The 266770-nt window shown below is 53.6% G+C and overlaps 22 protein-coding genes and 1 long non-coding RNA gene across 69 annotated transcripts in view; 12 read left to right on the top strand and 11 right to left on the bottom strand.

The window, feature by feature from the left end:
• ZBTB7B (zinc finger and BTB domain containing 7B) overlaps positions 1–6116 on the top strand; it is a 14199-nt gene extending 8083 nt beyond the window's left edge. For 3 of the 4 annotated variants that reach the window (XM_037498247.2, XM_037498246.2, XM_054691671.1), the window contains 2 exons: positions 3824–4989; positions 5333–6116. In XM_037498247.2, the coding sequence (XP_037354144.1) occupies positions 3830–4989; positions 5333–5798 (1626 nt within the window). In that variant the 5' untranslated portion in view covers positions 3824–3829 and the 3' untranslated portion in view covers positions 5799–6116. Of the gene's footprint in view, positions 1–1573; positions 1842–3823; positions 4990–5332 lie in introns of those variants that run through there. The other variant, XM_037498248.2, reaches the window with a different exon arrangement.
• Positions 6117–7599: 1483 nt separating this feature from the next.
• Positions 7600–17764, bottom strand: DCST2 (DC-STAMP domain containing 2). 2 transcript variants are annotated; one of them, XM_037498239.2, is made up of 15 exons: positions 17452–17764; positions 16820–16990; positions 16477–16578; positions 15986–16183; positions 15619–15684; positions 14964–15177; positions 14642–14799; positions 14226–14390; positions 13215–13382; positions 12999–13099; positions 11597–11727; positions 11140–11267; positions 10714–10807; positions 10465–10605; positions 7600–7833 (listed from the first exon to the last, which is right to left on the bottom strand). In XM_037498239.2, the coding sequence occupies exons 1-15, from the start codon at positions 17717–17719 to the stop codon at positions 7728–7730; spliced, it is 2211 nt and encodes a 736-aa protein (XP_037354136.1). In that variant the 5' UTR covers positions 17720–17764; the 3' UTR covers positions 7600–7727. The 2 variants fall into 2 exon arrangements, with proteins under 2 accessions (XP_037354136.1, XP_037354137.1); XM_037498240.2 differs by lacking the exon at positions 16820–16990.
• A 58-nt stretch (positions 17765–17822) lies between these two features.
• DCST1 (DC-STAMP domain containing 1) lies at positions 17823–31887 on the top strand. 3 transcript variants are annotated; one of them, XM_037498245.1, is made up of 16 exons: positions 17823–18077; positions 18433–18558; positions 18626–18700; positions 22633–22761; positions 23354–23493; positions 24148–24349; positions 24440–24583; positions 25068–25189; positions 25526–25683; positions 27654–27753; positions 27867–27962; positions 28092–28218; positions 28566–28682; positions 29120–29262; positions 29407–29520; positions 31580–31887. In XM_037498245.1, the coding sequence occupies exons 1-16, from the start codon at positions 17894–17896 to the stop codon at positions 31826–31828; spliced, it is 2226 nt and encodes a 741-aa protein (XP_037354142.1). In that variant the 5' UTR covers positions 17823–17893; the 3' UTR covers positions 31829–31887. The 3 variants fall into 3 exon arrangements, with proteins under 3 accessions (XP_037354142.1, XP_037354138.1, XP_054547644.1); XM_037498241.1 differs by lacking the exon at positions 18433–18558 and having other exon boundaries at positions 17834–18077; XM_054691669.1 differs by lacking the exons at positions 29407–29520; positions 31580–31887 and adding an exon at positions 29350–29400 and having other exon boundaries at positions 17834–18077.
• Positions 31888–32331: 444 nt separating this feature from the next.
• ADAM15 (ADAM metallopeptidase domain 15) lies at positions 32332–42650 on the top strand. Of its 8 annotated transcripts, none has more exons than XM_037498504.2 (23): positions 32332–32425; positions 33559–33665; positions 34247–34323; positions 34722–34800; positions 34979–35055; positions 35138–35327; positions 36547–36612; positions 36695–36763; positions 36838–37007; positions 37146–37230; positions 37678–37826; positions 37911–38085; positions 38343–38435; positions 38565–38869; positions 38957–39152; positions 39419–39496; positions 39925–39997; positions 40186–40324; positions 40657–40726; positions 41322–41396; positions 41806–41877; positions 42110–42234; positions 42326–42650. In XM_037498504.2, the coding sequence occupies exons 1-23, from the start codon at positions 32347–32349 to the stop codon at positions 42366–42368; spliced, it is 2592 nt and encodes an 863-aa protein (XP_037354401.1). In that variant the 5' UTR covers positions 32332–32346; the 3' UTR covers positions 42369–42650. The 8 variants fall into 8 exon arrangements, with proteins under 8 accessions (XP_037354401.1, XP_037354400.1, XP_037354402.1 ...); XM_037498503.2 differs by having other exon boundaries at positions 41319–41396; XM_037498505.2 differs by lacking the exon at positions 41806–41877 and having other exon boundaries at positions 41319–41396.
• LOC129145202 (uncharacterized) lies at positions 39644–43725 on the bottom strand. Its single transcript, XR_008550400.1, has 3 exons — positions 43680–43725; positions 41533–41651; positions 39644–39860 (listed from the first exon to the last, which is right to left on the bottom strand). It is a non-coding gene; the product is annotated as an uncharacterized LOC129145202 (long non-coding RNA).
• On the top strand, positions 43683–48576 carry EFNA4 (ephrin A4). The gene is made up of 4 exons (XM_037498512.2): positions 43683–43859; positions 45957–46252; positions 46650–46718; positions 47110–48576. Exons 1-4 carry the CDS (start codon positions 43747–43749, stop codon positions 47244–47246), a joined length of 615 nt encoding a protein of 204 aa, XP_037354409.1. The 5' UTR covers positions 43683–43746; the 3' UTR covers positions 47247–48576.
• A 7523-nt stretch (positions 48577–56099) lies between these two features.
• EFNA3 (ephrin A3) lies at positions 56100–64642 on the top strand. 2 transcript variants are annotated; one of them, XM_037500284.2, is made up of 5 exons: positions 56100–56340; positions 62283–62596; positions 62978–63043; positions 63229–63306; positions 63521–64642. In XM_037500284.2, exons 1-5 carry the CDS (start codon positions 56213–56215, stop codon positions 63649–63651), a joined length of 717 nt encoding a protein of 238 aa, XP_037356181.1. In that variant the 5' UTR covers positions 56100–56212; the 3' UTR covers positions 63652–64642. The 2 variants fall into 2 exon arrangements, with proteins under 2 accessions (XP_037356181.1, XP_037356183.1); XM_037500286.2 differs by lacking the exon at positions 63229–63306 and having other exon boundaries at positions 56165–56340.
• A 37722-nt stretch (positions 64643–102364) lies between these two features.
• On the top strand, positions 102365–108433 carry EFNA1 (ephrin A1). 2 transcript variants are annotated; one of them, XM_037500218.1, is made up of 5 exons: positions 102365–102599; positions 105792–106087; positions 107092–107157; positions 107301–107351; positions 107525–108433. In XM_037500218.1, exons 1-5 carry the CDS (start codon positions 102508–102510, stop codon positions 107635–107637), a joined length of 618 nt encoding a protein of 205 aa, XP_037356115.1. In that variant the 5' UTR covers positions 102365–102507; the 3' UTR covers positions 107638–108433. The 2 variants fall into 2 exon arrangements, with proteins under 2 accessions (XP_037356115.1, XP_037356116.1); XM_037500219.2 differs by lacking the exon at positions 102365–102599 and adding an exon at positions 103621–104367.
• Positions 108434–109652: 1219 nt separating this feature from the next.
• On the top strand, positions 109653–112337 carry SLC50A1 (solute carrier family 50 member 1). Of its 2 annotated transcripts, XM_037500193.2 has the most exons (6): positions 109653–109765; positions 110054–110131; positions 110274–110397; positions 110990–111148; positions 111394–111513; positions 111594–112334. In XM_037500193.2, the coding sequence occupies exons 1-6, from the start codon at positions 109686–109688 to the stop codon at positions 111693–111695; spliced, it is 663 nt and encodes a 220-aa protein (XP_037356090.1). In that variant the 5' UTR covers positions 109653–109685; the 3' UTR covers positions 111696–112334. The 2 variants fall into 2 exon arrangements, with proteins under 2 accessions (XP_037356090.1, XP_037356091.1); XM_037500194.2 differs by lacking the exon at positions 110990–111148 and having other exon boundaries at positions 111594–112337.
• Positions 112338–112365: 28 nt separating this feature from the next.
• On the bottom strand, positions 112366–112933 carry DPM3 (dolichyl-phosphate mannosyltransferase subunit 3, regulatory). The gene is made up of 2 exons (XM_037500195.1): positions 112883–112933; positions 112366–112719 (listed from the first exon to the last, which is right to left on the bottom strand). The coding sequence occupies exon 2, from the start codon at positions 112712–112714 to the stop codon at positions 112436–112438; it is 279 nt and encodes a 92-aa protein (XP_037356092.1). The 5' UTR covers positions 112715–112719; positions 112883–112933; the 3' UTR covers positions 112366–112435.
• A 15814-nt stretch (positions 112934–128747) lies between these two features.
• On the bottom strand, positions 128748–131465 carry KRTCAP2 (keratinocyte associated protein 2). Of its 2 annotated transcripts, none has more exons than XM_037498476.1 (5): positions 131367–131465; positions 130908–131062; positions 130730–130793; positions 129144–129210; positions 128748–128901 (listed from the first exon to the last, which is right to left on the bottom strand). In XM_037498476.1, the coding sequence occupies exons 1-5, from the start codon at positions 131371–131373 to the stop codon at positions 128781–128783; spliced, it is 414 nt and encodes a 137-aa protein (XP_037354373.1). In that variant the 5' UTR covers positions 131374–131465; the 3' UTR covers positions 128748–128780. The 2 variants fall into 2 exon arrangements, with proteins under 2 accessions (XP_037354373.1, XP_037354374.1); XM_037498477.2 differs by lacking the exon at positions 131367–131465 and adding an exon at positions 131203–131348.
• Positions 131466–131984: 519 nt separating this feature from the next.
• On the top strand, positions 131985–140918 carry TRIM46 (tripartite motif containing 46). Of its 5 annotated transcripts, none has more exons than XM_037499751.2 (10): positions 131985–132159; positions 133629–133890; positions 134111–134454; positions 135118–135261; positions 135382–135477; positions 136149–136402; positions 136673–136794; positions 137782–138084; positions 138888–139185; positions 139776–140918. In XM_037499751.2, the coding sequence occupies exons 1-10, from the start codon at positions 132097–132099 to the stop codon at positions 140167–140169; spliced, it is 2280 nt and encodes a 759-aa protein (XP_037355648.1). In that variant the 5' UTR covers positions 131985–132096; the 3' UTR covers positions 140170–140918. The 5 variants fall into 5 exon arrangements, with proteins under 5 accessions (XP_037355648.1, XP_054547286.1, XP_037355650.1 ...); XM_037499753.2 differs by lacking the exon at positions 131985–132159 and adding an exon at positions 132609–132805; XM_037499752.1 differs by lacking the exon at positions 131985–132159 and adding an exon at positions 132899–133105 and having other exon boundaries at positions 139776–140913.
• An 862-nt stretch (positions 140919–141780) lies between these two features.
• MUC1 (mucin 1, cell surface associated) lies at positions 141781–146035 on the bottom strand. 8 transcript variants are annotated; one of them, XM_037500491.2, is made up of 10 exons: positions 146003–146035; positions 145717–145789; positions 145216–145266; positions 143933–145095; positions 143784–143836; positions 143524–143657; positions 143255–143376; positions 143014–143163; positions 142428–142487; positions 141781–142162 (listed from the first exon to the last, which is right to left on the bottom strand). In XM_037500491.2, the coding sequence occupies exons 2-10, from the start codon at positions 145775–145777 to the stop codon at positions 142097–142099; spliced, it is 1860 nt and encodes a 619-aa protein (XP_037356388.1). In that variant the 5' UTR covers positions 145778–145789; positions 146003–146035; the 3' UTR covers positions 141781–142096. The 8 variants fall into 8 exon arrangements, with proteins under 8 accessions (XP_037356388.1, XP_054547811.1, XP_054547814.1 ...); XM_054691836.1 differs by having other exon boundaries at positions 143933–145266; XM_054691839.1 differs by having other exon boundaries at positions 143933–145263.
• Positions 146036–148238: 2203 nt separating this feature from the next.
• Positions 148239–159949, bottom strand: THBS3 (thrombospondin 3). 3 transcript variants are annotated; one of them, XM_037501263.2, is made up of 23 exons: positions 159075–159949; positions 157870–158076; positions 157120–157376; positions 156910–157012; positions 155831–155857; positions 155541–155623; positions 155404–155455; positions 155136–155284; positions 154627–154767; positions 154311–154388; positions 153785–153937; positions 153455–153565; positions 153258–153365; positions 152526–152685; positions 152088–152206; positions 151624–151676; positions 151155–151348; positions 150832–151010; positions 150675–150723; positions 150304–150500; positions 149878–150050; positions 148854–148993; positions 148240–148765 (listed from the first exon to the last, which is right to left on the bottom strand). In XM_037501263.2, exons 1-23 carry the CDS (start codon positions 159151–159153, stop codon positions 148707–148709), a joined length of 2871 nt encoding a protein of 956 aa, XP_037357160.1. In that variant the 5' UTR covers positions 159154–159949; the 3' UTR covers positions 148240–148706. The 3 variants fall into 3 exon arrangements, with proteins under 3 accessions (XP_037357162.1, XP_037357160.1, XP_037357161.1); XM_037501264.2 differs by lacking the exon at positions 159075–159949 and adding an exon at positions 158815–159051 and having other exon boundaries at positions 148241–148765; XM_037501265.2 differs by lacking the exon at positions 148854–148993 and having other exon boundaries at positions 148239–148765.
• A 518-nt stretch (positions 159950–160467) lies between these two features.
• Positions 160468–164982, top strand: MTX1 (metaxin 1). The gene is made up of 8 exons (XM_037501271.2): positions 160468–160592; positions 161528–161597; positions 161728–161807; positions 163306–163398; positions 163569–163751; positions 163871–163947; positions 164378–164502; positions 164601–164982. Exons 1-8 carry the CDS (start codon positions 160512–160514, stop codon positions 164813–164815), a joined length of 924 nt encoding a protein of 307 aa, XP_037357168.1. The 5' UTR covers positions 160468–160511; the 3' UTR covers positions 164816–164982.
• On the bottom strand, positions 161808–186580 carry GBA1 (glucosylceramidase beta 1). Of its 5 annotated transcripts, none has more exons than XM_054691841.1 (13): positions 186499–186580; positions 170409–170596; positions 169830–170121; positions 169366–169453; positions 168933–169124; positions 168664–168810; positions 168210–168343; positions 167823–167995; positions 167328–167565; positions 166772–166996; positions 166184–166347; positions 165667–165783; positions 161808–165580 (listed from the first exon to the last, which is right to left on the bottom strand). In XM_054691841.1, the coding sequence occupies exons 3-13, from the start codon at positions 169854–169856 to the stop codon at positions 165469–165471; spliced, it is 1617 nt and encodes a 538-aa protein (XP_054547816.1). In that variant the 5' UTR covers positions 169857–170121; positions 170409–170596; positions 186499–186580; the 3' UTR covers positions 161808–165468. The 5 variants fall into 5 exon arrangements, with proteins under 5 accessions (XP_054547816.1, XP_037357163.1, XP_037357165.1 ...); XM_037501266.2 differs by having other exon boundaries at positions 169830–169921; XM_037501268.2 differs by having other exon boundaries at positions 169830–169900.
• Positions 186581–189341: 2761 nt separating this feature from the next.
• On the bottom strand, positions 189342–195477 carry ENTREP3 (endosomal transmembrane epsin interactor 3). Of its 7 annotated transcripts, none has more exons than XM_037500140.2 (12): positions 194650–195477; positions 194397–194453; positions 194085–194195; positions 193861–193980; positions 193596–193703; positions 192888–193060; positions 192652–192751; positions 192260–192329; positions 191463–192008; positions 190503–190571; positions 190171–190424; positions 189342–190083 (listed from the first exon to the last, which is right to left on the bottom strand). In XM_037500140.2, exons 1-12 carry the CDS (start codon positions 194872–194874, stop codon positions 189910–189912), a joined length of 2007 nt encoding a protein of 668 aa, XP_037356037.1. In that variant the 5' UTR covers positions 194875–195477; the 3' UTR covers positions 189342–189909. The 7 variants fall into 7 exon arrangements, with proteins under 7 accessions (XP_037356037.1, XP_054547378.1, XP_054547381.1 ...); XM_054691403.1 differs by having other exon boundaries at positions 192652–192778; positions 192888–193063; positions 194650–195439; XM_054691406.1 differs by having other exon boundaries at positions 190171–190391; positions 192652–192778; positions 192888–193063; positions 194650–195439.
• A 531-nt stretch (positions 195478–196008) lies between these two features.
• On the bottom strand, positions 196009–200542 carry SCAMP3 (secretory carrier membrane protein 3). The gene is made up of 9 exons (XM_037498846.2): positions 200272–200542; positions 199866–199943; positions 199058–199186; positions 198860–198980; positions 198330–198458; positions 197717–197876; positions 197510–197611; positions 196709–196826; positions 196009–196460 (listed from the first exon to the last, which is right to left on the bottom strand). Exons 1-9 carry the CDS (start codon positions 200335–200337, stop codon positions 196314–196316), a joined length of 1050 nt encoding a protein of 349 aa, XP_037354743.1. The 5' UTR covers positions 200338–200542; the 3' UTR covers positions 196009–196313.
• Positions 200543–201010: 468 nt separating this feature from the next.
• Positions 201011–211181, bottom strand: CLK2 (CDC like kinase 2). Of its 6 annotated transcripts, none has more exons than XM_037498839.2 (13): positions 210882–211181; positions 209146–209315; positions 207928–208156; positions 207151–207238; positions 206733–206799; positions 206440–206556; positions 205185–205351; positions 204326–204420; positions 203338–203467; positions 203152–203234; positions 202918–202997; positions 202639–202729; positions 201011–201538 (listed from the first exon to the last, which is right to left on the bottom strand). In XM_037498839.2, the coding sequence occupies exons 2-13, from the start codon at positions 209313–209315 to the stop codon at positions 201353–201355; spliced, it is 1503 nt and encodes a 500-aa protein (XP_037354736.1). In that variant the 5' UTR covers positions 210882–211181; the 3' UTR covers positions 201011–201352. The 6 variants fall into 6 exon arrangements, with proteins under 6 accessions (XP_037354736.1, XP_037354738.1, XP_037354740.1 ...); XM_037498841.2 differs by having other exon boundaries at positions 207151–207235; XM_037498843.2 differs by having other exon boundaries at positions 207151–207235; positions 207928–208153.
• Positions 211182–215946: 4765 nt separating this feature from the next.
• HCN3 (hyperpolarization activated cyclic nucleotide gated potassium channel 3) lies at positions 215947–227375 on the top strand. The gene is made up of 8 exons (XM_037500307.2): positions 215947–216278; positions 219631–220060; positions 220979–221140; positions 221560–221778; positions 222136–222282; positions 223788–224028; positions 224916–225080; positions 225837–227375. The coding sequence occupies exons 1-8, from the start codon at positions 215995–215997 to the stop codon at positions 226535–226537; spliced, it is 2349 nt and encodes a 782-aa protein (XP_037356204.1). The 5' UTR covers positions 215947–215994; the 3' UTR covers positions 226538–227375.
• Positions 227376–227927: 552 nt separating this feature from the next.
• Positions 227928–240713, bottom strand: PKLR (pyruvate kinase L/R). Its single transcript, XM_037498497.2, has 12 exons — positions 240634–240713; positions 240217–240344; positions 239036–239218; positions 232609–232700; positions 232376–232507; positions 232054–232240; positions 231420–231690; positions 231173–231323; positions 230720–230872; positions 230459–230625; positions 229581–229762; positions 227928–228636 (listed from the first exon to the last, which is right to left on the bottom strand). The coding sequence occupies exons 2-12, from the start codon at positions 240311–240313 to the stop codon at positions 228530–228532; spliced, it is 1722 nt and encodes a 573-aa protein (XP_037354394.1). The 5' UTR covers positions 240314–240344; positions 240634–240713; the 3' UTR covers positions 227928–228529.
• A 7311-nt stretch (positions 240714–248024) lies between these two features.
• FDPS (farnesyl diphosphate synthase) lies at positions 248025–256564 on the top strand. 2 transcript variants are annotated; one of them, XM_037498803.2, is made up of 10 exons: positions 248025–248098; positions 249263–249425; positions 250519–250659; positions 253639–253719; positions 253881–254003; positions 254337–254425; positions 254519–254591; positions 255252–255329; positions 255410–255544; positions 256310–256564. In XM_037498803.2, exons 2-10 carry the CDS (start codon positions 249285–249287, stop codon positions 256508–256510), a joined length of 1062 nt encoding a protein of 353 aa, XP_037354700.1. In that variant the 5' UTR covers positions 248025–248098; positions 249263–249284; the 3' UTR covers positions 256511–256564. The 2 variants fall into 2 exon arrangements, with proteins under 2 accessions (XP_037354700.1, XP_037354699.1); XM_037498802.2 differs by lacking the exon at positions 248025–248098 and adding an exon at positions 248876–249185.
• A 289-nt stretch (positions 256565–256853) lies between these two features.
• RUSC1 (RUN and SH3 domain containing 1) lies at positions 256854–266072 on the top strand. Its single transcript, XM_037498804.2, is given in 11 exon segments — positions 256854–256909; positions 257625–258803; positions 258806–259075; positions 260623–260721; positions 260873–260949; positions 261069–261243; positions 261323–261428; positions 261626–261672; positions 262347–262908; positions 263726–263854; positions 265321–266072. Coding segments are annotated over 10 exon segments (2727 nt in total). The 5' UTR covers positions 256854–256909; positions 257625–257710; the 3' UTR covers positions 265490–266072.
• Positions 266073–266770: the final 698 nt, after the last annotated feature.

Genomic DNA, 266770 nt, shown 5'->3' with positions numbered 1-266770 from the left:
CTATTTCCCCACCCCCTTGGTCCAGCTACAGGACAAAGCCCTGGCTTCGTGCAAACTTAGCTCCAAAAAAACAGGAAGAGAACCTGAGGCTGGAGTTGGGGTGGGGGGTAGAAAGGAGAAAGAAGTTAGGGGGAGGGGTAGCTGGCCCAGGTGTGGGGCAGCGGGAAGAGCCTCAAGTCTCCATCACCCTTGGCAGGAAGATGTCACAGCCTGGTCCTCATTCTCCCTCACCCCAAGCTGCTGAACCTGGAAAAGCCCAGTCGGGCCTCTCTCGGGCTCCGTGAAAGAGCCTGGAGGTGGGGGCCTTAGCACACGGGGAGGGGGGGTTCTGTGTGCCTGTGTCTCAGGCCCATATCTATTTTCTCTGCCGCTAATCCTGGTTCCGCCTGCTGCCCCCCACACTAAGCCTCACTCCCCTAATCCCCAGGGTGTGGGAAAGGGGGGCCAGCTTTACTCAGCTGCCTATCCAGGGCCTCATCTCTCTGCTCTTCAGCTGGCTCCAGCCAGCAGTGCTGGCCCTGGTGCCCCCATCCCTGCACTGGACGCTGCCTGAGGTCAGCACCTGGAAAGCGTTCCAGCTCCGTTTTTTTTTTCCCCAAGCCTGGGCCAGTGCCCTTTACCTTTTGGTTTCTTGGTGGTGGACACACCCTAGCAGGTGCCCTTGGGCACTGAGGGGTAGGTGATAGGGGTTCCTGCCTGCCCCCTCCCATGTTTCTTACCCCTAGGTCTTCCCCCACCAAAGATGGTGCAGGCTTGACTCAGGGCCCAGTTTCAAGAGAGCTGCCCACCGGCTTGGCCGGTCTAGCAGGCCTGACAGTGAGGGGAGCCTGGGGGGGTGGCGGGAAAGGGGGGAGAAGTGGGGCGGGGCCCCCAGTTCTTCCCCCTACCAGGCAAACAGACCAAACAGACCTCGCCTGGTTCCCTGGCACAGCTGCCCCCCCAACCACCACACACGCCCATGCCCACAAGGTCTTAGCAAGAGGGGGCATGCCAGGTTGGGTGGGGATGAGCCGCCCTCATGGGGCGTTGGGGGGCTGGGCCCTCCAGGATGCAGTGGTGGGAAGGGTGCCCAAGGTGGGGTGGGCATCCTGGCACTAGTGCCCCACCCTGGCAGAAAGAGGCTTCCACCTCAACTGCTCCTCCTAGATGATGGGGCTAGGAGTGCCCCCTTGGCCTGTTTGGCACCAGCATAGTTCCAGGTGGCACCTAAGTTGGCATGGGTGCCAGTGCCCTGGATAAGGGCTGGGGGAGTTTCCCAGAAGCTAGAGAACCCATTGAACACACTCCCCATCCCACGTGTTCTCTGCCTCTCCCTCCTTTCTTACTGCCGCGTGGCTGTGGGCATTGGAGGTAGGCCTAAGGGGTTAAACACCCACCACTGAGCGGACTAGCCCTGTGTGAGTTGCGTGGTGAACCAGCCTGAGCCTGTGACCTGACAGCAGGGTCAGCCAATCAGCGCCCCCGCCACACCAAGTTGCCACGGAGACTGGCCCTGGGTGGGAGAAAGGAGGCGGGCTTAGCAGCGGGAATGGGTGGGGTGGGGAGGGACAGAGGGAGAGGGATGGGGTGAGCCACGTGCCTGCGGGTGCCAGCTCCGGGCCAATGGACAGTGAGGACAGCCCCACCCATCCCCCTCAGGAGGGGCAGGATCGGCTTGGGCCCAGGAAGGTGCCCACTGCTGCTTAAGTGGCCACTGCTGCTGCTGCCCACCGGTTTTTGTTTGTTCCTAAGTCCTGGGGCCATTTGTACTGTTTGTAAAGTACAGGCTGGAGAACCAAAGGGAACTGGGAGAGCTCCCAGACTGCTTGGCCCCCAGGAAAAGAAGTGGTTTGGGACTTACGGTGGGAACGGTCAGACTATCTGAGGGTGCCTATGGGGTATGAGGTCTATAAGCAAAGTCGGGGTGGGGGGGAGGTGGAGGAAGGTGGAGGCTGTTCACTCTCAGCTTCTGTTCAGGAGTCCTGGCCTTGCTATGAAGGTGACAGGCAGGGAGGCAGCGACAGTGCACTTTGTATGCCCCAAAGAGGAAATCTGTGGCCCTTTATTCACCCAACCCCTTCCCCAAGAACCCCTTTTCCCATCAAGGCCAGGCTGGGCAGCTGTTGGGAGTGGTAGAGAAAACAGAATGTCCATAGGACTTGGCCCTAAGGATCATCTGGGTCAGCCTTTCATATCACAGATGAGGAAACAGGCCTCCTCAGGAAAGGAAGTGACTTGTCCAAGGTCATATAGCTCCAGTGGGGTGACCTGAGGACGGGAGACACACCTGTTCCCAGCAGTTTTCTCAGCAGAGGTGGCTGAATAGTGAATGTGCTCCCAGGACAGACTGATTTGAGCCCCTACTGTGTGTCAGGCCTGTGCCACACTGGGGCTCATTTACTACAACCCTGGGAGTTAGGTGGGATTATTCCATATTATAGATGAGGAAAGGTGCAGAGATTAAATCATTTCCTTAAGGTCACAGTGCTATTCACCCTGAGAGGATTCCAGCTCAAGTCTGGCTCACTCCATGGCCTAGCTCTTTTTGGCCCCAACTCTGCCTGCAGTTGCTGCAGACCCACCAAATGTCAGGGCTGAAGGGTGGCTGAGCCCTTGGGGCTCCATTCCCGCCCCCTCCTCAAATAGCCGAGGAAATTGAAGCACTGAGAGAAGTGACTTGTCCAAGGTCATTCAGCCAGATAGCAGCCCAGCCAGGACCCAAAGCCGACCTCCCCACTTCCAGACCAGACACTCAGCACCCCTCCCCCATCTCCTCCAGCCTTGGGATTGCTGGCCCGCAGCTCTGTCCCTTCTGTGACTGACTATGCCTTGGGGGAAAAGCACAGAAGGTGGAAGGTGGCCCTAGGAGAGAGGGGGGCTGCCCTCACTGGGCAGCAATGGAGAGGGAGAGATGGTGGTAGTGGGGAGGGGGGGACAGTGGGACTGGAACTTGGTCTATTGGCAGTGGGGGAGGGGGCGGGGGCGATGCTTATCTTTTCGGGGCAGGAAGCACCGGCGCCAGCGACACCCCAGCAAAGGGTGGCTGCTCCTTGGCCCCCATGGGGGAGGGGAGGATGTGGGGGGAGGGATGCTGGGAGCTGTGTTTCCCTTTCTACAAGGGGGATCTAGAAGGGGAGATGAACTTTCAGTGTGGGGGGGAGGGGCGGGAGGAGGACAGTGGTGGAAGCGCCCTCTTGTTTTGTTTGCGTTGTATTATGCACCGAATGCTTTAGGGAGATAACTTGAGTTAAAGCACCTGACTATACCTGGCCTGGAGCATCCTCCTAGGTCCAGTGGGAACCTCGACTCTCCCATTGGCCTTTCTTGGGCTGTGAGGCTGTGGCAGACTGTTACCCCACTTTGCAGATGACTGAAGCCAGCTACCAGAGCCACCCCAAGTCCTTAAGCCAATTCTTCAGGAAGCCTGAACCTGGAAACAGGCATCATCTCAGTCTAGTGCTTCTTCCAGAGGCATGCGGAGTGGGGCCATGGCACAGAGGGGTCCCCAGGAAAGGTCCAGAAAGTCAGGGCTCCTGCTCTCATAAAAGCGGAATAGCACACAGTGGTCAGGAACCAGGTCCTGTACTCACTGCCTAGGTTTGAACCCCATTCTGTACTTAAGTTGGAAAGCACCTTACTTGTCTGCACCTCAGGTTCCTTGTCTAAAATAGTTGAAAATCATTACTTAACAGGGTTCTGGAAGATTTGCTGGATGCAAAGTACTTTGAAGAACATCTAGCATAGAGTCACCTGTCAATAAGGGTTGGTCAACATAGGTCTGCTCCCCTAGCACCCCGTAAGGCTGAGTGAGCTCCTTTGACCCACCCTGTCCTTGACTCTGCAGGAGAAGATGGGGAGCCCTGAGGATGACCTGATTGGGATTCCATTCCCAGACCACAGCAGCGAGCTCTTGAGCTGTCTCAATGAGCAGCGCCAGCTGGGCCACCTGTGCGACCTCACCATCCGGACGCAGGGCCTGGAGTACCGCACCCACCGGGCTGTGCTGGCCGCCTGCAGTCACTACTTCAAGAAACTCTTCACAGAGGGTGGCGGTGGGGCTGTCATGGGCACAGGGGGCAGCAGCGCCGCCACTGGGGGAGCAGGCGCTGGCGTGTGTGAGCTGGACTTTGTGGGGCCTGAGGCGCTGGGAGCCCTTCTCGAGTTTGCCTACACAGCCACGCTGACCACCAGCAGCGCCAACATGCCAGCGGTGCTGCAGGCTGCCCGGTTGCTGGAGATCCCATGCGTCATCGCCGCCTGCATGGAGATCCTGCAGGGCAGTGGGCTAGAAGCCCCCAGCCCCGACGAGGATGACTGTGAGCGAGCCCGCCAGTACCTGGAGGCCTTCGCCACAGCCACGGCCTCAGGAGTTCCTAACGGAGAAGAGAGCCCTCCACAGGCACCCCTCCCACCACCACCACCACCGCCACCGCCTCGACCCGTCGCCCGTCGAAGCCGCAAGCCCCGAAAAGCTTTCTTGCAGACGAAGGGAGCCCGGGCAAACCACCTAGTACCCGAGGTGCCCACAGTGCCCATCCATCCCTCAGCCTATGAGGAGGAGGAGATGGTGGCAGGCAGAGTAGGCAGCAGTGGGGGCAGTGGGCTAGGGGACAGCTACAGCCCTCCCCCTGGAACTGCCTCACCCTCTGAGGGGCCCCTGAGCTACGAGCCCTATGAGGGTGAGGAAGAGGAGGAAGAGCTGGTCTATCCTGGTGCCTATGGGCTGGTGCAAGGTGGCGGACCCCCGCTGTCGCCAGAGGAGCTGGGCTCAGATGAGGATGCCATCGATCCTGACTTGATGGCCTACCTAAGTTCCCTGCACCAGGACACCTTGGCCCCAGGCCTGGATGGCCAGGACAAGCTGGTGCGCAAACGCCGTTCCCAGATGCCCCAGGAGTGCCCAGTCTGCCACAAGATCATCCACGGGGCTGGCAAACTGCCACGTCATATGAGGACCCACACGGGCGAGAAGCCTTTTGCCTGTGAGGTCTGTGGCGTCCGTTTTACCCGGTGAGCACCAGTGGGGCAGGGGCTCAGCAGGCCATGCCAGGGGGGTCAGAAAAAGGAGTTATGGAACTTGAGGTAAAGGAGTAAGGTGATCCTGGAGGGAGAGGTACTGACAGCAGTGGTAGTCAGTGAGGAGAAAGTTGGGGTGAGGAAGAGGGGGGCAGAGGAGTGGGTGGCAGCTGAGCCCAGTTAAGCTGGGAACAAGTCAGCAAGGGTCTTGGGACAGAAATGGGGAGACATGGTGAGGGTCAGGAGTAGGACAAGATCTGGGAACCAGGCCAGGATTAGCTACCTGGCACCCCATCCTGAACATCTCCCTTGCTCCTCTCATCCCTGCCTGTGCTAGGAATGACAAGCTGAAGATCCACATGCGGAAGCATACAGGAGAGCGCCCCTACTCGTGCCCACACTGCCCAGCCCGCTTCCTGCACAGCTACGACCTCAAGAACCACATGCACCTGCACACAGGGGACCGGCCCTATGAGTGCCACCTGTGCCACAAGGCTTTCGCCAAGGAGGACCACCTGCAGCGCCACCTCAAGGGCCAGAACTGCCTGGAGGTGCGCACCCGGCGGCGCCGCAAGGACGATGCTCCACCCCACTACCCACCACCCTCAGCCACAACCCCATCCCCTGCTGGCCTCGACCTCTCCAATGGCCACTTGGACACCTTCCGTCTCTCTCTGGCTCGGTTCTGGGAGCAGTCAGCCCCAACTGGGCCTCCAGTCTCCACCCCGGGGCCCCCTGATGATGAGGAGGAGGAGGGGGCACCCACTACGCCTCAGGCTGAAGGTGCCATGGAGTCCTCTTAAAGAGGGATGGGCTGGAGCAGCAAGGCCAGAGACACCCATGCCAAGCAGTGGGAGCACACAGGACTGAGTTGGGTCAGGGTCACTGAGGCTTTATGCCTCAGTAATCAAACCCTGCTCCCCCCCCCCCCAAGCCCTCATTCCAGTTCCAAGCTGAGAAAGTTTGGGGGCAGATGCTCCCCAGATTGGGGTGATCTCCCAAGGAGTGATACATAAGATATTATGTATATATTTACAGCTCTATTTGTAAAGGTGGGGTCCCTGTCTTCAGCTGCTCCTGGGGAGTAGACGCAATAATGTATTTCTGATTTGTGGGGTCCCTTTTCGGCTATGCGGGTTTCAAGGGGCTGTGGGGGGTTGGGACCAAAGCCTTGCCCCGCCCCCATGCCCCATGGGGTTTTGGTTGTGGGGGGGTGGTGAAGAACTGCCCCTCCCTTCCGAGACCCCTCCTTCCTGGTTTCTGTTCCCTTTTCCTGGCAGTAAATTATGCAAAGGGGGGGCGGCCTAGGAAGGGTAGGTGAGAGCAAGCAAGGTAGAAGCTTGAAAGATTGGGGGACTGGGCCTGTAAGGAAGGAGCCATCCTAGTCCCCCTCCGCCCTGCTCCCAGCGCTGAGTCATGGGGTCCTGGAGAAGGGGGCGGGGTGGCCTGATTGGCTCGCCCGCCCCTGGGGGCAGCGGGAGGGCCCCGCCCAGCTAGGGGAGCCGCTCGGCTCTCTTCTCCCTCCCATCCCGAGTCCCCGGGCAGGGAATGTCTTGTTCCCGCCGCTCCCTCCCCGGGGCCAGAGGGCAGGGCGGGCCGGCGTCCTACCCTCGTCTCCTCCCCACCTCCTCCCCGCCCAGGTGCGAGCCGGAGCCGCGCCACCGCTGCTGCCCCTGACTCACGCCGCCCCCAGGCTGGCGCAGGCCTGGGTGTGGGACAGGGTGAGGGGTTGGAGGAGCCTTGCGGAGAGCGGGCGAGTCGGCGCCACCTGGCGGCCATGCCCCGTGCGGGCGCGCGCCCCCGGCGGCCACTTCCAGCGCGCGCGCCTCCCTCGTTCAGCCGCCCCAGCTGGGGAGCAGCGTCCCCTTGCCAAGGCAGTGGGCAAATAACTTCTTGCTTGGCCGCAGGGATGCTTGGACAGGAATCCCTTCCCCAGACCCTTGCCAGCCCGGCTTCCTGTTGGGGCGGGGAGTACAATCCCCTCACTCTTCCTTAGGGTTGACCCCACCCCCTTCTGTACATAGCCTCTTCTGTCGGTCTTGTCGAAATCTAGTTTCAGATTTTTAACTACCCAATTCTGCTAGGGGTGGGGGTATATGCCCCCTCCCCTCCTCGCTGGGTGCTGGACCCCCTTGCGGCCTGGGCTCTGCCTTGCACTATTTCCCTCCTGGCCTGGCGGCCCCTACCCCTCCTTAACAGGGGCAGGTTCAGGGGCCCGGTGCTCTCCCTCCCATGCGCCCCCATGCCCATTTGCACAGCTGCCCAGGTACCCCCAATCGTGGGGGGGGGTCACAGGGAGGGGTAGCGGGACCAGTCCCTGTATCTATTTAAAAAAGTGATGATGTAATATATTGGGGTAGGGGGATGTCGATTGCCCTGGGCCTCATCTTAGCATTTCAGGTGATGGGGGAGCCCAGGGCTGGGGAGACCTGGAGCCTAGCTCCAGGGAGTGAGGACAGTGTGGCCTCCCCCATCCCCCCTGCGGCTTCTCCACTCAGTGCCTTAGAGGGGGAAGCAATCCCCCCTCTCCTGTACCCCTCCCCCTGCTCCCCACCTTGGTGTAAGCGACAGGAAGAAATAATAATAATTTAAGATTCACATTTGTGTCTACCTTTGGTTCTTTTATTGTGGAGTTGGTGGGAGAGATCAAGAGGAGCCGGAGATGGGACACAGGGCCTGGGGATTCTGAAGCTGGGGAGGGGCTGCTTTGGGAACAGAGGATTACTGAGGTGTCAGGGGTGCTGAGGAGGCATGGGAATGCTGACAGACTGGGTCTTAGGTGGGTGCAGCTTCCTGTGCCTCCTCTGCCTCTGCAGGGGCCTCTTCTCATCCTGGTCACTAGTGGGGAGAGGAAGGGGGAGTGGTCTGACCACAGCATGGTTTTCACAGGTGCAACCCTGCCCCCGCCCCAGCTGTGCAGATGTGGCTCCTCTTATTCACCAGCTGTGGCTACTCTCACAGAGCCCAGGGATGGGGGAGGCTGAAGATACCTAATGATTTTTAGCCTGACACTGAGACACAAGTGGGCAATGACTTGCCCAAGGTCACAGGCATAGTAAGGGTAGAATGTAGTGACCTTGGTGATAAAACTTGCTCTAGGCTTAAGCCACCAATCTGGCAACCCAGCTTTTAACTCCCCTGAGCCCTCCAAAACCTCTAAAAATAAAGTTTTGCTTCCCTTACAGCCTCCCCATTCCTTACTCCTCCCCTTATCCCATTCACTGGGCAGTGTGCGCTGCAGCCTTCCCAAGCTGAGGCAGCTAGAGTCTGGCCCATGGGCTTCGCAGAGTCCCTGGCTACCCCAGTAGCTGCACCATGCTGGCTGCAGCTGCCTCCAGGCCCGCCAGACACCCAGCCACATTCACTCTTGCTAAGGCTGGTGCCAGCCTTTGACGGTTGTGCAGCCCAGCGTTCTCACTGGAGAATCCATTCCACTCCCTGGCCCTTCAATCGTGAACTCCTTTATCTCTACTCACAAAACTCTCCTCAACCATGGCCACTCACTGGATTTACGAATTCTTCCCTGACCAGGCCCCATTCCCTGTGTCCCTCCTGGCCCCTGCCTCTGCTCAGACACCTCATTGAGCATAGACCCTGGACCACCCCTGCCACTCCAAGAGAAGGGTTTCGGTCCCTTCTCTTCCCCAAGGTCTGTCATCTCGGACACTTACTGAAGACACCCTAATTCTCTGCCCACCTTATCCTACCTCTGACCTGCCCAGAGAAAGCCCTTGACCCTCAAATCCTCTTCACTCGTTTGACAGAGGAACTACATATTCAAGCCCCCTAACTACAGGGCTATTTTCAACATCATCTGGGCCTTCATTGCCACCTGGAAATCCCTTCACCTCCCCAGTCAGCTTCTCTGCACAATCCCCAAGGCAGGTATTTCAACCTCCACCACCCACTCCCTGAAACCTTTATTCCACTCCCAGCCCCCTCCTTTGCTCTCAGCAGGCACCTTGGCCTCCTACTCCCCTGAGAAAAGCCAGGCCACCAGCCTGGAGCAAGCTCAACTCTGCTCAGAGGAGCATGCCCTCTCCCCTCCTGTCTTGAGCAAGTCTGCTCATCTCCAAGGTCACACTGTCCAGTGCCCCTGGGCCCCCTCTCATCTGCATCCCTCTCTCCCCAGTGCTCTCTTTCACCTGCTACATGCCCAACTCTCCCTCACTTTGGATAAAGACTTAGTGCTGGGTCCCCTCAAGCAGCTCCCTTGGGGTGTGAAGCTAACTCCCTCCTCTTCACCATTAAGATTCCTTTTTTAAACAACAGCAGTTATATTTAAAAAAGGAATTGTTGAATTTCTTGCGACAGTGATATGGAGCCGCCTACCACATTTCTGTTTCTGAGTCTTCTCTACCAGCCAACCTCAAGCAATGCCTGGAAAGTCGACCCACCAGCCGCTCCACTGACCCCTGGGGCTCCATGCTCAGTGGCCACTCTCCACTCTTCACCCTTCCTGATCACCTCATGCCATAGATATGCTTGGATCTCTCACATTCTCCAATCTCACCCCTCCTGGTTTGTGACTAGGACCCTCAGGGTTCTGTTTCTGTCCCATTCTTTCCTGTCATGCCCTTCACCAGAATGATCTAGCTCATTCCCCTTCTTGTCTCACAAGATACCACTACTACACCTCCCACTAGAGCCCTGCCCCTTTCTAGGTGTCCCCTGCATGTCCCCTGTACATCTCCAGCTGGACCCCCTAAGACCTCAGAGTTCTCCAAATCCTCTTTCCCCAGAACCTTTTCCTGCTTTCACACTGACACTGCCCAATGTAAGCTCAGAAATTCCAGTCCTTTGCACACACACCCCACCCTGTGGCCATCACAGCTCTTTCTGAACTAAGAGGGCCTCCTCTCTTGTCTCCTGCTCCTGCCTGGCTCTACTCTGCCTTCTTAGTTTATTGTTAAAAGTACAAATATGTACAAGTCACTTTCCAACCTGAGGTCTTCAGATGGCAAGCGAAGCCCTCCCCACCTTTGCCTTCCAGCCTTATCTCCCACATTCTCTGAAGTCTCTGCCCAGACACCCACCCTTCCCTCAGGCTCCCCTCTCCTGAATGTCTCACATTCTCCTGCCTCCCCCTGGAATGCTTTTCTCCTCTCCTCAGTCTAACAAATTATCAGGTTGCCCCCAACCCACTTCTTTTTTTCACCTCCTCTTTGAAGCCTTCTTTAATACAACCCACCCCAAATTGGTTGTTCTGTCCTCTGTGCTGCCCACAGTTTGCTTCTCTGCTTGAGTTGGGTGTTCTCCCTTCACTCGGTGTCACTTTTCTATTTGCTATTGCTCTTCCCCACAGTTCAATGGGCTCCTCCAGTCAAGGGTGCTGAGCAGGCACCCACCTTTCATTTCCTCCTTTCATCTCTGTTCCCAGTGCCTGGGGGGGGGGGGTCAAGGCCCTCAAGAAGCCCCTTGTAAGTATAACAGGGCATGCTCAAGCCCCAGCTCCTACTCCCAACTCACCTGAGCTCCGAACTGGACTCTGATGAGAGGCTCCTGCCCAGTGCCTCTTGGAGTCGTCTTCGCAGTACCTGTGCCTGCTGAGGGTCTTTCCTTCGAGCTGCAGCCAGCCATAGCCGGGGGCCCTCTTCGTCACTGGAGTCCCTGGGGAAGCCTCTCATTTCAGTGGCCCACAGAGGTCCCAGGGACTAGGGGGGTGGCTGGTCCCAGTGCCCCCCCAAATCCAGCGACCACATCGTGCTGGAGACTCACAGCTCCAGGTCCAGCTGCCCCTGGTGGGTAAGAGGGGATGCACACACAGAGCAGGTGTTGTCTAGGAGGCGGAAGCAGGTGGCACAGAAGAGACCTGGGGGAGGCCAGGAGGGAAGCAGTGACGTTGAGCTAACCTACCGGGTTCCTGGCTTCCAGCCCTCACCTACACCACTGGGGGTGGGGGAGATAACCTTGTCCAGCAGTGTACTAGGGACTTGAGGCAATGCCACCTGCATATCAATTCTTTTCACATGGGGAAAAAAAATGAGCTTCCGGAGGGTTCCATGTAAATGAGGATGTGCATAGGAATGAAGGCAAGGGTGCAAAGGTGAGGTACAGGACGTGTCCACAAAGACAGGACTACATGGATTGTCACAGGCAAATGTGCTGAGTTCCAGCAGAGAAGCACCCTCCCAGGAGTCTTACCTTTGCAGCCTGGGGTACTGCAGGACACAAACTTCTCTATGTCACGCTCGTCCTGTGGCTGCCCGCAGCCCAGGCAGTAGGTCTGGTGCAGCCAAGACTGCTTAATAAAGGGAACCAGGCCGGGGCACCTGAGGAGATGGGTCCCAGACTCAGCAGACCAGCCCCGCAGCCCACCCTTTTCCCCGCTCCAGCACCAACCTCCAAATGTCAGCTAGTCCTTCCTGAAGTCTGACCTCCATCCCTCTCATTGAAGCAGCCGCCTGTCCTCCTCCTCCCTTCACTCCCCACCCCTAACAATCTTCATTCCTAATTCTACCTTCTCAGTGCATAAAAGGCCTGGGATGGGCACCCTACTCAAGCAAGCCTGTTGACACTCAAGGAGAACAGTGATCCACTGACCTCTGGCTCTTTTACTCTCCCTCTCACCCCCACCTGTAAGGAAGGACAGTGGGCTCACCACTTGGTCAGCACCTGGAGGACACTCGTGTGGCCCAGGTCAGCTGCCCGCCGCAGCACTGTTCGGTGCAGGGCAGCCGACTGGTTGGTTCTGTGACTCAGTAGTTCGTTGTAGAGGTAGGAGATCCTCTCCTGGTGGCGGGTAGATCAGGGATGGAGTCCCCCCTTGTTCCTGTTTCGCCTGTCTGCACCCACCCTTAATCCCTCCCTTTCTCTCTGAGCAACTTTTTTTTTTTTAATTTTTTTTAATAGAGGCATGTTTTATTTTATTTATTTATTTGTTTGTTTGTTTATACATGCACTGGGTACAGTCAGAAGCGCGGGAGGGTGAGAGAATTCACCAGAGCCAGAGCGGGGAGCAGAACAGGCAGAAGGACCGAAGTACACTGCTGAGGGGAGCAGCGGGCGGCAGGAGAGGTCTGCGCGCCATGTGGGACCCTCCTCTGGTGGCCGGGGAGCAGCCGGGGATCGAACCGGCGCCGCAGAGTCCGCAGGCAGCTTCGCAACCCAGCGCTCAACCGCTGCGCCACCGGGGAGGCCCATCTCTCTGAGCAACTCTTATGAAGCCTCCAGACTTGACTCAAATGCCCCTTCCCCTGAGGAGCCTCCCGACCTCCCTAGGCAGAGGTGCCCATCCTTCCCCCATGCCCATGCATTTATTCTTTCCATAATAGAAACACTGGTTAATGGCCTTGTAATGACTTGTTAAAGGCCTTTCTCATCCAAGACTATAAGGTCCAGCCTGTCTGCTTCACCTTGGCATCCTTGGCAGGCCACATGGGGACTGGCATATAGTGACTGCTCAATAAAGGGTTCATAAACAAGAAAACAGGGCCTCCCTGGTGGCGCAGCGGTTGAGCACTGGGTTGCAAAGCTGCCCGCAGCCTCTGCAGCACCGGTTCGATCCCCGCCGCTGGGCGAGGGTCCCACATGGCGCGCAGACCTCTCCTGCCGCCCGCTGCTCCCCTCAGCAGTGTACTTCGGTCCTTCTGCCTGTTCTACTCTCCGCTCTGGCTCTGGTGAATTCTCTCACCCTCCCATGCCTCTGACTATACCCAGTGCTTGTATAAATAAATAAATTAATTTAAAAAAAAAGAAAAGAAAACAAATAGCCAGTTTCTAGCTACACCTCAACATGCTGCCAGGCCCATGTGGCCCCCATCCCCGCCATGGTTTTAACGAAACTTTGGAGGCAGGCTCTGTCCCAGGAAGCCCTGCCCACAAGAGGCACCATTTCTCTCAGCCCCATCTAGGGTCCAGAGCCTATTATTCAAGCAGCTGGATTTTGGGTTCAACCAAAGGGAAGAGAGCTGACACTGCTGAAGGACTCTTAAGTACCCGGGACTTCCTAGAGCTTATAGCACTGTGAAGAGGGAGTTGCAGACTGGCTCTGGGGCCCTCACCTGCTCCCGAGAAGGGTAGTAACAGGCACAGATGACCCGTCGTAGCCGACTCACATAGTTGCCAAACAAAGAGACGAAGAAGCACAGGCCGTACATGATGCCTGGAGCACAGTGGGCACAGTAAGCCACTGCATCCCTCTCCCCCTCCCAGCAGTCTGCCCCTGGCATCCCAAATGGCCTGTGCCCCCTCAGTGCCCTCAGGGCTGCGGTTGATACCAATGGCGAGGTAACTGGAGCTGTCAGGCTCAGAGGGATGCAGGGCACAGCGCTGCGACAAGATGCTGATGTTGCCTTGCTGCAGGACATCAAACGCCGACACCAGATCCTGGTAAATCCTCCCGGTATAGCCGACGCCTTCCACAGTTATGGAAACTAATACAGGGCCTGGCACAAGACACACTGTGAGGGATACTCATGGCAGTGCCCACTTGACCATGCCAAAAAGCCCCCACCTTCTGGAGGGCGGACAGTGGAGCAATGCCAGTCATGGGGGGGGGGGCAGGGTTAGACCCTCAACTAGGGCTGTGGCTGCCCCAGTCCCTTCAAGGTACCCTGAGACATAACCTCAGCCATGGCACCAGGTATAGCTGCCTGGCATTGGTGCCTGGCCTGCCTATCCAAGCCACCAGATCTGAGATGACCTTAGTGTCAGGGAGTCCACTTCCTGCCTCCATAATTGCCTGACAGCCTTTAATAACAGCGTTTGCTAAGCAATGTAGCAGGCACTGGACTCAGTGCTTTCCTGATTGTTCAGGGCGTTTTGTTGATTTTTCTTTGGGCCCATGGTGCACAAGATTAGATGAATGATATTCTATGGTTCGTGCAATGCTCTCTCTCAACAACCTACCAGGCGTTCAACACCCCTGGTCTCACTCCTTAGGGCAACTTGGAGAGGTATCTACCATTATTATCCCATTGTCTACCACTATTATCCCATTCAGACGAGGAAGCTAAAGCCTTTCAAGGCTAAGCAACTTGCTCAAGGTTACCACCTGGTAATGGGCAGAGCCGGAATTTGAACTCAGCCAACCTAACTCTAGAACTTATGTTTTTACCTACTCTGTTGTGGTAGAGCCTTGAACACAGGCGTGACTAGACAGAGGCTGGAGATGGAATAGGAGCAAAGTCAGGGACTTGTGACTGACAGTGCTTTGGGACACTCAGGCCAGCCCCCAGGATTTAGGGTGGGAGAGACACTGGTGGGGGAGGGAGGTGTTGCAGGCTCACTGCGGGCCACGACCTCCCCTTGCAGCTGATGCCGGGCCAGATCCAGCACCCAGAAGACAGAGTAGTCCAGGAAGACCAGGAGCAGCACAAGGAGGAGGTGCCGGATCAGGTTAAAGGTCGCCAGGAAGTAAAAAACTTGCTCCCGCTGGGACAAGAAGATGGAGCCTGGTTGGGGGAGGGATAGTCAGGAAGATGCTTCCCAATTGTCCTACCCACCAGTAGCCAATTCCTGGAGAGCTCTCCTTCCCGGAGGAGGGGGTTCCTGCAGCTGTTCCAGCTGGTCTCATTTGCAGAAGCTGGGAGGATCCTTGGGGAAGGGTGGGAAGCAGCTCCATGGCTGGAGGTAGAGGCCTAGCAGCCGTATGGGCTCTCCTCCCTCTGGCCCTGCCTATGCCAGCAGTCTTCTGGGCCCTCACCTGGCTGGATGTAGTGTGTGGCCTCCTGGGCACTGAGTGGCATCACGGTGGGTAGTCCCGCCTTGGTGCGCACCGCCTCCATACGCAAGAAGCGGCTGGTGATGTAGACGTTGTCGAAATGATCCCAGCTCAGGTAGCAATACCGATAATGTAGGGCTCTAGTAGAGCACAATGAGGCCCCTGGGGACCTGGACCAGACCCACAAGACAACACCCTCCCTACCTTCCACCATTCAAGACTGCAGCTTCCCAGGGTTCATGGGATGGACTGCCCCAGAGCCTGAGCCCCCACCCCTGCCCAGCCCCACGCCCCAGGCCCTCACTGGAGGTAGAGAATGGTGAGTAGTAGCGGTGTGGTATAGCCCATCAGAGCCAGGGCCTCCCGGAAGTGGTGCAGCTTCGTGCTGACGGCCTCGTGGAGGTCCAGCGCTACCTGGGACAGGCTCCGAGAGGCATTGAAATCCACGGAGAAGTGGTGGTTGGCTGTCACGTTGAACTCGAACTCTCTACGCACCCGATTAATCAACCACATCACAGCTGGGGCAGCGGGTCCAGGGAGATGGGAGCAAAAACAGGAGGGACAGAGCTGCACTCAGGGGAGGAGCCTGGCACAGCCTATAGACCAGCCAGGAACCCCTAGTGCTGCGATCTGTGGGAGCCCGAAGAGGGGATGACACCGCCACAGCCTGCAAACTTCATGCCGCCATCATGCCTCTGCAAGATGATCTCAGCGGGGCAGGAGGCCCTGGCTGTATCCCATGCCTTCAAAGCCTCTGCCTCTCTGGGCTTCAGTTTCCTAATGTGTACAGCACGGACACTGACTGTACCAGTGTACCAAGGGGTAACCTTGGGGGTCCTTTGCTGCTCTTGACTCCCGTCCTTGGACAGGGAGCACTCCACAGGCTGGGATTACTCCATGCACTGGGAGTGCTCCATGGAGGGGGGCACTACATATCAGGCTTAGGAGGGGTCACTTACGGGTGCGGACGGTCTTCTTCAAGAAGGACTGAATGTGCTTGGGGATGACACAGAACACCTGGGCCACTGAGAACCAGAGACCAAGTGTCAGGAGGGGTTGAGATGCCGTTTGCCTCCAGGGATGTCCTTGCAGGCCTCTTTTGACTTTTCACCTTTCCTATAGGCCTCCACATGGGTTCCTAAAAACTTCCCTATACTACTCTGCCCCTCATGTTGATCCCATCCTTAGCTCCCTGCCCTATACTGTGCCCAGTAGCCTTATTGTCCCATATTTATTGCCCCCATGGGTCCTCTGGGCCTCCCTCCCTCACTGCCCACTACATGGGTCTGGGCACCAGTGCTGCCAGTAAGCCCCTGGCTCTCTCACCACCAGCAAGTCCACAGAGCACCACCTTGAAGGGTACGAGAATAAAGCACATGGAGCTGCTATGCGCCATGATCTTCATGCAGTTGTCCTTGCCTTCGTCAAAGACCCGTGTACACTTAGAGTGGGGGCTGCCCAGCTCGGAGTTGCACACGTCGCCGATGTGCAGGAGCCAGTACCAGACGTTCCGCAGAGCCCTGGCTGGGGAGACTGCAGGGTTGGCACCCGGGGCCGCCTGGCATCTGGGCCAGAATCCAGGCCAGGGGCCTGCAACATCTCTTTGGGGGGTTGGGAGAAACCAAGACAGAACCCAGAGCTGGAGAGGCTTGTGGTCGGGGCCTCGCCGGATTATATCAATGGGAATTAGCACCAAGTTGCCGCCCAAAAAGTCCTGGACAAGGGTAAGGGTAAAGAGACTGGGGAATTTTGAGCCATCACCGCCCCCCCCCCAAAAAAAAAGAAAAGAAACAAACCAGGCACAATAATGTGCTGACCTACATGCTTCACGCCATCCATGATTGACCGAAAGAACTTGCGTACCCGGTCAGCCACCTCTTTGGCCCTCTGGACAATGGCTTTAATCTTGTTCAGCGCACCTGAGAGGTGGAAGGCAGCGGCACTGTGGGGTCTCCTCCTCTGGGGGCCATTGCCTCTGGGTAGGGAGTGGAAGGAGGGCTGCCATGGTGGGGGCAAGCCTGTAGTGAAACCGGCCAGAAAGCAAGGCGAAGAGGGCGTCTAACTGGGTGATTTGAGCTTAGGGCCCAGCACTAGCAGAGAGAGAGAGAGAAAGCCAGAGGACTGTGAAAAATGAAGGGCGAGGAGTCACGATAGCCTTACTGATGAGGGGCTGCTTGGCCCGCTCCAGCATTTCAGCCGTCTGGTTCAAGGCCAGCTCGGTCCCACAGGCCACGGCCTCACTGGCCCGGGTGAAGTTGCGCAGGGTGTTGGCACAAGGGCCTTGCAGCACCAACCCAAAAGCAGCCACCAAGAGCAATGTCCGGCCCTGTGCTGCAGGAGACAACTCCTTCAAAACCAGGGCCCTCACACCCGGCAGCCTAAGCAAGTCCTTGACCGAAGCCTTTAGGCTATTTCCTTCAACATGCTCCCTCTGGGGCCTCCCTGGTGGTGCAGGGGTTAAAGACAGCACTATCAAGCTGTCACCAGCCACTGCAAGCCTGAGTTCAATCTGATCCCCAGCTGGCCAGGGAGCAACCCACAAGGCGCTGCAGACCTCAGCAGTGTATTTCATAGATCTGTCTGTTCTGCTCCCCACTTTCTCTGGTGAATCCTTTCACCCCCGTACCTCTGGCCTATACCCCAGTTCTTGTATGCATAAATAAATGAATAAATCTTTAAAATAAATAAATAAATAAAAATAAAGTCCAAGTAGTTAGAAATTAAAAAAAAAAAACAACATGCCCCCACCCACCGCCCCGGGCCCTGCCCCTCCCACTGGGTGCCAGGCTTACTGGAGAAGGCCTGGGGCAACAACAGGAAGACAGTGACTCGGACTTGGTTGGAGAATGCCATGCCCAGGCTAAGGAAGGTGCCCAAAGTGAGGGTGCCCACCAGGCAGCCCCAGGGGCTGTGTCTTTCCACCAGCAGTTCCAGGAGTCCATAGACTGTGGCCAGGGACAAGCCTAGGATAAAGGCCGCTGTGCTTCGAACCACAGCTCGAGCACGGCTCGGCTCCTCCGTCACCACAGGGTGCACAGCAGCCTTCATGGCCTTGAGCATGGCTGCTGGGACCAAATGTTTACTGTCTCTAAGTGATCTGTGACTCTTAAAGGGTCCTAGAATTCCTCACCATATTCTAAGATTCTGGGAGGCTTTTATTGGACATATCTTAGAACTCCTTGCTCAGTTCCAAAGACTGGGGGGAGGAAGAGGGAGTCGCTTATCTCCTTCCTCATGCCTCAGAGCAGAGGGATTAAGACACAGACCTCAGACAGGCTATGGGTGAAGAGACAGAAGCAGAACCTCACATCCAAGGATGTCCTTGAGGGGACTGCTGGGATGAGACGGCTCTCCAGACCTGTGAACATGAGACTTCACCAGAATGGAGCAAAAGGACAAAGCAAGCTACCCCACACCAGTGAGTCAGTCCCCAGAGACCTGGCCCCTTCACAACATCTCCCAGGCCCCATGCCTCTCATCTAGTCTGCCCTCAGGAATCTACCCCTTCCCCAACTTTTGGGATGCCCCAGCCTCCATCCCTTTACCCAGTGCCTAGGCCAACGTAGCTAGCCCTTTCTCCTCTCCATCATGCCTGCCTCCCACGTCCTCATCCTCTTTCCAGATTCGCCAAGTTCCCGCCACCCTCATCCAGGTTCCCTGGAACTTTATCCCCTGCCCACCCCCCAATCCTAATAAACCACTTCCCAGGCAGAAGAGTGGGGTGTTGGCCCTGCTAGTTAAACACTTCTGTCCCCCCCCCCGCCCCCCCGAAGCGATACACAGGTTCCTGAGCTGGGGGCTGCCCAGCTCCTGTAAAAGATTCCTGTGGCGACAGCCAGGAGAGTTTCCGGTAGCTGCTATCTTGCTGGGGGCAGGCACTGGAGGTCTCCTGGCTATAGGTGAGTGTGGAGCAGAGGCCCAGGGTGGGACCCTCTTTGGACCCTTGACTTAACTCTGTGCCCTAAGGTCTCTTTCAGCTCTTGGTGAATCCAATGAACATCTATGAGGAACAGAAGATAATGCTGTTGTACGGCTTGGCAGGTTAGTGCTGGGTAAGTCCCATGGAGCATGGCCCAGTCCAGAATGCCCAGGGAGTGTGAGCTAGTTTCTCCTGTCCCAAAGCCTTGTATTGGGCTCTGAGGGGAGATGGAGATGGAAAGGAGACAGACCCCAGCCCTTGGAAGAAGCCACAGTCCTTGCCCTCAAGAAGTCTCCCCAATTTGAGGGACTCCCTATTACTTGCATAATATAGTTCAAATCCAAGCCCTTCATAATCCTCTCTCTCCTGACCTGACTAGCTTCTGTTTGTTGCTCCTCTTGATACATTAAATTCGTTCATTCATTCAGTATGGACTGAGCACCTGCTGAGGATTCAGCAGTGACCAAGACTGACAAGCTCCCCACTCTTTTGGAGTTTACATTCTAGTGGAGTTAGACAATAAATGAGCAAGAAATAAATAGCATTTCAGATGGTGACAGGTGGTATGAAAAAATTAAACCAGAGGGTTGCAATGGAAAGGGGCTTGGGAGCTGCCTTAGCTTGAGTAGTCAGAGGATGCTTCTCAGAGAAGGTGGCCTTTGAATGAAGACCTTATATCAGAGGTGTTGGGCTGAAAGAACAGAAAACTCACCCAAAACTAGTTTAACCCTAGAGGAAGTTTATTATCCCATGGAATAAGTGTCAAGGCAGAGTGGATTTTGGATAATTCAGCTCAGTACACCCATCAAGGACCCAGGTTCTTTTCAGTCTTTTATCCCTCTGCCATTTTTGGCCTTTCAACCACTGCTCTTCAGGTTATGAAATGGCTGCAGCAGTTCCTAGCATCACCCCTTCATACAACAATGTCAAAGACCGAACATTCCTTCCTCATGTCTCTTAAGAACAAGGAAAACTTCCCTCTTGCCCAGCCAACTCCCCCTCACACATCGTGGGTCAGCCCAGGAGCACATGCTCATTCCCAAACCCATCCCAGGTGCTGACGGAACTGGCAACAGCAGCAGTTTATTGACTGAATAAACCTCTGCAGGAAACCAACAGGAAACTACTTGCTCTCTGACCACCGTATTCAAGTCTGTTCTCCCAGGTTAAGACCTTTTGAGCAGACTCTTAACTTTCTGGTTATTACTATTTAGAAGTCCTAATCCTGCTTTAGTAGTTATGACTACTGTTAGGACTTAAAAGGGCCAATGCAGTCTACATCAAAACTCCAACTTCAAGATCATTCTCAAGCATCTTCCCTCCTTACCTCTTCAGGCCCCTAGCAGGCCTGCTCCCTGACATTGGAGATGGGGGAGTGGCCTGCTCCTTCCTTTTTTTTTTCCACTTCCTTCCCCTTCTGGTTCTTCTGATGTTAGAAAGGGGATTAGAATAATTAGAGGAAAAGGTTCAAAAATGTGAAGCTGCTGATACCATTCTAATGTGACTGCCAGTCGCTCTGTGGCAGGCACTCACAGCCTGCTTGTCTCAGGCTACTCACAATCCCCTTGAGCCTCTTTGCACCCTCACAGTGCTTAAGTTTCTGCTGAGGGCAGTTCTTTTGGATGACTTGGAATGAAGCTCCCCAGGACCCCTGCAGGCCACCCATGGCCTCTTCCCTAAGCAGGCTTGTGGCTGGGCAGCCTCACCAATGACTTGAGGCCTGCTGCTCTGGTGGGCGCCCTGGAGTGGCCCTACAAGGTTCCACACCTGGGCAGAAGTCCAGTCTGGGTGGAATGGCAGGTTCCTCTTCTCCCAGCCCCAGTCTCTGAAGGGTTCTCTCACTTGGCAGGGGGAAGTAAACTCCCATTCTTGCCATAAATGCATCCCCTCTATCTGCCCTCTCCAACCACTTCTCTCTACTTCCAGAAAATTCTGATTTCTGATCTTGTCTTTATATAGACTGATTGGGGTAGAGGGATGAGACAAGTTTTGATCTTTGGTAAGCCCAGGGAGAATACCTGCAGCCCTAAATCACTCTTTGGAATGTAGGGTAACTGTTGGTCAGTGGTCATCCCCAGTTGGAGCCTTTGGCCACAAGGCCAAGACCACAGAACAAGCCCCTTTCAATGTCCAGTTACACCATGACTGTGTTGAATAGATCCAGATTTACCTGCAGGGGCTGGGCACGGACAGCCCAGTACCCTTGAACAAAACCCAAGTTGCGTTAGCAAGGGAGAAGGCAGAACAAACTGTTGGGTGGCACCTGATAGGGTTTGCAGCAAACCTGTATGACGAGGTGGCACCAGCCAGGTGAGGCAGGGGGGAGGAGCGCTCCTGGCAGGGGGAGCAGCTAGGGCAAAGACCTGAGATGAGAGTGAGCTTGGCTTGTTCCAGGAACAGCAACAGGCTGTGTGGGCAGACCTGGTGGGTGCAGGGCTGCATTGCATGAGGTCACGTCAGCGGACAGGCAGGGGCCAGAGTGCAGGGGCCATTGCTAGAGTCAAAGGATTTAGGCCTTTATCCCAAGCGTGGTGGCAAGTGATTGGATGATTTGAAGCAGGGACGGGGGACATGATCCGAAGTAGGTCTTCACAAGATCACTCTGGCTTCCTGGTGAAAACTGAAGACTAGGTTAGCAAGAGAGGAAGCAGGAGACTCATTAGTCTCAGGGAAAATGATGGAGACTCTGTGAGGGCAGTAGAGCTGGAAGGAAGTGTCAGCACTTGGGGTTTGTTTTGGCAAAAAAATGCTCTGTCAACACAGGAATCTTCTAGGTTCCCTGACCAGCTTCTGCTGTCCCTCTGGCCTGGAACGCTGTCTGCACCTCCTAACAACGCTTACTCATCCTCCAGTCCCAGCTGACACATCATCTCCTTTGTCCAGCCTTCCCAGCCCCACCCCTCCCTGCAGAAATCCCCGCTCCCTGCTCGGCTCCCACAGCGCTTCCTAAGCGCCTCCCTGGTGCGCTGCTGGCTGTAGTCATTTGTTTATTCGTCTGTCTCTCTCCCTGGATTATGAGCTTCCAGGAGCTCGCTGTCTCCATGAAGAGACCACAGGGAGACACATGTGAAACTGCTAAAATATACCAGGAGGCACACAATTAAGGGCTATAATCAGGTGTGTGCTGTAGGTGTCAGCATGCAGGGAATGTTGGGGTGGCTCTGCACCTCTGCCCACTCCTCAGAGCACCACTGCCTGGCTCCAGAATTTTTCTCTTGTTCTCTCAGCACGTGGGGTATGTGTGAATCCAGCCAGGAGGCAGGAGCACTGGTCCCCTTCCCTAACACAAAGGTGCACACATATACACACACACAAGATTGATGACCAACCACAACTGTTCGGCCTCTACCCAGCTCTACAGGCCCGTGCAGAGTTGGCACACGGATGAACTCTATAAATGGCTGTTGAATGAACAAACGAATGAATGAGCAGCCTGGATGGCCTCTCAGAGTCAGGATAAATGGGACCCAGGGCTGCATGGTGGTGGTTCTGTTATAGAGCAACCCCGATATTAAACGGGTTCCTGGCTGTGGGTCCTCACCCGCGCGCTTTAAAGGGGCTTATGAATACTCTACTACAGACACACGCAAAAGGGTTAATAAAAGGTTTATTTACAAGAGAAAAGGAAATAAGGAAAATGTACAACTCAGGGAGAAAATAGGGAAATAAAGTCTTTAATGCGTCCTACCCGATCCAACGACCTGGAAACCCAAAGTCACTCCCAGAGCTGGCCGGACGCCGCGAGCTGGCGGAGAGCCAAAATGGAGAGACCCCCAAAGCCCACGTGTCCGCCTTTTGTATCCACCTGGCTGCTTAACCCCACCCTCAGGTCCCAGCCACCTTCCCTTTGGTGGTGATGGGATTTGGAGTTTGGAGTTCCCAGTGTCTTTGGCTTTGACCTTGGGGGTGGGGTGTGAAGTCCACAAAGCCTATATGGAATTTGCTTTGGGACATCCTTTTCCCCCTAACAGTTCTAGCAAGGAGTTGTTGGGGATGGGTTCTCTGGTAAAACTGAAACTCACTCTGCCTCACCACCCTGTGGCTCTCTTGACAGGCTTGGGGGCCGTGGGCTGGGGCACTTCACCTCATATCCGCTGTGCCAGTCTCTTGCTAGTGCCCAAGATGCTGGGCAAAGAGGGCAGGGTCTTTGTGCTGGGATATGCCTTGGCTGCCATCTACGAGGGTGAGTGTGTGTCCTGGGTATTGAGGCCTGGGTAGGAGGCCATCCTGGGGCAGTGAGGCTTGGTGAAGGATAAATAAGGGGTGGGAGCTACTCCCAGCTGCCCATCTTGCTGTGTGTCCCTAGAAGAATTCCTACACATCTCTGGGCTTCCTTAGTTTTTAACAGGTGAAAAAAATCAGAGGTTGACGGCCTCCCTGGTGGCCTCAGGGTTAAGTCTAGGGCCCTCCGCAGAGGCCTGAGTTCGATCCCTGCCAGCTAACTCACAAGGCACAACAGACCTCTCCTGTCTCACCTGCTGCTCCCCTCAGCAGTGTAGTTCAGTAGATCTGCCTGTTCTGCTCCCCACTCTGTCTCTGATGAATCTTCTCAAACCCCTCCCCTCTGGCCTACACCCGGGTTCTTCTACACAAAAATAAATAAATAAAATCTTTAAAAAGAAAATATTAGAGGTTGAATGAGATGATCTCTCCCAGGCTCTGGGTCCCATCATTGTACCATTCTAGAATGGCATGAAGATTAGGAGCTCGAGGTGGGCTCCAGAAAGTGAATTAGCTTTAACGGGAGCTGATCTACCAAGGGCCTCTTCCCCCAGGACCACTGAGCAACCTGAGGTACAACCTCAACGAGGTGATAGAGTCTCTGGGCTGCGTCGTGGAGCTGCAGATCAACAATACCCGTGCGGCCTGGCGTGTCTCCACGGCCCCCTTGAGGGCAATCTTCAAGGACCTGATGGTCAGGACCCTGCAGGGCAAGAGCTAGGGCTCCCTTTCCCATGGACTTCATGTGGGAGCTGTGACCCTGGGTTTGCAGTGTCATGATGGGGGCACTCCTGGCCTTTACTGTAGGATGAGTCCTGGTCCTTGGGCACCACGTGTTGGAGGGCCCCTGCCCCCAGCACTGGGATAGGCTCCACCCGAGCACCAAAAATATCAGAGATTGGGGGCCTGGGTCTTGAGGAGTTTGGAAGATTTGAGAGAGGGGGGATGAGGGAACTGGGTATTGGAGGGCTAAAGACTGGAGGTTGGGAGGATGGAGGAAGTTGATGAGCTGGGGGGAGAGGGACTGAGAAGTCAGTGACATGGAGATGACAGAGTGGGAGAGAGCAGCATGAGGTGTGAAGTCCAAGGACTGGGGCGATCTTTGACTAGCAAGGATCTGGGGTGGGGGCCTGAGTGGGAGCTGGGAGCCTGGGAGGTGAGCGAGCAGAGGTGTGAGGCAGTAGAGGAAAGACTTCCTGAAGCTTCTAGAATTAGACCAGGGATCTCTGTAGGCCTGGGTAACCGCCCAAAGCTTAGCTAATGGGGGAGACAGACAGGCCCTCAGATGCTCTGAAGTCCCATTCTTGACTTGTGTGCCCCATGCCCCCTCCATCCTCTCCACCTTCAGAGCAACAAAGAATCACTGAAAGCCGAGACTCAGGACATCCTCAAGTCCTTTGAGAACCTGGATGTGCAGGTGAAAGGTGAGGTGGGCTACAGGTCAGAGGACGCCGTGGGCTCACAGGAGACAGGCCACAGGGCACAGCCCCTCCGAGCCCGCCTCTCCACTCAGAAGATGTACGAGCTCAAAACCAAGCTGCGCTGCTCCTGTGAGGAGTGTCCGGGGGCAGGGCGGGAGTGGGTGGGGGGGGCTCCAGGGCCAGACGTGGGGAGCTCAGGCCCTTTGCCCCTTCCCGCAGATGTGGTGAGCAAGGCCATCTCCAGCTGCCATGATTGGTTTAACCAAAAGCATAAACAGTGCATGCAGCGCATCGGGGTCCCGCTCTTCAACTTCCTGCTCTGCCTTCCCATGAAGTTCAAGTTCTTCTGTGACATTGCCAAGGGTCAGCACAGCAGCAGAAGGGTGGGGTGCACCGAGGGTAGAGAGTTGAATCCTTGGGGACCACTGGTAGGTGTGGGGGCAGGAGAGTGTAGAACTCGGCACCCTCTAAGCCTGGCCCCTCCACTGACTGTTCTGTGACCCCAGCTCTGAGTTTGAGTCAACACAATGACGGCATAATAGTGCTTATCTCATTAGGAGTTTTTGAGGATTTAGGGAGATAATAATGTGAAGCAGGTAACAGAACTGGCACTATAAATTGCTAAATGTTGGTTATTATTATTCTGGTCGTAGACATGTGAAATGATGGGGACTGGGGACGAGCAGGCTCTGTTCTGGGAACAGGCATGTAAGGAAAGTGGGTGTGGGAAGACCCACCATGGTAGAAAGTCATGGGCAGAGAGATAAAAACAGAACAAAGAAGATCAAGGTTGGGGAGGCTGGCAGGAGGTTGTGGGGGGCCCCTGACCTGGCCCCACTGCCCACAGTGATGGAGATTTGGTGCCGCAGTCGCATCCCAGTAGAAGGCAACTTTGGGCAGACCTATGACTCCCTCAACCGGTCGATTCATGGCCTGGATGAGGAATTTTCAGCCACTATTGACATCAAGGTAGGAGGCAGGGGCTTGGGTGGTGGGGAGGGCATGAGGAAGGGCAGGTGAGAGGGCCTGGCCAAGTAGTGAAGGCAGGGTCAAGGAGGGGTTGACACCGGGTGACAATGGGGGGAGGGGGCTTGGGGGTGAGAGAGCAGGGAGCCTATCGATCTTTCCTTGGGACAGAATGGAAAATCGGGGGTGATACTAGGCACAGGGGTGCTATGTCAAAGAGGGTGGCGCCCAGCCCAAAGCAGTAACTGCTGAGAGAGTCAGGGGGCCCCGGGAGGAGCCTGCACGGAGACTCTGGGTCCGGGGTGGGAGGAGGCAACAGGACACTGAACCCCCCACCAGGAAGAGAAGCAGGCTGTGCTGGTGGGCACCAGCCCAAACTGGGAAGATGTGAGCACCGAGGTGGGCGACTACGTGAGACGCCAGGAGGCCCAGCTGGAGTGGTCCCTGGGGCTGCTTCGTGCACTGCTCTCCTGCACCTTCCTGCTGGTCCTGCGAGCGTGAGCCACCCCCACCCCACCCCACCCCCGCCCCGCCCCACCCCACCCCGCCCCTGCTGCTTTGGGGTTGAGCCCTGCCCAGGGTGGGGGTGAGGGGGGCACCAGGAGACAGAAGCACAGCCCCTCCCCCTTCCAAACCTGAACATGAATCTTCTTGTGTCTGTAACTCTGCCTTTTTATCAAGTTGAGCTCCTTGCTTACACAAAGTAAAGGAAACGGGGACGTTTTGTCAGGAGAAATGCTACCCATGTCCCCAACACCTTAAAAGGACAACTGTCTTCATTTATCTACCTTCTTCCAGCCTTTATCCCAACGTTGACTTTTTTACTTTTTGCTTTGACTTTTGATTTTTTTTCTTGCCCTTCATATTCCCCTTGGCTCTGACTTTGTGCCATTTTTATCGTTCAATTCTGCTTTCATTTTCTCCCGCCTGCTGCGTTGGCAGCTACTTTCCCTCCATTTGGACCAAAGTCCCTAACCCCACCCAGCCTGGCGTCCAGCTGGGCTGTCCCAGCCTCACTCTGTTTCCCTGCTGACCTCTGGACCCTCCATTTCCTGTCTCCACCCCCACATGCCTGAGATGGGCAGGGGATGGGCAAGGGCAGCTGCAGGGGCTCTCACTCAGTCTGCAAATTTGTGGGACCTAGAATGACTGCAAGTGAGTGGTTACGTGTGTCCCCAGGGTCCCGTGGGAGGACAGATGTGGAAGGGGCATATTCTTGTCCGCAGGAAGCTCTTGGTGTAGGGGAGGCAAGAGAGACCCCATAAAACAGAGGTGGTTCAGGGGCTGTACTAAGGATTGGCTCTCATGACAGGTGTGGGAGCTGAGGCAGCGCCCCTGGAAGGGCCACAACTGGGCTGTAAGGGCTACGGATGGGGAGCTGTGGTCAAGGAGAAGGAGGCTGTTCTCTTGGAGGAGGACCCCAGCATCTGTGGGATGTGGATGGCAGAGGTTGGGGTGGAGGACTGGGCTGAAGTTAGCATGGCCAGAACAGTCTGGAAAGCCCTGATGATTACAGGATGGACAGGGGCTGCAGGCCAGGGTAAGTCAGAGTGGGGCGTGGCAGGAAGTTGGACCGAGATGCATGGAGGAAGGGGAAAAGGGTAGCAGGTCTCAGAGCCAGCCTGGGGAGGGAAGGAAGGAGGCACAGAGTCAAATCCACTTCCGGGCTTTCAACCTGGGTGAGGTCACTCGCTGAAGGGGCAAAGCTGGCAAGAGGGCAGGACCCAGACTCAGGAGACCAGACACAGCAGCTGTAGGTCTCTCCACAAGGGGGCGCTCGCAGCCTTTCTACTTGTAGTTCTCGCTCTCTTACAGGCAAAGATGTGGATTTTACAGGGTCCCAGAACCAACAGCATTGGAACTTAACTTTCACAGTTTACAGAGCTTATTTAATGTAATGTTACAGTTTTAAACACATTTCCAACAATTAACATTTTCCCCCAGGAAAATGGGACTTCGGGAAATACACAGAGAGCGATTTAGGCTCACTCATACTGGCACGCACGTGCGCGTGCGCGCACACACAGAAAGCACTGGTACACTCAGAGTGTATCGGGGAAAGGGGAAGGGGGGTCGGGCATGGGTTTTGCTTGAGGTGACCTCCAGGAGATGTATGTGGGCTCACCGGAGAGGCAGGAACTGAGAGGTAAATGTGGGGGTCAGAACAAGGTCAGGTGACTCCGGCCTTAAGAGGCTTTTGTCTCTGTGCATTCGCTCCTGCTGTCTCCTCTGCTTGCTCTGTACCCTGCAAGAGGCGCCTCACACACATGCACTTGCATGACCCTCCCTCCAGCACCTCTGCCGGGTCTCATCTGTCGCAGGTCTGTCTTTCAAAGGACCCTAGGCTGCCGGAGGACAGGGTGGGGTCTTCTCCTAGGACATAACTGGTGCAAGAGCAATCGACTGTTGGGCTGGATGACGTGCTCTAGAAAGCGTATGATTGAGGTGGGGCCGGTTATGTCCACAGGTGCTTCACCTATATGGACAGCTATAATGAGGACATTCGCTTCGACAACATCTATATCAGCACCTACTTCTGTCAGATTGATGAACGCAGGAAAAAGCTGGTGTGTGAGCCCAGCCCTAACCTAAATGCCTGCTGTGCACCCTCACGCTCTAGTTGGGGAAAGGGAAAGAGGAGGGGCCCCTTGCTTTCCTCAAGGTGTGGCTATTTTTCCAGGGCAAAGAGACTCTGCTACCACTCCGCAAAGTGGAGGAGAAAACCGTCATCTTCCCCCTCAAACCTGCTATCCAGGCCACGGAAATGAAAAATATGGTGAGGATGGCATGGGGCAAGCCCCCAGGAACCCACTATAGACAGAGACCTGAGGGGTGGAGGGCAGAGGTGTTGGTGGCCCCACACCAGGCCCTGCACCCCTAGTTCCATCCTGCCGCTCCTGGGCAGGGCAGGGAGCTATTAGAGACGGTGCCTGTCCTGCTGCTGCTGCTGCTGCTTTGCGTCCTGGACTGGGCGCTCTTCTCCATCTTTGACACCATCCGCCAGCACTCCTTCCTGCAGTATTCCTTCCAAAGTGAGCCCACACTCCCCTCACCCCAGGCCCCATGCCTAGGAGACTCCCCACCCCTCCCAGAACTCCCACCCCAACTCTTTCCATTTTGTCACCTCCTTCTGTGTCTCAGGTCCTCCCTGTCTTTCAGGATCTAATCGCAATCCTGTAACCTGACAGCTGTCAGTGGGGACCTCCCCCAACCTTTTCATCTCCAATAGTGGGGGTAGTGTTTAGTGAATCCCAGAGAGTCCTGCTCAGCTCAGGAATATTTCTATGCCTGAGCTTCTCCCCCACATCCAGAGCCTCTCTTGTCTCATTCCCTTCCCTCCCTCTCTTTCCTGACCCCACCATATCTATCCTGGCCTCAGGCAGTCATAAATTGGAGGTGAAGGTCGGGGGAGACTCCATGCTTGCCAGGATTCTTCGGAAGACTATTGGGGCCCTGAACTCCTCCTCCGAGACACAAATGGAAATGAGTAACACACGTGAGTGGTGCTGGAAATCTGGATTGGAGAAATTGAGGGCTGGGGGCAAGGGTCTTTCCAAAGCAAAGAGTTGGGGGCTGGCCTTGAGTGTAGAGAGCTGCGAGTCAGATTGCTCTGCTTAAGGAGAGCAGAGAAAGAAACAGCAGTCAGGCTTGTGGAGCAGGAGAGCGACAGTCTGGGTCACAGGAGTCTAGAGAGTGTCCCAGCCCTCAGGAGCAGCGCTGTCCAACAGAACTTTCTGTCATAACAGACATTTTCTGTCTCAGTGCCAGGTTGAGCAGTCCCAGGTCTAAGGGACACAGTACTGATGGTGCAGCTCTACAGGGCAAGAGGCAGGCAGACCAGGGCCACCCCGCTGGGATGGGGAGTTCTACCAGGCAGCACTGGCCTTCCTCTGGTCCTGGCCAGGATCCTCACCTGCCTGCCCCTGCCCGCAGTCTGCCTGCCCCAGCCCGTGCGCCTGGACACCAAGGCCTATTTCAGGGCTGCGCTACCCATTGGCCTGCTGCTGTGTCTCTGCCTGTTGCAGGCTTTCGGCTACCGGCTCCGGAGGGTCATCTCAGCCTTCTTCTTCCCCAAGGTGCGCCCCTCCCCAGACCTCTCCACCCCTACACATGCATACGCAGGCCCATCCTCACCCCACTCCCTACCCCAACCCCATCTTTAGGGGAGACCTGCTTCCTCAGCATTGTGACTATCACTGGCCCCCTCTCCCTGGCCCCAGAGAGAAAAGAAGCGGATTCTGTTCCTCTACAATGACCTGCTAAGGAAGAGAGCAGCCTTCACCCAAGTGAGGACGGCTGCCATCATAAGGCGGGCACAAAAGCGGAGCGCTCAAGTGAGTCCAGGCCCACACTTGCTGGGTCCAAGAACTGACCCAGCAACTGGGGGAGAGGCATCTCCCTCCAGTCTACCTAGCATCCACCAAGGTCCCAGGCTTACAGGGGCTCAGCGAGCCCCTGCATGTTAAGGTCACCTATGGTCCCACATTTGGAGATTAGGACCGTGGCCATCTCTGTATCCAAGATTCAGCCCAGCCTAGTGGATCATGGAGATGCTGGCAGATTTGACAGTCTGCTCAAAGGAAAATAAGAGGGATTTATCAGGAATACAGAGCCCAAGGCGAAGCCACAAGTTCTACTGGAGGGCTGCGGATCAGAAACTCAGTACAATTCAGAGGAGCAGGACAGGCAGCCTGGGGGGCAGGAATTATACGGAAAGAGCATGGAGTCAGAAGAGCCAAGTTCCAGTCCACACTACCACATTAAGCTGCAGTGTGACCTTAGCCATGGTCATCACCACACCAGTTACTTCCTCCGACAAATAGGGGAGTTGGACAGATCTGGAAGGCCTGCTCTCTAGAGAATGGTGTAGATGGGTCTGGTGTGGGGCTCTACACAGCCAGAGGGCCTGTGTTTGAGTCCTGGCTCCTCCCCTTATTGTCTGACAAGTGTGTGATCTTGAGCACTACTAAAACACTGTGCCTTGATTTTTCCCTTCTGTAAAGTAGAATGAATGACTCCCACTGGTTGTTGTGAGGGCTGAATGAGTTTCATTTTCATGTTGCAGGCACGCAGTAAGTTCTCTACTTGCATTAGTAGTTATTGTGTGACCCTAGGCAAGTGACCACCTCAGCAAGCTTTGGTTTTCTCACTTGAGAAAGAGATGATAATAACAATATCTTCCTTATGTGGTTAGTGTAGAAATTGAGTAAGTTTACTTAGTTTCCTAGGTCATAGCCCAGCATTTATATATATATATATATATATATATATATATATATATACTTTAGAGTGGCATCCAATTTTCATTTAATCAACCTTAACCAAACTCATAAAAACAAGAGACTGTGTTTGCTTAACTTTTCCCCCCCGCGTCGATTCCTTATCCCCCCGATGCACAATAGGGGCTGAGTGAATGTCTAATGAAAATACCCATGGTCTGGTTCTGAAATAACTGAATTTTGATGGGCAGATGGATGGATATGTGAAGGGTATTCTTTCCAAGTAGAGGGAATAGGATGTGCAAAGACTCAAGAGTCCAAAGGGAATAATACCAAACGCCAGGGCTAGTTTAAGAAGCAACTGGCAGAGAGGATGCAACATTCAGGAAGGGGAGAGAGCAGAGGCCAGAAAAGGACCAGATTATGGAAGGCCCTGAAGACCAAGTCTACGAGTTTAGACTTTTGGCAGGCAGTGGGGTGAAATTTCTTGAACAAAGAGTGACCAGGTAAAGCGGCTTGTGGAGAAACATTCCTGGCAATTGTGCATGTAGTGGGGAGCATAAGGAACCAGGCTTGGGATTTGGAATCAGGGTACCTGGGTCCAGCCAGGTTTGTTTATTATCTGTGTGCCTATGGGAAAGTCACTTAACTTTTATGAGCTTCATCTTTCTCATTTGCAAAGTGGGGGACACAATAGTGATATCTTATTTACCCTAATCACTTCTCAGCCCCATCTTAAATGAGAACAACATAAGACTGATTTATGGGAAAGTGCAAATGATGGTTGTTGCTGTTACTAGTGGGGCTGAGTCCAGCTGCATCCTCCCCTCTCCATCGTGGAAGTGGGGATCAGAGGCTCTCTAGAACCCACTTCCATAGTACCCTTGTCCTTCAGGGGTCATCTCTGCCCAATCCAGCTTCCTCCAAACAGGTGACATTGTCAGGCCTAGATATACTGGATTATTAGTGCTGTACAGTTGGGCCTCCCCTGGTGGCAGAGCGGTTGAGCGCTGGGTTGCGAGGCTGCCCGCAGCCTCTGCAGCGCCAGTTCGATCCCCGGCCACCGGCAAGGGTCCCACCAAAAAAAAAAAAAAAGTGCTGTACAGTTGCCCTGAACCCCTCCATTCCCCACTCGCTCCCTAACGGGCTCTAAACCCTCCTCGCTTCCCAACAGCGCCACCACCTGGTCGAAATCCTGCACGGCCGCTGCCCGCTCCTGCGCCGCTGGCTGGGCCGGCGCTGCGTGGTGTGCGATGCCGCCGAGACGCCGAAGTCCTACGTGTGCCCGACCCCGGGCTGCGAGACCGTGTACTGCCCGACGTGCTGGGCCGACATGCGGCAGCGGTGTCCGGTCTGCACGCCCCCGGAGCTGTCCTCCCCCGCCTTCGGCGACAGCGACGAAGACGCTACCTACGCGGAGTGAAGGGCACACGGCTCGCCTCGCAGCCCGCGCCCTCCTGGCTAATAAAAGCGTGGTGCATCCCTGCCGCCGCGACGTGCAGGGGTCCGCGGGAGGGGGGCTCCGAGCTGCCGGCCCCGCAGCCGGGGCCCGGCTCGCCCGCCTCTGCAGGGGGGGCCGCGGCCGTGAGCAAAGCTGTCAGCGAGGGGTACGGACCCAGAGCCGGGAGACAGGACGCCCGAGCGGGTCAGACTGGTTCTGGGGTGCCACCTCGCGCGGCGGCCGGAACGCGGCGGGGCCCAGCAGCGCCCGCGGAGCCGGGGTCGCGGGCCGGGTCCCCGCCTCCTCGGGACCCGGCGGCCGGCGCGGGCGGGGCGCGGCGGGGGCGGGGGCGGGGCTGACTCCGGCGGGTGGGGGGCGGGGCGGGGCCTGGCGGCGGCGCCGCGCGCCGGGGTGAGCGGAACAGACCGGCCGCCGCGACTTCTCCCAGCACCGCCCGGCACCTGCTGCCCTCGCCCAGCCCAGCCCCGGGCTCCGCGGCCATGCGGCTGGCGCTGCTCTGGGCCCTGGGGCTCCTGGGCGCGGGCAGCCCTGTGCCCTCCCGGCCGCTCCCGAACAGAGGTGAGTGCCGGGCGGGGGTGGGGCGCGGGGGACGGAGGGGGTGCGGGGAAGTCGGGAGGCGCTGGGGTCGCCGGGCCCGGAGACCCTGGGAGACCCCAGTCAGAACGCGGCCCGCACTGGCCTGCTGCCCCGGGCCGGAGGCCAGGCGGCTGGACGCCGGCGAGGCGGGCGCGGGAGGGGGATGCCGGCGCGCTCGCGCCAACGTTCCCGGCACAGACGCTTTGGGACTCGGGTACCAGGCGCCCGCGGGCCCGGCCCGGCGCCCCTCACGCCGCTGTTCCTGAGCACGGCGCCTCCGCTGCTGGGGCCTAGCTGACGCTCCACCCGGTGCCAGGGCCCGAGTGGGCACGACTCGTGGGGTTCGGCGAAGACGATTCTTCCTGGGCGCTCACCTCAGGCCTGAGCGGCCGGGCACCGCTCACCCCGCGCGGATGCCGCCAGAAACCAGGCTGAGCGGGAGGAGCCGGGAGAGGAGAGAACTGACCGGGAGAGGCTGGGACACCAGCTCCTCCTTGGAACTTTCACTTCCCGCCGCTGTCTTGGGCTGGGCCGAGAGGGCAGGCGGGAGGAGGGGGTGGAGTGTCCGGAGAAGGGCATTTGGGGGGGGGGGGCTCCGAGAGGAAGCAGGGACTGTGGGTAGCGGGTGTGCCTGGCCGGGCCTGAGGGGTGTTTAGGGAGGAGTGTGTTTGCACTGCTCACCCAGAAATGGGCGTTCCCGCCATCACCGAAGTGAGGGAAGGGGAGGGTGAGTGGGCACAAGGCCACAGGACTGGGCCAAGTCCAGAGAAGGGGGGGGCGTTTCTGGGGGGGCTGACTGCGAGGGAGTGGAACAGGGGGAGGGTTCCTGAAAGAACCTATCGTTGGCCTGAGGGGGGACAGGGAGGGACCACAGACTGGGCAAGCTGAATTTCTTTCTCCTGGTATTTGTGGATAGGCTGGTGGGATGAAAGCACTAAATTGGAGACACCCCCCCCACACACACAGTATTCTCTAAGTCCCAGATGCAATGAAGGAGTCTGTCAGGTGAAAGGGCCTTGATGTGCTGGGAGCAGTGGGTCAGAAGGCACCAGCCATCCCTAGTCCTGGTGTTGATTCTCTCGGTATTCACTTGGGGTGTCCTGGGTACCCTGCAGATGGCAGCGAGGAGGCACAGACAAGACCAGAGGGGGGCCTGAGTGGGTTCTTGGATCCCCAGACTCTTCAGGACAACTTTGCTCTCAGCCTAGTGGAGGTGCTTCAGGTGAGCCTCCCTCTGCCCTCTGGTAAAGAAATACACCACCCACCATCCTAATGCCATATAATCAGGTGTCCCAAGGCAAAGCCTGGCTGAGAGACAGCAGAGCCCAACACCTGGCTTCACTTATCTCCCTCTCCCCTCTCTACACACACATCTGTGTGCTTCAGCCCCACCTAATGCATCTACTGCCACTGGGGAAATTCTGAGGTCAACTGCTTTCTTGGTCTCAGGTTTTCTCAGTGGGTGGACCTGGAGAGGGTCAATGCTTGACCAAATGCCCCCCCACCCCTTGCCCAATTCTAAAGCTGAGTCAGAGGAAGGGCTGGGGCCTCACTAGGTCCTCCATGAGCTTCCTCTCTGGACAGGAAGCTGAGAAGGGGAGGCTCAGATACCTTCCTTGACCTCCCCACACAAACCCCCAGAACAATGCCCCAGGCCAGGCAGGGCTTCCTGGCCCCTCTCTTGGGATCCTCCCACCAGTGATCTAATCACTGGTGCTCTCCTAAGAGCCTGAGGTTTTGTGTTAGAGAGGATAGGAGTTTCTGACAGGGCCAGGGAGGTGACGTGCCCTCTGGTGCCCACAGACCAGTCTGCCTGAGGCCTTTCGGATCAAATTGGAATTGGATGGTGAGAGTCATATCCTGGAGCTGCTACTGAATAGGTAATAATGATAGTGGTGGTGATAATAATAACATGGCTAACAACTTATATAACATTTGCTCCTTGCCAGGTACTTGAATTCACTTAATCCTAACAACTACCCTACAAGATAGATACTATTATATATTATTACTGTCCTTATCTTTATGAAGGCATCAAGACACAGAGAGGTTAAAAAGCTCGCCCACGGTCACAGAGCTTGTGTGTGGTAAAAACCAGATGGAATCAGATAACCTGGAGGTTTGCGGCTTTTGAGCACTATGCTTAGCTGCCTCTGGAAGCAGGAATGTTGGGGTGTGGCCTGATTCCAGACATCCCTCCATCACCCCCAGGCCTCAGCCCATCACTCTGCCACCCTGGAGGCAGCTGATGCTGCCCTACTCGTTCTTCATCCCGCAGGGAGCTAGTCCCAGGCCGCCCAACCCTGGTATGGTACCAGCCTGATGGCACCCGAGTGGTCAGTGAAGGACACACTCTGGTGAGTCAGGCCCTGCTGTGCTGAGCTGCTGGCCTGAGGGAAGCAGGGAGGGAGCAACTGGAGGGTGCCATCCCTGGAAAATGTGGGAGGGCAATGCATCTCTTTCCTGTCAGGCTAGCCCCCTGGGTTCAAATCCTGATCTATCCTTTAAGTCGGCACTGACGTTTCTCTGCTATAGGAGAACTGCTGCTACCAGGGAGGGGTGCAGGGCCATGCAGATTCCTGGGCCTCCATCTGTACCTGCTCTGGGCTCAGGTACAGGGGCAGATTCTGTCAAAATGAAGAGAGTGAGGGTGCATGAGCTGAAGAAGGTTTTGACTTTCTGCATCTTTCCTAGGGGCTTGGTGATACTGTCCCCAGAGAGAAGCTATACCCTCGAGCTGGGGCCTGGGGACCTTCAGGGCCATCCCATGATCTCCCGGATCCAAGACCTCCTGCCACATCACACTTGTGCCCTGAGCAGGCATGCCCGTGTGCCTGCTCAGGCCCCACCAGCTCGGCCCCTGGGACAGCACCGTGTGCACCGGGTAAGGATAGATGGCAGGACAGCTGGGCTTTGGTTGTCTGGCAGGCCACCCTTCGGACCCTCAGAGCTGTTTGTTCACAGGATCACAGCTCCTGCTCATGGAGCGTTTCCATGGACATGCTTGCCCACAGTCACACAGCTAGTGTGTAGTAAAGACCAGATGGAACCCAGATAACCTGGAGGTTTGCAGCTTGAGCACTATGCTTAACTGCCTCTGGAAGCAGGAAGGTTGGGGTGTGGCCTTATTCCAGACACCCCTCCACCACCCCCCAGGCCTCAGCCTATCACTCTGCCACTCCAAAGGCAGCTAAACACTGTCTCCTTTACTCTTCCTAGCACCCAGGATGTAGGTGCTATCAATAGCTCTGTTTTTAAGTGAGAAAACTGGCTCAGAGAAGTTAAATAACTTGCCCTAAGTCATTCAGCTAATAAAGGTATATCCAGAATTTAAATGCAGATGCTTGACCCAAACTCCTCATGTCTATGATCGCAGATGCAGAGAGCTCTCACTTAGGTATAAAAATAGTTACTGATCATAAAGGCACAAAAGCCTAATTTATAAAATGGGGATAATAAAACTACTGACCTTGGGCCTCCCTGGTGGTACAAAGGGTTAAGTACAGCACAATGAAGCTGTTTATAGCCTCTGCAGCATGATTTCAATCCCCAGCCGGCCAGGGAGCTACCCACATGGCACAGCAGACCTCTCCTGTCTCACCCACTGCTCCCCTCAGCAGTGTATTTCAGTCAGTCCGCCTGTTCTCCCCACTCTGTCTCTGGTGAATCCTCTCACCCCCCATCCCCCCACCTCTGGCCAGTCCTTATATGCATAAATAAATCAATCTTTAAAAAAAAAATACAACTACTGACCTTATACATGGCTGTGAAGGTTAAATGAATCAGTGTGTATGTAAAGTACTTATATCTGCATCTGATATATGGTAAGTGTTTGAAGGTGTTGACTATATTATTTCTTTTAAATTTTGGGAAAAGCACCGAATTTGGAGCCAGAAAAGCAGGGCTCAATTCCCAGTTTTGTTAATACTTCTTGGTCCAGCGTGGACAAGTCCCTGGCCTCTTAGGCTCTCAGTGGTTCATCTGTAAAATGGGTTCTTCACTCCCTGTTGGGCCAGCAGGGTGGGAGTGGACACAGCGTGGTCAGCCCTATCTGGCTGCTGGCAGGAAATGGCAGGGCGCCTAACGCTCCTTCTTGTCCACAGTGGAGGCGGGATGTGGTGTCAGAGACCAAGATCGTTGAACTGGTGATTGTGGCTGATCATTCTGAGGTAAACTTGCTGACCCCTGTGTGTGCTCCCCCAACCCTGCCTGCCCTGCTGCCTTTTATGGTCCCCCTCTTTTGATACACAGGTCCAGAGGTACCCAGATTTCCAGCGCCTGCTGAACCGTACACTGGAAGTGGCTGTCCTCCTGGACACGGTATTGGATGGGACAGCCCCTTTATAGTCCCCCGTTGATGGGAACCCCTCTCCTGAGCCCTAGTTTGTATTCAGTTCTTCCAGCCCCTGAATGTACGGGTGGCACTAGTGGGCCTGGAGGCCTGGACCCAGCGCGACCTGGTGGAGATAAGCCTGGACCCAGGTGTCACGCTAGACAACTTTCTCCGCTGGCGCCGAACAGACTTGCTGCCTCGACTGCCTCATGACAGTGCGCAGCTGGTGACGTAAGGCCCCAGGTTCAGCCAGCAACCCTGCTCCATTCCTTCCTGGCAAATTCCATACCCTACACCTCCCTGCCAGAGGCCCTGAAGCCTTGGCCACCTAAGCCTTTGGCCTTGACCTTTCACCTCTGGATCCTACAGTGCTACTGCTTTCTCCGGGCCTGTGGTGGGAATGGCCATTCAGAACTCCATCTGTTCTCCTGACTTCTCGGGAGGTGTAAACATGGTAAGCTATTTCCAGGTCTCTTCCCCATTCCAATTCAGTTCCTCCCAACTGTGGTGTCATTTATTCACTGAACCTCCTACAAAGTTACCCAGTCCTAAAGCTGAGAGGCTATTTGGTGATAAGGCCCTACCATCCAGGTCCCCTCACCAGGGCTGGGCACCAAGTGTACGGTCTTCACCTCTGAAGTCATTCCATTTCTTGGGGGAGGGGTGGGCAACTGAGGCCCAAAGAACAGAGGTAATCTCCCAGGGCTATGCTGGGGGACTGGGGCTTGGGAAGAGGGCCATTGCTGAGCTAGAACCCAGGTTTCCTGCCACCCAGGCCTGGGCTCTATTCCTACTGCAGAAGCAATTGAGGAGGGAGGCAATACCTGCCCAGGAGGCCAGATCAGGAGAGAACAGCCATTAGGTTGGTGCTGGACCTGAGGTATCCTCTCCCCAATAACAGGACCACTCCACCAGCATCCTGGGAGTCGCCTCTTCCATAGCCCACGAGTTGGGCCACAGCCTGGGGCTGGACCATGACTCCCCTGGGAACAGTTGCCCCTGTCCAGGTCCAGCCCCAGCCAAGAGCTGCATCATGGAGGCCTCCACAGAGTGAGTGTCTGCAGATGTGCAGGGGGAATGGAGCAGCAGGTAAGGTGTGGTCTTAGCCCCAACCTTCTCTGCTGCCCTCCCCAGCTTCTTGCCAGGGCTGAATTTCAGCAACTGCAGTCGACAGGCCCTGGAGAAAGCCCTCCTGGATGGGATGGGCAGCTGCCTCTTTGAACGGCTGTCCAGCCTGCCCTCTATGGCCGGCATCTGCGGAAATATGTTTGTGGACCCGGGCGAGCAGTGTGACTGTGGCTTCCCAGATGTGAGCCCCTCAACCCAAGCTTTGCCACATTCATTTCTGTGCCCCCACTAGCCCTCTCTAAGCCTCCTGAGCCCTCTCGTTGTAAGGTCCTCTTGGCCTTTCCTGACTTCCCTGCAGTCGGGACAGCAGTGGGTTGTTGAGCTATAGCTGCTACTTGTGTGGCTGTGGGCATCTTGGAGCTTAGGCTCTGGGAAGAGGGTGGGAGGCTTTGAGCCCCTATCTGCTCTGACCTCCTCTCTCTGTGCCACTACCCTCAGGACTGCACTGATCCCTGCTGTGATTACTTCACCTGCCAGCTAAGGCCTGGGGCCCAGTGTGCATCTGATGGGCCCTGTTGTCAAAATTGCCAGGTGGGCACAGACCAGAATGACCACCCAGAGCTTACCTGCCAGGAGCCTGGGTGGGAAGGATCACTGTGACTTCCAGGGTCTAGCTGGGTTTGCCTGGCACCCACACTGATGCTTATCCACCCTCCACAGCTGCGTCCAGCTGGATGGCAATGCCGCCCCACCAGAGGTGACTGTGACTTGCCCGAATTCTGCCTAGGGGACAGCTCCCAGTGCCCTCCCGATGTCAGTCTGGGGGACGGCGAGCCATGTGGTGACGGGCAGTCTGTGTGCATGCAAGGGCGTTGCACCTCCTATGCCCAGCAGTGCCAGGCTCTTTGGGGCCCTGGGGCCCAGCCCGCCACACCACTTTGCCTCCACACTGCCAATACCCGGGGGGATGTCTTTGGGAACTGTGGGCGTAGCCCTAATGGCAGCTACGTGTCCTGTGCCCCTAGGTAAGTGAGGAATCCTAACTCCTCCTTTGGGTCTGTGGGAGCCTCAGTCCCCCTCCCACTCACCCTGTGCCTCCTAACTCACCCCAGAGATGTCATTTGTGGGCAGCTGCAGTGCCAAAGGGGCAGGGCCCAGCCTCTGCTGGGCTCAGCCCAGGATCTACTCTGGGAGACACTGGAAGCCAACGGGACCCAGCAGAATTGCAGCCTGGTACACCTGGACCTGGGCAATGATGTGGCCCAGCCACTCCTGGCGCTGCCTGGCACAGCCTGTGGCCCTGGCCTGGTGAGCAGCCTGGGTGGGCCAGCCTGGGTGGGAAAGTTAATCTGAGTCCTGGCAGGCAGTGCCCAGGCCTTGCCATCTACCAGTGAGAAGGCGCAGACTCTGAGGCGAGCTCAGAGTTTTCTATCAGATTGATCCAAGTCCTGTCATCCTTGGAGCCTTGGTTTCCCCATCTGTGAAGACGTGATATCACCTCAGCCCAGTTGGCCTCCCAGTGCCAGTAAAGCTCTGCGAAAATGTGGTTTTGTTCTTCCGTCCCTATTGGGCAGGTGTGCATAGACCATCAGTGCCAACCAGTGGACCTCCTGGGAGCACAGGAATGTCGAAGCAGATGCCATGGGCATGGGGTAAGCTGGCCTGGGGGAAATGGATGGGGAGCAAGGAGCCTCCAGGGAGGAAAAGGACGATGAGCTTTAGAAACAGTCATACCTGGCTTCTAATCCTAGCTCTGCCACTTCCTAGCAGTGTGACACGGCAGGTCACTAATCTCTCAGCGCTCAGTTTCCTCATCTGTCCAATGGGCATGATACTAGTCCCCACTTCCTGGGGGATGAGCGTAAGCATCCAACAAAGGGGCTGCACAACGGAGGTACTCAGCATTTAGTGCAGTCTAATTCCCTCCAGAGAGAGTCCCTCTCTCCATGGCTCTGGCTCTCTCCACTCATCATCCCCGCACATCTTCCAGTTGCGCACCTCTGAGATCTGGAAAAGCTAGGGACAGGGAAATGTGGCCCTAGAGTGCAGGGCCCCTCATTGCTCACCCCCTACTTCCTAGGTCTGTGACAGCAACAGGCACTGCCACTGCGAGGCAGGCTGGGCACCCCCTGACTGCGCCACGCAGAGCAGAGGTAGCATGGGCAGGGCGGGGCTGCTGGGAATGCAAGAAGGCCAGCCTTTTCCTTTCCCCCTCTTTTTCTGATCCCTCCTCTGTTAGTTCCTGGTTCTCTGTGGCCCCTGACCCCTTCACTTTCTCCCCGTGGCCTCCCCGGGGGTAGCACTTATCCCTGTTAACCTTCAACCCATCCTCTACCTGCAGCGACAGGCTCCCTGACCACAGGGCTGCTCCTCAGCCTCCTGTTGTTGCTGGTCCTGGTGCTGCTCGGTGCCAGCTACTGGCACCGTGCACGCCTGCGCCAGCGACTCTGCCAGCTCAAGGGACCCAGCTGCCAATACAGGTACCAGTCTCCCTGCTACCAGCTCCCTCCACAGCTCTGTGGAGGACAGTTCTTGAGCCCCATCTCCTACAACACCTGCCACCTGGTTCTGCAGCACAATCCACTTGCCTCCCTCCCCTATATGCCCTGTGACACCTCACCTCACGTAGACCACATGGGGCAGCTAGGATGCCTAGGTCTCCTAGCCTCAGGCTATTTCTTCCCTACCCTTGATTTGACCAAAACAACACACAGGCTCACCCAAGGGGCTGCAAACGGTTAACCTGACTTGAGTCGTGTGTGGGTGGAAAACTGGGTCTGAAGCTGAACCTCTCCCTCCTTGCCTTTCTCAGAGCAGCCCAGTCTGGTCCCCCAGAACGTCCAGGACCCCCGCAGAGGGCCCTGCTGATGCCAGGCGCCAAGGTGAGTCCAGGATGCCAGGGGAGAGAGGGGGCCTCCTTGGCCAGGCATCCAGCTTGGGCCCTGGGGGCTGGAGTGGGGTATTGACAGCTTTAGATTAATAGGCCCAAAAGTCAATCAAAGAAGTCAGGGCCAGCCTTCCCTCCCCCTGGCTACAGGAGAGAAGCAGAGTACAGCCAGCCCGGAGTGGGGAGGGGCAGTCACCTAGAGGAGGGTCTGCTGAGCTCTTTGAGCTGGCCAAGCTGGTGGCTTTGAGAGGTGGGTCTACCGGTGCTCCGGGCAGTGGATCCTCAGGGCAAGGGTGGTGGTACTCAGAACGGCCTTCAGTGTACTAGGACCCGAGGACACCCAGGTGACCATGTGTAGAAGGGCCGGTGAGTGCCGCTGCCCCAGTCCACTGGGTCTGATGACAGGAGGATGTGTGTGCCCCCACCACCACTTTTCACCATTCTGCATGCAACTGAATAACCATGCATAGCCTCCCCCCCCCACCCCTGGGCCTAGCTGCCCCTCCTTGGGCACTAACCCCTCTCTGCCCACATCTGTCTTTCTGCTCCCCCCTCCCCTGTGCTGTCTGCTTCTCCTGCTCTCTTAGCAGGCTAGTGCTCTTTCCGGCTTTCCGGCTCCCCCCTCCAGGCCGCTGCCTCCTGACCCTGTGCCCAAGAGACTTCAGGTAAATCTGGGCCAGACCCACCCTTGCCCAGGGCAGGTGGGAGGCTTGGTGCCCAGCTGCAGCTCTCATCCCTGTTCCCTGCCAGTGGTGCTCTTCATTAGGGGACCAGGGTGCTCCTGAGCCTTCAGACACTCACCCCAGAAGCAGCGAAGGGTGAGCCTCCTGCCTTGGTTTCTGCTGCCACCTGGTGGTCAGTGGCAGGACTGCAGCTGGCCAGGGACATCACAATGTCACACGCCTTCCTCCCCCAGACATCTGCTGGCATGCATCCAAGACTTTAGTGCATGTCCCCATTTTCTCCAGCCCCCTGGCTGACTTTGCATGTTGACCTAAACCCCTAGGGAGAACCTCTGCATGCCCACCACCCCTGGCTGTGCTCTCACCAGCCACTGCTCCTCTCTCTGTTCAGGCTGAGTTGGCTGACCGACCCAATCCCCCCACCCGCCCTCTGCCCGCTGACCCGGTGGTGAGGCACCCAAAGGTAACAGTGGGGGTAGAAAAGGGCGCAGCCTCTTCCCCCACCCAGGGCTGTGTGGCCTGTAGCAGTTGTGGCAAGATGTCCTCTGTGCCTGAGGTGGATTCTTTAATGGTGACAGGTCTGTTTGGATACAAAGCTGGTCTCTGGTGCTGCCCCCCATGCTGGTGTTCCCCAGCACCAGTGCGATGGGGTTGGGCAACATGACATCCCCTCTCAAACTGGCCTTCTCTCTCAGTCTCAGGGGCCTGCCAAGCCCCCACTCCCGAGGAAGCCACTGCCTGCTGACCCCCAGGGCCGGCGCCCTTCGGGTGACCTGCCTATTACAGGAGCTGGAATCCCTCCCCCCATGGTACCTTCTAGGTAGGCGAACCCGACACTGAGGATGGGTGGGTGAGGTGAGAGGGCCTGGGAAGCTGGACCTCGACTTTTGTCTCTGTCTCCCACACCGCAGGCCTGCACCACCGCCCCCAGCTGCGTCCTCGCTCTACCTCTGACCTCTCCTGAGGCTCCGCTGCCTCTAGACCGGACCTAGGACTTAAAGAGGACGACCGGCCCCCTAGAATCCCCCTCAAAGACTGAAGGAGTTGGAGCATGGACATGACGGTGCAGGCGTCTGAAGACACAGGCACCTCTGGGTGCTGTGGAGCGGCACCCTGGGGACCGGCTCACTCATTTGCAGCCGGGGATTGGGGAGGAGCTGGGTTTTAGACGGGACTGCGGGAGTTGCGCACAGCTGTCTCTGCTCGGTTGCAATAAACTGGCTATCTGGGGAGCGCCTCCGAGTTGGCTCTATGAAGGTCGGGTCGCCCCTACTGCGGTTCCAGGTCTGGCCGCCAGGAGACGCTGCTGCCTCAGACGTAGACTGGAGAGGGAAGGCAAGCGTCCCAGGCTGGGTCGGCGTGTGTCGCGGGGATGCTCGAGGCTAGCTCCTGCCCAGTGTGGGATGGCGCGCGGCGAGCCACAGGCGGTTGTACGCCCCTACCACCTTAGTCGCCAAGCCCTCATCCGATGCAGCGCGACCTCTGGGGGCGGCTCTGGACAAACCGGCCAAGCCAATGGACCCGCCGTCCCCACCCTCTGACCAGTGGCTGGGAAAAGATCTGGCTAGTGTTCTCAGAGCCACGGAGCCAGGGCGGAGCGGGGCGGCGGCTCTCAAGATCCCAAGACCGCGCACCTGCCTCCTCCCCCTCGTACGCCCCCACCTGAGGGCTCAGGAACAAAGGTGCTTTGTACAGGCCGCAACCACCTCATTATGTCGTTTAGAGATTGGGGCCGTGTGGGCCCCCAGCCCAGAACGAAGGTGCTGGGCGGAAAGGTGCCCCAAGGTGGGCAGCAAACTCACCACTTAAGGCTCTAGAATGCCGTAAGGGAGGCAGGCGGGAGGCAGGAGGTGGTCTGTCCCTTCCCCTCGCTCTCCCTGGAGGTACAAAGGGAGGCTGGACGGTGTTCGCTGATGCTCTCCAGACCCTCACTTCTGGGTAAAGGGCATGTGTCCGAATTTAAATCTTCCAAACTTCTAATACGACTCTCTACCCGGCACTAATGCAGACACTAAGGACAGGCTCTCCCTGGACACAGCACCTAGGTGGGGGAACACGTCCCCTCCCCGCCGCCTCGCAGGGCGGTCGAGCCTCCTCAGGCGCTGGAGCCGCGCTCGCCCCGCGGTGCACAGCGGGTTAACGAGAGTTGGTGCTGAGCGGAGAGGCGGGGACGAGCTTCCATTGGTGGAAAGTTATTCGGAGGCGTGACCTTGGGGCTCCGCACCCCACCCCCTTCCCGCAACCCCCACCCCCTCCACTTTGTACCTTTCTCGCGGCGACTGCGAAGCGGGCCGGGACCGGCCGGACCAGACCGGACCGGACCCCGGGGGCGATGCGGCTGCTGCCGCTGCTGCGGACTGTCCTCTGGGCCGCGCTCCTCGGCTCTCCTCTGCGAGGGGGCTCCGGCCTCCGCCACCCCGTCTACTGGAACTCCAGTAACCCCAGGTAGCCGGGCCGAACCCGGCGAGGGCCAGCGGGGCCTGCGCGCTCCTGGGCTGGGCGCGCGCCCGACACTCGCTCTGAGCGCGGCGTCGCCTGGGCCCGACCGCGCGCCGGGGCTCCTTTGTTTGAGTCGGCGGGGGAGGGGGGAGGGGGAGGGGCGAGGCACGCCCTGGGTCTCCCCCCCGCCGCCCGCACTTGTTGGGGGACGGGCGGAGGGCCCCAGCCCCTAGGGCGGTCGGTGGGATCTCAGAGCCGGGAACTGGGGGCCCTCGGCCGGCTCTTCGAGCCCCGCCCCCTCGCTTCTACCCGGGTGATCCCCGACCCTCCTCCGGCCTGATAGGGGGCCGTGGACTTGAGAGGAAGAAGGGGGCTGCTCTGTGGAGAAAGCGTGGGTTACTCTTCTGCCTACTGGGCCCCCCGCTGACGCAAGCTCTGTCTCCCAATTCCTTCGGTAGCTCTGCTTTCTTCTCGGTCATCAGCAGCCCTTCTTTTCTGTCCAGTCTCAACCCTGACCTCCTTAGCTGCTTTGCGCAAGCCGTTTGACCTTCCTGACCTCAGTTATCTCATCTGTAAAATGGGCTAATAATACCCAGTACCCTGGGAAATCAGGCGGGCTGACTGAGGTCATGTGTGTGAAAGAGGCGCAGGCTGTACAAATACAAGCTATTATTTCCCTCCCTTCAGCTGCCTGCCTTTGAACCTGGTATTTTTACTGTTTCCATCTTCCTTCCCCGTTCTCCCTGCCTCTCTTTGCTTTCTCCATCTGTTTTCCTTTCTGATTTTCTCCTTGAGACAATCTGTGACTGTCCATTTGTTCACTCACTCACATTCATTAAGCGTGTGCTGTATGTTCGACCTGTGCTAGGGTGCTGGGGATTCCAGAGATAGAAATCTAGACTCTGCCCTCCGGGAGCTCAAGACCCCCTGGGAGGGCAAGCGTCAAGACAGGTCATTACAATACCAATGCTGTGTAATAAGAGCTATTGTTATTCTCCAGCTCCGAATTCCTCTCTCTGTTCCAGACCAGTGCCTCTGAATCACTGGGGGGATGTGTAAAAATTCAGGTTCCTACCCACCAACCCTGAGGTTTCTGTTCCATTCATTCAATCCACAAATATTTATTGAGCGCTGTGCCGGCACAGACACTTTTCCAGGCACTGGGGAGACTGTGGAACAACACATATAACATACAAAGGCTCAGCTTCTGTTCTAGGAGCTCTGAGCTGAGCCCCAGAATCTGCATTTCTAATCAGAACTTCTGAAGCAGGTGGTCCTGGGACCACCCATTGAGGAATAGCTGGAGGCCTTTCATAAGTCAGGCGGGGCTGCATGTATGGTGAGCAGGGGCAAAGCGGTACTGGCTGTATTTGATGCTGTGGAGGCAGCCTGTCCCAGTCAGGTCCCCCCCACCCCCCAAGCAGCACCCAAAACGTGGGGAAGGAGATCCTGGGAAGACTGCAGAGTGGGTGGAAAGGGTATATGGAGGGGACTTCTCTCCTGGTCTGGCATTTCCTTGTCCTGGGGGGAAAAAAGGGAACACCCAGCATGCACCCCCTCGTTTTTTTTTTCTTTCCCATGGTGGTCTTTTCAGCATTGGCTTGAGGTCTAAAGGGCAGCTTTTTTCCTTCTGCATCTGCTAATGAGGATACTATTCCACGTCTCCAACTCTGCATCTGTGACTACACTGTGGGCCCAGATATGGGCCCTTTACTCTGCATTCCTGCTGCTTCTCAGCAACTGTTGACCTAACATTTATCAGACACAGGTGCTAGTCCAAGCCCTGTGTCAAGCGCTGGGGCTAGGGGCTCCCACTTGAAAGGTAGGGTATACCCTTCTCACATTGGAGCCACGTGGTTGTGGGCATGCAGTGCCTTAATCTCCAAATCTGTGACTTGGTTACCTTTTCCATTCCTTGCACTCTTTGCTTCTCAAAAAAAAAAAAAAAAAATTTGTCAGTGTAGCAGGGTCAGGCTGACCTACCACTTCACCAGGGGTGGGGGAAAGGCTCACAAAGACCCCATGGGACAGGGTATCTCCAACCCTCATGCTGGAGTGTGCTGTGCCATAACACTTCAACCCACACCTGCTTCACGCCTGCAGGCTGCTTCGAGGAGACGCTGTGGTGGAACTTGGCCTCAACGATTACCTAGACATCTTCTGCCCGCACTATGAAGGGCCAGGGCCCCCTGAGGGCCCTGAGACATTTACCTTATACATGGTGGACCGGCGCGGCTATGAGACCTGCCAGGCTCAGGGCCCAGGTGCCTTCAAGCGCTGGAGGTGCTCCCTTCCCTTCGCCCCTTTGGGCCCCATTCGGTTCTCAGAGAAGATTCAGCGCTTCACCCCCTTCTCCCTTGGCTTCGAGTTCTTGCCTGGAGAAACCTACTACTACATCTGTGAGTGAGGAAGGGCACACTGATCGACTCTTGGGGATGGTGGGGAGAGGCATGAGGCTTCCTGCCATTGCCAGCTGCCAAGGCAGAGAGCCTGAGGTGAGAGGGAAGGAGAAGGCTGGGAATGCAGGCCAGGCCTGGGGGACTGGGGGAGGCGACGCTGACAGGTGCCATCTAGAGTGAGTCTGTTGAGAGAAAGAGACTGTAAAAAGGCATTAGGAAGGGAATGACGGGGGCGGGGGGAGGGGGAAGCAAGGAGGGGCGTGATGGGGCCTGGCACCTAGGTGTGGCCCAAGAGGAAGGAGAACTGGGAGAGAAGAGCAGCTGGAGGGTCTGAAACAGTCTGAGGTGGGCAAACTAGCCTGTGCTAACTTCTTCCTCCCAATTTCCCACCACCCAGCGGTACCAAGTCCGGAAAGTTCTGGCCAGTGCTTGAGGCTCCAGGTGTTTGTCTGCTGCAAGGAGAGCAGTAAGTGGGCTTGGGCACAGGGAGCAGCCCCTCTGGCTCCTGTAGGGCCCTGCGGCATGCGGGAAGGAGGGGGGAAGAATCTGGGGGGCTTCAAACTGTGGCCTCTCCTCCCTCATTTAGCCGTATGATAGCTTTTGCCACACCCTTTCATGCTGGCCCAAGGGAGTGGCACTTCCAGGGGCAAGAACCTTCAAGGTCTTAGCTGACCTGGTTGTCTCTAGTGACAATTTTGGGGGATACTGGAGTTTGGGCTTAGAGAAGACAAAGTGGTAGGCCGTGGGAAGGGAGTGGCTGGTTCCCTATTGGGCAACAGTAGAGAAAGGGAGTGAATAGCTAATGGGGAGGCTGCCGAAGTGGGGGGACCCATCCATACTACCCTTCCCCCTCACAGGGTCTGAGTCCGCCCATCCTGTCGGGAGCCCTGGAGAGAGTGGCACATCTGGGTGGCAAGGGGGGGGCACTCCTAGCCCCCTCTGTCTCTTGCTGCTGCTGCTGCTCCCAATTCTGCGTCTCCTGCGAGTTCTCTGAGCCAAGCAGACCCTCCCTGCCTCCCCCAGGAGCCAGAGCCTCCCAAGACTCTCTGCAGCAGGGGCCCTGCCACCTGAGCTGGGAGTGCCAGAAAAAGCCAGACAGACAAGGTGGAAGAGAGGGAGAGGTCAGAGGGTCTGAGGTGACTCTAAAGTGCCAGACCCCTCATCACTGGCTGAAGAGGAGAACAGGGAAGCTGTAGACGGCCCTGGGCATCCTGGAGCCGAGTCAAGACCAACATAGGGTCTCTGTCAGCTGCTTTGATGGTCTCATCCCATCCCCCAGGAGGACTGTGATTTGTGAGATCGCACTCTTGAGCCTGCTGGGGCCCAAGGCTGAAGACCTGGGACAGGTGGATTGCCAGACCTGGGCCAGGCTAACCATCTGTGCCCAGTGCCTTGTGGCCCTCTTCCCTGGGGCAGCACCTTTCCCTCCCCAGGAGGTCACTCTGTTGTCTTCTATGAAGACGGATCCGCCATAAGTTTGAATTTCATGTCAGTTTGTATTTTTATAAGTGTGTGGACCAAACCCTCAATAAACCACCCATCTTTTTGTTGATCTCCCCCACCCACTGCCCTCTGGCTCCTTCCCTGACACTAGCACTCCCTACAGCCTGTGCTCACAGCCGGACTTGGCCTGACCTCCATGCCAGCTGTGCCCAGGCCATCCATGCCAGGCCTCAGTGGGCACCCCTCTAGGCAGTGTGGGGTGGTGCCAGCAACAGCTGTGGAGCTTGGCACTCTCCCACCTCCCTAGTTGGCTTCCTGTAGCCAGGAGGGGCAGATGCTCCTGACTGTCTACCCACTTGGGGCACTGCCCCCACTCTGGTAGCACCAAGCTGGCCATTGGGGCATAAGCAAGGGGCAGTAGGAAGACAACACCTGGATTTCAGAATGCCTGGGTCCCTGAGAGCTAGGCTTCCCTCCACCTCCCCTAGGGCACTCTGGGCGGTGGCTGGCCTAGAACTGGGGAGGTGGGGTCAGATCAAAGCCTCCTTCCCCAGCGGCCTCTTTGTTCTTAGCTTTTATAAGGAGGAGGAGGTGGGGCTGAGGAGGGAGGGCCCCCTTTGCTCCCAGCCACACTTAGTCTCTCCCACCTCTTAGGCTAGGTTATGATTCCTCTATGTCCTACGGAGACCCTCTTTCTGAAAGGTGTCCTAAGTAGAGAGAGGGTAAGGGGTGCCCCTTCCCCCGAAGCTACACCCTACCCAGCCCGGTGCCCCGCAGCCTCCACTGGCACAGAGCCGGCCCGTCTGGCTCGGGTCCAGCGATCGATAGGTGGATGTTGTGCTGATTAGCTCGGCCCGGCTGCGGCAGCGAGAGGCAGCGTGTGAACACGCGGCAGGGAGGTGGGGGGTATGGGGGAGGGCGCGGGGGTCCAGAGACTGACAGACACCGACATGGTGGAGATGCAAACCCCTCCCCCATCCCCTTCAACACCTAAGTCAGACCCTGATCCCTCTCGGTTGATTCATGGCTCTGACTGAAGTCTGGGGTGGAGGACAGCACCGTGGGCGGAGCAGACACCAGCCGACCCTGTCCTCCATTCGAGGCCACTTTCTAGAAACACGGTGTCTGTAGGTGGGTGTGCTGTGTTCATGTGTCAGCACCCTCACCCCAAACCACGATCCTCAGCTGGGATGTGGAGGGGGTGGAATCTGAGCTGAAGGATGAGCTATATGGGCTTGGTCTTCTAGTCCTGGGTTCCAGTCTACTGTCATCCTGGAGGGTTCTGCATGTCGCCTTGGAAACCGATTGTATTGCTACCTCCGCCCCTCTTGAGTGAAACAATGGGCGGGGCAGGCAGGGACGATTGGTTGCTAGAACCTTGCCCTACACTGAAGACTGGGGGGGGTCCCGCCCTGCTCCCAGCGGCCCCGGACACCCCCATCCTAGCGGACCCAGCCGCCGCGCTCGCTCCCGAGTCTGGGGCTGGCGCGCGGATCCGCGGCTGGTAAGAACGCATGTGCCAGAGAGCGCAGGGCCGGTCGGCTTCTGGGCGCTCAGACGCACGCCCTCACTCTCAGTCAGACGCGCACGCTCGACACAGACACACACCCTCGCCTGCCACCCAGCTCCCCGCAGGTGCGAGGGCAGACGCCTGAGTAACTGCAGACTTGCGCAGGGGGCTCCAAAACTTGGACCCAGTCGGCCGCAAGCCTCAAGCCAAGCCAGCGCTCTCTGCACTCACTTCCTCATGGCCTTGACCCCGCGCAGACAGGTGATTCTGTCCCGGGGTGCGACGGGGTGAAAAGCGAGGGCCAAGTCCACTCATGGGGCCGAGATCGACCGAAGGCGCTGGGCTGTCTTCCCGGACTGGCCCTACCCGTGAGAAATCCTCGAGGCTTATTCCCGGGCGCGGTTCCAAAAGGCTAAGCAGGCCTGCAAGTTTTGGGGCGTCACCGATCTCCCCTAAAGTCAGCAGCACTAGGCGCGGCCCTCAATTCGCTGGGCCTGCCTTAGTCTCCTCGGAACAGATAGGAAAACTCTCCCTCATTTTGCTCACTGGATCTCACTGTCGGGACACCAGGAGAGCCCCAGTCTTTGATCCTAGCTCCTGCTCCACACTTTAATGGGCTGCATAGCAACCCTCCTTTCCGAGAGGCTAAACCCTAAAGTTTGGATCTTTTTATGTAGCCCCTCTCTTTTTCCTTCTCCCCTTTCATGAATTCCTCAATTTTTTTTCTTTATTCATTCATTCAGCAACTGTGAGCTCCAGGCGCACCCTTCTTGTACTTGACCACACCAGCTGGGGTCCTCAGGGGATTCCCAGCGGTGACATAGTTCCAAAGAGCCAATAGAATCCTGGGGCCTGGGGCATGAGGTCATCATTGATGGTGCCCATTGGTTCAGGTGTGAACGTGGGGGAGGGGGTCCCCATAGCAACTGACAGTGCGTCCAAGGGTAACCTGGAGAGTGATCACAGCTTGAGCTCTCGTGGCAACTTGGTGGTGCTTGGGATGGGGACAGGGAGGCTGGGGAAGAGCTCAGCATCCCAAGTCTTTCAGCCCTAGCCCAACTAAGCTGTCATCTTGATACCCTATTTCTCAGTCAAATGGTCAGTGCCTCTTCACCCAAAAAGGCTAGGAGGAGGGGAGTATTTGCGACAGCCTTGAGGTCCTGGGTGTGGGCTGCCTCCACCTGGAATGTTAATTCTGAGATTCTCGTGCTCATCTGCATATCGTCTGCATCTCATTTGCATTCTCTTCGTTTAAGGTCAAATTGGGCAGACATCTCCACATGCCCAGCCCTGTCGCTTGTCTGTATCCAGACTCCATCCCTTAGTGGCTCTGTAACTCTCAGTTGTCCAGTTCCTTACCTCACCCCTCTTCCCAACTTCCAGTGTCTCTAGGGGCCTGGGGGCGCTGCCTGGCCAAAGGAGAGAAGATAAGTCTGTCTCTCCCTCTGGATGTTTGGTGACAGATGGGGAGGGCTGGTCTGTACAGCCTGGAGACTAAATTGGCAAAGCAAATGGGAGGGGGAGGTGACCAGGGCTGGGTTGAGGGTCTCCAGGGCCAAATCACCCACACGCCTGGCAGGGTGCTGGAACTAGGGAGGCCTGCTTCCAGCAAGGGGCAGGCCTGCCCACCTGTCTGGTGCCAGCACAGCTTCCTTCCTCCAATTAAACACTAATGAGGTGTCATTAACCCTTACCTTGCCGGCCAGCCCTCAGGTGGAACTCAAATTCATGGTCTCACACTGAGGGTAGAGGGAGAAGGGAGGGCCTCTGAGGAAGCTGAGAGGCAGTAAGGTCAGAGGATCAGGAGACACACGAGAAGGCAGGGCCTGCAGCGTGAGGAGCAGGCACTGATTATCCTGTGCTGCTGAGGGGTTCTAGGCATGGGTGTCTCACTGTCAAAATGCATTTATTCTTCTGTTCATCAATTGAACAATTATTTAGTAAGCACCTTCTCTGCTTCTACTGACTAAATACCAGGCTGCATGCTAGATGCTGGGGATACACGCTTGCATAAGACAAGATCCCTTCCCTTAAGGACTCTTCAGATTACTTGAGAAGACAAACTGGCCAACAAATAATTATAATGCCAAGTGCAAATGCTATTATAGAGTTGCGCACAAAGTGCTATGGGGACACAGGGAAATTGGGCTGTTCAGAGAAGGATTGGGTTTTGAAGGACAACATTTATGGCAGGGAGGAGATATGTAGCTAATAACGCTCATGTGTTTAATTCAGGGTGGGTTCTTATTTAGCTGCGTTTTCAGGAACACTGCTGTCTGCCCTCCCTGAGCTGTATGTTTGGCATCTGTGTGTCTGTGTGTGAGTGTGTATGTGTGTTGTCTGGATCTCTCTGTGTCTGGAATCCCTTCTCCTGAACACACATTGTGGTTTTATTACAGATCAATGTTTGCTGTGAAGCTCTTGCACAGATTAGCCTGAACCTGCCCAGCCCAGGGGAGGGGAAGTCGAGAACTGATGTTGGCTCTTTGGGAAGGGGTGGGCAGGTACCATCTTCACACCTGGAGGCCCAGACCCTTGGCTCCCCAAGTGGCAGTGAGTTGGCCAAGGGAGACAAAGGGCTGGGCCCCAGGCTATGGTAGGCTGTGCCCAGGATAGTCCCCTCTGCCTCTGGCTCCCCAGAGGAGACATGGGGACTCCAGTCACCACTCCCCACCAAGATCAGCCCCCTCCCCCAGCTTGTTCTTCTCCTGTCTGCAGAGGAGCAGGCTGGCTCAGACCTGTCTGCTGGCTCTCTCCCCCAGGGAGCGGATCCTTTCCAGGGGACACGAGAGGGCTGGGGAATGCTGGGGCTTACTGGGAGGCCCCAGGTACTCCGCCCTAGCCCTCTGCTGCTCACTCCAGTCTGGATTCTCCCCACCCACTCTTGGGTGCCGCTTCTCTGCGTTTTGCCCAGGCATAGTCATGTTTGCAGGGACGTCCTCCACTGAACACTAGGTAGAGGGTGAGAGGGTGGGGGCCAGAACTCTGGTATCCAGGACTGGGGAGGGGAGATGGTTGTGATGCTCTCAGAGACCACTCCCCCAATTCCTTCTGTCTCCAAGCAGTCACTGACTTAGAAAACTAAATTTTTCCTAGTTCTAAGAAGAGTTCTAGAGGCTAAGGAGAGGCTATGAGGTCTGAGGAGAAGGTCAGGGACTCACTCCATCCACACTGTCAAGGATGGACTCGTCTTTTTTCAGTCTTAATTTCCCCTTCCCCGGATTTCATCTAACCTTTCCTGCCCTACCCCTACTCCCCCAAAGCCCTAGGTCACCTCTCCCACCATGATAGCTATTAAAGGTTGGACATGGGGGAGAAAAAATGAAAAGGGGCGTCTGGGCCTAGTGGAGGTGGGCAGAGCCAGATGGTGTCCTACTAATTGCCTTGTGGTCCTAGACACGGTGCTCAGGGCTTCCCACACTCATGGCTCTTAGTCCTCACAGTGCTCCTCTGGGCAGAGATTAACAACCCCATTTTACAGATGGAGAAGCAGTCTCAGAGAAGTGACCTGCACAGCCAGGGACTGATAGAGCTGAAACTCAAACCCAAGCCCACCCTGTTAACTGCTGACACACTGCCTCCCTCTCCAGGGATTCACACACACCTCCAGTCCAACACCCCAGAGATGCCTCCCTGCTTTGAGTCTCTCAGCTTGTTGCATTCATTAGAGAGATCAAGGCATGACTAGAATCAGAGGCATACACCCTGACCCCACCCACCAAGCCTAGCATCCTAATTTCTTGTAACCTGGACCATATCAGCTTACAATGTGCCTTCCTGTCGATCCTGTGTGTGGTTCCACATCAACTCGTGGATGTTAGAGAACCCAGTGACTGGCACATATACACATCAGGCCCTGTGGGTACCCAGGTTTCCATGTTAGGACCATGCCCACAGCCTGCCCATGCTGGGCACACCCATGGGCCTGTGCAAGGTGCCAAACCTGTATATATTTCATGTCCAGAGCTGGCGGCTGCCTCTCCCGCTCACACGGGTGTCCAATTCTCCTCTCACAGACTCCTTGTTTATTTGTTTAATGAATTATTTATCCGTGGCCCCCCTTCCCTCCTGGCCTTCCCCCCCCCGCCCCGGGCCCCAGCCTCCATGATTTATTGAAGACAGCTCAGCTCTGTGGTTGTCACCGTGGGCCCCAGAGCCTGAGCACTCCTCTGTACCCAACCTGTTCATCTCCCTGTTTCCTCAGTCCCAGGGGCAGGGAGCTGAGGTACCATGTTCAGAGAGGCCCCAGGAGCCTGAGCTCAGTGTCCCTGGGGAGAACATGGCAGCTGGCAGTGCACTAGCAAGCCCAAGGGTCACAGGGAAATGAAGGCAGGTGTGCTGGTGAGGAGAAAAGAGGCCTGAGACCCTAAAGTGAGAGGACTAACCCCATGGAGCGAAACCCCAGCCTCCACAGAGGCCCTCACCCTACAGAGACTTATCTATCAGGACCCAGGTCTTAGACACCAGCGTTCAAGCTATAGGTTATGACTCATTAGGGGTGGTGAAATCAAGAAATCAACTTTATGGGTCTCAATCAGCTTTTTCTTTTATTTTGAAAAATATTAAACATAAAGGAGAAGGAAAAAAGCAGAGAGTATCCTCTGCAGAAAGATATTGGTTCATGTATCTTATTTTTGCAGTTATAAGTGTGAGTTAGTTCAATGTATTACACATACTATGGGTCACAGGAAAGATTTGAGTCACAGTTATGAACAGTGGCCTAGAACCCAGTGATAGAGGCCGAGGATTGTCATGACCCAGATCCCCAGAAAGAGGCCTAGGCTTCAGGTCATGTCTCAGGCCTGTGGACAGTAGGCCAGATTTTAAGCATAGAGACCCCATCACTAGAAAATCCCAAACTCCCTGAGTAAAGGTCTACAGACAGGCCTAGGCATCATACCTCAAGGTACCATCCCATTGCATAGGGTTGTGGTTGGGGCACAATAGTGGCTTCTGACCTCCCTCACTAAGATGGGGAGACACATAGGGCCACCTTCCACTGATGGGAGGGACACCTTAGTTTTTATAGAAAGTCACCTCTTGCCAAGAGATGCAACCTAAGGACTGGGTCTGTAGTAGAGGGGTGTTTTTTTTTTTTTTTAATTGAGCCAGAAGGTGATTTGGAGAGAGGCCCGTATAGATAGAGATCCAATGGCTAGAGACCTAGGCCCTACAGAGTATCTCAGAGGCTCTGACTCCATAGAGAGAGCTACTGAAATCCTATAGAGAGGGCTCCGGTTAGAGAGGGGGACTCAATTATTGGTAGGGCCATAGGGGTGCTAGATTCTTAAGAGGCATATCTGGGCCCTACAAGTCCAGAGGGGGACCCAGATCCTACAGACTGGGTCTTAAGTATTCTCAAATGGAACCTGAAGTCCTAGACCAAACCAGCAAGCTTGCACTCTCTATGAACATAGGCAGCCTCTCTGCCAACTGTGGGAGGGCCCTATAAAGAGAAGCTTGTCTTGGCAAAGCAGGGGATATAGGTAGGCAAGGAGGGGGCTGGGACTTGTGGCACCTGGAGTAGGCAGTTAGCATCATTTGGGTGAAACAAATCTCCCTGGGGATGAGGAGTCTGAGGGGAGAGAGAGCTGTTTGCAAAGTCCCCCAGTCCCACCCCAAGGGGCCTAATTTATTTCCTGACTCCTGAGAAGGGAGAAGAGATCTCCTGGGATGGAAAGGAGTTGAGGGAGGACAGAGCCTGCTCTTGCCTGGCAGCAACTAGGCAGCGGTCTTCTTCTGGATAACACTGCCCCTCCCCCAAACCCAGCACTTGAGACTGATATGGTCAGGGCTCCTGTCCTGCCAGGGGCAAGCAGAGGAAGGGTGCCTATATGTCCTGTCTTCCAAAGTAAAGAAGAAAAGAGCATCACACCTGTATCCCTTGGCACAGGATTCTAAGACCTGGTCCTCCTTGTCACTGATAGTCTAGGCCTCACCAAAAGAAAGCAGGGGTGGACAACCCTACATCTGGATTCTAGATGCTTGCCCTCAACTTCTACTTCCTAGGAAAAGAGAGAGTAAAGCAGCCTTCCCCCATGTATCTGTAGTGGTCTGTGTCTCTGTGTTCTTTGCCTCTAGCTGTCTGTGCCTTTTTTCCTGGATGTGTGCATAATGTCTGTGTTTGGGTGTCACTGTGAGGACAATGACTGGTGAATGCTGGAACACAGGTGCTCTGCTCTCTGCCATGTGCTCAGCTCTGTGGAGGTAGGAGTAAGAATGCCTGGACACCCCTAGCAGCCTCCAGGCCTCCTCACCCACCCGACCTTGAGTGTCAATAAAGAATCCTCTGTAAGTGTCCCAGGGAAGCCTGGTTTGCTCTGGCTAACTCTCTCCTTGGTACCTTCTCTGCCTTGGGCTCTGGACTACCAAAGGCCCTTCCACCACTCAGGATTGATATTCTTGGGGGCCGAACTCCACTAACCCCCTTCAACCAGCCTCAAGCTCAGCCAAGGGCTTCAGGTGACCAGCCCTCAGGTCCTTGGTGCCAGCTGAGGGGCCGTTCCACAACCTTCTAGAACCCACCAGCTCCTTGAACACACAGGAGAGAAGGGAAGGGGTAGGGGCCAGACTGTTTATACATGGGAGCGGGGTCTAAGAGGTCCTGAGCCTCCTTCACTCCAAACCGGAGACGACTGTGCCCACACGAGGTGCAGATCCCTGTCTTGGCCTCCCTAATTCTCCTCCTGGGAACTCCAGACGGGAGCAGAGGGCCAGGACGCGCGATCGCAAATTAAACCTAGGAGGGCGAGGAGAGGCGCGCTCGGGTTGTTCCCGAGGGGGCAGAGCAACACCCGCCCCCCGCGTCTCCGAGCGGGGCGGGGCTTAGCGGGAGCGCGCCCGGGGCGGGGCGTCGGGGGCGCGCCCGGGGGCGGGGGGACGGGCCGGGGGCGTGGCCTACGGCTCGGGGGCCGGCGGCGGCGCGGCGGCAGCAGCGGGGAGCTGGGGAGCGAGAAGCCGGGAGCGCGGGGCTCAGTCGGGGGGCGGCGGCGGCGGCGGCTCCGGGGATGGCGGCGGCTCCGCTGCTGCTGCTGCTGCTGCTCGTGCCCGTGCCGCTGCTGCCGCTGCTGGCCCAGGGGCCCGGGGGGGCGCTGGGGAACCGGCATGCGGTGTACTGGAACAGCTCCAACCAGCAGTGAGTCGGGGGCCCGGGAGCCTGCGTCCCGCGCCGGCGAGGGGGAGCCGGTGGGCCTGGGAAGTCCTGGGGGAGCCCGGGGCGGGAGTCCTGGGGGACCGCAGCTGGGGCTGGGAGGCGCGGGAGAGGGGCGCGCACTCCGTGGGCGTCGGTAAAACTCGGGGGGTGTCTGGAAGAGGCTGCCGAGGTGTAGTAAGGAAGGCTCGGGCCGTGCGGAGGAGGCTGCTCAGGGACACCCCACCCCGCCTTGGCTCCCCCACCCCGCTTCTGGATAGCGTGCCCCCATCCCATCGCCTCCCCGCCTTACCCCCTTGGCAGGGATGGGGCTTGGGAGTATCAATTTGCTGGGCATAGGCCGCCGCACTTGGGGGGCCCAGCGATGACCTGTTTTCAGCCTTGAGGCTTTCCTGGGGCTCTGTCTAGGATGCTGCTTTTAAAAGTGGGGTCCACAGCTGAGGTAGGGAGTCCGGTCGAGCACCTCCTCGGCGCGGAGGCGCAGGGGTTGCCCTGCTCGCGTGGGTAAGCCCTCTGGGGTGGGCCGGCGGGGTCGCCGAGTTGGGGGGCCCCGAGGGTGACGCTTGGCGAGGACGGGGACGTGGGTTACCGGGAAAGGGAAGGTGGCAGGGCGACGTCGGCGTGTCACACACGCACACGCCCGGGCTGGGGACGGCGTGTGGCCCCGAGTGTGAGCGGGCGTGCGCGGCTGTCAGTGTGTGTGTGCGTCTGAGTGTGTGATTTGTGCGTCTGCATCGGCGATCGTCTGGGGGTGCGAGAGGGTGGCGGGTCGGGGAGGGGCTGCGGTCGCCGTCCGCGTGGCCGGCCGCGTCTGGGCCGGGTGGCTGTTGGCGCCGCCGCGGTCTGGGCGGGTGTCGGGGCGGCCCTGTGGTTTCCCGGGTGTGCGGCTCGGCGGCCGGGTGCCGGCTGCGGGGCCAGGTCCTCCTCTGCTCGGTCCTCGCTGCCCTTGTCTTCTCCCCCCGCGCCACTGTGTGTAGCACCCCGGCCGCCTCCGTGTGTGTCCGTGTGTCGGGGGGATCCCTGGGGACGCGGGGGTCACTGTCACACCTGCCCGGGCGGCGGCGGCGGCGGCCCAGCCCCTGGCTTAGCCCCCGGGGGGCGACTTGAGAGCAAATGGCGAGCCCCCAGGGGAGGAGGCCGTGAGGGCCGGGCGGCCGCGACCCCCAACCCCCCGGGGGAGGGGCTGCCGCTCGCCGCTCCGTTCTTTGTTGTTTGGGGCTCCGCGCCTCCCCCTCTCTCCCTGCTCGCGCCCGGAGTGTCAGACTGGGGGTGGGGATGAGCCAATGACGCCCCCCTCTCGCTTCCCATGGAAACCTCGGGGGTGGGGATGCGGCCCCTCCCCCCCGGAGTGGGACTCGGAGAACTCCGGGGGGCCTTGGGGGCTGACTCCCCTGCTGCATCTAGCTCGCTCCCCTCCCCCAGACTCGCAGCTCGCCCCCCGCCCCGCTAGTCTGGCGGGGAGTCGAGGGGGCGCAGGTGAGGGGGCCCGGGTTCCCCATCAACCCCCCGGGCACCCCCGCGCTCTCAAGGAAAGCCGAGCGAGGGGGATGCGGGGCTGGCCTGGAGCGGAGGGGCTGCTGCTGATCAGGTTTACCTCCCCCGCAAGCACCTGGGCACAGGTGAAAGCCCTGGGAGGGGGTGCGGGAGCCGGGGTTCCGGGAGCCTCCCTTCTCTCTCCCCCGCTCCCCCGCAGGTCTGGACCGGCAGAGGTGGGAGGGGGTGCGCACCGGGCCGGGAGGCCCCGCCGCCCCCGCCTCGCTTCCTCGGTCTTTGTTGCCGCTGCGCCCGGGCTCCCCGGCTCCCTCACTGCGGCAGCCGCGGCCCCATAAATCGTGAGAGCGACGTGCTCCGGAGCCGGGAGTGGAGAGGGCCGGGGAGCTGGGGGCGGGGCCCGCCGAGCCACAGGCTCCCGCGCCCCCTCCCCCCCGTCACGTGAGCCAGCCTCCGGCGCCCACCCCCCCGTCACGTGCGGAGGGTCTCGGCCCCTTGGGGTCACGTGGAGGGGGTCCTGCGACCCCGCCTCCTGGGGTCACGTGGGCGGGCGCTGGCGGGACACGTGCGGCGGCCTCCTTTGACAGCCCTGGGGGCAGTGCCCTGCGCCGCAGTCGCGATCCCGCCCCCCGCTCTGGCCTCCGTTTGGTCCCCTGGACGAGGCGAGACCTGTCCCCACCTGGCCCAGAAGCTGGGGCGGGGGATTGCACGGGTCAGCAGCACGGGGAGTGGGCCGCAGGGTCCCCTGAGCGGGAGCTGAACCCAGGGGTCGGGGGAGGGCCTGCTGGTGACCACCTCAGGCCCCGGCCTGTGCTTCCTTTCTTCGCAGAGCTGCGCGGGGATGTCGGTGCTCGTGCCTGTCTCAAGCCTCGGGAACGGCTTTCTCTGGCCTCCCTACCTGTCTCCTGTCTCTGACACGCTTGTGCTGCTGACCCCGCACCCTCACACCTTCATTCACCAAATATTTATTGAGGCCCTGCTGTGTGCCTGTTGGTCCCTCTCGCTGTCCTCTCCCGCCGCGGACTCTGCCCGCACCCCTGCGGGTCCCCGTCACCTCTCCTGGGCGTCTTTCCCTCCGTCTCTGCTGTCTGTGGGCCTCTGGCGGGGCCTCCGCGTCCCTCGCGTTCCCCTCGCCCCTGCGCTCCGTCTCTGCCCTCTCTCTCCATTCTGGACCCCTCTTCCCTGCGTCGCGCTCCCTTTCCCCTCAGTGAATGCGGTCTCTGGGCATCTTCCCTTTCGGTGTGTGTCTCCCTCTCAACCCGTTTTTGTGTGTCTCGCTTTCGGCGGGTCTCTCGCTCTTCTTCGCCGCTGCAGATCAATAAACCTTCGCCGCCGCCGCTGTCGCAGGGAGGAGGGGCGGGGACGCGGGGCGCGGGGCTTCTCTCCCACCGACGCGGGCCGGAGAGGCCGGGCGCCCAGGCCCGGCCTGGCAAGACCCGGCTGGGCGCCCGAGGGGTGCGGGGGTGCCTGCGTGTACGCGCCGCCCGGGGAGCGTTCCCGCCACCCACCCGCCCCCAGCCCGGGCCCGCGGACCCCACGCCGCGCACACGTGGTCCAGCCTCGCCGGCTGGAGCAGGCGGCGCGCAGCCTCGGGGACGAGCCCTAAAGGGGAGGAGACAGGGGTCCGGTGTCTGTACCTCCCTTCTCCACTTCCTTAGCTCCGTATCCCGGCGTCTCGGGGTGGGGACAGGGACTTAACAAGTTAAGGGGCCCTTGGGATCCTATCCCTACTCCCTGGTCTTGTTAGGCACCCTGTTTACCTGCCCCTAATTGCCCCGGGGGGAGAGCTCTGCTCCCTCACCGATCCCCTGCCGCCCACCCCAGCAGGCTCCAGCAGGTGGGGCTGCAGGGGGAGCGGAAGACTAGGGTCGGAATGCCCACTAGGGCGGGGGTGGGGGCGGGGGGGAAGCCCGAAGAGACTCAATAATGGGGTGAGGCGGCGCCCCCTCCAGATGGGGTATGTGGACACTCGCCTTTTGGAGAGCGGGGAGGGAGGCTAGTAGGGGACGAATTGAGAAAGAATAGACAGTTACCTGAAGGGGCAGGCAGAACCCAGTCCCCAGATCCCAGCCCGCCCCCCACGGGGGTGTGGCTCTAGCTTGGGTAGGTGGGGCCCGAGAGAAGGAATTAGCAGCGGAGCTTGGCCGGCACCTCCCTCTTCTCCACCCGGGCTGGGAGCATGACAGATTCAATTAAAGCGCCCAAGTCTAGCAGACACCTCAGGTCTCCCAGGAATTGCGGCTGGAGATCTTGGCACCCCGCCCCCTGCCCACAAGCTACCACTTGGGCACAGCCTTCCATAAGCAGGTCTTTCTCTCCCATGCCCAGCCTTGGGAGAATTTCTGGGGTTGTTCCTGTTGCCCAGCCTAGAGATAGGTAAGAGATGGCGTCTCTTCACTTGTGGTCACCCAGCAACCTTTGTGAACTATTCCCCACCTGGTTGAGGAAACTGAGGTACCTGTAGGAATACCTCTGTCTTTGACTTAATCCCTGCTGGAATGGGGTGTGTTGTAGGGAGAACTGGGCAGTGCCCCAGGGAGGGGCCACTTGAGAGTGGGGCTGGAAACCTGGGTGAGGCTCAAGGACAGAGGCCCCAGTATGGCTGTGCAGCTGCCTTAGGCCTAGCACCCTACCCCACTGGTGGCCTGCTCCCCAAAACCTGTGGGCGAGGAACAGCAGACTTGGGTTGGGGATAGAGACACAAGCCTGCTGGGAGCCAGGCCTGGTCTAACCCGTTTTCCTGCTCCCAGTGCCCCAGGCCGAGACTCCTGCCCACCTGAGTGCCAGGGCCAGGGAGGGGCCTGAGTGACCCATCACTCTCGTGGGAACCTAGTGTGGCTGGTGGCATTCCTGATGACTCAAGGAGGCTGTGCCCATTCTGACTGGGATGCCCAAGCACCAGCCCTCACCCAGCTGCCTTACTGCCAGGCTTGGAAGGGAGTGCTTGGGGAGGGGGTGGCACAAGCAAGGCCAAGGAAGTAGGGTAAGGTGGGGAGGGACAGACCCTCACGGCCCCACCCCATGCAGAGGCCTCCAAGCTTGTCTCCCTAATGGATCTAATTATTGTTTGTGGAACTAGAAGGTACTTGGCGACATGGGGAGCCAGTCCCTCCCCTCAGGGAGTTCCCAGAGACTTGGGACCCCAGTGGCTTGACATTTTCCCAGAGTCCCCCATGTCTTCCTGTGTCCACCACTCTTGCTGCCAAGATGTGCGCATTCCAACCCTAAGGAAATGAGGGGAAATCCCTGCCTTCTCTGAATTTCTTCCTCCATTCAGATGTTTCTCCCATTCCCGCACCACTCAGTACCACCACGGAGAGCTTTAAGACCAACGCTTTGATGATGACTAAGTAGGCAGGTGGGGATTACAGGGACCCAGCATCTGTTCTCTGTCCCATAGAAGGATCAGGGAGGTAAGAGGCACAGTCATCTTGTCTCGGCACTGTGCCCACTATACCTCGCATCTTTAAGGGGCAGTAGTACCCATGTTAAGGAGGGAGGTGTAGAGAGACGGAAACGTGGGCTGGCTGGCATTATATTAATACCACAGGGAGCTCTGGTATTGAGTTCCTCGGCTCCCTTATCTGTGTGTCACATTATTGGGGACCTTATTACCAGTGGCCTGAGGATGGAGGTCAGTGGGACTCAATGTAGAGGCTAGTGATACTGGACAACGTGTGCGTGTGTCTGTGTGTGTGTGTGTGAAGGGCAAGGAGCGTGCTTGGGATGGCTGGGGTCAACCCGTGCTGGCATGCGAGTCCTGCACACATACAACCTAGCTTTTCTGCATGTCCTTCTGTGAGGGGACGGTGGACATATTTGTGTGTGCGCCATGGATCTTGCGTGTATTTGCATGGAACCTCCGTACACGCGTGTGTGAGAGCAGGTCCTATGGGACTGGCCCTGGGGGTGGGCTGGCAGCGGCAGGGAAGCCCGCTGGGAGCGGCGATGGGGGGTGCGCATCCCTCAGAAGGGATCCCTCCCACTTTCCCCCGTCTCTCGCATCCAAGCCGCCTTTCCGTCCTCCCCGCTGGTGAATTATGGGGGATGGACGGAGGAAATCCGGGCCCGGGTCTGGGAGTCGCTGGGGCCTGCGCCGTTTCTGTGGTAACCAAAGCACACGTTCCCTGCTTCCCTCCACCCTGCTCCCCCGCCCCTTCTCCTCTGGAGGCAGGCCGGGCTTCCCTGCGCCTCTGCCGCCCCCTGGTGGTGATCAGGCGCGGCGCAGAACGGGGCGGGGCGCGGGAGGCGAGCGCGGGACTGGCGGGCCAGGGAGGGCCCCGGGGATCCGGCAGGGACCCGTAGGGCGAAGCTCAGGAAAGCCGGGAGGCTTCGCGGACCCTGGGGGAAGGTGTGCGGCGCGGCGCGGCGCGGCGAGGTGGAGCGCGGGGCGGCTGAGGGGTTCCTTTTCTCTCACGCGCCTCCTTTCCCCACAGCCTGCGGCGAGAGGGCTACACGGTGCAGGTGAACGTGAACGACTACCTGGACATCTACTGCCCGCACTACAACAGCTCCGGGGTGGGCCCCGGGGCGGGGCCGGGGCCCGGGGGCGGGGCGGAGCAGTACGTGCTGTACATGGTGAGCCACTCGGGCTACCGCACCTGCAACGCCAGCCAGGGCTTCAAGCGCTGGGAGTGCAACCGGCCGCACGCCCCCCACAGCCCCATCAAGTTCTCGGAGAAGTTCCAGCGCTACAGCGCCTTCTCGCTGGGCTACGAGTTCCACGCCGGCCACGAGTACTACTACATCTGTGAGTGGCGGCCGGGCCGGGCCGGGCCGGGCGGGCGGGCGGGGTCCGGAGGGGGGCGGCCCGCGCGCCCCGAGCGGGCCCGGGATGAGGCGTGATGGCCGGGTCGCGAGGCCCGGGGCGGGGGTGGTGTTAGGCCGAAGTTGGGTCACTGAGTCACTGCTCTTTGAGCGACATGGAGGTGGGGTTAGGTTCCTAGACGGCCGCGACCAGAGGGGCTGCTGAGGCAGACGGCGGCGTCACCGCGGCCAGTGGCCAAAGGGAAGAGCAGCTGCTCGAAGGCGCCTGCCCGGTTGGGGCAGCTTGGGGGGCGGTGAGCAGAGCTCGAGCGAGGGCGCGGGTGTGAGGTGGGAGACAGCAACTCAAGCGCAGTGTCCTCCCCAGCCACGCCCACCCACAACTTGCACTGGAAGTGTCTGAGGATGAAGGTGTTCGTGTGCTGCGCCTCCAGTGAGTATGATCGCTCCCAGTCGCGACCCCATCCTCGGCTCCCCTGCTTTGGGGCTCCCCTGGCTTCCTGGAGGTGGGGGCGGAGGGCACAGGCGAGGGGGACTCGCTCCCCAGCTGTAGCAGGGGGAGGGGATCCTGGCCCTGACTCTCCCCTCCTCTCTCCCCACCCGCACCCCACCCCGCAGCATCGCACTCCGGGGAGAAGCCGGTCCCCACTCTCCCCCAGTTCACCATGGGCCCCAATGTGAAGATCAACGTGCTGGGTGAGTCTGCGCAGCGCCCTCTGGTGGCCACTGCTGGAACCGCAGCCCCCTCCCCGGTGCCTGTTCGCCTCGCATGTCTTCCCCGGGGGGCACCGAACCTCCTTGCCCCCGCGGGTGGTCACGTCCCCGGCTCCTCTGCTGCTACCGCTGCCGCGTGCCCCCTCCTGAGCGCGCAGCCCAGGCCTCACCAGTGTGTCTATTTATCTGTCCACAGAAGACTTTGAGGGAGAGAACCGCCAGGTGCCCAAGCTTGAGAAGAGCATCAGCGGGACCAGCCCCAAGCGGGAGCATCTGCCCCTGGCGGTGGGCATCGCCTTCTTCCTTATGACGCTCTTGGCCTCCTAGCTCTGCCGCACCTTGGCGGGGAGAGATGGGATGGGGCTGGGAAACAGCAGGGAGCCTCTGGCCTCTCCCAGGAAGCCTAGCCGTGGGGCCTAGACCCCTCCTCCGATGGCTGGAAGTGGGGTCTGCACCATACGTCTGTGCCCGCCCCTCTGCCCCCTCCCCCCAGGTAGGGCACAGAGTGGACCAGGCGCAGGGATAGCCATGGGTCCCAAGTGGCTTTGTGGCTCTGGTAATGTTTGGTACCAAACTCGGGGGCCATTAGGGGCAGTACTCAGGACTCCCTGCCCCCCTGGTACCTTTCTCTGACCCCTGGCGCCCTCCCCCATTGTCTCCCTCCAGGAGACAGATACGCCAGAGAGAGAGCATATGGAGTGTGGGAGGCACCCCCATCTCTCTCTTCCAGGGGCAGAACGTGGGGAGGGGACTGGAGGGGCAAGGGGGTGGCACCGCCCACTGCCCCCTTCTCCGGTTTACAGCAATAAGCACGTCCTCCTCCCCCCACTCCCAGTCCCAGGATTGTGGTTTGGATTGAATCCAAGTTTACAAGTAGACACCCCTGGGGGGGCGGGCAGTGGACAAGGGTGACAAGGGGTGGGCATTGGGTGCCAGGCAGGCATGTACAGACTCTATATCTATATATAATGTACAGACAGACAGAGTCCCTCCCCCTCCTCTACCCCCTGGCCTTCCTTGACTTACCCTTCCAGCTTCAGACCCCTTCCCCACCAGGCTAGGCCCCCACTGGGGGACCCGCTGGCCCCTCTTTTGTCTTCTGTGAAGACAGGACCTATGCAACGCACAGACACTTTTGGAGATCGTGAGACAACAATGCCCCGCCCCTCCAGCCCTGGGCGGGGACTCAGCTCCCAGGCCCTCACCCTGCCCACCCTCTGTGGTCCCCACCCATCCTCCTGGCCTTTTTCAAGTGCTTTGGCTGTGACTTTCATACTCTGCTCTTAGTCTAAAAAAAATAAACTGGAGATAAAAATAACCGAGTGTGTGTGATTTCCAGGGGCCATCAACCTTCTGTACAACCCACAGGTCACAGGGCCTGGGTGGGAAGGGCAACCTGGGGCCAAAGTGTCCACTGAACTCCTTGTTCTGTGACTTGTCTCCTTAAAGGAGGCAGCTCTGTGTGGAGGGGCCACAGGGGCTCCCAAGCTGGGTCTGCTTGACTTTGGGCAAATCATCGAAACTCTCCAAACCTTGAGTATCTCATCAGAAAAATTGGGCCAGAATCCATCTCTCAGGGTTGGTGTACGGCCTCAATGGCAGCCGGTGAGGAAGGCTCAGTCGGTGGTGATTTTTCTCCCTTCCCATCCCGTTCTGTATTCTGAGCTTCTTGACTGGGGTCTGTGGGTTTCAGGGGGTTGTGAACCTAGCTAGGGAAAAACTACATCTTTAATTTCACTCACCTGTAACTGAAATTGAACATGCTTTTATGTACTTGGGCAGCAAGCCACAATAGTTTGAACAGTGCCTGTGACTTTGTAACCAACAGAAATCACAGATGTTTTCAGACTGCATTATTGTTTTTGAAGATATCTCAAAATACCGTTTACGCTCATTACACATGGAAATGACCGTAGTTGTTAGACCTCCTTGTTTTTAATGTGTTAATAAAGAAGCATATATATTACTATACCAAAATAATGTAAATGTTTTGATAACTGTGTTTCAATATAATTGGTTGCCTTTATAATGCTTTGTAATTTTATTTTATTTCGTTAAAACTTTGTGGTAGAAAGGCTGCGGGGGTGTGGTGCTGGGCTGCACAGAACTACCACCCACCTGTGCCTGCCAGCAGAGGGAGGGGGCAAAGGCCAAAGACGCCAGAGTGGGTACAGCAGTCAAAGGCTCTTTTCAGAAGCCCTGGCCCTGTGTGGGCCCATGAGGTCAGGGGTACACAGGAGGCTGTCCCCACCACGAGGGGGCTGCATGGGGACCAAAATCCACCTCTGCTTACTTTCCGTGGCCAAGTGCCCTGGCCCAGTAAGGGGGTGCTCTTTCTCATTGCCAAGCTGTGCACCACTGGGGCTCGCTGTATAGGTAGGCTGGGTCCTGGGTGAGTGTTCCTTCCAGTGGCCTTGTGGCTGTACCTGCTCGATGGTGAGAATGAGCCCTTGGCAGCAGGAACTGTGCTCCCCCACCCCCCATAAAACATGGTAAATGGAATTTCAGCTGCCCTCTGGAGAGTGGGTACCAGAGGAAGAGGGGCTGGAGGGCAGAAGGAGAGGAGTAGGGGCTGCCAGTACACTAGTATGGGGCTCCCTACACAGGCAGGTCAGAAGGCGATTCATCCATGAGCTGGGTCATGGGTTCACCAACATGTACTGAATGCCTGCTGAGTGCCAGGCTCTCTCCTGGGGACTTGGGGTACCAAGAAGACACTCTACCTTCAAATAAACTCGTAATTTTGCCTGGTCTGAAGTGTGAAGATGATCAGTAATACATAAACACACCCACAGCAATATAACCAGGTGTTACAAGGCTAAATGACAGGAAACCTTAGGAACATGGAGGCAAAATGATACTCTTGCCTGGGAAAATAGGACTGCTTGGAGGAGGGAGCACACATAGCTGGGGTCCTATGAAGAGTGTTGAGGACTTTGGAGAATGAGGTTCCTTCAGGGTTGTCCTGTAAAGGAGCTATACTGGTGGGCCTTAGAGACTGCAGGCTCCTCTAATTCCAGGGCCTCATGGGACAGGGGCCAATTGGGATGGGAGACCCCAGTGGGCTCAAAAAACCAGGAATAGGGGGTCTCCCTGGTGGCCTAGCGATTAAGTCTCAGCGCTATCACCTCTACGGCCTCAGTTTGATCCCCTACCAGGGAGCTAACCCACATGGCACAGCAGATCTCTCCTGTCTCATGCTGCTCCCCTTAGCAGTGTATTTCAGTCAGTCTGCCTGTTCTGCTCCCCACTCTGTCTCTGGTGAATCTTCTCACCCCCTTCCTCATACCTCTGGGCTACACCCTAGTTCTTCTATGCAAAAACAAACAAACAAATCCAGGAACGGGAAGACTGAAAATCCAGGTATTTGGGCAAAGGAACTGGCACAGACCGCTTCTATTTCCTGAGCACTCCTGTGCTGGGCACCAGGCCGGGTATGTGCCTATATCATGAGCCACATGCTCCTAGCAGCAAGGGGATACTGAGGGTATAGGAGGCTGTATCCCTGATAAAGACCACACAGCCTGGGAAGTGGCAGGGCTGGCATTCAAAGTGGGTGACTGCCACTGCCCTCTGACCTCCCAAACCAGCGCCACCATCTGGAACCCTCGCCCATGAGTCCTGATGGCCTCCTACCACCCCTCCACCAAAGTCATTCGGAGTTGTTGGAGAAAGACATCAAAGGAGCTCAAGTCTGGATTGGGTGAGCCAACGCAAACGCCCTATTTTACAGATGGAAAAAATGAGGCCTGGAGACAATAAATGACTTGCCACTCAGCTGTCCGTGAAACAGCCGGGACTGGGCTGCAGGTTTCTGGAGTCCCCACATATTTTTAAAGAATGATCCATTTATTTACAATCTTTATTTTCTAATTATTCTTAGTAAAGCATTCTGTACTAACATTCTCCACTGATACGTTAGAAAAATCTTTCAAACATGGTTGTTCCTCAAAATGCCTCTGGAAGATGAAAGTTTAGTCTCAGTGTCCTCACACATTACTGTAGAAAACTGGAGACACTAAGAGAAAATAAGTTTTATAATGAACCCCATCTTTTATCCTACCATGCTGTGATGCCCTGGAAGGGAAGCTTCCCAGCAATTGAAGGCTGACATTTGAAACCTCTTAAACCAGCAATGACTGGGGTTAAGGAAGGAGGCCCCTCATCTCAAAGATTCCTTTCCATTTTCCCCGAGGCTGGAACTTCAAGAAGCACTGGGTCCCACAGGGACCACCCCCTCAAGCAAGGCTTTAGTCCCAGAGCCTGCATGGGGTGGGGGTCAGGGGCAGCACCTCGATGGACATACACCAGTGATCTGGTGGCACCAAGGCCTGCACAGCCCTGAGTGTCCTGGCCAAGGCTCAGTGAGATGAAAGTGGGAGGGCCAGAGGGTACTGGAGGAAGGGAGAGGACCCACAGTCCAGACCCAATACCCACCAGTGGATAGACAGGGCAGGGGAGGGTAGGAGAGCCTCACGCCACATAGAGCACTTCTGATATAGGACTGAGCAAGATGCTGGGGAGGGGACACAGGACCATAGCTGGGGAAGGGAAGCCACCTCCTTCTTGCTCCCATACCCAGAACCTGGGGTGTCTTGGCTGCCAGATGGTGGCCCAGAGTGGGAACATTCTGCAACTGTGCTGACCCCACCCCAGAGCACAAGGGTCTGAGGCAGGGAAGTTCAATTCAGTGAGCTGTGTCAGCTCCACACTGGCAACGCCAATTCCAGATGGGCGGCTTACCTACCTGGGGCTGGGTCTTCTTCCCCTCTTTGTGCAAGGGTGTCACCTGGGGTCCTGACAACTCACGCCTGGAAATCCTAGACAGGCCTCACAAGGGACGCTCCTTGATACCACTAGACAAAGGCTCTCTATGCTCCCTCCCCTCCTGCCTCCCCAAGGGGTAAAAATAACAGCAGCAGGGCCTCCCTGTGGGTTGTGCAGTGGTTGAGCGCTGTGGTTCGATCCCTGCTCCAGGAACACTGGAGGAGGGTCCCACATGGCGCGCAGACCTCTATTGCCGCCTGCTGCTCCCCTCAGCAGTGTGCTTCGGTCCTTCTGCCTGCTCTGCTCCCCGCTCTGGCTCTGGTGCATTCTCTCACTCTCCCGCACTTCTGACTGTACCCAGTGCTTGTATTTATAAATTTATTTATAAATAAATAAATCTTAAAAAAATCTATTAAAAAAATAAAATAAAATAATTTAAAAATAACAGCAGCAATAAACAGCCCAACACAGATTTTGCGGATTTTTAAAAAGATTTATTTATTTATGCATACAAGAACTGGGGTACAGGCCAGAGGTGCAGGGGGAGGGGGGAGAGGATTCACCAGAGACAGAGCAGGGAACAGAACAGACAGACTGACTGAAATACACTGCTGAGGGGAGTAGAGGGCGAGACAGGATAGGTCTGCTGCACCATGTGGGTCAGCTCCCTGGCCGGGGATCGAACTTGTGCTGCAGTGGCTGCGGATAGCTTCATAGATTGTATCTTAATCCCTTGCACCACCAGGGAGGCCCCCAATACAGATTTTAGTTTGGGCAATGAGGTTGGGAGCCGCCATGACTTCCCTTGGGTGAGAGGTCTCTCTGGACTTGCTGCGGGCCAGAAGAAAGGCGATGTGGGCTGAGCTGGAAGCCTTGACCCCTGGGTTAGGGCCTGCAAGGGTGAGTGTTGGCCTTTAAGGGGAACAAGAGGTTGTATTAGAGGATGTTCTGGGCTTGGCCTTCAAGTTCTCGAGCCTGGGGCACAAAAAGAGTGCCCCAGTGGACTAGTCCATCTATTTCACTTTCCATTCCAGAATTTCTCTTGCTCCTACCCCCTCTCTCTCTCCCTCCGGTTTTACAAGCTATGAGGTCCAGAGAGGACTGAACCCAATCAACACATGCCCTCTCTCGAGATACTCAGCCCCCTCCTTCTCCTTGTGTGCCCAGCTGGCAAACCTGGGGCATGATCTACCTGGGCTGGGACAGGGGACAAGGGCTGACTGTGGTGAGATGGCTGGGAAGGGATAAAGGCTGCAATGGAGGGACATGAGCAAGGACCAGGAGTTGTGGACCAGGATGAGGATGTCAGCTAGGTAGGGGGATAAGGCTGGCACAGGTGGGGAGTGGTGAGGGCACAGAGGCTGGCTAGTTCAGGGCAGGTGTCAGAATGGGGAGTGAGGGGCTCATATATGGTATAGCTCAGATGTGCTGGGGCCGAGTCAATTTGGGGTCTGGAGCAGAAAAGGCGCTTCAAGCAGAACCCAGAGAGGCTGGTGTGGGATCTGACGTGGGCGACATGTGGCCTCTGACCTGGCCCTGATGGGAGGATGTATGGCCCCTACCCAATAGGGTCAGCACCAGCTCTTGGCTTTCAGCACAGCGTCTGGATCCTGGTAATTACAGGGCTGTCGCCAAGCCTGGCTGTAAAAAGTTGGATGAAGCAGCCCAGGGCCTGGGAGAGCTAAGTTACTGGCCTGGGGTCCCTCAGCCTGCCCCCAGAGGCTGTTGCCAGAGAGCTCAGACCTACTTTCACGTTCACACACATTTTGCACACTTCAATTCACACCCAGTCACATCATGTCACAACTTTTCGACTCCACACAGTCAATCAAACTAGTTCATGGAGTGGGGTGGAGGGAAGACAACCCTGAAAGGGCCTCAGAAAGGAAGGCAGGGGCTTTGTTTACACAGCTGAGGTGGAAGGGGCCTCCCAGGCCCAGAGCAGGCAGGCCAGGCCAGGCCCCAGCAGAGAGACTGGGCACACAGACCACGGCCACCCCAACACCACAGGTAGTGACAGGGAAACACTCCCTCGCCACTTCACACACCTCAGGTGTGCGTGTTCAACACACTTCAAAGCCACACTCACACCTTCACAGGCATCAGGCACACACACCATGTCACACTATCACACATGCAAACACAAGCACACAGGGGAGGGGCTCACAGGGACCATGGGCAGAGGGTCAACCAGAGTGACACACTTGAGGACTGGCATCCAAGAGATGACAATCTCCAAGCCAGATCACAGCGATGCTCCTAACCAAAAGTGTTTCCCAACCAGAAGGGCAAGGCGGCTGGGCAAAGTCTGCAGCTGGGAAAGTCCTGGAGAAGAAGGAGGTTTGGGGAGGGAAGAGAGGCAAGAGAAGGTGGAGGGGGGAAGAAGGGGAGAGGGGGAAGGGAGAGGAGAGGGGAGGGGAGAGAAAGGGGGAGGGAGGGGAGGGAAAGGAAGAGAGGGGAGGGGAGGGGAGAGAGGGAAGAAAGGGGAAGGGAGGAGAAAGAAGGGAGGGGAGGGGAGAGAGGGGAGGAGAGGGGAGGGGGGAGGGGAGAGGGGAGGGGAAAGAAGGGGAGGGGAGGAAGGGGAGAAGGGGGAAGGGGGGAGGGGAGGGAGACTAGATGGGCCATTTCACACTCTCTGGGAACTCACAGGTGATATCAACAGCCACACGGGACACAGAAACAACCCCTAAGAAGACCTGAGCGATGCACCCAGTCTCACTCACATGCAGGGAGAAGCAGGGGCTTCCATTCACATCCATCATGAACACAGACGCCAGCCCACAGCAGCCTCAGACAGACACCTGCCACATTCCTCCCCTTCCCCCCCCAACGGCGCTGGTGAAGGAGGAGGCAACAATGGGAAGACCTGAGCTTGGGATCAGGGATCTCTTTCCCGCCACAGACATTCCAGCGCACATGCGCCCACGTGCGCACACAGACACTGTCCCTGAGTCTGGGGGAGAGGCTCAGGGAAAGAACAACAAAGCCTGCCTCCCTATGTGGGCCCATGTCGACCCACCTGAGCACCAACCCTGCCCACCCAGCACAGGTCCCCAGGACCAGGCCTGGACGTGGAGTCTGGTGACGGCACCCTGGTGATGGTCCCCAGGCCTGACACCTGGGTGCCCTTCAGGGCTTCCCTGCCCTGTGAGAAAAGGGAATGCTCTCAGTGGACCCCAGAAGGGCGTCCCAAAAATGAGCCCTGGGAGTGGTCTTTACTCTGAGAGCTAAGCACACCCCAGGCACTGTGCAAAACTATACATATTCCATGCAGAATAAAAGGGCCATTTGGCTGGGCCTGTGGGCAGGGTTGTCAGGGAAGGCTTTAGGAGAGATGAGAGGCCTGAGGGATGCTTGGCAAATTGCCAGTGAGAATGTGCGGGCTAGGGAGCCCACTAAGGGAAAACAGGCCAGGCCGAGGGGCAGCCTGAACAAAAGGGACGAGGTCGTTATGTTTACGTTTATAGCATAAGTACTCACAAAAACATTCCCTCTCACAGCAGAGCACGCCCTTTCCACCCAGTGCGTCTTTATGCACGCACACACACCCCGTCCTAGAGCACGAATTTGCGGTCGGTTTCTTCCCAGGTGCCCTGACGCAACTTTGCGGGCGCCATTCCCACGGTATCCGTGCGCGTGGCGCCCCCTGGAGGTTACCTCACGCATTGGGGGCCTGGCTGAGGGTTTCTCCGTCTTGGGGGCCCGCGGAGCGCCCCCACCGTGAGTGGGGCTCTTCTCCTGAGAATGGTGGCTGGGAAGCTGGGAGCGAGTCTTGGGGGGGGTGAGGGGGAGAGCAGGGAAGCCAGGGAGACTGTGGCCGCCCAGGGGCTCAGAAGCAGCAGGTTCTCTTTTAGCCAAAAGCACTTAAACAGAAGCCTGAGTTAAAAATAGGCCGGATTTACTGCCAGAAGGTGGCAGGAGAGGAAGTTCTTTTCTGACAGTATTTATTGTGTCCCAAACACCTGGAGGCTCTGTGGGACCCCTTTGGACTGGGGAACCCAACCCCATGCTGTGTGCACCATGAGAACCAGACAGCCCCTGTGGGTGCCTGTGCGCCTGACTTCGTTTTATCTCTTGTATTAGCTTGTTGGCCTATGCTTAACAATATTTTCTTCACGATTCCTCTCGGCTTACGAAGGCATCTTTAACTCATTGTCTCTCTTCCTCACGTGATGTACCACTTGGAGTGTAAACACCTTCTATTTTCCACCTCCCAGCCTGGGTTGTTGCTGGCACGCATTTTATTTGTCTATGAATCCCACAACAACATTATTATGTTTTTCTCTGATCTCTCAACTATCACTTAAAGAAAATTTTTAAATAAGGAAAAAAGTCATATATATTCACCACACATTGACCATTCCCGTTGCTCTTCATTCCTTAGTGTGGTTGGGGACTTCCATCTGGTGGTGGTTTTTTTTTTTTCTGCTTGAAGGACTTTCAAACATTTATTGTTGTACAGGTCTGTGGGCAAATTCTTACAGCTTTGGAGTGTCTTCATTTTTGACTGTCTCCACTGGATTCTAGATCAACTGTCTTTATCTCCCTTTAAAAACATTGCTCCCTCCACCCCCCAGGGCTTTCATTGTTTCCCAGAAGAAGTCAGCTTCTCCTTGTTGTCTTTACCAATATGTTTTTTCCTCTGGCTGCTCTTAAGGTTTTCTCTTTATTACTAATGTTTAGCTGGGATTATGGCAGATTATATGTGTCTCCCTTAGTATTTCTTGGGTTTAGGGTTTGTTGAGCTTCAGGGATTTGTGGATTTATATTTTTCATCAAAACTGGAAAGTCTTTAGGTCATTATTTCTTCAAATATTTTTGTGTCACCCCTTCTCCCACTTTTCTGGGTCTCCTAATAGGTGGATAGGCTCTTGATATTATCCCAAGCCCGTGGGATTTCTCCTCCTTTTTCCTCTTTATGTGTCCTTTTGCAGTTTCTATTGCTAAATCTTCAGGTTCACCATCTTTATTTTGCAGTGCCTAATCTGCTTTTAATTCCATTCACTCTCTTTTTTTATTTTTATTTTTATTTTTTTTCACTCTCTTTTTTTAACCTCAGATATTGCAATTTTTATCTCTAGAAGTTCACTTTGAGTCTCATGTTATACCTTTCACATCACTCTGTCCTTATCACATACATGTGCTTCTTTACTTTCCTGAACATATGAAATATACTTAATATAAACATTTACTATAACAATTTCAAGCTTTTGGGCCTCTCTCAGCGCTATCAACTATTGCCAGCCACTGTGGCATGAATTCAATCCCCAGCGAGGGAGCTAATCCACATGGCACAGCAGACCTCTCCTGTCTCACCAGCTGCTCCCCTCAGCAGTGTATTTCAGTAGATATCTGCCTGCTCTGCTCCCCACTGTCTCTGGTGAATCCTACCCCCCTCTCCCCTCCCCCCTGCCCCCTCTTCCCCTCCCCCCTCACATACACACACATCTGCACCTCTGGCCTGCACCCCAGCTCTTGTATGCATAAATAGATTTTTAAAAATCTTAAAAAAATTTTTCTTTAAAACTTTTGTCTACTAACGCTGTGTCACTTCTATCTGTCATGATTGATTGCCCCCCCCCATTTTGGGACCTATTTTCCCATTTTTTTTTGCATGTGTAATAATTATCAATTGGATGTCACATTGTGGATTTTACTGCTTTTTGGTGCTGGATTTTTAAAAATTGCCTTGAATATTTTTGGGGGGACACAAGTTACTTGGAAACATTGGTCCTTCTAAGACTTGCCTTTAAGTGCTATTTGGGAAGATGAAACAGCCTTTTTTTCCCTTAAGGCAAATTTAGCCTGGCCACTGAGGCAGTAATACCCTTTTGTCGACTCTACTTGATGTCTATGTATCAGCCAGTGTCCAGTGAGGACACAGAAAGGGCATGGTAATTTAGATAGGATGTAAGGAAAATGAGTTAAAATAAAGCTAATTTTCACCTTCCACACAACAGACAGCCCATACCTTAAATGCTGTGTTTTCCACCATTCCACATCTAGCAAACAGATGGGCCTTGCATTTGCAACAATGTATCAGCTGTGTGGCTATGGGGATTTATCTGTACAAAGGGGGCTGGGCAGGGGAGTTGCTGTTCTGCCTCTCTCAGAGTTGAAGTCTGTCCCAGTCTGATTCTGCGGCTTGTGTATACGGTTCCCTTTTGGTATTAAAGTTCTGCAAAAGCCACCGAAGGCTCCAAATGTGAGAACTGACAATGAACCTACTGGGCGCAACCCAGAGCAAGTCTAATGTAAGGAGTTTCTGACTGTAGCCAGAGCTTGCCAGCAAACTCTGAAAAGCATGTGGGGATAGCAGATGCCTCCTAGTATGAGACAGGGGCCCCATGGAAGAGCCCTCCCCCTACACCTGAGAAGTGACCTGGCCTACAGAAAGAAGACATCAGAATCTAAGAGGAAAATGCCTTTCTCCTGCACTATCTCTCCAGCACCTTCTATCACTGAAACTTAGTATCATGCCCACTGGCAAAGGAAAAATATTTCAAGAATTCAGATCCATTTTCGCAGAGCAGGCAACAAAGAATCAATTTAGTGCTGGCCATTTATAGAGAGGCCATAAATTAATAACTGGCACATTGGTGATAATAACTGTTAGGAGGTCATTCTGCTCTGGCTGATGGGCATATGAAGCATTCGCACCCTGGTCTGAGCTCTGAGGATGCCTACTCCCTTCCTCTCTCCATAGAGGCTCCTCTATGAAGGCACAGAGTTCCTGTGCAAATTTCTCCTCTCTAGTGCTTAGCCCTGAGAACTGCCCAGACTCCCAGCTCCCTCTCCTCAATTCCGGGAGATAGGTGGGCTTCAGCTTGCCTCTGTCTGTGCCACAGCCTGGAGGTTCTCTTCAGTCTGCAAGCTTGGGAAATCCAGGACTCATTTTGTTTCCTCTCTCTCAGGGGTCACTGGCCTGTTTTGCGTCTTTCCCAGTGTGTGAACATCATTTCCTCATATACAGTCTGTCTGGTTTTGAGTTGTTAAATGCGGGAGTGTGGAGGATGGTATCTGTAAGTCGTTGGCAGCATCAAAAATCAGGCTCTGATTTTGGAAGAGGCTCCTCCAAACTTGACTTTGTTTGTGTTTCAAAAATGACCTTGTTGGGTCTTTTCCAGTCTTTCAGCCCTTCCTCCCTGCTGTAACTAACATACCATCATTTCCTTCTATTGAAAAGGAAGTGGCTTTATATTGTATTGTGTATACCATCCCTTTTAATTTTATGAAATTAATTTTATTTTTATCACTGTAACACCTTACAGAGATTAAAAAGTCAAGGAGGGCTAAATAGCTTTGAAGAAACATGATCACCACTGCCATTGGCAGCTCACCTCCCTGCTCCAGCGCCCAGAGGCAGCCAGCCTCAAATGTTTCCATCGTCTTTTCTGATCTTTACCTTCAGATTTCTGAATAGTCTTACGTAACTGGTACCACTGTTTTCTACCTTTTTTTCCTTCCATTTTAGACTTCCTCTTACGGAAGGGGAGGATTTAGTTCTGCATGTGCTACCTTTCAGTACCCAAGCACACTGTACCTCTACAGTGTAGTTAAAACCAATGTAGTTAAAACCAAAATTATAGCTAAATCAACAATTAATGTTTAGGTTGTTATGAAACTGTAACAAATATTCACAATTGAGCCATGTACTATACTATGATTCACTGCTTTTCTTCCAAAACTTTTTGTTGTCCTTGTAGTTAATAATTATCTGGAAATACCCACAATCCAGTAGAAAAATGACCAAAGAACATGAACATCTCACAGAAAAGAAATGCAAATGGCTTTTAAATTTTTAAAAAGATGCTCAATCTCACACATAAGAGAAATGAAAATTAAAACTACATTGAGATAGCTTTTCTCATTTATCAACTTGGCAAAAATCCAAAAGTTTACAACACAGTCTGTTGATGAGGCTTCAGGGAACAGGCATTTTCATACATTGCCAGTGGGAAAGCAAAATGGTGCAACTCAAAAGGAGGGCGATTCAGAAATATCAAGCAAATTTACAAATGCATTTACCCTTTAACCCAGCAAGCCACTTCTGGGAATTTGTCCTGCAGCTAGATCTGCACACATTTGAAATGACTTATGTATACAGTTATTCACTGTGGCATGTGTTTACAATAATAAAGTATGGGGGCCTCCCCGGTGGCGCAGCGGTTGAGCGCTGGGTTGCGAAGCTGCCCGCAGCCTCTGCAGCACTGGTTCTATCCCCAGCTGCTCCCTGGACACCGGAGGAGGGTCCCACATGGTGCACAGACCTCTCCTGCCGCCCGCCCGCTGCTCCCCTCAGCAGTGTACTTCGGTCCTTCTGCCTGCTCTGCTCCCCGCTCAGGCTCTGGTGAATTCGCTCACCCTTCCACACTTCTGACTGTACCCAGTGCTTGTATAAATAAATAAATAAATCTTAAAAAAATAATAATAATAATAAAGTATGGGGGAAAACCCAAGTGTCTTTCTATAGAGAACTGGTCAAGTAAACTACTGTGCATCGACACACTGGAACAAGAAGCCAATAGATAAAAGAATGAGGAAGCTGTTCATGGAAAAAGTGCCTGGATGTAATGTAAAGTAGAAACAGCAAAGTGTAGAACAATGTACATAGAGTGCAAGAAAAATAAGATATTACAGTATATTCGTATTTACTTGTCCCTTATTGAAAAACACTGACACAACAGAATGGTAATTGCCAGAAGAGAAAGGGGAGGAGGGAATGGGTAGAGGGGGGCTGATTGGTTGGTGGCGGATGGTTGTTACCCTAGCCAGGATCTGGCTATTCACTGCTTAAAAGTCCAAAGAGTTGGTGGAAGGAAATCAGGTTTAGTCAGGAACCAGCACACTCAGGATGTGGCAGGCTGTGGTCTCAAAGACCACTTTGGAGCACTCAAGTTATCCAAAAGGTTTTTAAAGAATAAGGGCTGTGTGGGTCAGCATATTCTATTTTGATGTTATCTTGACTCATGGCCAAAGGGTGATGGGACTGGAGTCATTCTTCATGGGCAAGGGTTAGTGGTTCACAACAAAATTCCTCCATCTTGTTTTCAGCTGGTTTTGCCTGGTTTTCTATAGTTACATCTTCAGCATCAGGGCAAAGTCCAGGAACCTTGGTTATTGGGCCCAGTGATAGCTCCCTCCTCTGTCACTGTCCTGCTCCTCAATCTTAAAGGGTGATGGGTGGAGATCTGTCTTCTGGAACTAGTTCTGATGCATGGCAGCAGGGGACAATGAAACTGGCCAAAGACACTGCCCAAATAGTTTACGAGTCACTGTCTGAGTTCTTCCCCCATGTACACAATTGCAAGATTACTCAGGCTCAGGGAACAACAACAATGAGGTTTATTTAACAAATCAGGAAAAAACAAAAAGTAATGTAGCCAAAAATGGCCTTTACCTCACCTAAAGCAGTGTCCAGTGTTTTTTAGTCCTAAACAGAAGCAGCTAACATGGCGTCTTCCCACCACTGAGGATATGGAGCTCACCACTGAGGATATGGAGCTCCTCTCCTGAACAATACGCAACCTGTACAAGATGGTGTCTCCCTGACTCTGTAGACCTGGAGCACATGGCAGCCAAACTCTAGGCCAGGTTCTTATTCACAAAGACAACAGAAAACGCCACAGGAGATGCTCCTGGAGCTGCCGTGATGCCCCAGTGCAGCACCAGACAAGTGACACTCAAGACAGCAGCTGCAGCGGCTGAATGACCCAACAAACGCCCCACTCGCACAGCTCAGTGAGGTGCCTCCTCCAGGTCTTCGCCTTCTCTGCCAGGCTATAACCGCAGCAAAACCAGGAACAGTTTCAGTTGCTCAGCTAACTGCAAAGACTCTGAACTTTTCCTCTCTGATGTTGGCTGCTGCAGGACTCCACCTTCTGGAAGATCGGCATGGTGGGAGCCAGAATCTTCTGACCTCAAATGCTGAAGATCCAAAAACTTGAATCCCAGACACTAAATCACACTCCCTTCTGTAATCACTTATATTTTTTATCAGTCACCCCACCCCAAAATGTGATACTTTTTAGCATTTTCTCAGGGGCTGTCTATCCTTACCAGCACCCCCCTCCAGGGGGCACCACCAGTAACAGTCTTTGGGCTTCAGGCATGGCTTACAGTTGCTGTTCAATAGGGGCAGAGATCCAAGGGGGCCAGAGAGGAGCAGACTCTCCAGTTAACTTGAGATATGACAGGTTATCACCCCAATTGTTCAGACCCTTGAGTTAACAATTACTTGGAAGTTTTCATGTCTCCTGCCTTTTGAAGACAAAGGGGACTAAATAATTCAGGAGATAAGGGCCAAAGGTCAAAAGAAGCAAGCCTAGCATAGTAACAGTGACCAAGGCACTAACAAGGAACCGGTCCATCCCAACCCATTAGAAAAGATTTGTTTATAACAGGAGTCCAGGGTCAGGATTCAGTGTTCTTAAGGATGCCTCTTCTTTCTCTGCGTTCAAACTTCCCAGTACTGGGAGCTCAGCAAAAGGTGGTCAACAAACTTTTCCGTCTCTGTAAACTCAAGTCTTTTTTTTTTTTTTTTTAAAGATTTATTTACTTATTCATACAAGAACTGTGGTACATAGGTGTGGGGGGTGAGAAGATTCACCAGAGACAGAGTGGGGAGCAGAACAGACCGACTGACTGAAATACACTGCTGAGGGGAACAGGGGGCAGGACAGAAGCGGTCTGCTGCTCCATGTGGGTAGCTTCCTTGCCAGTGATCGAACTCGTGCTGCAGTGGCTGTGGATAGCTACATAGTGCTGTCACTTAACCCCTTGGCCACCAAGGAGACCCCTGTAAACTCAAGTCTTGACAAGAAAGTTAAATAAGTTATTTTATTTTTCCTTTTGTGTTCTTAGGGTCTGAAACCAATTTAACTATATAGCCTCTGTCACAGGGTGAGTGGACATTTGGTGGCTTGCATGGTGAGAAAAATGTAATCTTGGAGCCTATACAACGTTGTAAACCAGTATTGCCTCATAAAAAAAATACTGGAACACAACAATGAGGCTACAGTTAACACCACTGAACTGTGCAGTTAAACATGGCTATAATGGGAGTTACTTAGCCTTACTGGATCTCTCCCATGTATACGGGAGGTATACATGTTATCATTATTAAACTTCTTTTTTTTCTCTTGTCAAAAAAAATGGTTGCAATGATCAATTTTATGTTAGATATTTTCTTTATTTTTATAATTTTTATAGATTTATTTATTTATGCATACTAGAACTGGGGTCTAGGCCAGAGGTACAGGGAAGTGGGGGTGGTGAGAAGACTCACCAGAGACAGTGGGGAACAGAACATGCAGATCCACTGAAATACACTGCTGAGAGGAGCAGCGTGCAAAACAGGAGAAGTCTGCTGCACCATGTGGGTTAGCTCCTTGGCTGGAGATCAAACTTTTGCCACAGTGGCTGGCGGTGGCTTGATAGCACTGAGACCTTAACCCCTGCATGACCAGGGAGACATGTTTTCTTTATCACAAGTGAAAAAAATAAAATATTGGGAGTATTCATAGGAAACTAACCAAAGGTGGAATCTCTGAGATCTCTGCCCCTATTGAGAAGGAACTAGTTCCAGAAGACGGACCTCCCCCATGTCCCCTCAAGAATGAGGAGCAGGTATCAACTCTACAGTCTGAGTTCAATCCCTGCCAGGGAGCAACCCACATGGCACAGCAGACCTCTCTTGTCTCTCCCGCTGCTCCCCTCAGCAGTGTACTTCAGTTAGTCTGCCTGTTCTGTTCCCCACTCTGTCTCTGGTGAATCCTCTCACATACACACACCCCCGCACCTCTGGTCTGTACCCCAGCTCTTGTATGCATAAATAAATAAATCTTAAAAAACCGAGGAGGAGGAGGAGGATAGTGACAGAGGGAGCTGTCACTGGGTCTGATAACCAGGTAACCATAAGTTCCTGGTCCTTGCCCTGATCCTAAAGATGATCCTGAAACTGATTCCTGATCCTTTGTAAAAATGGCAAACTTTTTAATTCCCATTTTATTTTTTTTAAGACTTATTTATGTGTGCATACAAGAACTGGGGTTCAGGCCAGAAGTGTGGGGTGGGGTGAGAGGACTCACCAGAGACAGAGTGGGGAACAGAACAGGCAGACTGACTGAAATACACTGCTGAGGGGAGCAGTGGGTGAGACAGGAGAGTCTGCTGCGCCATGTGGGTAGCTCCCTGGTCAGGGATAGAACTCGTTCTGCAATGGCTGCGGATAGCTTCATAGGATGGGTCTTAACCCTTGCGCCACCAGGGAGGCCGTATTATTCCCATTTTAAAAGTTCAGTTCTTAGAAAGTTTCTTGTAGTCTTTCTTTGGTAACTCCAAATCTCCTTTCTCCTATTAGCTGGATGTTCAGTCTCCTGGGGTGTTTCTAATTTTCACATTTTCTCCTCTATTCCCCAACTCTCTGTTACTTATTCTGCTATCTTAGAGATTTCTTCAGCTAGACTTTTTATTCTCTTGATTGTTTTTATTAACCTATATTTAATTTCTGATTAATTAAATTCTAATTATAGTCTTAAAATAATCCTATTATTTCATGAATCCTCTCTGCCTCTCTAAAAATCACCATTTTTTAAAGTTTTCTTCTATGCCTACATTATGCCTTTTTTTTTTTTAAAGAAAGATTTATTTTATTTATTTATGCATACAAGAACCGGAGTGTAGGCCAGAGGTGCAGGGGGTGAGAGGATTCACCAGAGACAGAGTGGGGAGCAGAACAGGCCGGCACTATGTGGGTAGCTCCTGGCCAGGATTGAACTCATGCCACAGTAGTTGGCAACAGATAGCTTGATAACATTGAGACTGCAACCCCTGCACCACCAGTGAGACACCTATTATGCCAATTTTCTTTTGATTTCTTTTTCTCTGTCAGTGTGCTTTGATCTCTGTCTTTCTCCCACTGAATGTCTCCTCAATCGCCTAATTATCCTTGGCTATCCATTCATATTTCAGCATGAGACCCACAAAAAGCAGTTGGGCAATTATATGTATGAACTGGGTTTGTGCTTGCATCTGCTAGAATGTTAACTTTTCCAGACAAGACCCATGTCAGTCAGGCACTGAAAATACTGTTTGGCACATAGCAGATGCTCAATAAATATTTATAAAAGGAAGGAATGAAGGAGGAAAGAAAAGGATATCAAATGAGTTTTGCATTTTTTCTAAATGTTGATTGTTCCTTTGGGACAATTCCCTGGGAATTTTCCCAGAAGAATTCTCTAATCTCATTCCTGAGAATATTAACCCTGGCTTTCAGGAAGCAGGTAGAGAAAGGGCAGGCATCTCAACATTCCAAATGTTATTATTTTTTTAAAGATTTATTTGTGCATACAAGAGTACAGGCCAGAGATATGGAGTACAGGCCAGAGATATGGGAGGTGAGAGGACCCATCAGGGACAGAGTGGGGAATGGAACAGGCAGACTGACTGAAATACACTGCTGAAGGGAGCAGCAGGCGAGATTGGAGAGGTCTGCTGCACCATGAGAGTTGCTCCCTGGCCGCCAGGGATCGAACTTGTGCTGCAGAGGCTGCGAACTGCTTCATAGTGCGGTGCTTAACCCCTTGTGCCACCAGGGAGGCCCCCAAATGTTATTTTTATCCATATGCTCCTTTTACCTATTTGGGTTAGTGATGCCCCTCTTATCTTTTCATATCCTACTGTCTGTCTGGCATTGTTCTCTATAGTAGGGACAAAGTCCCCTGCCTCATGAAGCTTGCAAACCACTAGAGGAAAAAAATACAAAATACAAAAGAACACACACATGCACACATACACATGAATGCACAGACATATGCATGCATTATTTATACATGTACATGTAAATATCAAGTCCTGACAAGTTCTATGAGGAAAAGTATAGCAAAATAAGAGGCACAAGGGTGCATGTGAGGGTATGTTTATACAAGCTCATGCATGCTGGAATAATCAGAAAAGACCTCTGCATGGAGGTGATATCTTAATCCATGCTTATCTTGGGTAAGAGTTTTCCAGCCTGAGGTTCAAAGTGCAAATTCCCTGGAGGCTGGAAGATAGTTGGGGTAGCCAAGAAGGATCAAGAAAGCCAGTGTAGCTAGCAAATGGTGAGTAAGGAGAAAAATGGTTTGAGATAAAGTGGGAGAGGGAGTCAGGAGGCAGATAATGTAGGCTTGGACCACAGTAAACACCTGAATTTCACTGTGTGACTTGGAGTCACTAGAGGTTTTGACCAGGGGAGCCCAGAATAAAATTTACATTTAAAAGGGCTGCTCCCTGCTGTTGTGTAAAGTATAGGGTTATAGGGGTGAAAGTGAAAGCAGAAGCTGGGAGACCAGAGTGGAAGCTATGACCTCCGCCCAGGTGAGAAGTGATGGTGGCTCAGGACAGGTGGTCCTGGTGGAGGTGGTGGGCTGGGGACTCAGGATATATAGAAAGGATATATAGGACTCAGGATATATAGGACTCAGGGTATTAGGAAGGTAGATCAGGCAAGATTTGCTGAGGAGGGGCCTCCCTGGTGGCGCAAGGGGTTGAGACGTAACCTATGAAGCTCACCGCAGCCACTGCGGCACAAGTTTGATCCCTGGCCAGGGAGCTACCCACATGGCACAGCAGACCTCTCCTGGCTTGCCCACTGCTCCCCTCAGCAGTGTATTTCAGTTGGTCTGCCTGTTCTGTTCCCCACTCTGTCTCTGGTGAATCCTCTCACCTCCCAAAACTCTGGCCTGTACCCTGGTTCTTGTATGTATAAATCAATCAATCTTAAAAAAAAAAAAAAAAAAAAAAAAGATTTGCTGAGGAACGGATGACAGAGGGAGAAAAGACAGTCAAGGATGACTGTTTTGTTTTTTTTTTTTTAGGGGGAGGAATGGATTTGCAGGTGGAAATTCATAGTACATCTGGGCCATGTTATTGTGGGGTGTGGATCAGATATCTCAGTGGAGATGTCTGGCGAGCACTGGGTCTGTAAGCTTGAAAACTGGGGTGAGGGGCCTCCCTGGGGGTGCAGGAGTTAAAGACAGCGCTATTAAACTATCACCAGCCACTGCAGCACAAGTTGGATTACCCAGATGGTCAGGGAGGTGACCCACATGGTGCAGAGACCTCTCCTGTCTCACCTGCAGCTCCCCTCAGCAGTGTATTTCAGTTGATCCACCTGTTCTGTTCCCCACTCTGTCTCTGGTGAATCCTCTCACCTCTGCATTTCTGGCCTGTACCCCAGCTCTTGTATGCATAAATAGATAAATCTTTAAAAAAAAACAAGAAAAGAAAATTAGCGTGAGGGCCTCCCTGGTAGCGCAAGGGGTTAAGTCTCAGCACTCTGAAGCTATCTGCAGCAACTGCAGCATGAGTTCGATCCCTGGCCAGGGAGCTGCCCACATGGCGCAGCAGACTTCTCCTGGCTAGCCCACTGCTCCCCTCAGCAGTGTATTTCAGTCAGTCTGCTTGTTCTGTTCCCTGCTCTGTCTCTGGTGAATCCTCTCAGACACACTCACACAAGACCCCAGCTCTTGTATGCATAAATAAATAATTCTTAAAAAAAAAAAAAAATTAGGGTGAGGTAAGGGTTAGACAGAAATGATGAGTCCTCAGCATACAGGTGGTGTTTACAGAGGAGCCTGATGAGCTCTCTTGGGAATTCTACTCAGGGCAGAGGAGAGGTTTCCTATGGGGCGGGTTTTTCTCAGCCTCCAGGTAAGACCTGAGGGCCTAAATGCCCTAGACACCCTTTCCCCATCTCTATCACCATTTCCTGTCCTGGGCCACATCTCATTGTGTCTTCCCAAATCCTGATTCTTCCCTATGTTCTTGGTAAGCCAACAGTGCCACACTTCTAGCAAGACTTCACTCTGCAGGCAGCCACATTAGAACTTTTTCCCTCTCCCCAAAAGATCAAGGCCCACTCTCACTCACCTGCTGTCCCTCTTCCTGTGATGTGGTCTCTTCTCCCATGATGGCGAGGGGGGTTATACTACTATAATAAAATGATTCAGTCAGTGTAATGTGCTTTTGAGAAATAGATGCATGTTTCCCCAACTCTTCTGAAGGACAGGATTGTCACTATGGAAAAAGCAGAGGATTCAAAGTCAGACAGAGACAGACCTGAGTTCAAGTCCTAGCTCCTCCACAGATTGATTTTGTAACAATCTCCACCCCAATTCAGTGCCCACTCTGGCATGGAGGTGACACCTTGTAGTGCCAAGAAGGGCATAGAGTAGGTTTTCTATGATCCTGCAGACGGGTAAAGGAGAATCCTGGAGCAATGGGTGGCTTTTTCAGGTGTTTATTGAGCTTTTACATGTAGCTCCGCAGCCAGTACACAGCAGGGACGGGGGGGGGGGGGGGGGGGGGGGGGGGGGCAGGAGGCCAGTAGGCCTTGCAGCCCCCCACAAGTGCTGTGCTCTCTGGCCTTCTCTCTCTTGTTCTCTCCTGCCTCTGCATCTCTTGGGAAATATATCAATACTGCAGCCACGGCCCTTAGAAGTAAACAATACAACTGAATACAACAATGTAACAAAATGCAGGTGCCCACCATCAGGCATGCAATCCTAATGGGCGTAGGGCAGAAAAGCCTGAAAATCATTTACCCTACACACCTACTCCTTGGTATTGGGAAAATAGGCCAGTTCCTCCACTTATAAAACTAACTCCCCAAAGAACATATAAATTACAATGAAATAAAAACAGACAAAAGGACTGAGAAGGAAAGATGCAGCCTGTCTGTTGGTTGCAAAGGGCCACCCCCTAGCTCTGGGGTGTCTCAGCTCTATCCTGTCCTGCTCATCACAGTCATTTCTTTCTGCCTCAGGAATGAAATGTGCCTGACCTCAGTGCCGCTGTCTAACTTGGAAGGACAGCCAGGAAGTAACATTAATATGATAATTGAGGCCCAAACAACAAAAGGAGCTACATTTCCATTTGGTGATCATAAACCTACCCCCCACCCCCATCCAGAGGCTCAGCGTTTGGGTGAAGAGCAGCCACAAAGATCAGATATCGGAAACAGCTGCTTAGTTATGCCTAACTTCCTTTCCAAAAAGGACCACATCTTCCCAAGGTCGATTCCCAAACTTTAACCCAAAAAACCATGTTGTGTGTCCTGGGTGGTGCCAGCTCTGTGCCTCACGCCACGTACACACCATGTCTTATCAGGGCAAGTCAGGGAGGACTTTGCTTAGGGGTGAGTTTCACAATAGTTCAAGCAGTGCAACACTAGAGTTTTCTACACACCAATGCAAACAACGCTTTAGAAATTTCTAGAAGTTTAGCAACTTTTTTGTTTTGTTTGAAAACCCATTCCTTTGCCATAATATCATTTAAGAAAACAGATCACAATCCCATGGTCCCCAAATCAATCCTAAGAGTGGTGCTGTTCCCTTGGAATGTCACATGTATCAAGCCTACCTGGTGATAAACATGGGCAGACACTGCTGTGGACCAGGCACCAGCAGAGACCTAAGGTGGGCAGAGACAAGGACCAGGATTGGAGTCCGGTCCTGCACACTTGGGCTTGAAACACCACACCATCATGTGGCCATCAAGCCTCCTTGGGCCTCCATGAGGACACTAAGTCCAGCCTTGTAGGGTAACTGTGATGGTTAATATGACAGATTGTGGGGGCCTCCCTGGTGGCGCAAGGGGTTAAGACGCAACCTGTGAAGCTGTCCACAGCCACTGCAGTACGAGTTAGATCCCCAGCCAGGGAGCTTCCTGCATGGCATAGCAGACTCTCCTGACTCGCCCGCTGTTCCCCTCAGCAGTGTATTTCAGTCTATCTGCCTGTTCTGCTCCCCACTCTGTCTCTGTCTCACACCTCCCCCCCACACACCTCTGGCCTGTACCCCAGTTCTTGTATGCATAAAATAAATAAATCTTTAAGAAAAAATATGACAGATTGTGTAAAGCTCCTAGATGCTCATCCAGTGGTCCTCGCCATTAATAATAATCTGCTTCCCGGATGTCCATCAAGTATTAAGTCATGAAGGGCTACAGGAGCTCAGAGGGTGGACCTGTTACTATGCTGACCAAAAAAAAGTGGAACTTGATATACAGCTGTCAGATAAACTACAGAATTCCCAGTTGAATTTGAATTTCAGACATGCAAGAAAACTTTTTTAGTGTAAGTATATCCCAAATATTGTATAAGTTATACTTACTTACACTGAAAAGTTCTTCATTGTTTTAGCTGGTTGTGCCCTATTTTTATTTGCTAAATTTAGTAAGCCTACACTTGAAGAAAGGCTAGCATTGAAGGGCTGGGAGGAAGCAGAGAAGGGCTGAGTAGAAAGGATGGGGGAACCTCAGGCTAAGTGGGAGAACTAACATGTGTGTGCTTACATCTGCCAGGCGCTGTGCTGGGCAATTTACAAGAGTATCACAAACCCCTGTGAGATATTTATTATTCCTTACACTTCACAGGTGAGGGACTGAGACTGGAGACCACTGCTACTTCATATTTAAGCCCCCTGGCTCCTCAGCACCTGTTTCTTTCCAGGCACCACCTCCTCCCAGGGGCTACAGGGCAGCAAAGAGAAAAGAGCAAGAATAGCCACCTTGGCGTGAGAGCCCACTGTAGGGGGGCCGGTGCAGACCAGCTCTGTTCCAGAAAAGCCTCACTATTTGACACTAAGGATCTGCATGTTCTTGGTTTTTGTCTTTTCTCTTTGAGAGCTGAACACAACAGCTGGACGTATAGATCGCCACTCCCTTTCACGTTTCCATTTACCAGGCTGCACTTGGGCGCCTTTGAATTACTCATCTGAATGAAGTGTTTTTTCCATGCTCAGTTTTGAACTCAAAACACGATATCCATCCCAGAAATCACCACCAGGAACAATGCCCAGTCGCCCAGTGTCACCAACCTTCATCAATCTCCTGGCCCACCACACACACTGTCCCCAAAGAAAGGGTTTCCTAACAGCTCAGACAACACACAGCAGAACCACAGTAAACTAAAACTGTATTTTGTCAAAATTACCTTCAAGCCCCACCGATACTAGTCATAGTGACAGCATCTACACTCTAAATGCGGCAAAGTTCAGAGGATGAAATTTTATTTTTTTTAAAGATTTATTTATTTATGCATACAAGAGCTGGGGTACAGGCCAGAGGTGGGGGGAGGAGGTGTGAGAGGATTCACCAGAGACAGAGTGGGGAACAGAACAGGCAGACTGACTGAAATACACTGCTGAGGGGAGTAGAAGGCGAGACAGGAGAGGTCTACTGCACCATGTGGCTAGCTCCCTTGCTGGCCGGGGATCAACTCGTGCTGCAGAGGCTGCAGATTGCTTCATAGGTTGCGTCTTAACCCTTTGCACCACCAGGGAGGCCCCAGAGGATGAAATTTTAAAAAGTATCCTCAGGTATGTCAGCTTTTACCCAATAAGATCTGTGTGCAAAGGCAGGGTCTTTATTTTCTGCAAAGTAATCCTCTTAAAAATTAATAATAATAAATAAGTTTAATTCACAAACATTGACCAGGAGCCCCCTCTGGGTTCAAAGCCACAGGAAGACACAGCTGAGGCACAGTTCTGGCCTCACAGGACGTGTGCTGCGGAGGGACAGTATCCAGCCTAGTTTCAGAAGGGAAGGAACAAAGTAAACATTGTAAAAGACAAAATGTCATGGGGGCCCGAAAGAGGGAGTGATTAATTCGCACTGTGGGGAGGTGGTACAGAGCCAGCCGGGAAGGATGACTAGGATTCTGACAGCTGGTGACGGCGTCCCAGGCAGAAGGAACAGCTTAACAAAGGTAGAGGCCATGGTGTGTGGGCGGAGCCAATCCTCATGGTCCAATTTAGCAAAATGTGTATTGCGATATTCTAATTATTCTATGTTGTCAAAGATTATCACACCTACTTGCTTTAGAAGTAAAAATCACACACCTGCATTAGTACCCCTAAAGGCCTTTAACTAATGATTTATAAGTACAGTGGTTTTTAAAAAGATGCGAACTTCCCAGACTAAACCACCCTCCCGGGTCCTGAGGCCCCTTCCACACATTCCAACACTAGAACACACACCCTGACCAACAACAGAGTCCCTTTCTTGTCCCTGATTCTCATGGAGCCCACGGCATCGCTACCTCTAAACTCGCTCGTTAACACGTAGTCCAGGCCACACATGCACACATGTTACCAACTCCCCATTCACTGTGCCAGGCAGGAAACACATTCAGAGGATTTTAAACAATTTTAAAATGTGCCTTCAAATTTTACAACTTGCTTTACTTGCCCGAGGGAGGAACCAAGCCCCTTGTACAAATATCACCCTAAACAGGCCTGCTTGACATCCCACCCAGCTCGGGGATCTTGGTTTTACTGTGTGAGGCCTGAGTGAGTTTGGGGGGTTTGTTTGTTTGTTTTCATTTCATCTGAATCTTCTGTGGTCACTGGCTTTTTTGGTTACGTTTGCTTTACAGACACTCCAGGTTTAGAACTTCTTTGCTCCTAGAACACGGGCCACACGGTCAGCCTGGGACAAACTATTTGCAGGCTCCAGGAGGACCTGTGAGGAAACATCTCAAGGAATGAGTTTCCAGGCCATGAATCGACAATTCCTAGAACTAGGGCAGCTGCGGGGCAAGGGAGCCGCCTAGCTCTTTGTAGCAGGGACTGAGGTGAAAGGGTCCCACTAGGGCTGAGAGGAGTTAAGCCTCTCTCTACCCCAGGCCAGGGCCCAGTGCCTTTATCAGCAGGAGGCCCACAGGTTGCTATCCCGGCTGCCTCACTCACTTTCCCCTCACTGCTTCACAAACTGGAGTCTCCAGATCACTTTTTGTTGTATTTTTGTCATCTCTAGTGAGGTGTAGCTTGCATACAATTATTATCACACATTATAAGTATATAGGTTAGTGATGACCTTGGATAAACGTTTGTATTCACCCCTGTTACATCCACCCCAATCAAGATGAAGGATATCTCCTAGGGCCTCCCTAGTGGCGCAAGGCATTAAGTTGTAGCAATACGAAGCTATCTGCAGCCACTGCAGCATGAGCTCGATGCCCGGCCATGTCATAGCAGACCTCTCCTGTCTCGCCTGCAGCTAACCTCAGCAGTGTATTTCAGTGATTCTGCCTGTTCTGTTCCCCATTCTGTCTCTGGTGAATCCTCTCCCCCACCCCCAGACCTCTGGCCTGTACCCCAGCTCTTGTATGCATAAATAAATAAATCTTAAAAAAATAAGATTTAGGTGGCGCAGCGGTTGAGCACTGGGTTGCGAAGCTGCCCGCAGCCTCTGCAGCGCCGGTTCAATCCCCGGCTGCTCCCCGGCCACCGGAGGAGGGTCCTACGTGGTGCGCAGACCTCTCCTGCCGCCCGCTGCTCCCCTCAGCAGTGTACCTCGGTCCTTCTGCCTGCTCTGCTCCCTGCTCTGGCTCTGGTGAATTCTCTCACCCTCCCGCACTTCTGACTATACCCAATGCTTGTATAAAATAAATAAATCTTTAAAAAAAAAAATTAAAAAAATAAGAAGAAGAACATCTCCCAAGGGAGTTTCCATGCCCTTTCTAGTCAATACTCCTAACCCTCATCTCCACCCTGATCCCAGGCAACTCCTGGACTGCTTTCTCTCATTGTAGATTAATTAGACTTACCTTTTCTAGAATCAAGTAACCTTTTCTAGCAGGGCACTGTGGCTGGCTGTGGGGTTGGACACTTTTCCTGGGGACCACCCTGTTGCAGTCCCCTTGCAACACTTTGCTCGCTCTAATCCTACAGTGTATCCAGATCATGTAATGACACACAGGGAATTTTTTCCTTTCATCTATAACAAGGAGGAGCAAGTACTGTGCAACAGGAGCCTGTGAAGAGATGAGGAAGAGGCAGAGGGAGGAAGTTTTAGCCATGTCCTTCGTCCAGTAGAAGGGAGGGGACAGAAGTCAGAGAGCTGGCTTTGACGAGGGCCCTGGTGTCTCAGGACCTGGTACTGGGTTTTTGGTGACCAAGAGTCACCCAGAGTTGGAGAGAGAGCCTGTTCCCCAAACTGTGCCAGGGATCCAGGCTCCACCAGGTGCTGGGAGACTGGAAGCTGCATCCTCAGGCCCCACAGTTACCCTCGGCTGCCCTGACCTGGGGCTGGGCACTCTCCCACTTCACCCAAACTCTGGGCCCAGGGACTTGGTGGGGTTGCTGTCCCAGGAGGGGTTATAACAGGACATTCATCCAGAGCTTGATGATTTGCGTGTACGTCTGCATTAGAAATCACCAAGCGTCAGGAGGCAACACCTCACAGGAGTGTCCTTGCCCAAGGGGCTGAGGAAACGCCCAAGCAGCTCAGTGGCAAAGACCTCGCCCTCAAAAAGGGCTAGAAATCTCACTACAAAACAAGATGACAAATCTTGAATATCCATCCTCAGTTCAGCCCCAGGACCTGCCAGACCATGTGGATAGAAGCAGCTGCAAATGAACCATAACATGTGGAAAGGCCAGCGGTCTTTCTTAGCAACCCCCAACAAAGGTGACACCGGGATGGGGGAGGAACGGCCTGCCGCCCCACCCCCACCACAGGAAAACACCACGCCCAGCGGATCGGCACTCTGCAAGCCAGGACACAACGCTGAGACCACGTGAGGTGCTCTATGGGGACCGTAAGTGATATCCGAGGGAGACTTTGCAGGGGGCTGAAGGTCTTATGTCAGCAGGTAGGAGCAGGAGCCAGTTGGATTAGAATTCATTACTGTCACTGTAAGCCCTCGGCAATAAAAATCATAATAATTACCATCATAATAGCTAATCCAGAGGTCTTTCCATATGCCAGACACGCCAGCTTTTCTAAGTTCTTTACATACATTATCCCATTTAATCCTCACTATAGTCCTTTGGGTGGGCACTATTATGATCCTCATTTCATAAGGGAGGAAACTGAGGCACCCAGGAGCTTTGTCTAGGGGCACATGCTAGTAAGTGATAGGGCTGGGATCTGAATCCCTAAAGCTTGTCTCCAAAATCCCACCTGGGTGAGACCTTGGGAGACAGGTGACCTGGGACAGGTTCTCCTTATGTCTTCTGATACTGCTCATCCCTCTGCCCACCATCATCTATCTACTCACTGCACCCCTGAGAAAGAGCAGTCCCCCTTTCACCCCCATCCTGCACATTCTTCCCAGGGCCGAATTTCTCAGTTTCCTCTATGTATCTTCAGGCTCTCTGGTTCACTGGTTCTCTGCTCTTTATATAAATGCGTCAGGTTTCTCCATCCAAAAAAAATTCTTCCCTTTGTTATGAAACCTCAAGCTATCAACCTTTCTCAGTTGACATCTGGTTCTCTTGCCCAAAGGACAGAAACCTAAATTTTCTTGATGACCCTCCCAGATCCAGTTAGGACCAGTGTCCTGTGTCTGACCAACTCCAGCATGGCTGCCCCAGGCCACAAGGATTGGTTTGGGAATAGACACCCCCACCCCCCACCAAGGCAGGACACGAGAGTGCTGCAGGGGGCCTTGTTGCCCTTAACGTGTCGCCTAGGCCGTTTCATCCTTTCAGGAACCCCTGACACGACATTTTGCCGGAGGCTGGTCCCCTGCATGAGAGTCCTCTTTGGGTTCTTTTTTTTTTTTTTTTTAAAGATTTATTATATTTATTTATACATACAAGAACTGGGGTGTAGGTAAGAGATGTGGGGGGGGCAGTGAGAGGAGTCACCAGAGACAGAGTGGGGAATAGAACAGGCAGACTGACTGAAATACACTGCTGAGGGGAGCAGTGGGTGAAACAGGAGAGGTCTGCTGGGCCTTGTGGGTCACCTCCCTGGTCGGGGATTGAACTCAGGATGCAGTGGCTGCCAATAGCTTCATTGTGCTGAGACATAATCCCTGCGCCACCAGGGAGGCCCCTCCTTGGGTTCTTGCTGACAGCAGAGGTGTTGCCTTATTCTGAGACGATTCAGGTGACAGAATGCCAGACTGAGGCCTATATTTTGCCTCCATGACAAATACGCTTGCACCCTCAGTCTTTTCCAACTGCTACCCTCCTCGTTGCAGGCACCGGGTTGGCAAGCCAGTTCTCTATTTGCTCATGTCAATTCCAGCGCCATCTCTACACCTCTTACTCAAAGCACTGCCCCAGGCCCGGACCCTAATTTGCAACATCCTCTCATCTCACTCTACAGGCAGTTCCAAGCACTTTACACTTCACTCTGTCCTTCCCCCCAAATATACATCTGCTCCTGATCCTTGATTCCAGGCTTTGGGCCATGGCATCACCAGCTCTGTACCAGATCAGGTTCCAGCTTGCCAGTGACAGAAACTGACTCCAGGTCACCTAAAGTCAAAAAGGGAGTATTAGAAGGAAAGTCAGTAGTTCACACATTGAATGGAAAGGCTAGGAAGTGCCTTGGGAGATGGGCAGGGACCAAGGTACAGGGGGCCAAAATCAGGGCAAGAGTCTCCTGGGAAATGAATTCTATATTCCACTCATCTCTCCTTCCTTCCTTTGCATGAGGAGTCCCAGATGGAAGCATCTGATTGGCTGGGCTCTAGCAGAAGAGGCCTGGGAGAACAAGCATTCCATGTATAGGTTTTCAAAGCCTTGCCTCCTCCTGAGCTCCTGATGCTAAACAGATACCCCTACACCTCCCCACACACAGATCCAAATAGCTGCTACATCCTGAAGAGATGGCACCCAAAAGAGTCCTCAGTGACATGTGCCCCAGACCAGTACGAGTTGCCCCTCTCTCTGAACAGCTGCCAAAACCACTGGGTGGTGTTGCTTAAATCAGGACTCTATGCCAGATCATCATCTTGGTTCAGATTCTGGCTTTGCCACTTCCTAGCTGTGTGTCTTCGGGGGAGTTATTAACATCTCTGCGCCTTCAGTTTGCTGGCCAGTAAAATGAGGATAATAATGCTGCCTATCTCTTATGGTGATTGTGAAGATTAAGTGCGTTAATGTAGGTAAAGTGCTTCAAATGAGTCTGGAAAAGAGAATGTGTTCTAGAAAATGAGCTGATGGTATTATTCCCAGGGCACCTTGCCCATTATCCACTCTTGAGTCTCCAAACCTCCCCCTCTCTCTGCCTTCCCTCAGCTTATGGCTCCTCAAAGAAATACAGCCCGTTGGCTTGTCTCTGAGGTCATGTGAGTTGTCCTCAGGGTCTCTTCTCCAGCCCCATCCAAGATGTCCTCAGCCCAGGGCCTCCCTAGTGGCTCAGGAGTTAAAGTTTCAGCGCTATCAAGCTATCACCTGCCATTGCAGCACAAGTTTGACCCCTGGCCAGGGAGCTACTGACATGGTGCAGTAGACCTCTCCTGACTTGCCCGCTGTTCCCCTCAGCAGTGTATTTCAGTAGATCTGCCTGTTCCGCATCCCACTCTGTCTCTGGTGAGTCCTCTTGCCCTCTGCATCTCTGGCCTACACCCCAGTTCTTCTATGCATAGATAAATAAAATAAATCTTTAAAGACTAAATAAATAAAATGTCCTCAGCCCATTTAAAGCCGCACTCCCTGAAGCCACATCTCTGCAGGGCTTCCTGCTGGACATCTGTCCAGACAGGACACACATGGGAGTTCATGCACTGAAGGGGACACTTTCTTCTGCACCCCACAGCACCCTATACCTGCCTCCCCCAGGAGACATTCCAGCTTGCACTCCAGCTGTTGATACACTTCTGCCCCACTTCTCTGGGTGGTCCTGCCCCTTCCTGTGCCCAGTCCCACTCTGTGTTCCCCTTCCTTACCTCTTCAAGACCCAGCTTTCCCTGAGGCGAACAGTGTCGGGCCCATGGTTACTGGGTTATTGGACAGTGGCAGTGCCAAGGCCATGGGAAGAGGGGGAATAGAGAGGGGTTAGAAAGGGGACCAGATTGGGGGCGGGGGGCGTGAAACAAGCAAAATGGAAGATGGAAGAACAGGCTGTGAGGGACAGATCCCTCTGGGCACGGACTGCCCTAGCCCACCATCCCTACCTCGGGACCTCTCAGAAGGCTTTTCCCCGTTCACCTCTGTCCCCACTGATCCTCAGAGCTCTTGACTGCCAGGTTCCTGAGGCATTTTCCAAGAGGTACTACATAACAGAGCAAATATTTGTGGTCCTAAAGTTTTTCCTCGCTCCCTTCCCTATATACTAAATGCTCCCCCAATGTTAGCACACTTATCCGCCCAGGAAGGTTGGGTCATATAAAGAGAAACAGACACCAGTGCTTTCTGCAGCTTGTGCCCCCAGGCGTGGCAGCAGGACCCTCACATCTGTCACTTCATCTGATCTCCATAATGGTCCATGACGAAAGTATATTCTTACCCCATCTTTCAGATGAAAATACAGAGACTTGGACAGGGTAAATTCCTCTCCCAGTGACCCCAGTGGGGACTCAATCTCCTAGATCATATCTGTACCCATCTGGCACCCCTACAGTGACTAGCTGAATGCCTAACAGAAACTCAAAATAACCTGAAGAAATGTTTGGAGAAGTGGAAAGTGAGTCACGATCTGGACATATCTGGACATCTACTGCCTGGAGGGACAGGCCAGGGCAGGCTTCAGCCAGCCCTGGAGAACTTCATCTCCTGAGTCTATTCCCCAACCTCCCTCGGTGACTTCTAGGACCTTCCCACATCCCTGAGCTCTCTCCTCCTTCCCACCCTTGGGCTCTGGTTCTGTCAGGAGTTGCTCCTTCCCTGTCCTTCTCTGTCACACTCTCTCCACTTGTCCACCACAAATTCAGCACTTTTTGCCAAGGCCTTTCCTTTATACCCGAGACAGCGGGGCAGCGAGGTGTGGGAGGAACAGCTAAAGGGGGACCCAAGGTACTCTCTGAGTTCTGAGTATCATCCTTATAAGCCTCGGTTTCCTCACCTAGTCAGCAGGAGTGTAAATCCTGCCTTTGGCACCTTACAATGTGAAGGAATCTGTGTAAAATGCACAGCTGAAAACACTGGAAGATCGTAAAATTTTCTACAAATGTAAAGGATTCCAATCTGGTTGTAACATGGGCCTTAAACTATAACCTTGAAAGACATTTACCATGAAACATTGCAGAACTGTGGGGTAAGAATCAAGAAGCTTGCTCCTGGAATTTTTTTCTGGGGGTGATTTTTTTTCCCTTTGTGTTCCACTAAGTTTCTGCACTGATCATGTATTCCTTCTGTAATTGGTGGGGGGGAGTTAAATAAAAGTAGTGCTTCTGCAATAAAGATACCTAAACTTCTGCTTTTATACCATGGTGAACAAAAGCTCTAACCAGGGCAGAGAAAGAGGTTTATAGGCTGCACTGAGAGTGAATGTCCTGCCCATCCTCACCCAGGTTTTCCAACCTAGAGGCCTGAAGTTGGGGGCCTCTAGGAGAGAGGGTACTTTTCTCTAGTCAAAATCACAGGGAAGGAATTCCTGGCCCTACATCACTCCACTCTTCTTCCCTGCCTAAAGCATGCCATCTAGAGGAAGCCCTTCCTAGGAAGCTTGAGGTTTCTGGTGACATCCCAAAGTGACAAGTATTTTGAGCTTCCTACTCTCTTGAATTCCAGTCCCCACCCCCAGCTGTCCCCTGGACATCTCCTCCAGCAAGTCCACTGGCCCCTCCAATGCAACATGTCTGTGCTGGCTCTATTTAGTGCCTCCCTGCTCCCAAGCTAACAGACTTCAGTTTCCTTGCTCAGCAGAACAGATTCCCTTTGAGGGAGTGCGCCCCGACCCAGTCTCAGCCCCGGTCCCAATAGTTGCACTTCTTTCCCAACCAGGTAGAGCCAGGGACACTAAACCAGTTCTATCCCCTGAGGGTAAGTTGGCTGGGAAGCCACTAGAAAAGATCTTATCAGATAAAAGGAGAGCAGAAGGGGGCCTCCCTGGTGGCATAGAGGTTAAAGACACAGTGCTGTGGAGCTACCAACAAACAAAGCAGCAGGAATTACATCCCCCACCCCCCAACCCCTGCCAGGGAGCTACCCACATGGCACAGCAGACCTCTTCTGTCTCGCCTGCTGCTCCCCTCAGCAGTGTATTTCAGTCATTCTGCCTGTTCTGCTCCCCACTCTGTCTATGGTGAATCCTCATTCATATACTCTGCACCTCTGGCCTACACCCCAGTTCTTGTATGTATAAATAAATCAATCTTAAAAAAAAGGGGGGCCTCCCTTGGTGGCACAGGTGGTTGAACCAAACGCTGTGAAGCTATCTGCACCTCCACAATGCAGGTTTGATCCTGGCAGGCTGGCGAGAATCCCACATGGCGCAGCAGACCTCTCCTGCCTCGCCTGCTGCTCCCCTCAGCAGTGTATTTCAGTCACTCTGCCTGTTCTGTTCCCCACTCTGTCTCTGGTGAATCCTCTTACCCTCCCGAGCATCTGGCCTGTACCCCGGTTCTTGTATGCATGAAAAAATAAATTAAAAAAAAAAGGGGGGCCTCCCTGGTGGCGCAGCGGTTGAATGCTGGGCTGCAAAGCTGCCCTCAGCCCCTCTGCAGCACCGGTTTGATCCCCGGCCGCCAGGCGAGGGTCCCACATGGCACGCAGACCTCTCCTGCCGCCTGCTGCTCCCCTAAGCAGTGTACTTCGGTCCTTCTGCCTGCTCTGCTCTCCCCTCTGGCTCTGGTGAATTCTCTCACCCTCCTGTGCTTCTGACTGTACCCAGTGCTTGTATAAATCAATCAATCAATCAATCTTTTAAAAAAGGGAAAAAAAAAAAAAAAGGAGGGCCTCCCTGGTGGCACAAGGGATTACCGCAGCCACTGCAGCAGGAGTTTGATCCCCAGCCAGGGAGCTACCCACATGGCGCTACAGACCTTTCCTGTCTTGCCCACTGCTCCCCTCAGCAGTGAATTTCAGTCAGTCTGCCTGTTTTGTTCCCCACAATGTCTCTGGTGAATCCTCTCACCCTCCACAACTCTGGCCTGTACCCCAGTTTTTGTATTATAAATAAATAAATCTTTAAAAAAAAATGGACAGCAGTAGGAGACCTGATGCACGCCCCCTGCCCCCCCCCCTTTCCCCAGACTCCTGAGCTTGATTCCGTGGCTCAGGACCATCAGTAACCAGGATCCTGAGGCTAGCAGAGGAGAAAGGCAGAGAACATTGAGTTGGGTCTTGAATGAGATTCTAAAGCTGCTGTACTTTGTTATGGAAAAAATAGAAAGCCTCTTGTTAAAACTACTGGTAGGTGGGTATTCTGTTATTTGCAGCCCAAAGTATTCCTAGCAGATACAGCACCCCAAACTGCTCTCTTCGTTCTCCTAGTTCCCTCTAGTGCTCCTCTCTACTTCCTACCTGTAAGGGCACTTCTGCCCAGCAGGCCTTCCCGGCCTCATGTCCATGACTCAGCTCTCACCAAACTCTGGTTTCTCCTCTGTGGTCCACCATCTGCCTTTCCCCAGGTTCAGGGCCCCCTCACTTCCACAGGAACTCTAGCAACTCAGAGCTCACCTGACCCCTACCTCTGAGCTCCCTCTTCTGCCCACATTCTATTACCCACAGTGACCTTTCCAAAATACATATCTGATTGTGCTTCTTCTTAAGTATCTGTGGGCTACAGAATAATGTTCCAAATCCTGAGCTTGTTGGTCAAGGCCCTTGCAACAAGGTGGCCCCCAAACCACCTCTGATCTCATCTCCTGCCACTCCCAGAGACACAGTCTGTACTTTGAGCTACACCAGAGTATCACTGAACAAACTCTGACCCCTCTACCTGTGTTCTTTGTTCCCTTGTCCCTGAATGTGATCGCTTACTTAGCCAGAAAAAATCTCATTTCAAATATTCCCTCCTCTGTGGTGTCCTCTTCACCTTGAATAAACATTCCTTTCTCTTTGAGCTGGCAGTCTGTTGTCCCACTTATACCTCTATTATAATGCTTATCTTATATTTTAATTATATATTTGTCAGTAGGCTAGATTCCTTTAGGGCAAGGATATATTTTGGAGTCCCCAGCGTCTCCCAGCACAGTGTATGACGTGAGTGATTAGTCAATTTTTGGTGAAAGAGGCAGCAGTTCAAAACACCTTCTGGTGTTTTCCATGTGGAAACTGCAGACCCATCCCCTTCGAATAGCCCCTCTCAATCCCCTGAACCCCCTCTTAACTTCAGTGGACTGGGGCTGAAGTGGTGTGGATAGTGGATAGTGCCTTGCCCCCTGGAGTCCGGCCCCCTCTTGAGGATGGGGAGATCCAGTGGGGGTGGTCACCTTGGCCCTCAGTAAGAGAACTGTACTAGTGGCTGCAAGAATTTGACTTTTGGGGCAATATCAAAAGCATTTTCTTACATCTGTGAAATTTTTCCAAAATCCAGAAAAGCTAATACCCAGATTTCCTCTCAAACAAGCTCCATGAGAGCAGGGCCCTTGCCTACTGTCCTCAATTGTCCCAACCCTCCATTGTCTGGCCCTGAGCCAGAGTGGGTGCCCCATATACTCTTGTTGAACGAATGCCAGTCTCAGGGCTCTTAGTAGGTTCTAAGAACCAATCAACTCCACTGCCCAACAACAGAGGAGTACTTAGGCATGTGGACGTGTTTATTTCTTACCATGCCTCATTACAAGGGTAACTCTGAGGCACTCAGTGAAGCCCTATATTGCAGTTAAAAACATGTTTAGGGCCTCCCCGGTGGCGCAGCGGTAGAGCGCTGGGTTCCGAAGCTGCCCGCGGCCTCTGCAGCGCCGGTTCGATCCCCGGCTGCTCCCCGGCCACCGGAGGAGGGTCCCACATGGCGCGCAGACCTCTCCTGCCGCCCGCTGCTCCCCTCAGCAGTGTCCTTCGGTCCTTCTGCCTGCTCTGCTCCCTGCTCTGGCTCTGGTGAATTCTCTCACCCTCCCGCACTTCTGACTGTACCCAGTGCATGTATAAACAAAACAAACAAACAAGCAAACAAACAAATAAAGAAAAACATGCCTCTATAAAAAAAAAAAAAATAAAAAATAAAAACATGTTTACAAAGAGTTTATCACATGAAAGTGCCTTCTGTCCTAAAATAAAAGGGGAAAGAAGAAGTATGCGATAGAAATGAGTAATTTATCACACTATCTAAAAGCAAGCAAACAAACCTCACCAGCAAAAGGCAGTCAGGGTAGGGAAGAAAATGTGAACAGACTGTTGTTTCCCTCTAAGTTTTAGTCTCCTCTCTTTTCCAACTTTTGAAAATACATACAATATTACTAATAAAGTAAGAAACACACACTTTCTTTTTCAAAATGACATTGAGGGAGTGGAGCAGAGAGACTGTTTGAGGCTCAAAATCTGGGCCCCAAGCCCCACCCCAGTGCCCAGAGATGCCCTCAGGGTTTGTGGCCAAATTAGAAGGCGCCCCAGGACCTGTGGCTCTGGCCTTCCCCGCCCCAAACCACAGGGCACAGGCAGGGCAAGGGAGTACCATCAAGTAGTTCTGCCTGTTCCAGAAATGACACCTCCAGGGGGGCAGTGTCCCCAGGGAGAGACAGCACCTCCCTTAAGAGACGGGGCTTCCCCCAAGGCACGGAGGATTAATCCTGTCCCTCAGGAATTCCCAGAAAGGACTCAGGAGGGGAATTTCCCAGACAGGCAGACAGACAGACACCTCACCACAGCTCCTGCCGCTAAGCACAGATGTTTGCCTGGGGGTGGCGGCAACGCTGGGGCCAATGCAGACGCGCACCCCTGTGGTGAGAAGTTGCCCAAAGCAAGAACCACAACGAGACCCGTCTGGACAGGCTGGGGGCTGGAAGGAGGGGGCACCGTGGGAGCTGAGATGATCTGCAGGTCGAGACACCAAGTCCAAGTCCCTGCTGTGGTCTCTTGTCTAGACCCCACAGTGCCTGCAACTCTGCTCTCGAACCAGCAGGCGTCGCAGCGTCTCTCTGGGCGTCAGGGCAGAGCGAGCCAGTGGGGTGGGTCCACAGACTGGGCTACAGGGCCCTAGGCAAGTCTGTCAGATGAGTGGGGGGTTTTCTATTTCTGAGGACATCCTACGGGCTGGGATTTCACCTCAGTCTCTCCCTTACACTTGGCTGCTACCACACGAACGAACCCCCTCTGAACGCACAAATAGAAGGAGAGAAGAGTGATGAGATCAAAGCCCTAAGAGAGAATGTAGGGGACAGGGCCAAACTGGGCAAGGAGGGCTCCGCGTGGTATTCGGGCCCAGAAATTACCCCCACCTTTTCTCCACCCGGTTTACTCCATACCTAGACACCGGTAGGGCGGGAACGGACGTGGCCCAGCCAGGCTGGGCCGAGCGAGCCCAAACCTGCCCAGCCCGAGCAAGCGGCGCAGCCCAGGGACCCTAGACGTACCCACCCAGCAGACCCTGGTGGTCAGAGAAACGGTGGAACGTGCCCCAAACCGTTTCCTTCGGGGGCAATTCTGCACCAACCCCTCTGCAGAGCTACTATCTCCTCCTCTCTAACCCCTCTCCTGGCTTCTCATCTGGGCATTATGTCCCGCAGAAGTTAAGCACCTATTTATTGATCATTTACCATGCGTGCGAGGTGCTGTGTCAGGCGCTGACAACACAGCTATGAACAAAACAATATTCTCTACCCTCATGGAGCTTCCATATTGCAGGACAATGGAAGCAGGGAAGGGGTCACCTCGCCAAGGACACGTAGGAAGCCGACACCCAGGGTCCACCCAGTGAGCAAAATGCTCGTGAGGCGCTACCTTGGGACCGGTCAGCAGAAGACTTTGGCCCTGGCCGGAGTGGCCGGCTGCACGTCAACCCAACGCCGGGCTGGGCACGTTGCCTGGGTCAGGTGCGAGGGAAAGGTGGGAGGGGGAGGCCGTGCGCAAAGCCTGGCCCCCTACAGGCCACCGGGTTACCGGACTTGGCACCCACAGGGCGCTCAGTAAATATTTATGGTACTCGCTGCCAGCCAGGGGGCCGGCCGGGGCCCTCCCTCGTCCCAGTCTCCTCCCCGGCGGGGTCAGCGCCGGAGTAGCCGCGGCGTCCCGGCCCCACGTAATTACAGAGGCTGTCGCCAGGCCTGGCCATAAAAGAGGAGGATGAAACGGCCTGAGAACCCGGGAAGCTGGGCCCGAGCTGGCCGGGGAGGGGGGCCTGGGGTTGCAGCTCCCCGCGATGCACAGTCGCGAGGAAGGGCTGGCCAGGGGTGCGCGGACGCTCGCAACACCAGCCGGGGGCGCGCCGGCAGTAGTCAACCACCCACGCGCAGACACACACACACACACACACACACACACACACACACACACACGGGCCTAATCGAACACCTGGCCGCCCTCGCCACCCCAAGAGCTGGGAGGCAGACACCCACCCGCCAACCCCTCTCTAGACAGTAGCAGATCCCGGCGGGAAGGGAGCGCTGAGAGGCGAATTCCACCGGGTTTGTTTACATGGCACGACGGAGGGGGCCGAGCTGGGTACTGGGGCCTGATTGACTGGGAGATCCTGCCCAGACTGGGCTAGACCCAGCCGCTCGGCCCTGGGGCGCCGCACAGACACCCCGCCCCCACCCAACCCCACCAACATCTCTCGCCTGTAAGCGACCCCCCTCCTCTTCACACGCGGTTCACAAACATTAGCATGCGTATGTCAAAGTTTCACACGCTTCCCCACATGCGGCTGTGCTACTCCTCACAAATGCTTTCACACTTGCGCGCCATCACACGTATTTACACATGCCAGATGCTCATGTGTGGTTAGAGTTTGTCACCCGTCATGCCCAGATTCTCACAGTCCATATTCAAGGCCCGTGCGCTCGGTGCACACGTGTGTTGTCGCACACACCGGTCGTGAAGGCCTTTTGGCGCGCCTAAAAGCCAGAGCAGACCCCCTGCGGACAGAGGCTCCCGAGTGGCACAGACACTGATGCACCGAGATGCCTTGAGCCCTACCCACACATGTTGCACACTTGATCACACACAAGGTCGCACTTTATTCCCGGCATCTAGACGCTGACACAATCTCCCGAACAAAGACAACATTGACAAGCCCAACAAAAACAAACAGCCGCGTGTGTGGGGAGGGGCAGCGGAGGGCAGAGTGGGGGGGGGGTTGGAGCAGGAGTGTGGGAACGCGGGCACCTGAGCCTGAGTGTGCAAGGCTCCAGAAAGGTGCGGGGCATATCATCAAGCTCGCGCCCGCAGGATACGCGCGTAGATCGGTGGGTACGAGTTGGTTCTCTTCTGGCGCACGCGACTGTGCCGGGGACGCAGACCCGCCACCCCGTTCAGGCCCACGAAGCTGCACGCAAACCCGCGAGTGAGAACACACAGCGCAGAGCGGATTTGTCCGGGTATAGGCGGGCGCTTGGCCCCGCTCCCCGCTCCCGGCTCCTACCCTTCCCTCCTCCACCGCCCCAGCCCCCCAGCCCCCGGGCAGCCGCGAGCGGGGCGGGCGGGGCAGGGGCGGGGCGGGGTGGCGGGCGGCGCCGGCCCAAAAGGCGGAGTCGCCAGGAGCAGGGGCCAGAGCTCGGCGCGCGCGGTGCTGTCGGCGCCGCGGAGAGAGCCAGCGGGAACCCAGACCCCGAGGCGCCCCCTGTCTCCGCTCGGCCTGGCCAGGCCCCGCGCTATGGAGCTCATTTGGGCCCCTCTCTTGGGTCTGTGCTGCAGTCTGGCCGCTGCTGACCGCCACACCGTCTTCTGGAACAGTTCAAACCCCAAGTAAGCCCCAAGTCTCCCGCGGGCTGCCGGGCGCCTGGTTGGCACTGCACCCCCCCCCTCAGGTTTAACCGTTCTGGCCAGCCCGCGACCTGAGTTTTGGGGAGGTGACCAGAGGCGGGAGGGCTTTCGTAGAGGACTTCCCCCACCCAGCTGGGGGTACCCCACCGGCGTCTACTTGGGTAGGCATGATTTCTGATTTTCCTGCTTCCCTCTCTGCCTGCCACCCCTGTTATTCCCAAGGGAGGGACCCGTGTGAGGACCACCCTGGCTGGCTGCAGGGAGGGTGTTTTAGGCCCTTCCACCGGGAGGGCTTTTCCTTGTCTGTCACTTGGGCATTTGCCCACACTGACAAATACCTGATGTGACCCCAGGAGTAAGCTGAAGGCTCTCTGTGATCCTGGGAGGACTCCCCAGGAGGGGCCTGAGTTGCTGGCAGGAAGCTTCTGTTCTGTATTTAAGGTGACCCTGGAAAGTCCCCACAGGTGGCCTTTGAGTGAGGCAAATGCTCTTGTGGGTAGGCTCAGGGAGTCAGCTGTTTATGAGGGTCAAGTGGCAAAACTGAAGAGTTGGGGGAAGGGCCCGGGTGGGAAAGGGTCGGAGGAATAGAAGGGGTTAAAAAGGTTACCCAGGACTCTGGGCAGGAAGGAGTTAATTTCTCCTGGGCAGGTTTAGGGCGGTGAGGCAAATGGTATTGGAAGGAAGAAGCTCCATCGGGACCCTTTGTTCTTGCCCTTGAGTTTTCTGAAGTTATGGGAACTATATTTGCGGGAAAACAGGAGAAGGGGGGCAGGGGGAGAGAGGAGGGCTGGGCAGCATGGGGTCAGGAAACACTTCACTTAGCTGGGTCACCCCCAGCCTGAGCACGCCTGACCCCCCAGCCCCCTTAGAGAAATTTATGGTGCCAACTTCCTCTGACCCTGGGGCAGCATTGCCTGGTGGGGGGTCTGTGGTCTGTGGCATGGGGGGGGGGGCAGGGAGCTGCCAGCTGCCAACCCCAGAGGGCATTGCCCTCTTGCCCATCTGCCACCAGGCCGTCCCGTCGGCCCTCCCCCACCCTGCTCCTTGCTCCCTGGTCTTTGCTTCCTTGACCCAATCTTGTGTTAGTGGGAGAGAGCAAAGTCCCTGTTTATGCCCGTGCCAGGTGTTGGCTAAAGGAGGAGGAGGGGACAGGAAGCCATGAGTAGGGAGGGGGGCACCCCGGCCTTTTCCGTTCCCAAGCTCCCAGGTTTCCTCTCTTTCAGGAAGGAGCCTCTTCCTTGCCCCCCCTCTTTGCCTTCCCTGACGCTGCTGCCCCCCTCTCCCAGATGGAGAGCAAGAGTCAGAGGAGCACTAAGTGGAACAGATTGTACCACTAGGAGGGGGAGGGATCGGTGTTCCCACCCCGCACAGCTTCTGCCCTTTTGCTTGCCACACGCACCATTCCCAGGACCCAAGGGAAGCCAGCCTGAGTGGAGTCCACAGGCAGCCAAACCGGGCCCAGCTTGGGGGCAAAGATGAGGTGGCAGTGAGCTGGGCGGGTGTGAGGCTGGCACAAGTGACTCAGGGCAGTGGGCATCGGCTCTGGGATCTCCAGGCCCCAGGCAGGGGGCAGAGTGGCGAGGGGGTAGTGAAGAGGGTGGTGCAACTGTGAACAGGGTATTGACCTGCTGGAGGGGCAGGTACCCCACCCATTCAGACCTGCCAGCTCCCTTTGCATGGAGGACAGTGCCCAGGGCAAGTGGGCACCATGCCATCCCGGGGGTCCAGGGGGCTGTCCACATTTGACAAGGTAAATTTTCACAGGTTCTCATGAGTGCTGGGGCGGGTAGTAGAGGTGGAGGAGGAATGAGTCAGTGCCCGTCACGGGAATGGGGGAAAGACGCCAGGCCCTGAGCTGAAATACCTGTTCTGAAATGGCTTCTATGTTTATCTCTCCAGAGAGGAATTTTAAAAGCCTCTCTCTGCCTCTCTCTCTCTCTCTCTCTCTCTCTCTCCTCTCTCTCTCACCCTCTTGGTCTTTTCCCCAGGGTGGGGGAGGGGTGCTAGGAAGCCAAGCTTGAGCACCAGCGAGCTCCTGCAAGGCCAGCCTTTTTAAGGGTCACCCTCACTGGGCAGTGGGTGCTCACTGCACAGACCTCCTGGCCTAACTCCTGCCCCTCCTCCTCCACCCATGCCTAGGGCTTTGGTTTGATGCAAGTTGGCAGCCAACTTGCTGAGTCTCTAGCTGGCAGTGCTTAGGGGAATTCGGAGAAGCTGACCAGCTTGGAGAGGGAGGTGGGGAGTCACTTTCCCCCCTGCTAGAACCCCACCCAGGCTGGAGCCAGGTGTCTGGAGCTGGGGGGAGGGGTGGTGGGCAGTCGGGCTGGAGCCAGTGGAGACTGAGGGGGTGGGGGGCAGGCTGGGAGAGGGGAGCTGGCTCCACCTGGGAGGAGGGGAGAGGCAGTCTCAGGGCTGAGAACTCCAGCATTCCTGTAGCCCACTCTTGGGAGGTGACTGTGGCTTTGGGAGATGAAGGAGCAGGGATAGTGGAGAAAGAAGTAGACAAGGAGACCTGAGCAGCTAGAAAATTTGAGGTGACTGAATGACTTGATGGAAGCGTTTTAACTTAAGGAATCCAGGCATTATCTGTGGACCCGGGTATCCTGGGTGTTTGGGGGGAAAGTGCAGCCGAGAAAAGTGAGGTTTCTTCCCCTGAAGAAAGGAGAAGAAAAGGCAAAGAATGAGAGAAGGGAACACATTCCCATGTAGGGGGCTCAGTGCCAGCATGGGAAAGAGAAAGGGCTACTTGGATCCTGATTATAGATTTGGCCAGTGGGTCTCAGACTGATATAGCAGCATTTAAAGGAGCAAGGGGTAGGATAGATTTGGGGGAATGTCCACGGGTGGAAGAGAATGGTGAGTGAGATGTGGAAATATCTAGAAGCCCATCCTTGAGTAAATACCAGAAGGGTTAGGGGAAGTACTGTGGCACCTGAAAGATGCTAAGTTGGTGCTACTTAGAAGATTAATGGGAGACAATGATGGGGCTAGGAGTGTTTGGAGATGGTGGAAAGATATTTAAGAAATCAAGGTCAGTAAATATTGGGAGTTGAGATTTTTGAAAAATCCTTAGCGGGTGGGGATCTGGTGTGAAATGTGAGGGGTCGTGTAAACATTCGGAGGCTTAAGACTCTGGCTGAGTGACCACCTACCTTCTCCCCCTTGCACGCCCAGGTTCCAGAATGAGGACTACACGGTACACGTGCGACTGAATGACTACCTGGACATCATCTGTCCACATTATGAGGATGACTCTGTGCCAGAAGCTGCCATGGAGCGGTACACACTCTACCTGGTGGAACGTGAGCAATACCAGCTGTGCCAACCCCAATCTAAGGACCAGGTCCGCTGGCAGTGCAACCAGCCCAATGCCAGGCATGGCCCGGAAAAGCTGTCTGAGAAGTTCCAGCGTTTCACCCCTTTTACCCTGGGCAAGGAGTTCAAAGAGGGACACAGCTACTACTACATGTGTGAGTGCCTGGGGGATGTGCTCGGGCACAATGCAGGGACTTTGGAACATGCTTAGCGAGGAGTCATTAGCAGCAGGTCCCTTCCCATCCCGATTCTGTATTCATTCATTCACACTAAAAACGTGGAGGGAGCTTCTGTCATGCACTGGGTGCCCTGCTTGGCACTGTAGGCACAGAACACCAGGGTCCCTGCCCTCCAGGAAACAAGAAAGAGGCACATAGGGTAACGGCCCATTCGAACAGCGTAACATGGAAAAATGACCCCAGAGCATAGGAGAAGCAGAGGAGGTCGCCAGGCGGGAGGGAGCACTTGCTCAGGCAGCGTGCTGTCTTCAGGGAATGCCATTGGAGGGACACTGGAAGTGGAGTTGATGAGCTGGGAGGGGTGGACAGGGTAGGTCCTGGGAGCCTAAGAAATGCTAAGGAGTTTGGACTCTTTCCTGAGGACAGCAGGGAGCTGCTGGCGTGTGTTAAGAGTTAGAAGATCAGCTTTGTGTAGAATTGGTCCAGGACTCACTCTGTCATTCGGGCCTGGGCTGGGCAGTATAAAAAGGCCAGGATAAGGGGATACTTTGTGAAGGCCTCACCCCCCTTTAGGGTTGGAGGAGTGAAACTTGGGGAGGGCGCAGTGTCTATGTGCTGTTTACCTCCAAAGGCAAGGGTTATCCTAAAGAATGGGAGCTTCCCCGCTCTGGCTCTGGTGAATTCTCTCACCCTCCCGCGCTTCTGACTGTACCCAGTGCATGTATAAACAAAACAAACAAACAAAATAAATAAATAAATAAAACATGCCTCTATAAAAAAAAAATAAATAAAGAATGGGAGCTTGCGCGGAACATTGGGCAGAAAGTAGGCAAAAACTAAGGAAGGTAAGAATCAAAGCTTAAAGGGGGCAGAGGGATTAAAATGAACAGAGACCAAGAAAGCAGGGCCAGGGCCATTTGCCTTTGTATTTTCTCCCAACAAAGGATCCTTCATTAATACCCTGTGGGTTTATCTTGCAGCCAAAGCCGTCCACCACCAGGAAGACCATTGCTTGCGGTTGAAGGTGACCGTCAGTGGTAAAATCAGTGAGTGTCAGGGCCTATGGCCCGCCTTCCTCCATTTCTGTGGGCCTGGCCTAGAGATCCTGGGTGGGAGGAAAGTCCCACTGCCCAGCCCAGCCGTCTGCTTTCAGGCGCCATACCTGATCTACCACCACCTTGTCTTTCAGCTCACAGTCCCCAGGCCCATATCAACTCACAGGAAAAGGGATTGCCAGCAGGTAGGTAGATGAGCAAATTGGGCTTGGGGCACAGAAGAAGGGCTGCTTGGGGAGGTTGGGTGCAAGCGGTGGCTCCTTTGCCAGGCAGGACCTGGGGAAACCTTGTTGGGCTGAGGGCGATTACCAGTGTTGGGGCCACTCACCCAAGGGACTTTTGCCCTCTCACTTTGCAGATGACCCGGCTGTGCAGGTCCTACATAGCATCGGTCACAGTGCTGCCCCCCGCCTCTTCCCACTTGCCTGGGCTGTGCTGCTCTTGCCATTGCTGCTGTTGCAGACCCCGTGAAGGTGTACGCCACATCTGGCGTAAGGATTGGAACTAGGCTGAGGAGGCAGGGGCAGGCACCCCTCACCTGTCCTGCGGCCCCTCCCAAAGCCTCAGTCCTGGGAACCATTCCCACAACATGCACAAGCTGCCACCTGGCAGCCTCAAAACGAGTCAGTATTAAGGGTTTCAACCAAAAGGTGGTTGGCAAGCCTGCAGTGTGAACCCCACATTCACCTCAGAGGGTCGAACAAAGAAGTGGGGACAGTGCTTTCCCCACTATTCCTGCCCTTAAGCCAAAGAAACAAGCTGTGTAGACGGTCTTTTAAAAAGGGCTCTGTGGGAGCCCAGCTGAAGAAAGGACCTGGGGTCCTGCTGATAGACACTGAGCTCAGCAGAGATGCCCTGCCCAGAGAGCCAGGAGGCCCAGATGAACTGACTGAAGGAAAAGCAAGAGGAGGTGTCCTGCTTGGAGGCGAGGACAGCATGCTTGGGCTGACCCAGCATCTCCCCCGAGACTTCGGTTTGTGGAGCTGCCACGGAGGGGTTTGCAGCCAGACACTGCAGCCTTCCAGAGCTGTGCCAGCAGGGGGGCTGTGCCAACCTGTTCTTAGAGTGCAGCTGTAAGGGCAGTGCCCATGTACACAGAGTCTGTGCCTGGAGTTAGCCTGAAGGGCAGTGCCCACTTGTACAGGATCTGTATATAAATTTGCTGTGCGTCTGAGCTGATTTCTACAACTGGAGTTTTTTTATACAATGTTCTTTGTCTCAAAATAAAGCAATGTGTGTGGTTTTTGGACATGCGTTATTTGCCCCTCCATCCTAATTTATGACCACCGAGTCCCTGCTGCGTGCTACACCGGTTGATGGGGGCGTTGATATTTTCCCCTCTCTCTGGAAAGTATATATCCCCCCCTCACCAGTCCCAAAGGGTGGAGTGTTTCCCTCCCACGGCTATGTGGGACAGGAGTGCTCCCCATGCAGCCTCAGCTTCTAGCCTGCATCCCACTTTGGGAGTTCTTCCTTTCCAACTTCTGCCCCACTCCCACCCTCTGGGCACTGGGCTTGGGCCTGCCATTCTGTTCAGGTACTCATGCTGCTGGGTGAGTCAGGGCTGGCTGGCCTGGAATGCCAGCTTAGGCATGGTGCCTGCCCCACTGCTCCACCAAGAGCTGTGTGGGAGGAGGGAAGGAAAGTTCCCTGCGGAAGGACTTGCTAGGGGATCAGGGATACCCCAGTTAGTGGTGCTGAAGGGGGAATGGACCTGACGAACTCTTGGTGGTTCTTGTCTATCCCTGCTGTCTGGTGGAGAGACTGGGATGAGGCCTCAGCAAACCGAGAGAATCTCCCAAGCCCTGGGCAACTGAGGTGGAGCTCTGGAGAGGAAACATGTTTTTTGTTTTAAAGATTTTTTTTTTTTATGCATATAAGAACTGGGGTGTAGACCACAGGGGCAGGGGCGGTGAGAAGATTGACCAGAGACAGAGCGGGGAACAGAACAGGCAGACTAAGACTGCTGAGGGGAGCAGCAGACGAGACAGGAGAGGACTGCTGCGCCATTGGCTGGCTCCCTGGCAGGGCGTCGAACTCGTGCTGCTGTGGCTGCCGATAGCTTCAGTGCTGAGACTTAACCCCCTGCACCCCCAGGGAGGCCTGGGAACCGTTTTTTTTAGCACAGAGAAGTCCAGCAACATTTTGTTTTGAAGCTCACCACGCAGGCTCCCGGGCCTGTGGGGAAGAGCTATGGCTGAGGGCGAGGAGGTAGCAAGTAGTGAGGGGCCGCGGGTGCCCTCGAAGCCCGAGGGAGGGAGCCCGCCGGGGTCTGGAGGGCACGTCGGGCTCAGAAGCCCCGCGAGCCGTCGGGAGAGGCGCGGGCGCTCGCTCGGCGGGGCGGAGCCTGAGTTCCCGCTTGACGTTCCCGGGGTGGGCCAAGTTCCGCTCCAACTTCCGGGCGGGGGGAGCGCCCGGGGGCGGAGTTGGGGTACGAGGGGCGGGGCTCCGGCGTCGCGGGGTTTCAGACCGAGCTTGTCCGGGCCTCGCGCCGAGCGCGGGACCCCACAGCCTGCGGGATGGAGGCGGGCGGCGTGACCGACTCGCTCCTGTCCGCAGCTTGCGTGTTCTTCACCCTCTGCATGTTCTCCACCGGCCTGTGAGGACGCGGCCGGGCCGGGCTGGGGAAGACCAGGAAGTCAGGAAAGAGGGGATTCAGAGGGGGCCGCAGCCCCAGGCTGCGTCCGGAATCTGGGGTCAAATTGGAATTGTGGGGAGGGAGCCGGGATAGCTGGGCGAGGCTGATCTCTGGACCCGAGGGAAAAGGCCAGAGAGCTGAGGGCGGAGCCCGGGAGCTGTCTGGGGAGGAGCACAGGCTTTGGGGGTCTCAACTCCCCAGTAGCCTCCCTTCCCACTTGTCACCCCTGCCTTCGGGGCCCCGTTACAGCTCGGACATCAGGCACATGTGGATCACCCGGAGCGTGGACAGTGTCCAATTCCTGCCCTTTCTCACCACGGATGTCAAGTGAGAGGGGAGATGGCTGCTGCGGGAAAGGCTGTCTCAGGGGAGAGGGGTGTGGGGTGAAGAGAAATCTGGAAGAGGACCCTGGGGTCCCTCTCCCACACTCAACCCCCGTGGGCGAATGTCCCTCCCCTCCACCCTGCAGCACCCTGAGCTGGCTGAGTTATGGAGCCTTAATAGGAGATGGGACCATAATCGTCGTCAATGCCGTGGGCACGGTGCTGCAGACCCTCTGTGTCTTGGTGTATCTGCACTACTGCCCTCAGAAGGTAGAAGCCCTCCCTTGGACACAATACCGCTGCCGGCCCTTCCCTGTTGGCAAGGCAAACACTGCTTCTTAGAAGACTTACAAGCTAGCCCCGTCATCTTTTCCTGGAAGACCCCTCCAGCCTTGCAATCTTCCTCCATGAAGCCAACCTTCTGAGACACACCTGCCCCTCATTCTGTCCAGGCTGGCAGCCTTGCCTAGCCTGATGGTTCCTTGCTCCCCAACAAGCTGAAGAGAAAGGGCTTTTGTCTTCATAGATCCTTCAGAGGCAGGAACAGTGACTGAGAAGGAGATAATTAGCTCTGCTTCCCCACTCAATCACCCGAGTATTTATTAGGTTCCTACTGTGTGTACCAACCTCACAAAGACAGGACTCCCTAGAAAGCCACAGCACTGTGAGTGGATTAGACATGTGCTCAAGTCACTGGTGGGAAAGCAGCTGTGAGAAGTACAACACCAGAGACTTAGGCAAAGTTGGCCCCCCCAACTGGAGGAGGGGGGCGTGAGGGGCGGGGAGGCAGGAGGCATTCCTGCTGAGAGTCCTAGGAGGACTCATAGCACATCTAGAAGTAAGGCTACTCTTTCCCCTACAGCGTGTAGTGCTCCCTCAGACTGCAGCCACACTGATGGTCTTTCTCCTGGCTTTTGGCTACTTTTGGTTCCTGGTGCCGGAGGAGGACCAGCTTCAGCAGCTGGGCCTCTTTTGCTGTATCCTCACCATCTGTATGTACCTCTCACCAATGGCTGATTTGGTGAGTTTGGTGTCCAGGGAGGTGGGGGGAGATAAGGATCAGGCTTCCATTACCAGAGACTAGCTTACACTCCAGAGTAAGGGAATCCTGGAAGGAGACAGGCAGTAGAGGCGGGTGAATGGGAGGCAGGAGGGATACATTGGCTAACAGCAGCTCACAGGAGATACTTGATCTCTTTCTGATAAAATTCTTAAGGTAGGAATTTTACTGTCTGGCCTAGGAGTGTCTTTCATCCTTTCCCACAGGTCAAGATCATTCAGACTAAATCAACCCAACGCCTCTCCTTCTCACTCACCATTGCCTCTCTCTTCTCCTCTGCCTGCTGGACCCTCTATGGGTTTCAACACAGAGACCCCTACATCATGGTAAGCAGAACAAGGATGGGGAGACAGGTGTGAAAAGTGGAAAATCAGCTCCTCTCTTCATAGCAGCCATGTGATTTCAGGTGCCCAACCTTCCAGGAGTGCTCACAAGCTACATTCGACTCTGGCTTTTCTGGAAGTACCCCAAGGAGAAAGACAGGAACTATCAGCTCCTGCAAACCTGAGGGAGTTCACCTGACCACAGGGCACCTTAATGCCAACCTTTTACCAAAGAGTTCCTCACTTCAGCTGTCCCTGCTGACTAGCTCCATGTGTGTTTCAAGAGACAACTTTGAGAACTGAGGGACCAAAGAGATTTATTTAGAAGATTGGGTGGGAACTAAAAGATGAATCACTTTAATTTTTTAGAGATTATATTTTTTACTTTTGGAGGTTGGGGTGAACTCTTTAGAATGTGCCTTAAAAATAAAATGTTCCGTTACCCCTGCGCATCAAGGCTCATTTTCTGTTCAGTGATTCTTAACATGTCCTGTTTTGTGAAAGGCAGACCGGCACTGCCCCATCCAGTTATTATTGGGCTGGCACAGTTGGCTCAGAAAAGGTATCAGAAAGAACCCAGAGGTTGGAAAGACCGAAGACCTTAAAAAGAGCAAGGCTTGGATGTTGTGATGAATGATAGTCAGGCTTCAGTTAGTACTTCACCGCAGGGTTAAAAGGACCAAGGCAATGATATGACAGTTGCATCCTGGGAGATTTTGAGGGGGATCTTTGCCTCCTTTGGAGCCAAAAGGAGGAACACCAACAGCATGCAAAAAGAAAAGATGTCCTCAGAAAAGTGGTTCTCGACACCCGGCACAGAGAACCTCAATTCCCATTCTCCATACTCAAACAAAGTTAGAAAATAAACTCGCTCTTTAATGAGGGATGGAAGGGAGGGCTGCCCGGCGGGGATGGGTCTAGGGTGTCAGAAGCGCATCCCCCTGCGGGTTAAGTCGGCTCGTGCCTCCAGGATCTGGCTCTGCAGCTCGCGAGCGGCGTCCTCGCAGTCGTGGAAAGTGGCCACGCGATAGCCCACAGTGCCCAGGGCGTAGCAGCCGGCCGACACCAGCAAGTAGGCGGGCAGTGGCCACAGGACCTCCCGGCATGCCCAGGGCAGCTCCAGGCCCAAAGCTCCCATGGTCAGGGCTGCCCAGGTGGAGCCCAGGAGCGCTAGTCCCCAAAGCCACTGAGCTAACTTCGTCATGGTCACTGCGGGAAAAGAAAGAAAAGGTGGAGGTCGCTTCCACTCCGCTACTCCCGCTTCATCTGAGACCCATTCCCTGTCCTCCCTCCCCGTCTCGGTAGCACCGAGCCTCAACACCACTCCTCCGTCGCTCTCGCCCTCCCCTGCAAGCCGTCAAACTACACCTACCTATGCTCCCGGCTTCTCCCCTTCCGCGCGCGCGGCTGCAGCAGCGGCAGCCGGAAGTCCTCTACTGCGCGTGCTCACCCCTGCTCGGCATTCTGGGAGTCGTAGTCCGCGTGGCGGCGCCGCGGGCTCCCAATGATGGCGTTATCCAGTCTGATTTCAGCCGACTATGCTCCACAAACCGTGATCTGGGTCGCGAGGGGCTGCAGAGCTGCTGCTTCTTCCGCGGGACCCAGCTCCAGGCTGTCGTGGGGTTTTTAGAAAGCCTGAGGACTCCCTTAATCCTTGCAACAATGTGGGAATGTGATAACGTTCCTCTTAAATTTACTCCTGCCCAGAACATTCATTCTTTCACTTATTTATTCTTAATAAATAAATATATATATATATATATATATATATATATATATAGAGAGAGAGAGAGAGAGAGAGAGAGCCTCCTTGGTGGTGCAAGGGGTTAAGTCTTAAGTCTCAGCACTATGAAGCAATCTGCAGCCACTGCAGCATGAGTTCTATCCCTGGCCAGGGAGCTACCCACATGGTGCAGCAGACCTCTCCTGTCTCACCTGCTGCTCCCCTCAGCAGTGTATTACAGTAGATCTGCCTGCTCTGCTCCCCACTCTGTCTCTGGTGAATCCTCTCCCCCCCTCCCCGCCCCTCTCTTCTGGCCTAGACCCCAGCTCTTGTATGCCTAAATAAACAAATCTTTAAAAAAAAATTTTATTTATTTTTGCGTAGAACTGGAGTGCAGGCCAAAGGCTGGGGGGGGGGAGGGCGGGTGAGGGAGGAGAGGGGGCTTTTCTTCATTCTTTCACTGGAACGTTTCTTCAGTGCCCACAGAAATAGAGTTGTCAAGACATAAGGTCCCACCTGGGGTGGAGGACAAGGGCAGGAGTCTTGAAAGAAAGATGCTTTAACAACAAACCCTGATGCCTTGAGAAAGTGTTAAAACAGAAGTGGTCACATTTTTATAAGGAAACGTAGGGGAGCAATCAATGCAGCTCAGAGTTAAGGGATGAAGGTCTCCGGGCAGATGTCTTTAAGGAAGTAATAAAAAAAAAAACAAAAAACGGGAACAGAGGAATAACCTAACCGGATAATGTTTGAGATGTTGAGAGAAGGTGTATAATACATCTTTCAAAGAATTTTGGGGGTGAACTCATTATGCGTATGTAGAAAACCAAATGGAAGAAAAGGTCAGGCAATTATCAACCTCAGGAAAAACAAAGCGTTATGAAAGAAAGGAAAGGAAATTGATAAAAGCCAGTCTGATAAAGACCACTAGGAACATAACTAGTTAGAGAGAGGTCTATTAACTTGCTGTGAGAGAGCGCAAACTCCCGGAACTGTTGGGCGGCTCATCAAACAAAGAAAAAACAGGGTCATTACAGGATATGGGAAAGGGTTGAGTTTAGGTCATATTTAAATGAAGCAGTGTTTTGATAGGCTCCAGGTAAGCACAGATGTAAGTGAAAGGTAGAATCAACAAGCCTGGGCTGAGAAGTATGCTGAAGGTCCACTTAGAAACTACAAAATTAAGATAATTAATTGTAGATAATTATATAATAGATAACTACATAATTAAGATAAATGTAGAACAGTTGTGTCCAAAACCCCATTATCTGAAGCTTTGCACCTAGTTTGGAAACCTAGACTGCTTCTCTGTGTCAACATAATTGACATGACTCAAGCCTCCAGGCAAGAGTGGGCTATTCCATTCTCACTAATTTCAAATAGCAAAGTTGTGACTGTCTATGATTTTTAAAATTATTTATTTATTTATTTATTATTTATTTATTTATATAAGAACTGGGTACAGGTCAGAGGCACGGGGGGCGGGGGGACAAGAGAATTCACCAAAGAGAAGTGGGGAGCAGAACGGGCAGAAGGACCAAAGACACTGCTGAGGGGAGCAGCAGGCAAGACAGGAGAGGTCTGCCGCCCCATCTCCCTGTCCGGGCAGGAATCGAACCCACGCTTCAGAGGCTGTGGACAGCTTCACAGCACAAGGCTCAACCTGCTGCGTCTCCAGGGAGGCCCTATGATTTTTTAAAAGATTTATTTATTTATGCATACAAGAACTGGGGTGCAGGCCAGAAGTGTGGGGAGATGAGAGGATTCACCAGAGACAGTGGGGAACAGAACAGGAGGAATGACTGAAATACAGTGCTGAGGGGAAGCAGCAGGTGAGACAGGAGAGGTCTGCTGTGCCATGTGGGTAGCCCCCTGACTGAGGATCAAACATTCATGCTGCAGTGGCTGCAGATAGCTTCATGGGTTGCGTCTTAACCCCTCGCACCACCAGGGAGGCCCTGTATATGATTTTTTTTTTTGACAAGCATTTTTTTTTAATCGAGGCATGTTTTACTTATTTGTTTGTTTGTTTGTTTGTTTATACATGCACTGGGTACAGTCAGAAGCGCGGGAGGGTGAGAGAATTCACCAGAGCCAGAGCGGGGAGCAGAGCAGGCAGAAGGACCGAAGCACACTGCTGAGGGGAGCAGCGGGCGGCAGAAGAGGTCTGCGCGCCATGTGGGACCCTCCTCCGGTGGCTGGGGAGCAGCTGGGGATCGAACCAGCGCCGCAGAGGCTGCAGGCAGCTTCGCAACCCAGCGCTCAACCGCTGCGCCACCGGGGAGGCCCCTGTCTATGATTTTTAAAGACTGGAGTGCCTAACCCCCATGTCCTTGATGTTAATTAAAAGCAGTTTTTACAGATTCACAGTCTTAGTACAAACACTACATAACACAGTGCTAAAGAATATTTTCACAGTCATGATATTGTAAACACTGAATATTGATCTAACTAAAAACTGAAGTATATTTGAATTGAAAGGGTGGGAAAAGGGTACATTAGGAGAGTCGGGATTAGAGAATCACCCCTTATCTTCCAGAGCAGGTGTCAATCGATTATATCTAAAATAGAAAAATGAAATAATAATATGAGACTGTTATTTTGCAATGTAGAGGTAAGTACCAAAAGAAGCAGCCAAAATATTTGAGAGTAGTTCATGGAGGAGTGTGTGAGGTAGGGGAGGAGGGGCAGCAAAAAGCTGAAGGGGGGGAGCTGTTCTTTTTTTTTTTTTTTAAGATTTATTTATTTATTCATACAAGCACTGGGCACAGTCAGAAGCACGGGAGGGCAAGAGAACCCACCAGAGCCAGAGCGGAGAGCAGAACAGGCAGAGTGAGGAAGTACACTGCTGAGGGGAGCAGCGGGCGGCAGGAGAGGTCTGCACGCCATGTGGGACCCTCACCCGGTGTCCAGGAACTGAACCGGCGCAGCAGAGGCTGCGGGCAGCCCCGCAACCCAACGCTCAACCGCTGCGCCACCAGGGAGGCACAGGAGCTGTTCTTTTTCATTAAATGAAATTGACTTCTTAATGAATTGACTTCTTAAACTCTGAAAATTTATTTAAGACAAAATAATATGATGTTAAACCTGCTGTATTCAGGGCCTCCCTGGTGGCGCAAGGTGTTAAAACACAACCTATGAAGCTATCCGCAGCCACTGCAACACGAGTTCGATCCCCAGCCAGGGAGCTACCCACATGGCACAGCAGACCTCTCCTGTCTTGCCCATTGCTCCCCTCAGCAGTGTATTTCAGTCAGTCTGCCTGTTCTGTTCCCCACTCTGTCTCTGGTGGATCCTCTCACCCCCCACGCCTCTGGCCTGTGCCCCAGCTCTTGTATGCATAAATAAAATAAATCTTTTTTAAAAAAGAAATAAACCTGTTGTATTCAAAGTGTCATTTCCCCTCAAATCTACCAGTAGCACAGTCAACACCTCACTGGTCACAATGACTTTCAGATATTGGCATAATGTGGGGGCTTGGCATCAGACATTTTATTTTATTCACCACAGTAGATATAGCCCTGAAAGACTGCCACTCCCCAGAAAAATTTCAGGGGAAAGGTAATAAAGGGCTTGACCCAACATCTATAAGGACGGATAATAAACTTTAACATTGTAGTAATAATCAGCAAAGAATAAATATTCATTGAGAGGCTATTATGTGTCTCTGTGTCATATATGTCATGCATGATAGATGGCTATTATGTCCTGGGTGATATTGACATGTCTAATTTTCACATCATGCTGTGGTAGGTGTTTTTATATCCCCATGAGTGAATGGGGAAATTCAAACAGAGAGATAGTAAAAGGTAAGTGACTTGCCTGAGGTGGTACAGATAGTAAGCAGCAGAGCTGTTTCATTCCACTCGAAGCAATGTACTCTCACCCTTCTGAGTTACGTACAGGAATGGGCAGGGCAGATACAGATCATCCTTGCAGCCGACATTCATTGATTGATCATTCTGTGCCAGACACTGTGATGAGCACTTTATGTGCATTATCTCATTCAATCATCACAGCCACCATAGGAAGTAGGTACTATTATTATCTCCATTCCACAAATGAGGAAACTGAGGCACACCCCAGATGACCTGACTTCAGAGCCTGCAAACTTAGCCATTAGAATATTGGGCCTCCCTCCCTAGATCAATGGAACGGATAAAAAGTGAAGAAACAGATCAAACCTATACCAATTGAACAGAGGACACAGGTGGCATCTCCAGCAAGTGATGAAGCATGGATTTTTTTTTAATTTTAAGTTATTTATTTTTGCATAGAACTGGGGTGTAGGCCAGAGGTGCAGGGCCTGAGAGGATTCACCAGAGGTAGAATGGGGAGAACAGACCAACTTACTGAAATATGCTGCTGAAGGGAGCAGTGGGCAGGACAGGAGAGGTCTGCTGCGTCATGTGGGTCAGCTCCCTGGCCATAGCCTTGAGAGTGCTCAGATTTAACCCTAGGCCGCGAGGGAGGCCAGAAGCATGGATTATTTGAAAACCATTTGCAACTAGCTTACCATTTGAAAAAGTAACTTTAATTAGATTTCCACCTTACACTTTATACCAAAGTTATTTCCCCTTGCATTAAAAAAATTTTAATGTGAGACATGAAAGTCACAAAGAGAGTCTGCACTGGTGGCGCCAGCGGTTGAGCGCAGCGCTGTGAAGCTGTCCACAGCCTCCGCAGCGCCAGTTCGACCCCGGCTGGCTGGTGAGAATCCCACATGACGCGGCAGACCTCTCCTGTCTCACCCTCTGTTGCTCTCAGCAGTGTATTTCAGTAGATCTGCCTGTTCTGCTCCCTGCTTTGTCTCTGATGAATCCCCAGTTCCTGTATGCATGAATAAATAAATCTTAAGAAAAAAAAAAGTCACAAAGAGCTGTGGGTGCATGTTTCTCTAATGATCAGTTCTAGCAGCATGGCCTCCGAGCAGCCTTCTTGGGCGATTTTGCAGGGTCATTCACCATCTTCCTCCACTGAGCTCCAGACTCTCCTTTATAGACGGCACTTAGCATGATAAGCTGTAGGTTTGTTGTTGTCCAACTTGGCCTGCCCAGGACTCTTGTAAGTGAAACAAACAGGTGGCCAGGCTATGAAAGGGCAGGGCTTCTGAGAAATGCAAGACGCAGGACAGGAGGAAGGACAGGTGAGCTATTGACGGTCTCCAGAGAAGTTAACCCAGCCTTCCTGGCCAGGAAATAAAACTCCTGAGGGGCCTCCCTGGTGGTGCAAGGTGTTGGGCACCACACTTTGAGGCAGTCCGCAGCCTCTGCAGCGTGAGTTTGATCCCCGGCCAGCCAGGGAGCAACCCACATGGCGCAGCAGACTTCTGTCTCTCCCGCCGCTCCCCTCAGCAGTGTACTTCGGTCAATCTGCCTGTTCTGTTCCCCACTCTGTCTCTGGTAAATCCTCTCACCCCCAGCATCTCTGGCCTGTACCCCAGCTCTTGTATGCATAAATAAATAAATCTTTTAAAAAAAAAGAAATAAAACTCCTGAGACACCCCCACCTTTGCCAGCTTTGACCTTAGACATCACTGGACAAAAATCTGCAGATTTTTATGCCCTAACTCCTTTCTCTTCAATCTTTTTGCAGATCACCACCCTCTGCTGCTACAGCAGGACATAGCGTATGTGATTATACCAGGGTCTGAGGGACAGGGCAACTTGGGGGATAAAAGTTGAGGCTTTTCCAGAGGTACCCATTCTGCCACCACAACTGCTCCCCACCCACCCCCATCCCATGCAGGAATGAAAATATCTTCTTGGGCCTCCCTGGTGGCATAGGGGTTAAGTCTCAGCGCTCACCATCACAGCTGTGGTCTGATTTTGATCCCCTGCCAGGGAGCTCACCCACATGGTTCAGCAGGCCTCTCCTGTCTTATCTGCTGCTCCCCTCAGCAGTGTATTTCAGTAGATTAGCACGTTCTGCTCCCCACTCTGTCTCCAGTGAAACTGCCTGCCCTTCCTCCCCCACACCTGTAGCCTGCACTCCAGTTCTTATATGTAAAAATAAATAAATAAGGGCCTCCCCTGGTGGCGCAGCGGTTCAGCGCTGGGCTGCAAAGCTGCCTGCAGCCTCTGCAGCGCCTCTGCCTCTGGTTAGATCAGGTCCCACATGGTGAGCAGCCTCTCCTGTGGCGCCCTGCTGCTCCCCTCAGCAGTTTTTTTCCTAGGTCTGCCTGTTCTGTTCCCCGCTCTGGTTCTGGTGAATTCTCTTACCCTCCAGTGCTTCTCACTGTACCCAGTGCTTGTATAAATAAATAAATAAATCTTTTTTAAAAATTAATAATAAATAAATAAGTAAAATCTTTAAAAAATAAAAAATAATTTTTTATTTCTGACAAAAAAAATGGGGGGCTGGGGCCTCCCCGGTGGCGCAGCGGTTGAGCGCTGGGTTGCGAAGCTGCCCGCAGCCTCTGCAGCCCCGGTTTGATCCCCAGCTGCTCCCCGGCCACCGGAGGAGGGTCCCACATGGCGCGCAGACCTCTCCTGCCGCCCGCTGCTCCCCTCAGCAGTGTCCTTCGGTCCTTCTGCCTGCTCTGCTCCCTGCTCTGGCTCTGGTGAATTCTCTCACCCTCCTGTGCTTCTGACTGTACCCAGTGCTTGTATAAACAAACAAACAAACAAACAAACAAATAAATAAATAAATAAATAAAGCATGCCTCTATTAAAAAAAAAATTTTTAAAAAAATGGGGGGGATTTTAGAGCTCACTGGTCCTGGTATTGGGGTCCTGGCTCCTTCCTTTACTCAACTATGTGAACTTGGACAAGTAACTTAACCTCTCTGAGCCTCAATTTTCTCAGCACTACAATGGAACCAACAATTGATCCTCCCTACTAGTATTGATCTCAAGATTAAAGGGGATAATGTAGGTAGAGTGCTTCAGAAATGTGTGGCACCTGGGCAGCACTCGCTGGGTGTTAATGTTGTGACTAATCGCTGTCATTAGCTGCATAGCAGGGCTGAGGATACACCTTAGCACCCATAGCCTTTCCCTGGTCTCCCCACCATCACTCATGGGCCACTTTCTGAGGTAAGTTACTTTTGCCAATGGCTAAGCTCATTTTTATTGGGCTTTTCTGCTTTTGCTGTAAGAGAAATTCCAAATCTGTGAGTCCCTTGTTCTAAAGTACAACAAAAGTGAAGACACGTGCACAATTACTTCCGCACAGAGGAGGGGAGCGACTGGCAGGGAGGGGACACTTCAGAGCAGCCCTGAAGCCTGAATTGATACTGGAAAGACCTTTCCAGATGAGTAAGAGTTGTTCAGGTACAGGCCGGGTGGGGCAGGCACACAAGGCCAGGGGAAAGGCTGAACAAAGGCACAGAAGCATGGGGTTGTGGTGAGTAATCCCACGGCTGTCTGGGGATAAAGACTGCTTCCTGGGGGAGTGGCTGGAGATGAGCCTTCGAAAGCCTTGGCCAGGCTGTCAAAGAACCCTGAAAAAAGTTGAGCTGTAGATTGGTTGTCTGCCTCAAAGACAACCTGGCCTGCCCTGGTTCATTGTATCTACAGAAGCAAGCACAGTGCAGGTACCCCAGCAGGGCTGCCGCAAGTGTGAGGTAAGAGACAGAGAGGAGGACAACAGGTTCGGATTTACTGATCTCCAGGGAAACTGACCCAGCTCTCCCCGTCCCAGAAAATAGAAGTACTCCAGAGAACACCCCCCCCCCCCATCTGCCAGACATAGGGTCTTTGGCCTTGGACAGCTCTGGACAAGGGGTCCTTCACCCCTTAGAAGGCACACAGGCTAACCCATATGAGTTAGCCTGGCTCTGGGTGCCCAAGGTGCCAAGGTTTGCTGGGGTCTCGGGAAAGGTTCCAGGTGTGTTGACTCCATTCCTGCCCTCAGGACACCCACAGTTCCATAGGGGCGACAGGACAGACACACATGATATGCAATCATCAAAACACATACTTAAAAAATTACAGACAGGCTTCAAGGGGAGATGGTGGATCAGAGATTAGCTGCTGATTGGAGCCAGGGTGGGGTGAATCAGGGTTTCCTAGAGAAGGTAAGCTAGGAGAGACCTAGATGGGAAAGATGCTAGCCTGAGGGTGGAGGGCCCCAGGAACAGGCCTGGCAGCTGACAGAAACAGCTGACTAGTTCTGGGAATTCAGGAGTGTAGAGTTGACACAGGTGGAGGTTGAGTTTCAGCAAAGAACTGAAAGAGTGACAGGTTTTGGTTTTTCTTTTAACAAATATGTACTGAGCACCTGCGACATGTCAGGCAGTGTTCTCATGTATAAAACAGACAAATACCCTGCCTTCCACCAAGCTTTCAATGAAAAAAATATTCCCTGTTTCAAAGAAGTTGTGAGAGGCAGATAAGAAACAAATGTAGGGGTCTTCCTGGTGGCTCAGGGGGCTCTGGCCTGTACCCCAGTTCTTTTAGGCAAAAATAAATTAATTAAATATTTTAAAACAACAAAGCACAGCATTGTTAAGCTATCTGCAGCTTCTGCAGCACAAGTTCAAACCCCGGCCAGCCAGGGAGCTTGCCACATGGCACGGCAGACCTCTCCTGTCTCGCCCGCTGCTCCCCTCAGCAGTGTATTCTGGTCAATCTGTCTGGTCTGTTCCCCACTCTGTCTCTGGTGAATCCTCTCACCCCCTGCACTTCTGGCCTGCACCACAGTTCTTGTATGCATAAATAAAAAAATCTTTTAAAAAAAGAAAAAGAAACTAATTGTAGTGGCAGGAAGGCCACTGAGCAGATTTTCTGATCCAACAGACCGGGTAAAGGAGAGCTTTGGAGCCCTTGGTGGCTTTCTTAGGTTTTATTGAGCTTTACATGTAGTGTGGCAAACAGGTACATGGCAGGCAGGGGTGCCGGGGGCCAGGAGGCCAGCAGGCCTCCAAGGTCCCAGCAAGTCTTCACTCTGGACTTCTCTGGCCTTCTTTCTCCCCTTCTCCTGCTTCAGCTTCTGTCTGTGACTATCTCAATGCTTCTCCCATGGCCCACAGAAGTAAACAAGACAGCTTACAACAATGTAACAACTGTAGGTGCCCCATCAAGCAGGGCCATCCTAATGGTGGCAGGGCAGAAAAGCCTGAAAGCCATTTACCCTACACAAATATATAAATTGTTAATATTTCAAGGACTGTGAAGTTCTGTGAGGAAAACCATTGCCCCCTAAGGCATGGAGTGTTTCAGGCAGTGGAACAGCAAGTGCAAAGGCCCTGCAGTGAAGGCATACTTGGCACAGGGGCCACTCAGAAGCTGGGGGAGGGATGGAGTAAGCATGGGGAAGAGCGCAGAGATGAGGTCAGAGAGGTGGTGGGGACCAGATGGTATGTTGCAGCCATGTTTTGCAACCATATTGGTTAAACAACATGGCAACAAGGATGGATCTGAATTTTAATTATAGCCCCGCCTTCACTTATAATCAGGTTATTTTAAACTCTCTCGGATTTATTTTAGGGAAAGTGGCTCCTTTTATTACCGAGGCTGGCCAGTCCAAAATCTGTAAGGTCTCACTGTCAGACTTTTCCCTCCTCTGATCTAGGGTGGGAGCAATGGGAAAGTCTGTTTCCAGCCCAGATGTAAAGGAGATTATCACAGCTGGGGATCTCTCAAGGGGGAGGTCAGCCTTTCCTTCTAGGTTTTAGGTAGAATTCTTCAGGGGACTGGAGGAGGCCCATACATATTATAGAGGGGAATCTGCTTCCCTCCTATTTTCAATGTAAAGCTCATTCAAAAACCCTCTCACAGGGGCCTTCCTGGTGGCCTAGGGGTTAAGTCTCAGTTCTATCACCTCTACAGCCTGAGTTTGAGCCACAGCCAGGGCCCACCTGGTGCAGCAGACCTCTTTCACCCACCGCTCCCTCAGTGTGTTTCATTAGATCAGCCTGTTCTGCTCCCTACACTCTCTGGTGAATCCTCTCGCACACACACCCCCTGTGCCTCTGGCCTGTACCCCAGTTCTTTTAGGCAAAAATAAATAAATTAAATATTTAAAAACAACAAAAAAAAACGCCCTCACAGAAACATCCAGGATAATATTCCCCAACCAAGTTGACACACATCCCTTGGAGTAAGAATATTGACCTCATAAGGTTGATGTCAAGGTTGAAAAAGAGTATCTGTGAAGCGCTAATTACACTGACTGGTTGGTGATAAATGCTCCAAGGTGGTTGTCACATAGAAAAAAAAAATACATTTGCTCAGTGCCTAGTAGGTTAAGCACTAGGCTAAGGTCTTCCACATTGTTTTTCAATTCAGATCTTCACCACCACTTGAGGCAGGTATGATTAGCTCCATTTTACAGGCAAGGAATCTGAGGGGCAGATAGGTCACTCAGTTTGCCCAAGGACTCTCACTGGCAAGTGTCAGAATCAAAACTCAGGTCTGTGTGATTTCAAGACCCTGCTTCTTACATACTGCCTAGAATCTGAAACTGCCTGAGTCAGGAGAAGGCCTAAGTCTCAGAGGCTAGAAACGGGGGCTGGAGATTGAGAGCGGGAGGGGAGAGCTCTCCTGGGAAACTCCCACAGGTGTACATATCCCTTGGTCCCAGCAATTCCCATGAAGCAGCCTAAGATCTCATGGCAACTCTTGTCCCAGAAAGAGGGTGTGTAGGATTCCTCTGTGGGATCCTGGCCTGAACTGAGAGAATCTGGCTCTTGCAGTCCCTCCTGACAGTGCAGCCTCTGTTAAAATGGTAGGGGACCCTCACTGCTTTCCCAGCTCAATTGATGTGAGGGCATTTCTCAGGGGAGGGCTCCTCACAGGCCCACCTTGCCTCAGGCCTGATTTACATAGGAGCGCAAATGACTGTTAGGCCCAAGTGTGGTTCCATACCACAGCACTGTCACTCTGATAGAACAGAAAGAATGGACTTACGTACAAGTGATTTGATTTTTTTTTGAGATTTATTTATTTATTTATTTATTTATACAAGCACTGGGTACAGTCAGAAGCACGGGAGGGTGAGAGAATTCACCAGAGCCAGAGCGGGGAACAGAACAGGCAGACTGACAAAATTCACTACTGAGGGGAGCAGCAGATGCGGCAGGAGAGGTCTGAGCGCTATGTGGGACCCTCGCCGGCAGTCGGGGATCGAACTGGCGCTGCAGAGGCTGCGGGCAGCTTCTCAGCCCAGCGCTCAACTGCTGCGCCACCAGGGGAAGCCCGATTTGATTTTTTTAATGAAATTTTCAAATGTAGAAAAGTGCAATGAATGTGATATGCCCGTCGTCACTGGGCTTTCCATTATGAAGAGGGCATGCAGTTCCCTGGAGAGGAAAAACTTTCTAAAAACCACAGCATGATCTTGTAACTAGCATCATGATATTGTGATTTTGTGTTAAAGTGTTAATTTGTTCAATGTAAGCATATCAAACATACCTCCCTATTCCTTCGTTTAGAAGTACAGCTAGGGGCCTCCCTGGTGGCGCAGCGGTTAAGCACTGGACTGCGAAGCTGCCCGCAGCCTCTGCAACGCTGGTTCAATCCCCATGGCACGCAGACCTCTCCTGCCGCATCTGCTGCTCCCCTCAGCAGTGTATTTCGTCAGTCTGCCTGTTCTGCTCCCCGCTCTGGCTCTGGTGAATTCTTTCACCCTCCTGCGCTTCTGACTACCCAGTGCTTGTATAAATAAATAAATCTTTTTTAAAAAAAATAGAAGTACAGCTGGAGCCTCTGTGTTAGAAGGGACCTCTTCCCATTTCTAGAAGACCCATCTCTCAGGGAGCCCTTACTGAGAATTGTGGGTCCAGGGAGATGAGAGTTGAGAGGAAGTTCCCTAGGCCCACAGCTGCAGAGGCTGGGGTGGACACTGCTGGCTCTACATGGCTTGCTGCTTGGGATGGGGGGAATAGGTCTAAACACTATGTGCCAGGGGATAGGCACTTGGCTCTTCACCCCAGGTGATGTGGGGATCTAAGGCTCCTCACTTTGCCTCAGCAAGGAGCTCCACCAGATAGCATTTACAGTGCAACCTGTGTGTGGCCAGTCTGCTCTCGGCCCTGTGGGAAAGGGTAGGATTTGGGAGCTTGATCCCAAAGCTTGCTCTCTGAGAAACTTATAGTTTACTGGGTGGGAGGCAAAGAAATATACCTGAAGAGAAGCAATTAGGTGCCACCAACTGTGCTTGCACAAGGGTTCCGGCCATTGTTGGCTTGGCTGAGAGCTCTGGGAGTGACCCTAAGTCAAGGAGTGTGCACAGGGCTGGCCAGCCCGGAGGTCCCGAGGGCAGGGCCTCCGGCTTCCCATTCTCTCACGGTTCCCACAGCGCCCAGGGCTGCTAGGCTCACAATGAGCTTCAATGCTTGCTTTTGACTGAACCTTTCCCCTTTGTATCTGTCTCTGCATCTCTCAGCATCTCTGTCTCTACAAGTCTCTGGCTCTCTTGTTTCCCAACATCCTTCCCGAGCCCCTGGGGAGCAGAGCTGGGGGAGCCGGGCAGTGGGAACAGGACAGCGTCCTGTTCTCACCAAGGACAATAAGGGCCGGAAAGGGCTGGAGCCAAGGCCTGGCGCAGACTCCCCCTCCCTGCCTGCCCTGGGCGCCCCCACCCCCGCCCTGACCCTCTGGCATGCCCTAAATGCCAGGCGTCCCCTCTTGCCAGTGCCAGTCCCAGGGGAGTCTAGACTCGCCCCGGTAGGGGAGCCTTCAGTGCCCTTCTCTGGCTTCTCACTGTCCTCTTCTCAGGTCCTGTCACCTCCTGCCCCAAGGACCAAGTGCCTGGGGCTAGGAGCCTGCTGTCCCACCCTCCCCACTCACATCCAGGGCCCCCTCCCCGTATTATTTACTCCTGTTTCCGGAGCTGGCTGCGGGTGTCAAGGGTGTTGAAGCCACGTGTGAGGGAGCAGGAGGAAACATCTGGTTTCCCTCTGTCCTCCGGGGGCGGGCCACCTCTAGCTCCCCACAGGCTTCCAGCCCCAGGAGTCCAGGGCCAAGAGGTTAGCACCTTTATCCTACTCACCTTCAGGTTTCCAGAACTCATGCTGGCCTCACACCCCCTTACTTAATGATGGTGATTAGGTGGCTGGAATACCCCAGCCAGGGTTAATTGGTAGGTCTCTGGGCAGCCTGCAACTAGGCACCCAAGATAGGCAGGGTGGAGAACTAAGATCGGCGCCAACCTGCCTTGTAAATGCACCCATCCCCTGAGGAAGGGGTCATTAGTCCTGTGGCAATACTGCCCCTGATGCCTACGCAGTGGGTGGCCAGGTCCCTTGGCATTGCCCTGGTACCTGCTCTCCGTCTCTTCCTCAGCCTCCTCTAGCCTGACCCCACCCAAGTTCCCATCTTGGGATGCATGGTACCCTCAGGTGGCCAGGTACCCCTGCTATCTCTGCTCACCTGAGCTGGGACCTGGCCCCTCTGCCCACTGCTTTACCCCAGATTAATAAAATTAAGGTTTGAGTGTGATCTAGAACTCAGCCTCCCTGTACATCCAGGGACCTCCCCACCCTCACCCCCCAGGACCATTTGGACTACCCCTCATCCCTCAGATGGGCCCACACATGGCCACCTGTCAACCACTAGGTGTTGGGAGTCAAGGGCTGCCACTCCCTCAGGGGAGGCTCTGGTCTTCATTTAACTCTCTGCTCCACTTCCGGCCTGGAGGGCCAAGATGTAATTCAGGCTTCAGTTCTTCCAAATGGGCCAGTCTTTTAGGTCCTCCAAGGAGTTTCCATGTGGAGACCCAGCAACAATTCTGAAATGCAGCAGCTCCCCTTCCGGGCCTCAGTGCAGGATTGTATGAAAGTGTTGCTAGTCGAGGACAACGCGGGCTCATGGCGCCCTCTGCAGGAATCCCGAGTGAACTGCATAGCACTCCCACCGTCCAGGGAAAGGAGCGAGGGTCTGGGATTCTGGTCGCAAAAGCAAACAGGGTGGGGAAAGTCTCTAATCCTCCTTTGACTCACTTCACCTCCCATTAAAGTTTTTTTTTTTTTTTTTTGGCATAGAACTGGGGTGTAGGCCAGAGGTGCGGGGGCGTGACAGGATGCACCAGAGACAGTGGAGAGCAGAACAGGTGGATTTACTGAACTACACTAAGGGGAGCAGCAGGCTAGACAGGAGAAGTCCGCTGTGCCTTGTGGGTCAGCTCCCTGGCAGGGATCAAGCTCAGGCCATAGAGGTGATAGCGCTGAGACTTAATCCCTAGGCCACCATTTAAGAATTTTCTTTTCGGGCCTCGCCGGTGGCGCAGTGGTTGAGCGCTGGGTTGCGAAGCTGCCCGCAGCCTCTGCAGCGCCGGTTCGATCCCTGGCTGCTACCCGGCCACCGGGTGAGGGTCCCACATGGTGCGCAGACCTCTCCTGCCACCTGCTGCTCCCCTCAGCAGTGTACCTCGGTCCTTCTGCCTGCTCTGCTCCCAGCTCTGGCTCTGGTGAATTCTCTCACCCTCCCACGCTTCTGACTGTACCCAGTGCTTGTATAAATAAATAAATCTTTAAAAAAAAAAAAAAAGAATTTTCTTTTCTAGACGGCAGGTTCTTTTGCAGGCAGCTTTACTGCCCACCACAAGGCACTGGAAAATACAAGGCTGAGCAAAATGTGCACACTCATGCCATGCAGCAAGAGGGTGCCCAGGCATCCTCCAGAGACGCACTCCCCATGGCAGAGCACGAAGTAGGACCTCATTTCTATCAAAGCAGGCTCAGAGATTATGGCCTTGTCTCTAACATTGTGCATACTTGGCTAAAACTTAGGAAGTTCCTAATCTCTTCGCTGTGAGACGAAGAGAAAAAATGAAGGCATGAAAACAAAAAGGGGGGTCTCCCTGGTGGTGCAAGGGGTTAAGCACAGCACTGTGAAGCTCTCTATAGCCTCTGCAGCAGCCAGGGAGTTACCTACATGGCGCAGCAGACCTCTCCTGTCACACCCACTGCTCCTCTCAGCAGTGCATTTCAGTCAATCCACCTGTCCTGTTCCCCACTGTCTCTGGTGAATCCTCTCACCTCTGGCCTGTACCGCAATTCTTGTATGCATAAATGAATAAATCTTTAAAAAAAAAAAACAACAAAGAGGATCAGGCAGAAATCAACCTGGGGAGTCTTTCTAAGCACTTCTGCCCTGGAGTAGAACACATGGACCCAGGAGGGAAACCTTGTAGGGAATTCTCACTTGAGGGTGGGGAGGTGAGGGGGGCTCATTCCCTCAGGGTGGAGAAGTTGGAGTGACAAAACCTCCATGGGTAGAAATGGGACCCATGCTGAGGTGTAGGAGTGGAGGACCTTTGGCCTTCTTCACTCTCTGGTTGCAAGTTCTAACAGGCAGGACTTCCTGCACTGCAGCCTTTACCCCTGTTCCCGAAGGTGACGACCACAGATCACTCATGCATTCTTTTTCCACAATGACACTCACACAAGTATATGTCACATTTGGTAAATGTAGTGTGGTAAAACATTTGGTAAAAATGAACCTTGGAAGGAAAGTCCCACCATGCTCAAGGTCTGAAAACCTTGAGCAGTAGGTGCCCATCTGCCCATGTCCTGCACACCCATGCAGGTACTGGCAGAAGAGGACCAAGCATATCACAGCTCACAGAGTTACAAAGAATCCACTTTATTGGACATTCAGGGTCAGTTTCTCTTTTTGCCCTTGCCCGTGACCTTAGCTGGTGTGAGGACTGGAGCTGTTGCCTGGTACAGAGTGGAGGAGATCTTGTTGATGTAGTATAGACCAACCATGGAGAAGATGAAGCTATAGGGTGAAGACAGAAAGGTCATGGCATCAGTGGGCACGCTGCCAGCCTGGTACCTCATAGGGAAGACACCCAGCATCAGGAAAGAAACCAGGTTCAGGTTTAGAAAAATGGGGAAAGGCAACAGAGTGAGAACAGGGAGTTGGGGGAAGGGATGGGAAAGGTCTGGAACCATTACAAAGGAGGATCCAGTACCAAAGGGCAGGGTGCTACACCCCTTACTTAGTTGTCAGGCACTTACCAGGTAGTGACACAGACTCGGTGAATGAGGCCCGATGCAAAAAGAGCCAATAGGAGGCAGAGGAGAACTGGGGAGGCAAGAGGGGACAAGGAAGGTGGTGGTCAGATTGGAAGTACCAGGTATATGTGGAGTCTAGGAGAAATCTGGGGCCCTCTGAATCTTGGGGAACCTCCATGGTAGGATATGGCATGACAAGAGCATGAGGACCTTTGATAACCTGAATAATGCCCAGAAAATGGATGCAGGAGATGTAATCTCATTACCAGCTTTGTCCCAAATATGGCTGAACTTTCTTATCCTGGCTTTTCTGTGATAAGGAGGAAAACCAAGAGCACAGTCTGAAGGGCAAGGCTTGCTCCTACTTAGGGAAGAGGGTCAGGGTCTCCCAGTGGAAGCCAGCCACCAATGGTTGGATCAGTACATTAAGCTGGAGGGCTGTAGCGGCGCTGAGGGCCTCACTCCTCCACAAAGGATATCTAGAGTAGGACTAGAGAGAAGGCAGGAGGGCGGAAAGCAAGGGAAGAACGTTGCCCATTGGCCCATAACAGAGGTTTCAGAAATAAATGAAGATAATACACATGGAAACAAAATTTAGGAGAGAAGTGTAGGGGTGGTGGAGGTGCTGGATGGCGCTCTGGAAGCCTGCAACAAGGCTAGGTGGAGAGAGCAAGACCTAGAGAAGAGGAAAGAAGAGAGGACCACGGTATAGGCCTTTGTTCTACCAGATGAAGGCTTCACATGAGATTCATCTGCTGTCAATTTTGGAGCATGTGGCATCCTTAGGTGATCTGGCCTTGACGCCTAATTTGCTTTATGAACTTAATTCCCCATAAATAACTAAGTCATCAATTCTTGATTACATGAGCAACAAGGACTATTTCAAACATAAAACAATCTAATAGTTCTTCTAATGTGGCCAGGATTCCTGCAGAAACAGAAATTTCCTACAGAAACAGAAACACTTAGGCCCTTCACAATCATCATTCACTAATACTGGAACAGTCTCACATCAAAAGCCCTCAATGAACTTGGCGCTGCTTCTTCTGTGGGAACAAGAACTGGATCTTCCCTGGGAGCAGGCCAGCAGGGGCTGAATTTCTTGCTTTCAGAGACCTCTCCCAGCTCCAATTCCAGAAGCTAGATCAGGTGCTGAATCCAAAAGCATATACTGGGCCTCCCTGGTGGCGCAAGGGGTTAAGCACGGCACTATGAAGCAATCCCCAGCCTCTGCAGAATGAGTTCCATCCCCAGCCGACCGAGCAATCCACATGGCACAGCAGTCCTCTCCTTTCTCGTCCACTGCTCCCCTCAGCAGGGTATTTCAGTAAGTCTGCCTGCCTGTTCTGTTCCCCACTCTGTCTCTGGTGAATCCTCTCCCCCCCCACTCCCCGCAACTCTGGCCTGTACCCCAGCTCTTGTATGTATAATAAATCTAAAACAAGCATCTACTTCCAGATAGTCTTAATAAATTGATTTCCTTCTCTAAACTAACCACCATCTAAGCACCTGAAAATTCAGTCCAATGTTGTGGAGAGTACAAGGTTAGAGGAGAGGGTTCATGTACTCAACCCCCGAATTTCACTTACTCTCAGGAAAGATCTTTGCTTGGAATCCTTTGCCAAAGACAAGATTCTCCAGATTATTGAAGGCCTGGTAGAGGGAGTTAAGGAATGAGGCATGCAATGGGGGCAGAGCTGAGTAATGGGTAGGGCACTCCCTGGTTTCCCACAGTCAAACACCTCTTCCCCTCCACCGCAAGGATACAGTGAGAGAGAAGACGAACAGGCCTGAGCCAAGCAGGCCGCCCTGGATCGTGAGCCACTCCGTGGACGCCAGCTGGCGGCTGTACATCTGCATCCCAGCGAAGAGCAGCAGGGACAGGAGGGAGGAGAGCGCCAGCGACGTGCCCGTACCCACCACTGGAGGAACGACACAAGAGAGGGAGAGTCAGGCCCAGCCCTTCCTGAGGAGCAAATTCGGCAGGTCCCAAGCCGGAGTTAGGTCAGTCCCAAGTCCTTGCACTCCCGGGGCTGCAGCTACACCCCCCAAGTCCTCATACCCCGCAGCGACCCTCAACTCCGGATTCCCTAAACCTCCATTCCCAAGGAAATGCCAGCCCTCTGGAGCCCAGTACACGTCAGCTCTGTGGGGAGAGCAAGAAAGCTGGTTCGCCCCCACTCCGACCCCTACAAGTTCTCCCGGGGATCCCGCAGGCCCCGTTACCCATCATGCCCTGCCCGTGGGTCCAATCGGCGCCTGCAGCCAAGAAAGGGTACCGAACCGAGCGCGGGTGGCAACGCGCATGCGCCCGCCCCGACGTGGCCTTGCCCTCCCGCCCCGCCACGTCCACCTTTTTCTCACTGTCAGCGCCTGGACGCGGCGCCCTCTTCTGGCAGGGAGGAAATACTGCGTCGAACGGCTTCCTTGGTCACCGCCCTTTCCTCGCGCGAGCATCTGCTGCCTCACAGGACACGCTGCACTTGGCTCTCCGACACCTCGGGACCGTGACAACAACCTCCAGCTCACATCGGCTTTCTCGCCATTTCTGTCAGTTCTGGTGCCTGTTCCTCAAACCTCCCTCCCCCCTGATCTCGACATCTCCCGTGAACTCCTGCCCAGCTGAAATCTGGTCCTCCCGTCCTGGAACCCATCTTCGGCAACGGTCCTTCCGCTTTATATAAGTGAGAGCGAGAGCCAATGGAGAACGCGAACACGAGAGACGGCGCTTCCCTCAAACGCCGCTCCAAGTTACCCCCCCCCCCGCCCTCTGAGCACCACGTGGGGGCGAACTCTTCCCACCTCCTACTCGGACCGGCGCGCGAGGCCGGCCCGGGAGCATGCGCGGTGGCGCCTCCCGCCCCTCCCCACACCCCCACCGGCTCCTGCATTAAGCCCGGGGTTCGCAGCCGCAACCGGGATCGGGCACCCGGGGGCGGGCGGGCAAGGTAGGGCCATGGCTGAGGGTGAGGATATGCAGACGTTCACTTCCATCATGGATGCGCTGGTCCGCATCAGTGTGAGTTAAGGGGGGTCGAGGGAAAGGGAAGGGGGAGTCGAGGGCTCTGGGCAGACTGGTCCTTGAACAGGTGGGGATTCGGCAAGATGCTGGAATGTGGACAGGCGGGCCGGGGATGGCGGGACGGGGGGTGGGGGCCGGGGCCGGGGGCAGTGCTGACAGGGTAATCCCGGGGGCAGCCAGAAGTGAGCGCCGGAGGCGTCCATCTGCCGGGGTGTGAAGAACTGAGCGCGGCCGGGACGCAGCGGGAGGGCTGGGGTGACTGACAGCGGGGCACCAGGGCGGGGGCAGCTGTCAGCAGGGCCCAAGGGCTGGGGCGACTGGGCAGTGGGGCTGTGCGATGGCGAGGGGGCGTGTGTGAGCCTGGATATTTTCTAAGAAAACTGAGGACAGGTTGGGGGCGGTGAAGGAGCCTCCCCAGGGTGCAGTTCCCAATTTGGACCCCACGGCGAGACCCCACCCCACCACACCCCCACTCTGGGCTGCCTCCGAGCCTGCGGTTGTCATAGCAACCCGTGCCCGGCTCTCCCAGGGGCGGTGCCAACCCTGCTCCCCCCCACCACTTCCTTCCCCCTCCCTCTCCGTTCCTCCCTCCTTTGTGTCAGCTGCGCCCCTGACCGGGATGGCGGCGAAGAGAGGGACCAAGGTGAGGGGTGGGGGTGGGGCAAAGCTCGAGGACCCTCGCTACCCAAAGAGGGAGGGGTACTTCCGGCGGGGAGGGGGCGAATAGGCGGGGCTCGTGTTTCCCCCTAGCCTGGGGAGGGGGTTGCGGCTAACCTGGTCGTAGAGGAGGCAGGAGCCTGGATAGGAGGGGGCTAGGGGAGGAATGAGGGACATGGGTTAGCGTCGGGGCAATGGAGGAGACGGATGGGACAGTGAAGGATGAGGGATGGAGGCCGGGGCGGCCGCAGGCCGGAGCCGCGGCAGGAGGACGAGGATGGATGGGGTGAGCAGGACGATGGAGAGCGAGCGGCTTTTCGCCCCTGGGAGGAGTCCTGCGGGGCGGGCTGAGGGGAGGGAATGCCCGCGAAGGGGGCGGGGGTCCGCACTGAGCTGCAGAATGGGCGGTGTCCTTGAGAGAAATGCCTGGCGCTGGAGGCCCACAAATGTGAGGGGGGCGGGGGAGGTGGGCATACTGGGGGCCTTGGGTCGAGTGAGAGGTGCAGCGGCCCTGGCTCGGCTCCAGGGCACGAAGGGGGTGGGGCTTGAGGCTGGGAGAAGCTCCAATTTCCAATCCCCAGCTTCCACCCATCTCCTTAGGCCTCTAGCTCTGCAGAAGGGAAACAGGCTAGAGAGATCGATACCTGGGAAGATCTGTCAACTAAGCCGGGCTTCGTGCTGGGGAATAGCCATAGGTAGCTTGTCTTACCCGTTCCTGAGGCCCTGTTGGGTCTCTCAGGGCAGCTGAGAGGCCATGGAGATACTCTCAGGTGTCCAAGCTCTGATCCAACCTCCTGATCCTTCCACAGACAAGCATGAAGAACATGGAGAAGGAACTGCTGTGCCCAGTGTGTCAAGAGATGTACAAGCAGCCGCTGGTGCTGCCCTGTATGCACAACGTGTGCCAGGCCTGTGCCCGGGAGGTATTGGGCCAGCAGGGCTATGTAGGCCATGGTGGGGACCCCAGCTCTGAGCCCACCTCACCAGCCTCCACCCCCTCCACCCGGAGTCCCCGCCTCTCCCGAAGAACTCTCCCCAAGCCAGAGCGTTTGGATCGGCTGCTTAAGTCAGGTGGGGCTGGAGCCAGGGCAGTGGGAATGGGGTATCTTGAGTTGTCCGTCAGGAAGATGGAAGGGATTCATCACTGGTCTGTTGGATGGGGGATACTGTCCATCAGGCTCTAGTAAGAATTGAGCTGTGGCACAATAAAAATTTCTTTTTTGGTGAACGGTCTTCCCCCACCCCCAGTTAGCTATAAATTTTCCTCTCTACTTCCCTGGCCCATTCACAGGCTTTGGGACATACCCCGGGAGGAAGCGAGGTGCTTTGCACCCCCAGGTGATCATGTTCCCGTGCCCAGCCTGCCAGGGTGATGTGGAGCTGGGGGAGCGGGGCCTGGCAGGTCTTTTCCGGAACCTGACTCTGGAGCGCGTGGTGGAGCGGTACCGCCAGAGTGTGAGTGTGGGTGGTGCCATCCTGTGCCAGCTGTGCAAGCCCCCACCCTTAGAGGCCACCAAGGGCTGCACCGAGTGCCGTGCCACCTTCTGCAATGAGTGCTTCAAGCTCTTCCACCCCTGGGGCACCCAGAAGGCCCAGCATGAGCCCACCCTGCCCACCCTCTCCTTCCGCCCCAAGGTGAGCCAACCCTGTGGGCCCTGAGAATGCAGGGGTATGGTGATTCTGGGCGGGTGGGGGTGCCCAGCATTGTGAGGTCCCCAAAGGAGGTGGGCAGGGAGGGGGGGTGGTTGCCATTCCGAAGCTGCTTTCTGTAACATAAAAGGCACTGGACAAATCTTTGAACATCTCTGAGCCTCCATCTCATCTGCTAAATAAGAATGATAATATCTACCCTGAAATATCCATACCTGCAGGCTTGTTGGGATCCCATGAGGTAGCGTTTGTGAAAGTTTTCTGTTTACTAGCAAGGTCTGTATGAGCAAGTATTTATCAAACATCTTTATGACTGGTGTGATCTAGGCAATGGGGATATGGCAGTGAACATCTTGTTAGGAAGAGGTTAATTATTAGCCAAAAGGCTAAGATTAATTGTCTTCATTGTCACTGTTAGTACTGCACACCCCTGTGAAGTAGCTGAAGGGAGGACTACTGATGCCTGGAGCCACCTGGAAAGCCTCGCTTTGATGCCAATATGTACCACCAGGTGGCACTGTGGAGCACCAACCAGCAGCTGAACTCCCCTCCACCCATATCTGTCCAGTGAAGGGAGGTTCCCCCGCTGGCTTGGTCAGAGTCCTTACGCACCATTGGCTGACTACTCTTTGTTCTTTTTGTCCTTAGGGCCTGATGTGCCCAGACCACAAGGAAGAGGTGACCCACTACTGCAAGACGTGCCAACGGTTGGTGTGCCAGCTCTGCCGTGTGCGGCGTACCCACAGTGGGCACAAGATCACACCAGTGCTCAGTGCCTACCAGGCCCTAAAGGTGAGGGCCCTGCCTCGCTCAACCCCAATGCAAACCCACACTCACACCCCCTCATAACTTCTCTGAACTGCTGGCTTCTGTGGAGCCGGGCATGATGCCCACCTCTTTCTTCCCCCTCAGGACAAGCTGACAAAGAGCCTGACATACATCCTGGGAAACCAGGACACAGTACAGACCCAGATCTGTGAGCTGGAGGAGACCGTGAGGCACACTGAGGTGAGGGAGGGCAAGGAAGTGGGCCCTGGGCCCTGCTTGGGCGTGGGAGCAGCAAGGAGCAGCAGGAACAGGAAGGGGGAGTGGAATGGCCCAGTCATTTGGTTGCAAGTTCAGAAAGCCTACGTTGGGGTCCATGGAGGTGTCGAGATTCTAGTTAAGCTCGGTGGTCAGTAACGGCAATGCCTGGGCCAGGCTGAACCTGAGGCTATAGAGGGGATAGGGTGGCTATCACCCAGGACAGGGAAAGCATGGAAAGCCCCGGGGACATAAGTCAGATGCCCTCCGGCTCAACTGTCTACTGAGGATGGCACACGTCCCTGGAGCTCTGATACCATCTGCCAGGCTGCTGAATCAGCTCACATGGGGATGGACCATGAGGATGGTGGATGTTAGTGCTGTCAAAGTGGATGTCAGTGCAGTCATGGCCTCTTTTATTTGGGGGAGTCCATAAAGGGTCAGGATTATTGGGGCACCGAGAAAGGTTAGCACAAATGGTCAGGATTTGACCCCATCTGGATGTGCAGATGCCTTTGGAGGCATGAACCTGGCCTGTTGGAACGGGTGGGTAGGGTTCCCCCTGTTCCTTTATGATCCTGGTCATGGTGTGGTGCCCCAGGAGGCTGGCCCAGGTGCTGCCATCAAGAAGATAGTGAGTGCTGCTCTCTGGGCAGGTGAGTGGTCAACAGGCCAAGGAGGAGGTATCCCAGCTGGTGCGGGGTCTGGGGGCCGTGCTGGAGGAGAAGCGGGCCTCACTGCTTCAGGCCATTGAGGAATGCCAGCAGGAGCGGCTGGCCCGTCTCAGCGCCCAGATCCAGGAGCACCAGAGCCTGCTGGATGGCTCAGGTCTGGTGGGTTACGCCCAGGAGGTACTTAAGGAAACAGACCAGCCTTGCTTTGTGCAAGCGGCCAAGCAGTTGCACAACAGGTACTCAGGGGCATGGCACAGGGGCATGGGCTCCTGGGGGGCAAGGGCATTGTGGGTGTAGTTAATGTCTAAGGAAATATCTAGCGTATTGCCCAATGGAGACCTGGGCCCTGAGATTTTCACCAGGCCAAAGTGATACCCAGCTTGCCTGAAGGGACAAGAAAGAGACCAAAAGCAGATGCTGAGGCTTTAGGGCCAGGCACAGCTGAATCATAGGGAAGGGCGACTGCCCAGATGGCAGTGCCTAACCCTCACCTGCCCCCATCCCAGGATTGCCCGAGCCACTGAGGCCCTCCAGACATTCCGGCCAGCCGCCAGCTCCTCCTTCCGCCACTGCCAGCTGGATGTGGGGCGTGAGATGAAGCTGCTGACAGAGCTGAACTTCCTGCGAGGTGAGGAGATGGCCAGGCCCCATGCCCACTTAGCGCCTTCCTCCCTTCTTCCCCAGCAGCGGGCCCGGGGGGCAGAGCCCACCAGGGACCTCCCGGCCTCCTGCCCGGCCTGGCCAGCCACGCCTCCAACCTAGCTCACCCAGCCACACCATCCCACCGCGCTCAGCGCTGCTTCTCCCTCTCTTTGTTTATAGGCTGTGGCCACCGCGGACTCTGCTCCGGAGCACCCCAGGCAAGTCAGCGGCCCTGTCCCCGGGGGCCCGGCCCCCTGCCCTGCCCCATCGCTGCTCCCATGCAGCTCAGCCACCCTCTCTTTGCTTCCTCTCCTCCTGCCTTAATCAGACTTCTCTTCCTCCCGCCCCCACCAGTGCCCTCTGCCTCCTCTGCATTCCTTAGGCTTAACTCCTAGTCCTTGCTCCCCTGACCTTTGTCCACCTGACCCTTGCCCTCTGGACTTCCCCTCACCTCCCCTGACCTCCCTGTCATCGAGCTTTTGCTTGCACTCTGCTATCCCGATCTTCGGTCTTGTTGATTCCAGCCTCCCTCTCTCCCGCTCTGTCCCCTCCTTCCCATTCAGTGCCCTCTTGCCTGGGTTCCAGTGGCCTTTGCCCATCTACTTCTGGGGCTCCTCTTTACTCATAAAATGTCAAGCTGGAAGGGTCCCCATCTGGTCTGATACCCTTATTTGACAGAGGAGAAAACTGGGGTCCAGAAAGGAGAAGTGACCGACTTAAGGCCAGGGTGAGATAGTGGCAGACAGGCCAGCACACAGGCCACCTGCACCCTGCCCAGTGTCCTCCTGCTTCTCCTTCTCTCCTTGGGCTCTGCACTGTCCATCCCACACTGCCCAGTGTCCCGATGGGCCTTTTGCCCAGTTCCCCTCACCCACACTCACCCCCCGGCTCCCGCTGCTTTCCCTTTTCCCGCCTGCCCTCCCTGCCAGGACCGTGGCCAGGTGCTGACTGACCCCGCTGTCTCTTCCCACAGTGCCCGAGGCCCCCGTCATCGACACCCAGCGCACCTTTGCCTACGACCAGATCTTCCTGTGTTGGCGGCTGCCCCCTCACTCGCCACCTGCCTGGCACTACACCATCGAGTTCCGGCGCACAGATGTGCCTGCCCAGCCGGGCCCTGCCCGCTGGCAGCGGCGCGAGGAGGTGAGGGGCACCAGCGCCCTGCTCGAGAACCCTGACACGGGCTCTGTGTACGTGCTACGTGTACGTGGCTGCAACAAGGCCGGCTACGGGGAGTACAGCGAGGATGTGCACCTGCACACGCCCCCTGCACCAGGTGAGTGGGCAGGTGGGTGGGCACAGGGTGGCACAGAAGGCACGGGGTTTGCTGAAGCTGGGCAGGCACTGAAGAGAGGGTCTCAGAGGGGGTGACTCATGCTCACTAGCGCTGCAGCAGGACTGCCTGGGCTCGAATTCCAGCACCACCTCCCATCACCCATGTGGCTTTGGGCGCGTTGTTCACCCTCTCTGAACTTCCAGTTCCTCCTCTGGGGGGATTTCCATACTTTCTTCTCAGGGTTGTGAGAAGTAAGCGAGATGATACATGTGCTGTTTTAGCAGAGTCTCCAGTTCATAGTAAGGGCTCAATAAATGTTGGGAGTGACCCTGTAGAAAATAGTGCAGCCCCTAGGGCATTGGCAAGCCGAGAAGTGTCCCCGTCCAAGTCGGGGCATAAGAGGTGGGGGTTGGGTGTAGGGCCAGGTGTGAGCCCCAGGTGTGGGCTGGCAGGTGCAGGCAGATGAGCAGAACAGTAATGGGGACAGTCTGTGGGTCAGCCTTGGGAAATGGGTTGGAGAAAGCATCGCCAATCAGTGGGTCTGGGAGACGGGTTTCTGTGCTCACTGGTCAACACTAAAATGCTTCCTGAGGTCCCATGCCTACCTGAGGTCTACCCTTCTTTTCTCCTTATGCCCCCATTCCAGTTCTCCAGACTCCGCTCCCCAGAGACCCCTGCCCACCCCATAGCAGCTTGTCCCACGTTCTGAAACCTCCAAGTATCTCATGCTAACACCTCATGGTCCCCAGTGCTCGTGTCTCGCCCTGAAGTCCTTCCTCTGTCTCAACCCTCCCCAACTCCAGTCCTGCACTTCTTCCTCGATGGCCGCTGGGGCACCAGCCGAGAGCGACTGGCCATCAGCAAGGACCAGCGGGCAGTGCGGAGTGTTCCAGGGCTACCCTTGCTGCTGGCTGCCGAGCGGCTCTTGACTGGCTGCCATCTGAGCGTGGATGTGGTCCTGGGTGATGTGGCGGTCACTCAGGGCCGCAGCTACTGGGCCTGCGCCGTGGACCCCGCCTCCTACTTGGTGAAGGTGGGCGTGGGGCTAGAGAGCAAGCTCCAGGAGAGCTTCCAGGGTGCCTCCGACGTGATCAGCCCCAGGTCAGGCCTCTCTGGAAGGGGTGGCTGGGGGCTGGGGACATGGCAGGGTGGCATGGGAAGCACACACTTGCTGGGAGGAGATTGGGAGGAAGTAGTAGGGGCATGGAAGTTGGGGTGGGGTGCCTGTGGCCAGGGGCAATGTGGGCTCAATGATAGGGTTTGACTTTTTTGGAGAAAAGGATGACAGCAGAGAGAACCTTCTCTACTTCCTCCATCAGCCACTCAGGACTAGACCATCTCTCCAAGTCCCCACACCCCTTCCCTCGCATCCACCATCCTTTCTCTACAAAACCTTTCCTCTCCAGTATCTCTTTCATCCACTTCTTTTCTCATCATCCTAAAGTTCTCCCCTTAAACTTTCCATCTCCATGTCCTCCTATTCCCAACATCCTACTTAACACTCTCCCATGCATGCTTTTCTCTGTTACTCTTTCTCCCCATACTCTGTCCCCCAACATCCCACTTCTTCAACATCGCCCCCAAACCCTATATCCCCAACTCCACACTCCTCTACATCCTCCGTCTGTGACACAGGTCACCCCAACCTCTCTCCTAACCTCTGTCTTCCCCGCCAAATCTCGCTCCTGCAGGTACGACCCTGACAGTGGGCATGACAGCGGTGCTGAGGATGCCACCGTGGAGGCCTCACCACCCTTCGCTTTCCTGACCATCGGCATGGGCAAGATTCTTCTGGGATCCGGGGCCAGCTCAAACGCAGGGCTGACAGGGAGGGACGGCCCAGCAGCCGGCTGCACTGTGCCCCTGCCACCCCGCCTGGGCATCTGCCTGGACTACGAGCGGGGCCGGGTGTCCTTCCTGGATGCCGTGTCCTTCCGTGGGCTCCTGGAGTGCCCCCTGGACTGCTCAGGGCCTGTGTGTCCTGCCTTTTGCTTCATTGGGGGTGGTGCAGTTCAGCTACAGGAGCCTGTGGGCACCAAGCCCGAGAGGAAGGTCACCATTGGGGGCTTTGCCAAGCTGGACTGACCCTCTCGGCCCTTCTTGGACCCTGGCCTCCTAAGCCTCCTGGTGCCAGGTTACTCCTCCGGCAGCTTGTGCCCCAGACTCTTCCTGCTACGTGGTCCATCCCTTAACCTATGTCTGTGTCTTCCCTCAGCCTTCTCTTAACCAAGGGGCTCTTCTCTGCCCACCTCTCTGGATGTCTCCCGTTCCCTCCATTGTCTGTTCATCCAGGCCCCCGCCCCCACCAATTCCCTGTCCTCTGCCCTGCCCTTGGCGTCTCACCTGAGTTATGGAGAGAGCCCCTTGCCCATCCTTGTCCCATGCTTCTCCCCAGCTGGTTGAGAGGGAAGGCACCTGGAACACTGGGCGTGATCCCCAGCTCTGCCCTCTGCCCTGCCAAGCTTCCCGTACCATGTCTGCGAACTGCAGCCTTGGGGCGGACACTGCCCAGGCACACTTCCCCTGGTGAGGGGACGGGGACCTCATCACTCTGCTTTATTTGGGTTCCCATGCCCCTTAGCCGCATGCCTCTTATATCCCTCCTCTCCCTCTTGCATGCTTTACCTGTCCCCAGCCCATGCCAATGTGCCAAGTCTCCCTTAGGACCCCAGCTGAAGTTGGGTGTCTCCACTGGGTTGGGCCAAGCAAGGCCTCTGGTGCCCAATGCTGCCTCTCTGCGGTGGGTACTGCTAGGCCTATGCCAAACGACAGCTGTTATTTTCATGGTTTATAACAATAAACTGTGACGCCAGGCACATCTCTGCCTTCCATGACCCGACCATTCCTCTTGGTTTCTGTGCTGGCAGGCAGGCGTGGTGCACTGTTATTGCTCAGAGCAGAGTGCCTGCTGGAACCAGTACGTGAGAGAAGAAGGTCCCCAAGCCAGGCATACCTGCCACACATGGTTCTGGCCAGGCTGAACTGACCTTGGCCACCAGGTCATGCATCGCTGTGGTAGCTGCTTGCGTCAGGCCTAGTGGGATGTCTGGGTGGCAGCCCTAAGGGAATGTGGTTGAATAGTGTGCTTAGGCCCAAAGGGGTCAGGGAGCTGGAACCATTTCCCCATTCCAAGGGCTCTGAGTAGACCCCAGAACAGGAGGGTGGGGCAGCCATAACCATGGAGGGTGCCGGGACTGGCACCAATCCCCGGATCTGACACACCGCTTATCATGGCCTTGTTGACTCTGCTGCTGTTATCTCTGCTAGAGGACTTACTTAACACCCAAGCAGCTAAGAATAGAGCTGCCCGGGGCACCATGCCAATATGGAAGAGGAAGAGGACATTGCAGGCTGCCCCAGCCCTCTCCCCTGCCCCCTGTGAAACCCAGGCCCGAGAAGCCGGGGAATGTCACAGCCGTGCTGGCAGTCGCGCTGCTGGCCTGCTGGAGCCCATCTGGGTTTCATTTCCTCCTTCCTCCTGTGCCACCGGGCATGGGGGAGAGGTGACTGGGTTCTTCCCCAGCCACTCCTGTGCCCTAATGTCATCTCTCCACGCCTCTTATTTCTCAAATAAACCCTGCTCCTTTCCTTCCTTTCTCCTCCCCCAAAGGCCCTTTCCAGACACCACACACTGGGACCAGCCCTCCTATCTACTGGTCACGGACAACATGGCAGTCACGGATGGCATGGCCGGTCAGAAGTTGGTGGTTAGCACACAGGCGGCGCTCATTTTATTCAGCCATGGTCAGGTTTCCACTCCCAGTGCAGGCTTTCTGGCCTGGTCCTCCTGGGATGCTCTGCACCACTGCCCCAGGCCTGTTTCCCAGGGACCTGGCTGGGCTTCCTCAGGCTGAGGGGTTGGAAGACTCTTGGTAGGCCCTGTGAGGGAAGCTTTGAGCAGCCAGTCTGAACTCCCAGCTCACCGGCCCAGAAGGGAGTTGGGGAGGGGACTCTGGTGCTGAAGGGAGGCACGGGCACTGGTTAGAGAGACTCTCCACACAAAAACGTGCCTCTACAAGTTGGCAGATGTGGCTGCTGGGTTTGTGTAAGACAGGCTGCCGCCATTGCCTGCACAGACCTGGGGGCAGAGGAGAGAAGGGATCCAGGGTGAGGGGCAAAGCTTTCCTGGGGGGCTAGCTTCTTGGGGCCCTGGGATGGCATCCTAAGCTGAGTGATAGGTCTGGGAGCCTGACAACTAACTCTCAAGGGGTTAATTCAGAGAGAGCACCTGCTGGGCACCACCGGCAGCCAGGTGACTGTAAACAGGGCCCCTCCTCCCCCCTCTGCTCCCCTTCACTCCCTCTTTTGGCTCTAGTCAGCCCCCTTGCCCTCCCTTCCTGTACCTGTCTCCCTCTAGTCTCTGCTCCTCCTGCCCAAGGAAGTGTTAGTGTATCTGTGTAAAACTGGGAGAAGGAAGGCCCAGAAAGAGGAAAAATTGGTTCCAGACAAGGAAATTCCTCTCCCCTCCCCCACCTGGAGTGGGGCCACTCCAGCCCCAGGTGGCCAAAGTAATTATTTACCTGGTCCTATAGTGAAAAGCCCAAGGGGGAGGAAGGGCCCACCCTCCCCTGGTCTCCCTGGCCTCCTCACATTGAGCTCCCCTCCCCTCCAGTCTTTCGCCCCATCTACCTTCCAAGTCCTCAGGAGACTAGTGCTCAGTCCTTATGGGTCCTGCATGAAAGTCCCCTTGGGCACAGTGCCCCAGCCCTTTTGCCTCTGGGCAACACTGTGAGCAGCATGAGCAGTGAATGCTGTTCTAGGAACGCTGGGGCGGTGTGGTGGGGGAAGGGGTGGGGGGATGGGAATGCTCCCTCTGGAAAGCTCCCCAGGCCCATCCTTGCCAGCGCCACTGCTTATTTCATGGCACCTCTCACTGCTCACCTTTCATACCCCCTGCCCAGCAAAAGCCTCTGCCTCCTTTCACCTCACCTCCTCAGAGGGGCTCCGTCTGGTACTGCCAGGGGGCACATAGCGTGCGTGGGTGTGATAGGTGGGGTACTCGCTCATGGGATGGTAAGTGTCGCTGGTTGGAAAGAGGTCCAACTGCCCACAGTTCTTCCGGCGACACTGATACACAGCCTGGGGAGACAAGCAGAGACAGGAGGTGGTGGGCCTGTGGAGTACCTTCTAGCAGGAGGACCTTGGTCGGGGCTGGAGAAGGAGCACTTACCAGGGCCATGAGATAGATGACAGCCAGAGTCACCAGAATACAGATCAGCACCAGCAGGGCAATGCCCCAGCCAGGGACCCCAGACCCAGACTGGGCAGAGGAAGGAAGTGGCACACTGTGCACTGAAGGGAAAAGCAGTAATCAGGCAGGCTCCCAAAGGAGGCGGCCTCCCCCTACTAGCCCCCAGGGTATAACAGGAACCCAGCCGCTGGAGAGGGAGGGCACCCGGGCAGCATGGCACTGGCCAGCAGCTGGGGAAGTGGCCTCACCGCTAACTTTTGAGATGGTCAGGTTGTAGCTGGCTGCTTTTGCTTCATGGTCAAGAAGCTGTTTCTTCACCTCATAGGCATCAGTGGCACCCTCTTGTAAGATCAGAACTGATTGTACCACCACAGATCCTGAACTGATCACAGAGAAATGGGCAACTCAGCCCAGTCTCTGGGTCCCACACTTCCCCCAACCATGAGTCTCTCCCCACAACTGTGACAACATCCACTCAGCCACTCAGAGTCCACACCCAGAACTGTACCTGAACTTGATATCAGACAGGCCCACAAAGTTCTGTTTATAAATCTGCAAAAACTGGGGTGAGAGGGGGAGGAATAAGGCTCAATATAAGGGGTTCAAGCATTTCCAAAGGCTTTCCGGAGGATTATGGTGATATAAGTAGAAACTCACCAGCTCAGAGATGTTTCTCTGCAGCTTCTGGTAGTAACTGCTGTTGGGATCCTCCAAGGAAGAGTTAAACTGGAGGTTCACAATGGAAAAAGACAGGAAGAAAAAGGAGAACTTCATAGGGAAAGGAGTATGACTGGGGGAGGAGTAAGGTAGTGTATGACTAGTGCTACTGGCCACAGGCCTGCTGCTATGGGTAGCAGGGGTGGTAGGAGTATCAGAGTAGTGGCTGGGAACTGAGGATGGAGTGCCCTTGCTGGCTGGGGTTGTGGTAGTCTTGGCAGAGCTGCCACTGTGGCCTGGAGTGGTTGAGCCTGAGGCAGGGCTGGTGGCTGAGGCTAAAGTAGTTGAGCCTGAGGCAGAGCTGGTGGCTGGGGCTAGGCTGCCACTGTGGCCTGGACTGGTGGTTGAGCCTGAGGCAGGGCTGGTGGTCAGGGCTGAGATGTTCCTGTGGCCTGGACTGGTGGTTGAGCCCAAGGCAGGGCTGGTGTCTGAGGCTGAGGTGGTTGAGCCTGAGGCAGGGCTGGTTGTCTGGGCTAAGCTGTTACTGTGGCCTGAACTGGTAGTTGAGCCTGAGGCAGGGCCAGTGGCCGGGGCTGAGGTGGTTGAGCCTAAGGCAGGGCTGGTGGCTGGGGCTAAATTGGTTGAGCCCGAGGCAGGGCTCATGGTCAGGGCTGAGGTGTTCCTGTGGCCTGGACTGGTGGTTGAGCCCAAGGCAGGGCTCGTGGCCGGGGCTGAGGTGGTTGAGCCCGAGGCAGGGCTGGTGGTTGGGACTAAGCTGTTCCTGTGGCCTGGACTGGTGGTTGAGCCCAAGGCAGGGCTGGTGTCTGGGGCTGAGGTGGTTGAGCCTGAGGCAGGGCTGGTTGTTGGGGCTAAGCTGTTACTGTGGCCTGGACTGGTGGTTGAGCCTGATGCAGGGCCGGTGATCCGGGTGGAGGTGATTGAATCCGAGGCAGGGCTGGTGGCCAGGGCTGAGGTGGCTGAGCCTGAGGCAGGGCTGGTGGCCAGGACTGAGGTGGTTGAGCCTGAGGCAGGGCTGGTGGTCAGTACTGAGCTATCACTGTTGTCTGGACTGGTGGCTGAGCCCGAGGCAGGGCTGATGGCCGGGACTGAGGTGGTTGAGCCTGAGGAAGGGCCGGTTGTGGTCGGGGCTAAGGTGGTTGAGCCTGGAGAAAGGCCATCAGCAGCAGAGTGTGAGTTACTGGTTATCTTCATATCATTTCTGTCAATGGAGTGGGGCACTGAGGTGCTTTGGGTAGTCAAAGGCTGAGTATTTCTGCTGTGACCTGTGTTGTCAGAGACTGTAGAAGCCATTGAAGGGATAGGGCTGGTGGCTGCTGTAAGAAATTGAGGTCAAAGGGCTGGGTCAGGAACACGTTAAAATAAGTAGAAAATACATTTTCTCGCATCCAGAGAAGTAATGCCGGGGCACTTGGGAGTAGGCGCCTGGATCAGCCCTCCTGCTGCCTCCTGGCTGGCACCCTCCTTCTTCCCATTCTCCTTGAGTGTATTTCTCCACTCACGAGATTTACCTCTCCTGACTTTCCCACCCCACCACCAGACTTCTCTTCAGGACATTGGCCTACCCCTTGGCACTCACTCTCCTGAGGGACCATCTCTTCTTAGCCCAGCCCTAGCTTCTTGTCTTTTTTGGGCACAAAATATCTCACCCTGTCTGCAATCCTGACTCTTGTGCTTCCATCTGTCAGGAAGCAAAATCCACAGAAAGGCTGGGAAGAGCACATGAACAGAGCAGGGCAGCCCCCTTCCCACCCTGTGCCCCTCACCTGTAAGCTGTAGGAAGAGCAGCAGCGAGAGGAAGCAAGGGGCCTGGGTGCCTGGTGTCATGGTGGTGCTGGGCTGGATGGGAGGGGGGCCAGAAGAGACTCAGGAAGGCGCTGCGCTGCGTGTGAGTTGGAGTGCACAAGCGCCTGCTGCTTTATACCGGTCCCCCGCCCGCCCTAGGCTCAGCCAGGCAGGTGACAGGTGACAAAACTCCGCCCCCTCCCCCTTTCCCTACCTCCTACTTCTTCCTCCTCCTCCCAACGATTCCTGGCCCCTCAGGTTGGGTACCTGGGGCTCCAATCACTCAACCTTCTGACAACTTGTTTGTTTTCCAAAAGGTCTCCCCCTTTCACCAACCACTCCCTGGCTCCAGACGGTGGTGTTGGTGGTGGTGAGGCTGAGATCTGGGTCTCCATGGCTCTAGTTTTAGCTCCAGGTGAGAAAAGGAACAGAGAAAGTGGTTAGGTCAAGGTCCTGGACAGAAACCCCGGGAGCTCACCCTCAGGAGCCCCACACCTCTGGTACTCCACTCCTGGGGCTGAGAAGAAAGGAGAAGACTTGCCAATGAGAGGTCTAGGTGCTAGTTGGGGCCCCCTCCCCCACCACTTCCCGGAACACAAGGCGCACCCTTGTAGCCGCTCCCTGTCCTGTTCCATAAGCACTTCTACCCTGAAAACCAGAGTCCCCGCCCCTGCCAGATTTTTCTTCCTTGACTTCCCCCGAGAAGGGGGCAGGGGAAGAAATTTCCACTTAAATTTGCACGTAGCCTGGTCTGCACCTAGCCCTAGGGTCTTTCCTTCCACGGGCGGCCAGCGGGCTCTCCTGCCCTCTAGCGGTCACCGGGGCCCCTGGCGGCCTGCCGCGACGCGCAGAGGGGCTGCGATGGGCCCGCGGAGAGGAAGCTGGGCGGCGCTGCCCAAGTGGGGGCGAAGGGAAGCTGGGGTAGGCAGGACCGGCGAGAAGAATTAGTGGATTGGTCAATTACGGGGGCAACGTACTGTACCCAGTATCAATGGAGGGGCTGGGAGCTTTCGGAGGGGACTCTGGGTATGCGGGAGTGTTGTCTGGAGAAAATCGCGTTAAGTGGGTGGGGTCCTGAGGTATGTGGGAGGGAAACCAGGTATTTGTGAGAGAGGACATCGGAATGTGGGAAGGGGGATGGGGCAGTTTACTGGAAGAATCACGTTTTTAGGAGGCTAAGTTGGGGCGATAGGATGACATTGCGGGCACAGAACCATACTTTGGGGAGCAAAGATATAGGCAGATGGTGGTAGGTGGGAGCAAAGTTCTCTGTAAGGGTGCGTGATTTGGGAGGGCTATTTTATTATTTTACCATAGAACTGGGGTGTAGGCCAGAGATTGGGGGGGCGTGAGAGGATTCACCAGAGACAGAGTGGGGAGCAGAACAGGCGGATTTACGGAAACACACTGCTAAGGGGAGCAGGGGCGGGACAGGAGAGGCCTGCCGCGCCATATGTAGGTGAGCTCACCGGCCGGGGATTGAACTCAGGCTGCGGTGGTGATAGCGCTGAGACTTAACCTCTAGGCGACCAGGGAGGCCACAGGCTAAGAGGTATATTGAAGGGCAGAAATATTGGGGACTAGAGAGGTGTTTGGGGAACACACTGGCACGTGGAGGTTAGGGTATAGGCCCAAGCTTAGGGTCCTAGGTTTGCGATCCGGACGGACGGAAGTAGTTACGTCCGCATTAGGAAAACAATTCTTAGCCTCGGCGAATGCAGACTGAAAACACTCGAAAAACAGTTCGGCGAGAAGGGATTGGAGGTTAGCCTGGTCAGGAGCCCACCGACCACGGTTCCCAGCCGTGCGCCGCTCCAGCTTATTAGCGCGGCTTTGTGCCGCAGCCCGCCCTGGGGGGGGGGGAATTTGGGGGGGGGAGTCCGCTGACATCAGCGCGCCAGGGGCCGGAGAGGCGGGGAAGCCCCTCCACCCGCAAGCCCATGAAAGCGCGAGTATCTAGGTGGGCGGCCCCAAAACTTCAATCCTGGCGTTGCCAGGCAACAGCCATTCAGTTCGGTTGCTGGGACACGCGTCACCATGGCGACGGCTCCGCGCCGCGCAGTCTGAGTATTTAAAGAGCAAGCGCGCGCAACGCCTGAGCGTCGGAAAACCGCCTTCCGGGGTAGCGCGGTCTCCCCGTCCCCTCTCCCTTTCCCCTTTACCATTCCCTGCACCCCCTTTCGGACGTCAGGGCCCTCTGGTCTCCCAAGTGAATTCAACTCCCCAGCGCGCCCTGGTTCTTAGGCTGATCCGACTTCAACTGGTGGTGAGCGGGATCCTGGGCCCCGGGCGGGCGGGAGGGACGGGACGCGGTGCAGTGTTGTTCTTTCCCCCGCCAATATTGCACTCGTCCCGGCCTCCGGCCCCTCCGGCCCCCCGGCCTCCCCCTCACCCCGAGCTGGGCAGCCCCAGCCCTCCTGGCTCTCGATCCCGGCTGATCTAAGATAGATTGGAGTGTCGCCGCTGCCACCGTGAGTAAGTGGGGCTGGAAGAACTTTAACCTTGCTCCGACCAGCGCCTCATACTTCACCTAACCCCTCCCCCACCATCCTTCACCTAACCCTCATGCTGCATCTTCCTCACTGTGCCCCACTCTCAGCTAAAGTTCCTCTAGTTCTCTAACTCCCATCCTGCCAGTCCTCTCCCTTACCCCCCTTCAAGTTCCTTTTTGCTTCCCACACTATTCCCGAAAATCCCTAAAATAAGCAATTGCACTGACTTAGAAAACAACGGAAACTTTATGGCAATGTGCTGTTATCTTTCCTGGGGTTAGTGCCTGAGAAATACCCCTTGAAAACTTCCCATCTCCTGAAGAGCGGGATCACCATCCATCTCGGGCTGAACTGTTGATGGGTGCCAGAGAGGGATCCTGTATTGGCAAAGAGGCTGTAGATTAGACTCCGGGGTCTCCAGGATAGACCCCAAGGCCAAAGGGTCTAAAATCAGAATTCTGAGTCTGGTGGCCACTTCTTCATACTCTGCCCTCGAGAAGCTGCCTCCGGAAGGGCTCAAAATCCTCGGGCACTGTGTCTGAGGAAGGAGAAATGATTAAGGTCAGAAGATGTGACTGTTCCAGAAGGGTAGGAGAGGTCAGGCTGATCTTGGTCTAGAACCTCACCATTGCATCTATACTGGAGATTGGACCAAATGATGTTTTCTTGGGAGAAGCAGAATACACCAAGACGCCCCCCTCTCATGGAAGTGTCAATGATCACCCCAGAATCCGCCACTAGCTGGGGTCCCTCATAGAGCTTCACCCTGTCCAGAATAGGGGTGTCCATTGGTGCTAGGGGGCCAGTGGGCACTGTGCCACCAAGCCCAGGCCTTGCTCATCTCCCAGGCCTTGCTCATCCCCAAACCCCCCCCCCTTGAGCTCAACAGGCTAGAGAAGGGAAGGGGGGAGGGAGAAAGGGATGGGGTGGGATGGGGGGGGTGCTTTTCTCAGGCCTGGGGCCCCTGGCTCTTTGTCCAGCCCCCTTTGCATCTCAAAGCACCAGCCACATTCCTAGCAAGGATTGGGTTGCCATGACAATGAGCACAAAGGACTGGGGGGTGAAGTCACCCGCTTCCCAGGCTTTAGTCCACCCCCCTTATCCCCTGTCCTGGCGCCCTGCAGCCCCAGGCACCTTAAAGGGGAATCAACCCAAGTCCCTGTCTCTGGGCTCTTAGTCATTTCCCCTCCCTTCCCTGTCATCTTCACCAAAAGGAAATGAAAATTGTGGACAAAAGGCCATGAAGTCTGGGCCTCAGTTTGTCAATTTGTTCTTCTGTAAATAAGGATCCCTTCCTGGTCAGACTCATGAGGCAGATCCAGGCTGTACCAATGAAGGGGCTGGATGTGATGTGTTTCTCTAGGATCAGAGGCTCCCAGACATGCCCTCATTTTTCAGAGGGCACAGAAAGAAATGACTTGCCCACACTGCTTATAGATCCTCTTAAGAGCAGCCCCAGAACCCAGGCTGTCTGCTGTTAGGAGGGCAGAGCCAGGGCAGCATGTCTGTGGTGAGAGGAGAGACAGAGGGAAAGGGCCCCAGTCTGGGTCCATGCTCCAGGAACTGAGTGGAGGGGAGTCCACTGGTGAGTCCCAGCTACAGGAGAGCCAGGCCTGGGGTTCTTCTGGAGGGCTCAACCCCTCCCCTCACCGAATGTAGCCAACTTGAGGCCTGTGCAGCAGCTGCCAGCGGTAGGAGGTCTTGTCACGCCAGCCCACGTTTCGTGGGTCAGTCCACAGCAGTCGTACCTGATCAGGGGTATGGCCAGTATGCCATAGGGCATTCCGGAGGTGCTCACCTGGGCCGGACACTGATGTCACTGCCTGGGGGTGGGGGGGGACAATAGCAAACAGTGAATTAACCATAGGCCCCCCAAAAGAGAGACGGCTGGTTGGTAAGTGCAGGTGGAAGAGGAAGTTGGTGGTCAGGAGGATGTTCTGGAGCCCCAGGGAGCCAACCTCCTGGTCAGATGTCTACATAAGAGGGTTCCCACTCAAGCAGTGGGGGAAGCCCTAGCCTTAGCAGGGAGGTTTGGGGGAAGGACTCTGGGTTGGGGAGTCTGGATAGCTGCGGGACCTTGAGCTGCAGCCCGGGCTGAGCAACAGCCCGGAAAGGTGTGGCCTGCCAGTACGTCTGCTCCGTTTGCTTCCACATGACCACGTAGAAGCGGCCGCTGTCCTGATAACTGAAGAGAAAGCCTGCGTAGTCATCATCAGTTACTGTGTTCACATGGAAGGTGCCTTCAAAGTCCACACCGTTGAAGGCTGTATATCCTGGTGGGAGGGGTGGGTGGGTGGGATCAAGGTCAGGGGCAGCAAAGCTACTGTTGGCCTGTTGCAGAGTGGGGATGTGTGTGAAGGAATGTCTGCTATGTGTAGCCAGCTTGCCCCTCTACCCTCTGCCCCCGCAGGTTTACTCCATTTGGAAACTATTGAACGCTTACATACCAACTGCCAAGCCGGGGTCACTGTTCATGGTCTGAACGATTTCCATGCCCTAGTGGGGTGCAGTAAAGAAGAAAGCCCTGATTAGGTGCACTACCCCACCGAGGCCCCAGCTGGTAGTCTGACCCGACAGTACCCACCCAGCCCACTGCCCTTGTACCTGGTTGAGCACAACCCAGTTTGGGTCAATCTGAGCATCACCCTCAGGATCCAGGACGACCGTCTGATAGGCCCGGAAATCTGTGAGGGTTACTTCTGCACTTTCAGGGCACACGTCCAGGGGATCAGCCACGGCATCATTGTCAAAGTCATTCTCACACACATCACCAACACCATTGCCTGGGCAGAGTAAGGCTAGACACTCAGGAAGGCTCTGCCCACTACCACCTCTTAGGCTTCTACTCCTGACCTCCCCGCCAGCAGGACTTGCCACCTCTGAGCACAGTCCATACCTGCCCAGACCCTGTGGAACCCCAGCCTTACCATCGGAGTCCTTCTGATTGGGATTTGGTATCAAGCGACAGTTATCAGGACCAGGAGGCACATAATCTGGGATGCCATCATTATCATCGTCCCCGTCACACTCATCTCCAAGTCCATCATTGTCTGAGTCCAGTTGGGAACTGTTGGGCAGCTGTGGGCAGTTGTCCTTGGTGTCCTGATGTCCATCCCCATCACTGCCCAGAAGAAGTAGCACCAAAATAAAGTCTAATGGTACCACGTCCTTCACTCTTGCTTAGGAGTGTGTCTGGGGTATACCCTCCACTCAGACCCATGCAGTCAGCCAGACGAGGTGAAGGTCCAGCAGCAGCAATGGAGGGTAGACTATGGGAATGATTTCCTGCTCAACAGTGGTGGAGAATCAAGGCTAAGCTACAGAAGGAGTTAAGAAGCTACTAGATGAAATCAGGTATCCCCTATGAGACCTTCCATCTCTTGGCGAAGACTCTACCTGTCTTCATTGGTGTCACAGACGTCCCCCACCAGGTCACTGTCTGCATCTGTCTGAGAGAGAGGGGCGTGTTCTCACCATCTCTTCTTGGTAACTTGCAAGAAGGTGACCTGACCACTTTCCCAAGTGGGGCTTCAGGCCTCCCTGGTGGCGCAAGGGGTTGAGACAAAACCTACAGGGCTGTCCGCAGCCACTGCAGTGTAAGTTCGATCCTCAGCCAGGGAGATACCCACATGGCATGACAGAACTCTCCTGCCTCGCCCGCTGCTTCCCTCAGCAGTGTATTTCAGTTAGTCGGCCTGTTCTGTTTCCCACTCTGTCTCTGGTGAATCCTCTCACCCCCTGCGGCTCTGGCCTGTACCCCAGTTCTTGTGTGCATAAATAGATAAATCTTAAAAAAAAAAGTGCTGGGGCTTCATCCACCAGTCCTTCCACCACTTCCCGGCCCTCTCCATCCCCTGTACCTGGGTGGGATTGCTTATTTCAGGACAGCTGTCACAGGCGTCTCCCACCCCATCCTCATCCCTGTCTGTTTGTAGGGGGTTGGGGACTTTAGGGCAATTGTCCAATCCGTTGGGGATACCTAGGAGACATGGGGTACAAGGCAAGGTTGTCACTAGCACATGTCATTCTCCCCCAGGTTGGTGAAGGCCCTGAGCTTTGCTCCCCATTCAGAGGATGGCTGGTCAGGAAGTCTGCTTGTACTTTCTCTTGCCCACTCCCTGCCTAGCCCTACACCCTACCTCTCATCCCATTGATAGCTGCCACAGGTAATCCTCTCCCCCAGGCTGTCTTCCACAAGCAGACCCCTCCAATTCTGACCTCCTAGCTTCTGCTTCATTCCCACCTGTATCCAAATTCTTACAAGCCTCCCAGCTATCCCCTCAACCCCAGGCCTGCACCATCCCCATCCACGTCGTTGTCACAGGCATCGCCTTCCCCATTGCCATCTGTGTCCTTCTGGTCATTGTTGGGGACATTGGGGCAGTTGTCACAGGCATCTCCAAATGAATCTGTATCTGAGTTTTGTTGATCCTTGTTGGGAAACAGCCGACAGTTGTCCTAGGGAGGGAAGGAAGGAGTCAGGCCTCCCTGGAACCACTTGGCCTCCTTGTCTACCATCACCTGCTTGATGCAATCCTATCCACCCACCCTCCATCCACCAGACATTCCACCTTGTCCTGGGTACAGGGTTTAATGCCTCCCTAGTTTGGAACACTGGGACCTGTCCTGGAGAACTGCCAGGAGTCAAGGGGGGCAGGCTTATGGGACCAAGTCCTAGATATGAGGAGAGAAGAGAAGTGAGCAGAGGGGCCTCCCTGGTGGTGCAAGAGGAAAAGTCTTAGCACTATGAAGCTATCTGCAGCCACTGCAGCATGAGTTTGATCCCTGGCCAGGGAGCTACCTACATGGTGCAGCAGACCTCTCCTGACTCACCTGCTGCTCCCCTCAGAAGTATATTTCAGTCAAACTGCCTGCTCTGCTCCCCACTCTGTCTCTGGTGAATCCTCTCACCCCCCCCCCCTGCATCTGTGGCTTACACCCCAGTTCTTGGGTGCATAAATAAATAAATCTTAAAAAAAAAAAAAAAAGCGAGCAGAGAAGCCGGAAGGGGCAGGACGCTTGTGAGCCACCTCAACATTCTTGATCCCATCCCCATCGGCATCAGCATCACACTGGTCCCCCACACCATCATTATCGGCATCTTCCTGCCCAGAGTTGGGTGTCAAAAGGCAGTTGTCCTAAAGGTCGGGGTGAATATGGATGGATGAGTTCTGGTCAGCCCCACCTGAGCCTCTCCCCTGCACACTCCCCAGCCTGCACCCCGCACCTGCTTGCAGTGTTTGTTGTTGTCCATGCAGGGCAGAGCCTGGTCTGGATAGCCATCGATGTCTGTGTCAGGCCCACACACGTTCCCATTCCCGGCCCAGCCCACGTTGCACTGCAGCAACAGAGGATGGGAGTGACAAGTGGGCGAGGGCCACCTCTCAGCCCCCAGCCCTTTCTCAGCTGCAGGCTCTGCTCTTAACCGACCAGTTTCTGCACCCAGGTCTGCCTCCCTTTCCCATGAAGACCCCCATTCCAGTCCCGAAATGTGTTTATCACTCCTACCCCCTTTCCAGAATCTCCCTTTCCCTTCCAAGCTCCAGGCCTAGCTCACCGAACAGGACACCGCACCGTTGCGTTCAAACAGACAGTGCGCATGGACATGACAGGGGCTGTGTGCTGGGCTGTGGCAGCTCCGGGCTGGAACGCAGCCCTGGCTCTGGTTGCCCAGGAAGCCCAGGCGACAGGGACCACACTTGAAAGAGCCCTAGGGGTAAGGAAGTGATGTGTCAGGAAGGAGGATCAGCCTGCCCAGCACCTAGAACCAGCACTGCCCCATCCTGGGCATGTAGGGTGGGCACCCACAGCTGTGCACCAATGGTATTCGTTAACTCCTTTAGGTTCTCCTGACAACCTTTCTAAGTGGGTAACAGCTCCATTTTTCAAATGAGGACTCCAAGGTTCAGAAAAGCTAAATAACTTGCTAGAGTCACAGCTCAGAGGGGCAGAACCAGAATTCCAAATCAGGTCCATGTGGAACACCTACTATGTGTAGTGTGCTAGGGGAGGGGCAGGCGAGGCAGGAGATTTGAAGAGGGAGTGCACCCCCCACTCCACAGACACTGGGGCATTCAGCTCACCACTGTGTTGGTGCAGATGGCGTTTGGGTCGCAACCGCCATTGTTGCCATCACTGCATTCGTCAATGTCGCTGCAGACCTGGAGGGGCAGAGATTTTGGGTTGAGCCAGACCTATGGCAGTTGCGGGGCGGGGGGGGGGGAGAGGGGTGAGCACACTGGTGTGGCCTCATTGGTGAAAATTTACATGAAGCCCAGACCCAAACCTATGCAAAGCCATCAGGTGAGCCCATTTATCATAAGGGCCCCATGTCCCACTCAGAAGTCCCTGGCTGCTGCCAGCCAAGCTCTCTTGTCCATACACTCGACCCAGCCTGACCTGTTTGCTGGCCCGGGCGTAGTCAATGCCCACACCAGACACCTGTGTGCCTTTGTAGCCTCGAGGACAGGCCTCACAGTGGAAGCCTGGCATGGTGTTGATGCAGTTGGAGCCCGGGAAACAAGGGTCAGCGTGAGCGCACTGGGGACCAGAGGAGGAAGAAGAGGTCAAGCCCTGGCCTGTGACCCTAGAACCACTGCTGGTTGCTCCTGGTTGCCCCCGCAGATGTCCCTTCCCAAACTCAGTGAACTCTGATCCCTCACCCCACATCCCTCTGGAGTAACTCCTGCCCAGCCATCTCCCACCCACCTACCCCTGCCCCAGCTCCTTCCCTGCGTGGCGCTGAAGTCTTTACCCCAGGCCTTCTGTCTCTCACTTCCCTTCTGGTCTTTGACCTCACCAAAACTCCAAGTTCCTCTGCATAAGACAACATTTACCCCACTTTCTTGGACCCTCCTGATTCCCTTACCCCAACTTTCTATGCCCTTCCAGATGCTGCCCTCCCCCACCTCATTGATGTCAGCGCAGTGGGTGCCATTGCCCTGCAGGCCTGGAGGGCACGGCCCACAGCGGTAGCCAGGGTACTCATACACTTCCATGCAGTCCACGCCTCGGAAGCAGGGGTTGGGGCTGCAGTGGGAACGCTGCTCGTGGAAGCCTAGGGAGTGGGCACAGAGCCACCCAGAGGTCACATTCCAGTCCCTGGCAGTGGGAGCCCAAGCCATGGTGTGAAGAGTACAGAGATGCCACCCAGAGCCGCCCTCCTCTCCCACTCACCGCACACCTGACACTCCATGATGGTGTTTCGGATCAGGGACATCTCCTTCACCTGGTAGAAGCACAGGGAGGAGTTGGCCCTTGGCATCTGCCACCCACCCCTGGATCAGTGACACCCCTCGCTGGCCCACTCAAACCTGATCTCGGATATCATCCCGCAGCTCCACCAGGATCTGGTTGAAGAGGGTGAGCTGGGTGACCAGCGCCTTGGTCTGCTCCCCTGTCAGAGCCCAGGTATGGGGAGGCTTAGAACTGGGCACCAGCCTTGGTCCCACCTTGGGTAATAAGTCAGCTTCTGCCACTGCTGCCCACCCTCCACCATTAAACCTCACACAGTGCTGGCTGAAAAGGACATAGTCTCAAGCAGTGGCCAAAGCTTGGGCCTCCCCAATCTTACACCCCTTGAACTTCATAGTAGCCTACTCACCTAGGATGGAGTGGAGCGCACTGGTCACTGGAGAGAAGAAAACAGGATAAAGATGTGAAGAGGGGCCTGCTATGAGAAGAGGAAGGGGACAGGAGCAAGGGGCTGGAGTCTTGGAATAAAATGGGGTGTTGGACGGTAGGGCAGAGGCGACAGGCAAGTGGCATTATTCTTTTCCCTGGGTGAAGGACCCTCTAACGGAGTTGTCAGATGGTCATGACCCAAATCCTCCTGGATCCCAGGAATGGTGATGGCAGAAGAGATTCAAATGAGCGGTGAGAGCCTCCCTGGTGGCGCAAGGGGTTAAGACACAGCACTATGAGGCTATCAGCAGCCACTGCAGCACGAGTTCAATCCCCGGCCAGGGAGGTGACCCACATGGCGCAGCAGACCTCTCCTGTCTCGCCCGCTGCTCCCCTCAGCAGTGTATTTCAGCCAGTCTGCCTGTTCTGTTCCCTACTCTGTCTCTGGTGAATCCTCTCACCCTCCGCATCTCTGGCCTGCACCCCAGCTCTTGTATGCATAAATAAATAAATCTTAAAGAAAAAAAAAGAGCGGTGACCCAAAGCAAGGCCAGGACCCCAGTAGGTTGCATTGCCTCCCAAGCTTCTACCTCAAGAGTTCTTTCCTTGAAAATTCTGACGGAACTGGGCATTTTATGCAGTAACAGCCTCTGAACATCACTGTCAGAGAGACCAGGCAGATAGATGCATAATACTCAGAGAAGTTGCTGCTGGATGGGGCCACCAGTGGAAGCTAAAAAAGACCCAAGACCCTCCTCTCAGTTAACCAAGGCCAGGCCATGCATTTCCTCACAGTTCTGCAGAATAATCTCCTCCCAGATAATTTTTTCTGGCCTTCCATCCTTCAGGCAGGATGACCTGAACAGGGAGATTTTTTAGACCCACTTCTTGGGACAGCCGTATTAATGGAGAACATAAAATCAGAGATTAAGGACGTTTGGGGTAAGTGGGTTGGAAGCCTCAGGATAGGTGAGGCAAAGGAATGGGTGTTAAGAGGAAGGTCAAGAGGATGGGAACACCAAAGACCACAGGATCTGTTAACAGGCGTCCCTGTGTTACCTGCACTGTGGATTGTCTCGTCCCCCTGGAAGGGACACTCACTCAGGGCTCCAACCTGGGCCATGGAGCCACCCAGAATCATCTTCATAGACTCCACAAAGCCCTTGATGGGACAGGAGCACAGTCAGGTGGGGAATAACTATGAACTCCTCCTACTGGTACCAACTCTGTTGCCACAAAAATGCAAATGGGTCCTCCCTCCCTGTTCACCTGCATCCTCGAATAAGCCTTCTGTCCAGTCCTAATCTCCAGCCCATTGACCTCTGCTGGGGGAATGGGGGCCAGCGCTGGGAGGCTGGCGTGCTGGTCGCCCAATCTGCAGTCCACATAGAGCTGCAGGGCAGGGCTGGGTCGGGATGGACCTCGGAGACGCAGGAGAGCTGTGTGCGTGCGCCCATCGGCCAGGCCTGCTTGCTGAAGGTTCACTGCATGGACTTTGCCATCCTCCCGTTGATACCGCACCAGCACTGCCCAGGAGGAAAGGTCAGTATGGGCACGGTCCTCCCCACCATTTCCCCCTAAGCCTTGGGTCAGCTGCATCTCTGGGCTATCATCCCTTATTTAGCAGGTCTCTCTCAACACCTTGTATGTAATAGGCGCACAATAAATGTTTTCCAAGTTGGATTAGAGACTAGAAATTTCTTGGTCTGCAATGGTATTAGATCACTCTCTCCTCTGCCAGGGCAGAAGCTAGCTCTGTACCCACTGAAGTGTCCCAGAGATCTGAGGGGCATTCTATACCACTGCTGGGACACAGAGACCTCTCCCTCCCCCCAGGCATTCCCAAGTATAGCATCTCATCCCCACAACCAGGCCTCACCCTATTATTTGGTCTCCTGAGGCACTTCCTAAATACCCGGTACGATGTGGCCCCTGGGAAATATTAAGAGGGGTCCAGCAGTGGCGATGAAGGAGTGCAAGGGAATCACCATTGCAGGAAAGGAGATGCCCACCAATCACCTTTGTTGATCTTGCCCACAACAGAGGCCTCCAGCCATCGCGTGTTGTCCTGGCGAGAGTAGAGGCCAAAAAGGACACCACCCTGCTTGGGGGGCAGGCGGAAGGTGGACAACAGGTAAATGTCCCCAGCAGCGAGCAGTGCTGTCCGGATCTTCTCTGCCACAGCTACCATCTGCCGGGACTCACCCACTGTCAGCAGATCAATCACTGGCAGGGCAGAAATTGTTAAGGTCAGAGACAGGGGTCAAATACCTGTCCTCTTTCCTGAGCCTACACTGTACCCACCCCTCAAAACTGCCAGGCAGCATGAGTTACTAAGACTGAAATTCAGCCCTTGTTGCTATCAGAGGACAAGGCATCTGTTGCCTTCCTTCCCCCTCAATATTTCCTACTGCCACCCTCTGGGAAGCAGCTGGCCTGAGGTTCGACGGGAAATATAGAAACAGCACCCTGCACACTTGAGATGCTCCCACCAGGTGGCGTAAGGGAGTCACTATGCTGATCCCAGGCAGGAGTGTCACCTGGTGCTCACAGAGCAGAAATGGGCAGGCAGTTTCTCTTTACACGGCTGGGTTTGGCTCCTTCCACATCCTAATGCCCTTCCTCCCATCCTGGGGGCTAAGCACATTGACTCTGGATGAGAACTGCTACCCACTGAGGGCTCCAGCCCTCCCACTGTCTGGCTCTCTCCCCAAGGAAATGTAGGACCCAGCTTCCTTAGCCTCCCATGTCCAGGCCAATCTGTGGTTTCCCTTCCAGCCAGCGAAGAATCTGTGCCTGTGTCATCTGGTCCCGCTATCTCTCCTACTACCATGGGCCTGTTCTGCTACCAGACCTCCAGGAGAGCCCAGATCTCTTGGTTGCTACCTGACCCCGTCCTTGTGCAACCAGAAAAGCACCCCCCGACCCGAGGGGCAGACCTAGGGGTTCACACAGTGTACCCACCTTCTAGCTGTTCTCCCAGACCTCAGGATGGCTTTGGCTGCTCACATTCCAACCAAGTCAGGCAGTCCAAGCATCCAGCACCTGAGTCCTATACCCAGGCCTTATGCGGACCCTGGCCAGTTCCCGATGACCCACCATACTGTGAGTCCACCCCCCACAGGACCATAATTTTACCAACTCTCCCCTCCTGCTCAATTTCCTGCTCCCTGTGACTAGGGAAGGAAGCAGAGAGGGGTCTAAGAGGATGGGGCTGGGCTTACCCTGCAGTTCCTGACTGGCAGATGCGAAAGTGCAAAGGAAGAGAAGAGCCAGGGCCCCTCGAAGTTCCTGCGTCTCCATGCCGCCTAGCCCGCTCACTACCCCTGGCAGGCAGGCGGCTGGGAGGGGAAAAGGCTAGGCGGAGAGAGCAGGAGAGGGGGGCGGAGGGACTGGAAGGGGGAGTTGAAGGGGGGGGCCAGCAGGAGGGTGAGGGGGGGCTGAAACAAAGAGCTGCCAATCACCCAGGAGACATCCCCAGCTCAGGGAATCAGGGGCTCTGGGAAGAGTCCTGGTGGCCTCCCTGCCTCCAGCCTCTTCCTAACCGTGCTGTCCCCCAGGTGCCTCCCTCTCTCCTGGCACCTCATTGTTGGGGACCATTACTGAATGCTACTGTTTTCTGGAAGCTACATTTGGGAAAGGCAGGAACCCCTGGCAGGGGCAGCACCAGACAGTGGGCATTATTCCACAGCTGGCATGAGGGGATGCCAAGGGAGTGGCAGAAACTAGCTGGCTATAGTACCCAGGGAATGCCCACATGGCAAGAAATTTGCTGCTCTGACAGAGCAATAAGTACTCTTTGTTAGGGTGCGGTCCCCTGGCATGTGCCTGTTGCCTCCATTTTCCCTCATTCCTAGGAAAACTTGGGAGTCTGGAGGAAGTCTGAACAGTGGTCAGTGAGGTCAGAATGAAGAAATCAGGGACCAAGAGTCGGGCACCAGGGACAGTAGACCAAGAGGCAAGCCAGGGGCGTGGTGAGACTGGGAGCACTGGGGGTACGGGCAGACAGGCCGTGACCCGGATGAAGGCGGGGGGTGGGGGGCGGCTCTGTTCCCGTTACCAAGACAACAGTCCGCGAACCCCATCTCCCCTCCCCCTCCCCAGGCCCCAGCCGGGCTTCGCTCCGGCCGCCGCCACCGCCCCTGTTTTGTTTCCATGGCGACAGGCGGCGCAGGGCCGGCTCCAAGCATAACGTGCTGTGGAAAACATGCGGCTCGGGGGACCCCCCCCGCAGCCCCTGCTCCGGGCCGAACCCTGAGGGGCCTGGGAGCAGACCAGGCCACGTGAAGATTTCCGAAAGTTCCCAGAATAGGCCCAAGCGCACAAGATCCCCTTCTCCTGGGCTGGCCGAGCCTCCACGGGTTCGGGGCTCCTCTCGGCCGAGACGTCCTGACTCTCCGAGGCGCCATGACCCTCCTAGGCTGTCGTGGGCGCGAGCCCCTCCCCCCTTCGGAAGCCGCCCGGGGATCGGCGGGCGCCCGCCCTTCCTAGAAGCCCTCCACCCCGCCTTCCGCCCTCAGGCCGCCTCCTGGGCGGAGAGAAGCTGCGCCTCCCGAACGGCCTCCCCCAGCCCCCAGCCCCGCGTCTCCGGAGGGGGCCGGCCCTCGCGGGGGAGGACAGAAGCGCGGAGGGAGGTGCTTCCGGGACAGAGGGCGGGCAAGATGGCGGCGCCCATGGAACTATTCTGCTGGTCAGGGGGCTGGGGGCTCCCGTCAGTCGATCTGGACAGCCTGGCGGTGCTGGTGAGGGGTGGCGCCGGCGCCCTCTGCCGCGCCCTGGAGGATTGGGGAGGGGGCCGAATTAGCCGATTATCCATATTTTGCCAGGCCGCTTCAGCACGGATGCAGTGAGGGAAACCGAGGCAATCAAGGAGTGTGACTGACCGGCATGGGCGCAGTGTCCCATGCCATGGCAGCCTAGGCTTTGCGCAGGAGTAGAAAGAGATGTGATGGGGGCCTCAGGAGACGGGTTTTAGTCCTCGTTTATCCTTTTACTGGCTTTGTGACCTTGGGGTGATCCCTTCTCATCTCTAGGCGCTATTTCTTCACCCGGGGTTTACTAAGGCTGGACAATCTCAAGGTTCTGTGGCTTGGTGTTCCTGTCTTTTCTTTAGCCTCCCTTTCCTCCTCTTCACTAAACAGTATTTATTGAGCTTTTTGTTTATTGAACCAAAAGGCTTATAGCCTGGCTCCGTAGAAAGAGCTTCAGAGTCAGCCAGACTAGCTCTCACTCACTTCTTCATTTAATAAACATATGTTAGGCCTCTTCCAAATACCAAAGATCGGCATGCAAAGATGAATGACTTGGTCCCTCCCCCAGACTTGTTTACAGAAAGGCAGGCATGTAGGCAAATAAATGTAATGAAATGTTGAGATGCTAAGGTATATGCAGGAACAATCCACAGAAAGAAAGAAGGCCATGGTCAATGCTTCCAAGAAAAGGGATGCACTGGTTAGGAAAAACAAGAGAAAGAGGGAAGGATTTTCCTGGTGGACTTGAAGTCACGGAGAGGTCCGTGACCTCTCTGGGCCCTGAGTTGCCCGTTGTATAATGGGAACAGTAATGTACACCTTTTTGTGTGTGAGGCAAGTACTAAGCATAAAGCATAGCACAAAGGTTTTCAACAAATGTCTGGCTAGGTCCTCAGCCTCTCTGTCTTTTGCTTCTTTCTCTGCAGACCTATGCCAGATTTACTGGTGCCCCACTCAAGGTACACAAGATTGCCAACCCCTGGCGGAGCCCTTCAGGTACCCAGTGTTCACGGGGCATGAGGAAGGGAGTGTACTAGGGGAGGAGCAGGAGACAGATGGGAATATGGTACAAATATGTACAGCTCTGTAACTGAGGACCTGGTGGGCATGCTTCTTTCTCTGTCAGGAACTCTGCCTGCTCTTCGAACCAGACATGGAGAAGTCATCTCACTACCACACAAGATCATCACCCAACTTCGAAAAGAGGTAAGTAGCTTGGGGTGGGGGAAGTCAGTGAAAAGGTCAGTCAGTTCAATACAACACACATTTATTGAGCACCAAATATATGCCAAGTTAGGTGCAGGGGACCCAGAGCTTCAAGGGCCACAAAATCAGGTGGAAGAGACACGCACATTGTTGCTTGTGAGGTGGTAAACAGCAAGCTAAGGGTTAAGCTGGGGTGCCATGGGAGGCATGGTGCCTTCTCCCTGCTGAGTGGGCAGGGAGAGCTGAATAGGCAGATGACACATGGAAGGGAAAGGGAAATAAGAGAGCAGTTGCCTCAGATTAGGCCCTTAAACAGACTTCTCAGGAGAGGGACTTCTAGGGGCCATGTTCCTTTTTTTAAGGGGTCAAGTCTGGCTGGTTATGGGGCTCAGGATGGAGGCCTTCAGCCAGGGTAGGGAAAGTTTTACAAGCAGAATGAGGCCTAGACTGTTCTTCACTCTGTCCTTGACCATGTGGCTGTGTAGGTAAGTTGTTTAACCTCTCAGAGCTGTCAACTCCATATTTGTTATAACCAAGGGGCTTAGCGAGGATGCTTCCTGAGGGTTCTTCTATCTTTCATGGTCTGGTTCCAAAATGGAACACATTATCAGAAGTGGGATCCTCTTCATTTCTACTTCCCCGAAGATGAAGAAGGTGGGAACTAATAGCAGCTTGAGAGGCACAGAGAGGGATCCTGGTAAAAGCCATTGTTCCTGACAGGACTGGGCCAGGGCCCAGTTTCCTTATTTGTGAACACAGCTTTTCCAGTTTTCAAAGGGTTTTCTCCTAACACTGCCATGCTAAGAGAAAAGAGATCACTGCCCCCATTCTGCAGAAGAGAAACTGAGTCTTAGAGAGACTTAAGGATCATGCTGAGAGGTTATTTGGGGTCAAAGCTCACTCAGGATGTGGAAAGGAGTTCAGAGGAGCAGGCACTGGAGCCTATAAAGGTGTGGTAGGCTGGTTGGAATGTATGTGTGGTGGTGGCACCTGGGCTACGGAATGAAATAGAAGAGCCAAGAGCTGCATAGTGAGAGAACAAGCCAGGGGCCTGGAGCTGGAGCTTGAGGATGGTATCCTCCTCAAGCCAGGAGCTTGAGGATGGTATCCCTGAGGTATGGTTGATGCCCCACCTGAGTCTGTGTTCCACTCTGCTAGCTTTGTGGTGCCTGGATCAGGGAAGTTATGCTAGAAAGTTGCCGTCAGCAGGCATGTTGCCAGCTTTCTGTGGAAACTCTGGGAGCTGCTCCTAGTTTGCGGCTGGGCCTTCCTTCCTCCCCCACCATGGATGTGGGACCTTCACGACCAGCAGGCTCCAAGGCCCAGGCTTTCCGCCAACAGCAACAGGCTACTGGCTGGGCCCCGGTGAGGGGCCTCAGCAGGAAAAGCTCCTTGTGCTCCTATACTGCTCTCAGGCCAGTGAGGGTGGCACCAGACAAGAGGCCTCCCTCCCTAGGGAAGCACCCAAGCATCCACCTCATGGACATTTCCTCCACAGAAGTATAATGCCGATTATGATCTGTCAGCCCGGCAAGGGGCAGACACCTTGGCCTTCATGTCTCTGTTAGAGGAGAAGCTGCTCCCGGTGCTGGTGAGTATGTCCAGACCACCCAGCCTTTGTGGCCAGTGTGGGAGGGGACCAGGCAGACCCCCTACCATATGCTAACTCAGAGCAGCATGGGGATGAGAAGCCCACCCTGTGTCAGGCAGGTATGCTGGTTCAGGCCTGCTTCTTCCCTCTAACCCCACCCCCATATCCAGATACATACTTTCTGGATAGACGCTAAGAACTATGTGGAAGTGACCCGGAAGTGGTATGCAGAGGCTATGCCCTTTCCTCTCAACTTCTTCCTGCCTGGCCGCATGCAGCGGCAGTACATGGAGCGACTGCAGCTGCTGTGCGGGGAGCAAAGGCCTGAGAATGAGGAAGAGCTAGAGAAGGAGGTACCTCTGGGGCAGGGGCTTTCGCATGAGGGGAGCCCCAAGGGTAAAGCGGGAATGGAATGCCTAGAAGGGGAGGCACTGTTCTCACAGCCTCGAGCCTACCTGTGTCCTCCCTCTAGCTATACCAAGAGGCTCGTGAGTGCCTGACCCTTCTCTCTCAGCGTCTGGGCTCTCAGAAATTCTTCTTTGGAGATGCGTGAGTCTGAATCCAGGGGTATAACAGGTGGCTTGAAAGGAGATACAGGTTGAGATACAGCTGCAGGGGCTGTGGTGGGCTCAGGCTCTGAACAAGAGGGTCCTGGGACAGACACTGGGTCGGGTGACAGTGGGGCTATGTGTGGGGCTGGAGCCTTTACAGGAGGGTGGGAGGGCTGCCAGGCACAGGAGGGGCCTTGTAGGCTGCAGGGCACTCAATGTGCCCTTTATGCAGACCTGGGATAGAGTCCCATTCAGAGCCAGGCTGGCGCCACCAAAACTGCGTGTCCTCGCCTCCCCTGCTGCCCAGAGCCCACCTCCTAGGACCGACTCTTCCTCCCATTCCATCTTTACCCTCCTGCCCCAGCTGCCCTCCATCCCACCCTTCTCTCTCGCTCCAGCCCTGCCTCCCTGGACGCCTTTGTCTTTAGCTACTTGGCCCTGCTGCTGCAAGCCAAGCTGCCCAGTGGGAAACTGCAGGCCCACCTGCGGGGGCTGCACAACCTCTGTGCCTACTGCACCCACATCCTCAGCCTCTACTTCCCCTGGGATGGAGGTAAGAGGCAGATGGGCGGTGGTGGGCACCAGCCCTGGGGAGAGTGGACAGGGATCAAGGAACTAGCCCCTGGCCCACCTTCCTTGCTTGTCCCTCAGCTGAGGTGCCACCTCCACGCCAGACACCAGCAGGCCCAGAGGCTGAAGAGGAGCCATACCGGCGCCGGAACCAGATCCTCTCTGTGCTAGCAGGGCTGGTAGCCATGGTGGGCTATGCCTTGCTCAGCGGCATTGTCTCTATCCAGCGGGCAACACCAGCCCGGGCCCCAGGCACACGCTCCCTGGGCATGGCTGAGGAGGATGAAGAGGAATGATTTGTCCTCATGCCCCCAGGACTGATTTTTCTACTGTCATGCATTCCAGCGGTCCCTGTCTCCCCATTGTTGGTACACCCAGAAATGGGTTGCCATTCCTAAAATAAACCTGCTCACTCCGACTGGGATCAGACCGCCACTCTTTTAAAGGGCCACCATCTTTCTCCTAGCTTGTGCCACGGAGGCCATCTGGGTACCTAAGCCTACCCATGGTGCTAAGCGTCTTCAGCTGCCTGTGCCCTGATGCTGACATTGCTCCTGCCTAGTCCAATTCTGCATCTCCAGGAAAGACAAAGAGTCCCATTTTGGGTCCAGCTTTTCTAGTCTCTTTCCTCACCCCTCCCCATCTTGTGTTTGTACAGACAGTGAGCTCACTCTGGGCCTGCGCCCAGTTTCCACAGGCACATAGCACACACTCACACAAGCATGCGGGTGGGGGGCCATTGGGGCTTCCAGATCTTTTCTCTAGAGGCCTCAGCCCCTGGCACCAGCTAGGGGGGGAGAGTGAGTCACCCTAACCACTGCCCGGGGCTTACGTCACTTTAGCCCTCCCCGGCCCTGCTGTGCCCCCTTTAGCCACAGACAGCATGTGAGCTGACTCTGTGCCTTTAATGCCCACGCAGAGCCCGGGGGCCTGCTTAGTATCTGCTCCATCACTGGCACTGGCGTCGCCACAGGTAGGTGTGAATGGAGTAGCCAGGTGAGATGGTCTCCAGGAAGCCCAGGGCAGGATCCTCGATGGTGAGAGGCACATCCTTAGAGGAGCTAGGGGGAGGAGGGGGTAGCTGAGTGTGACTCTGCCAAGCCCCCCTCCCGCCTGCAGCCCAGGTCCCAAGTCTGCCACTGCTCACCGGTTCAACACGACCACGACTGCAGAGCCATCGGGATGCATCAGTGCCACTGTCTCCAAGTCATTCTTCTCACTGGCAGCCAGCCCCACTCTCTGGGAGCCCTCAGGAATGAACTTGCTGTAAGGGGAACCCGCATCGTCAGGGACCCCAGTCCTGAGTACAGTTCCTGTCAGTCCTTCACCTGAGAAGTCATCCTCTCCCTGAACCCTCGCCAAAGTTCTGGCCAAAGTTCTGCCTAAGTCTTCTGGCCTTGAGCGTGCTGCTGGCGTGCCCTGGCCCCGCTCCTCGTCCACCCAGCCCCCGCATCGGGCGTCAGGCCCTCTTTAGCCACATCGGGCATCCGTGTCTCTGATACCATCCAGTCACTTCCTGCCTGGATGGTGCTGCAAGCCGGATGGGCGTGCCTCAGCAGATTCCCACCCTAAACATCTTCCTGCTTCTTCCTGTGGGTGATAGAAGCTCAGTGCAGGAGACGCTAGGCCTGGTGCAGGGTGGGGGACGCCTGCTCTCCACCTACCTGAAGTGGCCAAGGTGATAGAACATGGGCTGTTTGTAGAACGTGTCCTTGGCGATGTCCACAATGATGGGGCTGTCGACAAAGTTGCGAACCCAATTGGGCCCGCCTTCGGGGTTCAGGGCGAGGTTCCAGTCAGTCCAGCCGACCACGTGGTAGAGAAGATTCTAGAATAAGAACAGGGTAGAGATGTGCCCCACACTGGAGTCCCCAGAGAACACAAGGGACGCATGAGGGACACAGGAACTATGATGGCTCAGCCCTGTGAGGGGTAATCTGTACCCCTAGTATTGAAGGAAAGGAGAGGGAGTGTATGAAGATCAGAGGCATCACAAGAAATGTGATGTAAAATGTGATATAAAATGAGAAATGGAGGCAGGTGTAACTGCCTGAGACCCAAGCATTTGGAAAAAGGGTGATGGGATATGCGGATTTAGGAAGGGGAGCAAGATAGGGAATCATGATATCCTGAAATTTGGCCCAAAGAGCAAGTAAGCTGGGCAAAAGTTATAGAGGAAGGCCTTTCGTTAGTCTGCCAGACCGGAAGGGGTGTGAGGTGGTGTTTTGTGGCAGGAGAGAGGGGCGGCTCACCGTAATGATGCTGTGGCTGTACTGCATCCCTCGGTCCCAGGAGCCTAGCCGCACACTCTGCTCCCAGAACTTGGAACCCACACAGGCCTCTGAGGCAAAGAGCATGGTGTTGGGAAACAGGCGGTGTGTCTCCCCCAGGGTGGCTTTTGCTGGAGCCAGAAAGTCCAGGTACCAATGTACAGCGATGCCATGAACGTACTTAGCTGCCTCTGGGTCTGCCAGCACCTACACCGGGAAAGGAAAGGACCACTGGGGAATGGAAGCCACTGAACCAGCCCTGCGCAGAAGCTTCTGGAAGAGGCACTAGGGCACCTAAGAAGTGGGTGGTGGGATGAATACAGCTAGAGGGAGGAAGTTAAAGTGATACATGGGGATCCGCGAGGTCCTGGAGTTCCAGAAGAGGTCACAGCACCCTCAATACCTCAGAGGGGCTACCTTAGCACCTGGCCTCCAGGAATTGAGAGGTGGGGTAGGGATGTTACTCAATTTGGGAGCCAGTTATTTGGATACTGGATTTTTGGGTCACTAAGGTATTCATGGAGGTTCTGGGCCTTACCACCTGGGCCCAGTGGGGCAGCAGTAAGCGCTGGTCATCCAGCATGAGCAGAAGGACATCGCGGTGTGTACTATTGGCGAGGGTGGGACCCAAGTCACGGGCGATGAAGTCTCGCTGGTGTTCAGGGGTGAAGCCCAGACACTGGAAGGGGTACCCGCTGAATAGCCCTGCAGATGGCTCATTCTCGGCTGTCACTGCCCAGAACTTTAACTTGTGCTCAGCATAGGCATCCAGGAACCTGGCAGGGGAAAGGGTGTGAGTGACTATGACCAAGGCCCTGGAGCTGGGTGCAGCCCTCCCCCCAAGCTCTCTGCTAGAGGCAGCTCTGACCACCCAGCCAGCACTTGAGAAACAGGAGGCTCTAGTCTGAAAGACTCAGAAGGGAATGAAGTGAGCTGGCAAGAGCAGATCTGGAGAGAGATCGAAGGTTGGGACAGACTGGGGTATCCAAGCAGGGAGGCTGGTCCACATCCCACAGCCTTGCTGTTCCCTTACTTGACAAAGTATCTGGCCCAGGTCTGGTGGTAGCGATCCCCCGGCTGACCCTTGAGTGTCCCCTTCCCATTCACTGCTCCATTGGTCTTGAGCCAAGTGGGTGATGTCCAGGGACTGGCAAAGAGTGAGATGGGGCGTCGGGCCAGCTGCAGGGCTTGGTGAATCAGGGGTATCTAGAGACAAAGGTAGTGAGGAGAGACACCCAGAGTTGGAACATAGACAGACTGGCCCAACCAGTGTGTCAGGCCTGGCCATCAGCCCCCGCCCTCCCACCCCCAGGACACAGCAGAGGGGCAGGTTCTATGTCTCTGCAGACTGCTGTAGCCCAAGGCATCTCAGCCCCAAGGGGTCAATGCCACCAGGGCTGGAGGCAGCCAGAGTGCCCACCTTGAGCTTAACATCTTCATCTGGGAGGCTGAAGTATTGCAACTGGAAGTCGTCAGGGGTGTCAGCATAGGTGTAGGTGCGGATGGAGAAATCACAGCTGGCCATGGGCACCCGCATGATATTGTATTCAATTCCTGCAGAAAAAGGTGACCAGTGTATGGGGTCAGAATCAAGAGGAGCATGTGGGGCCTGGCCTACTGCTAGCCCTTCAAAACATGTCTGAATCAGGACCAAAGGGAACTGGGCTCTGGGGTTGGGGCCTGTGGAGCCAGGCAGCTGGGTGAAGCACAGGCCCTTCTGAGCCTGAGAGTCCCTAAGCACCTAGCAGATGATGGGTAGGGCAATCTTACCTCACTGGACAGGACCCAAACGTCAGGGTGGGTGAAAGACCAAGGCAAATGAAAGGTTAAGGAAAAGTGTGAGTTGCACTATGTCATGCCCCCCTCCTCCTTACCTTCTTCAGAGAAGTATGACCTGAGTAGCAAATCCCGGGCAGGGGGTGACAGGCCAAGGATGTTGAGAGCAGCAGCATCTGTCATGGCCCCTCCAAATCCCTTCACTTTCTGGAATTTCTGATCTGGCTGCAGGGTCAGTAGCAGCCCTGAGGACACCCACAGGGAATAAAGGATGTCAGTGCACAGGGGAAAGACTGTGGTAGTCACTGGCATGATTAACTCCAGAAGGATCCCAGCCCGGTTCAGGGGTGAGGGGCGGAGTGGTTACCTGTGCCTGCGCGATTGGCCTGGAAGCTCCCCACGCTCAGTTCCATCCGGCGCCCACTGCGTGTACTCTCATAGCGGCTGAAGGTGCCAAGGGCAGGCAGGGTCAGGGGGTCCAGGGAGTCACAGTATGTGGCATTGCAGACACAGACCACAGAACTGTAGCCAAAGCTCTTAGGGCTGCAGGGGCGGGCGCCTGAGAGGGAGGGAGCACAGCAGAGGCAAGGGCTGAAGGATGAGGCCAGGGTGAAAAGACACACGGAAGGAAGAGACTAAACCCGGTTTCAAAACTCCACTTGCTATACCCCCATCAGTCTCTGGCATCAGTCTCTCCAAAGGGTTTATTGAGCACCAACTGAAGCCCCCCACCAGTATGCCAGAAAGTCTCCAAAGGGCCATAAGGCAGAAGGGAGCCTCCTCCTCCTCCACATACTCACCAGATATCCCCGACACTGCCTGGAGCAGAAGCAACCCTATGAGGCTGGTGGCCATGATGCCTCCCCTGCGCAGGGGCTTGTGACACTCCTGAGAACAGAATGAGGAGTGTTTGGAAGGCAAGCCCCTCCCCACCCCTCAGCCACACTCCTGGCAGAGCTCAGCTGCCTGTGGGTGCCTGAGGCCTAGTCTCCCACCTTTCTCAGGATGGGACAAGTCCACAGAGCTGGGTGCAGCCCTCCCTCCAAGCTCTCTGCTAGAGGCAGCTCTGACCACCCAGCCAGGAAATCTTCTCTATCCCTCTTCCTACCCATTTCTCCCTGGATCCATCCCTCCCTCCCTCCGTCTGTTCCTCCATCAAAGAGCCATGATGGCTAGGTCTGTCATTCATTGAATGCCGGAGCCTGGCTGGCCAGGATTCCAGAAGCAACATGGCAAGACCAGTTGGGAGTCATGGTCCACTCACCTCTTTGGGAGGATTTGAAAGCTCCATCTTCTCAGTGTCACCAGATGAGAAGACTGCAGGGTTCCCAGAGCCTTGGAGGGATAGAGGATCCACTAAATAAAAACAGGGATGCAGGTGCCTGCGGTAGCTATAGACACTGGGTTAGCCCTGCGGGTTAATTCCGGTGTAATGGAGTGGATCATGTGATAACTATGAGAGTCACATGACACAGGAAGTGAGGCAACTGCGACCATACTTGTAAAGGGCGACTAGCTTCCTCCAGGCTGTTGGTGATTATAGGCCCTGTGAAATTCTGAAAGGTATGTGTGGATGACAACTTTAGGAAGAATCTAGATTAAAATCTGAGTGGAGGATTCAGTAGAGGCTCCTGAAACCCAGGGAACAGGAAACACAGCAGGCATATGCTTTCTTAAGGAAAACATTTAAAGTAACGCTAATAAAATGATACTAATAAAAGGGGTTCACTGTGCAAAACCCTGAGGCCATGGAATGATTAACACATTTGCCTTATAGAGGCTCATGAGGCTGGAGAATCAAACACTCAAGCAGATATTTATAGATAAAGATGAAAACAGTTACAGTGTGCATGGAAGGCCCCTTCGTGGTGGCAAGGTGTGCAGAAGGCATCATCCACGAGAGGAGGGTGGTTATGAACCAGCTAGGAGGATGGGCCTTGGGCAGAGCGACAGATGTCATCTCTCTGAAGCGAGGGAGTCGTTAACATGATGGCTCTCGAGGCCTTGTTTCATCATCAGATGCAGATTTATCTGTGGAGAACAAAGTTAATGTTCTTCCTTTCTCACAGGACAGGGAGATTGTGTAGAGCAGTTCAGAAACTGGAAAGTGTTGTACTGAGCTATATCCTCAGTGGACCTGAGAGGGCGGTTTGTCCATGATGTTGCCTCACGCACCTCGCTCGTCACATATGATTTAGTGGGAGTGACACACACAATTAGGACCTGACCAACTCCAGTTCTTGGAGCCTATTTCCTCATGAGGCAACACCACAAGCTCACAGGGTCCTTACTGGAATGAGTGAGATAAGCACAGTATAGAAGGCACTAGGGAACCACTTGCTTGTTGTTTGTGTCTTTTTGGTTCTTTCATCGTCTCAGTGAAGTCTCTCCTGACATTCTCCAGGCAAAACTGGTTATTTCTTCATGCAACCACTTCAGTGTAATCTCAGTGAGAGAATTGGGTTTGATCATCCTGGCTCCACCATTTACCGGCAGTGTGACCTTCCATAAATTACTTAATCACTCCAGGCCTCTGTTTCTCATCTATAAAAGGGGAATGATAACTCCCACCTCCTAGAATTGTTGTGAGGTCCAAGTATCGTGATGTATATGTCTAGGACACTTGCTTGGCATCAACTATCGCAACAAGTTAAGTCTGTGTTTATGGAGGGAACTTGGAGTTCCTTAAAGGAAAGGCTTACTCATTCTACATAGATGGCCTGGCACAGAATGAGTAGGTGACAAATTGTTGAATTGAATCGAACCATCATTATCTGCCACATCCGGACTTCCTGTTTTTCCAGGAAATGTGCAGGGCTTGTTCTTGGGGAGGAGGGCAGGTGATATCTACCACCTTACTTCCCTCCAGTTTATTCATTCCACAAATATTTATTAAGCACATACTCTCTTTGCCCCTGTCTGCTGTCCTGGGTTCAGAGCCCCCCTCACTTTCCTAGTTCCCTCCACAGGCACAGACTATCTTATTGTTTTCATGCTTCAGTTTGTAAAATTTTTCCAGAAAGGACACATTTCCTCCTTCAAATTTCCCCCAGCATGTGATTTGCCCTGGAGGCTCTACTATAAGAAGGGCTGGTATTTGCTGAGAACTTGCTCTGTGAGACCGTGTGTGTGTGTGTGTGTGTGTGTGTTGCTTCATTTTGTTCTTACCAGCAGACACTATTATTTCCCCTATTTTAAAGATTTATTTTATTTAGTTATGCATACAAGAGCCGGGGTGTAGGCCAGAGTTGTGGCGGGGGTGGGGGGGTGGAGTCTGAGAGGATTCACCAGAGACAGAGTGAGGAGCAGAACAGGAGATTGACTGAAATACACTGCTGAGGGGAGCAGGGGTGAGACAGGAGAGGTCTGCTGCGCCATGTGGGTTAGCACTCTGGCCAGGGATCGAACTTGTGCTGCAGTGGCTGCCTATAGCTTGACAGTGCTGAGATTTAACCCTTCATGCCATCAGGGAGGCCCTTCCTCCATTTTATTTTATTTTTTAAGATTTGTTTATTTATGCATATAAGAGCTGGAGTACAGGCCAGAGATGTGGGGGGTGGGTGTGAGAGGATTCACCAGAGATAGAGTGGGGAACAGAACAGGCAGACTGACCAAAGTACACTGCTGAGAGGAGCAGCGGGCAAGTGAGGAGAGGTCTGCTGTGCCATGTGGGTAGCTTCCTGGCCGGCTGGGGATCGAACTCGTGCTGCAGAGGTTGCAGATAGCTTCATAGGTTGCGTCTTAACCCCTTGCGCCACCAGGGAGGCCCCCTTCCTCCATTTTAGACATGAGGAACCTAAGATTCTAAAATGGCATTAATTGTTCCATGACTACTCAGCAGCAGAGCCTGGATTCCTACCAAGGATCCTGCGACACACGTCACGGATTTATTGAGCGCATCCGTGTGCCAAATGCTATGCTTGGTGCTGGTTATTTTCCAAAGCTGCTGTATTGGTCTGCGTTGTTTGTTTTGTATTGTTTTAAGATTGTCCCTTGTTTTTATAGAGTGCTTTACCTGCTCAAGATGAAGCCCAGGGCCTCCCTGGTGGCACAAGGGGTTAAGATGCAGCACTATGAAGATATCCGCAGCCACTGCAGCACGAGTTCAATTCCCGGCCAGGGAGCTGACCCACATGGTGTAGCAGACCTCTCCTGACTTGCCCACTGCTCCCCTCAGCAGTGTATTTTAGTAGATCTGCCTGTTCTGTTCCCCACTCTGTCTCTGCTGAATCCTCTCACCCACACACCTCTGGCCTGTACCCTAATTCTTGTATGCATAAATAAATAAATCTTTTTAAAAAAAAATGAAGCCCAAGTTGACTTCTGAAGTGAAGGCTACATGGGAACATTTCTGTGTTGTGTTCTCCAAAGGCATTGGTCAGGGGACACTGTGTCAACAATGAAACAAAATCCAGAACTCCCAGGATAGGCAAAATGGTATGGTTTTCATTTGGAGATGTGTATCTCTGAAATTCACTCTATCATCCTGGGAGACCTCCTCAACCCAACAGCCTCAGCAGCACCTCCTTTTCAGAGCAAGTGTGTTCTAACATATCCTTTACTATTCTGAAATGAATATACAGATAAACTTACACACATCATATGACACCATAAATATAGTGGCCTTTTTTTTTAAAGATTTATTTTATTTATTTATACATATAGGATCTGGGGCATAGGCCAGAGCAGTGGTGGGGGAGGGGTGAGAGGATTCACCAGAGATGGAGCAGAACAGGCAGAGGATCTACTGAAATACACTGCTGAGGGGAACACCGGGCGAGACAGGAGAGGTCTGCTGCACCATGTGGGTTGCTAGCTGGCTGGGGATGGAGCTTGTGATGCAGTAGCTGCCAATAGCTTCATAATGTTGACACTTAAGCCCTTGTGCCACCAGGGAGGCCCAATATAGTGGCCTTAATTGGAATGGAAAGGAAAAATAATGAAACTATTTTTTATTTTCATTTATTTTTTTTTTAAAGATTTATTTATTTATTTATACAAGCACTGGGTACAGTCAGAAGCGCGGGAGGGTGAGAGAATTCACCAGAGCCAGAGCGGGGAGCAGAGCAGGCAGAAGGACCGAAGTACACTGCTGAGGGGAGCAGTGGGCACAGCAGGAGAGGTCTGCGCACCATGTGGGACCCTCCCTCAGTGGTCGGGGAGCAGCCGGGAATCGAACCAGCACTGCAGAGGCTGCAGGCAGCTTCGCAACCCAGCGCTCAACCGCTGCGCCACCAAAGAGGCCCTATTTTCATTTATTTTTAAAGATTATATTTATTTATACATACAAGAGCTGGGGTGTAGGCCAGATGTGGGGGTGGGGTGAGAGGATTCACCAGAGACAGAGTGGGAAGCAGAACAGATGGATCTACTGAAATATGCTGCTGAGGGGAGCAGTGGGCGAGACAGGAGAGGTCTGCTGTGCCATATGGGCTGCTGGCCAGGGATAGAATTCATGCTGCAGTGGCTGTGGATAGCTTGATAGTGCTGAGACTAACCCCTGCGCCCCCATGGAGGCCCAGACCTTGCACTAATTTAAATGGAATAAATTAAGGTCTGGTAGATGTAAAATTAGCCCATGAATTAATAAATAATTTCAATAAGTGATTTACAGCATATGTCATTTTTAGAATACGTAATTATCGTGCTGTGAAACAAAATAAATGATAAATTGAAATGTTTAAACGTAATCTATGAGTAAGATTCAGTGCATTCCACATGTCTCCACAAATTTAATATTTGATTCTAAGTCTTGGCAATTCAATATGGAAAAGGACAGTCTTTAACAAATGGTGCTGAGACAACTGGATGACCACATGCCAAAAGATACATTTACCTTAGTCTATGACCAAAACTAAAGCAAAGTGGGTTATGATCTTAACTGTCAGAGCTAAAACTATAGAAATCCTGGAAGAAGGCATAGAATTGAATCTTTGTGAACATGGGTTGGATGATGGTCTCTTATTCTTTATATATTTTTTTAGGCTGCAATAAACATTTATCATCTCATATAGCTTCTGTGGTTCGGGAATTCAGAAGTGGCTTGACTGGATGGGTCAGATTTGAGGTTTCCATGAGATTGTAGCCTAGACTGTAGCAGTCATCAGCTTGACTGGGCTGAGCCTCTGCTTCCAAGACAAGACACTAACTAATACAGATAGTGAACAGAATCTGACTGTTGGCAGGAGGCCTTTTAGTTCCTCACCACGCCACCTTATCTATAGTGCTGCTTGAGTAATCTCACAACATGGCAGCTGGATTCCTCCAGAGTGAGATTCCTCCAGATACGAGAGATCAAGGCAGAGCCAGTGTCCTAGCCTCAGAAGTCACATATTGTCATATCTACAATATCCTATGGTGATACAGTTGGTGAAGGAATACACAGAGGTGTCAACACTGGCCACTTGGGGCCAGCTAGTAGACAACCTACCACACTGTCTGCTGGCCCCCAATATGTCATGTTGCTCCTAGATATAAATACTGTTACCCTCTCCTAAGTCTCCAAAAAGTTCATCTTATAACAGAATCTCAACATTATGCAACAGTATCTTACATATGACTCCAAAACACAAGTGACAGAAGAAAACAAAGAGAAACTTAATTTTATCAAAACAAAAAATGTTGGGTCTCCCTGTGCACAGGGGTTAAAGTCTCAGCACTATCAAGCTATCCGCAGCCACTGCACCATGAGTTTAATCCCCACCCAAGGAGCTGAACCACATGGCACAGCAAACCTCATCTGTCTCATCAGCTGCTCTCCTTAGCAGTGTATTTCAGTGAATTGCCTGTTCTGCTCCCCACCCTGTCTCTGGTGAATCCATTCACCCCCGCACCTCTGGTCTGCATCCCAGCTCTTGTATGCATGAATAAAAAAAAAAAATCTTTAAAAAACAATGGACAGGGCCTCCCTGGTGGCGCAAGGGGTTAAGCACTGCACTATGAAGCAAATCACAGCCTCAGCAGCACGAGTTTGATCCCCGGCCAGCCAGGAAGCAACCCACATGGCGAGGCAGACTTTTCCTGTCTTGCCTGCTGCTCCCCTCAGCAGTGTATACAGTCCTTCTGCCTGTTCTGTTCCCCACTCTGTCTCTGGTGAATCCTTTTACCTCTCCGTATCTCTGGCCTGTACCCCAGCTCTTGTATGCATAAATAAATAAATCCTTAAAAAAAAAACAACAGGGCCGGGCCTGCCTGGTGGCGCAGCGGTTAAGCACTGGGTTGCGAAGCTGCCCGCAGCCTCTGCAGTGCCTGTTCGATCCCCGGCCACCGGGCGAGGGTCCCACATGGCATGCAGACCTCTCCTGCCACCCGCTGCTCCCCTCAGCAGTGTACTTCGGTCCTTCTGCCTGCTCTGCTCTCCGCTCTGGCTCTGGTGAATTCTCTCACCCTCCCACGCTTCTGACTGTACCCAGTGCTTGTATAAATAAATAAATAAATCTTTAAAAAAAAAAAAAAAAGACCGGGCCTCCCCGGTGGCGCAGCGGTTGAGCGCTGGGTTGCGAAGCTGCCTGCAGCCTCTGCAGCCGGTTCAATCCCCGGCTGCTCCCCGGCCACCAGAGGAGGGTCCCACATGGTGCGCAGACCTCTCCTGCCGCCCGCTGCTCCCCTCAGCAGTGTCCTTCGGTCCTTCTGCCTGCTCTGCTCCCCGCTCTGGCTCTGGTGAATTCTCTCACCCTCCCGCGCTTCTGACTGTACCCAGTGCATGTATAAACCAAACAAACAAACAAATAATAAATAAATAAATAAGACATGCCTCTAGAAAATTAAAAAAAAAAAAAAAAAAAAAGACCAACAATAGCAAGTGTTGGCAGGGATGCATGGTAACCCAAATGCTCGCTCATGTTACTGGTGGTAATGTAAAATGATGCAGTCATTTTGGAGAACCACTGGGAAGTTCCTCAACATGTTAAACAAAGAGTTAACATATGGGGCCCCCCTGATGGCACAAGGGGTTAAGTACCGCACTATGAAGCAATCCCCAGCCTCTGAAGCACGAATTCTATCCCTGGCAGGCCAGGGAGCCACCCACATGGCTCAGGAGACTTCTCCTATCTTGCCTGCTGCTCCCCTCAGCAGTGTACTTCGGTCCTTCTGCCTGTTCTGCTCCCTGATCTGTCTCTGGTGAATCCTCTCACCCTCCCGCACATTTGGACTGTACCCCAGATCTTCTAAGCAAAAATAAATAAAAATAAATCTTTAAAAAAAAAAAAAAGACTTAACATATGACCCAGCAGTTCCACTTCTTTTTTTTTTTCCCACTTTATTTTAAGATTTATTTATTTATTTATACAAGCACTGGGTACAGGCCAGATGCACGGGAAGGTGAGAGGATCCACCAGAGACAGAGTGGGGAACAGAACAGGCAGACCGACGAAATATACTGCTGAGGGGAGCTGCCGGCAAGACAGGAGAGGTCTGCTGCGCCATGTGGGATTCTCACCGGCCAGCTGGGATCGAACCCGCGCTGCAGAGGCTGTGGATAGCTTCACAGTGTGGCGCTCAACCGCCTTTGCCACCAGGGAGGCCCCAGCAATTCTACTTCTAAGTGTCTACTTAACAGAAATGAAAACCTATATCCACAGACTTGCACATGAATGTTTATACCAGCATTATAACTGGAAACAACCTAAATGCCCATTAATTGGTAATTGAATAAACAAATTGTAGTATTTTCAGCCAGTAAAACTGCTTTGCTAATTCCATTAAGATCGGGAACAAGACAAGGATGTCCACTCTCACCACTGCTTTTCAATATAATACCGGAAGTCCTAGCCAGAGCAATAAGACAAGAGAAAGACATCCAAGGAATCCAAATAGGAAAAGAAGAAGTCAAACTATCACTATTTGCAGATGATATGATAATATACATAGAGAACCCTAAAAACTCCACAGAAAAACTAATTCAACTCATCAATCAGTTCAGTAAAGTGGCAGGATACAAAATCAACACGCGAAAGTCAGTAGCCTTCCTATACACAAACAATAAATCTGAAGAAGAAGAAATAATAAAAACCATCCCTTTTATTATTGAAACAAAAAAAATCAAATATTTGGGAATAAATCTAACAAAAGAGGTAAAGGACCTATACAAAGAAAACTATAAAACACTGTTAAAAGAAATAGAAGAAGACACAAAGAAATGGAAAGACATCCCCTGCTCATGGATTGGAAGAATAAACATTATTAAAATGGCCATCCTGGGCCTCCCCGGTGGCGCAGCGGTTGAGCGCTGGGTTGCGAAGCTGCCCGCGGCCTCTGGGGCGCCAGTTTGATCCCCGGCTGCTCCCCGGCCACCGGAGGAGGGTCCCACATGGCGCGCAGACCTCTCCTGCCGCCCGCTGCTCCCCTCAGCAGTGTACTTTGGTCCGTCTGCCTGCTCTGCTCCCCGCTCTGGCTCTGGTGAATTCTCTCACCCTCCCGCGCTTCTGACTGTACCCAGTGCATGTATAAACAAAACAAATAAATAAATAAATAAAACATGCCTCTATAAAATGGCCATCCTACCAAAAGCAATATACAGATTCAATGTTATTCCAATCAAAATCTCAATGTCATTCTTCAAAGAAATAGAACAATTATTGATGAAATTCATATGGAATCACAAAAACCCCGAATAGCCAAAGCTCTCCTGAAAAAAAGAAGGGAATGGAGGCATCACACTCCCAGACTTCAAACTATACTACAAAGCCATAATCATCAAAACTGTATGGTATTGGAACAAGAACAGACATACAGACCAATGGAATCGAATAGAAAATCCAGAAATAAACCCACAGATTTATGGTCAACTAATCTTTGACAAAGGAGCAAAGACTATGCATTGGAGCAAAGAAAGTTTGTTCAATAAATGGTGCTGGGAAAACTGGGTCACTACATGCAAAAGAATGAAGCTTGACCACTACCTCACACCATACACAAAAATCAACTCAAAATGGATTAAAGAACTAGACATAAGACCTGAAACCATAAAATACATAGAAGGAAATATAGGCGAAACACTACGTGATTTGCACATCAAAGACATCTTTACAGACACATCACCCAAAGCAGTGATAGTGAAGGCAAAGATAAACAGCTGGGACTACATCAAATTAAAGAGCTTCTGCACAGCAAAAGAGACAATAACAAAAACAAAGAGAAACCCCACCAACTGGGAGAACATTTTTGCACACAACACTAATGATAAAGGACTGATCACAAAAATCTGCAAAGAGCTGATGAGACTCAGCAACAACAAAGAAAATAATCCAATCAAAAAATGGGCAGAAGAGCTAAAAAGAAACTTCTCTGAAGAGGAAATGCAAATGGCCAACAGGCATATGAAAAAATGTTCAACATCACTTGTAATCAGGGAAATGCAAATCAAAACTACCATGAGATACCATCTTACACCAGTGAGAATGGCACATATTAAAAAAACTAGCAACAACAAATGTTGGCAAGGGTGTGGAGAAAAAGGAACTCTTCTGCACTGTTGGTGGGAGTGCAAACTGGTCCAACCACTATGGAGAGCTGTGTGGAGATTTCTGGACCTACTAAACATAGAGCTTCCATATGATCCAGCAATTCCACTTCTAGGTTTTACCCAAAGGACACAGAAACATCAATTCCAAAGAGCACCTGCACCCCTATGTTTATAGCAGCACTATTTACAATAGCTAAGCTTTGGAAACAGCCCAAATGCCCAAAAATAGATGACTGGATCAAGAAGATGTGGTACATATATACCATGGAATATTACTCAGCATTCAAAAAAGATAAACACATGCACTTTGCAGCAACATGGATGGCACTGGAAGGGATCATGCTCAGCGAAATAAGCCAGAAAGAAAAAGAAAAATACCGGATGGTCTCACTCATAGCAGGAATCTAGAAAACTTAAATAAGGGACCAGGAAAATGAATAACTATAAGAAAGTGAAAATCAAAATCAACAAAAAACTATGAACCAGAGACACTTTTTGGGGTGTGGGGGGCAGGAGGGGAGGGATTGGGGTCAGAATGGGGGGGCTGCAATTGTATGGGGAATATAAAAATAAAATTTATTATTTAAAAAAAAAGATTCCACATCAAATCATTCAAAGTATCTCAGGAAAAGCATATGCTTTTAAGCTTGATAATTTTTTCAACTTTGTAGAATAAAATCAATTAAAAAACTCAAAAAAAAAACTGCTTTGCTAGTATTAAAAGTGGGAAGTACAAGTACAGCAATAAAAAACAACAAAATATCGACGCATAGGATGACATGAATAAACCTTAAAAACATGCCAAGTGAAAGAACCAAACACAAAAGACCACACACTGTATGAATCAACGTGTATGAAATTCTAGAACAGGCAAATCTATAAAGAGAGAAAATAAGGGCCTCCCCTGGTGGCACAGCGGTTGAGCGCTGGGCTGCAAAGCTGCTGGTTCAATCTCCGGGCACAGGTGAGGGTCCCACATGGTGCGCAGACCTCTCCTGCCGCGTCTGCTGCTCTCCTCAGCAGTGCACTTCATCGGTCTGCCTGTTCTGTTCCCCGCTCTAGCTCTGGTGAATTCTCTCACCCTCCTGCACTTTGGACTGTACCTAGTGTTTGTATAAATAAATAAATAAATCTTTAAAAAAAAAAATAAAATAAAATAAAGAGAGAAAATAAAACAGAGCTTGCCTGGAGCCAGGTTGGGTATGGGGAATTACTGTTGCACAATTCAGTAAATCTACTAGAATTCATTGAATTGTACACTGAATTAAACTAGTAAAAATTTTTATTTCATATTTGCAGTTGGTTGATTGGCTTTTGCAGGAACTGCACTACTGCATTGGAATTCTTTTCAACTAAATATATTACATATTGGAAACACTCTAATACACTGAGTAGACAGATGCAACAGTTTTTTTTTTGTTTGTTTGTTTTTGTTTTTTTAAAGATTTATTTATTTATTTATGCAAGCATTGGGTACAGTCAGAAGCGAGGGAGGGTGAGAGAATTCACCAGCGTCAGAGCGGAGAGCAGGCAGACTGACGAAGTACACTGCTGAGGGGAGCAGCGGGCGGCAGGCGAGGTCTGTCGCATCATGTGGGACCCTTGCCTGGCAGCCGGGGATCGAACCGGCGCTGCAGAGGCTGCGGGCAGCTTCGCAACCCAGTGCTCAACCGCTGCGTCACCGGGGAGGCCCGACAGATGCAATAGTTTTAAGACAAGATATTTTATATAAACTTCCTTCTCCATAATCATCTTTCCCTAAATTATTAGACTTACCCCCCCAAAAAAATTCTTAAATCTTTTCTGCATTATTATAAAGTCCTGTGGTTTATATTTAATTTTATATTTGTATATGTTGTTGATCGAGACATTCATAAGTGAAGTGGAAGAAGACAATTTTCCATGTCTAGGGCTGTCCCGCACCTTATAGAACCACTACCTCTCAGGTCCTCCACCACTGTATCCTCCAAGTGTCTCCCATTCATAGTCCCCACTTAAGACGCAAGTTTCCAAAATGCCCTCTAGGGGGCAACTGAGAACCAGAACCCTAGGGGAGTTTCTTCAAATAGGGATGTGGCCACTAAGGACAAATGAGTTGGCCATGAGTGTGTTCCTCAGTCCCCTTTGCACAGCACTTTTAAAAGACTTAGCCAAGGGATGACAACTGGGGAAAACAAAAATAGTTTGGCTGACCCAGCACAGGCCTTCTGATCCCACTTCAGCCAGTTCTGTGCCAGGCTGTAGGCTTAGCTCTGGGAGCAACTCCAGCTTGGAGACTGGCAAATACCATGTCATATTCTCTTCTGTTCTTTAGGCCTCAAAACAATCCCCAAGGAAGACACCCCCTCTAATCCCACTGTCAATCTCCATGGGCTAGTCAGATACCCTCTCATTCTATGCACAGCAGATTGGGGACTCAAAATATACTAGAGGAATGAATGAATAAATTTTATGACGGGGCTGTCCTGGTGGCGCAGGGGTTAAGTCTCAGCAAGATCAAGCTATCGCCAGCCACATGCCTCTGGCCTGTACTCCATTTCTTGTATGCGTAAATAAATAAATCTTTAAAAAAAAAAAGATTTATCTACTTATGCATACAAGAGCTGGGGTGCAGGTCAGAGATGCAGGGCGGTGAGAGGATTCACCAGAGACAGAGTGGGGAGCAGAACAGACAGACTGACTGAAATACACTGCTGAGGGGAGCAGTGGGTGAGACAGGAGAGGCCTGCTGCGCCATGTGGGTCAGCTCCCTGGCCAGGGATCGAATGTGTATTGCAGTGACTGAGGATTGCTTCATAGTGCTGTGTCTCAACCCCTTGTGCCACCAGGGAGGTCCAGCATCCCCTTTAAAAGGAACAAATATGGGGCCTCCCCGGTGGCACAGTGGGTTGAGCACTGCGCTGTGAAGCTGTCCACAGCCTCTGCAGCGCAGGTTCGATTCCTGGCCGGCTAGGGAGAAACCCACATGGCGTGGCAGACCTCTCCCGTCTCGCCCACTGCTCCCCTCAGCAGTGTCTTCGGTCCATCTGCCTGTTCTGCTCCCCGCTCTCTCTGGTGAAGTCTCTCACCATCCTGCACCTCTGACCTGTACCCCAGTTTTGTATAAATAAATAAATCTTGGGCCTCCCCGGTGGCACAGCGGTTGAGCTCTGGGTTGCGAAGCTGCCCGCAGCCTCTGCAGCACTGGTTCGCTGCAGCACTGGTTCGATTCCCGGCTGCTCCCTGACCACCAGGGGAGGGTCCCGCATGGCGCGCAGACCTCTCCTGCAGCCCGCTGCTCCCCTCAGCAGTGTACTTCTGCCCTTCTGCCTGTCCTGCTCCCCGCTCTGGCTCTGGTGAATTCTCTCACCTCCCATGCTTCTGACTGTACCCAGTGCTTGTATAAATAAATAAATAAATACATAAATAAAATCTTTTTAATAAATAAATAAAATCTTTAAACAAACAAACAAATAAATAAATCTTAAAAAAAAAAAAAAAGGAACAAGTATGGGCCTCCCTGGTGGCACAGGGGTTAAAGTCTCAGTGCTATCTGATTGGGAAAAAATCTTTGCACTCCACCATTCAACTGAAAAGGGACTGATCACAAAGATATACAAAGAACTCACAGGACTCAACAAAAACAAAATAAACAATCCAGTCAAGAAATGGGCAGAAGAATTCAAAAGACATTTCTCCAAAGAGGAAATGCAAATGGCCAACAGGCATATGAAAAAAATGTTCAACATTCCTTATCATCAGGGAAATGCAAATGAAAACCACACTGGGAGACCACCTTACACCAGTAAGAATGGCACTTATCAAAAAAACAAGCAACAACAAATGTTGGCAAGGATGTGGTGAAAAAGGAACTCTCCTACATTGCTGGTGGGAGTGCAAACTGGTCCAACTGTAACAGGGTGGTCCCCAGGAAAGGGTGAGGTTCCCTGCCCCACCCAAGGGAGGGTGGAGCTGAGCAGGAAGAGGAGAAGCTGCAGAAGAGACTGAGTGAGGAAGGAGCAGGATGGAGCCAGGAGACCTGGAGGAGGCGCATGGAGCCTAGAGACACGTAAAGAAACTGTGCTTGGGGGCCTCCCCGGTGGCGCAGCGGTTGAGCGCTGGGTTGCGAGGCTGCCCGCTGCCTCTGCGGCGCCGGTTCGATTCCCGGCTGCTCCCCGGCCACCGGAGGAGGGTCCCACATGGCGTGCAGACCTCTCCTGCCGCCCGCTGCTCCCCTCAGCAGTGTACCTCAGTCCCTCTGCCTGTTCTTCTCCCCGCTCTGGCTCTGGTGAATTCTCTCACCCTCCCGTGCTTCTGACTGTACCCAGTGCATGTACAAACAAAACAAACGAACAAACAAATAAATAAATAAAAACATGCCTCTATAAAAAAAAAGAAAAAAAAAAAAAAGAAACTGTGCTTGTCTTTTGGTCGTGGACTGGATGACACAGATGTGGGTGAGACCTGTGGGGAGGTGACAATGGCAGCTTTTGTCTTGATTTTGATTTTGCTCTTTTCCTTCCGGGCTTGTCTGGTTGTTTCTGGCCCTTTTCTGTGGGTCCCCACTGGAAGATGCTTTAGACTTGTGGCAGGCTTTGGGGCCTTGCTCTGGGCCAGTCCCATTTGGATGGACTTTTACCCACGAGGGGATGGGTAACTTTGGGTGCTTCATTTAGAAACTAGATTCTTTGCCTTACCTGTATTGTTTTCTAATTAAAGTTCCTTCCCATTAAAGTCTCATATGTTTTGTGTTGATGCGGCGGATGGCAGAACCCATTTAGAATAGGCAGGTTTGCGGGGCTTGGGCTGCCCCTCTCCCTGCCCTATAACACAACCACTGTGGAAAGCTGTCTGGAGGTTCCTCAATCTACTAAAAATGGAGCTACCATACGATCTGGCAATTCCACTCCTAGGGATCTACCCAAAGGACACAAAAACAGTGATTCAAAATCTGTACACCTGCACACCTATATTTATTGCAGCACTATTTACAACAGGTAAAACCTGGAAACAACCCAAAAATAGATGACTGGATCAAGAAGATGTGGCATATATACACAATGGAATATTATTCAGCAATCAAAAAAGATAAACTCATGCCATTCGCAGCAATGTGGATGGAGCTAGAAGGAATTATGCTCAGTGAAATAAGCCAGAAGGAAAAAGAAAAATATCAAATGGTTTCACTTGTAACAGGAATATAGGGGAACCAAATAAGACATCAGTGTAAAAAAAATAATAATAACAGTACAAAACACAACAAAGCCAAAACAGACAATTATAAACCAGAGACATACTGTAGGGGAGGAGGAGGAAGAGGGGTGAGAGGGAGGGAAGGAGGGAGGAGCACAGGGGACTGTGGTGATGGTGCACGGGTGCCTTGGGGAAGGAAATTCTAAGGAGACTCAATCTGTGGGGGTGGGGGAAAGCAAATATTGTCTAAAAAATTATAAAAAAAATGATAAATGTTAAAATTAAAAAAAAAAAGTCTCAGTGCTATCAAGCTATCACCAGCCACTGCAGCACAAGTTCACTCCCTGGCCAAGGAAGTGACCCACATGGCGCAGCAGACCTCTCCCGTCTCACCCTGCTGCTCCCCTCAACAATGTATTTCAGTAGATCTGTCTGTTTTACTCCCCACTCTGTCTTTGGTGAATCCTCTTACCACCCCCCACCCCCCCACCCCCGCCACCTCTGGCCTACACCCCGTTCTTGTATGCATAAATAAATAAACAGCTGCAGAGAAAATGTCATGGTTTCTATTTTCCTGAAACCTCAAAGCTCCTTACTCAGAGGCAAGCCCAGAATCAATGCCTAGTGTCTGCTGACTAAATGAATGGGTTAAACTACTGACCACACCCCACCACCCAAAGCCCATCTTGCCAGTGCTTCAGAAGACTGTCCTTGATGTGGTTTGCCTAAGATGATAAAGTCCTTGGCTTTGTGGAGCTTATGTTCTATTAGGGAGGCAGACAAAAAAAAAAACAACAAAACACACAAAAAACAATTGCACAACTGTCACAACTGTGAATAAGAATAAAGTGAAGGGAAAGGAAGTGCTGTAGAGAATGAGGGAGATAGTGGTGAGAAGTCTGGAGAGGAAGGTTGAAACCAGATTCTGTAAGGCCTTGGAGGAGGCTGAATTTTGTTCTGGAATGGAAATTCACTGGAGGATTTGATGCAGGGATGTGACAAGGCTAGATTTTTAAAAGACCACTTAGATTGCTGTGTAGAAATCAGAATGTAGGGACTCCCTGGTGGCACAAGGGATTAAGCACAGCACTGTGAAGCTATCCACAGCTTCGGCAGCACCATTTCCATCCCGGGCTGTCCAGGGAGCTACCAACATGGCGCAGCAGACCTTGCCTGTTTTGGCTGCTGTTCCCCTCAGCAGTGTATTTCAGTCAGTCTGCTTGTTCTGTTCCGCACTCTGTCTCTGAATCCTCTCACCCCCCCCCACACCTCTGGCCTGTACCCCAGCTCTTGTTGCATAAATAAATAAATCTTTAAAACAGCCACAGAGACAAGTGGATCCTTGCTGCCACAGTCTGGCCAATGATCATGATCTGCATCTTTTCTGTCTCGAATCCTGCACAGGGTCTTCCTCCAGTTTGCATTACTCTTCACTTCCATTTAGCCTAGTTAATGCCTATTCGCCATGCAGACCTCAGTTCAAAGGTCCCTTTCTCCACGAAAAGCAAGCCCTCCGTGTACACATAACCCTCCTGTAACAAGCTCATAGCCCTCACATCGCCTGTGTAGCTCTTCTCACTGTTGTAGTTATTTGTACAAATGGCTTAATGTGTTACAGCGCCCGGCGGCCTGTTAATTCTGCCTGCTGATCTGTCGGTGCGTAAGTCCAGCAGGGTCAGGACCATTGGGTCCTGGCTCCTCAGTTCAAAGCCAAGCCTCTGGCGCTGGGTGCGCGCTTGGTGAACGTCCGTCCTATGACTGAAGGATGCATGAATACACGGCCCTTCTGCCGCTCCACCCCTCAAGAAAGCGAGTGAAGAGGAGTGGAAGATTTTTTTTTTTTTTAAAGGTTTTTTTTTTTTTTTTAATAGAGGCATGTTTTATTTATTTATTTATTTGTTTGTTCGTACATGCACTGGGTACAGTCAGAAGCGCGGGAGGGTGAGAGAATTCACCAAGGCCCGAGCGGGGAGAAGAGCAGGCAGAAGGACCGAAGGACACTGCTGAGGGGAGCAGCGGGCAGCAGGAGAGGTCTGCGCGCCATGTGGGACCCTCCTCCGGTGGCCAGGAACAGCCGGAATCGAACCGGCGCCGCAGAGGCAGCGGGCAGCCTCGCAACCCAGCGCTCAACCGCTGCGCCACCGGGGACGCCCATGAGTGGAAGATTTTATCCCCTCTTCATTAGTATTATAAGATCAAGCCTTCAATAAAAAATAACTGACAGTGATAGGTGAAGCGCAAACGCAAGGGAGGGAAAGAGTTAAGATCCAAACAGTGCCACATCCATGACGCCTACCGTGGGCGAAGCGAAACAGCAGCCCCAACCGGAGGCGAGGGGAAATCCCACTGCAGCCCGCGCGCCGGGGAGGCGGGGCCCGCCGGAGCCCTCGCCGGAGGGAGGCCGCAGCCCCTGCGTGCGCCCGCCGCCCCCCCCCCGGGGCGGGGCGGGGCCGGGGCGGGGCCGGGGGCGGGACGCAGTGCTCCTCCGCCCGTCTTATTGGTCTTCCTGGTGACCGACTGCTCTCGCGGACCAGTCGTCGCCCAGAGGCGGCGCTGGCGCGTGCGGGGACGAGCGGCGGTGAATTGGGAGGAGGGCGGGAGGAGAGGAGCACGCATGCGCCTGGAGGTTAACCAGCAGGCGCTTAGTCCGGGGAGTGCGGAAGTGGAAAAAAGCGGGGAGAGATCGAATTCCCGTTAAGAGTCCAGCCCACCGGAGCAGAGCAATATTCTCGAGCTTCCTCCTTTGGGAGCCTCGGGATGGGGAACATTCAGTGCCCAGAAACTGCCCTTTTGGGAACGCCAGTCTTCACCCCCCACCTCATCTTGTCGTCCTGGCCTCTCCCCAACCCTCCCTGAGGTTGGGTTGTTATGATGGTGAATTATTCAAGAAGCCTTGCAGCCAGACGCCATCTCTGGGCTGGGCCCCTCACTCCCCTGGAGGGCACCATGTTGTCCCCACAACCATAGGACCCCAAAACTGTTTGCAAGACCCCACTCTGCCACTTTAGTAACTTGGTCAGTTCGTTGAGGACCTACTAAGTGTTAGGTGCAGTGCAATGTGCCAAGTCCCAGCTCTCAGCAGGGACTACAAGGACAAACATATAAACAAGTAAATTTAGGTAGCAGTAACAGCTCAAACTGCTTGGTGGTGTAATATAATGATGCAGGGTGGGGGTGTCGGTGCTCACTGAGAGGACGAGAGTGGAGCTAAGACCTGTATTAGGCAAAGGCAACAGCCACAGGGCAGACTACCCATGCTTGGCTCAGGAGAGGTACAGGCCTCCCTGGTGGCACAGGGGTTAAAGTCAGTGCTATCAAGCTATTGCCAGCCACTGCAGCACCAGTACCATTCCCGCCCAGGGAGCTGACCCACATGGTGCAGCAGACCTCTCCTGTCTTGCCTGCTGCTCCCCTCAGCAGTGTATTTCAGTGGATCTGCCTGTTCTGCTACCCACTCTGTCTCTGGTGAATACTCTCCGCCCCCCCCACCTCTCTCTCACACACACATACACACACACACACATGACATCTGGCCTATACTCTGATTCTTGTATCCATAAAGAATGTTAAAAATAAATAAAAAAAAAAAGAGGTGAGGCCTCCCTTGTGCAAGGGGTAAAGGCGCAGCACTATGAAGCTATCAGCAGCCACTGCAGCATGAGTTCGACTCCCCACTAGGGAGGTAGCCCACATGGTGCGGCAGACGTCTCCTGTCTCACCCGCTGCTCCCCTCAGCAGTGTATTTCAGTAGATCTTCCTGTTCTACTCCCTACTCTGTCTCTGGTGAATACTCTCATCCCCTACACCTCTGGCCTGTACCCCAGTTTTTGTGTATGCATAAATAAAATCTATATATATATAAAAAAAAAAGAGGTGCAAAGGCCCTTGTAGGAGGTAGCTTGGCTGGAGAAGAGTAGACCAGGTTGTACTTGACTGTAGTCTCCTAAGGAGTTTGGAGATGATTCTAATTACAATGTAAGTCATTAGATTTGGGCAGGCCCTTGAGGTGACATTATTATCACTTTGCTTAATGAAGAATGGATCCTTAGGAAGAGTGGAAATAGATCAAATCAGATGCTGGGAGAGAGGGTGGTGGTTTGAAATAGGTGGCTGGTGAGAAAGGTAACTTTTGGGTAGGACTGAGCACGTTGGGTGAGGCTAAAGAAGCTAGGATGATGGGCCTCCCCGGTGGCGCAGGGGTTGAGCACTGGTTGCGAAGCTGCCCGCAGCCTCTGCAGCGATGGTTCGATCCCCAGTCACTGGGCGAGGGTCCCACATGGCGCACAGACCTCTCCTGCCGCCCGCTGCTCCCCTCAGCAGTGTACTTCCTTGTTCTGTTCCCCGCTCTGGCTCTGGTGAAATCTCTCACCCTCCCACGCTTCTGACTGTACCCAGTGCTTGTATAAATAAATAAATAAATCTTTAAAAAAAAAAAAAAAAGCTAGGATGATTCTCAAGCTTTTGAAATGTGCAACTGCTGAATGGTGGTGCCACTTGATGAGTGGGAAGTAGTGGAAGAGGAACAGGTGGTAAGGGTGGAGATTAAGAAGTCTGCAGTGGCCCATTAGAGACATTGGGTTGGAGGTTAGAGCTCATGGAGAGATCAAGCAGGGAGTCATATATGAACACGTGTGATATTTAAAGTTGTGGATGTTGGTAAGGCTGCCTACAAACAGAGCATAGGTAGAAGACAGTGTGGAGGAGAGAGCCCTGGGGGGTTCCAGTGTGAAGCAGTCCTGCAGCAGCGGTGTGAAAGCTGGTAAAGAATGCCAAGCAATAAAGCAGGAAGGAAATAGCAGAGTATGGTGTCTTCAAAGAAAGGTGAAATTCAAGAGGAAAGATATGGATTCCCTTGATTAAACCCTTCTTAGGGTAAGATGCAGGTAGAGAAAGGGCCTCTAGGTCTGACATCTTTTTGGTTACTGAAAACTTTGTAAAGAGCAGTGTCTGGGGAGAGGCAGGGGAAGGAGCCTGATGGGAGTGGGTAAGAAGAGAACGGACATCCAGAAAACAGAGGAAAGCAAGAGAGAAAACGTTTTCCCATGAAAGGCAGAGATACAGTGTGTTAGCTGGAAGTTTTCTTAACTGTGAGAGATGCTAAAAAATATTTCATTGGTGATAAAGAATGATCCGGAAGAGAAGGGGGAAACTGAAATTTATTGAAGGCTTACTTAGTGTGTGTTAAGAGCTTTATAAACATTCATCCTCACAATGTTTTACGGATCAGGCAATTGAGGTTAAATAACTTGCTCAGGGTCATGCAGCTTGAGGTGGCAGAGCAGAGAGGTCACCAGATTTTTCTGTCTTCATGCCTCACCACCCCATTGCATAGGCACACAGCCCCCTATGCTGAAACACCAGGACAGGACTTTGCCCTGGCCATAGTGCGCCTGGCTGACCAGAGGGTTGCTCTCCTGCTGGGGGGACAGAGCTCTACCTGTTTTCCTCCTGCATATCTGTAAGCAGAGATGTCTCCCGACCTGAACACCCATGCAGCACAGCACAGCGGCTCTCCTAGGCCAGAGGGACAAAGGCAAGCAGCAGGAATCCCCAGAGGTAGGAGGGAAAGGGAAACATCTGAGGTTGTTCAGCGGGTGCCTTTTGTGTTAGCCAGTGCAAGAGGACACAGGGACTGCTGGTCCCAACCAGCTGTGGCCTATGGCCTCAGCATTCACCTGAATCTGTCTGGTGTGGCAGGAAGCCTAGGTCAGAGCCCAGTCTCCCGGCTGCCCCCATTGAGGCTGAGGCTGTGGGGACGGGTTCCCCGCTCCAGCCTTCGGCTAGAGAGGAGGCGCCGCAGGGAGGTGCCGGAACTCAGATCACCACAGCTGCGAAGATGAAGACTCTCCCGGCCGGGCCGGCCCCACAGACTCAGGGGCACCTAGAGGGGGACACAGGAAATGACATCAGTGTGGTGCAACCTGAGGCTCCATCTTGCCCAGGTATCTTTCCTGACTCCTACTCCTACCTGCTTATGTCCATGGGCTCCATTCCCACTGGGGTCTGGGGACTTCCTGGACATCTGGAGGAAACGAGTGACCAAACCCCGGCCTGGCCAGCTGCTCTTCAGGTCTCCCAAGGAGTGGGCAGGTGCAGGGCCCGAGGGCAGGGGGACCTTCTGGAAGGTGGGCACAGGGCGACGTTTCTCGGCTGAGCGGGCACGCAGCAACTTGGGGGAAGGGCAGCGGGCTAGACGGAAGAGGCAGGCTTCAGAACAGAGCCCTGGAAAGAGAGGAATGGGTGGTGCAGAGAGGGCCAGGAAGCAATCCTCACCCCCCGGGCATCAAGCACGAGCCTGACCTGTATCTGCAGAGGAAACAGAAGCAGCTTCTTCCTCAAGCACTTTGGTATAAAGGTCCCTGAAGTCAGCTGGGGAGAGAGAGAGACAGGGACTGAGCAGGAACTCCCATGGACACAGCTGCCTACCCTCAGGTGAGAACTCAGGCCCAGAGGAGCTTCCATAACTCCCACCCTCCATCCCCAACCAAGGGGGCATCATCTCTGCTCACATCTGCCAGCACCTAGATGGTGCAAACCACTAAGGCAGGGGCTAAGGTAGCATGGTTCACTCCTGCATCCTCCTCACCATCTGCTCCTTGATGGCTGATAACGAGCATTTTCTGTGCTGGTGCTAAGCATCTAACGTGCATTATCTCATTTCTCAACAACTCAATAGTGCTCGTGATTGTGTACTCTTTTTTTTTTTTAAAGATTTTTTTTTTTTTTAATTTATACAAGCACTGGGTGCATTCAGAAGCGCGGGAGGGCGAGAGAATTCACCAGAGCCAGAGCGGGGAGCAGAGCAGGCAGAGGGACCGAGGTACACTGCTGAGGGGAGCAGCGGGCGGCAGGAGAGGTCTGCGTGCCATGCGGGACCCTCCTCCGGTGGCCGGGGAGCAGCCGGGGATAGAACCAGTGCTGCAGAGGCTGCGGGCAGCTTCGCAACCCAGCGCTCAACCGCTGCGCCACCGGGGAGGCCTGTGATTGTGTACTCTTAGAACACCTGTTTTACTAGGGAGAAACTGAGGCTTGGAGAGGACAGGAAACTGCCCAAGCTAGGAGCTGTGGGACTGGGTTTCAAAAAATAAGTCCTCCTTTTTTAGTCACCAAGGTAATGATGTGGCATTTCTAGCAGGGGAGCAGTCTGAGGGCTGCTGGAGTGAACTCGCCTTTTTCCACCTCGATGTCCCAAATCTCACGGGGCATCATTAGGGCTCTAACTTCCAGGGCCTGCCCTCTCTTGAACCCTGGGGTACTCACCAGTGTCACTGGAGATGGTGATGCCCGGGTCACTGTGGGACCGTGGCAGCAGCAGCGGAGATGGGGGAGCCGGATGAGGAGGCCGGTGCCCCGGTGGGGTGAGGGAACCTGAGCTATCGCTGAAGCGGCGAGGGGGCGCTCTGGTGGGAGGGGCTGGCGCTGGCCTGCTGCCTCCCCGGGGGACCCGCCGCCTCAGCTCGGGGAAGCAGGGTCCCGCCCAGGGAGGCCAGCCTTCCAGGCGGTGGCAGCTACGGGCAGCTGTGGGGGCACCCAGTTGGGGTGGGGCCTCGGGGGCAGAGCAGGAATAGGAGCGTGCAGCCCGTGGGGGCCGCCGTGGCAGGGGACTGTCCTCAAAAGGGCCCCGCAGGCCGCAGTCCAGGCTGAGGCAGTAGCCAGCGCGGCTGCGCTGAATAGAGCGGAAGAGCACGTAGTCCACCGAGCGCACTGAGCCCTGCAGCTCCAGCAGGCAGGAGTCCTCTGACGGGCTAGAACCCCCAGGGAGGTCACCGATGGCTGACAGCACCAGAGACCCGCTGTCCATTGACACTGTGGGCAGCAGGGGGCGCTGGGTAGCACTGGCCTGGTCTGGTCCAGATTGGTCCTCCTTTCTCAGCCTCAGCCTCTCCAGACCACTCTGCCTCCCACTTCATCTCCGAGACAAATAAGTCCAGGGCTCCAAGAAGGAACTAGCCCGTGCTAGTTCCTAAGCCACCACCTTAGACTCATCTCCCCTTCTTTGCCCGCAGTCTGCACTCTGCTCTCCTATCCCAGGCAGCCCCTACCCACTTTTTGCTCACCATCTACAATGGACGCTACCCGGTCGCAGATACAGGAGCCCTCGTGCAGCTGAGGATCAAACAGAGTGGCCTGAAGAAGAGACACGGGTCAAGCACTATACACTGACGTGGTCACCCCCATGTGCTGGACAGAGCTCTGGAGACCTAGATTCCAGCTTTGTCATTGCACAAGCCACTTATGTGGGCCTCAGTTTTCACATCTGTAAAATAGAAATGATAGTTCCTACTCCACCCCCCTCACCAGGCTCTAGGGAAGATCAAAGATGCTAGTGGGTGTGCCAGTACTATAAAGATTGCAGGAGCTACTATTAATCTTTATCCAGTGACTATAGCTCACTCAGCTTTTCAGTTCTACCCCTGGCTTCTCAGCCCGCACCAAGTCCGGCACTCACCTGGCTGTCTCCTCGAAGCCCCATGACGGCCTCATAAGAAGGGGGGCAGTCAGTTGGGTACAAGGGCACTGGGCTGTCCATGGAGCCATTGTAGGTGATGCTGGCAGGATGAGGGAGAGGGTCAAGCCTGGAAAAGAACTCTTCCTCCTCAAAGATCCCCCCTCCCACCACACCAATACAGGCCACAGCCCCAATACCCTTGCTTCTTGCCCCAAGAGGACTTCAGCAGGCCTCACCTCTGTGCATCTGTCTCTGAGCTGCAGGTGTACTCTGGGGGATAATAGGGTGGTGGGGGCACAGGCGGTACAAATTCCTCCAGGTCCAGCATCGTATGTAGGAGAGGGGCTGGGGGCGAGGATGTGCAACCCAGAGGTCCCAGGGGGCCTGAGACTGAGCGCTCAGGGGCCAGCTGCTGGAGAGCAAGCAGGTCAGCATGCCTGGTTTCTGGGAATAGAACTGGGCTCCCAAACTCCTCTTTCATCTACACTGTTCCGGCCCCAGCCCCTCCAAGCAGCTCAGTTCTGGCGAGGCCCTCAGTCAGAATTGGATCCTCCTCCGCCCTTGCACCTAACCAGAACTTCCAGCTCTGGCCTTGCCCATACAGAAATTCCTCTTTAAGGCCCCTTGCCTGTGCCCAGAATCTGTACCCAGAACCACGCCTGCTCTCTGTCCCAACGCATCAAGCCTTTATCCCAACAGGAACTGTGTCTCGACTCCACCCAGCTTCTAGTTCCATTCTCTAACGTTCCCTATCCAGGCCCCAGACTGGCATTCACCTGCTCCCTGTCACTGCCCTCCCTTGTCCCTCTAACCTATCCCTATAGTAGACATGGCTAATAGATGACCCACAGCACCCCCTGGCCAGTAGCCACTGTCCCAAGTTCTAGCACATACACCCTTCTCCCATCACATATGCTCGGTCTTGACACCAGCTCCCCACTCACCGTGTGTACCAGATCCAGGGAGAAGATTTGGATGCAGCAGACAATAGCAGAGAGGGTGCAGACAATGGCGGCACAAATGGTGAGCCCACAGACGCTGAACAGCAGGTTCTGGGGAAGGAAAGAAGGAGGAGGGTGTGAGCATATGCTGAAGAGGAGTAAATTCCTCACCTACAGAGCCTGTGAGGACCCCAGAAGGGGAGGCAAGGGGGAGAACCAGGAGGATGATGTAGAAGGATGCAATGGTGGGGATGGGATGCCTGCTCACCTTGAGGGCTCCGCGGGCTTCATCACAGGTGGAGTTAGGGGAAACTTTCAGTTCCTGCCCTGACTCTGGACAGGGTCTGTGTAGGGGACCAGAGGGACAGCACACACAGACCTTTCCTTCCTGGGCAGGAGGGGAGGGTGAGGTAGCCCGAGTCAAGACAAACCCAGGTGTCCCGCACACCTCCCCAGACCAGCTCTTTCCGGCTCTCCCTCCTTGAATCTCACCATGGAGCAGTCTCGAAAGTCGCGGGCCAGCTGGGCATTCTTACAGGAGAGAACAGAGCCAGCCATGCTGAGCATGACACAGAGCACCGAAAGCAAGGAGAAGAAGGAAATCTGGGGGAAACAGGGAGCAGACTCAGGGCTGGGACCCTTAGAAGTACCCCTATACCATGGATGGAGCCACCCTTCTTCACAGACACTTCGTGCCTGGCTGGCAATAACCAGAGAGCCACTTCCCTTCTCCAGGGCGTAAATGGGCATCCCCTCAGGTGCTGAGCACCTGCCTCCCAGTGGGCACTAGACCCTGGCACCTACCACTAGAGTGAATGGCCGCTTCCAGGACACAATGCCAACCACCCCGGAGAACGCCAGCTGGGGACAGAGTGAGCACAGGCTCAGCCTAGCAGGGGAGGCACCTGAGTGAGCCCTTCACCACAGGGTGCACCCAACCCTGTAAGGAGGGAGAAGCCCAGGAGAGGAAGGAGAGGCCAGGAATTGGACTTACAGCTGATGTGGAGGGGTGGAGCCAAGGAGCCTCCCCCACCCAAGGACTGTGCACCCAACTCACCGAGAATCCAGCCCAAGATGGGCAGGACCTCTTGATGGTCTCGGTGGTGGTGACGGAGGAGGCCACCATGCTGAAGGTGACTACCAGGATGCCCAGGAGCACCTGGGCCAGCCCCAGTGTGAGCAAGGCCTGCAGCCAGGATCGGTGGAGGCGGAGGTGGGTAAGGCCCCGGGTGCTGGGCCGGCTGGTCAGCGAGCGGCTTGAATCACTAGGCGAGGGCATCATGCCTGCCGCCCGGTTGCCTGAGCCTGGCTCGGCCCCCTCTGGCGCTTGGGAGCATCTCAAAGGCGCCCAAGGCCCGGTCCTTCCTTCTCTCCACCCCGCTCTCTCTAGAGCCCACCCCCTGGCTGGGTCCCCTGGGGCATGGCCCTGGGACGCCAGCTGAGGGGTGGCCCAAGGGAGGGGCGTCACGGAGGGGCCGCGGAGTGCTCCCTCCCCACCACGGGCACTGGACGGGCACCGTGCCCGGGGCGGCGATGAGGACGCAGGGGCACCAGCTCATCGCATCTCCTTCGGAAAAGGGGCGCCAAAAAGGGCTGGTCCGGGAAGGAGGAGAGGGCGGCGGCCGGGAGCCCGGCGGAAGGTGGGGAAGGTAAAGCGAGAAGGATGGGAAAGCAGTCTAGAGAAGGGGAGGGGTCGGCGTGGGGTGACTCGAGAGGCGCGGTCGGTGTGCCCGCAGAGTGTCCAGTGGGATCCGAGGCCGCCTGGAGGGGAGAGGCCTCGGCGCCGCTGTCTCCTGGGTCGCCTGCCCCGCTCCCCTCCCCACCGAGCTCCGCTCCCCCAGCTCAGGCTGCAGCAGGTCCGGGACTGGAGGCGGGGGATGGGAATGGGCTGGGGCGGGAGGAGGGGCGTGGCGGCGAGGCCCAGCGCGGTGCACTCCGGGAGCTGTAGTCCAGGCCAGAGACCCAGTGGGGCTGGTGGGGGAGGGCAGGTGGCGGCGGCCAGGCCAGGCGAGCAGGCACCAGCGGCCAGTCACTCCCCAGCTGCTGCATCTCCCAGGACCAGGCCCGATCTGCTAACCACGCATTCCGCGTCCACTGGAGCCGCACCCAGCCTCTCAGCTTCCTGGGTCCGCTGCATTCTCAGCAAAGGGAGCAGCTCTTCAGTCCTTAATGGAGAGGGTTGGGGAGCAGAGGTCCTGGATTGCTCGGGGGTTTCCACGCCCAACCAGGGACTTCCCTCCCTCAGCCGCCAACCTCTGGCTGCTGCCCCACCCTAACAGTGCTCAGTTTACACTAAAGCCAGGTCTGACCTTTCCAGGAGAGTTCACATTTGGCTTTCACTCCTGTGCCCTCCTCATTCTACTTTCCCTTTCACAAAGCCTAATTCCCAATAAAAAAATCCAGAAATAGCGATTTGAGTTCCAGTTCCACTTTCTTTTTATTTAAATAACCGAAGCAATAGCCTTGGCACAGCAGAGGGTAAGTTGGGCTGGGTGTGTAAGAGGTGGCAGCAGTGTGGCCTGATTGGGACGTGAGGAGAAGGCAGTGACTGAGTCACAGTGGGCTTCCAGCACCCCTAAGTCAGGATCAGCAGTCATGGCCGTGGGATTGGGAGCACTATTGAGGAGATATCAAGTAGTGATCTCTCAGTCCCAGAGACTTCAGGGGATGGGGGCGAAGTCATCTCCCTCAAGTGGCAGGGCAGGGCATCCCAGGTGGAGATCAGGGGGCCCGGAAGGCATTTTCAGCAGCCCCAGCAGCTGCATTGGCAGCAGCGGTTCGCACCGCAGGGTTAGAGAAAACACCAGCAGCAAATTCTTGCTGGGCCTTCTGAAAGCTGGCTCCTGTGCGGCGGTACAAGGAGTGGATCTGCAAGCAGAGCAAGGGGACATTAAGGCACATCCAGCACTATAACCCACTCCAACCCAACACCATTACAACTCACCAGCCTACTGTTCTACTGGCTCACTCCCAACATACACACATACAGCCCTAGGTCCATTAGGCAGAAGCCTGCCCATTTTCCTACCCTCCCCAGTTCCTTCAGAGTGTTCCACCCAGGCCTCTGGGGCGCATGATCTCACTCGACTGGCCCCACCTTCAATAGAGCCCCTCACCCGCTTTAGCATCACAATTCCCAGCACAGCGATGCCAGTGAAGAACAGGGCAACCAGCAGCATGAGCACAGCTACGGCCGTGTTTGCTTTCAGCACCACCAAAGCAGAGATCCAGCCACTGCAAGGAGGGAAATGCACGTAGTAGTGAAGAGGGGCTGCTCACGGATGGGGCTCTTCCTGCCAGCTCTCCTCTGGTTATGTTGCAAACACGTCCTATTCTCAACCTCCCATCATGGGTTGCACCTCCCATCAGCCTTCTACAGATGACAATCCCAAACTACATCCACTCTCTTCATACAGGCTTCTTTCCCTCAATCTGTTCCTGTCTAGAGTTCCTTTTTTTTCTTTTTTTTTAAAGATTTATTTATTTATGCATACCAGAGCTGGGGTACAGGCCAGAGGTGTGGAAGATGAGAGGATTCACCAGAGACAGAGTGGGGAGCAGAACAGGTGGATTGACTGAAATATGCTGCTGAGGGGAACAGTGGGCGAGTCAGGAGAGGTCTGCCGCGCCATGTGGGTCAGCTCCCTGGCTGGGGATTGAACTCATACGGCAGTGGCTGCGGATAGCTTCGTAGTGCTGATGCTTAATCCCTTGTGCCACCAGGGAGGCCCCCTGTCTAGAGTTCTATCTGGGTGCATTCTATTGTCCTGAAGTATGTCCTGTCTTTCCCCTTAAATTAGCACCACCCAAAGATAAAAACCACACTTCCTTTTTCTGAACGCTCACTGCAGTACCCAGCGCTGACTTGACTAGAGAAGTGGGAGGAAAGTGTGAGGGTGGGTGGCAGACACACAGACCTGAATCCCCAACCTGGGATGCCAATGGCCTGGAGGACATAAAGCACATCCTGGGCGAAGAAAATGAAGAAGAAAACAAAGAAATTGAAAGAACTGTCGCTCCTGCAAGAAATAAATGGGGAGGGAGAGAAAAGAATGAGAGCTGGAGAGGCCCATGTGAACTCCACCCAAAGCCCCTCCCCGGCCCTCACCAACAGCTCCACTTACCGGAAAGCCTTATACATGGGGCGGTACCAGCAGACGAAGGAACAGGGAGTAAAAATGAGGGCCCAGAGGATAGAGAGCCCAAAGCCTGCGCCATTGTTGGGATCCACACAGAAGCTGGCCAGGCAGGCCAGGAAGTTCAGGAGAAGAACCAGAGTGCTGCCTAAGAGACAGAGGAACAGGATGATGGGGGGCTGTGGTCTGCAGTGGAAGCTTCTTCCCACAGACATCCAGCCCACACCCTCACCAAACAAGGCAGAGTAAAGAAAGGAAGACTGCTTCAGTCGTCCCAGAATCCTCAAATCCACAGGGTGACAGAACAAACCAATCTCAATCACACATGATCCCTTCTGCAAACGCACATAAAGGATTCAGAACACATTTTTGCCCAGTGCCATGGGAAAGAGAAAGAGGAAAACTGTATATATTTACTAAAAGGCCGGAGAGTCAGTCCTAGATGTCATAAAGGGAGTAACCCAAGAAGATTCCTGCAGAAATTAGCCTTAAACTTGAACACTGGGAGTCAAGTGTTTAGTTGGAGATGAGTGGGCTCCGGGGCAAAAGGGAGGTTCAAGCTGCTACCTGTGCTCTTCCAAAAAGGCTCTTCACTACTCACACATCCAGAGGTAGTACATGGTAGATACTGTCTTCTGAAATTCTTGGGGGATCTCCATGGAGATGTCCTGGAAAAAGCAGGGCTGAACTGGGCAAAAAGAAGGCAGAGGGGGCCAATTGTTCTGTCGAGCTGTAAGGCACAAAAAGAGCAAGAGGACCCCAGAAGTCAGGTGAAGACCAACAAAGGAGTCAGTCCCTCTCCCTTCCATCTCCAAGGCTCTCTTCTGTCTCCAACTCAAGGTCTAAGGGAGTGAGAATGGCAGAAATAATGTCAATAGTGAATGTGTATTATTACTATTTACAACTTCTAAGAACTGTGCCAAGTATGTGTATAAATGACCTTGTTCAATACTCACTACAACCCTGTTAAACAAGTACAAACATCATTGTTGCTTTATAAGTAAGGCAACTGAGATGTTCTTGCTTACAAGCTCATAGTTAGTAAAGGGTCCAGATCTCACGCTCCTAGATTCTTTTCGCTCTTTCCAAACTGTCAGATAAACTTCCCTGCCTGACCCAGGATCAACTTACTAGCTGTGCCCCCCAGGGCAGCATGCTGCAGCTCCCGTTCCCTCCGGTCCAACTCCTCTGCTTTACGGTTGAGTTCCTCCTGCTTCTTTAGCAATTCAGCTGTGGCTGCTGCAGCCGAAGCCTGCCCAATATGAGCAGAGGGAGAGGTGAGTCTCCAGCCCCAGGGCTAGCCCCTCTTTCCAACCTCATTCTCTTTACCTGGGTGCTGTAGGAGCCATAGTTCTTAGGTTCTGTGGGGCTGAGCTTTCTGGAGGACTGCAGGGGGGGAGCCGAGGGTGGAGGCAACGGGGCAGGGGCAGGAGCAGGAGTCTCATAGGCTGGTGGTGGCTGTTTGGTTTGGAAAAGATCTTAAGGTACATCTAGTATCTCAAAACACAGGAATCTCCTTGAATACTTTCAGACACAGACAACTCATTATCTAAGGCAGCAGCCCCTCTCCCAGTCATAAAGCTAGTTTTGGGGTTGAACTGATGTCAGAAAAATCTATGATGACATGCAGCAGTCCTCATCACCCCACACATCAAACTCCTCGGCCAGGACTCAGAGCACTCATCTACAGTATCTATGCTTTTTGTAAAACTCTTACCATTTCTTCTTTCAGCAGGGCCTACAGATCCAGCTCTCATTCCCTGCCTTCTAATTGCACACCTAAGCATAGTTTGTTTTCTCCCCAACTTGACCCACCCCCATTCACTTTTTTCAAATAAGTGTTCCCACGTGGAGTCTTGACTCCAGGAGCTCCCAGGCCCACATTCAGAGCTCAAACTGGATGGTTCGTTGGCCCTGGTGCCTCTGGAAGGAATAGGCACGCCGGGGCAGACTGGCTTCTTCCAGGGAGCTAAGAGCACAGTGTCGGTTCTTTCCTTGCCTGTAGCAAAGTCCCCTGCTTCATAAGTAAGGAAAATGAGGATTTCCTGCTTAAGAACTCAAGGTTAGTAAGTGACAGGTCAGTGCTGGCTTATGAGCACTCCTTTCCCTTCCAAGTCTCCTGTACACTACAGCTCACCTCTCGGGCCTCAAAAGGGTTGTAGACGTCAAGTGTGGCATACTGCGGGCTGGGTCGGTGCTGGATCACTGCTGGGTCCTGCGGGTAAAGAGTGGGGCTCAGCTGGCACTTGATGCCTCTGGGAGGTATTCACATCGGGTTCTCCTATTACCTCCAAGGAATGCACCGTGGGGGGCACGCTGTTGTCCCACCACTTGCCCAAATCCTTCACCCTATACTGCTGGTACAAGTTCTTTACAGGGGCAGGGCCCGCCCCCGAGGGTGCTCAGAGGGCTGTAATCACAGTCACGCCCACGTGGCGGCCCTTACCTGGATCAAATGTTACGTATTCCCATATAAGTTAGCCCGACCCTCCAGAACCGACAGAAGTCAACCCAGCTACCCAGAGGAGGCCGACGCAAGTCACCTGAAAGGGATTATCAAGTTCCCCGGCCTCGGCGAAGGGGTTTCCGCTGTCTCTGCTCTGAGCCATGTTTGCAACTGCGGACTGGGTCGCCCCGTGGCCTCCACGCCCCTGCCGCGGCAGTGGCGGCAGAGGCTCTCAGAACTCCCTCCGCTCTTCTCGGTCCGCCCCGCTTCTCTGTACACGGATTGGTTGTACCCACCGGAAGGCTCATAAAGATTCCCGCAGCAGCTACGGGTTGCGCCTGCGTCTTGGCTAAAAGCAAAGACGGAAATACTCCCACGTGACGCCGCTCACCCACTCCCCGCAGGCAACTACCGCCTCGCCGTCACGTGACTTCCCTCCGCCGAGGAACTACAAGGCCCAGGACGCCTAGCGCCAGACGCCCCATCCGCCCAGGTCTCGAAGATGTACCATGGGAGTCTTTTATCTGGTGAAGGTGGCCTCCTACTAGCTTAGCTGAGCAGGTGGTTTTTCATCTGCGATCCTTGTTCTATCCTGGGGCCCAGCTTTCCCAACCCATATCATTCCATTTGTGAAGTGCTTACTTTATAGCTTTCTCCTACCCCAACCCACCCAGCTAAGTCAAACTGGGCAGATAAAAGTGGTGGCCTGGCTCTGGTCAATTCTGGAGGGGAAGATGGGACGCTCGCCTTCCTACCCAAACTCAGAAATTGCCAATTTTCTTTCTCATCCCTCCACCCCAGCATCCCCAAACCTCAAATTCCAAGGATGGGGGATGGGGGGAAATCAGATGAAGCACGTCATTTTATTTCACAAAGACTGTACAAAATTCCTTATAAAACATGGGGATAGATGCCACCTGGTTACCTCATTCTGCCCCCATCAGCTTCAGGTAAAGGGGCAGGTGAGGGTGAGAAGAGTGGATGGCGTAGCATTCTGTACAGGCAGGGGCTGAAGCGATAGGTACAAGTTCTTCCATATTTACACTATTTCACATATTCACAGGTATATAGGGAGCCAGGAGTGGGCTCCAGCTCTGTCTCTTGTATAAAAAAGCACCAGTGTCCTGGACTGGACCCTCCCAGCTGTAAGAGATGCAGGGGGGTCCAGGGCCTGATCGTCACCGACTGATATCCCGACTGGAGTCCCACAACTTGGCGTTAGGTGGCTCAGCCCGAAGGCGGGCGAAGAAAGGATGCTGAAGGGCTTCACCCAAGGTCAGCCGCTTAGCAGGTTCATACTCTAGCATGCTTTCAATCAGATCGAAGAGCTGGTGGTGGTCCTCTGCCTCTGAGGTCAGATACCGCTGGTGGTGGAGGGCGGGGGAAAAAAGGTGAGGCAGATGCCTGACAAACCCCGCCTCTTCCTTCAGGGCCCTGCTTGCAGCCATTATGAGTGCTACCTCACCACTAGCCAACCATGAACGCTTCTGACATTACAGCTCAATCTATCTTCCCGCTAGCACAATTACTCCTTTATACTCTTCGCAAGGTCTTTCTACTTGTATATCCTTGTCAACTTCATGAATCTTCTTTAGTTCATTAAAATGTAAGCTCTTCAAAGTAGTTTATTCTTTTCTGTCTGACCTAAAGTATCCAGGACATTACTTTGATCTCTAGTTGGCTCAAGAAAGACATGGCTGGGCCTCCCCGGTGGCGCAGTGGTTGAGTGCTGGGCTGCGAGGCTGCCCGCAGCTTCTGCAGCACAGGTTCGATACCCGGCCGCCGGATGAGGGCCCCACATGGCATGCAGACCTCTCCTGCCGCCCGCTGCTCCCCTCAGCAGTGTACTTTGACAGTCTGCCTGCTCTGCTCTCCCCTCTGGCTCTGGTGAATTCTCTCACCCTCCCGCGCTTCTGACTGTACCCAGTGCTTGTATAAATAAAATAAATAAATCTTTAAAAAAAAAAAAAAAAAGACATGGCTGTCTAGGGCCTCCCTGCTGGCGCAGCAGGTTGAGCGCAGTGCTGTGAAGCTGTCCGCAGCCTCTGCAGCATGGGTTCAATTCCCAGCAGGCCAGGGAGATTCCCACATGGTGTGGCAGACCTCTCCTACCTCGCCTGCTGCTCCCCTCAGCAGTGTCTTCAGTCCATCTGCCTGTTCTGTACCCCACTCTGTCTCTGGTGAATTCTCTCACCCTCCCACACCTCTGACCCGTACCCCCAGTTCTTGTATAAATAAATAAAATCTTAAAGTAATTAAAAAAAAAAAGACATGGCTGTCTAACCTTCTCTCCACAAAACCACTCCTTCTTATCTGTCTTCTATTGACCAAAGATTTCTTCTTTACAGTTTACATTCCCTTTCGTTCCTAACCCTATTCTTATGAAGTACATTCCAGGGGAAACCACCTCAAGAAGGAAGTGACCTCTGGATGATGGGCACTATTTATTCCCAGTCGGGCTCACCCGCAGTGGTTTGCAGTTTTCTCGAACGTAGCGCCCAGCAGATGTGTTCTCATCCCAATCCAAGTGACCCCGGTAAAAATATTTCTGTTTCCTAGAGGGGAAGGGGAGGTTGAGGAATCAAGAGGTTCCTCTTGTTGTGGGATAATTCTCTTATTCCCCCATCTGAGAGTAGCTGGGGGAGGGGAAGGGAGGTGTCAAAGAAAAAAGAAAATGACATGAAATAGACCAGTTTTGTGGAAAGAAAAGGAAAAGGGTTAAGCCCTCCCACGTAAGGTTCACCTTGTCTTTCGGATCATCCGGGAAGGGATAGGACCCAGGATCCTTTCCATCATGGCTAGATGCTCTCTGTTGTCATGGGTCTGGGAAATAAAGACAGTACTGAGTATGGAACTGGGAAGGAGCTGCTGAGGACATGAGTAAAGTAAGCAATGTGGAGGAATGAGCAGGCAGGTCCTCAGCAGATGAAACAATTGGGGGGGAAGCCAGGTGGCCACATAAGAACCCACCACTTACTTGGAAGAGGGTGAAGCCAACATAGTACTCGAAGATGATGCAGCCTATGCTCCACACATCACAAGGCTGTGACCATCCCAACTCTGGGTAGGGACGGGAAGGGAAAGGTAGTATGAAGCTTAGGGGATGCCACTCTCATCACCACATCCAGTTACGTTGTTGGAAAACCCTGTTCTCTCCCCTTACCGAGGATGACCTCTGGAGCTCGGTAATGGCGTGTGGACACAATGGTGCTATGGTGCTCGTGGTCAAAGGTGGCGCTGCCGAAGTCTACCACACGCACAGCTGTGCTCTTCACACTGCGCTCATCTCGCTTCTAGGAGCAAAGCCGGAGGAGAATGAATCTCTGCTTCTCAGATGGAGATGCCCCCACAACCATCTAAAAAGCTTTTGAGGGCCTCCCTGGTGGCGCAAAAGGTTAAGCACTGCACTGTGAAGCAATCCACAGCCTCTGCAGCATGAGTTTGATCCCCGTCCGGCCAGGGAGAAACCAACATGGCGAGGCAGACCTCTCTTGTCTCACCCGCTGCTCCCCTCAGCAGTGTATTTCAGTTAGTCTGCCTGATCTGATCCCCACTCTGTCTCTGATGGATCCTCTCACCCCCAGCATCTTTGGCCTGTACCCCAGCTCTTGTATGCATAAATAAATCAATCTTAAAAAAATAATAAAAATAAAATAAAAAGCTTTTGAGGCTCAAAAAAAGCAACTCTGACCTCCTGCCTGTGCTTACTTGCTGGAGAATCATCCTGCTTTACAGACTTCCCTTCCCTCTCACTTGCTACAAAGTACTTTATTTAAAGACTATTCTCAAGTGACTGGTATACAGTTTTAAACCCCCCCCCAACCAAATATCTAACTGGTAGTCAAGGGATGGGACAGCTTCCTTAGTGCTGAGATCTCTGTTCTCTTGTTAGTCAAGGGAGCTTGGCTACCCTTACAGAAAGAGATCTGAAAAAAAGAGAAGGAAGTCAAAAACAAGAATCTTAAAAGCCTAACTATTTTAAAGTTATGTGGGATCATTTTTCATGTCCTCTTCCAACTTAAGTCTTCTTATGTCTCCCCATCTATCTATTCTGGTATGCCACTTTTACTTAGTTGGAGCCCAACCTAAGAAAATGTGGGACAAAAAAGCTGCCTGTTCTACTAGCCAAAGGTAGACCCTGTCCACCTTACCTTCTCTAGGTTGTAGGTCAGTTCGTAGTCTGAATTTACAAACAGAATGTTTTCAGGCTTGAGGTCCGTATGTGTCAGCTTGTTGTCATGGAGGACTGCAGGGAATAAGGCCAGATTAGGCTTGGTCCAGGCGGCCAGAGCTAACTGACACCAGCTGATCCCCAGTCTTGGTCCCCTAGCTCAAAGCTGGTGAGGAGGCTGGTCCACAATCACTAGGCTGCTTTCTGCTCTACAACCAAATGAAATGCCTAGTCTAAGAAGTCCTACACTCAATTAAAGCCACGTATGTAATTTTCAACTGATGTAAAAGATGGATTACTAGGGATATAAATATAAATATCTGTACTGATTCTGACATGTGTACATTCTGTGAACTATGAAACTGAAGACTCGAGGAACTGCGTACTAGTCCAGACTCCCCACCTGGCAACTTGGCTGCAGACTATTCCCTGTTCCTACCTGCTTGCTGGGAGAAGAGAACATCTCATCTCAGCCCAATGTAACCCTCTAGCTTGAGGAATCTGCCTCTTTGAGCTTGCTGCTTACACTTTGAGCTTGCTGCTTACACCTGACTTACACTTCCCCAAGAAAGGGGAATGAAGGAAAAAAAGGTAATTTAGTGCTTCGATTTCAAAGGCTTTCTCTTCCAGCTTCTGCTAGGTTGGACTGGAGTGAAAAGCAATCAGTGATGGTGCAGCCATCATTCAAGGTGTAAAGTAGATGTCAACATGACAGTAAATAAAAAGAAGCAGGTAGCTGAGGTGTCTGCTTAGGGCCTGCATCAGTGCACAACTGAGACAGAAGAGGTCCAATGGAGGAAGGGGCTGCCCCAGAGTCCACCTCGGCCCGCCCCACTCACACTTGACGGCCTGGCACAGCTGGAAGGCCATGTGGCGCACTTGGTGGATGGGGTAGGGCAGGTAGTTGTTGTCTTTGAGGAAATCGAAGGTGCTAAGGCCCAGAAGCTCAAAGGAGATACACATGTGGCCATGGTAGTCAAACCAGTCAAACATCTGGACACAGAGGCTGGGAAGAGAGATGGGGGAAGGGGGTGTCCAATGAGCTCCCATCTGCCCACCACCCCTCCAACAAGGGAGGACTACAAAGCTGTTGAATTTACATACTTGTGTAGAAACACACCAGCTAGTATTACCAACAAAATTCAGTTCAGCTAAGGCAGACCCAAGAAGAGAGGCATACCTGCCAAACTTCAAACCATTTTCCTGCAACATTTTAAATAGTTAAAAAAAAAAAAAAAAAAAAAACTATTTGCTGACAAGCTGTTCAGTGCCGGGTTCTAGTGTGGACCCTGAGTTGTCAAAATGTCACACCCCTGGGCCTCCCTGGTGGCGCAGGTGGTTGAGCGCAGCGCTATGAAGCTGTCCACAGTCACTGCAGCGTGGGTTCGATTCCGGCCAGCCGGGGAGATACCCACATGGCGTGGCAGACCTCTCCTGTCTCGCCTGCTGCTCCCCTCAGCAGTATATTTCAGCGCCTGCCTGTTCTGTTCTCCGCTGTCTCTACTGGATCCTCTCACCACCCCCCCTGCACATCTGGCCTGTACCCCGGTTCTTGTATGCATAAATAAATCAATCTAAAAAAAAAAAAAAAAAAAAAAAAGTCACACTCCTAAATCCCAACCTGATTCCCACTCCTGAAATTCACATCTCACCGGCCACCTTCAGGGCCATATTTGTACCTACTGTCCTCTTATGTCTCTGCTGAAAGCTCTGATTCTGTATTTGACTTATGGACGTGTGTGAATGCAAATATTACATATAAATGTCTGTGCCCTCATCAACATAGTTCCAGGTATTAAAAACTCAATTTTTGGATGAAAAAATTCTCTGGGCCACTTCCAAGGCATATCCTTAAAGAGGCTGGAGCAAACTGTAGAGCAATCTACCCACCTGACACAAGGGGACTATATTATAGAAAGTCACAGGAAGACACACCCTTCCTGCCCTATTGTGCTACTACTCTAAGATGATGAACAAAAGATGAATGGATGAGAAGGTCCAGGACCCCTGTGCCTGCCTAACCCAGGTCCGGGAAGGTTTTCTGTGTAGAGGTGGAGCCTCTCAGACCCCTCATATACTCCGCTGCTTGCTTACTTCTTGTTGTCAGGGTCCTTCTCATTGATTTTCTCCAGTACGTTGATTTCAAGTCGAGCTGCTTCCTTGTATTTTTCCACGTTCTTAATGATCTTCAGGGCAACTCGAGTCCCGCCCCTGCAGGTTGGCAAGAAAGATTTTTGCTAGGTTCTCTTAAGAACATTTCAGATTGAATGGGGCTGAGGATTAAGAAATCCTGCCTTTGGCTAATCAACTAAAGAACCCCAGACACCTACACTTCCCTACTTATTTATGCCTAGGATGTATGGAGTAGAGACTGGGCTGACAGTTACCTGCGATGGTCAACACACTGTACAACTCGACCGAAGGTCCCTTCTCCCAAAGTGCTTACAATCTCATCTGAAATGAAAAAGAGCAGGGTCGGGGAGAGGGAGGGAGAAAAGGTGGGGAATGAGCGGAGTTGGAAGGAAAAAGGGTACAGCAACCTGGGGTGAGATGAAGGAAGGGGGAACAGACACAGATGGTCACAGGGGAAAAAAACCCCTGCATGATTCCCACCACCTTTAAACCCAGGGGCCATGAGAGCTGGGAGTGGACAGCAGAGGTCAATTCTCAACAGCAACTCAAACCACCCAGATAAGCAACACCACGGAGAAAAGGCAAAAGAGACTGTGACTTAGGTTGGCTTGGGACGTTAGGATGGCTATGGGACCATTACAGGCTATAGGATTGTTACGATTTGGCTTGTACATCGCTCTTGTAGCCAGTCCCCGACGTGGTAGATGAGGTGGCCCTCAGCGTCGTCCTCTACACTCTTGGCTCTCCGGCTGCTGTGCTGCTGTCGGGGGGCGGGGGGGGTCGGAGCAAGCCAGGTGTCGGAGCGGGGGCCGGAGGGAGGCGGGGTGGGTGGTGGAGGGTCACCGGTCACAGGCGCCCAGCCAGGGGGGACAGACGATGATGGGGGACAGTGGAAGGGAACACGTCAGATGCAGTAAGGCGGATTGGGGTGAGAAGAGAGAGCGGCGCATAATCCCAAGTCCCAAACCCACAACGGGAACAGGGAAGGTACGGGCAGAGCAGAGAAGTGGTGTCGTTGCCATTGTCACTCACAATCCCATGCTCTACACAATGCCCTTCCAGGTGGGCACAGATCTCCCCTTGCCCCCACCCAAGCCCACCTGCTGCGGGGGCCATGGAGCCCAAGGCTTGGGGGAGAAAGACATTTCACAAGCAAGGCCCCCACTAGAATGTGGAGGCCTCTGGGGCAAAGGAGTGTTCCCAACACAATCTAAAGCCCAGCATGCCAGGGAGGGCACTGGGGGTCACAAATGCTGTGCCCATTTATCTCCAAAGCAGATTCCAGGCCCTCCCAGAGTCGGAAAGCTTCCAAGAGAGTAGACAGACTCATTGCCCAGCTCAATGTTCATGCCCCAATGCTCAGATGAGAATAAGGATAATTCTCACTTACCAGGATCCTAGAGAGCCTGAAGAAGGGTGGGGAGAGGAAGGGCCTGGGCTGGCACTCACCGAAGAGGAGCGGCTGAACGTTCGGCTGCGCCGTCTCCGCCGTCTGTGCTTCCTGCGGCTACTTCGTTGGCTGCGGTAACTACTGTTCTCCCGGTGATATTCATAGGAATGCCGGTAGTCTGCGTCATAGCAAGCCTCGCCCCGATCCCTGCTATAGTCATTGCGCCTGTAGCTGCCACAGTATCGCCGGTCATATGCCCTCCGGTCTGATGAGCGGTCATCATAGCTGCTGTTGGACAACAAACACCCATGAGCTGCATCTGTTCCGGGGTCGCATTCTTTGCCAAGCCACATGAAAAGGTCCTCCCTCAGTAATGTCAAAGAATAATGTATAAAAATTGCTCTCAGGGCCTCCCTGGTGGCGCAAGGAGTTAAGATGCAGCCTATGAAGCTGTCTGCAGCCACTGCAGCATGAGTTCGATCCCCTGGCCTGCCAGGGAGCAACCCACATGGCACAACAGACCTCTCCTGACTCGCCTGCTGCTCCCCTCAGCAGTGTATTTCAGTCAGTCTGCCTGTTCTGTTCCCCACGCTGTCTCTGGTGAATCCTCTCAGCGCCCCACCCCCACCGCTGGCCTGTACCCCAGCTCTTGTATGCATAAATAAAAATAAATCTTTAAAAAAAAAATTGCTCTCAGGCACTCATCAAATCACAGAGATTGAGGGAAACGAAGTAACTAGCACAGAGGTGGATCCCCACACCTTCATGTCACCAAGACCCCTGGAGAGACAGAGAACTACTCCCTCTGGGAACATCCCCTCCCACCAGTGACATAATGGAACAGTCACTTCTTTCTCAAGACATTCCCAACTTCCAGCTTTCCTTCATACAATCCGTAATCCAGCCTTTCCACTGAGTATGCATGCCACTGTCACACAGACTAACTCCATCTTGTCTTGTTGGCTCTAACCCCTAGCCTTTAGCACTTGCTTTCCCTCTGCCTGGGCCACTTCTGCCCTGTCCTTCAGACAAGCTGAGAAATTAAATTTCCCCCAAACTACACTTTCTGTTTCTCTCCAACCAAACCTGCTGGATGCTTTCTCAGCCCCTTGCCCCGTACTTCCACTACGTATACCCTTGACACCATGGTACAAATGACTTATTCCAGCATCTGTCTTAAGCATCATCTTCACCCAACTGCTCCGCACATAGCCATTGTTTGTTGAACAAATGAGTAGTGAGAAACCTTGAGTCTGAGATGTCCTCCCAGGCCTCACCTCCGAGAACGGACATGGTAGCTGTCTTCCCGCCTGCGCCGTCGTGTCCGGTCACTGCTACTTGACCAGGAGCGGCTTCTCCGTCTCTTATGCTTTCTGCTCCGATACTGTTCATGGTAACTTCCTCGGCTGCCTCGCTCTGAGGAGTGGTACCTTCGGGGATGAGGCATCTGGAAGGGAAGGGAAATCAGAAATAGTGGGGGAAGTCCTGAGATTTCTTAGGTCCCCTCCAAGGATTGGCTACTCCAGAGCTAAGATGCTTTCTGCTCTTTTATTTCCACGTCTTTTTGCCACTTACAACTTCCTCAGTGTTCCTCTGTGCTTGTATTTCCTCCTTGATGGAATATATATTTACCTACTAATTCTGGCTGAAAACTGGGAAACCCCCTCAGCTCATTACTCGACTATACTCGAACATGGTTCCACAAATACCTTCAAGTCTGGGCCACAGCTCATTTCTTATAGGTGAGACTGGGTAATTGATGGAGACTGACAATTCACTCCTGGCTGGGATCTAAGATAAACCTGTGCCATACTGAGTCCCTCATCACGAAAGGAAACAAAACTTTAGTATACCTAATTATGAAAAATGTTTTAGAGCCTAAGAGTATATCTTATCTCCCCAACTAGACCACTTGTGTCCTGAGGGCAGGAATCCAGTTTACCAGGTTTCTCCTTACAGCAGTGTAAACCAAATATAAACAAATTCCAAGGACTTAGCTCTAGTCTAGTCCCTTGTACTTTCTCAATCATTGCTCACATCTCTGGCCAAATCATTCCTGAGAAGTCCTAATAGAGGAGGGCCCAAGCTGTAGTCAGCTTCCCATCTGGCCTCTCCACTCTTGTGCTTAGGAAGTACAGAATAACTGGTTTTAAATTAGCATCAGCACTACTTGGCCACCTTCCAGTTATTGGAATGGGAATGGCAAGGTGTAACAATCCTATTTCTCCTTTCAGGAAAGAATCAGAAAGAAAGCAGAGCCACAATACAGATGAGAATAGGAAGGCAGAATGAAATCAAACAGGCCAGGGACAGAAGTCTGAGGAAGGGGAAAAGAGGTAGGATTAGGTGTGGAAAAGCTTTATGACTCCAACATCTGGCTCCTATTCTAAGCTATTTCTTCTCAACCTCCTGGAATTGAGTGGAGTGATACATGATTCATTTGTGGCCTAACAGGGCTTGCAGGAAACTGAGAAGATGGAAACACTAGATTCTCCCAGGTAATTTAACTTTGTTTAGCACAGCCACATGTCATCTTCACCAAACACACGGCTAACAAAGTTCCTAACAAGTCTCCTCCCCACCAACGAAGGGTCCCCAGCCTACCACCTTTTTCAGCCTCTAAGTTTCCCTGCTCTCCTCAGAAAACCCAGAACTCCTAGAGCCAATTCTCTGCATCCTCCAAGTGACATGGTGGCGGCTTCCTCCACTCCAGCCTTGGTTCAACTTTGCTCTTTTGCGCTCTCTCATCTCTGCAATCACTTCTATGCCTTCTCCATCGCTCCATCTGCTACCTTGGTCCCCCCAAGTTTCCTGTAAGTCTTCTCAGGTACAGCTAAAGCAGGCCGATCGCCTTCGACCTCATCTCCCTAGTCCTCACCTCTGCCACTTCGCAGGTCGCAACCCTCGCCCTCTCCTAATCACGTCCTTTAACCCCAATCCAATTCTATTCCCGCCCGCCCCGCGGTCGCCATCTTTCCGCGCGGCCCCGCGGCCCGTCAGTCGGCGCGCTCACCGTTCTGGCGGCGAGGCCCGTGCGCTTGTCCCACAGGAAGTCCGTGATGGCGGCGGCACTGCGGCCGGAGTCCCGGCACCCCCGCGGCGACGAAGTGCGGCTCCACCCCCCCAACCCGAGACCCTGGGCCCTCCCGCCTAGCTCCCGGCTCCGTTCCAGTCCCGCCCGCCCCGGCTCCGTCCCCGCCCCCAGGATCCGCCGGGCGCCGCTTGCACCGCCCCCGCCCGGGGCCCGATCCCAGCTCGGTCTCCGGCTCAGGCCTCTCCGATCCACCGCCGCCACCGTGAGCGAGCACGCACGACGCACGTCCTGCGTCGCTTCCCAGCTACCCCCAGGGCTCCGCCCCCAGGGCCGCGCACGCCTCTGCGTGCTCGCGTAGCTGGAGGGCGTCGGCTCGTGAGAGCAGACGAGGGGCTGGGTGGAGGGAGTTCATCGGGGCGGGGCGGGGCGGGGCGGGGCGCAGTGCCTTGAGTCCAAGGCCTTCTGTCCTTTGCCTCGCCTCAGCCTCTTACCGTTTTATTTTGTTTATTTTTTTTAAATAGTATTTTAATTTTATTTTTAAAGATTTATTTAATTTATTTATTTATACAAGCACTGGGTACAGTCAGAAGCTTGGGAGGGCGAGAGAATTCACCAGAGCCAGAGCGGGGAGCAGAGCAGGCAGAAGGACCCAAGTACACTGCTGAGGGGAGCAGCGGGCGGCAGGAGAGGTCTGCGCGCCATGTGGGACCCTCCTCTGGTGGCCGGGGAGCAGCCGGGGATTGAACCGGCGCCGCAGAGGCCGCGGGCAGCTTCGCAACCCAGCGCTCAACCGCTGTGCCACGGGGGAGGCCCAGCCTCTTACCGTTTTAATGAGACTTCTGTGACTTACGTGGTTAAGTTTGGAGGTTTAAAAGAAAGGGTTGTCACTTATTAGTTGGCGCCGCTCATCAAACCTTTCGAGATTTGGGTGAAGTTTAATTCTCCAGCGTAGCCTGCAAATCACCAGTTCTTGAAACGGTTTGGCTATCTTACCACAGCAAAGAGGGGCTCCTACCTTTTTTACTGAACAAAGGCTATGCATGTGTGGGGTCGGCGCCATGACTGTGGAGGAAAGGCTTGAGAGATGGAGAAGCAGGTGCCGAAACCCAGAAAATTGCTTGAGAATTATGTTGTGTGGGTACTCATAATATATGAGAAGTGTAAATTTACTGAACAGGAAAAAAAAGGGGAGAGAAGGAGACCTTGAGGCAAACTGAGCAGAGCTAAAGACACTACAGAAAGAATTGAGAAATAGAAGGGAAATGAAAAAAAAAACAAAAAACCCGAGGATAACTACACTGGTTAGTGATTATCAGAGGGCAACTAGAGGGTAGTCAGGGGGAGATTGGGTAGATCAGTTAGCCAGAAAGACGGTCCCTAAAATAGACGAGAACAGGTAATTGAAGAGGTTGAGAGAAAAGAGTGGAGGGTCACTTCCTTTTCCATGAACATTGTTCATTCAACAAGCATTTACTAAGTGTCCACTTTGTGTCCATCACTGTGCCAGGCTCAAGGCTCCTGTTTTTCAGAACTTCTCATTTAAATGGAAGAGAAAGACCTATAAACAAATAAAGGCAGAGGGCCTCCTCTGGTGGCACAGCGGTTGAGCGGTGGGCTGCGAAGCTGCCCGAAGCCTCAGCAGCGTCGGTTCGATCCCCCACCGCCTGCTTGCGATCCCACATGGTGCGCAGACCTCTCCTGTCACCCCCACTGCTCCCCTCAGCAGTGTATTTCATTAGTCTGTCTGTTCTGTTCCCACCTCTAGCTCTGGTGAATTCTCTCACCCTCCCATGCTTCTGACTGTACCCAGTGCTTGTATAAATAAATAAATAAATCTTAAAAAAAGAAAAAGAAATTCTTCAAAAAAATAAAAATAAAGGCAGACTTGTGACAAGAGCAGATAGGAACAGTGATGACCTCTCCGTTGGTAAAAACTCTAGACTAGAACTACCTGAGGAAAGCAGAGTTGGTAATGTGCTTCTAGGTTTTCTAGAGGAGAGAAAATGTGAACTAAGTGGAGGAGAAGAATTGGAGGAGAATATCAGGAAGTGAAAATATTTGCAAAGGTTCAGAGACCAGGCTGAACAATGTGAACGAGGAAGTTAGGAAATGGGTATAGGCAATACTTAGGAACAGGGTGCCCAAGCTCCCTGCCCATTTATCAAGCTGAACAATCAGTGGGGAATCACAAGAGTGCCCCTAAACCCAGAAGCCCTACTGTCATTTATCAATCTGATTGGAGAACAGTTGTGGACCAGGAGGGTGCCCCCGCAACTCAACTAAAATTGGAATGTTCGAAGCACCAACACAATAGCACAATAGCAGTGGGCTAAAGCTGGCTGGGGAGAGGCAGACCAGATAACTAATGGGAAGATTTGGTGGGCCTCAGTAGACTAGGAGACCCTGTGGTCCCAACCAATCGGCAAGATACAATGTGGAGACACCCAATGGCCAAATCCCCACGCTTTGCCCTTTATATCCACATAAGCAACTACCCTTGCCCCCTCAGTGGCTACCCACTTGGACCCCTTTCTGCTCAGAGATTTTTGGTGCCCTTCCTCTAATCTATCAATAAATGTCTTGCTTTTCTGTAACTTTGGTCTCAAAACTGAATTCTTTCCTTATCAAAGGGAAGCACAGGGGCCTCCCCGGTGGCGCAGCAGTTGAGCGCTGGGTTGCGAAGCTGCCCACAGACTCTGCAGCGCAGGTTCGATCCCCGGCTGCTCCCCGGCCACCAGAGGAGGGTCCCACATGGCGTGCAGACCTCTCCTGCCGCCCGCTGCTCCCCTCAGCAGTGTACTTCGGTCCTTCTGCCTGTTCTGCTCCCTGCTCTGGCTCTGGTGAATTCTCTCACCCTCCCGCTCTTCTGACTGTACCCAGTTCTTGTATAAATAAATAAAAAATAAATCTTTAAAAAAAAAAAAAAAAAAAAAAAAAAAAGGGAAGCACAGAGAGAGAGCCTACATGGGATCCTCAGACTCTGGGCCTGCTCCAAAACCCCAATTCAAAAGTATTTCAGGGCCTCCCTGGTGGCGCAAGGAATTAAGACGCAACCTACGAAGCTGTCCGCAGCCACTGCAGCACAAGTTCAGTCCCCAGCCAGAGAGCTACCCACATGGCGCAGCAGACCTCTCCTGACTTGCTTGCTGCTCTCCTCAGCAGTGTATTTCAGTCAATCTGCCTGTTCTGTTCCCTACTCTGTCTCTGGTGAATCCTCTCACCCCGCACACCTCTGGACTGTACCCAGCTCATGTATGCATAAATAAATAAACCTTAAAAAAAAAACAACCCAAAAAAGTATTTCAACATGGGCCTCTCTGGTGGCACAAGGAATTAACCACAGCACTATGAAGCTATCAGCAGCCTCTGCAACACCAGTTTGATCCAGGCATCCCGGCCAGTCAGGGAGCTACCCACATGGTACAGCCCCCTGCTCCCCTCAGCAGTGTATTTTAGTCAGTCTGCCTGTTCTGTTCCCCACTCTGTCTCTTGTGAATCCTCTCACCCCTGTACCTCTGGCCTCTACCCCAATTCTTGTATGCATAAATAAATAAATCTTAAAAAAAAAAAAAGTTATTTCAATGTGGTCGATGTCTTGGCTTTCCAGAGAGGGATTCTCAGGAGAAAGGTTGTTAAAACTAGGTGCAAACTTTTCAGGGCCTTGTATGTCATTTTAAGGAGTTTAAATACAATCCTATAGAAGACAGGAAAGTTTGAAGGACATATTTAACATGTGATAGAGCTACATTCAGATTTTAATTAACTCTGGCAGAGTGTGAAAAAAGAATTAGTCTGGGGCCTCCCTGGTGGTGCAAGGGGTTAAGTCTCAGCACTATGAAGGTATCTGCATCCACTGCAGCACAAGTTTGATCCCCAGCCAGGGAGCTGACCCACATGGCACAGCAGACCTCTCCTATCTTGCCTACTGCTCCCCTCAGCAGTATATTTCAGTCAATTGCCTGTTCTGCTCCCCACTCTGTTTCAGGTGAATCCTCTCACCTCCTCCCCCTTCCTCCCCCCCCCACCTCCAGCCTACACCCCAGCTCTTGTATGCATAAATAAATAAAATATAAAATAAATCTTTAAAAAAGATCAGTCTGGGCTAATTTAGAGTCCCTTTTAAAGGTTTCTGAAATAATTTAAGTGAAAAAATGCTGACGGATTTAAATAGGGCAATGGCAACAAGAAATGGAGTTGAAGGAATGAACTTGAGATATTTAGGAATTTATAGCAGTTAACGTCATAGAGCACTGTAATTTACCTATTCTGGAGGAGCAGGTGGCTTTATAGCTAGAACTTTTGTATTAATCTTTGTATCCTCATCGTCCATTCAGCCACAATAGAGCAAATTTGGTGTAGGATGGCACAATGAATTCTAAATTAAGTACTATGGAGAAGATCAGAAGAAAGGAATATGCCTGGAGAGTGCTGAGAGAAAGTGGACTGCACGAAGTCCATTAGCGAGAGTGGGGAAGAAGAATCTCAAAAGCTATTGCCCATTTCTTCCATTAGTTCCCAATCCCTCACCCTCCCTAGTCCCTGGAGCGACAGCCCACTTAGGGTTTTCCTGCACGCGCAGACGGGTTCCCCGCCCCCTCACCCGCCCCGCCCTACCCCCACCATTCCGCCCCGTCTCCCCCCGCCCCACCACACTCCGCCGGGTCCCCCCACTACTCCGCCCCGTCCCATCTCAGGGGAGAAAGGCCCATTAACACTGGGTCACGCCCCCACCGCCTTTTCCACCTGCGGGGGAGCCCCGCCTCCCCTGCTAGCCACGCCCATCTCCGTGTCCCTCCGGGATCCCGGCTCTGCGGGCCCCACCTCCTCCCGGGCTGGCGCTCGGGCAGCCCCGCCCGCCCGCGCTGCCCAGCCTTCGCGCGGCCCTCGCCAGGGGGCGCCGCGCAACCCGCCGCCGCCCGCGGGAGAGTCTGTCGCACACACCCCCTCCGCCCCGCGCGCCGGCAGTTCCCCGCCGACTACGCCTCCGCTCCCAGCCGGCGGGGCTGCGCCGGCTCCCACTCCGGGAAGGGTCGGGGGTCCGGAATGGCCGCGGCGGGGTCTGGGAGGCCAAAGGTGTAAGCCGACGGGCGTCATGGAGGCGGAGCAGCGGCCGACCCCCGGGACCAGCGACGGGGCGAACCCCGGTCTGGAGGCGGCACCTCCTGCTGCCCAGGCTCCTGCGGCCACGGCCTCGGGTCCCAACCCCGGGTCCAGTTCTGGGCCCGAGCCCAAGAGAAGGCCGCTTGGGACGCTGCTCCAGCCCACGGTCAACAAGTTCTCCCTTCGCGTGTTTGGCAGCCACAAAGCAGTGGAAATAGAACAGGAGCGAGTCAAGTCGGCGGGGGCCTGGATCATTCACCCCTACAGCGACTTCCGGTACTGGGGGCCCGGCAGGGAGGGCGGGGGACGCAAATCCCACCCCCACGGGCCGCGACACGGGGGCCAGGCCCGCCCCACCCTCCCCGTCACTTCATTTCCGGCCCAGGGGTCCCCGGGTGGGCCGAGTCTCTTCCCTCAGCCCAGCCTGGGAATTCTTGGGCGAGGGATATCCCTGCCGGAGATCCTTGGTGACTTCTCAGGCAGGGGAGTCAAAGGGCAACAAGCAGACACCAGAGGCCAGGATTTCCCACTCCAGGAATCCCGCACCCCACCTGGAACACAGGAGTTAGGGACCTTGCTTCCTTCATTTTTGCTTGCTGGGAATATGGGAAATTATGTCACATTCCGAGGCTCGGGGTCCACCTGAGGATGAAACCCAGCTCCTCTATCTTCCATCCAAACCCCCACTCTCAAGCACCTGCAGGACAGGGTACCAGGAAATAGAGGGTCGCTGGGAGGGGGCTAGGGTGTCCTCAGAGCGGCCGGGTCGCTGTCCCTGGTGCTGAAAGAGGAATGCGGCAGAGCAGTGTCTGAACTCAGATTGAGGCAGCAAAGCAAGGGCATGGCCACCGCCCAGGTGACTATCAGAGAGAAGGGACAGAGGTGGGGGTGGGGCCATTTCAGAGTCCCCATCAGGCTGTTCCTCTACATCAAGGTCGCTAGGGGAGGAGAGCAGCCCTGTCCTTGGGGGAAATGAAGGACAGCTTTTGGATGAGGCAAGGATGTGTGCAAAGCACCTTGCCTGGGGAACAAAATGAGCAGAAAGGATGAGGTGTGAGTCAGGAACCTAGAAACACAATTGGAGACTTAGACATCATCTTGCATCCACATACAAACATACTCCCTAAATATTCCTCTTTCTCCCAACGTTTCTTCTACTTCCCTCTTACTGTCTCATTTCCAACCCACCAATGCACCTTGTGTAGTCTCATGTGGCTCTCCCTCCCTGCCCCCATTTCACCCCAAGATGTATCTCCAGAAGCCATGCAGCCCCCTTAGAGGGCCTCCATCCTCTCTACTGTATCACCCGCTAGGCTTGTGACTGCCTGTGAGTCAGGCTGTGAAGATGCTCTATGGCTAGGCGAAGCTTCTTTTCCTCTCTTCTCCCAGCTCACAGTACAACATTTCTCCAGTGACCCAGGAGGGGGAGGAAGAAGGAATCAAGGATTTATTTTTTGATTGAAAGCATACAGTTTGAGGGTCTTCCTGGAGGCCTGGACTTGGGGACCAGTCCCCAAGTCAGTCTTTCAGGGGTTGAAAGAAATGATTTTATGGGCCTCCCTGGTGGTGCAAGGGGTTAAGCACCGCACTATGAAGCAATCCATAACCTCTGCAGCACAAGTTCGATCTCCGGTCGGCCAGGGAGAAACCCACATGCAGAGGCAGACCTCTCCTGACTCACCCGCTGCTCCCCTCAGCAGTGTGTTTCAGTCAATCTGCCTGTTCTGCTCCCCACTCTGTCTCTGGTGGATCCTCTCACCGCCCCCCTCACCCACATCTCTGGCCTGTGCCCCAGCTCTTGTATGCATAAATAAATAAATCTTAAAAAAAAAAAAAAGATTTTACAATCAGAGTAAGAAGGGGTTGGCTTTCTGCTGCCATTAGGCATATCTTGCAATTAAATTCACCATAGGTAATCGGGACCCTCAGATTATCCAGTGATTTTTCTCGAGGCTTTACCTAGCTCCTTCCTGATCTCTTTCCACAACTGCTACCACAGCAGTGTGGCTCTCTCCTACCCATGCCCTTGCCAGGGCTCAGCCAGAGTCCCAGTGGGCACAGGGAGGCTAGGGAAGGAAAGGAATGTAGAGCTTCAAGTCTTGCTGCCTCAGGATCTCCTAGGGAGCTGCTCTGTATGCGGCCCTGTTTGTGCTACCACGGAGGGGGAGGGACATGCCTGAAAAGCTCAGTTCAAATGAAAGGGGGGACAAACCATCCCTACCTGGGATTGAGGTAAACAGCCAAGAAACAGGAGCCATAAGTCCATCTGTGTTGGGGAGGAGGGATGGGGAGGAGGGATGGGGAGTTTGTGAAGCCCTACACTAGGAATGAGCAGAAAGCTGGCGATGGGAGAAATCTTAGCATAAAGGGTGGGTGAGTCATAATACCAGCTAGTATTTTATAGCACTGTCACATCCATTGTTTCAATGCATATTTTTTTAACAATCCTGTGAGATTAGCACAGGGTACTTTATCTTTTTTTTTAAACTTTTAAAATATTGAACAATAATGGCATAGATAATATATATGTATCATAAGGACATTATATTATCATGTACTAAGAATATATACACACACACATAGTAGGGATATATAGTGTTGTATATAATCGTAGACATACACACCACACAAATTATAAAGCCTACTGTCTAGGTGTCAAAAGAGAGACTAGGGCCTCCTCTGGTGGCGCAGCGGTTGAGCGCTGGGCTGCGAAGCTGCCAGTGCGGGTTCCATATCTGCAGTGCGGGTTTGATCCCCGGCGCTGGAGGCGAGGGTCCCACATGGAGCGCAGACCTCTCCTGCTGCCCGCTGCTCCCCTCAACAGTGTACTTCGTCGGTCTGCCTGTTCTGTTCCCCTGCCATGGCTCTGGTGAATTCACTCACCCTCCCACGCTTCTGACTGTACCCAGTGCTTGTATAAATAAATAAATAAATCTTTTTTAAAAAAAAGGAAAACGAAAGATTGAGGGGCAGAAGCCCCCTACTGCTCACATTCCTTCCCCAAACCCATTATTCTAACTTTCATAGTACTAATTTTCTTACTTTCCTTTATAGTCTTACCCCTTTCCTATGAATTTCCTATGAATAAATAAGGTAGTGCCAGTTTAGTTTTACCTGGTTGAACTTTGTATAAGTAGAATCAGCCAATATGCCAGTATGAATTCTTTGTTTCTTTTGCTCAATATTAATTTTGTGAGATTCATCCATTGTGTGGAATTTGACTGCAGTTGGGTGATTTCACAGTTGTATTTTATTTCAGGACATGAATATATCACAGTATATTTATCTACATTTTTCTGTGGATGGACCTTTGTGTTGTCCCAGATTTAAAGCTGCTATTCCTATATGTATCTCCTTGAACACATACATATATATACACCCTTGAGTGTGTATATACTTAGGAATGGAATTGCTGGTTTGCAGGGAATAGAAATGCTTAACTTTACTAGATAATGCCAAATTATTTTCCCAAATGGTGGTTCAGTTGACACTGCCACCATTATATAAATGGTCACTCTGTTATTCTGTATCCTTGCCCATGCTTGACACTCTTGTGTCAGACTATCTGTTTTTAGTCTAGTGTCTGGTGAAATATCATGGTCTTACTCCCCATCCCACTCCACCTTAGGTTTTACTGGGACCTGATCATGCTCCTGCTGATGGTGGGGAACCTTATTGTGCTGCCTGTGGGCATCACCTTCTTCAAGGAGGAGAACTCCCCACCATGGATTGTCTTCAACGTCCTTTCTGACACTTTCTTCCTGCTGGATCTGGTGCTTAACTTCCGCACGGGCATCGTGGTAGAAGAGGGCGCTGAGATCCTGCTGGCACCGAGGGCCATCCGCACACGCTACCTGCGGACCTGGTTCCTGGTCGACCTAATCTCCTCTATCCCGGTGGACTACATCTTCCTGGTGGTGGAGCTGGAGCCACGACTGGACGCAGAAGTCTACAAAACAGCTCGGGCTCTGCGCATTGTGCGCTTCACCAAGATCCTCAGCCTGCTAAGGCTGCTCCGCCTCTCCCGCCTCATCCGCTACATACATCAGTGGGAGGAGGTGGGGCAGGGAGGTGGGCAGGGAGGCTGGCAGACTCCTCTGGGACTGTGCTGTGGGTGGGGCTCCCGGTGACTTTATGGGGTAGGGCATGTGGGTTGGGCTTCCAAGGGTGGGATGTCTCTGAAGTCGGTGGGGGAGAAGTATGGATAGAATGAGGGTTCAGGGATGGGACCTGGAGTGAGGAGGGGGCATAGAGGGTGGAGCACAGCTGATGGACAAACACTTGAGGGTTATTTAGACTGGGAGGAAGATCTGGGACGGGAGCTAGGAATTGCAGGGTGCGTGAGAGGCTGGAGTTTCAACTTCAGAGTGAAGAGTTTAGTGTTTCCAAGTGTGGACTGTGTGATCTCGTTGCCTATGATCAGATCCTAGTCTTCATATTTACTATATGAGACTTTATTTCTTCTATAACATGAGAATGTTAAGTATACTTACATATACTAAGGTATAAGCATTGAAGGCGTTATAATAATATGGATAAAGCACTTAGAAGAGTGCCTGACATGTCGTAAATTCTCGGTAAATTACTTACTACTACCACTACTATTCTTCTTATTATTAAAGAGGAAGAGGGCTTCTGGCACTAATCCTTACACACATGCCCTGGGGGTTTTACCTATGAAATAACGGAGCCTGCTTGTGTAGTAGACCTTTTGGGTTTCTTCTGTGACACTGTGATTCTGGGCACATGATTTGTATCAGTTTTCCTACTGATAAGACGAGAGCAGTAACACAACCTACCTGTATTAGCTTTGTGTGTTGTAAAACTCTACAAGTGAATAAATAATAACCCCCATTTTTTAAATTCATGGGGACTGGGGCTAGTGAGAAGTTCAAAGAGAATTTGCAAGGCTGGGAATGGAAGAGACCAGCAGGGAGGGGTTCCTGTCCACAGCAGCCCCTCCTCGGACTCCTCAGATTTTTCACATGACCTATGACCTGGCCAGCGCTGTGGTTCGCATCTTCAACCTCATCGGGATGATGCTGCTGCTGTGTCACTGGGACGGCTGCCTGCAGTTCCTGGTGCCCATGCTGCAGGACTTCCCTTCCGACTGCTGGGTCTCCATCAACCGCATGGTGGTGAGAACTCCCCACAACTCTGCCTCTCCTGGGCCTTCCTACAGGCTCTTCCGCCTGAGTAGCAGGGATGACCATAATGGGCAGGAGGTGCGACATGAGGGGGAGATGACCAAGAGGTGACTCAGGAGTGAGGAGGTGGGCTGGGGTGGGTAAAGAAGGCAAAGAGACTAAGGAAATATTTGTGTTAGAGGGAGCAGGCAGAGAAGGAAACCTAGTCAGATACTTGAGACCCCACACAAGCTGTAAAAGAGGCCCTTTCTGCCCAGGGTCCTTAGAAACAAACTTAAGTATCTCCTGGGAGGCAGATCTGAAGTGAGGGGGGCAGGCAGAACTGAAAGAGAAAGAGAAAAGGGGGCTAGAAGAGAATGAGGCTCTAAGGGGCATACGCCCAGCTCTGCAATACACTCTGCCCCCCGCAGAACCACTCGTGGGGCCGCCAGTATTCCCACGCCCTGTTCAAGGCCATGAGCCACATGCTATGCATTGGCTATGGGCAGCAGGCACCTGTAGGCATGCCGGACGTCTGGCTCACCATGCTCAGCATGATCGTGGGCGCCACGTGCTACGCCATGTTCATCGGCCACGCTACTGCCCTTATCCAGTCTCTGGACTCTTCCCGGCGTCAGTACCAGGAGAAGGTCAGCAGAGGCAGAAGGAAGGGTGGGCCTGGAGGGTGCTGGAGCTGGGGGACTCAACCTGAGGCTCCCGTTCTGACATATGCCTCTGTTGCATCTCTTTCTTTGTGCTGTGCTGTACCTGTGTGTGCCTTCACCTTGTTTGGACCTGTGTCCCTGGGCTTGGACCGCTGCTCTGCCCATGACTGCTTTTTCCTGGGACTGTTGTTATGTGTCCTCCATCTGTCTGCACGGTTCACCCCTCTGTGTTTGGCCACTGCCTATAACCTTCCTCCACATACGTCTCCCCCGCCCCCCACTGTTTCAACTCCACATCTGTTTCCCGTCTGCTCGCCCATGGACCGTGGGCTGGCCCCCCAGTACAAGCAAGTGGAGCAATACATGTCCTTCCACAAGCTGCCGGCTGACACGCGGCAGCGCATACATGAGTACTACGAGCACCGCTACCAGGGCAAGATGTTTGACGAAGAGAGCATCCTAGGCGAGCTGAGTGAGCCGCTGCGGGAGGTAGGCCTGGGCCTGGGCGGGGCTCTGGAGGGGGCTCTTGGAGTACTTTCTCGGTTTCTGGGAGCTATCTGGGGAGGGGGTATTGGTTCGCAGGCATGCCTATAGGGGTTGAGGCTTACAGAGGGTCCCACAGGAGGCGGTGCCTTTAGAGGACTTTTAGGGGTTAGGGTTTTTATTTGCTTTTTTTTTTAAGATTTATTTTATTTATGTATACAAGAACTGGGGTACAGGCCAGGCCAGAGGTGTGGGGGGCGAGGGGATTCACCAGAGACAGAGTGGGGAACAGAACAGGCAGACTGACTGAAATACACTGCTGAGGGGAGCAGCGGGCAAGACAGGAGAGGTCTGCTATGCCATGTGGGTATCTCCCTGGCTGGGGATTGAACTTGCACTGCAATGGCTGTGGATAGCTTCATAGGTTGCATTTTTTTTTTTTTTAAGATTTATTTATTTATTTATACAAGCATTGGGTACAGTCAGAAGCGCGGGAGGGCGAGAGAATCCACCAGAGCCAGAGCGGGGAGCAGAGCAGGCAGACTGACAAAATACACTGCTGAGGGGAGCAGCAGGCGGCAATAGAGGTCTGCGCACCATGTGGGACCCTCGCCTGGCCGCCAGGGATCGAACCAGCGCTGCAGAGGCTGCGGGAAGTTTCACAACCCAGCACTCAACTGCTGCGGCACCGGGGAGGCCCAGATTTTATTTATTTTTGGGCCTCCCTGGTGGCCCAAGGGGTTAAGTCTCAGCATTATCAAGCTACTGGCAGCCACTGCAGCATGGGTTCAATCCCCGGCTAGGGAGCTGACCCACATGGCGCAGCAGACCTCTCCTGTCTTGCCCACTGCTCCCCTCAGCAGTGTATTTCAGTCAATTGCCTGTTCTACTCCCCACTCTGTCTCTGGTGAATGCTCTCACCCGCGCCGCCCCCCCCAACCTCTGGCCTATACCCCAGCTCATATATGCATAAATAAATAAATCTTTAAAAAAAGAAAAATAAAAAAATAAAGAATTTATTTTTGGGTAGAAAAACTGGGGTCGAGGCCAGTGTGGGGTTGTATGTGAGATGATTCACCAGAGACAGAGTGGGGAGCAGAACAGGCAGAGCTACTGAAATACACTGATGAGGGGAGCAGCGGGTGAGACAGGAGAGTTGTGCTTATGTGGGCTATCTCCCTGGCCAGGGGTCAGGCCATCGCAGTAGTAGCCCTAAGACTGAACCCCTAGGCCAGCAGGGAGGCCCCTAGGTCTTTCTTGAATGTCTTAGGGGGTAAAATATAATACATAGCAAGGGACTGCCAGGGAACTCTGTTTTGGGGGGATGGTCCTGTATGGGCTCTTGAGAGAGCTCTGAAGGCAGGAGCTCAGGCATGGTCCCAGACCCACTGAAGGGTCCCCATCCTTTGGCAGATCATGACACCAGGGCTGGGGGTACAGATGTGCTCCATGGGAGCACCTCAGGCAGGGGGCACAGCACAGTCTACCTGACAGGGCCCTACCCTGCCCAGGAGATCATCAACTTCACCTGTCGGGGCCTGGTAGCCCACATGCCGCTGTTCGCCCATGCCGACCCCAGCTTTGTCACTGCCGTGCTTACCAAGCTACGCTTTGAGGTCTTCCAGCCGGGGGACCTCGTGGTGCGTGAGGGCTCCGTGGGCAGGAAGATGTACTTCATCCAGCACGGGCTGCTCAGTGTGTTGGCCCGTGGCGCCCGGGACACCCGCCTCACTGATGGATCCTACTTTGGAGGTCAGTGGGTCTCAGGGATGGTGGTGATCTGGAGCAAGGACAGAGGGTGACCACTCTCCTGCATCAATCTCCACCTGGCTATGCTGCAGAACCAGAGTTCCAGTCCTGCCCCAAGCCTATGAGATCAGAATCTCTGGGCCTGAGGCCTGGAGCTTTATATTCAAAAAGCTCCTTAATACATTCCATTGCACAGCCAGATTAGAAATTACTGGGCCAGTGAGCCTTTTACAGCCCTTAAATGTAAAACTGGGAGAACCTATGAGAGGAGAAAAGTAGGACTAGGCAGTGCTGTCCCAGGGCTGAAGCATTGTGGGCCCCTGGTGGGGCGACTTAGGGCCCCAGACTGTGGCATGGGAGTAGTCCTGCCAGTTGCTACCCAGAGTGACTTGAAGCTCATGTGACTCTCAGTCCCCAAGCCACCCACCACCCTCAGCATCCCCATAGTGTAGCCCTTTGCCCTTTGGCACTACTTTTCTCTTTGGCACTGCTTTTCCCTGGGTTTGGGTTTCGGGGTTTTGTCCCTGGTGTTCATTCCTAGGGGTGGAGGGGAGGGTGTGCACAGAGAACTGCTCCATGCTCACCCCTTGGGGTAGCGCCATGGAGGCGGGGTGGGAGTTAAAGTGGAGTGAAGAAATGGGTGGGAGCCAGCCAGGCCTGCCTGTGTGCGCTTTTATTTAGAGAGAGTAAGGACAGGGAGGAGTAATCCAATAATTGTGTGGGGTTGGACAGAGACCGTGATTGGAGTATACAGTGGCCCTAGGTGGGTGGGTGAGCATTAGTGCTTCCCGCCTGGGGAGAAGCCTGAGGAAGCTGGGCCAGCCGCTGCAGGCCTGGTGAGAGTGAGTTCTGGGGACAGTGGTTCTGAAGGTTTTCTCCAACTTCGGCAGAAATCTGTCTGCTGACACGGGGCCGGCGCACCGCCAGTGTGCGGGCTGACACCTACTGCCGCCTCTACTCACTCAGCGTAGACCACTTCAATGCAGTGCTTGAGGAGTTCCCCATGATGCGCAGGGCCTTTGAGACTGTGGCCATGGATCGGCTGCGCCGTATAGGTGAGGCTTATCCACCTTGTCTGTCCAGTTCTAGCTGGTACCCTCACCCCATCTCCATAGCAAGGAGCCCTCATTCTCCCAGGGCCCAGACTCTCCTGCTTCAGTGCTATATCACAGTCCACCCCAGTCCCTGCAAATGCCCCAACAGGCCTTTACACAGACTCACTATCCTTTTTTTTTTTTTAAGATTTATTTATTTATACAAGACCCAGGGTACAGGCCAGATGTGCAGGAGGGTAAGAGGATTCACCAGAGCCAGAGCGAGGAACAGAACAGGCAGACTGACGAAATACACTGCTGAGGGGAGCAGTGGGCAAGACAGGAGAGGTCTGCTGCACCATGTGGGTTTCTCTCCAGCCGGCAGGGATCAAACCCACACTGCAGAGGCTGGGGACAGCTTCACAGTGCGGCACTCAACTGTCTACGCCACCAGGGAGGCCCAGAGACTCACTATCTTTATCACTCAGCAGTAACTCCTACCACTGGAGCTGTAGCCCAAGTCCCGAGGCCTTTAGTCTTCCTGCCCCTGAGGACCAAGCCTGCCCTTTACCACCTGATACTCCATACTCTCATCCCCTGACCTTCTTCCTCCACCCCCTACCTCCCAAGCTCCATCCCCATAATCCCATCTCCCTACTCTTCACCCCACCCTCACCAGCTACCCCTGGACTCCATCATGTTCTCTCACACTCTTTGATATTCAGCCTTCATCTTGAATTTCTTCCTTTTCCTGAATTCCTCTCTCCCAACTTCTAGGCAAGAAGAATTCCATGCTTCAGCGGAAGCGTTCCGAGCCAAGCCCGGGCAGCAGCGGGGGCATCATGGAGCAGCACTTGGTGCAGCATGACAGGGACATGGCTCGGGGTGTCCGGGGCCTGGCCCCTGGCACAGGAGCTCGACTTAGCGGAAAGCCGGTGCTGTGGGAGCCCCTGGTGCACGCGCCCCTGCAGGCCGCTGCAGTGACCTCCAATGTGGCCATTGCCCTGACTCACCAGCGGGGCTCTCTGCCCCTCTCCCCCGACTCTCCAGCCACCCTCCTTGCTCGCCCTGCTCGGCGCTCAGCGGGTTCCCCAGCCTCCCCAATGGTACCTGTCCGAGCTGGCCCTCTGCTGGCCCGGGGGCCATGGGCATCCACATCCCGCCTGCCTGCCCCACCTGCCCGAACCCTCCATGCCAGCCTCTCCAGGGCTGGCCGCTCCCAGGTGTCCCTGCTCGGGCCCCCACCAGGAGGAGGCACACGGCGGCTAGGACCTCGGGGCCGCCCACTCTCAGCCTCCCAGCCCTCTCTGCCTCAGCGGGCAGCAGGCGATGGCTCTCCAGGACGGAAGGGCTCGGGAAGTGAACGCCTGCCCCCCTCAGGGCTCCTGGCCAAGGCTCCAGGGACAGCCCAGCCCTCCAGGCCACCTGTGCCTGAACCGACCACCCCCCGGGGGCCCCAGCTCTCTGCCAACATGTGAGCCCCCTGGGTTAGCTCTGGGTAGGGCAGATGCCTCTTTGGGAAGGCTGAGGGGACCCGAAACACTGCCCGTTGGGAATACCTCCCCTTACTGCCAAGATGTCTCTGTCCTCAGCTCAGGCACCCCACAGTCTGTTCTGACAGCCTCCTAATCCATTCACCAATTCATCAAGTGTGCTGAGCGCTTCCCATGTTCAAGGCACTGTGCCAGGCACTGTACATTTCCACTGCCAAGTAGAAGGGACTCCAAACAGGGGTCTTCTCCCAGCCATGGTCCTGCCAGGTGCAGGCCCAGCCCATGACCCCACATCACTAAGCACAAGTACCTGCCACTGCCACCACTGCCAAGTAATTAGACGTTTCCCTGCCCACGACCCTGTGTTTTCGGTCCGGCGTGCTCGTCTTCTCGTCTCCCTAGCACAGCCGGCCACTGCCAACTGCTTGTGTCCCCACTGCTGTCAACAAATGTCTCGGGTCCCTAGTGCAGCCACCTTCACTGCCATGTGCGGACCTGCCTGTCTATGCTGTGGGAGTGGGGGCAGACCTCCAGCCCCCTGCACTCTCTGTCTCTGTGGTAGAACTGTCTTTTTGTAAACTGGGAGCCACCTCCTCCCTGTGCCTCTGCCCAGTGGTGTCCCTCTTGAAGCTAAGGGATGGTTGGCACCTCCTTACTTAGTGTGCCAGCCTCGATCCTCCCAGGTGGGGGGCGAGGGACTGAATCTTTAAATGACATTTTTTCTTTCCTTCTTATTTATTCAATCATCTAATAATTGTATTTATTCATTTGCTAATTTTATGTATTATCAATTCATTTTATTCACTCATTCCTTTACCGGCCCCCCCCCCCCGCCCTCCGGGTAGGGAGACAGAAAGGGGCAGGCCCCTCACGCCAGTTCCTGTGGTCCTTGCCCCACTCTGTCAGCAGCAATACTCGAATCCGCTCCCTATCCAGGTGGGGGCAGGATGGGCTACCGCAGAGGGGTACGACTCTTCTCACTTTAAGGGTTTTTTTCTATTGTGTTTGCTGTTGATGCAGGAATAAGGGAGGGGGGAGCTGAGGCCTCCAGGCCTCCATGCAGGCTAGCAGCACCTCTGCCTTCTCAGGGACAAGGGAAATCCCATAGCTCGCACCCCTGTCCCCACACCTACTCTACAGCATCAAAGAATGTGGGACCAGGACCTTAAATCTCCTTTTCTCCTGGGTGGGGAGTTCTGGGGTTCTGGATATGAGAAAAGTTTTATAACTGCTTCCAAATAGCTGAGTTTAAAAAGAAAATAGAGACACTCGTTTTGACTCCTGGTTTCTGTGTGGGAACAAAGCGGGCAGGCAGGGGTTTCTGAATACAGGAGGCAGGAGGGCCAGCGGCCCTGACTTCCTAGGGATGGCACAGATGAGCAATGCTGGGGGGGGGAGGGGGGGGGTGTTGCTGCCACAGTGAGGAGGTGAGCCACCTGGCTCTCAGCACCTCTCCACATCCAGCTACCCTAAGGCCCCGCAAAGAGCAGTGCTCTGATGTCCCCATTAGTCACAGTGAAGGGGTAGTGCGGGCCTGCACTAAGCCATCAGGCACAGTGGCGCTCTCCCCAGGAGCTGCCTGACTTAACAGGAGGCCCACAGATGTGCACTCCATGGATGTGAAAGGTTTTTAAAATAGTGGATTTTGTGGTAAATGGACACAGTTGCCCTGTTCCCCTCTCCCACTCCCAGATGTGGGAAGCCTGGGGGGAGAGAACCAACCAGTTAAACTGGGATTAAAGGCTCAGAACATTTCAGGGCCCAGCTGAGAGCGGGGACGAGCAGTGGCACTGCTGGACAGTCTGTGCTTCGCTGGACGCAGACTGCCACAGCCGGTGTGGGATGGACAGGAGAGGGGGTGCCTGTAATGTGCTAGATGGCAGGTGTGGCCTTGGGTGGGAAGACAGCCTGGTACAGTCGGAGGGGCAGGGTGGAGGGACGGGGTCACGGGTTGGCTAGGTCGGAGGCAAGGGCATCTCAGGCCACGCTCAGCACCCGCATGATATTGGTATAGCCGGAACCAGGTCGCCAGCCTGTCACCACAATCACCAGGTCCCCAACTCGGAGGAAGCCACGGAGTTTTCCTGGGGGTGGGGGGAGATGATCAGCCATTAAGGGACTGAGGTCAGGGGTCTCCCTAGTCGCCTGGGGGTTAAGTCTCAGCCCTGTCACTGCTGTAGCCTGAGTTTGATCCCTGGCCAGGGAGCTACCCACATGGCACAGCAGACCTCTCCTGTCTCGCCCGCTGCTCCCCTCAGCAGTGTATTTCACTCAGGCTGCCTGTTCTCCCCACTCAGTCTCTGGTGATCCTCTCACCTCCCACACCTCTGGCCTGTACCCTAGCTCTTCTACAAAAATAAATAAATTTAAAAAGATTTATTCTTTTATTTATTTATGCATACAAGTGCATAAATACAAGTGTCATAGTGCTGAGACTTAACCCCTTGTGCCACCAGGGAGGCCTCAATTTTTTTTTTTTTTTAAGGGACCCAGATCAGCCAAGTACTGAGAACTAGCCACCACCCTCTACCTCCTCAAGGCACCTTGTAGGGCATGAGGGGCCTAAAGCAAACTGCAGTGTGCCCTAGGCGACTCCTCAGGGAATGTGACCCTTTCAGTATATCAGAGCTGCAGGTGTGTCCACGGAGGGAATGAGGTATGTTACTAAGCAGCAGGTCTGTGTTGCTGGTAGAAAGAGGCAGGAGTTAGCATATGCCAGCTGTGTTTTTAGTTCCAGGTCTAGGGGCCCCCCTTTCTCCCCCCACATCTTTCTCCTTATGTCACACCTGTTCTAGCCACCTAGTGCATGCACGCATCAGGCTGACTTCCTAGGGATGGCCCTGACCTCTCTCCTTCTGCCCTGCTCCCTCGGCATGTCCCCCTGCCCTGGAGGTCTTAGCGAACCTCACAGAGAAAATCTGGAACCAGAGGAGAGAGGTGAGGTCCTTTGGGCAAGTATGGGAAGCCGAGCTGGAGGATTCCTGATACAAATCCCTGGGTGGGTAGGGAGGATGTCTGGATGACTCACCACTGTCGATGCCAAACTGGACACGGCGATCCACATCATCTGCCCAGATGGCCTCTGGAGGGTCGTGGTAAAGCAAGGGGAAGACTCCTCGGCATAGGTGGGCCTGGCGGGCAGCCTGGGCAGAGCGGGTGACAGCAATGACTGCTGCCCGAGGTCGGTAACGGGACAGAAGCTGGGCTGAGCTGAAGAAGGCAGAGAAGGTCAGACCAGAGCAGTGAGAAAGTATTAACTAGGAAACAAAGTTTGGGCTTTGATTCCATGAGCCACCAATAGGTTGCATGACCCTGAGGAAGTCATATTTCTCTGGGCCTTGTTTTTCTCACCTTAAAATGGGAGTAAGATTACCTGCCCTTCTTACCATACAAGGAATGTAAGAAATAATAAAGGACATATCCAACGAGACAAGGGGGAACTTAAAACTCTTCTGAAGATATACTCACAAACGTCTCTTATAAATTTTCACAACCCCACAAGGAAACAGAAGAGGCTTATAGAGCCTGGCTGACTTGCTGAAGGTGTCATAGCTAAATTTCAAAACACACTTGAACGCAGACCTTGTTATTTCTGCCACACCCTGGCACCATCAGGCTTTGTGGGCTAGAGACAGAGGTCTTGCCTGTGAACCTTAGGAGCCTAAGTGGTCTGGAAGCCAATGGGCCCAGTAATGCCATCTCCTCCCCAACCCCCACACCGCCCCAGCCCCTGGAGCTCACTGGCATAATTCCTGGTGTGCTCCAAGATCTGCCTCTCCTGGCCTCAGCTCTCTATTTCTCCTCTTATCCCAGATTATAAGTCTTCATCTCTGTGATGCGACAAGTCCCTTCTCAGTGGGCCCCTGACCCAAAGCCCTGTCTTGGCGTTCCCGGCGTCCCCCTCACCGGCCTGTGGTGGTCAGCACGATGATGGCAGCAGCACAACACTTGAAAGCAGCCTCAACGGCGCCGATGGCGGTGACCTCAGTGGGGTCGCGGCTCAGAGGTGCTGCCCGGCGCAGTTCCTCAAACAGCTGGCGGTGGTACACTGCGGCCTCGGCCTCCCGGGCAATCTGCAGGCAGCAGGAGGTCAGGGTGGGCAGAGGCCCTGGGGTGCAAAAGGGGTATAGTTTTCCAGCCCATTTTCCTTTCATGCCAAACTCCTACCGCATGCTGCATCTTTACAGCCTCCACAGGAAAGTTGCCCTTGGCAGTCTCCCCGGACAGCATGATGCAATCAGCCCCATCCAGCACAGCGTTTGCCACATCGCTCGTCTCTGCCCGAGTTGGCCGGGGCTTAGTGATCATGCTTTCCAGCATCTGGGAAACATCTGGACATCAGAGCTCTTGGAGTCACATTCTGCCAGGAAATCTGTCCAAGTTACTTTTCTGACACCCACGCTCCCAGAGTGCCCTGAATGTCAGGGTCATGATCAAATTGTGATTCTGGCAGTTCCGTTTCCTTATCTAAAATTGGAGACCACAGCACCGTTTCCTAACTTCATTCTATGAGAATCTGACACTGGACAGTAAACTGGGCTCTAGACTTAAGGTGGGGGAATTCATTCTCAGTGCCCCCACACCCACACCATGCCCCGGCCCTGTGGGCTCACTCCAGACCTGTGTGGCACACACAACGGGCTTGCCCGCCAAGTTACAACGTCCGATCATCATCTTCTGAGCCAGGAAAACCTTCTCCGCAGGGATCTCGATGCCCAGGTCACCCCTTGCCACCATGATGCCGTCGCTCACCTCCAGGATTTCATCAAACCTGGGTGGTTGGGCTAGTCAGGCCGGGAGAGGCCTGCAGGAGAAGAGGAACTATGGGCATGGTTAGGGACTGATAGGGACAAAGACCAAGTCTCACTTCTTCACGCCTTCATGGTTCTCAATTTTGCTAATGATCTTGATGCCCTGTCCTTCTGGTCCCAGAGCAGCCCTGACGGCAGCCACGTCACTGGCTTTTCGCACAAAGGAGGCGAAGATGATGTCTACGCCATGCTCCACCCCGAAGCGCAGGTCCCGGACATCTTGCTCGGACAGCCCAGGCAGGTCCACCTGGGCACCCGGCAGGTTCACACCCTTCCGGCTGCCCAGGAGGCCTCCGTTCTCCACTTCGGTCTGCAGCCCTTCTGGGCCTACGGGTTCGGACAGAGCCAGCCTTTTCAGAAAGGTCAGGGGTGAGGTCGGACTACAGTCACAGCACAGGGAGCCCCAGGTTTAGACCCCTAAAGAACCAGAATCGAGTCCCATTCGCTTTAGGCTCAGCATCAAATAGGCCCCCTATTTGTGGACGTCTGTGGAAGAAACGACCAACCCTCCAGTTCAGCCCCAAGCCAGGGCGAGCCTAGGAGCCTGGGTGCTGGGGGCTCCCGGGACAGGACGGGAGGGCAAGGACATAGGCCAGGGGAGGTGTGGCCGGTCTACCCTGAGAAGGTGGGAGCCAGAGAAGGGCGTGCACCCAGATTTGCGCAGGGCGGGGGTGGGAGGGGCATCCGCACCGATTTTCTTGACCTCTAGGGAGATGAGCCCGTCGTCAACGTAGATGCGGCCCCCCACCGTCACGACCCGGGCAATATTGGGGTAGTCCACCCACACGGTGTTCGCGTCCCCCCGAGTTTGGAATGCCGGGTCCACGGTCACCAGCACCTGGGAGCCCTTCACCAGCTCCACTTCGGTCTCGGGGCCCTGGGGGCGGAGCCAGAGGGCGCCTTAGGTCCCGCGGCCCGGGCGGCCCCTCCCTATGCTCCGCCCCTGGGGTCGGACCTGCCCAACCGCCCACTTCTGGGTACCCCCGCCCCAGGGTCCGGCCCGGCCTCTCACCCCCTGCAGGGTCCCAGTTCGTATCTCCGGTCCCTTGGTGTCCAGAGCGATGGCCACGGGCCGGTAGCTAAGCGGGGACGTTGCGAAGCTCTCTGCCGCCTCCCGGACGTTGGCGATGGACTGGGCGTGGTACTGGGGACGCAACCCAACGGGAGTTTCGGGGAAAGGCGGCCAGAACCCGGGGCATCCATCCTCTCCCCCAGCCCGCCTCCCCGCGCGGCCTGGTCCCGAACCTCGTGGGAGCCGTGGGAGAAATTGAGTCGCGCGATGTTCATCCCGGCCTTGATCATCTCCTTGAGACGCTCCACGGAGCGAGATGCCGGCCCTGGAACCAGAGACGCTGCTCGGACAAACTTCTCCAAATCCCAGAGAAGCCCCAAGCCGCAGAAATTCTGTGACCTAATTTTTATTCCCTGCCGCCCACCTGCTGGCAGCTCTGAAACTCTGTCCTCTCCGGTCAATACCAGCCTCTTCCCTGAGGAAGCAACACCGTGGGGTCTTGGGGGGGAGTGTGCTTAGCCTGGCCTGGGGTGACTGTGTTGGCAGATACTTAGTGCTGCAGTGTGGGGTAACTCAGGAGTATGATGGGTGCCAGGTGAGAGCATTTGGGGCACTGGCTTTAGAGCTGCAGTCCCTGATGTTGGATGAGGACAGCTGAGTCCTGCCCTGTCCCTGCTCTACTGATTGGGCAGCAGCGAACCAGTTGTCCAGCCTCTCCTGCCTAAACTGGTTCTTCCACTTCTGTACTAACTAGGTCTCCTCACTTGCTCAAGGCCATGCTTACCAACAGAGATTTAGCCATTCTCCAGTCCTTTGCTGCCAATGTTTTCCTTTTTATTAGATCATTCTCATTGGCATATAAACTTGCTGTCATTTCTTTAATCATTAAAAGATACCCTCATGGGCCTTCTTGATGGCGCAAGGGATTAAGTCTCGGCACTATGAAGCAATCTGCAGCAAGTTCAATCCCCAGGCCGGGCATTGACCCACATGGCTCAGCAGACCTCTCCTGTCTCACCGCTGCTCCCCTCAGCAGTGGATTTCAGTTGGTCTGCTTGTTCTGTACCCCACTGTCTCCGGTGAATCCTCTCACACCCTGCACCTCTAGCCTGTACCCCAGTTCTTATATGCATAAATAAATAAATCTTTTTTAAAAAAAGCTTATCATCACTTGTATCAGGGAAATGCAATTTTTTAAAAAAGATTTATTTAATCTGAAGAAGAAGAAATCAAAAAAACCATCCCTTTTATTATCAAAACAAAAAAAATCAAATATTTGGGAATAAATCTAACAAAAGAGGTAAAGGACCTATACAAAGAAAACTATAAAACACTTTTAAAAGAAATAGAAGAAGACACAAAGAAATGGAAAGACATCCCCTGCTCATGGATTGGAAGAATAAACATTATTAAAATGGCCATCCTACCAAAAGCAATATACAGATTCAATGCTATTCCAATCAAAATCTCAATGGCATTCTTCAAAGAAATAGAACAATTATTGGGCCTCCCCGGTGGCGCAGAGGTTGAGCGCTGGGTTGCGAAGCTGCCCGCGGTCTCTGCAGTGCCGGTTCGATCCCCAGCTGCTCCCCGGCTACTGGGCAAGGGTCCCACATGGCGCGCAGACCTCTCCTGCTGCCCGCTGCTCCCCTCAGCAGTGTACTTCGGTCCTTCTGCCTGCTCTGCTCCCCGCTCTGGCTCTGGTGAATTCTCTCACCCTCCCGCGCTTCTGACTGTACCCAGTGCTTGTATAAATAAATAAAAATAAATCTTTAAAAAAAAAAAAAAGAAATAGAACAATTATTGATGAAATTCATATGGAATCACCAAAAACCCCGAATAGCCAAAGCTCTACTGAAAAAAAAAAGAAGGAAATGGAGGCATCACACTCCCAGACTTCAAACTATACTACAAAGCCATAATCATCAAAACTGCATGGTATTGGAACAAGAACAGACATACAGACCAATGGAATCGAATAGAAAATCCAGAAATAAACCCACAGATTTATGGTCAACTAATCTTTGACAAAGGAGCAAAAACTATGCATTGGAGCAAAGAAAGTTTGTTCAATAAATGGTGCTGGGAAAACTGGGTCGCTACATGCAAAAGAATGAAGCTTGACCACTACCTCACACCATACACAAAAATCAACTCAAAATGGATCAAAGAACTAGACATAAGACCTGAAACCATAAAATACATAGAAGGAAATATAGGCGAAACACTACGGGATTTGCACATCAAAGACATCTTTACAGACACATCACCCAAAGCAGTGATAGTGAAGACAAAGATAAACAGCTGGGACTACATCAAATTAAAGAGCTTCTGCACAGCAAAAGAGACAATAACAAAAACAAAGAGAAACCCCACTAACTGGGAGAACATTTTTGCACCCAACACTAATGATAAAGGACTGATCACAAAAATCTGCAAAGAGCTGATGAGACTCAGCAACAACAAAGAAAATAATCCAGTCAAAAAATGGGCAGAAGAGCTAAAAAGAAACTTTTCTGAAGAGGAAATGCAAATGGCCAACAGACATATGAAAAAATGTTCAACATCACTTGTCATCAGGGAAATGCAAATCAAAACTACCATGAGATACCATCTCACACCAGTGAGAATGGCACATATTAAAAAAACTAGCAACAACAAATGTTGGCGAGGGTGTGGAGAAAAAGGAACTCTTCTGCACTGTTGGTGGGAGTGCAAACTGGTCCAACCACTATGGAGAGCTGTGTGGAGATTTCTGGACCTACTAAACATAGAGCTTCCATATGATCCAGCAATTCCACTCCTAGGTATTTACCCAAAGGACACAGAAACATCAATTCCAAAGAGCACCTGCACCCCTATGTTTATAGCAGCACTGTTTACAATAGCTAAGCTTTGGAAACAACCCAAATGCCCAAAAATAGATGACTGGATCAAGAAGATGTGGTACATATATACCATGGAATACTACTCAGCATTCAAAAAAGATAAACACATGCAATTTGCAGCAACATGGATGGCGCTGGAAGGGATCATGCTCAGCGAAATTTGCAGCAACATGGATGGCGCTGGAAGGGATCATGCTCAGCGAAATAAGCCAAAAGAAAAAGAAAAATACCGGATGGTCTCACTCATAGCAGGAATCTAGAAAACTTAAATAAGGGACCAGGAAAATGAATATAAGAAAGTGAAAATCAAAATCAACAAAAAACTATGAACCAGAGACACTTTTTGGGGGTGGGGGGCGGGAGGGGAAAGATTGGGGTCAGAATGGGGCGTTGCAATTGTATGGGGGAATATAAAAATAAAATTAAAAAAAAAAAGATTTATTTATGTATACAAGAGCAGGGGTACAGACCAGAGGTGAGGGGGCGGGGGTGTAAGAGGATTCACCAGAGACAGAGTGAGGAACAGAAAAGGTAGACTGACCCAAGTACACTGCTGAGAGGAGCAGTGGGTGAGTCAGGAGAGGTCTGCTGTGCCATGTGGGTTGTTCCCTGGCTGGCCTGGGAATCGATCTTGTACTGCAGAGGCTGCCAATTGCTTCATAGGTTGCATCTTAACTCCTTGCGCCACCAGGGAAATGAAAATTAAAACCACCACTCCCATAAGAATGGCCAACATCAAAAAGACCAGTAACAACAAGTGCTGGAGAGGGTGTGGAGAAAGGGAAACTTCATACACTCTTGGTCAGAATGTAGACGACCCAGGCAGCTCTCCTGCCTACCCGGACTATGCAGGTGCCTCTCTTTTTCTTACCCCTTTTACTAATAAGTCTGTCCTTTTAAAATGCTTAAAAAAAAAAAAAAGATTTTAGACTGGTCCAGCCCTTATGGAAAACAATATGGAGCTTTCTCAAAATATTAAAAATAGATCTATTTTACAACCCAGCAATCCCATTCCTAAGTATCTATCCTAAGGACACAAAAACACAAATTTGAAGGCATACATACACCTTTGTGTTCATTGCAGCACTTTATAATAGTCAAGTTAAGGACACAACCTAAACGCCCAAAGACTTCCGAGCAGATTCAGAAGATGCGGTCTCTGACACAATGGATACTACTTAGTCATTGTGACACATGGATGGAACTGGAGGGGTTATGCTAAATGATTTAAGTCAGAAAGAGATAGACAAATACCAGATGATTTCACTCACTTGTGGAACAGAGAGAAACTAAACAGAGGAACAGAAAAGCAAAAGCAAAACAAACCTTAAAATGTGACTATACAATTGAGGCTACCAGAGGGGGAGCATGGAGAGAGGGGAGCTGACGGGGAGGTTTCCAAACGACTATGTGGTGGAGAAGCACAGGTGCTGGCTGGCCGGTTAGTGTCTTGACATACATCTGAAGAGACATACACCCCCAAACTGTGGGCAATGCTGTAAACCATTTTTACCTCAATAAACACAGTACAATTTTTTTTTAATTCATGGACACCTTTTTTTCTTTTCTTGATTCTCATTTTCTTTTCTATAGTACAATATTTAAAAAAAGATTTATTTTATTCATGCATACAAGAACTGGGGTGTAGGCCAGAGGTGCGGGGGGCGGGGGAGGTGAGAGGATTCACCAGAGACAGAATGGGGAGCAGAACAGGTAGATAGACTGGAAATTGAACCCCAGCCACAGTGGCTGTTGATAGCTTGATAGCGCTGAGACTTTAACCCCTGCATCACCAGGGAGGCCCATCTATTACACAATATTTTATATGTGTGTGTAGATTTTTTTCAACACCTCTCGCTTCTCTTCAGTCTACTCAAGGATGAAAACCTTTTTGGTCATTCATCTTTTCTTTTTTTAAGATTTATTTTATTATACATACAATAACTGGAGTACAGGCCAGAGGTGTGTTGGGGGGGTGAAAGGATTAACCACAGACAGAGTGGGGAACTGAACAGGCAGATTGACTGAAATACATTGCTGAAGAGAGCAGCAGGCGAGTCAGGAGAGGTCTGCTGCACCATGTGGGTAGCTCCCTGGCCGGGGATCGAACTTGTGCTACAGTGGCTGCGAATAGGTGCCATCTTAACCTCTTGTGCCACCAGGGAGGTCCCATTCACTTTTTTCTTAAAACACTTATTTTCTCAGAAATTGTGGGCCCTCGATGGGAGTCGGGAGCACCTCAGCAAGGCCTTGGTCTGGGGCAGGGGCTCCAGCTCACCTCCACATGGCCTACATCACAGGATGGACTTGGGGGCCAGGATGCTGGCCAAAGGGGTGGAGAGATCCCCCTCTTGGCCAACCCCCACTTCATTTAGATCTATGCAAGGCATCCATAATTCAGTACCCCTGTTGCTGACCTCCAGGCAACCAGAGGGAAAAATCAAAGCCCCGGACACAGTCATAGTCTGGGGCTCATCCAAACAGAGCATGGTCAGACCCATGAGATAAGACCACAGTATGGTGGCCTCCTGGGTGGTGCAAGTCTCAGCACTATGAAGCTATCTGCAGCTACTGCATCACGAGTTCACTCCCCAGCCAGGGAGCTACCCGCATGGCGCAGCAGACCTCTCCTGTCTCTCCCGCTGCTCCCCTCAGCAGTGTATTTCAGTCTGCCTGTTCTGTTCCCCGCTCTGTCTCTGGAGAATCCTCTCACCAACCCCCCCCCCCACACACACACCTCTGGCCTGTACCCCAGCTCTTGTATGCATAAATAAATCTTTTAAAAAATAAAATAAAATAAAAATCATCTGTATGCCAACAACCCCCAAATTTATACCTCCAATTCAGACCTCTCTCCCAAAGCCACACTTGTGGATTTGACCGCTCACTCTCTATTAAACGTGGATGTCTCATACACATTGCAAACTCAACATGTCTGAAAGTGAACTCCTGATCTCCTCCCTGCAAACCTTTCCACCAGTCTTTGCTGCTCCATTGACAATGCATCTTCTAGTTCTTCATGCCAAAAACCTTGGTGTCATCCCTGACTCCTTTCCCAACCTTCACTCAACCCCATATCCAACCATTAGGAAATCCTGTTGATTCTACCTTTGAAATACATTCAGAATTTGATCACGTCTCATTACCTCCATTGCCATCACCTGGTCTGAGCCACCATTAGCAGGAGCCGCTTCTGCCCCTGCCCCTACCCCCACTTCCAATCTATTTAATGCGGTCAGTGTGGTTCTGCTAAAACATGCGTAATAGCGTGTTTCTTCCTCGCTCAAAACTCTGTGGTAATTCCCCATCTCCCTTAAGAGAAAAACTCAAATTCTAAGAATAGCCTACTGAGCTGGACATCGTCTTCCCCTCCCCTACAGTCTCTTCATTTCTACAATTCTTCTCCCTTGTCAATTTCTAGCAACTCATTCCTTTGCGTTGACTATTCTCTCTGCCTGGAATGCTCTGCCCAGACACCTGCATGCACATTCTCTATGTTCTTCAAGTCTTTGCTCAGGTCTAATATTCTCAGCAATGGCTACCCAATAATATATTATGTTTATTATTTATATCCCCCACGCTAGATGGTCAACTCCCCAAAGATAGGGATCTTGGTTTATTTCACTGATCTGCTCTCAGGACTCAAAACCTTGCCTACCAAATGCTCAACAAATATGGAGACATTTCAAGGGAGACCAAAGATGAGGGGGCACCTTAAGAGACCAAGAGGTCCTGTGGTGTGGCAGTGGGAGGGAGGGGAGAAGGTGCTTACCGATGGTGGCGATGATGCTGGTGCTGCGAGCAGCCACAGGCTCAGAGTCGATGTCCAGCAGGCAGAGGTGCTCCAGGAAGGTGTCTGCCATTGCAGCTGAGAGCTGCTGCCGCTGGAAGAAAGCAGTGCCCAGCTCCTGGGTCAGCTGGGCCACGCTGGCCCGCCTCAGGTACCCCGCTGGCCCTGCAGGAGAAGGGGGCTTCATGGGCACCTGCCTCTCCTCCCATCCTTCATCTCTGCATTCCCTGTTCCTTCCCTGGCCTTTCCAGTTTTGTTGAGTCCCTCTTAGAGCCGGCATTATGTGTACACATATTAAGGTACGAGGATCCAATGAAGCAGGTGCTGTTAATGCTATATTGTTATCCCCTTTTTATAAAGAAACAGAGCCTGAGAAAGAGTAAAGAAACTGCCCAATAGTGTACAGCTTCCAACTAAGAGATGGGAGTCCCCCCCCCACATCCCCTGACTCTGCCGACTAGCTCTAGGCTCAGATCCTTAACCATCATCCACCTAGCTGATCCTGCACGATCCCAGACTTCATGCCCTTCAGCTGCCCATCTCTCTCAGTCTCAGCCCCCCTTGATAGCTGGTCTACTAGATATTATTAGTGTGGCCCCTCGTTATCCAGTAGCCTCTCCTAAGGTCCTTGTTTTTTTTTCTTTCAACCCCTGGCAATTCACTGACACTCTTACCCTCCCGCTCCCCATTCCTCTGAATTTCCCCAGCTCCTTCAGTACTACTCCAGGTTCTGGGGTCCCTGTCGCTTGATTCAGCCCAGGTCAGAGGAGCCCCACTTTCAGTAACACCGTCCATGCTGCCGTAGCCTGCTTGTCTCTGGGGGTGTCCTCTACACCGTCAGGCTGTCAGCAGCAGGAGGCCCGAATGGGCTGAGGATCAGATCTGTCACCAGTGTTTACCCTGTTCCAGAGGCCAGAGTCCAGGAACCACAGGCATGACGTGTGGCTCCCAAGCCACAGGCTCCCTCTGCCCTGCCTGGAGGGGCCCAAGAAGAGGCCCCACCCAGGGTCCATAACAACACAGGGGAGACGCCAATGAACACAGACCCTCCGGAGCCCTTCCTGGCCAGCAACGGATTGGGGTCATTAATTCCTTCCACCCTCATTGCTTCTGTCCAGCCTCATTCCCCCTTCTTTTTATAGGCTTCTGTTGCCCCTTCTTACCTCCTGGAGCCCCAATCAGGATGGACTTTGCCAAGTCCCTCTGGGACTTAGAGATCCATGACCAGTGCTGGGGTGGGATGTCCTCCTGGATTGACATGCTTCCAAAGTGTGAGGCTGGGCTGCCTGGACTGTGGGGAGAGAGGGGGATGATGACAAAACTGCTGGTCTTATCTAAGGGAGCCAGAGGAAAGCAGGGAGGCACGCCCAGTAGGCCATCCCTGTCCCCGCACAGAGTCCCTCCCGCAGACCAGCTGACTCTCTGCCCCTGTGTTCTGGCATTCCTCCTCTCTCCTCCATTTTTCCTGACAAATTTCCAGTCCGTTCACGCTGTCTGCTCATCACCCTGAATGGAGGTTGTTTTTTGTTTTTTGGGTTTTTTTTTTGCCAGCGGTGTGGCCCCCCTTCCTTTGTACTTACCTGAAGTTAGCCCTCCAGGAATCTAGGAAGCAGGGGACTCTGACCAGGGACTGAAGTCTGAAGAAAGGGGCCAGAGAACACCGATGTTGTGGTGTAATTCTCAGCTCTGGCTAGCATCATCCACATCATAATACAATCATTTGCTCATGGACCATTTTCCAGAATTTATTGAGCACCAACTCTGTGCCAGGTCCCAAGGATATAATGTGAGCAAAACAGACAGGGCCTTGACCTTCTTGAGAAATTTACAGCAGAGCAGGGGAGAGAGACTCTAAGCAAATATCCAACAAATAAATGTATAACTGCAAACTTTGTAAGTGTATTAAGGAATCATCCATCAGGTAATGGAACAGAGAAGCCAGTGAGAAGAGAGGGGAATGGCTTGGTGCTGATGGAATTATAGGTGAGGTGGTCGTGGGAGGCCTCTTTGATGGTGTTACAGCAGATTTTCAGTAGGGAACCAGGCAACACTCAGGAGAAGGGAAGCTCTTTATTTACACTGGCAGGCTTTACACTGGCACAGGTGTGCCCAGAGGAGATTTCTCTCTAAAGTCTGAGCCCTGAACAATTAGGCAACAGAATATTTGTCTAAAGCAAGTCAGCTGGAATGCATGAATCAGGCATTTGGCCTTGAGGGTGCTTATCAGTTGTGGAAACGGAGAACAGCTAGTCCAGGCTCACCAGGGTGGGGGAAGGGCTCAGGTCTGCGCAGAGCTGGGCTGGAGGAAGGACTGACCGCGAGGCCCCCAGAGTGCACCCCTGGGGGGTTAGGGGGGCGAGGGCCAGGCTGGGCAGAGAGAGTCTGAGCGTCAGTTTCAGTTTCCTCATGTGCAAACCTAGATAATAAAGCTTGGGGAGGGCGCAGTGCGATAAAGCCCTCGAAGCTCAGGGACACTCCACAGGGAGCTGGGAAATCTTGTTGCTGTTGGGCACGTACACATCTGGTGACTCGGACCTCAGTAATCAGAATATCAGGGTGGGCCCCTGCCCCTGTGTTTCCAAAAGTTCCATGAATTTGTTATAAAATGTATTTACATTTATTTGATAAATATTTGCACAAAGAGCAAAATTCAGTGGTATAGGTGTAGCTAAAGAGTTTCTCCCTGCTAAACTCCATCCCCCTCCTCAGCCACTCAATTTCCCCCTGAGCCTCTTACATCATCAGATTTCTGGATTGTCTATATATTCTCCCAGAAATATACTATGCAGATACAAAGAATATATATAATCTTTCCTTTTTTATGCAAATGGAAGCACAGCCCTGTACATGCCATGTTGTATCCTTCCCCTCCCCAGAATAGCTCCCGGTCTCCTTCCATATGAAGAGCCGCTCTTTTCTATGGCTCTTTTCTGCGGGCTGCTTTTGCATAGGACTCCCTGAGATCCACTCTTGGAACCCCCTCACTTGCAAGGGGCAGGGGGAGAATGACCAGTATGGAGCCAGAGGCAGAGGCCAGGCTAGACCCAGGTGGCTTTTTCCTTTTTAAAAAGATAGCCAAAATTTTTGTTTGAAATGGCCTCCCCTGGTGGCACAGGCAGTTGAGTGCCGTGCTCTGAAGCTGTCCACAGCCTCTGCAGCACCTGCAGCGCGGGTTCAATCCCGGCCGGACTGCGAGGGTCCCAAATGGCGCAACAGCCCTCTCCTGTCTCGCCCGCTGCTCCCCTCAGCAGTGTATTTCGTCAGTCTGCCTGTTCTGTTCCCCACTCTGTCTCTGGTGAATCCTCTCACCCTCTCGTGCCTCTGGCCTGTACCCCAGTTCTTGTATAAATAAATAAAATAAATCTTTAAAAATTTTTTGTTTGAAAAAGAAATTAAAATTGTGGCAAAATATACTTAAGATAAAATTTACCATTTTAATGATGCTTTGATGTACAATCCAGTGGCATTAACTACACTCACAATTCACAGCCATCGCCATTGCCTCTCCAACAATCAAACAGAAGCTGTTCCCATTAAGTAGTAACTCCCCGGCCCTACTCCCTACCTTCCAGCTGCTGGTAGCCTCTGTTCTACTTTGTCTCTATAAATTTGTCTATTCAAGGCACTTCATCTAAGTGAGTCATACAGAATTTATCTTTTTATCTGACTTATTTCATTTAGCATAATGTTTTCAAGGCTCATCCTTGTTGTATCACAATTTCCTTCCCTGTTAAGGTTTTATGATATTCCACTACCTGTAAATACCAAGTTGCTCTTATCCTTTCTTCATCAATTGATGGATCCATGGACACTTGGGTCCTCGCCACCTGTCGGCTATTGTGAGCAGTACTGCTGTGAATATGGGCGTGTGGGTTCAGGCTTTTGCCTCCTCTGGGGGCCCCCTGAGAAGGCTGTCCCATTTCATGCAGCTCCCTGTTGCATGTGGGTGGGAGATGCATTGTTTTGGGATTATCTTTATTGGAGATTCTGGTGTTGAAAAGAATCATCCCCGGCCAGGGAGCTACCCACATGGCGCAGCAGTGTATTTCAGTCAGGCAGTCTGCCTGTTCTGTTCCCCACTCTGTCTCTGGTGAATCTTCAAACACTCCACCTCTGGCCTGTACCCCAGTTCTTGTATGCATAAATAAATAAATCTTAAAATAAAATAAAATAAAATAAAGAGTATAAAAATTATTAAAAAAAAAACATCTCTTTTCCACCTATTCCCTGCCAATGTCAGTGGAGAAGTTCCCTGATGAGGAAAGACTCCAGTAGGTGGCAGGTCCAGCTTCTGTCATGGTTTCTAGTCCTGGCCTGGGTCCCCAGTCACAGCTCTGATGTTTCCCTCCCCCAGTTGGAAATGGAGGAAGCCTCACTCACATTGCACACATCTCGAGACTAGGGTTCAGCTTCCCCAGCCCTGGGAGATGTTGTAAGTGGAGCTCATGTGAGAGGTCACTAGACCAGGTGACCTCTTGTGATTTCTACTGTCCTTGTCCTCTCTTTGGGCCTGCCCCAGAAGATGACTGTGTCCAGGGATTTGATTCATCCCTCTTGTCTCCTGAAAGTCTGCAGCAGGCGTGCCTGAGTTACAGGTGTCTTGTACTAATCAGACTGATTAGTACAAGTGGGAGTCAGATTAGCCTATGCCCAGATCCCCTGCCCCCCTATCTGTGGTTTGCTGGGACCACCCTAGGCTGAGTTGGGGCTGAGTTGGGGCTCCCTGATAGTACCTCTAGCTTGTCTGGGCTGAGTGTTTGTTTGGTATCTGTCAATTTTCCTGAGTTTATTAGCTCTAGCTTTCTTGTGAATTTTTTCTATAATGGATCACATCAACTGTAATAGAGATGCTTTTGCTTCTTTTCCAAGATGACTGTTTTTAAAAATTTCTTCCTCCCCCAAGTTTCAGATATTTATTATTATTTTTTAAAGATTTATTTATTTATGCATACAATAATTGGGGTACAGGCCAGAGGTGTGAGGTGGTGGTGAGAGGATTCACCAGAGACAGAGTGGGGAACAGAACAGCAGGATTGACTGAAATACACTGTTGAGGGGAGCAGCGGGTAAGTCAAGAGAGGTCTGCAGTGACCCGCTGCTCCCCTCAACAGTGTATTTCAGTCGATCTGCCTGTTCTGTTCCCCACTCTGTCTCTGGTGAATCCTCTCACCCCCCTACACCTCTGGCCTCTACCCCAGTTCTTGTATGCATCAATAAAATAAATCTTTAAAAAAATAAATAAATGGTGCTGGGAAAACTGGGCTGCTACATGCAAAAGAATGAAGCTTGACGACTACCTCACACCACGCAGAAAAAAACAACTCAAAATGGATTAAAGTACTAGACGTAAGAACTGAAGCCACAAAATACACAGAAGAAAATATAGGTGAAACACTACATGACATACACCTAAGTAATATTTTTAAAGACATATCACCCAAAGCAAAGATAGTATGAAAGGCTAAACAGCTGGGACTACATCAAATTAAAGAGCTTCTGTACAGCAAAGGAGACATTAACCAAAACAAAGAGACACCCCACTGATTGGGAAAAAAATTTTGCATACAATACTAATGATAAGGGACTGATCACAAAAATCTACAAAGAGCTGAAGAGACTCAACAAAAACAAAGTAAATAACCTAGTCAAAAAATGGGCAGAAAAGCTAAAAAGAACCTTCTCCAAAGAAGAAATAAAAATGGCCAGGAGGTATATGAAAAAATGTTCAACATCACTTGTAATCAGAGAAATGCAAATCAAAACCACATTGAGATACCATCTTACACCAGTGAGAATGACACATATTAAAAAAAAAACAAGCAATAACAAATGTTGGTGAGGATGTGGAGAAAAAGGAACTCTCCTGCACTGCTGGTGGGAGTGCAAACTGGTGCAACCACTATGGAGAGCTGTGTGGAGCTTCCTCAATCTTCTCAAAATGGAGCTTCCATATGATCCAGCAATTCCACTCCAAGGTATCTATCCAAAGAACCCAAAAACATTAATCCAAAAGGACACCTGCACCCCTATGTTTATTGTGATGCCGGAATTGTCAGGCCTAGTCTCCCAGCCAGGAACGGATTCCAGGCTGCAGGGCAGTGCTGAGCCCCAGCAGCTAGACCCCCCACGGGTTGGTGTCTCATGAAGCCGCAGCAGGAACTTCGCAGACGCTCAGGCATTTGTTTAGAAAAAGAAAAAGTTTATTGAGGAGAAAAAGAACAGAAATAAAGTGGGACTCCCAGGCCAGGAAACCAGGCCTGGGAGGGGCAAGGAAGCCAAAGTGGAGTTGTGTCTCAGGGAATATATACCTTTTTTCCCTCATTATTCTAAAGCTCCACCAGTCTCTTTGTGATTGGTTAGTTCTCAGCTGTCTTACTTAATTTGCTACTGAGTGGGGGATCTTCACATTCCTTATCTAACAGCTTTCTCTTTCCCCATTTGTTGCATCTTTAAATTTATGGCCCAGTCTTCTGGATGGGCATCCCTGCATTGAAGTTAAACAGCTGCCCTTCTAATGTGACCATAAATTAAACCACTTTCCATTTCTCCAATCTCCGCCTCCCTTTACCACCTGAAGGAAACCAGGACCAGCATTAACAATGTTGTCCTTGGTCCTGAGATGTTTGTTTTTCCTAATGGAATGGGTTACTTTCCCTTGCTTGTCCTTATCTCTGAAGCCTCCCTAAATTTTTCAGAGGTCCCCTCCTGCACTATCCCTAAAACTGCCTAATAACCCTAGCTTGCCCTGTCTCAATTGCAACACTATTTACAATAGATAAGCTATTGAACCAACCCAAATGCCCAAAAAACAGATGCCTGGATCAAGAAGCTGTGATATAGATATACATACACACACAATGGAATATTACTCAGCAATCAAAAAATATGAACTCATGCCATTTGCAGCAAATGGATGGAGCTGGAAGGGATCATGCTCAGTGAAACAAGCCTTACTTGTAGGAGGAATGTAGAGGATCCAAATAAGGGATCAAGGGGGAAGAAAGTAATTATAATAAAGTAAAAATCAAAATCACAGGCAACTATAAACCAGAGACATTCTGCAGGGGTGAGGAGAGGGAGTAGGATCAAAACAGGGGTGGGAGGAGTACAAGGGACCATGGTGATAGTCCATACATGAATGGGTGGTGGGAATTTCACGAGGATTATAACGGAGATGAAAATGCATACATTGCACAAAATGAAAAATGATGTAAAATATATATAAAATAATAAAAAAAGTTTAAAAAATTAAAAAAAAATCTTTTTCTGACCTAATTTCTTTGACTGGAACCTCAAGTACAGGTTGAAAAGACTTTGGTGAAAGGGGCCTTCTTGCACAATGATTTTATTTCATGATGACAAATCCCACTTTTATCATAGGTGGTCTAAGGTTTCAGGCATCTTTTCAGATGGCTCAAGTTACTGAGATTTGGTAACAGTAATGAAGAACTAAAGCGGTCGAGTCAAGTGAGCTGTTAAGGTGTGTTTGTGTGTAGACAAGAAGCATTGCATTACAATTCTAAGTTTTCTTGAGCCCTTCAAGCACTTTATATAAACGATGTCAAGATATTATCTTCAATCAACAGATGAAGAAAGCCAGTTTCAAGGATGTTAACTCTGGATTAGAGAAGTTAATAAGTGAATAAACAAAAAATTAATACATGTGATACAGTTAACAAGTTTGTCTTTCCCCCATTTTTTGCAATTCCCCTTATCTAGCATTAACAGGATTGATGACTTGTCTTTCCCATTTGTTGCAGCTTCCCCTCCCCTTGGGAAGAAAAAAAAAAGCTGGCGCCCACCGGTTTCCCTGTAGACCCTTCCCCCTCCCCCTAAGGAAAACAAGCTGGCGATCACCTCTCTGTGCCTTGACACCTTCCCCTTCCCTTAAGATGAATGAGCTGACACCCATCCATCTCCCCGTTGAGCTGGCGCCCACTTGTCTCTGTGCGGACCCCTTCCCCCTCCCCTTCGCGGATGCCTACCCATCTCCCCCTGTATAAATACCCCTGCCCACTGCCAAAGAGGAGGACGGTGGTTTTTCGGACATGAGTCTGCCGCCCTCCTCATTTGTCGACAAATAAAACCGCTTTCCTTTTCCTCAAACTCAGTGAAAGGTCCATGCAGCAGGCCGCAATGCAAAAGCCTACCCGGAAGCCCACCTGGGGGGCAGGAATGCGGATACCTGCCTGGAGGACTCAGACAATGAGCCTCCCCCCTCCCCCTACGAGTCTTGTCTCAGACAAAGAACCTCTACCTGCCCTACAAACTTTTCCCGCCCTACGAGCCCAACTACCCACCTGACCTCTCCTCGCCCTATAAAACCCTGCTTCCCCCCAACAACACGCACGACTCCACTGTCCCCCGCCTTGGGTCTGTGAGGTCCGCCCGGGGTGCAATAAACTTTCCCTCCCTTTGAGAAATGTAGCCTGGCTCTCCTTTCTTTACCGCGCCGAACCTTTCACTCAGTTTCCTTTTATTGGCTGAGGGAAACTGAGGCCGGCGTTCGGTAACACATGAACGAAAACTTGAAACGAGCCAGTAAGCTGGCAACCTGATCTTGCTGGTATTGCACTAACACACTCAGTTGCACAAAAACATAATGAAAATTGAAATGTGGAGGAAAGGCAACAGATGGGGACTACAGAGATAGTCCGGTTACCTATGTAACTCGCTCCCCTTTCCCAACTAACACAACTCTTACTACAACCGCCCCGCTGGCAATCCGCGCGCGGCGCTCCCAGGCGCGCCCCGAGAGCGCGGACCGGGCGCAGCCCTTCCATTGGCCGCCGGCCACAGGGCCTCATGCTCGCACGAGGGGAAGCAGCCAATCAGCGCGGCCGTCTCCACCCAGCCCGCCCGCGCAGGATTGCGTCCCTTTGTCTCTCCCGCGGCCCGCCGGAATTTGTAGTTCCTTGAGGCATTTTTGTGTATCGTGGAGGAAGCTCGAGAACTACTTAACCCAGCGGGCCGAGCGAGGGGCGGGTATGGGTTTTGGGAGCACGGCGCGGACGATCTGGACCGGAAACCGGCATCTGGGAGCAGGTGAGAGGGATTGCGGGCTGGGGCGCGGGGCGGGCGTCTCGGGAACCAGGCCTTAGCTCTGTAGCGGTACCTTCAGGCACAGGAGGCCCAGACTGTTGTATCGGAGTTGCCCGACTTTTTTTTTTTTCTTTTTTCGGGGAGGGTGGGCGGGTCCGGGAGCTCGACTGGCTGACTCGTTGGACGTGCGGAAACTCGGGAACTCTGCCATGTGACTCCCTGGAATCCCCTACATGGCCGGACCCCGGCTGCTCTTCTGCTGCGAACCTCCCCAGTGTTGCTCCGAGTCTGTCTGCGCAATGATCCCTGTAAGACTAGGGTCGACCAGCCCCAGCGCTCCACAGCTCATGCCCCTAGCATCCACTTTTATCTCTAAGGCGTGTCAGAGAACCTGCACACCCGCTTTCATCTGCTACCAGGAGAGACCCCGGGTTCTCGAGTTAATAATGCTATTCTGCCGGGGTGATCACCCACCGTCTTGAGCTTCAGTTTGATCTTTATAAAATAGGGTTACTTAAGGGGCCGCCCAGCCCGCAGTCCTGAGTTACTTTTCTCTGGACTCTTGCTGTGCTCCTGCACTTTAGGGAAGAAGCCAAGAGAATAGCAATGCCGGAGGCACCTGGAGGAGTTCGTGGTTGAGGAGGAGAAAGTTAGATGTCATTAAATACTAGCCATCTTATTTTAAGTGCGACCAGTTGAGTTTCAGTCAGAGATACCGGTTTTTGTTCCATATATATATATATATATATTTTTTTTTTTTTGGTAAATGATCTCAAGTTTCAGGCGTTCTGGCTACAGAGGTTACAGTTTGGGTGGTGGGGATGACCTGGGGAGCTGCCACCATGCATTTGCCTCTGGTGCTTGCTCCTGCAGGGAGTGCTTGGTGCCTCCTCCCTGTGCCACTCCCCATGATGCCTCTGTCCCGCTGGCTGAGATCTGTGGGGGTCTTCTTGCTGCCAGCCCCCTGCTGGGTGCCCCTGGAGAGGTGGCTGGGTCCTCTACAGCGACCCTCTCTGGTGCGGGGGTGCCCAGTCCTGGGGGCCTGGCACAGTGCCCGCTGCTGGTGCCAAGCGTGGACAGAGGAGCCTCGGTGAGTGTGGTGGGGGTGAGGGGATTTGGGGAGGGAAGCAGCTGATCAGTTTCCTAACTTGTCTTCCCTCTCCTCAGATCACTTTATTCCTCTCTCAGAATGAATGGAGACAAAAAATTGGACGTTTGTGGCCAAGAAAAGCAGAATTTCATCCAGCACTTCTCCCAGATTGTCAAGGTGCTGACTGAGGATGAGCTGGGGCACCCTGAGACAGGCGATGCTATTACCCGGCTTAAAGAGGTGAGGGGTTCCAGACTTGAGGGAGTGGATCTTTGGTCACTCTTGTGCATGGGATTCAAGTTGTGGTTTTGGAGAACTTCTGACAGGTGTGGGAGCAGACTTTTACCTGAGTGCCTCTGGGTCGGCTCTGAAGAGGGCAGGACCCAGGCAGTGCACTTACCCAGCTCATCTATCCTGCTTTGTGGTTTCGTGCACAATCCATATCCAAAGTGCTTTGTATGGGGTGGAGGGCCCTGGGGGTGAAGACTTGGAACCTTGATTTTGTTAAGAAAAGGAATTAGGCATTCAGAAATTGTAAGGTGCTACCTTGGCCTGGGGCCTGAGAGAAGCTAATGTATCATCAGACACTCCTGCTCTAGGACAGGGACTTTTGCCAAGATAGTTGTCTAATTATTTTATTCTTTTGGAGTAGGTAGTACAAATTTTTTTATAAATGCTGTCTGTCATATTTGTGTCAGAGGAACCAAGGGAAAGGGGGTGGCTTGTCTCCATTGGGATGGATATTTAAAGGGAAGTCTTCCAAGTGGTGGGCAGCAGGGTAGCAGAAGACAAAATGAGAAGCCCCAGCAGGAGGAGACACCATTGGAGGAATGGGGGTGGCCAGAGCAGAGCTTGGAGAGCACCCCCACCTTGAGTCAACTCTGGCCAGCTTTGGTGGGTCCTTGTCTTTAGTATAGTGAGGGGCTTTTCAAGTGTACATGTGTTGAACTGGGGAGGAATAGATGGTTGGGCAGAGGTGGGCTGGAAGGGGAAGCCTGGGAGAGATGAAGATGGGAAGGCACTGCAGGAGAGACCTGAGCGGGCCAGTAAATCCCATAGTACCTATAGAATTTTTCCTGGGTTTAAGCCCATTCCTGGGCTTGGGGCCACTATGGAGCTTTCAAAATTACCGAGGAAGACAACACAGAGAGAGCTGTGCTCCAGGTTTTGAGGGAAGAAGCTAAGAGAGTAGCAATTCAGAGACTCCCTGGAGGAGAGTCAGGTTGAGTAGAAGCAAGTTAGGTCCAGGATGGAAGTGGGGGACCACAAGGAGAAATAGCAGGGTAGCTGCTCTGTGAACCCTGAATGTCTAATCCCTGCCCTTGCCGTCCAGGTCCTGGAATACAATGCTCTTGGAGGCAAGTACAATCGGGGCATGACTGTGCTGGCAGCATTCCGGGAGCTGGTGGATCCACAGAAGCAGGATTCTGAGAGCCTCTCGAGGGCCCTGACTGTGGGCTGGTGTGTGGAACTGGTGAGAGGGATGTGGGGAGGGCAGGGGAAGAGGCTCATTAGAGTTGGGGTGCCTGGAACTTTCAACCTGTAGACTGACCCGTGAACCAAGGGCCTTGAGACTGGTCAGAGTCAGTCAGCTCTTTCCTCTGCGCAGAGGACAGCCATAAAATGATTTCGTCCTTCCAGAAGATTAAAGATTGCCTAAGGCAGAGATAGAAAACTGGCAGCCCAATGATAGTTTTCCAAAGTGTTTTAAAAATTAAGTCTCAGCTAAATTTAGCAAAGAAGAGATTTCACATAAAAACCCAGATTTCTAGCATCATTTGGAAAATTGCTAAATCTGAGTCCAGATTCTCATGTGTGGCAACAATCATTTGAAGTAGAATTGAGTCACTCCTCGAGACAGGGTGTGTGTTCCCTGTGGAGGTCTGGCTCCCTGGCTCCTCACTTGGCTCTTAAACATGTATGGCTTGCTGGTCTTTCTAAAGACTTCATGAGTGCCAAGAGGATTGGGTTCTGGGAGGGGTACCAGGCCCTGAGGAGGGTGGCATTGAACCCAGAAGGGAAGAGCCTTCAGGACTTGGTGTTGAGGGATGGTGCTGAGGCTCCTGGCCTGCGGAGATAGGCAGCCAGCTCAGGGAGGATGTGAGGAAAGTCGGCCACACTGCATTCTGGGTTTGCCAGAGCTGGTGGTGCTGTCTGTCATGTGGGTATTGGAAAGTCAATCCTAGAGCTTGTAAGTGAGATGGTGCTGGAGAATTGGGATGATGTCCTCACTCAGGAACAAGACCCTGAGTGACAGGGTGCCCTTTTAGGGACTGGGAAGTTCTCAGGAGCCCATAAAAACAGAGATGAGATGGGCCTCCCCTGGTGGCACAGCGGTTGAGCGCTGGGCTGTGAAGCTGCCCGCAGCCTCTGCAGCGCCAGTTTGATCCCCAGCCACCGGCGAGGGTCCCACATGGTGCACAGACCTTTCCTGCCGCGCCCGCTGTTCTCCTCAGCAGTGTATTTCATCAGTCTGCCTGTTCAGTTACCCGCTCTGGCTCTGGTGAATTCTCTCACCCTCCCGCGCTTCTGCCTGTACCCAGTGCTTGTATAAATAAATAAATAAATAAATCTTTAAAAAACAAAAAAACAGAGATGAGGGCCTCCATGGTGGCTCAAGGGGTTAAGTCTCAGCACTATGAAGCTATCAGCAGCTACTGCAGCACAAGTTTGATCCCCAGCCAGGGAGATAACCCACATAGCGTGGCAGACCTCTCCTGTCTCACCCGCTGCTCCCCTCAGCAGTGTATTTCAGTAGATCTGCCTGTTCTGTTCCCCACTCTGTCTCTGGTGAATCCTCTCACCCCCACCCCCCACCTCTGGCCTACACCCTAGTTCTTGTATGAAAAAATAAATAAAATAAATCTTTAAAAAAAAGTAAAACAGAGATGGCAGGAAGGGAAGGGTGGGAAGATGAGGCAGAACAGAGCAGCAGAACTCCAGGTCAAGGGTGGTGAGAACTCACAGGTCAGTTCTCCAGGTGGGATAAGTTATTATTAACTTGAGCTTCACCCTTACTTACTTCACCTATGAGTGTGTTTAAACACCACTGTAATGCTGTCACTTATCCAAGATGCCATATGGGTTGTATGTATGCCATTGTTTTTTCTTGGGCAATTTTTGTTATAATTTCTGCTTCTATGCTCTTTTGACATCTGCCTCATCTCATCCAACCTCTTATTTTTCTATTTCAGCACCTCCTAAAAACAAGAACATTTACCCTTATAACCTCAATGCCATTATCACATGTGTCTCATCTGTTTGGGTGGCTGTAACAAAATGCCACACATTGGGCGGCTTATAAACAACAGAGATTTAGTGCTTACAGTTCTGGTGTCCGGGGAGTCCAAGATCAAAGCACCAGTGTGGCCTTTTTGGTGACTCCCTCCTGCTGTGTCCTCCTGTGGTGAAAGGGGCAAGGGACACGCATACAACATGCAGGATCTAAGCACCCCGCAAGACCCCACCTCCTGATACCATCTACCATCATCTTTAAGAGTTAGGATTTCAATATGATTTGGGGGGGAGATACATTCAGACCATGACACTCCAAATATATAACACTGTTACATTATTAGGGGCTTCCTCTGAGCAATACAGATGTACTAGAGCACACACAGTAGGTGGTGTGAAGATTTGAAAACTGTCTTGAAAAGCTGTTTTAAGGAACTGGAATATATACACAAGCCTTTTCAGAGGGAATGTTACAGTGTTTCTTTCTCTGTGTCTTTAGTAGACCGGCACTTAGCACACACCCACTCTGCGCTGGCTGTGCTGGCCTCTGGGAATGCCAGGAGGGAGACGTGTGGTCCCTGCCTCCTAGGAGTTGAGTTTAATGGGAAAGCCGACATGTGCAGGCACCTCAGAAGACTAAGGCCTTTGCTAATGTTTGAGTGTTAAAAGATGTTTAAGACCCCTAGCTAAAAGTCACCAGAAGTTAGTCTTTAGTTCCATCCTGTTAGCCTTATACCCCAAATGGTCCCCTGAGGTAGGGCTTTGTTCCTGATCCCTGGAATGTATAAGCAGAGCGCTCAGGGATCATACAGTCGCAAGCTTATTTGGTTTCAGAAGTCACGTAAAGGCAAATTGCTGAGAAAATCTGACCCTAAGTATTCACTGCAGTTTTTGGCAAGAGAAGAAGTCAGTCTGATGTTTCATCATCTCCCTGATACTTGCGGTTACCTAGGGCTGCTGACCTGGACTTGCCACGCCCTGTTGGAGTCTCTTGCCCTGAAAATGAGTGTTTTAGTCCCATTTTATAGTTGGAAAGCCTGTACCAAACAGGTCACGCAACTTCCCAAAGTCCCACAGCACAGAGCTGGAGTCTTTGGCCTCCCCATCCTGACCTTCCTTCCCAGTTCCTGGTGATTATCAAAAGCAGCAGCTCTTGTTGCTCTGTGAAGAACAGTAATAAGGAGCCCTGGAGGTCTCATTCCACTTTTCATTCTCCTAGCTCCAGGCTTTCTTCCTGGTGGCAGATGACATCATGGATTCATCCCTCACCCGACGGGGGCAGCCCTGCTGGTACAAAAAGGTAAAGTGGAGGGGAAGTAGCAGTGGGTGTGGGCACATCCTTGGACCCCAGGGAGGTGGTTACATAGAGCCTGTTGTGTTCACAGTGACAGGTCTTGGTATGAATCTAGACTAGGGACCTGGGGACTTACTACTTTTTTTTTTCCTTTGCGCCCCTGTCAGCCGGGCATAGGTTTGGATGCCGTCAATGACGCTCTCCTTCTGGAAGCATGTATCTATCGCCTGCTGAAACTCTACTGCCGGGAACAGCCCTATTACCTGAACTTGATCGAGCTCTTCTTGCAGGTGTGCCTCGGACCAGACCCAGTGCCCAGAGAGTGCCCATAGATACTGTCATTAGCTGCTTTCAGGGCACAGCCGATAGCTCAGGTTGCTTGGGAGGGGAAGAAAGCGAGGAAGGGAGTTGGGAAGGGCTTTTCTGTCCCTGTGTGATTGGAAGGCGCGACAGAGGACTGGGTGTTTGAATGTGAGTTTTGGGGCCCTCTCTTCCTTCATTTCTCACTCTGCCCAGTTGTTGAATGGTATGGGATGTGGGGCCCAGAATTTCAGAGTTCGTTAGCCCTGGAGACAATCCAGCTTATGGGCCATCAGCTTATGGGCCATCTTCCTCTTCCTCAGTGTTCCTATCAGACTGAGATTGGACAGACCCTGGACCTCATCACAGCTCCCCAGGGCAATGTGGATCTTGGCAGATTCACTGAAAAGAGGTGAGGGAGAGTGGGAACCATGTCTGAAGAGTGTGTAAGGGCTCCCACCGGGCACTGCCCTTCTGAGGAGGTTTATCTTTTCCCCGTACTCAGGTACAAATCTATTGTCAAGTACAAGACTGCGTTCTACTCCTTCTACCTCCCTGTAGCTGCTGCCATGTACATGGTGAGTGAGCCTCCCCACACCTCCCTGCCCCGCTGATGTGGGCTTTTGGACAGGTGGGCACAGAGCAGACAGTTTGGGACGATCCCCCACTGAATGGCTGTGTGTCCTTGAGCAAGTAACTTAATCTCTCTGAGTCTAATTCCTCAGATGTAAAATGAGGACAATATTTCCACCTCACAGGATTATTGTAAAAATTAATGGAGGCCAATGATAGGAAAGTAGTTGGCCCATCCTAGAGGGACCTGAGCCCCATATGAGTATGGAGAGGAATGGGAAGACAGAATTCAGGCTAAGGAGGGAGGAGAATGAATTTCAAAGGCAGTCTGGGATTAACTGTTGGACCGGGCCTTGCTTCTCCAAGTTTCCTTTTCATCCTGCGAGAAGTTGGAAATGGCAAAAAGTTTAGAAAGAGGTATCAGAGTGACTCAGGGTCTGATTGTTGAAGAAGATTGTGTCAGGGCCTCCAGAATGGATTCATCTCTGTGAAAAACAAGTGCGATGGAGGTTGGGACAGGGGTCTGGAATTCCTTTTTCAGAGAGCCAGGGGGGTATGAAAGGAGAGGTGGTTTGGGGGCTGCATGGGGCAAGACGTAATGGGGGGAAGAGAGGGGTGAGGAAGGCACCCCTGGCTTCTGGCTTATGGGTGCCCTTTCACTGTAGGCCGGCGTAGATGGGGAACATGAGCATGCCAACGCCAAGAAGATCCTGCTGGAAATGGGAGAGTTCTTTCAGATCCAGGTAGGAGGGCGGGAGGCCCTGGCGGAGTGGGTACAGCATTCCTTCCCTCCCTGGACCTCTTCATTCTTCCTCCCTTTCAGGATGATTACCTGGATCTCTTTGGGGACCCCAGCGTGACTGGCAAGATTGGTACTGACATCCAGGACAACAAATGCAGCTGGCTGGTGGTTCAGTGTCTGAAACGGGCCTCTCCAGAACAGAAACGGATCCTACAGGTGCCCAAGAGGGCCATGGGTTCAGGAGCTGAGAAGAGGGAGTAGTGGTTCTTTTTTTTTTTTTAAAGATTTATTTATTTATTTATTCATTCATACAAGCACTAGGTACAGTCAGAAGCGCGGGAGGGTGAGAGAATTCACCAGAGCCAGAGCGGGGAGCAGAGCAGGCAGAAGGACCGAGGTACGCTGCTGAGGGGAGCAGCGGGCGGCAGGAGAGGTCTGCGCGCCATGTGGGACCCTCACTCGGCCGCCAGGGAACGAACCGGCGCTGCAGAGGCTGCGGGCAGCCTCGCAGCCCAGCACTCAACTGCTGCGCCACCAGGGAGGCCCAGTAGTGGTTCTTTTTTTTTTTTTTTTCCAGTAGTGGTTCTTAAGGGTGGTAATTTTGTACCTCCAGGTGCAAATGTTACCAGACATCTTTTCTTGCAACTCAGTGTACTGTGGGTGCTACAGGTATTTCTAAATGGATAGAGGCCAGGTATGCTGCCAGACACCTTTCAAAGAGCAGGAAAACTTTGTACAACTTGCTGTAATTACCTGGGCCAAAATTCCAGTCGTGTCAAGATTGAGAAACCCTGGGGTACAGGGACCTGAACCCTGAATCACTGAGCTTTTTGGATGGAGACGAGGTTGTTGAAGGTCCTAGGCTTTCTGAAATTGGAAGCAGGGATGGAGTGAGGGGCATTGCACATATTCTAAAGTATATGGTTGAGGGAAGTAGGAAGGGAAGGCTGAGCCCATTTTCCTGCCTCTAACCCCTTCCAGGAGAATTATGGGCAGAAGGAGGCCGAGAAGGTGGCCCGGGTGAAGACACTGTATGAGGAAATGAATCTGCCAGCTTTGTACATGCAATATGAAGAAGACAGTTACAGCCGCCTTATGAGTCTCATCAAGCAGCATGCTGAGTCCATGCCCCCGTCCATCTTCCTGGGACTCGCACACAAGATTTATAAGCGGAAAAACTGATTTAGAGGCTGAGGGCCGGGAGGGAAGGCTCTCAATAAACTATTGTGTAACCTTCTCGTGGTTCTGTTTCTGCTGTGCCAGCCAGCGGCGCACTTTTGTCCGGCAGGATGGGGATGGCTGCAAGGAAGCCTGGATGTTGGCTCCTGCTTTCAGGATCCCTTTGGGCCAGAATCTTGGGCTAGACCAAAAGCCGTGAGCAGGTCTTGGGAGGCTGGATGACGCAGTAAGACGTCAGTGCTGGGGGAGGGTCTGAATTCCGCCCCACCCCTGCGTGAAGGGGCGCGGCTGCGCAGCGCGGGCGGGTTGTCCTAGCGCCCCTCCCCTCGGGTCGGCTGGGCCGGGCGGGACCGTGGGAGCAGCGGGCTGGTCCACACCGGGAACGCTGGCAGGAGGACCCTGGTGAGCCGGGCTCGACCTGTGGGTGTGGGTGGGAGGATCGAAGCACGCGGGGCGAGGCGAGAGAGGGGAGTGGTAAAATGAATAAAGACCGGGTAGGGTGGTGGCTGGAAGACTGAAGACTAGTGCGAAGAGAATGGGTCGACACGCTGGTGTTCCGAGCCGGGTGAAGGTGCGCGGCTCCTGCAGGCTTGAGCCCGGAGCCCACCTGGGGTGTGCGGGGCGGTGTGCCAGGCGGAGCTGACATACTGACGCTTGCTGGGTCCTTCCCCCTCACACCCGCCCCTTTTCTGCATTAACCGGCCTGCTGTGCCCTTCCCCCTCACCCCTCCATTTCAGAGCATCTGGGCGGGGCGTCTCCTGGTTTCTCCCTCAGAGTTAGGGTCAGGCCGGGGGATAGGGCCAGATTGCGGTAGAGAACATCCGGGGGTCCATCTGGGCCCCCATCCTTTTTCAAGCCCCCGCATCTCCGCGGAGATCCATAGCGCAGCCGCGTTCTCTGACCCTCCCCGCCCCATTCCCGAGGGGTTGCATTCGGCTCCACCTGCAAACACTGCAGTGGAAACTAATGGCCGGTCGATCGTCATTTGCATGCCATTTGAACATCGTCGGAAGCCGCCGGCGCCTTTCCAGGCCGGCTCTCCGCCGTCAGTCACCTCGGCGTCCTTCGGGCGGCCGGCACCCTCGCGGGCTGGGTTTCACCATCTCTGTCTCCTAGGTCTGCATCTGCGGTTGCCAGGTAGGCGGATGCGAGAAGCTCGATCCTCCTGATTGTCTAGAGGCCACCCCGCCGCCGCCGGCACCATGCTGTCCCCTCAGAGGGCTTTACTCTGCAACCTCAACCACATCCACCTCCAGCATGTCTCTCTGGGTCTGCATTTGTCCCGCCGTCCAGAGCTACGGGAGGGGCCCCTGAGCACATCCCCTCCCCCAGGGGATACCGGGGGCAAAGAGAGCCGGGGTCCCTGCAGCGGGACCCTGGTGGACGCCAATTCCAACAGCCCGGCCGTGCCCTGCCGATGCTGCCAGGAACACCGGCCGGGCCTAGAAAACGAGCAGGACCCCGCACAGGAGGACGAGGGGGCTACTTCTCCCTCGGACCCCGGCTGCTCCTCCTCTCTCAGCTCTTGCTCAGATCTGAGCCCCGACGAGTCCCCCAATTCAGTCTACTCGCGAGACCTCCCCGGTGAAGAGGATGCCCACCCTCAGGCCAGCATCGCCCCCCTGGAGCCGACCCCCCCACAGGTTTCCCAGGGCCCCGGGGCCTGCTCCCCGGACAGCTTCTGCTGCTCCCCTGATTCTTGCTCCGGAGCATCCTCCCCACCCGGCCCTGGCCTGGACTCCAACTGCAACGCCCTGACCACCTGCCAGGACCGCCCTTCCTCGGGAGTGGAGGAAGAGGACGAGGGCCGGGAGCAAGAGCTCCCCATTTCAGAGCTCACAGAGGCGGATGACGGGAAGATCGAGGCCGGTAAGACCGAACCCAGTTGGAAAATCAACCCCATTTGGAAAATCGACACAGAGAAAACGGAAGCTGACTGGAAAATCACTGAGAACAATAACTCTGGTTGGAAAATCAATGGGAACACTAACTCCAGCTGGAAAACGGAACCCGGAAAATTCGACTCCGGTTGGAAAACCAACCCAGGAATAACTGATTCTGGCTCAAAAACAGATGCAGGGAGAATTGATGGGGAATGGCGAAGTGACGTCAGCGAGGAGCCGGTGCCCCACCGGACAATCACGTCCTTCCACGAGCTGGCCCAGAAGCGCAAGCGGGGCCCGGGGTGGCCCCTGGTGCCGCAGGCCAGGAAAGACCGCAGCGACTGGCTGATCGTCTTCTCGCCCGACACCGAGCTGCCCCCCGCCGGGTCGCTGGGCAGCTCGCCCCCGCCTCCCGGGAAGTCACCACCTTCAAGGAACTCAGGGCCCGAAGCCGGGCCCCGCCCCCACCCCTCCCGCCCCGGGACCCCCCAGCCGGCTGGGCCTTGGTCCCGTCCCGCCCCCCGCCCCCACCCGTCCCGCCCCGGAGGAAGAAGAACCGCCCTGGGCTGCAGCCCATCGCGGAAGGGCAGCCCGAGGAGGGCAGGGCGGGCAGCCCGGTGGCCGGCCAGGAGCACCCAGCCGCGAGGGAACCCGAGGAGCCCGGCGCGCGGGCCGGCCTGGAGGGTAAGAGGCCGCAGGAGGCAGCGGGCGGAGGGCTGGGCGGCCTCGCCTCGCCTGCAGAGCCGGCCGCCTGCCCCCGTCTCCCTCCCTGCGTCACCCTCCTTCCTGGCCCTTCTCCCGGGAGCGCCCCGGGGCAGGGGCACTGGCGGGCCACTGGGTCTCGGGACTAACTCTCTGCTCCCTCTTTCTCCCGCCCTCCTTGCCTGGCTGCCGGCCCCGCTGCCCTCTCCCCCGCCCCGCACCTGCCCCCCAACCCCGCCTGCAGCCCGTCCCCTCCCGCTCCCGCGGCCGCTGGTTTTCCGGCTCGCGGCCGCCGGGCGCCCTCTGCTGGAGGGCGGGGGCGCGGGCGCCGCCGGGGCTCTGCTGCTGGCGCCGCTGGCGGGCTGGCCCGGCGCGGGGCTGCGGCTGCTGGGGGCGCGGAGCACCCCGGAGGAGCCGCTGCTGCCCGCCCGCCTGTCCCCGGTGGGGGCCTATTCGCCTCCAGCTCGGGGGGCCCTGCCCTGCCTGGCCAGCCCTGAGCTGGCCCTGCTGCTGTCCCCGCTCTTCCCCAGAAGTAGCTCCTTCCCCGCCGCGGCTTCCCCGCCCCGCCAGGTGCCCGCCCCCCCGCCGCCGCGCCCGCCGAAGGGCCCTCGCCGGACCAGGAGCCCCGCGCCTCCGCCCAGGCTACGTAAGACGGCCCCGGGGGGCCGCGGGCCCGCCCCGGCGGCGCCCCGCCCGCCCGCCCCGCCCGCGGTCTCACAGTAGCTTTTCCTGGGTTTTGGGGCTCGGCCCCGCCCTGCAGCCCCTGCGGATTCCGAGCCCGCCACTGGCCCCGGGAGGCCGCCCGCTCCCGGCGCCGCGGGGAGACTGCCCGCCCCCCCCAGGGCCCGGCCTTACCCCGCCCGGGCGCGCCGGAGCGCCGGGGAAGCGCGCGGTGCGGGGGCCGCGGGGCGCGCTCCCAGGTGCGGGGGCCCCGGGCCGGGGCTGCAGTTCCAGCCGGATCCCCACCTGTTGGGTGAGGGTGGAGGGGCGTTCCCGGAGCTCATTGGCCGAGCAGATTCCAGGCGCGCCCTCCCCGGCCGCCGCTCGCGCGCTGTCGCGGGGGCTCGGGTTTCCCCTTTCCGAGGCCTTCCAGCCTCCCAATCCTAGGGTCTCCTCACCTTCTGTCCCTCCTCCCATTGCCGTCTGTCTGTCTTTCCATTGGTTCAGGATCCCCACGTGTTCCCCGGGTCTCCGCGGGCCGGACCAGGGCTTGGGGCGGGCGCAGGGCTGCCCCTTCCTTCCCCGGCCCTCTGATCTCCCGCCCTGCAGGCCCCAGCCGGGCTGGCGGGCGGTGAGTGCAGCAGTCCCGCCCCGGGACTTCCGTGGCCGAGGAGGTGGGAGTCGGCCCCCGAGGCTGGGAAGTGGGAAGTGTGTGTGTGAGGGGGTGTGAGGGGGAAGAGGGGTGGCTGGGATCTGTGCAGGGCTCACTTTGGGGCTCTGTGCCGCGCCGCAGGTGACCTGTGCGGAATCCCGGAGTCCTTGGGGTAACCCTTGGTTAAGTGTCACTGTGTCTTCTTCCCTTGCTCCAGTCCGCAGTTCCTGGTCTTTTGCCGGTGTCCCCGGGGCCCAGCGACGGTGGATGGCAGAAGCCCGGAGTGGGACTGGCCAGCTTCAGGAGCAGAAGAAAGGTAGGAGGTCTGGCTTGGACCCCAGGCTCCTGAATCAGCCTCCCCTCGCTGGGTGGGACTGCATGAGCATGAAACCATTCTCTCCAGGTCCCTTGGATTTGCCGGGGAGATTGGTGGACTTTGATGCTTCTTCCCTTGCGCCCCCTCCCAGGTCTCCTGATAGCTGTCAGCGCCTCGGTGGATAAAATAATCTCGCACTTTGGGGCTGCTCGGAACTTGGTTCAGAAGGTGAAGGTGCCTGGGGAATGTATGGGGGTGACAGTAATGCCGTTCCGGGGGCCAGTAACAGTTGGTGGGGAGGGTGCTAGAGGCACCTCTGGACCCAGGCCCATTGCACTGATTTCCAGGCCCAGTTGGGGGACAGCCGGCTGAGCCCAGACGTGGGGCACCTGGTGCTGACCACTCTCTGTCCAGCCCTCCACGCCCTGGTGGCCGATGGGCTGAAGCCTTTCCGGAAGGACCTCATCACAGGGCAGCGCAGGAGCAGCCCCTGGAGTGTGGTGGGGGCCTCTGTAAAGCCTGGTAAAGGGGGGCTAAGGGCTGGATGGTGGGTGGCTATTGGGCAGGGCTGGGGCCTGGCTGACAGGCCTGGTGTCCTCAGGCTCCAGCACCCGGGGCCTGGGCGCCCTATATAGCCAGGTTAGCCGCCTGGCCCCCCTGAGCAGCAGCCGGAGCCGCTTCCACGCCTTCATTCTGGGTCTCCTCAAGTGAGTGTCCTCCTCTCTGGCATCACTCCCTCAGCCTGGGGCCCGCAAGGGCGGGGGTGGGGGGGTGGGGGGGTGGGGATGCAGTCAGGGTGCTCTATGTCCCCAGAAGCTTCTGCTCTTCCAGGCTCATCTCTGCCTCCCACCCAGCGGGGCTGGAACTCCACGTCCCTGAATTCTGTCCCCTCCTTTCTCCCCAGCACTAAGCAGTTGGAACTCTGGTTTTCCAGTCTCCAGGAAGATGCAGGTCAGAGGCCCGAATGGGAGAGGATGGGGATTGAAGGGCTTGGGGGCAGGGGAGGGGAAGGGATCTTTTCTCTTGGTTCCCAATGCTGCCCGAATAATCTGATCTCATTGCTTTTCTGGTTAAAACTCTTCCAAGAGGGCCCTTTGCCCATAGGAGAAAAGACCCAAATCCTCACCTCAGACCTTGGTCATGTGACCGCCACCTTCTTCCCTGCCTCCAGCTCTGTGGCTTTCCTGTGACTGTTGTCCTTTCTCTTTCGGTTCTTCCTGCCTGAGAACCCGACGTGATGTGCTTTCATCTAAAACTGGCCTCCCTCCACCTCCTGCTCTTCTCTAACTTTCGTTCCTCCTTTGGAACCTTCTTTAATGAGGCTCCACCCCACCCTCAGGCTAGACTAACCCCCCACTCCTGCATTTTGCTCCCATGACCCTCAAGTCCTTTCTGTTAGCTGCTAGTCACCACTTGTTCTACCTGTGTCTGCCTCTCTAGGCTTCTGTTCTATCTATGCAGGGATGTCAAACATACCCCCTTTGGGCTTCACATACCCCCCTTTACCCACCCCCTCCCGTGTGGAGCACTGAATGAGGCTGGGGGGATGTGTGCTGACTGGGGGCTGATGCAGGGTCCTCTGGGACTAGGCCAGGGTGGGGCTAATGTGAGCTGCTCCTTCCCAGGCCTGCTGTCCCTCCTGTACCTGCCCACCGGCTTCTTCTCCCTGGCCCAAGGCGGCTGCCCTGCCCTGTCCACAGAGCTGCTGCTGCTGCTGCAGCCACTGTCGGTACTCACCTTCCACCTGGACCTGCTCTTTGAACACCACCACCACCTGCCCCTGGGCCCGCCCCCTGCCCCGGCCCCGCCGGACTCACCTCCTGCGCTGCAGCAGACCGTGCAAGCCATGCTGCACTGGGGGGGGCGGCTGGCTCAGAGTCTTCGGGGGGCTTCTGGGGAGGCCTCTCCAGCTCCTTCAGCCCCCTCAAGCTCTCCCACACCGGGAAGCTGGTGGGAGCAGCTGACCCAGGCCTCCCGGGTCTATGCCTCTGGGGGCACCGAGGGCTTTCCTCTTCCCCGGTGGGGATGCAGGCGTCCTGGGGTCGCAGCTGAGGGCGCACAAGAGAGGACCCCGCCCCCAGAAGAAGCCACACCAGGCAGAGGCCCAGACAGAGGCTTGTGGCTGGGGAGACTGTTTGGAGTGCCTGGGGGCCTCACAGAAACTGAGAGTGGAGTCCTAAAGTCCAGGTAACGGGATCCCTGGTCCCCTCCATCACTCCTGCCCCCTTCCCAGAGCCCCGAGTCACTCCACATTCTAATTCTATAGTGATCCTACATTCTTTTTTTTTTTTAAAGATTTATTTTTATTTATTTATACAAGCACTGGGTACAGTCAGAAGCGCGGGAGGGTGAGAGAATTCACCAGAGCCAGAGCGGGGAGCAGAGCAGGCAGAAGGACCGAAGCACACTGCTGAGGGGAGCAGCGGGCGGCAGGAGAGGTCTGCGCGCCATGCAGGACCCTCCTCCGGTGGCCGGGGAGCAGCCGGGGATTGAACCGGTGCCGCAGAGGCTGCGGGCAGCTTCGCAACCCAGCGCTCAACCGCTGCGCCACCGGGGAGGCCCGATCCTACATTCTTAAGTGGCTGTATTTGATGGTTATGTAAGAACCCACATAATGTCCTCCATTTCGCCTCTTGTCCCTGAAAACCAAAAATATTTTCCATCTTGTACTTTATAGAGCAGAGATAATTTGCTGACATCTGCTCTAGGATCTGACCATTGGTGACACTAATGACTCCAGATGTTAGTGACCCCCTAGATCTCTCTGAGCCTGCTGGTTCCACAGGTCCCGTCACGATCTTCGGTATTGTTGACCTCTGTTGTCACTCACCCCCTATCACTTAAAGTACCTGTGGCCCACAGTTGCCACTCTGCCCTCAGGGTCACCATGTTCTGTCCTCTCTTGAACCGTGGACTGGCCCCTGAGCCTCTTCAAAAGCCCTGGATTCTTGGGTTCCTTTTCTGGTGGAGGAAAGACCTTGTAACCCTGTGTCCTTTCCTCCAGGAGACCCTCCAGCTGGCTGTCCCCAACGGTGAACGTGTTAGCTCTGGTGAAGCGGGGGCCACCTTCTGACACTCCCTCCTTTCCTGAGGAGCTTGAGGCCTCAGTAGACAGCTTGGTGCAGACCCACAGGTAAGGGGAATCAGGGAGAATTGGTGTTCAAGTGTGTGCGTGTGTGTATGCGTGAGTGCGCGCGCGCACGCACGGAGTAGGTGGGAGGGAGTATAAAAGGTCTTGTGCTTCAGGGCAGACAGTGCTAAGTTTGCATTGTGTCTTCACTGCTTATTATTGGTGTGACACCAATTCCTCTGAGGTTTAGTTTCTCTCACCGTTAAAAAGAAATGATCGTTTATACTTTTGTTATGGTTGTCGTGAAGCCCAAACGTAATTTTATAAAAGCGTCGGCACACAGTTAATGGTGACTTTGATTCCAGTGTGTGTACGTGGATGCGCCCACGTGTGTTCCCTGAGGGGCTGTGTTTCCCTGCAGTGGGGTCTTCTGACTTGGTATCAGGAGCTGCTTCTGCTTTGCGGTCTTGCTTCCTTTGGGGTCTCTCAATCCACTGGATTAGTCTTCTTGATTTTTCATTCATTCAAGCAATGTTTTTCAAGTATTTACTATGTGCTAAGCATTGTGCTAGGGGAGAGAATACAAAGTAATACATCTTGGGGTCCCTGCCCTCAACAAGGTGTAGTTGGTGGGATACTGATGACTAGATGAGTAGTTACAATTCTGGTAACGACTCTAGGAGAGGAACCCTGAGTCCTTTGGGGTCACATATTGAGGGCTTCTTCCCTAGGTCTAGGGGCTCAGGGAGGCTTAGTGATGGTGTTGGCTGTGCACCTGGCAGAAGGAACAGGATGCAGAGGTGGAGAACCCAAGTTCGGTAAATGAGGTCCATGATTGGTTGTGCCTGGAGTTCAAGATGCTGGGAGCAGTGATGGGGAGGCTGGCGCCATGCTAAGGCCAGTGAAGGAGGCTGGACGTCACCTGAGGTGATGGGAGCCAGGAGAGGGTCTTAAGCCTGGGAATGATATGCTTGCTATGTCTTAGGAGGCTCTCTGAAGAACTGGGGAGGGAGGCCAGGAGAGATTCAGGGAGACCTGTTGGACCATATGCAGTGGTCCAGCCGGAGGGAAGAGTTGGAGGCCTAAACTGGGACGGTGCATCGAAGTTGAAGATGGAATAATGGGAGATAACATCAATCAATGGAGAGATTAAGGAGTGAGACACATTCCGGTTTTGGCCAGGAGCAACTGGGTAGAAGGTGATGCTGTTTACCACGGTAGGGGATTGAGGATGAGGAGCTGTTTGGAGGCTTAAGATGAGTCATTTTGTTTGCATCTGGTCAATTTGAAGCACCAGAGAAGTGCAGATCACCTCAAGTGGCTAGAGTGGGTGCTGAAGATTGGGTTTGCTCAGCACGGGGCTGGAGCCTAGTGAGAATCAACATGTTGCTAGATGGGCCCTGTGCCTCCTCCAGAGCCCTGTCCGTGTTCACTGAGCTGAGCCAACAGGATGCTTCACACACTGGGCAGGTGGAGGCCGGGGCATCCCTACCCCTTTCACCCTAGCCTCTCCCTCTGGCTCCCCACAGGGCAGTCCGGGCGCTCTGTGACCACACTGCTGCAGGACCTGACCAGCTGAGCTTCCGGCGGGGGGAAGTGCTGCATGTCATCGCCACTGTGGACGAGGACTGGCTTCGCTGTGGGCGGGAGGGAGTGGAGGGGCTGGTGCCCGTGGGGTACACCTCTCTTGTTCTCTAGGCCTGGGACCTTTTCCTGCAAATGTCTCTCCCTATCATCCGAGAAGTGGAATGGCCGGAGAACACTAACCTATGTAAACGGATCCCCCCTGAAGCACTCCTTGTCTGCAAATGACACTTGCCCCCCACACCCATTTCTGATAATATATAAAATACTTTCCTTTTTTCTGCCCATGCCCATCTGTAAGGTGAAATTTACAAATCTATAAAGAGAAATGTCCCTCCATGCAATCTCTTTTCTTTCCCACGTGCATAAGGGGAAGTCTCCCTATCTGCAAAATGGAAAGCTAGCCCCACCTCTACCCTCTCCATCTGTAAGTGAACTGTGCCAGTACAGTATACGCCTCAGTTCCCAAGACTAGAGGTGCCTCTAGTCTTCTCCGTGTATGGAATCTCCCCCCATTGCACCCCACCCCCCCCACGTTGCCTGTATTTATTATGTACTCATGCTGTACTAGGTGCTGACGTCTGGACACCCCTGGTGGGTGGCCTGTGCTATTGGTCTGCCTCCTTCCTCTTTTGTCCCAATAAAGCGTGGGAGTTAAATGTGTGCGCGCGTGTCACTGTTAGTTTCAGGATGTAATCTGTGGTGGGAGGGGAGGGAAGCCAGGGGCCGATGCTGCCTTCCTCACCCAGGTTCAGGTCTTGTTCCCTGAGGAATGGAGAAGGGGCCCTGGAATGGTGCCTGAAGCTGAGTGTGTCTCTGCTGTGAGACTTGGTAGTTTGTCTTACTAGACTGCTAAAGGAGGAATCTGAGGAAATATGGGAGAGCAGGCAAGACTTAGATGGCCCTTGAAATGTGTACTTAGATTCGCTTTTGTGAAGGGAAGAATTAAAGGGTTGCAAGAAGTGACACATTTTTTTCTCTTTCATATTCTGTGGTGATATAATTTCAGGTGAAGGCAAAATAATTTGATGTCTATTATTTTAGTAGGAGTTAAAGAGTTTCCTTTCAGTCTTTTGAAAGGAGAAGAGCTAAGATGCTTTGGAGCTTTGAGGATGGGGTTGGGAATTACTGTAAGATTTTAAGAGATTAGAAGAATAGAAAGCTGTAATTATAACCAGGCAACAGGAAAGTTAGGGGGAAGCTGACAACTATGAAGTGAAACACAGGAAAGAAGAAATTTGACTGTTTTCCTTCATCTTTGGATGAAGGCATGAGGTGATTTGAGGACTGCAGAGCCAAAGCTTGGGAAATACTCAGGAGCAGGTTTGATCAGACTCAGATGTCTTATACTTTTTACATTTTCTAAGAGTTAATGTTCCCCATTCCTCACCAATT

The sequence above is a fragment of the Talpa occidentalis genome, unplaced genomic scaffold (assembly GCF_014898055.3).
Source record: "Talpa occidentalis isolate TD23 unplaced genomic scaffold, MPIMG_talOcc4v2.1 talOcc4.9, whole genome shotgun sequence".
In the NCBI taxonomy this organism is placed as follows: domain Eukaryota; kingdom Metazoa; phylum Chordata; class Mammalia; order Eulipotyphla; family Talpidae; genus Talpa; species Talpa occidentalis.
This window is presented reverse-complemented; position numbering and strand designations above follow the sequence as displayed.

What these genes read in the sequence shown, in the direction of transcription:
- DCST1 (XM_037498245.1), top strand. Translation starts at nt 17,894, where the DNA reads ATGCCTCAGAGCAGAGGGATTAAGACACAGACCTCAGACAGGCTATGG. An exon ending in CAATCTTCAAGGACCTGATG is followed by an intron (nt 23,494 to 24,147) that starts GTCAGGACCCTG and finishes CTCCACCTTCAG; the next exon opens with AGCAACAAAGAATCACTGAA. An exon ending in AACCAAGCTGCGCTGCTCCT is followed by an intron (nt 24,350 to 24,439) that starts GTGAGGAGTGTC and finishes CCCTTCCCGCAG; the next exon opens with ATGTGGTGAGCAAGGCCATC.
- MUC1 (XM_054691836.1), bottom strand. Translation starts at nt 145,777, where the DNA reads ATGACACCAGGCACCCAGGCCCCTTGCTTCCTCTCGCTGCTGCTCTTC. An exon ending in GACGGAGCCCCTCTGAGGAG is followed by an intron (nt 142,488 to 143,013) that starts GTGAGGTGAAAG and finishes TCCTTCTCCCAG; the next exon opens with TTTTACACAGATACACTAAC. An exon ending in CAGAGACTAGAGGGAGACAG is followed by an intron (nt 142,163 to 142,427) that starts GTACAGGAAGGG and finishes CTCTGCCCCCAG; the next exon opens with GTCTGTGCAGGCAATGGCGG.
- GBA1 (XM_054691841.1), bottom strand. Translation starts at nt 169,856, where the DNA reads ATGGAGCTTTCAAATCCTCCCAAAGAG. An exon ending in GGCAGTGTCGGGGATATCTG is followed by an intron (nt 169,125 to 169,365) that starts GTGAGTATGTGG and finishes CCTCCCTCTCAG; the next exon opens with GCGCCCGCCCCTGCAGCCCT. An exon ending in TGCCCCACTGGGCCCAGGTG is followed by an intron (nt 166,997 to 167,327) that starts GTAAGGCCCAGA and finishes TTCCCGGTGTAG; the next exon opens with GTGCTGGCAGACCCAGAGGC.
- CLK2 (XM_037498839.2), bottom strand. Translation starts at nt 209,315, where the DNA reads ATGCCTCATCCCCGAAGGTACCACTCCTCAGAGCGAGGCAGCCGAGGA. An exon ending in TGACCTACAACCTAGAGAAG is followed by an intron (nt 203,468 to 204,325) that starts GTAAGGTGGACA and finishes CTTTGCTCCTAG; the next exon opens with AAGCGAGATGAGCGCAGTGT. An exon ending in AAAACTGCAAACCACTGCGG is followed by an intron (nt 201,539 to 202,638) that starts GTGAGCCCGACT and finishes CTCCACCACCAG; the next exon opens with CGGTATCTGACCTCAGAGGC.
- ENTREP3 (XM_054691403.1), bottom strand. Translation starts at nt 194,874, where the DNA reads ATGATGCCCTCGCCTAGTGATTCAAGCCGCTCGCTGACCAGCCGGCCC. An exon ending in GGTAGCGTCCATTGTAGATG is followed by an intron (nt 192,009 to 192,259) that starts GTGAGCAAAAAG and finishes TGCTGCCCACAG; the next exon opens with TGTCAATGGACAGCGGGTCT. An exon ending in CACCATCTCCAGTGACACTG is followed by an intron (nt 190,572 to 191,462) that starts GTGAGTACCCCA and finishes CTCTCTCCCCAG; the next exon opens with CTGACTTCAGGGACCTTTAT.
- EFNA3 (XM_037500284.2), top strand. Translation starts at nt 56,213, where the DNA reads ATGGCGGCGGCTCCGCTGCTGCTGCTGCTGCTGCTCGTGCCCGTGCCG. An exon ending in GTTCGTGTGCTGCGCCTCCA is followed by an intron (nt 63,044 to 63,228) that starts GTGAGTATGATC and finishes CCCACCCCGCAG; the next exon opens with CATCGCACTCCGGGGAGAAG. An exon ending in TGTGAAGATCAACGTGCTGG is followed by an intron (nt 63,307 to 63,520) that starts GTGAGTCTGCGC and finishes ATCTGTCCACAG; the next exon opens with AAGACTTTGAGGGAGAGAAC.
- DCST2 (XM_037498239.2), bottom strand. Translation starts at nt 17,719, where the DNA reads ATGCTCAAGGCCATGAAGGCTGCTGTGCACCCTGTGGTGACGGAGGAG. An exon ending in GTTGCCCCAGGCCTTCTCCA is followed by an intron (nt 16,991 to 17,451) that starts GTAAGCCTGGCA and finishes TGTCTCCTGCAG; the next exon opens with CACAGGGCCGGACATTGCTC. An exon ending in GAAGAAGACCGTCCGCACCC is followed by an intron (nt 15,178 to 15,618) that starts GTAAGTGACCCC and finishes CCGCTGCCCCAG; the next exon opens with CTGTGATGTGGTTGATTAAT.
- KRTCAP2 (XM_037498476.1), bottom strand. An exon ending in TGTTCGTCTTCTCTCTCACT is followed by an intron (nt 130,794 to 130,907) that starts GTATCCTTGCGG and finishes TCCCTCTACCAG; the next exon opens with GCCTTCAATAATCTGGAGAA. An exon ending in AGCAAAGATCTTTCCTGAGA is followed by an intron (nt 129,211 to 130,729) that starts GTAAGTGAAATT and finishes TTGCCTCCCCAG; the next exon opens with TTCTCCTCTGCCTCCTATTG.
- THBS3 (XM_037501263.2), bottom strand. Translation starts at nt 159,153, where the DNA reads ATGGAGACGCAGGAACTTCGAGGGGCCCTGGCTCTTCTCTTCCTTTGC. An exon ending in TGTGACACCAATGAAGACAG is followed by an intron (nt 151,349 to 151,623) that starts GTAGAGTCTTCG and finishes TCTTCTGGGCAG; the next exon opens with TGATGGGGATGGACATCAGG. An exon ending in ACTGGGTTGTGCTCAACCAG is followed by an intron (nt 150,724 to 150,831) that starts GTACAAGGGCAG and finishes GCACCCCACTAG; the next exon opens with GGCATGGAAATCGTTCAGAC.
- DPM3 (XM_037500195.1), bottom strand. Translation starts at nt 112,714, where the DNA reads ATGACGAAGTTAGCTCAGTGGCTTTGGGGACTAGCGCTCCTGGGCTCC.
- SCAMP3 (XM_037498846.2), bottom strand. Translation starts at nt 200,337, where the DNA reads ATGGCTCAGAGCAGAGACAGCGGAAACCCCTTCGCCGAGGCCGGGGAA. An exon ending in CCCATGTATAAGGCTTTCCG is followed by an intron (nt 197,612 to 197,716) that starts GTAAGTGGAGCT and finishes TATTTCTTGCAG; the next exon opens with GAGCGACAGTTCTTTCAATT. An exon ending in GAATTGTGATGCTAAAGCGG is followed by an intron (nt 196,461 to 196,708) that starts GTGAGGGGCTCT and finishes CTCTGCTTGCAG; the next exon opens with ATCCACTCCTTGTACCGCCG.
- MTX1 (XM_037501271.2), top strand. Translation starts at nt 160,512, where the DNA reads ATGGCGGCGCCCATGGAACTATTCTGCTGGTCAGGGGGCTGGGGGCTC. An exon ending in CCCCTGGCGGAGCCCTTCAG is followed by an intron (nt 161,598 to 161,727) that starts GTACCCAGTGTT and finishes TTTCTCTGTCAG; the next exon opens with GAACTCTGCCTGCTCTTCGA. An exon ending in TCACCCAACTTCGAAAAGAG is followed by an intron (nt 161,808 to 163,305) that starts GTAAGTAGCTTG and finishes TTTCCTCCACAG; the next exon opens with AAGTATAATGCCGATTATGA.
- FDPS (XM_037498802.2), top strand. Translation starts at nt 248,917, where the DNA reads ATGACCTGGGGAGCTGCCACCATGCATTTGCCTCTGGTGCTTGCTCCT. An exon ending in GCGTGGACAGAGGAGCCTCG is followed by an intron (nt 249,186 to 249,262) that starts GTGAGTGTGGTG and finishes CCCTCTCCTCAG; the next exon opens with ATCACTTTATTCCTCTCTCA. An exon ending in TGATCGAGCTCTTCTTGCAG is followed by an intron (nt 254,004 to 254,336) that starts GTGTGCCTCGGA and finishes CCTCTTCCTCAG; the next exon opens with TGTTCCTATCAGACTGAGAT.
- EFNA4 (XM_037498512.2), top strand. Translation starts at nt 43,747, where the DNA reads ATGCGGCTGCTGCCGCTGCTGCGGACTGTCCTCTGGGCCGCGCTCCTC. An exon ending in AGAAACCTACTACTACATCT is followed by an intron (nt 46,253 to 46,649) that starts GTGAGTGAGGAA and finishes CCCACCACCCAG; the next exon opens with CGGTACCAAGTCCGGAAAGT. An exon ending in TGTCTGCTGCAAGGAGAGCA is followed by an intron (nt 46,719 to 47,109) that starts GTAAGTGGGCTT and finishes TCCCCCTCACAG; the next exon opens with GGTCTGAGTCCGCCCATCCT.
- TRIM46 (XM_037499751.2), top strand. Translation starts at nt 132,097, where the DNA reads ATGGCTGAGGGTGAGGATATGCAGACGTTCACTTCCATCATGGATGCG. An exon ending in AGAGCTGAACTTCCTGCGAG is followed by an intron (nt 136,795 to 137,781) that starts GTGAGGAGATGG and finishes CTCTTCCCACAG; the next exon opens with TGCCCGAGGCCCCCGTCATC. An exon ending in GCACACGCCCCCTGCACCAG is followed by an intron (nt 138,085 to 138,887) that starts GTGAGTGGGCAG and finishes CCCCAACTCCAG; the next exon opens with TCCTGCACTTCTTCCTCGAT.
- PKLR (XM_037498497.2), bottom strand. Translation starts at nt 240,313, where the DNA reads ATGTCAATCCAGGAGGACATCCCACCCCAGCACTGGTCATGGATCTCT. An exon ending in CCGTTGTGTGTGCCACACAG is followed by an intron (nt 230,873 to 231,172) that starts GTCTGGAGTGAG and finishes GATGTTTCCCAG; the next exon opens with ATGCTGGAAAGCATGATCAC. An exon ending in GTGCTGACCACCACAGGCCG is followed by an intron (nt 229,763 to 230,458) that starts GTGAGGGGGACG and finishes TGCCTTCTTCAG; the next exon opens with CTCAGCCCAGCTTCTGTCCC.
- SLC50A1 (XM_037500193.2), top strand. Translation starts at nt 109,686, where the DNA reads ATGGAGGCGGGCGGCGTGACCGACTCGCTCCTGTCCGCAGCTTGCGTG. An exon ending in TGCATGTTCTCCACCGGCCT is followed by an intron (nt 109,766 to 110,053) that starts GTGAGGACGCGG and finishes GCCCCGTTACAG; the next exon opens with CTCGGACATCAGGCACATGT. An exon ending in TGCACTACTGCCCTCAGAAG is followed by an intron (nt 110,398 to 110,989) that starts GTAGAAGCCCTC and finishes TTTCCCCTACAG; the next exon opens with CGTGTAGTGCTCCCTCAGAC.
- ADAM15 (XM_037498503.2), top strand. Translation starts at nt 32,347, where the DNA reads ATGCGGCTGGCGCTGCTCTGGGCCCTGGGGCTCCTGGGCGCGGGCAGC. An exon ending in GGACCCAGCTGCCAATACAG is followed by an intron (nt 40,325 to 40,656) that starts GTACCAGTCTCC and finishes TGCCTTTCTCAG; the next exon opens with AGCAGCCCAGTCTGGTCCCC. An exon ending in CTGTGCCCAAGAGACTTCAG is followed by an intron (nt 41,397 to 41,805) that starts GTAAATCTGGGC and finishes CTCTCTGTTCAG; the next exon opens with GCTGAGTTGGCTGACCGACC.
- HCN3 (XM_037500307.2), top strand. Translation starts at nt 215,995, where the DNA reads ATGGAGGCGGAGCAGCGGCCGACCCCCGGGACCAGCGACGGGGCGAAC. An exon ending in ACATACATCAGTGGGAGGAG is followed by an intron (nt 220,061 to 220,978) that starts GTGGGGCAGGGA and finishes CGGACTCCTCAG; the next exon opens with ATTTTTCACATGACCTATGA. An exon ending in TCTCCATCAACCGCATGGTG is followed by an intron (nt 221,141 to 221,559) that starts GTGAGAACTCCC and finishes TGCCCCCCGCAG; the next exon opens with AACCACTCGTGGGGCCGCCA.
- EFNA1 (XM_037500218.1), top strand. Translation starts at nt 102,508, where the DNA reads ATGGAGCTCATTTGGGCCCCTCTCTTGGGTCTGTGCTGCAGTCTGGCC. An exon ending in ACACAGCTACTACTACATGT is followed by an intron (nt 106,088 to 107,091) that starts GTGAGTGCCTGG and finishes TTTATCTTGCAG; the next exon opens with CCAAAGCCGTCCACCACCAG. An exon ending in GGAAAAGGGATTGCCAGCAG is followed by an intron (nt 107,352 to 107,524) that starts GTAGGTAGATGA and finishes CTCACTTTGCAG; the next exon opens with ATGACCCGGCTGTGCAGGTC.